The sequence below is a fragment of the Natrix helvetica genome (assembly GCF_964273705.1).
Source record: "Natrix helvetica genome assembly, chromosome: Z".
NCBI lineage: Eukaryota > Metazoa > Chordata > Lepidosauria > Squamata > Natricidae > Natrix > Natrix helvetica.
The window spans coordinates 38,559,409-38,847,766 of NC_138554.1; the positions used below are offsets into that span (position 1 = coordinate 38,559,409).

At 41.1% G+C, this 288,358-nt stretch overlaps 5 protein-coding genes across 7 annotated transcripts in view; 3 read left to right on the forward strand and 2 right to left on the reverse strand.

The window, feature by feature from the left end:
- DDX42 (DEAD-box helicase 42) overlaps positions 1-26,725 on the reverse strand; it is a 29,959-nt gene extending 3,234 nt beyond the window's left edge. Inside the window, exons 1-19 of the mRNA XM_081970061.1 lie at positions 26,542-26,725; positions 24,887-25,146; positions 24,679-24,725; positions 23,438-23,671; positions 22,928-23,078; positions 22,219-22,280; positions 21,729-21,765; positions 19,521-19,670; positions 18,851-18,955; positions 17,482-17,601; positions 16,354-16,530; positions 10,470-10,598; positions 10,065-10,164; positions 8,271-8,318; positions 3,767-3,864; positions 3,343-3,619; positions 2,416-2,642; positions 1,197-1,307; positions 1,004-1,102 (exon numbers count right to left, since the gene is read on the reverse strand). Coding sequence (XP_081826187.1) covers positions 1,004-1,102; positions 1,197-1,307; positions 2,416-2,642; positions 3,343-3,619; positions 3,767-3,864; positions 8,271-8,318; positions 10,065-10,164; positions 10,470-10,598; positions 16,354-16,530; positions 17,482-17,601; positions 18,851-18,955; positions 19,521-19,670; positions 21,729-21,765; positions 22,219-22,280; positions 22,928-23,078; positions 23,438-23,655 — 2,109 coding nt within the window. The 5' untranslated portion in view covers positions 23,656-23,671; positions 24,679-24,725; positions 24,887-25,146; positions 26,542-26,725. The remainder of the gene's footprint in view (positions 1-1,003; positions 1,103-1,196; positions 1,308-2,415; positions 2,643-3,342; positions 3,620-3,766; positions 3,865-8,270; positions 8,319-10,064; positions 10,165-10,469; positions 10,599-16,353; positions 16,531-17,481; positions 17,602-18,850; positions 18,956-19,520; positions 19,671-21,728; positions 21,766-22,218; positions 22,281-22,927; positions 23,079-23,437; positions 23,672-24,678; positions 24,726-24,886; positions 25,147-26,541) is intronic.
- A 4-nt stretch (positions 26,726-26,729) lies between these two features.
- Positions 26,730-56,177, forward strand: CCDC47 (coiled-coil domain containing 47). 2 transcript variants are annotated; one of them, XM_081970064.1, is made up of 13 exons: positions 26,730-26,885; positions 30,679-30,932; positions 33,994-34,101; positions 35,026-35,200; positions 36,089-36,210; positions 37,358-37,423; positions 39,464-39,565; positions 41,381-41,491; positions 43,460-43,545; positions 44,695-44,753; positions 47,850-47,959; positions 51,684-51,851; positions 54,032-56,177. In XM_081970064.1, exons 2-13 carry the CDS (start codon positions 30,684-30,686, stop codon positions 54,110-54,112), a joined length of 1,437 nt encoding a protein of 478 aa, XP_081826190.1. In that variant the 5' UTR covers positions 26,730-26,885; positions 30,679-30,683; the 3' UTR covers positions 54,113-56,177. The 2 variants fall into 2 exon arrangements, with proteins under 2 accessions (XP_081826190.1, XP_081826191.1); XM_081970065.1 differs by lacking the exon at positions 26,730-26,885 and adding an exon at positions 27,223-27,358.
- A 47,607-nt stretch (positions 56,178-103,784) lies between these two features.
- HDAC5 (histone deacetylase 5) lies at positions 103,785-221,832 on the forward strand. The gene is made up of 25 exons (XM_081970986.1): positions 103,785-103,950; positions 139,084-139,343; positions 147,192-147,336; positions 149,129-149,246; positions 152,150-152,280; positions 153,893-154,024; positions 156,067-156,179; positions 166,731-166,862; positions 187,865-188,087; positions 194,423-194,634; positions 195,044-195,349; positions 198,620-198,785; positions 200,396-200,529; positions 202,887-203,007; positions 203,381-203,430; positions 204,854-204,961; positions 205,063-205,118; positions 205,778-205,865; positions 206,645-206,764; positions 207,540-207,637; positions 208,539-208,657; positions 209,422-209,555; positions 211,967-212,051; positions 213,010-213,163; positions 213,677-221,832. Exons 1-25 carry the CDS (start codon positions 103,800-103,802, stop codon positions 213,714-213,716), a joined length of 3,396 nt encoding a protein of 1,131 aa, XP_081827112.1. The 5' UTR covers positions 103,785-103,799; the 3' UTR covers positions 213,717-221,832.
- A 4,670-nt stretch (positions 221,833-226,502) lies between these two features.
- On the reverse strand, positions 226,503-249,518 carry G6PC3 (glucose-6-phosphatase catalytic subunit 3). Of its 2 annotated transcripts, XM_081933800.1 has the most exons (8): positions 249,479-249,504; positions 247,335-247,435; positions 245,437-245,667; positions 242,178-242,284; positions 238,898-238,988; positions 229,910-230,028; positions 228,251-228,392; positions 226,503-226,895 (listed from the first exon to the last, which is right to left on the reverse strand). In XM_081933800.1, exons 3-8 carry the CDS (start codon positions 245,655-245,657, stop codon positions 226,535-226,537), a joined length of 1,041 nt encoding a protein of 346 aa, XP_081789926.1. In that variant the 5' UTR covers positions 245,658-245,667; positions 247,335-247,435; positions 249,479-249,504; the 3' UTR covers positions 226,503-226,534. The 2 variants fall into 2 exon arrangements, with proteins under 2 accessions (XP_081789926.1, XP_081789925.1); XM_081933799.1 differs by lacking the exon at positions 247,335-247,435 and having other exon boundaries at positions 249,479-249,518.
- Positions 249,519-268,238: 18,720 nt separating this feature from the next.
- On the forward strand, positions 268,239-277,051 carry LSM12 (LSM12 homolog). The gene is made up of 5 exons (XM_081933235.1): positions 268,239-268,606; positions 270,235-270,368; positions 272,139-272,248; positions 273,258-273,384; positions 275,031-277,051. Exons 1-5 carry the CDS (start codon positions 268,486-268,488, stop codon positions 275,121-275,123), a joined length of 585 nt encoding a protein of 194 aa, XP_081789361.1. The 5' UTR covers positions 268,239-268,485; the 3' UTR covers positions 275,124-277,051.
- Positions 277,052-288,358: the final 11,307 nt, after the last annotated feature.

The window sequence follows — 288,358 nt, forward strand, 5'->3', positions numbered from 1 at the left end:
GGCAAGAAACCCTCTACCATTTCAGACAAAGAAATTGTCCAATCTCTTCTTAAAACTTTCAGTGTTGGAGCATTCACAATTTCTGGAGGCAAGCTGTTCCACTGATTAATTGTTCTGTCAGGGAATTTCTCTCCTTGATTAGTTTCCACCCATTGCTGCTTGTTCTACCCTCAGGTGCCTTGGAAAATAGTTTGACTCCCTCTTCTTTGTGGCAACCCCTGAGATATTGGAACACTGCTATCATTGTCTCCCCTAGTCCTTCTTTCTCTTAAGCTAAACATACCCAGTTCCTGCAACCGTTCTTCATATGTTTTAGTCTCCAGTCCCCTAATCATCTTTGTTGCTCTTCTCTGCACTCTTTCTAGAGTCTCCACATCTTTTTTACATCGTAGTGTTTAAAACTGGATGCAGTATTCCAAGTGTGGCCTCACCAAGGCATTATAAAGTGGTATTAACACTTCACATGATCTTGATTCTATCCCTCTGTTTATGCAATCTAGAACTGTGTTGGGGTTTTTTGGGCAACTGCAACACACTGTCGGCTGATATTTAAGTGATTATCCATAAGGACTCCAAGATCCCTCTCAGAGCTACTACTATTGAACCAGGTGCCACCTATATTGCACATTTTTTTTCTTGCCTAAATGTAAAACCTTCCTTTTTTCACTACTGAAGTTCATTTTGTTAGATAGTGCACTATGTTCAAGTCTGTCAAGATCTTTCTGTGTCTTAAGCCTATCTTCTGGAGTGTTGGCTAAAGAATCTGTTTTGATTTGAGGGGTGGAGTGGGGAATTGTTAGGTGGTGCTTAGTCTCCCTTACATTCCTCAAGTCTTCATGTGATAATTTGAATTAGCAAGATTTCCTTCTTCATAGATAACCTGGTTCAAATAGGAGGCACTGGGTTTCAAAGACTAAAGGTCATCTTGGAGTGAAAATCCTAATGGCAGCAGCATTAGAATGAGGGCAATGAGAGCTTAAAATGGGGCCCCTTTCATACTAACCTGAAACGCTGCTTTCATTGCAGATAACCTGTCCCCCATTGCTCCTGAGGATGGTTTATATGCTTCATAGTTGACCATTACACTGTTGTTTCCCCGATCCTACGGCACAAAGTTGCATTGTTGAACTAAGGTAGAAGTCTTGGGCATGCTTAGTAGTAATAAATACGTTTGTTATCTAGGCATCAATGCTTACCACATTCTCTGATCCTAAGCCAGGCCGCTCACGGTATCCCAGGCCACCACCACCAATATTTAGCTTCTTTCCCTTCCCTCCCTTGAAACGCGATTTCCGGAACCAAGCATTCTGGGAAAGAAAATTGTGACAATAAAAAATGCTGGGTTTCCAATATGTCAGCACATTGTTGTGTTTTATATATTCTGGTTACTCTGGCAAGTATGACAGTGAAAGCAAAACTACTGAGCTCTTTTCATTCTGTAAGTCCTGACATCTATAAACCCAGTTTTATATAAACATTTTAATAGAACACATCTAATATTTTTGTCATACATTCCATAGGACCTTGCTTTACAATAGCTTCCATCTCTGCAGTGGTTCTTTCTATAATCTGCTTTCCCTTCTGCTGACACAACACTACATGGCTACCAGTAAACAAATCACTGAATTAAACTTACAATTCCTTCTCACCCCTTCACTTTTCTTTAATGCATGTAGGTGAATTATAGAGCAAGAACCAGTTAATGACTGATGCTGTAATGCCTATCTAGCCTCCTCCTTCCTCATCAATCCCCAAAATGCCATATGTTGGCTTGGGGGATACTTGGTCTAATTCTGACTTATGCATATATCAAATTAATCAATGCTTTCCAGAACAGAACAGTTAAGCAAGTTGAAGAGTGCCTATAATTAAATTAAATGCAGCTTCCATAGTCAATTAAAATATAAAAATTGTTATTACATTATAAATATAATCATAACACATGCAGATAAACCCTTTTCCATTAAAAAAGTCAACTTGATGGCAAGTTTTCAAGTGGGCATGCTGTTTAATATCTTTGGATTATGCATAAACCATTTCTACAACTGTGTGAGTCAATTCAGTTAATGTTGATCAATGTTCTAACTCAGGGGTCCCCAACCTCTGATCCATGGACCATTGGGGATGGGTCATGCAAATGGTGGGTGATTGTGTTGAAGCTCCATTTGTGCAAGTGGTGGTATGCACACAAAATCATCTCCTCTCCCCCATCGCTGCTGGCCCCCAGAACCGGAAAAGTTGGGGATTGCTATTCTAACTTTTCCCCTAAATTTTGTCTGGCACAGACAAAATGCATAGTAAAATTTCAAGTAAATTCACTCCATCTTACTTTAAATTTACAACTTAAACTTCTTATATAGTTACTGTATTCACAACTATGTGCTTCAAAAAAGAAAAAGGAAGCAGAGATTTTACCTGCATAGCTAAATCCAAAAGTTCTTTTGAAACATGCTGATTGGCTCCTTCCAAATTCCGAACAAGGTCTCCAGCAAAGTTGCTATCTTTCTGAGTCAACAAGGTGTAGGCCACACCCTTTTCCCCTGCTCTACCAGTACGACCAATTCGATGAGTATGTGTATCAATATCACGAGCCACGTCATAATTGATCACAGTCTTAATGGAAGGAATATCCAGGCCACGAGCTAGATAAAAACATTTCAGTTATAAGGTTGGAGGTCAAGAATGTAATTCTCAAATGCTTGTCTTTAAAAAAAACTTGATTCATTTCATCACTTTCAATTTTAGAAATGATTCTCTGCTATGCTTTTCTATGCAAGTCAACTATTGATTTATACTTTAATGTTAATTAAATACTTAAGAGAAAAATACTTAATACTTAAGAGAAAAAAGGGAAACATATCTATTTTTATATCCCCCTTTTTAAATACGTCTTAACTCTTTTTTTCAGACGTTCACATCTCTAATTAAAGATCTAAGGAGTTATTTTTCCTAAGCTTGGAATAATGAGACTGAACTGAAATTCAAATTCTGCTAATGAAGGGAAGGAAAGGGAAGGAAGAAACATTTACTATAGATTTAGTTCTGTGTATCCTCCTACCCCCGAATCCATAATACCATCAAAATGGAAAAACAGCATTTTTGGATCCTTGCTATCATTTCAATAGTAACATTTATAAATATGTTAATTTCAAACAATGTATTTAAAGAGTCCCCCCCCCCCCTTCAATCTCTTTCACAGGAATACATTTTCTAATGCCTTTACAAATACTTATAAATATAAATTACATATAGAGTAAGAAAGCCATACTGATTGTGGGGAGGTATAAATGGGTGCTTTAAGAAACAATTTCTATATCTTTTAAATCTGGCTTGCAATTTTACCAGCCACATCTGTAGCAACCAGAACTGGAAAGGTCCCTTTCTTGAAATCTGAGATGACTTTGTTCCTTTCACTCTGGTCCATATCACCATGCAGGAGTCCTAGACTGTGCCCCTCCTGTTTAAGGTTGTTGGCCAATTCTTCTGCATTTGCCTTCTTGGTGACAAAAAGGAGGACGCTCCCTGAAGAAGTGAATTCCACTAGACGACAAGTCACCCAGTTCCATTTATTTGGACCAGAGCTGAGGATCTCCACAATTTGAGTGATATCTTCATTTGCCTGTTTGGGGGAGCAAGGTGAACAGAGAACATTAGAATATAAAGCAAATATTTGCAAGCAAGACCAAGCAGGGGAATGTGCAACCTTAAGACTTACCTTTTTTATTAATGATTTCATTCAAAGAATTATTTTAGAAGGGGAATTTACCTCTCCAATATCTCCCTGCACCACTCGAATTGGATCAATCAGAATATCCCTGGCCAGTTTCTCAATCTTCTTCCGAAACGTTGCACTGAACAGAAGAGCTGTTAAGTCAGAAATGCAGTGCTGATTATATCATATACCCAAAGAGATACCAGAACACAAGCTGTCCACTAAAGCAAGTCCTTTGGAATATAGACACAATGACTGGTTTCACAGGCTACATCAAGAATATGGTGTGCTATAGGAATTGTGGTTTATAAATCAAACAGCAAGTGTAACACATTTCTAAATAAAACTCAAATGAATCACATTGTGTAGCACAGTGGTGGGCAACCTTTTTTTTCTTTTTTTCTTTTTTTTTTAACAAAATTTTTTATTGGTTTTTCAACATTTATAGGGAAAAGGGTAAATGGACAGGTATACAAATTATGGCAGTTGCAAAGTGTGACAGGCGCCCCTCTCTCCATACTCATAGTATACATTTATATATAATGCATTGGTATATAATTGATTACAATCAGCATATTAGTTCTGTTACTAAATTCAATCAGATTAGACATTACAATATAAAATCCAGATATAATTCCATTATCACTTTCGGTCAGTTTATAATAATATGATTTTCTTGTTTATTTTTGTGATCTGAGTCTTCTTGCTATTGCCCCATCTCCCTCCACTGGCAGAGCTCTGGCCCCTCCCGTGTCCTGCGTGTCCGCTGTAGTGTCTCGTGTTTTTTCTAGGAGTGTTCTGTTTTTTTCCATAAAGGCCTGCGCCTCTATGGGTGAATTGATTCTAATTCTTGTCTCCTCCCAGAATATCAGCATACCTTCAGGCATCAACCATCTAAACCACACCCCTTTCTGGTATAATTTATTCGCTAATTGTGAATAATTCTTCCTTTTTTCTCTAATCTTCTTAGGGATCTGCTTCAGAATGGTTATCTCCATATCATGGTATGTCAATGCTTGCCCCCTTTGTACACCCAGAATTTCATCTCTTGTGCTTTTTCTAAGAAATTTAATGTGAACCTCCCTGGGTACATTGTGAGTTCTAGCATAAGCTGAGTTCACTCTATAAACCAGGTCTATATCCCACCCCATCTGTTGTTTTTCTTTATGTGTGTAGTCAGCCAGGATGTTTATCATGATGTCCCTTATGTTTTCCCCATCTTCTTCTATAACATTTTGAAATCTAAGGTAATAGGACATTCTCTCAAATTCTATTTTCATCTGTTGGATGTCAAGATCTTTGTTCCCTTTCTGCACAGCTTCTACCCCCCCCCCTCACCTCCTCCACCCCCCCTTCCACAAGATTCAGTCTTTGTGAGTTCTTATATATTTGGGCTTGATTTTCTTTAATTTCATCTTTCATTTCCCTTAGCTGTTTCTTGATTTCCTCCTGGCCCTGTAAAATTTGTTGAAGCATTTGTTGAAAGTCCATCTCTGTAGTCTTATGTTGCATCAGTTCTGTTATCTTTGACTGCGTGGCTGGACTGGATGTTGCGGATGTTGGAGCAGAAGTGGCAAAGCCAGGTTTTCCAGGAGGGGGTCTTTTGGATGCCATCCTTTATAACGTTAGAAGTTCAGTCCAAATGTGAAGTAAACAGTTAGAAAAGAAGGGTAGCCAGGTGAATCCGGGAGCAGAAGAACCAGGCAGAAGAGAGTCTCTCCAATAAGTCTGGCAATAGATAGAAAATTTCCCCTAGAAGGTTTAAAAAATACCAATCCACAAGAGATTCCTCTGGGAGACACGGAGACAAAGACCGGAAGCCTGAATTTTAAAGGTGGAGTCAGGTTTCAGAGTTCATAAAGACAACGGAAGTGTGCCATCTTGCCCTGCCAGTTTTGGGCACAGAGGCATAACAAAGTTTTAAAAAGTTCCAAAAGTCCTCAAATCATTGTAATATGTAGGATTAAATTGAAAAGAAAATCATCTCAGCCTGAGTGAGGCTTCATTCGTTGGCTCTCCCCCCTCCTCCTTCCCCGGGGGCTGAGAGCAAAATTGTTCCTCGCCGCTTGTCCAAGGGGGGGGGAAACCCCCCCTCCCTCCAGCCGCACCTCCAAAATGCTCCGAAAGTTATTTTAAAGTTTTAAAAGGCTGAATAAATCTTCATGCAGAATGAGGGATGAAGAGAGAAGCAACCTCACCGCACTGCAGCTGCTTCCTTCAATTGTTGCATTCTCCAGTCGGCTTATAGCGAGGCGCGAGGCGTAGGAACGCGAAGCGCCCTCCGAGCTTGCTCCCCGGTGCCTTGGGCGCGCGCGAGACCTCCCGCCGGCCGCCGCCGCTGCAGGAGTCCTCCGCGATGCCGCCCCTCTGGCAGGACCCCTCTGCGGGGTGTCCTGTGCCCCCCAAGGAGTGGGGAAGCCCACCGGGGAGCCGGAGCGGGCAAAGAGCTGCCCGTCGCCGCCGCCGCCGGAACCGGCAACCTTTTTTTTCAACTGAGCCAAATCTTGCCAAAACCACGATTGAAATTTACTTTGAGAGCCACATTTTTAAAACCAAAAATACATAGGATGGTACACTGTTTTTAGTTTCAATAAGTTTTTATTGAGAATATTCTGCATGCAAGTATCCACATAGGTCGGGAGGATACAAATAACACAACTAATAAAACAAAAACTTTAGAACGATATTATTTATCGATAACGTTAAATTCCGTAAAATTTGCCTTACAATGTAGAGAAAATTACATCCTGACATTGACTGACAAAGTCACAACCACTAATGTGAACATTGGCCTTGCATTTCCTTGGATAGTTTGAGTAAGTCAGGTTTGTATGTTGTTGTTTTTAATTTCATCTCTCTCTCCCACTTTCTTTCTTTTTTTCTTTTTCTTTTTCTTTCTCTCTCTCTCTCTCTCTCTCTCTCTCTCTCTGGCTCTTTGTCTCTCTCTCCCTCCCTCCCCCATCTCTGTCACTCTGTGTGTGTGTCTGTCTGTCTGTCTCTCACTCACTCTGTGTGTGTGTGTCTGTCTCTGTCTCTCCCTCTGTCTCTCTCCCCTCCCTTCCTCTCTCTCTGTCACTCTGTGTATGTGGGTGTGTCTGTCTCTCACTCATTCACTTAATCACTCACTCTGTGTGTGTGTCTCTCTCTGTCTGTCTATCTTTCTCTCCCTCCCTCCCCCTCTCTGTCTCTCTCTGTCTGTGTGTGTGTGTGTGTGTGTGTGTGTGTGTGTGTGTCTGTCAGTCTCTCTCTGATTCCCTCACTCACTCCCTCTCTCTGTTCCTCTCTCTGTCTGTCTGTCTCACTCTCTCTCTCTCTCTCTCTCTCTCTCTCTCTCTCTCACACACACACACACACACACACACACACTGTGGTCACCTTGTTGAGTGTTCCAATCACATTTGAAACACTCAACAACTGGCCTGCATTTATGGTCTTTTGCAGCATTCTGCAGTCATAGGACCAAAATTGGTTGTCACTCGCCCGGGCTTTTGCAGAAGCTTCCCTCCGAAGCCCGAGAGGAGGGAGGGGAGCGAGCACCCGGCACACAAAAGAGCCGCATTAAAGGGTGTAAAGAGCCGCATGTGGCTCACGAGCCGCGGGTTGCCCACCACTGGTGTAGCACAATGTGTGAACCAATGCCCATACAATGAGGCAGATAATTCTGTGCATATTCAGAGACATAAAACCACATTCTTCTCTCACATCCATTAGCAGTCATAACAAAAATTATCATATGTAATACACTAACTTCTGAAATACTACAGCACTGATTACCAGTAAGTCCTCATTCAATGCTGATAGTTTCTTACTGAATTAAATGAGTAACCAAATTAAGATATTAAATAGAATTTAGTCTGAAACACAAGAATAGGCAGTTTGTAATATTTAAGAATTTCTTCTGCTAAAATCAGTAGCAGTTTTCTATTATTTTGATGCAGGAAACACAGAAATGCATATGAGGTAGCAGTCTTAATGTAACTTGAAAAAAAGAAATGAAAAAAGTACATCCCTAAAAAACAAAGGGACAATGAAAACTCCAACCGCACTGACTTCTGTGGAATGGCCTTATATATTGTGTATCATTATATATGTGTTGCTGACTTCACCTCTTCCCCATAACATTGAACACATCAGCCCAAGACCACCAAAAAGGTTCCTGTTCTGGCTGTAAAACTCTGAAACTGAAAAACCTATTTATGATCTATTTTACCTACAACAATTCCAAATCTTTGCTGTTCAAGATGATTGCTAATTCCATACTTTTCTTGCTCACATACATGTGTGAAGAGGGAGAAATAGATTTCCTTCCTGAAACCCATTCAGAGAAAACTTTAGACAATAGGGGGGAAATGAAATAGAGAAAGATGGGGAAATCAGATATAAGAAAATATGGGGGTGTTTTCTCTTGCTTAAAAGTTGTGCGTAATGCATTTGATATCTATCCTATCCTATTTGTAAATCCAGATATGTTGGATGACTTGAATTAATATTAACAAAGAAGTCTAACTCCCCTGAATTTTTTCCCCAGAAATCTTGCATTAAGAAAGCCCATACTCACTCTGTCTTTCAGGGCGGACATGACTGGCAATTGATCGGACTTGATACTCTGAAGAAAAAGGAAGGAAATCCAGTGAAAATACATCTAGACATGTAGCCCTCGATTTACAACAGTTCATTTAGTGACCATTTAAAGTTACAACAGCACTGAAAAAAAGTGATTTATGACCATTTTGCACTTACGACCATTTCAGCATCAGCCATGTGATCAAAATTTGGGTACTTGTCAAGTGACTCTTATTTATGACGGTTGTAGTTTCCCAGGGTCATGCGATCAACTTTTGCAACCTTCTTACAAGTAAAGTCAATGGCCAGATTTACTAACAATGGTGTTACTAACTTAACAACTGCAGTGAGTCACTTAACAACGGTGGCAAGAAAGGTGGTAAAATGGAACAAAATTCACTTAACAAATGTTTTGCTAAGCAACAGAAATTTTGGGCTCAATTGGAGGTCATAAGTCGAGGACTACCTGTATACATGTAGTTCTTGACTTATGACTGTATTGGAGCCTGGAATTAAATCATGATGATCATAGGTTAAGGCATCTATGTGGCCAGATTTAATTTTATGACTTTTTTGCAATGTTCATTAAGTGAATTCCCTTGTCATTAAACAAACAAACAGAAACTGCAGAATGCTACAACCAGCCATAAAAGTGAGTTGATTGCCAAGTGCCAAAAATGCAGTCATGTGATCCTGGGATATGTGTGCCGTTGTTAGAACTCTGGAATTGAGTCATAAGTAGCTTTTCTGGGGCGGGGTTCCTCAACTTCAAATGTGTTTTAATTTTTAAATCGCAAAGGTAAAGTTTTCTCTGAGCAATCACAAGGCTCAATTTCTCACACTGCCATCTTTAACAGGAAGTTACAAAAATAAAATAGAAAAATTGTAGCCTAAAGAAAACAAAATGCCTGAAATCCACAGCTGACCATGTATGAATTGACAGATACACCTGGCTAAGCCCCCCATATACCATATCCAGTGAAACTTAAAATAATATTTAAATAAATTATTGATGCCAGTGATTAATTTAATAAAAAAATCATTACATTTTAGCTTACACATCCTACAGGCTGTTCTAGTCTTTGCCTAGTGTCAATGCAGACAAATAATGGTAAGGACAACTTCTCCAGAAGAGTCCTAATTTCCTATGATACTTCTGCATGTTTCCTACCTGCATGACAACATGGCTATAGAGCCAGCATGCCATGTTCAAAGTTACTGCCATCAAGAAAGAACGGAAGACAAAAAAATTCTCATTCTTAACTTAATAGAAAGAAAATTTTAAATTTCTGTTGGAAGCTTTTCTAGATTTCTAAAGGAGGAGAGTTTCCATGCCTGACAGAGATCACTAAAATCTATCTTCATAAATATACTTTTATAATGTCCTCTGTCATGCAAGGACATTACTAAGAAATATTCTCAACTAACCATGGAGATTATGATAGAACATATAACATAGCTTGATATTAGTATTCAAATTCATAAGATGTATGTTTTGTTCTTTATTTCTTATATTTTTGGTATTCTTCATTAGGCAAAACTACTTGTTTTCTCCATGCTTACTGCATTCCCACATGCAAAAAAACTTCATTTTGCATCAATTATTTCAGCTATTACATAAATATCTTTTTTTAACTGAAGCTGGTTAGCTAGCCTACTAGGGAAATAATTAAACAAAGCATTGGTCTTTACAATAATTTTGCAAGTGGTTATTAGACCAAACACTTTTAGAGGACAGTAAATAACAACAAGGGCACTATGCTTATAAGCACTATTACTGATTACATACCAAAACCCATATCAAACATCCTGTCAGCCTCATCAAACACAAGGTAAGTGACTCTCTGAAGGTTTGTGGCTTTCTTCTTCACATGATCAATCAATCGGCCCTGTGCGGAAACATTTAACATATACCTTAAGCCTGAAAGCAAAATAAATAGCAATGTGATTCAAACTACTGGAAATATTTGAAATGGGAAGCACTGTTTCGAATCTCCCTTATCCCTTATAATTTGGAAAAATCCAAGACTCTGTAGACCTGTCTCTTATCATTTGGATTTTTTTCTGGATCCTGCTAGTTTAATTAGATTAAGCAAATCAGAAATCAAACAATTTCAGAAAATTATTTTGTTCAAAGGAAGAAAAAGCAATTTTGTTTTTCATTGCAACACAACTATACTGGTAAAATACTCACCGGAGTACAGACAACAATTTCTGCTCCTTCCTGAAGAGCCTTGGCCTGTTCCCACATGCTTCCTCCACCATATACAGCTACAGATCGCAGATTGTAGGCTTTTCCAAAACGCTTGCATTCAGCATGGATCTAAAACCATATAGGTTCACATCATGTTAAGAATGAAGAAATGAAAAACTGAGAAAAAAGTTCTAATTATTTAAAATTGACTTTATTTTTTTAATTTTTAATATACAATTATATCATCATAGCAACACTTCTACATCTTTTCAATATATATTATGTTTCTTTTATCTATACATATATACCTTATACGTCTATATCTATATGTACATATTTTTACATATCTTTTATCTCTATTGATTCAATACAATACATCTTATATATACATTTAATTCTCTTATATTTCTTATTTCATCTTGTTAATTCTACGGTTTTGTACTTATTTTCTAATCTCTTGATATTTTTTCCTCCCTTTATTGCTTTCCTATTTTTTACCTCTTTCCTCTAGCCATTTGTACCATAGATTCCATACTAAGTAGTATTCGGATTCCTCTTTGTCTTTTAGCTCTTTTGAGAGTCTGTCCATTTCAGCGCATTCCAGTACTTTTTTAAAATCACGTTTTCTTCTGTTGGTGTATATTTGTTTTTCCAGTTCTGTGCGCATGTAATTCTTGCTGGCGTGATTATATGTAGTATTAGGTATTTGGGTTTCTTTTCATAGTTCCCTGCAATTATTCCTAATAAGAATAGTTCCGGTTTAGTTCTATTGGTTGTGTAATAATCTCTTCCAGCCAATTTAAAATTGACCTTAAAAAATCTTCCTATTTGTTTGGTAGAACGGGCTCTTTATAACATTTTGGTGGCCTCAAAGTACATGGAGCTACAGATATGAAATGTAGCTTTGGCACTTTCTTATTGAATTATTATCTATTTTATGAATAAAGCTTTCATTTGGTTCCAACCTAAAATGATGCAAAACTTTGCATCCAATTTTCAGCACTAGATTATTTCAAGCAGAGTTAAATTATGTGCTGCATTGGATCTATATACTCTCCACACGAGAGTTAACTACTTAGAAAATGTGCATGTCTGCCTTTATTAAGTGAACAACTCTGGGCAGCTAAACAAAATTAATAATCTTGAATGCATTTGGGTCAATATTAAAGGTTGTGGGGGAAATGACATTGCCATAGGTCTATACTACAGGCCACCCACCAAGCAGAGGAAGTAGATGAACTTTTTGCAAGTCAGCTAACTAAGGTATGTCGGAAGCACACCACAATAGTAATGTGAGATTTTAACTACCTTGACATCAATTGGGAAACAAACTCAGCACCAAGTGGAAGATCCAACAGGTTCCTAACAAACCTAGCAGACAACTTTGTTTTCCAAAAAGTAGAGAAGGAAACAAGGGGATCAGCCATATTGGACTTAATTCTCACTAACAGAGAGGAAATGATAGAAGGTGTTGAAGCCACAGGAACCCTGGGGACAAGTGACCATGCAATGTTGGAATTCAACATTATGCAAATACATGTAGTAGAACAAAGTCAAACTAGAGTCTTGGACTTTAAGAAAGCTCACAATGAAGAAAGGCTTGCCACAAAAGTAAAAATTAACAAAAAAAGCTTCTTCCAACATGTTAAAAACAAGAAAAAAGTTAAGGAAACAATTGGTCCATTGCTGGGAGAAAGTGGCAAGAAGGTGACAAGCAACAGGGAGAAAGCAGAACTATTTAACTCATGTTTTGCATCTGTCTTTACACAAAGAGATAAAACAGTCCAACCTATCAAAAGCAGCACCACAAAAATCAGATTAGGAACACAAATTGAAATAGGGAAGAAAATGGTAAGTGAGCACCTGTCTACCCTAGACGAGTTCAAATCACCAGGACCGGATGGATTACACCCCAGGGTTTTGAAGGAACAAGCAGACGAGATCTCAGAACCACTGAATTATATCTTTCAGAGATCCTGGAACTCCGGGGAACTACCAGAGAACTGGAAAAGAGCTGATGTGGTTCCCATCTTCAAAAAAGGGAAAAAAATAGATCCAGGAAACTACAGACCTATCAGCCTGACCTCAATACCAGGAAAGATTCTGGAAAAAATAATCAAGCAATGAATTTGCGAACACCTAGAAGCAAGCAAAGTAATAACCAAAAGCCAACATGGATTTGTCAAACAGATCATGCCAGACTAATCTTATTGCATTCTTTGATAATGTGACAAAATTAGTGGACCAGAGGAATGCCGTCGATATAGTTTACTTGGACTTGAGTAAGGCTTTTGATAAGGAAGACCATAACCTACTACTAGATAAAGTAGAAGAATGTGGGTTAGACAGCCTCACCACCAGATGGATTCGTAACTGGCTGACCAACCTCACTCAACGTGTAGTCCTCAATGGAACTGCATCTACATGGAGGGAAGTATGCAGTGGAGTACCCCAAGGCTCTGTTTTAGGCCCAGTACTCTTCAACATCTTCATCAATGATTTGGATGAGGGAATAAATGGGGAACTCATCAAATTTGCAGATGACACCAAGCTGGCAGGAATAGCCAACACTCCAGAAGATAGGCTTAAGATACAGAAGGATCTTGACAAACTTGAACATTGGGGCACTATTTCATAAAATGAAATTCAAGGTTCTACATTTAGGCAACAAAAACAGAATGCACAGGTACAGTATAGATCAGGGGTGTCCAAACTTGGGAACTTTAAGACTTGTGGACTTCAACTCCCAGAATTCCCCAGCCAGCCATGCTGGCTGGGGAATTCTGGGAGTTGAAGTCCACAAGTCTTAAAGTTCCCAAGTTTGGACACCCCTGGTATAGATGATACCTTGCTCAGTAGTAGTAACTGTGAAAGGGATCTTGGAGTCCTAGTGGACAACCATTTAAATATGAGCCAGCAGTGTGCAGCAGCTGCCAAAAAAGCCAACACAGTTCTAGATTGCATTAACAGGGATAGAATCAAGATCACGTGAAGTGTTAATACCACTTTATAATGCCTTGGTAAGGCCACACTTGGAATACTGCATTCAGTTCTGGTCGCCACGATGTAAAAAAGATGTGGAGACTCTAGAAAGAGTGCAGAGAAGAGCAACAAAGATGATTAGGGGACTGGAGACTAAAACATATGAAGAACGGTTGCAGGAACTGGGTATGTTTAGCTTAAGAGAAAGAAGGACTAGGGGAGACATGATAGCAGTGTTCCAATATCTCAGAGGTTGCCACAAAGAAGAGGGAGTCAAACTATTCTCCAAGGCAGCTGAGGGTAGAACAAGAAGCAATGGGTGGAAACTAATCAAGGAGAGAAAAAACTTAGAACTGAGGAGAAATTTCCTGACACTTAGAACAATTAATCAGTGGAACAGCTTGCCTCTAGAAGTTGTGAATGCCCCAATACTGGAAGTCTTTAAGATGTTGGATAGCCATCTGTCTGAAACGGTATAGGGTTTCCTGCCTAGGCAGGGGGTTGAACTAGAAGACCCCCAAGGTCCCTTCCAACTCTACTATTGTATTGCATTGTATTGTATTATTGTATTGTAATATGTAACAAAATGGAAAATACAATGAAAAGTAAACACAATAAATATAAGAGCCAAGGCATCTCCAAAAATATTCATAACCCCAAATAGGCAAGTAGCATCATCGCAACTTTCACTAACACCTGAAAGAGAAGACTTTTTTTTTTTGAAGGGCCAACAGATTTGATGCCATCTGGATCATAGGAGGAGACTGTTCCACAGTACACATTGTACTGTTACACATCTGGATCATAGGGGAAGACTGTTGCAATAAATAGAGCACATTCCAAGATTCTAATTTTACCGAGATAACTGAAAACATGCCTAGCCAGTCAGATCTTGTGGGGTGATAGAAACCACAGATACTATTCTGGGGAACCTCATCCCTGAAGAGATAAAACTGGCCCCATTTTGACACTCTTTCTCAAGGCCCTGGAGACATGGTTCTGCCAATGGGTCTGGGACCCTCAGAGTCATATGAATCCTTTCAAGTGGGTAGTCTGATTGTTGTTGTTGGTTTGGGGGGGGGGGGTTGTTTACAGGTAACTCTCAACTTATGACCACAATTAAGCGCAAAATGTTTGTTGTTAAATGAAACATTTAAATGAGCTTTAACCCATTTTACAACTTTTCTTGACACAGTTCTTAAGTGAATCACTCCAGTTGGTAAGTTAGTAACACAGTTGTTAAGTGAAACTGGTTTCCCCATTGACTTTGCTTGTCAAAAGATCACAAATTGTGATAATGTGACTCTTGGGTACTCCAACCATCATAAATATGAGTTAGTTGCCAAGTATCTGAATTTTGATCATGTAACCATGGGAATGCTGCAATCGTCATGTGAAAAACAGTCATGTCACTTTTTTCAGTGATATTGTAACTGTCACTAAATGAAGTAATGTAAATCGAGGACTACCTGTACTGGTTTTTATAATGGGATTTTTGTAAGCTGTACAAAATCACTAAGTGAGTTGGGGGGCCAAATACGTTTTCTTAAAAAATAAAGACACATGCTGTAAAGATGACAACAAGAACTTTCTTAATGCTCTTTAAGGATGGCCTATTTTTGAGCATGTTACACTATTCCAAGCTGGAAGTGACTAAGGCGAGACAAGACAAGAACTGGACAGGAGATGCACCCGGCTCACAAAATGAATTATGCAAAGGCCCTTGAGCAGGAGCTGTGAATTCATAAAGACCACCTCTCCCCAGATTGTGTACCAATTCACTCTGTAAGAATGCTACCCATACAAAGTTATAGGTGGAACAATTCCAGAATCACTTGGGGGGGAGGCAAAATCCTAGAGATCTCAATTTTGTAAAGTTGACTTGCCAGCTGCACATCTCCAGTTAAACTCTCACAGCCTGTAGGCATTGGGAAAGCACCTTAACAGTATCATATACAGAGTGGATAAACATTTTTCTTCATTAACTTAATTGTTCTCTTAATTCCCATCCATCTAGCACCAACTGTTCATACCTGAATTATACAGCTTTCTATAGTCTCTTGTTCTGTTTCTTCTTTTCATTTTTCCCATTGCACAGAAGGCAGTCTTTCAGTTTTTGGATTAAATATTCAGGACAAAACTCTAAAACCTCCATAATTATGCCACAGCATCCAATTGGAACAGTATTTGTAAATGAATTTAGGGACAAATCCTCACAGATACTAATACCATTTTTTAAGCTACTCTTTCAAAAGTAATAGAAACAAAAGTAGATAGTATTGAATCAATTTTTATCAATCTTTATCAATCACACCAGCACAATATGCTAGACAACCACTCAAAAAAGTTATTTGCACTTGCAGTACAAATTCCTTTCTCTAGAGATTTTGTAATTTTGAGAAGAAGCTAATCATGTTAATAAATGAGCTGGCTTTTTTATAAAAGTATTTTTTCTCTGTTTAATTACCACAATCACATACTGAATAGGATTTTAAATAGATAAACTAGTAGGAAAAGCTAAGGAGGCTACAAACTATAATCTTAAGAGTCATCAAAATTATTTTTGTTCTATTAGTTTTTCAAACAATGCAACTTCCTATATTTCTATATGCCATCAAGAGAAAGATGTACTTCAGTTTTTCCAGGGCTTTGCAATAATAAATTGAGTTGTTACTAATGAATAATAAACGAACATGATATTAAAATCACTAAATGATTTGGAATGACAGGATTATTGCTAGTGGTAGCAATAAATGTCTGATTATAACCCCTTCAGCATAATCTTCAAATATACAATGAATACTATATACTGTAATTTTAGAAAATTGAAATATATTATTCCCCCTTTAATAAAAAAATGTTTTCCCACATTTCTCCCCCATAAAGATTCAAATTTACTTACCTGTTGGCACAATTCTCTAGTGGGACATACAATTACTGCAATGGGACCATCACCTGGCTCCAGCTCCTTCTGATCCATAATGTGGATTAATATGGGCCAAATGAAAGCTGCAGTTTTTCCACTGCCAGTTTTTGCAATGCCAATCATGTCTCTGCCACTGAGTGCCACTGGAATACTCTACAGAGAAAGAGAAACAACATTTTTCTTTAAAACTGACAATACTTCAAAATACAGCAGGTGATTCAGAACTTAATAAATTAGTTTGAAAAGATGTCTACTGAAACAAGGATGGGGAAATTTAATGCCTTCAGATTTTGCTGAACTATAACTTGAACTGTAGTCAATAAGGGAAAAACAAACATTTCAGCAATAAATAGATGGTTACAGGTTTAAACATAATTTGATTCAGGACTATAATTTCTTGTATAAGCAAATTTCCATTGATTGATTGATTGGACTTTTATCCCCCTTTATTTTTATAAGGTGACAAACATGTTCTTTCCTTCCCCTATTTTCCTCACAACAATAGCCTGAGATGAGAGACTGGCTCAAAGTCATCCATCTGGCTTTCATGCCTAAGGCAGGATTAGAATTCAGTCTCCTGGTTTCTAGACCAGCCTTCAGTACCAGAAACATCTCAGGCAGTATACAGTGTGATTAGCTATATTCTAATTCGTACCTTGTATTTAACAAAATAAATTTATCTTCTGGTTATGTTCTGCAGTTGTGAGCTCTAGAGAAATCAGACAGAATAGCTAACTTTTTAAACTGTTCTAAATCAGGGGTCAACAACCCCCGATCCATGAAATGGTACCAGTCTGCAGCCTGTTGGGAATGGGTTGTGCAAGAGGTGGGCAAGTGTGTGAAGCCCCATTTGCACAGGATTTAATTACACATGCAACACACATGCACACACCCTGCTGCCGGTCCACAAAGTCAAAAAGGTTGGGACCACTGTTCTAAATAATTTCTAATTTTGTAGGAATGTTTACATATAGAAACCATTCTTTTTTATTTTAAACAGGCAGATTGGTTTTCAGGCTCTATATCTCTTATCACATTTGGTAACCAAGCTAGAACTAATAGTCTCTCTCTACTCTCTCAAAACCTATTAAAAATGCTACTCACCTGACACTGGATAGGAGTGGGTTGAGTGTATTCTGATTTTCTGATTTGGTGCATAAGTTGCTCATCAAAACCAAAATGAGCAAAACTACTTCCTGGTCTCGGAGGAGCAGCACCAGAAACCTAGGGAAAAGAGTTAATTAGATATGCCAAAGTTTAAATGCTTATATTATTCATTTAAGAAAATTGTTTAATATGCCTGTTTGGTGTGGAGCAGAAATGGGCTACTTACTTACCCAAGTTGGGGGTTACGTGAAAGGATAGGGTGAAACAGTTTGAACAACTTGTTCCCCAACAAATAATTCAGAAGAGGGTTTCCAGTATTTGCTGATGTTAGTGGAAGGGGCAAGATTGAATTTTTTACACTTTTTTTTCCTGGGACTCTGGGAGTCCCAGAAGTGTTCTCTTTCCTATCTTAAATTTCCTAATCATATTTCAAATGAGCTAAAATGCATTATTAATTTCATCCATTAATTTCATCAACCTTTGGGGGTGCTTCAACAATATGTATGAGAGTGGCTTGCTTCAGAGGCTTCCTGCTCTTATATGATTTTTGGTCTTGGAGAAAAAAAGAGGATCAATATTATATCACTGACATTGTTTCCAAATATTGACGCTATCACCAGGACACTGAGGGAAGGATGCTGTGGATCACATGTAAAATATAAAATGTCATACAGGAAGAAAATCAGTTATTCTCAAACCCCTATGCCTTTCACTTGATGCACCATAAGAAAAAGTAAACAGCTAGAAGAGCTAAAAAAATCACTAATAATGATTAAATCACTAATAATGGAGCAGAATCTGAGAAGCCCAAAGCATTTCAGAGTCTAGAAAGAGGCCTCTTTCCAACTGTAAAATACAAGGAATAGTGCTATATGAGCTAAAAAAAGTACTGAATGGGAAATAGGTGACAAATTGTCAAAATAAAAACATAAACCTATCAGTTCCCCAGAGCTCCAAAATTTTCTTTATATATATGTATGTATGTACGTGTGTGTGTTACAATCCCTGGTATGCCCAAATATGGGAGGGAGCTCACTCCTCCCTCTTTCTGTCATTCGGCTTATCACAGAAAACCATCCAGACAGAAACCCATATTTTTATTTTTAATGTTGCCTTTTTATATTTGTGTTTATTTATCAGCACAAATAACACACACACACACACACACACATATTTATATTTATAAATATAAATAAAATGCCTCTCATTCCTTTCACGCCATATTTTTTATCCAAACCCTTTCCTTTTGGAAAGCATTCTCTTGTCTGTTATAATATTGCTATAAGATCCAGCATCTGCTTAGTACACAATAAAATGTATGAACAAGAAAAGAGTCCAGAAACAAGGATCCTTGTTTTCACCTTACCCGGAGATTTAACTTATGGCGCAACTCCACTACTTGTTGTGGAGTGAGACTGGTGATTTCTTCATGCTCTTCATAGAAGTTTTTCTCAAACGGCGGGTATTCAATCTGCAAGCCAATTATTCCTTATTACTGAAGAATGCCACCTGAACAGGTAAAAGCTAAGCATTGCTAGCTGCTGTGGTAATATGATCTTTCAATCACCAGAGTATGCTAGCAGAACATTTGAAACATTGGACCATCAAATTGACATTCAAGGTTAAGGAAAACAAGATATGCAATAAAGCTCTTTTGTTAAAATAAAATCCTTTACCTAACCATTTCAGCTATTATCTAATCTTTGAGAAACACTATGATACAATATAAAAAAACCTGAATGCATATCCTAAGGATCCCCAATCCCCTGGTCATGGACCAGTACTGGTCTGTGGCCTGTTAAGAACCAGGCTGCACAACTGAAGAAAAGTGGCAGGCAAGTGAGTGACTGAAACCATGTTCCCCACCCCTCCATCCACAGAAAAATTGTCTTCCATGAAACTGATATGTGATGCCAAAAAAGTTGGGGGCTGCTTCATTAGAGGATGTGTTTTCTTCCTAGTTTGCTTTCTTCAGTATTTTTGACTTATACAGCTTAACAGTGAAACAATTTTATGAAAAGAATAAATTTCATCACCTCTGAATGATCAATAGGTGGCAGAGGATCAATAATTTTTTTAGATGGTGCTATTGGATTGCCATCACTATCGTACTCCAAGTTATCTTCCTCCTCTTCTGGAATCACACCAGCAGTGGGGTTTTCAGCCATGTAACGGAAATAAGCTTCCTGCAGCAAAAGAGAAAAGTGTAACTGCATACAGATGAGAAGGAAGAAATGCAGTTTACTGCCAATCACATTAAGGTAATAGTTTACTTTAATGTGTGTAAGAGCAGTAAGAATCTATTTGAATTGCGTTTTCAATACAGAAATTATCTAATGAAACTACAATGACTGACAAATATGAACAATATTTTTATACTGTACAGAATCCAGAAGAACCTAGTAGATCGCTACAAAAATTCAAGTAAAACCATAAAGGACATTGTTCCAAATGACTTTAATATGTGATTTCTTAAGAACATACTTAACGCATTACACTAAGCACATTCCAAGCTTCTTTCTGGATCTCTGATGCATGAGAGAGAATTGACTGTGATTATAGGTAGTCCTCACTTAACAATGGAAGTTTGGGCTGGCAACTATGTCCCTAAGTAATGCTGTGCAACATTACAAGGGTAATTGCGGTAGTCCCAGTTGTTGTCACTATGTAAATCAAGTGCAGTTGAAGCAGTTTCATAACCATTAATTGTGACTTCCTGCTGGCTTCCCTACTGACTTTACTTGGCAGAAAATGGCAGTAAAAGTTGCAAATGGTGATCATGTGACCCTGTAACATTGTGATTGCAAGCCTATTGCCAAACACTCCAACTGCAATCACATTACTGTGGGTTGTTATACCAGCTGCAATTATGAGGACCCATGGTAACAAGTACATGCATTATGGGACAAGATAAACTTCTGAAATAGTTTCTTTAAAATCTATTCATAATTTCCATTTTAAAGATAAAATGAAAATATTAATTTACATTCCATCCATATCCTTTAAAAAACCTGAATTTTCATATGCACATTTAACCAATTTTATTAACCGATTACTTTAACTATTTCTATAACTGTATCAATACTCCAGTGCTATTTCCTGTCTTTAAAAAACTGGGAGAGATGTGCATACCGGTAAGTATTCTCTGCATATTCTAAGTACCTTGTCAGTTCACTATCATAGATAAACCAAATAAGGACATTAGGACATACCTCTATTTATAACTTAAATTTTTGTTTGCAAAATATTTATTCCTGCTTTCTAAACATGTGTAAGCTATATCAACTCAGTGATATACAGGCAGTTATTACACATACTTGACTTATAATCAGTTGTTTAATCACCAAATTTACAACAGACATCCAAAAAGCTACTTTTGATCTGTCCTCAAGGTTGCCACAGCTGCCATCATATTGCATTTTGGGAGCTTGGCAACAAGCAATTGCAGCATTCTGCAGTCATGTGACCATAATTTGCAATGTTTTTAATGCTCAATTTGCTTAACCGTGTGGTTAATGACCACAGTAATTTGCTTTACAATCATTTTAAAAACAACTGTAAAGCAAGTCTGGTCCTGTGGTGCTTCAACTAAAAAACACAAAGACTTGTGATTGAGTTTGTACTTTGGTAATAGGTAAAGGTAACTTCATCAGTGGAATGGTCTTTCTTTGTCACTCAAACATGCTAGAATTGTTTTCTAAAGGTCTTTGCTAAACAATTTTTTCCTAATCTCAAACTGTGCCTTAGACTTGCTGTCATACTTTTAAAGTATCCATAATGAATTGTGTATGCTCGTGACTGAAAAGACCTCCTATAGGCAAGTAACAAGTGGATTCCACTGGAATGGATAATTACACTATATTTCCCATTGTGATAGGGTGATGATTGTCTACTCATTACAGAAGCAACAAGATAAAGGAATCACTGTACAAATGTAGAAAGTGGATACTTTGGATATCAAAGACATACTAACTTATTATCAGCACACATGAAGCTCCTCTGTAATATACTAACAAGTTGCAGTACAGTCTAAAAATATTAGATGTGTGAAAATAAAAAAGACAATCATAGAAGTTTCTATTAAAATTGTGTTACGTGATCTCTCTAATGGCTTCTACTTACACATTTTCAGCTGTGATTTATATGGTCAAAAGCATCCTTTCATACTAAGACTTTAATACTAATTTGTTCAAGGGATCCAATTTCATTTTTACATAGATAGAAAGATTTTGTAGAAAACTCACTTGATCATCTTCCTCTTCAATATCATCGCGTATACCCCTGGAAAAATAAGCAGAGAAACAAAACTTCCCTGCAAATGTTCCACATACCCAGCTCCATATATTCAGCCTGATAACTGCCAAAACGACTCAACATAGATACATTCAGCTGCAATAAAAACACATTTCTTATAACAACTCCAACCCCCCACCCCCCACCCTCCCAGAACTTGCCAAATTCTGATGCCTTGATTGGAATTTCCAATTTATGAAATATGAGAAGCGCTCACAGAATTTTACACCTGGAAAGGACTAAAAAGTCAAGTTTTGCTTGTCATAAGTCAGAATTAATCATACACTAGCCCCATACAATTTAACCCTTAAAACCCAAAACATAGCCTCTAGAGAACTATCTTGGCATGACAATAAAATATCTAGCTAGAAATAATGGTACCATGCTTAAACACTGTTGATTAACTTTTATTTCAATAGGAATATAATATATGAAACTTACTTTGAATTCTTTCTTTCCTTATCTTTATCTTCTAATCTTTTCATGTCTCTAGCAGCTTGATCCTAATCAATCACAAAACATGATTTTAAAAAGTAGCATATTTAATATTAACTTCCATAAAAATCCCTGTTACTTAGAAATTCTTGGAGCTGTAAGCAAGTAAATAACAGACAGTCCTCAGCTTAAGTCAATTCATTTGGCAACTGTTCAAATTTACCATGGTGCTGAATATATGAACATATGATGTCACACTTAAATACTGCACTGCTTACCAATGGCAATCTTGGTTTTTTTTCCACTGAATTTGAAAAGCTTATTTCAATTGTAGCAAAAACTGAACAGTGCCTTCTTTCAAATCTGATGTAACAGACTGACAAGACTTGATAAAAACAAGTATCAGATTTAAACAAAAGCTCATGAAAGCATGGTCTTTCCTGTGATAACAACCCAAAATATTTTTATAGCTGAAAAGATAGCAATTCTTTTATTTTCTTATTTGCTTTTTCTTTCATTTCTGTAATATCATCTGATATAATCTGTTGAAAAGTAAGTACATTCAGAATAAATTATAAATGCTCAAATGAGTAAGATTAATAATATTTTTATTTCTTGCTTTTGAAGATCAGACTTAAAGTATAAATTGCTTTTCTAAACGGGCAAATTTTGATGTCAGGCAATCTTTGTAAAATTAAAGGAAATAGTAACTTACTTCCACTTCAGCCATGAATGCTTCCAATGGGTCATCCTCACTATCTGAATCAGTTGCTTTGGAATGGAATTGTTGACGAGTAGGAGAGTTTTCAGCAGGAATGTATGGCAAGTCAACATTATTGGAATCTTCCTCCTCATCTTCAAAGTATCTAATCATTAAAGAAAGAGAAAAAAGAAATTCTATAATCAAGAATCCAGTTAACAAAAAGCCAGCAGCATAAGACAGAAACTGCATCTTAAAATAAGTTATATGACTATGAGTTAAGTAATCTACTATATCCTAATTATTCATTTATATGAGCTGGGTACAGTTCAAGCTGCATTCAAGACTTATGCGCCGTAGTGCAGTTTACAAACAATAAAAATAAAACAAGTTAATTAGGTCATGCTGATTTTACTGGCTGTAATTAAAAGAAGCTACATTCCTCATTGGTGCTTTTTTTGAGATACTGTTAGGTAAGGTAACCATCAAATTTTGGGAAGTATATGTGTAAAAATAAGAACTTACGCATTCTCTTCATCAAAATTTGCTCGTTTAGATCCAATCTTGTAAAAGGATGGCAGCTGGGGTGGTGCTGTCTTCCCAAACCCAGAAGAACCAGGGGCTCCAAAAGCACTATGGGATTGTTGTGGCAGCTTCGGCTCCTCCTTTTTTCCAGAGGATATTGAAAAACCACCAAAACCAAAGCCTCTCTTAGTGCCTGGTCCACCCTTGTTCCAATTCATGGTATCCGTAATGAATCTAATGAAAGATAAAATCAAATTTAAAACCATGTATCCATTTAAAAAATAAAAAGCTTACATAATATGGATTAAGTAGAAAATGCTGATAGACAAATAAGTTATTCCTTTTAACAATTGCCACTATACTTTAGGGAAGTCTATCAAAACAAGTACCATTATATTTATTAAAGGACATCATCTTAAGAAAATGCAAAATGGGCAAATTAAAGCTTAATTTAACGGAAGTATTTTGTTTACTAAGTCAAGGATTCTACTTTTGTTAAAGATTTTCAGAGTTGCTTTTTACTGGTCGTTGTAACTAAAATCAGACACTGGAGCAACAATCCTTTTGTGAGAGATGGGGAAGAGATGTTCTACTAAAGAGGAAGTGAGATCATTTTTTTCTTGTACATTCCTTTTCAATTGATTCTGTATATGGTAAAGAAAAATAATTTTGCCACCCTTTTATTCATTCAGGTGAATGAGGAATGGGATTCGTTGCAGTCTAGACTTCTTCCTGAGCTACATGGTTCTTTCCATACACTGACAAACGGCAACAGAGTAGTGACTATTCTACACATTTTTCCATCATGATTTTTAAAAAATATTCAGTGGTTCCTCCTCTGCTCATCTTCTAAATAACTAATCATCGTAAAAAGAGAGAGAAAAAGGAATTTCCTCCTACTGTCCATCCCAACCCAAGATTTCCCACTCAATCTTAAATAATTGATATTTATCATATAATAAATTATGCCTTGCTTATTAAAAACTAGTCTAACACAAAAAATAGCAGCTATTTTATTTATTAATAAGCAAATAGATATAACATCATAGACTAAGCAACTCACTATACAATTTAGCATAAGACTAAGAATCTCCCATCACTTGTTTTCAGGAATAAGTGTTTTAAGAAATTAGCCACAATGTAGTTAAGATCATTTATTTTAACAGTAGAATATTCATTATCTGCATTAGCTTCTCAAATCTACCCTCTTCCAAACTGATTCCATATGATCTCTTACTCACCTCGAGGCGGGCCAGAGGCCTGGCTGAAGATACAAAAAGGAGGTTATCTGATGGAAGAAAAAGTGAAAACGATGAGCTTCAAATGTTTATGTGCCCCGACTAGGCCTCAGCCCCGCCCCCTCCTTTTCCTCCTTAACCAACGGCCAAACCCAGGACGATCTAGGCTCTCCTTAGGCCCTTTGCTCTGCTCCTGTTCGGTTCAACCTACCGTTTATCACTCGGGTATTTGGGGAACTGTCTTCCCTCCTTTCTCCTGCTCGATTGCTGTAATGTACAAATGAGGTGGTAGACGTTGCCTGCTGAAATGACCGTGACGTACAGACGTCACGCATATAATAGACCGACACTCTGCTCTTGAAGGGCCCTTGCACATAAACCTCGTCCTCAAATCGCGGGCCTTTACTCTGCCCGGCGCTCCTTGATGACGCCTGATAACAGTAATAAACTCCGAACGAAAGGAACGTAGAGCTAGAAAATATAGAGTAGCGTAACACGTTTTTATTTTTCCAAATCTATAAAAATACAATTTTGCCTCCCCCCCACCATATACTCTAGATTATTTTTTGAATCGAGATCATTTCTTGAAGAAATATGAAAAGGGAAAAAAGGAAAAAAATGCAACCAAAGATGCATTATAATTGAATTCGGAATTGGTAGTGGTCCTATAAAAGTTGAGAAAACATAATGCTGTTTCTGTTTTTTACACTTAGGCATTCACAAAACCAAACAACTTGCTTTTTATAAAATTAACAACTAAGTAAATTAAAGACTGAATACTAAGATAAATTGTCTACTCTTTGTAAATGATACATTTCTTTTTTGAGTGAACACACTGCTTTCCTAACTAGAAAGAAAAAATTGGAGCTGGAGTAACAGAAGTCCCATCTTTGAAAGTAAGTTCTGCTGAATTTTGAAGGTTCTCACTTTGTATGTTTCACAGTAAAGTTCTGAAGTCCCTTATGATCATGATAACAACATAAAACCTTTACATGGTATATATTTGTAGGCTGGCAATACCCACCCAATTTTCGATGAATTATGGTACACCTGGCTACTTTTTAAATGGGCAATCACTAGAAAATGTCTCATAAAAAAACTTCCCTTGAATATAATGGCAAACAATTTCTAACTTGTTCTCAGGACTACCACATAGTCCAAGTGATTCCCATGTGTTAATAAAGTAACTCGCTTTGGAGATATCTTACATCACACCAGCATGCACTTATACTATGGTGTTAAAACATTTTTAGCCGAAGCTTCAGCTCTTAAATATATGAAGAACCGCACATACTATTGATAAAACTTATAATTGTTTTGAATACTGGAATGTTTCCAGTCATAAAATGGAAAATCAATGATAGCACAATCCAAGTGTGCATATTTAATTGCATGCAGGGTACACTATAAATAAAACAGAGATGATTCATTTTCACTATGTTTTAGCCACTGTTTAGGGGAAGTGCTAATAGAAAGAGCATTGATACCATAAGTTGAACCTCAAATTATAATGCAGTTTAATTGAATTCCTTTTCTTCAAAACATCTATAATTAGTGGTGTTTACTCTCAAGTATAAGCATCTACTAGATTGGAGCCTAACAAACATAGTTGTCCTTCAGTTGACATGAGCATTTATCCTGACAGATTATGCCAGAATGATTGTATATGGTGCCACAAAACAGTTCCAATTTATTAACCAAAAATATTAGGAAATATCAATAAATACCAGTTGATGGGCTAAAATGTCATGGCACAGGATAATTAATCTCCGTTTATAAATACAAATGGGATGGGGAGAGGTAGATATGCTAAACTTGACTTTTAGAATCCAGTATAAAAAGCGTCACACACAACATTGCTTTCACCTTAAGTCACTGCCCTGCGCCCGCAGAAAACATGATGCATATTTTTCTAGAACAAAGGAAATCTCAGTCCTTTTCTTTCTCTTCTAATCGCCTAATAAATCACCAAAACGCAAAGAAATTCACCAAGATCTGGAGGCTCCTTTTAAGGAACCGTCCCCTTGCTCTCTTCCAACATCCCTTCCCTTTAAGCCACTTCCCTTTTCTGGCCTTTCAAGGCGCATGCGCTGGCTTACGCAAGTGACGTAACTTACGGGGAAGAACGGCAGGGCGTGTTGGGATCGTTCAACCTAGCGGAGGAGCGAGTTGGTCTTGGGGACGTTGAGAGGCTAAAACCCTGGTCTGAGGTATCGAGCAGGAGGGCTTGAGGACTAAGAGATCCGGGGAGGGGAGGGAGGGAGCTTTCTCTTGTGAGGCTAGATAGTAAGGTAAATTATAACGTTGTTCCCCAGTTCGGGAAAGGCGTGGACATGGCCCCGTCCTGGGAGAGGAAAAACAGCCCCCAAATTGGCTGTACACGAGGGTTGCTTCTCATAGGTGTCTGCGTTGACTCACCGAAGCTAGCTTTCCCCACCTCGTTCCCTCCAGGTGACCTGGACTGCACTCTTAGCAATCCCGGCCACTCTGGAATGGCTGAAGGTGATTTATTCTGGTTGAAACAGGCTCCGTCGGGGATCTGGCTTGGCTCTACTAATCATTTCCACCGCTTTTTAGGTTCCCTTTTTGGGGGGGCGGGGGGTATCTAGGCCAATCCTGCGAACGCCTTTCACACGTATCTTGCTAAACTGAAATAATAAAAATTGAAACTGTTAGAAAACTGGTGAGTAGGAAATTGTGTGTATAAAGATATATTTTTTTAAAAAAAGGCGTGCTTCTGTAGTGCAATAGTAATTACAATCTGCTCTACAAATGCAGGTTTTTTTTTGTAGCCCTCAGTAATAATAATGTTAGAAACACCGAGATGTCAGTGTTTCATGCGCTTAGAAATTTAATGCTGCCCCTTTGAAATCTTAACATTGGTAATTTTGGGGTGTGTCAAAGTACACCTTCCATGAATCCATTAACTATATTGAGGTTAGGCAGGTTAGGCAGCTTGATGCCTTCCCCAGCAGTTATAGACTTCAATTCCCAGTGTCCTTTGTTAACACGGACAGTGGTAAAGAATGGAGGGAGTTGAATTTCAGCATCTAGAAAGTAATCTATACTATCATTAAGCCTTTAATCACAGAAAGAATTATGGAAATTGTAACCAACATGTGTGAAGATCGAATTATTTAAATAATACATTATCTATTCAAGTCAAGCATATGCTGGTGTCAGGACTATTGGGAAACTACAGCATGTTGGTTTTTAAAATATAATCTAGTGGTCCATTAATAATAGTTAAAACAGTGGCTGTTGGATAAGTATAACACTCTTCAACAGCTTGCCAGCATGTGTAAATTATTGCGCCAATAGAATGATTTGATTCCCAGCTCAAATATCAGTTCAAAACACAACTTGGTTACAAAGGTCAATGAGTTGGACTGATTTTTTTTCTACTTCTCCATTTTCTTATTATTTCTTATGCTACCATTATTCTATATAGGTCAATGGTTCAAGAAATAGGTTTTATAATTTTAAGGAAGAATTTTAAAACAAGGATTTGTGAGTTACTTTTTCAGTGACAAAGCTAGGACATATGCCAATTTTTAAAAGGTTAATTTAATTGCATATCACCTGACTAACTATTTTTACTTTTTTCGATTTCACATTTTTCCATATTGTAATGACAAATGGCCATATAATATAATCACACTTTGGCTTGACTGAGTGAGGAGGAAAAGGTTGATACCCAGTTGTATACATACAGTCCTCAACTACAATTGGTTGTTTAAAAACCATTCAAAGTTACAAAACACCCATTGGGGAAAATTATTTGCTTAAAGATCATGATATTCACTTAATGGCTGTTGTAAAAAAACAGTGGTAAATTCAAATCCAGTCAAATGGTACCTTGACTTATGACTGTAATTCAGGCTCAGTTACAGTTGTAAGTCAATGACTACCTGTATCTCAATTGTAGCACCATTTGTTTTCCTGTCTCAGTGTCTAGAGATGGGCGGCGGGGGCTAGGGAGGGAGGCGGATAGAAAGGACCAGTCTGAGGTTTATCTCTATCAAGACCAAGTAGTTTAGGGAATCACCTAGAACTGGATTTTTTTCATTTTTAGTTCTGAATGTAATTGTACAGATATAGCTAGGAGGACCTTGCATAAATTCATGTTGTGCCAAATGGCCCCATTACTTAATGAGGAGACCCTGATCATAGTCACTTATGGCCTAGTGACCTTGCAATTAGAGAATTGCAGTGTACATTATATGGGGCTTTATTTGAAGACCACTCTGAACTCTCATCTAGTCCAGCATGCAGTAGGCATGCTTGTTGTTGCATGAACCATTGGTTGCCAGTGAGATTCCAATGCCATTCAATATTTTTTTGTAATCACTTGAACAGTCCTTAATAGCACAAGATCTGGATATTTGCATGATCATTTGTATCCAATTATCTCTGCTGTTCCAACAAAACTCAAAGGGTGGCATGTTCCAGGCCTCATCAATTAAACAGTATCATCTCATGGGATCAGGGGACATGCATTCTCAGTTGCCAGGGATTCTCTATTATCATGCCTTCCCTATTGTACAACATTCCCCTTGAAATTTGGATGGTCCAAGCCCTGCTGGCCTTGAAGAAAAGTCCTTGAAGGCACTGGCCAGGATATTATGCAAGCTAATAATGTTTTGAATGTGAATTGCATTCAGTGTGTTATTCTGTTCCTAAAGATTTCCGTTGTGTTTTTTAATTTAAAAAAAGTTGATAATTGTCCGGAGTTTCATGATAAGCAAGCAGCCATGTAAACTGAAATAAATAATGTTTTTGAAGTACAGGCTGAATAGGTTTGCATTATTTACATTCAATATGAGACAAGTAGTTTGGGTATACTTATTAATATTTATTTAGATGTATTAATTTAATGCTGTATACGTGTATAGTAAGCATCTCTACACCAGATATGAAGCATCTTCCTTGCCTCAGGGCATATTAAGCTAATATAATGCTGTTCAGGAATTCCAACAGTCAGATTCAGGATAGGAACCCTTTTGTTGTTAAAGCATGAGAAATTAAAAAAGTGTGGAGTCACTGCTAATCTACTAGGTATGTCTAGCTTAAGAGAAAGAAGGACTAGGGGAGACATGATAGCAGTGTTCCAATATCTCAGGGGTTGCCACAAAGAAGAGGGAGTCAAGCTATTCTCCAAGGCACCTGTGGACAGAACAAGAAGCAATGGGTGGAAACTAATCAAGGAGAGAAGCAACTTAGAACTGAGGAGAAACTTCCTGACAGTTAGAACAATTAATCAGTGGAACAGCTTGCCTCCAGAAGTTGTGAATGCCCCAACACTGGAAGTCTTTAAGAAGATGTTGGATAGCCATTTGTCTGGAACGGTATAGGGTTTCCTGCCTAGGCAGGGGGTTGGACTAGAAGACCTCCAAGGTCCCTTCCAACTCTACTATTGTATTGTATTATTGTATTACCCTCAGCTACATTATACTAGTAGATTCTGAACTACCTTCTGCCCACTCCCAATTCATATGTTACCTTACTCAAAAGTTGGGTACTGATTTCTGATGAACTCATGGAATGATGGCTTATTTTGGGGAAATAGTAATTTGCAACATTTTATTGTAAGTTCTGGTTGCTAATGATAAATAACAAATTCATTGAACATTCACTTTGCTATCAATCCAGCCTACATCCCATGGTTTTTGTAAAGAAAAAGAAAATGAAGAGGGAGTACTAAATGCACCTGAAGGAAACTTATGATATTAATTTATTATTACTACATTGCATACTACATATTTGTAAGTGCTGTACAAGATGAGACACACAATTACTGGATGTGATACAGTATTCTTTTCTAGTTTGTTTCAAACTGACCCATTTTTACACTGGGGAATTATTGATGGTGATACAGTACTCTTTTTCTAGTTTGTTTTAAACTGACCCATTTTTTCACTGCTATATTAAAAGAAAATATTTTGAACTTGAAAGATTTTGGACCTTTGCTATTTTTTATTTATTTAACATTTTCTTCCCCAGCAACAATGAGAAGTTGGTGGTTTTTGGTGACTACATTCTTAATCCTTTGGGGTCTTTCTTTGGCTAAATTTGAAGAATTTGATGACGATGACTTAGTGGAATATGATGATAATGATTTTGCTGAGTTTGAAGATGTGATTGAAGCCACAGAATCTCCCCAGCGGATTGTTACAGCAGAAGAGGAGGAGGAGGAAGCCACAGTAGAACTTGAAGGACAAGATGAAGGCCTTGACTTTGAGGATGCTGATGGACAGGTGATATGAGAGGAAGGTCTTAACTTGTCTTTTTTGGTGCAAAGAGATAAAAATTGTAAGACTGTCTATTAAGAAATCCAATTATACTGTGTATTTTCTTTAGTTTGTGTGTATCTATAGTGTATATCTTATATAAATTTTATTTTTAAAATTTAAGTCATTGTATGCTATAAAGCTTGATATAGTATCAGTGTTAATTGGCCAGTTTCTTTGGCGAAATAGGTTTTTGATTTTAAAAAAAACAAGGAAACTTGTGTTGAAGAGTACCATACAATGCTGGAGTGAATGGGAGTGAATCTATAACTTGTGTAGTCTCATCTGATATATACATAATTATTGTAATTAAGGAATTCTAGAACATCAGCTATCTCCAAATATCTATAAATCAGGAGTGGAAAAATGCTTGAGAAAGAAGCTGCATTTGAAAATATATATTTTTGGTGTTCCAAGGTTTGCAAGAACAGCAGGGATGTAAGCAAAGGAATGGGCTCAATTTTTGTCTCTAATGGAAATCATAGATTTTTTTTAAAAAGTTTAATGTAGATACTTTAGGTTTACTAGAGATTTCATATAACTGTTGCACAGTTTATTTAATGTAAGAAAAGGACTGTAAAAAAAAGAAATCTCTGATGAATTCTGAAGGCACAATCTTGAAGGTTGGAGACCATATTTAAGTTGTGGGTTGATATATCTCTTGTCGTTAAGTATCGTATAATGCCTATAATTAAAATCTGTTTAGTCTTGCATGCAATTTTGCAAGTATTTCATATTGCTGTTATAATCCTTGCCATAAACGTTTCTATGATTACAGAACAATTCTATAGATGATCAATTTATAAACTGCAGAGTTGTATTTCCTTTTTGTATTGAAGCTGAATTTACTAGGCCAGAGCATCATATTCAAACAGCTGAGCAGATAGTGAACTATGTACAACTTTCCATGCAATTTATGATCTTCTAATAGCCTGTATATTATGCTACTGAAATTAAGAAGCAAAATAGCTAATTTTGGCTGTACAACTTTTCACTTTTGGGACTTTTTGTTTCTTTGGTTTCAAAAATGAGGGAGGTAATATAAGAAGTTTCAGGGAGCTGAGCTGATCCTATTTTCATTCTTAATACCCTCCAGCCCTACATCTGAAATAACATTTTGTTGCCAACTTTTAGAAGCATGGTTTAGTGGTAATTAGTGATTGGAAGCACATAAGGATGGAAATGAGAGTGATTTGATATGATCCCACAGAACTGAGTTTCGGCATTCAATTACTGAGTTACTGCCCATGATTAAGTAGAAGATTGTAATTAGCAATCCAGTTTTCTTGCATGGGCATGATGGGCATATGATGAGCTTCATATTCTGCTGCACTTGTAGCCTACTTTTGTGCATGCCACTCTTTGGTTAGTTGAACCCATGTGATTGAATCCCAAAAGTGCTTTTTCCATAAGGCAACTGGACTTTCTTGGGTTATTTTTCTTTGCAAATGTTTTGCTTATCCAAGAAGCTTCTTCAGTTCCAACTGACTAGGGGGGAATGGAAGGATTTATATTCTTTGCAGTCACCTGGTCATTAGCACTCTAAGGGTCTATTGTTAGTGTTAACTCTCTGAGAGTCATTGAAGTCTCTTAGGGGTTTATCTGTATCCTAAGAATAAATGGGTATGGAAGCTTCTTGAGACTGCTGAAAGGACTGCATTGTAAATAGATAAGTGGTGTATCTCTCCACTTCTGATGAGGGGGGATGCTGTTTAATTTTAACATGCGTAACCTTTTTGATCCCTCTTTCAAACCAGTGGTCCCCCTAGCCACAATGCGAACACATTAGTATTGTGGACAGAAACATTAAGTTCATGTGGAACGATATTAAAGAAAATGGCATTCCTGAATTATGCAATATACATCAAGGAGACAAAAGGCTCAACATTGAAGTATACAGAAAACCTACAGAGATCAATATTTATATTTTTATTCTTACCATCAAGTGGAGCACAAACTGGGAGTAATCAGAACCATATACCACTGGACTGAAGGTGTGTCTACCAGCAAGGAGGGAAAAGAGAAGGAACAAAAACACATCAAGGAAGCTCACCGAACATGTCGCTCTCCTAAATGGGTCTTCATCAAATCCATAAAAAGATCCAACAGGAGCTCCTTCATAACAGACAAAGAAGAAACCAACAATGAAGCAATGTTGTCATTCCCTATGTTGTAGTAGCACAAGTTATGTGCACACTTTAAACTCAGGAATATATTAAGGCAGAAGCTTGTCCAGCCCAAGGGCAAAACACCCACACACAAACAATGTGGTATATGCAGTACATTGCAGCAAGATATGTGCAGACCTGTACATTGGAGAAACAAAGCAACCACTTTATAAATACATGGCCCAACACAGGAGAACAAATTCATCAGGACAAGATTCAGCAGTCAATCTGCATTTGAAATGTTCACTCTTTTGAACAAGTTCATATTCTACACAGAGAAGACCACTGATTTAAAAGAGGGATCAAAGAGATCATCTAGGTTAAAATTGTATGGACTTTTCTCAACAGAGAGAGAGGGGCACGACACCAATTATCTCCTGTTTACAATTCAGTGCTTTCAGCAGTCCCAAGGAAGTTCCACACCCATTTACACTCTGATTCAGGTTACTCTGAGGAAATAGATAAACCCCCAAGTGGCCTCAATGACACTCAGGCTGCTAACACTAATGACTGATCCTCAGAGGCTAACAAACAGATGATTGCAAAGAATATAAATCGTTCCATTCCCCTACAGTCAATTAGAACTGGAGAGGTTTCTTGGGTGAGAAGTGAAACATTTTCAGAGAAAAACTCAAGAAAGTCCAATTGCCTTTTGGAACAGTACCTCTGGAACAACATTGACCTGGATAATTGAGAATCTCCATGGATATGTGGGTGAAGTAATCATCAATTAGCAAAGATGTATATGTTGTCTTTAAAATAGAAAAAGCAAAAGATAGCTGTGTGCTTAAAAGTCAGTCATTTACTATCATTTTCCTGAAACAATGGATATTTCGGTACATTTTGCCTTCTTGTTGTAGGAAAGTGATACAGAAAGTGAGCCCTATGATGATGAGGAATTTGAAGGTTATGAAGAAAAACCTGATGCAACTCTCGGCAAAAATAAGGACCCAATTACTATTGTTGATGTAAGTAAACATTATGAAAAGTTCTATGTAGTCTCTAATGTCTTGTATTAGGTTTTCTCCTGAACTATTATAATTAAGGCTGCAATCATAAGTGTCTTGGATTAATCACTTTGAATGAAATAGGGGTAGACTCTCTTTGGTATAATGTGTATATGTATGTGTACACAAGCACATGCACACAACCACTTATCTCTTTCTCTCCCCCTCCCCTGCATATGTGTGCGTGTAGTTTATGCTAATTTATGTTTTTCCTCTGCCCGAACTCTTCAAAAGCACCAGAACTTTTCTTGGTAGACTTTAATTAGTTGATAAATGGAGGTGACAGAGGGAAGTGGTCTTATTCCAAAGGTAATTATAAACCCTGGTAAATACTGATATTCATAGTAGCTAAATAGCAAAGTCTAGATGCTTAAAACCTTGCTGAGTTATAGTAAATCATAACTATGATCCAAATAACATCGTGAAATCAGATAAATTTAAAGAAAATAATTCTCAATTGCAGTATTTCAGCAGTAAAGAATCCTTGGTGCTCTCCGAGTGTGGTTGTTTTCTTGCAGACACTTCATTACCCAAACTAGGTAACATCATCTGTGCTGTTGGATAATTTGGGTAATGAAATATCTGCAAGAAAACAACCAAGCTCAGAGAGTATCAAAGACAATTCATTTCAACCCTGAACTATAAATATTCTCATCTATTGGTATTTCAGGGGTATTCAACGGTATTTCACAGGATTAAAATAAGTTTATGAGAAGAATAGATTATGTTGATTTAGAATTTTTCTCTGTGCCCTGAGTTTGAATTGGTGATTGCTAAATTAATAAAACCCTAATCCTGATTATAATGAAGAGCTAAGATTTGGGTCGGAAAGGGTTTTTTTCCCCTTAAATGAAATAGCTTTTTAACAAAGTTCAAACTCATCAGGTGCCTGCACATCTTCAAAACAGTTGGGAGAGTTATTACATGGAAATTTTAATGGTGACAGGACTCCTTGCTTATATCATGAACTATATCATTGGAAAGAATAAGAACAATCGCCTGGCCCAGGCCTGGTTCAGTAGTCACCGAGAGCTACTTGAAAGTAACTTTGCACTAGTTGGTGAGTTGGTTTATGATTTATCCTTATCTTCTTCTCCCTTTTTCCTATGAAAACAAAATTACAGACAAAATCCGGGGATTCTTAGAGTTAGTGCAGTTCAAGGTGGTATATGTGATAATGTAGTTTTTTCAGGAAGAGGGTTTAGAAAACAAGGAACATTGATTGGTGTGTAGAATTAAGCAGGTTTCAAACCACCTTCAGAGCCTTTCTGTAGTTTGACTCGAAGTATCAAATGTATGGAATCACCATGATTTAGCATGAAAGAACTAGTTTGAGAGGATAGTGAGGGGAGGAACTACCGCTGCACCCTAGAGAGTATTTTAACTTACTGCACCTGTGTATGGTTTGCCAATTGCACAGTAGCAGATAGGACAGCACTCTAGAGTGTTAACGACATTGCCCAAAGGATCATTGGTTGCCCTCTTCCCTCTTTGAAAGAACTTTATAACTCCCTGTGCCTTAAGAAAGTTCCAAACATTCTTACAGATCCATCTCATCCTGGGCACCCTTTTTTTGAACTATTACCATCTGACAGCTGATACAGGATAATAAAAACAAGGAGAAATAGGCTGAAAAACAATTTCTATCCCAGGGCAGTAACCATATTGAATTCTATGTTATAGTGCAATATCAGGGTTTCAGTTTCAATTCTATAGACTGTAAAGGATATATGTTTGTGTTTTTATTTTTATAATTATAATGTACACTGAAGATGGCATTTAATTTCGTTGTACCATATGCAGTGACATTAAACTAAACTAAACTAAAAAACAAAGGAGCAATACTTGCATAATGTGTTGCAGTAACCTGCTTTCACTGGGAATATCATCAACAGCAGCTCAGTATAAATAATAAATGCCCATTAATTGGTACATCCTTTCTTTCAAGGTGATGATGGCACAAACAAAGAAGCCATAAGTACAGGCAAACTGAACCAAGAGAATGAACATATCTATAATTTGTGGTGTTCCGGTAGAGTGTGTTGTGAAGGCATGCTTATCCAACTCAAGGTATAAGAAATTCCAAAACCAACAGTGGATTGTCTTGTAGTAAACCAACAAAGTTCCCGGAATGCGAATTGTTTGGAAATAGCAACAATATTAATTTTCTCTGTATTAAAAAAGAAAAACAACACAAGCATTCAACAATGAATGCTTGCATTGCAAGAATGTTAAAATGTTAGAAATTTTTGAAACCTTGGAGCCAGAAGAAATTATTATTCTGCCATTGGGGGAAAAATCATAGATGCCAGACAAGGCTCTCAGAGATCGAGATTTTGAAAATGAAGGTTTTATCTTCCAGGATCTGTACTGAGAATCTTAGACTGTAGGCACAAAAAATGAGCTGGCAAATATTGCATTAGTCTTGAAGGTTCAGCAGCAAAGAAATTTAACAAATACCCTGCAAAGAACTTCAATAATCAAGGCTGAACTGTATGTTAGAAAAAAGAGGAAGCTAGTTCAGTTGGCAAGAACTGATATTATATAACTAGTCACAGTTAACAACAGTATTCTGAATTTGCAGTATCTGAAATGTGTTTAGAGTACTCCTATATTTGCTGAACCACTAAAGCCCATTTTGTTGATGGTAATCTTAAGGGGGATTAATATTGGGCAGAATTGCTAGGTGCAGGTTGTTGTAAAGCAAACTGAAGAACTGAGTGCATGTCTTCTACTCCACCAACTTTCTCATGAAGAACATGGAAGCAAGTAAATAAAACTTACATCCCCTAAAATGGGTCATTCCGTCCTCTTGCTAAGTGACTTAGCAAGATAGGAGTTCCTCATGTCCCATTTTCCCATGGGAAAAGGCAGCATGATGCCAGAGTCCCAAGACAAAATCTTGTACTCTTAATTTTGCTCACTTAAAGCTTCTCCTAGATATGGATGTTATGGATAGTCTGGAAGTACATCTGTGCATATCTTGTCTTGTCTGGATTGGAGAAGTTGATTTTCACTATCTGGGTCCTTAATGTATATCAGCTGCCTTGTACTGTGGGAGAAAAGCAGCATAAAATATATATTAAAATAAACTCCAGAATGAATCTTTTATACAGATTGATATCTTTATGGCAGGAAAGCTTGTAATGTTCATTGGACTAGGGGTCTCAATGGAGGGATGAGAAGGTCTCACACTTTTGAACTTTTCCCTTTTCAGTTTCTTAAGAGACAAGACTTGCTGAATGTTCTTGCACGCATGATGAGGCCAGCCTGTGACCAAGTGGTATGTGTTAATTTTATAATCAAAAATAGCTCGAGTGAATTATATTCATAACACTTGTTTGATTAACTTATTAAAAGTATAGTTCTGTAGGTGTGATGCTTCTACTCTCACAGTGGGAGTCACTGCTTTCTGTTTTTTCCTAATAAAAGTTCACAAATTGTAGCCCATATGGCTGCAAAAATATGTTTTCAATTTTTTGACATTTTCTTTTAAATCCCAGAAGCAGCATGTGTCTTAGTAGAAATTAGAGTCAAAGCATGTGGGTTTTATCATCATGTCAGTTGGCACCAAAATAAGTATATTATATGCATATTTTATAATCAGATTGGAGACTACTTTTTTCTGGGAAATGACCAGTATTGTTCTGATGGTATGCTGCAAATAAAAGTAGGCAGCAGTTCAGATCCCTAATAATACTACATAGACCTTGTTTAACATCCACTTGTTCAGGGATTGAAGGTATGACTGAACAAAGGGTACTTATGAGAGGTTCTATTTGCAGCTATTACAATGTCCCTAAAGTCATGTTAGAACAATTAGAATTAATCAGTTAGAACAATTAATCAGTGGAACAGCTTGCCTCCAGAAGTTGTGAATGCCCCAACACTGGAAGTCTTTAAGAAGATATTGGATAGCCATTTGTCTGAAACAGTATAGGGTTTCCTGCCTAGGCAGGGGGTTGGACTAGAAGACCTCCAAGGTTCCTTCCAACTCTGCTATTGTATTGTATGTGATCATTTAGGCACATGGCGAATGGCTTGAAATTATGACTTCACTGCATTTTCCAGTCATGTGGCTGCCATTTGCAACTTTTTCTGCTAGTTTCAAACAAGCAAATTTAATGGGGAAACTTGCAGGAGATCCCAACCACTTGACCATGGGATACTGGGATCATGGGATACTGAACACATGGCAACGACAGCATTCGGGATTGTTTGTTCTCATAAGTTGATGCAGTTACATGACATCAGCCTTACTACTGTAATGTTTAGCATTGGAATTCCTGTCCCAAATCATGTTGGTAAATGATCCCCACCTGTATTCTATAATACAACCTGTATTGTATGAAATGAATCAAAGTGTATCCTCCAGTTGCTAAATGCATGAGATGAGAAACTGTGTGCCTTTTTTTGCCATTTTAAGAAGTTCTGCAGTTATTATTATTTTACTGAGAAAATACCAGTGACGTGCAGTCAGGTGAGGCAAGTGAGGCATAGCCTCACCACTCTCATCATGAAAAAAAAAGGAAAAGGAAAAAGCTGAGCTAGTTGCTGCCTCACCGTGGATGACTCTGCTTAACCTCACTGGTGCTCTCCCTCCGCAAGTGTAGTGACTTCCTCCCCAGGCCCCCATTCATTTCTCTCTCACACACACACAGCTGGATAAAACTATATAAAAATCTAGCCCAGCTTCACTGATTACAAGTTTGAAAAGGCAACGTGGCTCCACCTGCAATCAAACTACACTTGGGGAGGGAGAGCACAAGCGAGCACTGAGGAGACCACAGGAGTAGGCAGGAAGCTAGGCAAAGAGCCATGCTATAGTACACACACTTCCCCCCAGCCTCTTTCTTTTGGGAGGCTCGGCTCAGCTCCCCTCCGGCTTCTCTGCCTCTCCTCTCACCCCAGCCTGCCAGCAGGAGGTGGTGGGTGGGCTTTATTGTGTTCCAGGCATTTCCCACCCAGACAGCAGGCTGCATTTTCAATGGTGGAGGTGTTTGGGAAAGGCAGCAGGGGAATGGGGGGGGGGGGGGATGGCAGAGGAGCTGCTTTCAAGCCACTGGAAAAGATATCCAATCCAACTTTTGTGTGTGGGGAGGTTTGTTTGAAAGTGAGTGAGAGAGGGAAGGGGTAGGAGAGATAGTCCAATCCAATTTAGAGATTCTGAGAGTAATCTTGGGGCTCTCCTGATCTTGGCTAAATGGACATTTGCTATTTAGGTCATTTTATGTTTTTACCATATGATCAAACTATTATTGTACCAATGAATCTTCCTATGCAAAATAACCCATGTGTGCCTATTATTACATGTTTTATCCAGCAAATAAAAGTTACTATGAATGATGATGATATGGATACCTACGTTTTTGCTGTTGGGACAAGAAAAGCCTTGGTACGGCTTCAGAAGGAAATGCAGGACCTGGTATGTATTGGAGCTGTGGAAATTTGGGAGTTAAAGAAGGAAGATGGGGGAATTTTAAAACACATGTGAAGCCTTACAAATGGTCCAGGACTGTTTTAACTACATATTGTGTTAATGTATTGCATTCTCGTAATTAATTGGATGCAGTCTCTGAATTCACCCAATGTGTTTCAACATGGGGCCCTTTCAAATGTACAGGGTAGTTCTTGGGTGACAATGGCAATTCCAACCGGAATTGTCGTCACTAAGTGACACTGTTATAAAGTGTAATGTCATGTAACACTGCAGCTCCAAACAACTATCATTAAGTGAGGACCGTGCAGGTTGTTAAGCAAGGACTTTATATGACCGTGACTTCTGACTTCCTACCAGCTTCTATGTTGACTTTCCACATTTAAAATTGTGATCATGTGACTGCACCTTACTGCAGTGTCACAATTGCAAGCCAGGTGCTTGGATCACATGTTATGGGGAAGGTGTGATGGCCAAAACTCTTGAGGAGCAGTCATTATTCCTGCTCATTCAGTGCTGTTGTAATTTTAAATAGTCACTGAACAAATGGATGTAACCAAGGATTATGTGTACTTATATACCAAAGTTTGTTGCTACAGTAACTCTATTAGCAGATTTCTCTTTTCTTTCTCTCATACTCTTGTATGCCATCATTCTCTAGCTTGTGACAAGTCTGATTTGCAATGTAGTTAACTACCTTTATAGCTAAATTGGGCAGGGAAACATTGTGCAGCTTGGGATAACATTAAAAAAAATTGTTACAACTTTTGGGGACATATCCTACAATGGAAGGGCTTTTATGTTTTATATGTACCATATTTTTCGGAGTAAAAGATGCACCTAGCTTTTGGGGAGGAAAACTAGAAAAAAAAATCTGTCTCTGCCTCCCAACAATTTGTCTCCTTGCAGCAAGCAGCTAACAGCCTGTTTCAGTTTAGCCTGATTAGCACAAGAAAAAGAAAATCTGCCTCTGCCTCCCAGCTAAGTTGCCTCCTTGCAGCAAACACTGTGTTTCAATTTCAACACCTGATTAGCACAATTTGGTTGGATCGGCCTCCCCACAATCAGCTGTTTCAAGCTGCAGGGATTGCCATAGCCTATTGCCACCTCTGTGCGCCCTGTTTTCATCATCCGCACTTTTCATTTTCGGCCTCTGTGCCATATTTTCCACCTGTTCCGGGCAGTAGGGATCAGAATGAGCAGAAAATGGGCTGAGGGGAGGGCGAAAATGGGGCACACAGAAGCAGCAATAGGAAATTGCAATCCCTGCACCCTAAAACAGCTGATGGTCGGGAGACCAGTCCAACTGACAATCAACTGCTTGTGCTAATCAAGCTGTGCTGAAACTGAAACAGGCTATTTGCTGTAAGGAGGCAAATTGCTGGGAGGCAGAGGCTGGTGGGTGGGACTACATTTGATGTATAAAGCACACCCAAATTTTCACTCTCTTTTGCGGGGGAGTACATCTTATACTCCGAAAAATATGGTATCTTCAATTTATATGTATCTTTTTAATTTTAACAAACAACATAGGAATTTAAAACTGCTATTGTAATCCTTTTTTAAACATGAAAAAATGCTGGAATGTGAGATCTTTTATTCCATATTTAGAATATCTCACAATCCCTAAATGCAGTATAATTCTTGTGCAATCAGAAGCTATTATTCTTTCAATTGAGCAGAGTCTTGTTCTAGCAGTTAAGTTCCTAAATCACTTTCAGAGTTTGGATTAGCTTGATTGGATATTTAACTGTGCAAGGAATAACAGATATACCTTATAACATGGCAATTCCTTTTTGGCAGAGTGAGTTCTGCAGTGATAAACCCAAAACTGGGGCAAAGTATGGGCTCCCAGAAGCACTGGCTATCTTATCAGAAATGGGTGAGGTCACAGAAGGAATGATGGATACGAAGGTAATGTAAAATAAATAGTTAAAATATTCAAGTTGCGATAATGTTCAATTCTCATGAGAATACAAGTTTGCATTTTGCTGTGCATTGGAACATCCTTATTTGTTTTGTTTATTTTTTTTAAATGAAGTATTTTCTGTCTTGAATGGTTCTGAAAAACTGAGCATTCAGTTTTGAAAATAAGCATATGGCTGGCAGAATAATTGGTAAATGAGTATTGTATGTTATGTATTGTCATGTGGTTAAGTGTGAAGCAAAGGTTATCCGAAATTGTGCCATTCTATGAAGGTACTGATTAATTCTGGGCAAATGTATACTTAGTCCATTTGTCTCACAGTTTAGTTATAAATGATGATTAAACATCATTATTTATAACTAACTTCCTTATAACTTCCTTTTGGTGGAATCAAATCAAACATTCCTAGCAAATTTCTCTAGCATGATATGAATTACATGATACCTTACTTTCTAATTTATGATGTCGACCTGATTGTTGATGCTGTATTTTTTACTGTTGATGAGTCATACCTTGCCATTCATAGACAAAAGCCATGACATTGTTTTGTTACTAAGCTTATGGAATCCATTGCTGCTTAAAACCAACATGTTTAGGTAATTGAACCAATTCAAGAATAATAGGTCTGTCTGTCAAAGGAAATGAGAGCTAAATAAAATCTCCAATTCCAGAGATAGTTTACTGCTGATACTATCATGAGAGACAATGGATGAATTGTTAGAACTTTGTCCTAATTCAGCAGGACTAATGTTGAAAATTATAGGTAGTCCTTGATTTATGCATCTTTCCTTTGAAGTTATGATGCTGCTGAATGAATGGTGGTTATAAGCAGTCCTCGGAATTCTGGCTATCCTAGCACCCCTGTGGTCAAATGATCACAATTTGGGCACTTGATAGCAGGTTCACCTTTGACAACAGGTTGTAGCACCTGTGATCACCATTTGCAACCTTTCTTACCAGTTTCCTCAGAAAGTTAATGGGTTAAGGTGGCAGGGAAAGTGGCAAAATGCTGGGATTAGTCTCTTCCCTCTGTGCAATCTCCCCCAGTCCCTCTGTAGTTGTGCTAGTCATGCATCCCTTTGCACTTTTTACAAGCCTCCCTGTGCATCCCTTACATACCCTTCTTGAGCATACCACATCTTCCTTGCTTCCTGATGTACCCACTCACACCCTATTCCACCCAGCAGCAGCCATTTTCCTGCTACTGACTTGCTTGCAAGCTGTCTGGGACTTGTAACTTTTCTGCTGGTTTGCCAATTGACCTAGCTATGTGAAGCTGGCAGGAAGTTTTGTTGCCTAACAACTGGGATTCAGTTAATGACAGCAAGTCGGGACTGCAAAGGTTGCCATATTTAAGCTATATAAAGTAGTTGCATTTTATGACAGCATCACTTATGACTGAAACTTAGCTCCCAACTGCCTTCATAAGTTGACATTTTGCATACACACAGAAGTCAGGGAAATAGTTGCTAGCCTTCCCCAATTGTGTGTGATTGTGTGTGTGTGTGTGTGTGTGTAAATATGTATGTATGTATGTATGTATGTATGTATGTATGTATGTATGTGTGTTACAACCCCTGATATGCCTAAATATGGGAGGAAGGTCACTACTCCCTCTTTCTCCCTCTCTCTGGCTAAGACTCCTGCCTAAGATATAATACAGTCCAGGTTCAAATCCCAGTAAGGGTATGGCTAGCTGATGAGAGCTAATTAGCTCGAAATAGATCTATACTAGTCTCCCTTTATTTATTTATCAGTACAAATACAACTATGTGTGTGTGTATATATATATATATATATATATATATATATATATATATATATATATATATATATATATATATATATATATATATATATATATATATATATATATATATATATATATATATATATATATATATATATATATATGCTTCTATCTTTAATATTTTAAATCTCTTTTATTTTGGTAGATGATCCATTTCCTCACACATTATGCTGATAAGATTGAGTCAATTCATTTTTCAGACCAATTTTCCGGTCCAAAACTTATGCAAGAGTGAGTATGGCACAAAATATGCTTTTGTATTTTCCAAATGAATATTGCATTAAAATTTGCAAAAGGGAAACTAGAGGAGAAATGTATCTTAAGAACCATAGTCCGACACCTATTGTATTGTATATTTCTGATAATGAATTGAGAATGACTATCCCTTCAGCAATAGAGCATGTTTTCCAGTATGTTGAATAAAGTATTAGTTATGTTTGAACAAGGGCATTAAATAAAAAAGCTCAATGTGATACAACTATTCCAACTATTAATACCTATTCTAGCTGTTGGGAAGATGAGCAGTTGCAATGGATTCTCTCCCAATAATTGTCCAGATGCCATTATAGGCTAGATAATGCTGTATGTTTACAGCACAGGTGTCAAACTTGCAGCGTCATGTTGCCGTCATATGATGTTTTGCGATTTTTTTTCCTTCACAGAGCTTGGGTGGGTTTGGCCTGCGTGTGATGCATCCAGCCTGTGGCTGCCACTTTGACACACCTAGTTCATAGCATTTAACTACCATAAATGTTTACTACATTTAATTGTGTCAAGGTGCAGGCAAGGATCTGTTACAGCTTATTTCCTGCGCAATAGATAGGATAAATCACTACGACAGATTAACTGCTGCTGATGAAGAAGATTCTGCATTCCTTTATGCTGTTCTTTCTGCAGGGGAGGGGGGTCTCTAAAGTGGTATCTCCTGGATGATTTACGTAAACTTTTGAGATAATGACCAAAGAAGCTGTTGCCAGATTTCTCTTCCTGGTTTTCCAATGGACTTTATGATGGGAAGTTCTCCCAAGACTCATAAGCGTTTTGGTTAGGCCCTAGAGGAGGCTGAAAGACAATAACAAAACAGCATAAATAATGTTTTCTATAATATTAATTTACTGACCTTTTATTAAAATATATTAGTTACAAGTGATGCTACCAGACTCCTGGCTTTTTGTTGCCATATATTAAGGCTTCTCCTTCTTGCAAGAAATTTTACAATTTATAATATTGTAAGATAACCTTTGCTGTCAGGCTTGTGGAGCTTCACCCAATATAGGAGCCTACTATGGAGTAACTTTCTACCAGTAGATATTGCTGTTGCCATTTTTTGTGGTCATTTTTAAAATCCTTTTAACAGTGCTTCTTTTTGTTCTCACCCAGGGAAGGCCAGCCTTTGAAACTGCCTGAAACTAAAAAGACACTGCTATTTACTTTTAATGGTAAGAATAGGCTCCTGTTTTGAATAGCTTTCCTTAGGAAACATAGAATATTACCCCTGAGAGTGTATTTCAAAATCAGAATATAACGTATAATCTGTCCTGATTAACAGGTCTATTTCTAACATTTGTTTGGCTCCAATTATAATTTGGCATAAGGATGGGATTAAAATGTAGTTAAAGAAAGGAAAGATAGTGGGTTTATGGGAATCTTAGCAGAGACATGGGTACTGTTGACTATTTAAAAATACCATAAATTGCCTTGGTTGCCTAAAATTTACCGTATATACTTGAGTATAAGCCGACTCAAGTATAAGCCGAGACCCCTAATTTTACCCCAAAAAACTGGAAAAAGTTATTGACTCGAGTATAAGCCGAGGCTGGGAAATGCAGCAGCTCACGGTAAATTACAAAAATAAAAATACAGGTAGATAATAATAAAATTGCTAAAAGTGTGTGTGTGTGTGAGTGAGACAGACAGACAGAGGAACAGAGAGAGGGAGAGAGAGAGGGAATCAGAGAGAGACTGACAGAGACGAATCAGAGACATACTTTTAACTACCTGGCAGCAGCGTTTTGCCTTGGGGGGCTCCTCAGAACATCCCAAGACTTCGGAGGGAAGTTTACAGCCCTCCCTCGGAACGCTTCGGGGGAAGCTTCTATTGTTATTTATTTGTTTCCTAGTATAATTTGATTGTTTATTAGTAACCTGGACTATCACTAAGCGTTTTATCTTATGATTCTTTATGAATGTATCCAATCACACTTGGCCAATAAAGAATTCTGTTCTGTTCTGTTCTATTCTATTCTATCCTATCCTATCCTGTCTTATCCTATCCTATCCTATCCTATTCCATTCCATTCCATTCCATTCCATTTCATTCTAATGCAGTATAGGAGATTTACGGTTTGATAAGGTTCTCCTTTTCCCCTAAATATTAATACAGATGAAGCTAGGGTCAAACATTCTGATTCTAAGGGAAAAGAATTCCGGATGGCCCCTGGAATCATCGCTCGCCGCGCAGAATCTCGCCGCTGCTCCACGCCGTGGAAAACAGGCGCGCGCGTACAGCTCGGCAAATTACAGCCTGGTTATGCAGAAGCTTCCCTCCGAAGCCCGAGAGGAGGGAGGGAAGCGGGCGCCCGGAGGGAAGCTTCTGCATAACCCCGGCGAGTGACAAGTCTCCCAGGCTGTAATTTGCCGAGCTGTACGCGCGCGCCTGTTTTCCACGGCGTGGAGCAGCGGCGAGATTCTGGGCGGCGAGCGATGATTCCGGGGGCCATCAGTGGGGGGGGCAGGGTCCCCCCTCACGTTCCTCATCTTCCCGGATGGCCCCTGGAATCATCGCTCGCCGCGCAGAATCTCGCCGCTGCTCCACGCCGTGGAAACAGGCGCTCGTACAGCTCGGCAAATTACAGCCTGGGAGACTTGTCACTCGCCGGGGTTATGCAGAAGCTTCCCTCCGGGCGCCCGCTTCCCTCCCTCCTCTCGGGCTTCGGAGGGAAGCTTCTGCATAACCAGGCTGTAAATTGCCGAGCTGTACACGCGCGCCTGTTTTCCACGGCGTGGAGCAGCAGCGAGATTCTGGGCGGCGAGCGATGATTCCGGGGGCCATCAGTGGGGGGGCAGGGTCCCCCCTCGCGTTCCTCATCTTCCCGGATGGCCCCTGGAATCATCGCTCGCTGCGCAGAATCTCGCCGCTGCTCCACGCCGTGGAAAACAGGCGCGCGCGTACAGCTCGGCAAATTACAGCCTGGTTATGCAGAAGCTTCCCTCCGAAGCCCGAGAGGAGGGAGGGAAGCGGGCGCCCGGAGGGAAGCTTCTGCATAACCCCGGCGAGTGACAAGTCTCCCAGGCTGTAATTTGCCGAGCTGTACGCGCGTGCCTGTTTTCCACGGCGTGGAGCAGCGGCGAGATTCTGGGCGGCGAGCGATGATTCCGGGGGCCATCAGTGGGGGTGGCAGGGTCCCCCCTCACGTTCCTCATCTTCCCGGATGGCCCCTGGAATCATCGCTCGCCGCGCAGAATCTCACCGCTGCTCTACGCCGTGGAAAACAGGCGCGCGCGTACAGCTCGGCAAATTACAGCCTGGTTATGCAGAAGCTTCCCTCCGGGCGCCCGCTTCCCTCCCTCCTCTCGGGCTTCGGAGGGAAGCTTCTGCATAACCAGGCTGTAATTTGCCGAGCTGTACGCGCGCGCCTGTTTTCCACGGCGTGGAGCAGCGGCGAGATTCTGGGCGGCGAGCGATGATTCCAGGGGCCATCCGGGAAGATGAGGAACGCGAGGGGGGACCCTGCCCCCCCCACTGATGGCCCCCGGAATCATCGCTCGCCGCCCAGAATCTCGCCGCTGCTCCACACCGTGGAAAACAGGCGCGCGCGTACAGCTCGGCAAATTACAGCCTGGGAGACTTGTCACTCGCCGGGGTTATGCAGAAGCTTCCCTCCGAAGCCCGAGAGGAGGGAGGGAAGCGGGCGCCCGGCACACAGAAGAGCCGCATTAAAATGTTTAAAGAGCCACATTTTTTTTTTTTTTTTTTGTTCACTGGAGTATAAGCCGAAGTGGATTTTTCAGCCCAAAAAGTGGGCTGAAAAATTCGGCTTATACTCAAGTATATACGGTAATATTAAGTAGAATAAATATCTCTTAATTGCTATAATTGTGAATTACATTGTATAGGGATTTCTAACATGTCAGCCTCAATGAAACTAACAGGAATGGTACAGATAAATGCAGATTAGAATGATGAAATGACTTTATTAAAAATGTAAAAGTTTGCCTTCCTGGAGTTGTCCATCGTATCTATCCTACATAGTTGCAGAGTCTTTTGTTTTGCTCTTGCCTAGTTCTTAAAGTGAAGCTTATCAGTGTATGATGCAATGAGTTTTGTTTTTCAGCCAGCTTGTCAAAAAGTCTGATGATGATTCAGGACTGAAAGCAAGTAACCAATCCAAGGCCATCCCCTAAGGAATGACTAAATCTGGTCTTCCCAGTCCTTGTCCAGGACCTTTGCCACTACATCATAGTGACTCTTTGTACAGACCTATACATTTTAGTTCACAAGTAAGACTGAACACAAATGTCCTTCTTATTTATAGTACCAGGTTCAGGCAACACTTCTCCCAAAGACATGGAAGCTCTGCTGCCTCTGATGAACATGGTTATTTATTCTATTGATAAAGCAAAAAAGTTCCGTCTGAACAGAGAAGTAAGTTTTATGTTAACCCAGTATACCATTATGCTAATTGTATATGCATGACTCATATAATGAAAATGTTTAAAACTCCATGCAATCCATGTCCCAGATATGTTTGGATTCCTTTGTGCTCTACCACCATTTCATTCAAAACAGCTGAACTGACCCAGCATCGATGTCCAGGGGACTATTGGATGCATTCAGAAATGTTACAAAGTGAATAGGAAGTTGAAAGTCTTCTCCACATTTTGGTCTTTAGCAGTGGGCACTCAAAACATGCCTTTTATAGTCTAGGACAGTGATGGCGAACCTTTTTTGGCTCACGTGCCAAAAGCGGAGGGAGTGCAGGGAGGTCGTGTGCGGGTGTGCCACACCCATAAAGCTATGCCCATGACCCTAGCAGCCATGCAAGCACGACCAGCACCCCCCCCCCCCATTTTTGGCATTCTTTTTTCGTGCTCCCCAGGCTTCTATAAAGAGGCTTTATAGGAGCCAGGGGAGGGTGAAAACAGCCTCCCCCCCCCCACCGGAGGCCCTGCGGAGGCTTCAGGAGTTTTCCGGAGTGTGAAAAACCGGCCTTACGGGCAAACCGGAAGCTCGGGAATGGACTTCCGGTTTGCTCGTAGGGCTGATTTTAGCCCTCTGGAGCCTTCAGGGGCCTCCAGGAGGCTTCCCTGAAGGCTCCAGAGGGCAAAAAACGACTCTATGAGCAAACCGGAAGTCCATTCCCGAGCTTCCGGTTTGCCCGTAAGGCCGCTTTTACGCACTCCGGAGGCTTCAAGGAAACCTCCAGAGGGTGAAAAATGGCCTCAAAAGAAGGCGCGCGCTGGCCAGATGACAGGGCAACGCCTCACATGCCCTGACAAATGGCTCTGTGTGCAACTTGTGGCACGTGTGCCACAGATTTGCCATCATGGGTCTAGGCATAAGTTAATGTCTCTTGTAAAGTGGAGTAACTGTTGATATTTCATCTTCCATATTTTTTCCAGTTTCCTTTAGAACCATTTGAATTGGTGGTGTCATCACCTATAATGCCAGAAAATGCCCTAGTTAAATAGGAATTCTCTAAATAATTGGTGCCACTCTCACTGCATTAATGTTAAAGAATGCCCTGAGTTACAACAGTGTGCCTTTCTTCTAATCATTTGATTTGATTTGATTTGATTTGATTTGACTTGATTTTATATGCCACCCATCTTACTGTTGAAGTAATTTTGCTTTCAGTTCTGTTTCTTTTCATCTCTATAAAATCTTTTTTTCTGGTGTTAAGATCCAAACTATTTAGTTTTGTAGATATATCTTAATCACAGATTTATCTAATGACATTAATATGTTGGCTATCTTGTTTTATTTTGCATCCCGTTTTTAATTATTCCAATCTGGATTTTTTTTTTACATTTTCATTGAGCTTTTCACAATGATTCTAAGATTTTTTTTAATCTGCCAAACACAGCTAATTAACTTATTTCTGAAGCTTGGGATTTTATTTTATGGCTGAACAGTTTATTGCTGTCATTAAACATCATCACATTGCTATACCCTCACTCCGATTTGTTTATAAACAAATTACTAAATCCTATTATGAATGTTTTTCAATTTCAAAATTATATTTTAATTCCTATTCTTTGTCTTGTTTCTTAGTTATTTTGCAATCCATAAATGTACAGTATGTGTTCTCTTATCCTATGGCTGCTGTGTTTGTTTGGGAGTCATTGACAATGGGATATATGTTTTTTGAAAGTCCAAATATACAATGTTTGCTGGAACATTCTCCATAGAGAAGGGAAGTTATTATTTATAGTAATTTCAAAAAATAGTCTTGTGGAACCTTAAAGACAGACACATTTAACACAAATTTTCATGAATTCTAGGCCTTTGTATCAAATGCATAAAGCATCATGAGAGATTGGATATAAGTGTGTGCATATTGGTGGGAAAATGGTACAGATAGTTGATGAGTAGCACTATGTGGATCTTAGAATCAGGTAATCAGGTAGATATGGAAACCAAAAGACTAGTTCTTTAGACCAGCTTTCTACAGCGTAGTCTTTAAATTTATTAGAGTTGCAAGTCTTTACATTTCTAGTATGGAACACTCCAGATATGTTTAGGCCATGGGTCGTCAACCTGGTCCCTACCGCCCACTAGTGGGTGTTTTGGGATTCCAGGTGGGCGGTGGGGATTTCGGAGGTTAAAACCTCCTTTTGAGCGAGTGGGCAGGCGAGCGCAAGCGCATGCACAAGCAAACGTGGGAAGAGGAAGGGGAGAAGTAGAAACTGTTAGCAGGGACAGGCAGAAGCGGAGCAGAGCAGTTGCAAAATAGGAGAAAGAAAAGGCAGGAGAGAATTGTTGTTGGCTAATACTAGCTCAGCCTTACTTTTGTACATAGCCCTAAGGAAGATTTTAAAAAAGGAGATAAAAAGGAAAAGCACTCCTTTCTAAAAAATATTCCGCACTTGCGCAAAAACTGGTGGGCGGTAAGGAAATTTTTCCATCAAGAAAGATCCATTAGTGGGCGGTAGGTAGAAAAAGGTTGACTACCACTGGTTTAGGCTATCACTTGTTATTCAACATTCACATTTGATTGAGAAAAGCTGGGGAACGACTATTGAAATTAAACAAGTAGTTAGATTTTGCTTGGAAAGATTGATGTATTGGGAAAGGCATCATCATCATTAACATTGTAAGTACCGTAGTCCTTGACTTACTACCATTTGTTGACTCCTTGTATTTATAATATTGTAGCATCCCCACAATCATGATCAGAATTCAAGCACTTGGCAACTGGCATGTATTTATGACAGTTGCAATGACCTGGGTCATGAGGTCACCATTTGTGACCCTTCCAGCCAGCTTCCAACAAGCAAAACTATGGAGGAAACCACTTCACTTAACAATCATGTGATTCACTTAACAACTGCAGTGATTCACTTAACTGAGAAAAAAAGTTGCAAAATCAACACGATTCACTTAACAGCAAACTTTCTTATAATGGAAAGCCTGGTCCAAATTGTGGTTGTACCTTAAGGACTACCTATATGACAGAGGACTGCAATGAGATTTTGCTCCATTTTTCCACAATATGAATGGGTTGCGGACTTCTTTCTCTCTATAGTAAAAGTCAGCCATATCTTGGATTGGATGCAAGATCTAAGACTGCCAGGAAGGGTTTGGAGCTTAAACATGAGCTGCCCTTCCCTCTGCATAGAACTACTGTCTTGGGACTCCAGAACAAGCTGTCAGTAAATTATAAGATAAAAAGTGATAAAAGACTTGACAAAAAGTCAAGGTTTTCTCACAAACATTTTATTAGCCCAATGCGTTATAGGAGCCTTAAGCAAATTCGGGTTCAGATTTTAATAAACTAATTACTTAAGATGTTCTCTTTGCAAATAGTTTGTTAGGATATTGCTTGATGTATTGTCAACTTTTGGCAACTTTTGTTCATGACACCACTAGATGGCACTAATTCACTTCAAAACTAAAAAAAATAGAATGTTATAATAATGGTTGAAACCTTGCAAAATAACTAAATCTTACATGAGTTTTATGTTCTTGCACGAAATATCAAAATAGTTGGGACATTAATAAATAATGTTTTAGGTTTTTGATGCCCATACTATTAAGGGGAATCTCACAATAGTTCCTACCAACTGAAAAAAGTTGCTGATTTCTGTACTATGAGTTTATGTATATTGACTAAGTTGTTTGCATTTCTTCTTGCTTTGGGACAAAGGGAAAACAGAAAGCAGATAAAAATAGAGCACGTGTGGAAGAGAATTTCCTGAAACTGACTCATGTTCAAAGACAAGAGGCTGCCCAGTCCCGCCGGGAAGAGAAAAAACGAGCAGAGAAGGAGAGAATCATGAATGAGGAAGATCCAGAAAAACAGCGACGTCTAGAGGTATTTTGTTCAATAAGCTTACTATATTAGAAGAAACATGCTCAGCCTATAGCAGCCATTCTAAATTAGGGAAGTTACTATTTATTTTATTATTGATTTATTGATTAGCCTATAGGCCATATCAATGTACAAGGTCAAACTAAAATCTTCTACAATTTAAAATAAGAGTAGGGTAAAATACAATACTTATAGGATAAAATACAATAATTTAATACATAAATATGTAAAATAGAATAAAATGACATACAATTATATTTTTGTATCACCCCTGTAATCTGCCCCATTCAGGCTCACATATGCCGATCTCAGTTGGACCATTTTAGTCAGAAATTTGCTGTATTAAATGTCATTTTCAAAGTCTGGCCATACATGAGGTATGTTGTTTTAATAGCTCCCACTGGGCCATACGTTTAAAATGTGGATCAAGAGACTTATCTCTAGCCCCCTTATACAAACAGCAATCATATAATATATTAGTCAGATCTTCTACCTCTTCAGCTCCACAAATACATGTACGTTCATTATATCTCCCAAATCTAATCATTGCATCAAGTTGTTCAGGGGAAGTTACTAAGATCATTACCACAAAATGGGGCCAGCAACACAACATGGGGCTAGCAACTTGCACGTGAAATTTTGTTCTGAGTATCAAACTATAAATCTGCTCCTTCCAAGTATCTTATTTACACCATAACATTATATCACCATCCCTGACAACTATCAGCAAAACATATATAAGCAAAAACAATGTAACTATATCTGCACATACATGCTACAGAAATATATATAATCCCTTATTGCTATAGAAATATGTGTAATCCCTCTGCAGAAAAACATTCCAGTATCCCCCGCTTACATGCTATTTTTCCAGAATGTTGAAGATTCCGGTAGTTAATATTATAAACAAATAAACTTTATGGTCTGGGAGGAAAAATGTCCATTCTGGGACCAGAGTTTGTTGCTAAGCAAGGCAGTTGTTAAATGAGTTGCGGCCAATATTATGATCTTTTTTGCCACAGTTGTTAAATGAACCACTGTAGTTGTTAAATGGGCAGTCATTAAGTGAATCTGGCTTCCCCCATTGACTTTACTTTTTGGAAACTGGCTGGGAAGCAAATGGTGATCATATGACCTGGGTCATATTTAGTTCTACACCAAGTGCCATAAATACATGCCGGTTGCCAAGTGCCTAAGCATGACAGTCATAAGTTGGAGGACCAGTTCTGAATCACTTTTTTCAGTGCTGTTGTAACTTTGAACTGTCACTAAATGAATGGTTATAAGTCAAGAACTAGCTCTAATACGTTTAAAGGAGATAACAAGACTTTTAACTTCACGTGATTTTCTAAAAAGAATATGTTCTTCTTAATCGAAGTTGTTTTGGGCAAGTTCTTTGTAGAAGCCTGTAGTAGCTGAGTATTACGTCTTCCTGGAATGGGTAGCAACAGACATTATTGCCTCATCTTTGGAGAGGGAGAAAGGCAGTTTCATGGTTTGTTTGATGGACACTATAGTAATTCCTTTTCAGGTTTAAAGATGGTGAATGTTTTGCTTGTATTTTTGTTGTAAGATGCATGGCTTGTGATCCTGTTTTATATGGATAAATTCTCTAGCTAGGTTCATATGTTAACTAAGCTACAATTTTAAATAAGCTGTAATCATCTTGTTCACTAACAGAGTTAAATGACAAATCATGGCTCAGAAAACATTGTGTTTGACTTATATTGCCACATTAAGCCAAAACTCATTATATCCCATTATTATTAGTTCTGTGTAAGACCAGCATCTCTGTGTAGCAGAATTTTATTAGTAGTAGCAAAGCCCTGTTTTATAGCTTTCAATCAAGCAGGGGATCTAAGAGACCGTTTCGGCTCCTTAGGAAGTTATAAATTAATCCTGCCGAGGCCAGAGGAAATGGTATCTAATTCAGTGCTTGAATACTTCTGTATTTACAAGAAGAGATCCATTTTTCATTGCATTGAAAGCATTAGTTGGAGAGATATTTTGATCACCCACATAGTTCCAATGTAGTATCTGCAGATTTTTACATGGAAGACTAATTAATATTTATCTCATAACAGTAAACAAATCTGCTACATTTCCTTGGTGTCTTTGACTTTGCTCTGCAATCAAACAAAGAATCCAATAGTCACATAAAACTAATAATTTCTTTTCTATAGGAGGCTTCCTTGCGTCGTGAACAGAAAAAACTTGAAAAGAAGCAAATGAAAATGAAACAGATCAAGGTGAAAGCTATGTGAAAAACTTAACTAGGGAGAAATATCGTTTGGTGCCAACCATAGAATTGCAATTTGCTGCCTACAATGAGCTGATTATATTCCTGACCTTAATCATTGGCCACTTAAGAACCACTTCTGATGATAACTTTTGTCACTCATGGGATTATGAATGAAAAGGTTCTCCCTCCATGTATATTTGGCAAAGTTGTTCTTAACTCCATTAGTAACAGTTTTAACACAACTTTTAAAAATGTGTTTATGTACTGAATTGCTTCAACCAATGACCCCCAAAACAACAAAATTATACTTAGTTACCAATAAAATAAATGTATTTTAATCCACATTTGGATTGCAATTCTGAACCTAGTTCAATCTCTTTAATGACTAGGACTGCTAATAATAAATATTTTAATGGTGCAGCCCATTTTGATTTTATATAACATGCAGATGTGTATATAGAGAGCTTTGCAGTTGTCTTCCATATTGTTAAGATTTTTTTCCCTACTTGCTTTGGATGGGGTTCTAGAAATTTGCAACATTCTTTCAGATGCTTTGATTCAGATGCATGATGTATGATGTATATGTATGTGTGTACACACAGTTAAACACACATACACATACATAAAATCTATGCACATAGTACTCTCACACACAAATGTATGCACACAATTACACAAACACACACACAAATTCTTAGAATATACCAACAATACATAAGCACTTTGATTATATTTAGAAAACTGGGCAAAATGGAGAGAAAATCTAATAACCAATACTTCATATTAAGATTTTTTTTATTCTTTCACAATTGGTGCAACTAGCACTATTGGCATCTAATATAATTACAGATCAAATATATGTGAATTTCATGCTTCTTTGTAATGGTAAAGTGCTAAATCAGTATTACAGTTTTACAAGCGATTATACTGAGAATTCTAGAAAAACTGCTGTGTTTTGAGCACAGTATGCTCAATATGTGTTTGAGATAAGCAGAAATAAATCTACAAGATAGTAATTTCAGTGGTAAATGTGCATGCAGATAAGCATCTCGTTTATATCTGCTGTCAATATGTGAGCAACTGAGGAATGGTGTGTATTTGCCTTGGGGTTGATTATTATTAATAATATAATTAATTAAAAACAATGTAAAAGCTACCTATTAAGTTGACCTGACACAGAATTTGGGGCACACCGGTGTGTCCTTCTGAAAATTCCTGCATGGCAAATGAAGATCTTTATGGGATCACTCACATGATTCTTCATGCATTACCTAGTTGCTAAAAATCATTTGTTATCTTCCAAATAGCTGACTTCTTTGGACCCATTTTTTTAATATAGGTTTATTGTATTTTCTATTTCTACATATAAATCATGCTTGCTGATTTGGAACAGGGTGTATGCACTAATTCTCCCCCCCCCCCTCCTTTTTAGACAGATGCCTAGATGTTTTAGCAGCTTTCTTTATATTTTAATGTGCTTTTCTGATTGTATCATATTCTTCCGGTATTTCTCTGTGTCTCTGTAGCTGCTAACTATGTAAAGTTGACAAGGAACCAGGGTCTAAATAACTGTGCAATTCACTTCCCCCTACCCCCAGGTAGAAGAAGCCTCTTAGAGGATTATATCTCTTAAACATCATTTACAAACAATTGTATATGCTGAGAAAATTAGAATCAGGAGCTTCTCCCACTTCACAGTCTTATGGAATTGCTGCATTTTATAAATGCTCAAGATGGCATTTGACCGTTTCTGTATAATGGATTATTTTTGCAGTGAATTTACTGAGAAGAAACTTGAGGCTTGTTAAGCTTTGTGTATTTTCTTGATTATGCTTTTATCACTGATGCAATAACATTAAGCTGCTCTTTAAAACAGCATGTGCAAAAAGCCACTTGTCAGAGCATGAACATATGCATAGATTCCTTTTGAATGCAATCTACAACCCAAAATATATTTTAATTTGTGATGTTATATATCTATCATTTATGATATTTTACATCAAAAATGGCAATCCTATGTGGGATATATTTTAAACTATTTTGTCAATAGATATTATACCAATTGAATAAAGTTTTGTTTCACAGAGGTCCTTTTGTAATGGAAATATTTAAAAACTTGTTATGTAGTTTAAGTAATGCTAGTAAGTGGGGGGGGAGAGAAAATATTACTAAGCTCTCAAAAGGGAGTCTGGCAAACTTTGTAAGGCAGTCATTTGTAAAACCATGTAAAGGAGAAAAGACAACAAAACTAATACTTGTGTTTTTCTCCATAGTTTTATTATAGGGTCTTTCTTTTGGTTCATTCCTTCGTTTATTAATTAATCTTCTTCTGCAAAGAAAAACTTTATGCATGTAGAAAAAAATATCAGTGCCAAACAGGAATGAAGCATATCAGACTTTTGTCCCTTCTCATAAGTTAGTCTGCAAATTACCAGAGGTGTTTGGTATTGAATATTTGTGTGTTTTCACATCTCTGCCTAAAAGTACAACTTCTTCTGAAGAACTTGCCATTTTAAAGAAAGTGATGAAAGCGAGACAATAGGGAAAGGTTGGAATATTGGTTAGCCAATGCAGTACCTTTATCAATGACCTCTTAGATAAATTGGTACTTCCTAAGTACTCTGTTCTACCTGAATTATTAATTTATTCTTTTAGTAAAAAATAATAGGTGGCAAGTTAGCATACTGCAAGAAAAAATGACTTATATCATCACTTCTATTTTGCATTATTCTTCTAAACCCCCCAAAAAAATTTCCATACACTTTTTTTTAAAGAATAAAGGTGAGTAGCTGCAACCCTGTGCTTTGTTTAAAAGTATAATACAGATTTGGAAAAAATATGGGAATGGTGGGGAAACTTCCTGATGAACCAGAAGAAATACAGGAGAAAGAAGCCTCATCGTGTCACATTTCAGAAGTATGAATGGCTATGTCATACTTGGCAGATGAAATTTTCATATTTCTATAATTGTCCACCCATCCTGAAAAATGGTTTATGTCTGGGTTACAACCTCTCTTCCTATATTTGAAGTCAAAGCATTGGTTTTCCAATGTGATTGAATCTCAGACTTTGATCAATTACAAGGCAGTAGCTGGGTTCAAAAATTATACAAAAGCCAAACCAAATAGTCACATTATTGCTTAATACAATATATGAATGAAGTTGGACTATAGAAATAGCTATATTTAGCTATATTAATGATATTTAATGATGAAAAAGTATACTCTAGGTGCCAATTGTGCTCTTTAATCCTAAATTATAATTTGGATGCATCAGTGACTTTTAAAAGAAAAATCGATACCCATGAATGGAAACATTTTGAAATTCTATTCAATATCATATCACACTGCTCCAACAATTATTTTACATTTGGCAGCTGGCAAATTTCAAATGCATTTCTGTGATCACCCCTTTCTACAAATCTTTCCTTTTGTGCCTTGCTTGTAGCAGATTATGCAGCTTCCTCATTTTTTACTTGCTACTATTGAATCTACATTAGGAAAGTTGGTTTCAGGCAAGAGAGAGAAAAAATAAGTCTTGGTTCACAAATCAAAGTTAAGGTCATTCAAATCACATATTATGCTTAGCATTGGGTTTGGATAATCAAGTGTTTGTTCAGAATGATGATAAAATATGATAACATTTTAGGAACTCTTGAGCTGACTAGTTAACTAGATAATCTGTGATCATAAGTCATCGTTCCAGAGATACCTCCATATCTAAACAGGGAAACAGAATGACCATTGATGACAAAAAAGCACTGGGCAGTAGGAGCAACTTCCAATTTTTTGCTTGCTTCCCCAAAGACTTTCCTTCTAGGAATCTGATGGGAGAGGAAAGTCAATTGGAAATGATGATCATGACTCGGGAAGTGTGGCAGCATCGAAGCAGGCACAGCTTTGCCAAATTTCAATCCCACAGGAGTCCTGGGTTTTGTATCCTATAGTTTGCCCATCTGAAGTACCTTGATTTGTGTCAGAGTTTTGGCAGCATGACTAGTATTGTGAGATAAACCCAGGAGCAATAACACAGTGCACATAACCTTAAGACAATTAACAGTGGTTTCTCTACAAATATACACTACAGACACAAGGAGAAAACTGAATACGCCCTGAGAGAGAGAAACACTCTCTAATTGCCACCTACATATAGACTCCTCTTAAAACAGTAAATGACTTGTGTGGACCCCCACCATCAGAGTCTTAAAAGGGTTATACCATAGCTGCAATGAATCAACCTTATTTCATCAGCCTTGCCTTCAGCTTACAGTTTACAATCTTACATCAGGTGGCAGCTATTAAATCCTCAGACCTTGACACTCCCCCCATTTAAAACTGTACAGCTGATAATCCAAATGCTTTTACAAATACTTTATACTTTTCCTACTTAGGCAGGTTTTCGTTACCATAGTTCATATAACAGTTTATCCTCTTAAAAAAGTAAATGACGATTTGAAACATTTGTTGCCTTATGATGTAGCATTTCATTGAAGTAAAGCAGACATGAAACTTTTAGTAGTACAGTAGAACCTCTAGTCATGACTACAATTTGTTCCATAACTTTGGTCACAACCCAATTCGGTTGTGACCCAAACCTAATTTTGTAAATTTGGTCCTTACAAAAGGAACCTGATTTGGTCGTGGTAAGAAGCATTCGTGACCAGAGGTTCTACTGTATATAGATGCCTTCCAGTTTCTTCAGAAAACAAGAACACTACTAGATAATGAAGGGGTATAAATGAGGAAGCCTTAAAAAGTTGGTTTAAAGTGAATATGCTAATATACAGCACTTGATTTTGTCCAAAGTTGCTGTTGTAATGATGAATGGCAAATATTTTTAAAGTATCATTTACCTTCTTTTTGAATCTAAGGGCTACTTAAAATAGATATAGATGGCCCTGCATATGTGAATTCAGGTAAAGAATGCTACCCCTATGGACAATGCCTTAATTCTAAGCAAAATAACCAGTGGTGGGATTCAGCCAGTTCGCACTACTTCAGGAGAACAGGTTGTTAACTTTCTGAGCAGTTTGGTGAACTGGTTGTTGAAATAAATCATTAGGGCAGAGAACTGGTTATTAAATTATTTGAATCCCACCACTGAGAATAACCAAAGATGTACTTATGCGTAATATCTCTATCAACATCTATCTCTATCCTCTATCTCTTGGGCTATTATATATATCCTTGAGCAGAAAAGATAAAAACAATTTTCTCTGAAAACATTTTAGTGGAAAAATGTTCCATTTCCATAATTTTCAATTGACAGCTTTCTAAAGGAACATAGTGAGTTGTGTCCTAAATATAAATTGCTTATAATTTGGGAAGAATTTGGCTGTTGGCACAACTCACCAAACTGCAAACTAAGTACATTTTAAACCTGAAAAACTAAGCCATCATTGAATTCTATTCATGCAACACACTAATTAATAGTTTGTTTAGCCATTATTTATTGAATAATTGCACACAAACCAGAATATAAAAATCACATATATCACAGACCATGGCCACAGACCTCCAAGACTTAAGATTTAAATCATAACATTTCTTCAAGCCTTTGCAGACCGCCTGTGATGACATTGCAGCCCCCCAGGGATCCTCGGACCACAGGTTGAGAACCAGTGTTCTAATACATATAAGTATATATAATGCATTAAGCAATAAACAAGTGAATAATATTTTGAAGTAACATGTAAAGACTAAAATGAGTTAAAATTTACAAATGATATCAGCAAAGACTGGTCAAAAGCTGATGTCCGATCATACACAGTCCATGTTTATATAGCAGTACAGTATTTTTGAATTGTATTACTTGCACCCCTAAATTCTGAAGGATCAAATAATAGGAAAAACAGCAATTTGATTGGCACTAAGGAATATTAACAGTGTCCAAAACAATAAAAAATCTAGCTTGTGATTAAGCATGTTGTGCAACCCAGCTGTTGTAATTAATTTATAGTTTAATGTGTTCATTAAATCAGGAGTTCATTAAGAATGCATTGGCTGTAAATTGCTTCCAAAAGAATTTGTTTGAATACGCCTATAAGCTGTATATACTGACCATAAAACCTTGCATAATTATGCTTTCCAACATATTAGTTAATTTTTGCTTTAGTAAACAATATAACTAGTATCTCAAGTATCTCAAAACTTTGCTTTTTACACATGCACATAAATAAGTACCAGTATGTATCAGTGTGTAACATTGTACTTAAAAGTAAAACTTAAGAGTTTAAACTTTTCCTTAACCCCATTTTTTAATCTGTGCTTTTACTGATATTTATGTCATGTTGATGTAAACTGCCACTTAGATGAGATGTGTCATATAGAAATATAATAGTTAAAATAAATATCTGGCCCTAAAATATCACCAAGAAATATATCTCCTATATAAGATATAATAATGTTGCTGTGTTAGGATTCAGTGGTCCTTGACTTACAACCACAACCACATTTCTCTTGGTAAGCAAAACAGTTGTGACTTGTGTCCCATTTTATGATGTTTCTTGCCACACTTGTTAAGTGAATCACTGCAGTTGTTAGTAACATAGTTGTTATGTGAATCTGACTTCCCCATTAATTTTGCTTGTTGGAGGGTCACAAAAGGTGATCACATGGCCCTGGGATACTGCAACCCTCATAAATACATGCCAGTTGCAAAGTGCCTGAATTTTGATCATGTGTCCAAGGGGATGCTGCCACAATCATATTAAAAGCAGCATTAAGTCATTTTTTTAGTAACTTCGAATGGTTTTAAGTTGAGAACTAGCTGTGCTCAAAACTGGGCTCATATGTTGGGAGAACATATTTGTTCAAACCTTTACATCAGTTTTGCACTTTTCCTTAAATGGAAAGATTGACCCAACAGACTAAGCAAAAGAGAAACAAACCCCATTAAGGATTTAATCTGATGTCAATAGTGCACAGTCCAGTTCTTCTGCCTGGAGCAACTGCTTCTCTTTTATATTGGTCAGATCAACCCTGGTCATTTCTGCCATGAAAAGCAGGGATAATCAGATTGTCCTAGTTTTTTTTATCTGAAATCAGTCAAATAATATCTTTGGAGGCAACTCTTTTTGGGGGATAAAAAGGATGGCAAACCCACCATTTCCAGAACTACTACTCAGCGGACCCTTTAACTGCAGGCGGACAAGCAGGTACAGATACCGCCCCTCCCTAAAGCTCGCTCCTTCACGGAGTAAGCAGCGAGGCTATTTATAGAGCAATGGACGATCACGTGATCCCGAATGACGTCACTAAATGTTGTTGTTAGTGTTTGGCGGCGGTAGCGGCGGGCGAGCAAAGCCAGCTGCAAAGATGGAGGAGAAGAGGAAAAGGAGGAGGTGGTTGTGGTTATGAAAGGTTGCCGCGGCAGGACAGCCGGTTATAGTTTTCTTGTTGGAGAGGGGAAGGGGGGGCCAGGAAGAAATCGATCTAGGGTAGGCCGGGCCCAGTAATTGCAGCTTCCCATCCTGCACGCACATCTGCAAGGAAAGCAGCCGCAGCAGCAGCAGGAACGCGCCATTTTCCCCCGATCTTCTTCCAGGTAAAGAAAGAGAGCGGGATGGCTGGAGCGTGTCGGCGGAAAGCTTGGGGTTGGTGCTCCCCATTGCGCGTGCTAGCTTGCTTGCTTGCTGCTGCTGTTGCTGCTACTGCTGCTGACATCGCCGCCGCCCCGGCCCGCCGATGGCTTCAATGCTGGAGGTTCCGCAGCTGCTCGCCGAAGAAAGGATCTGAAACTGCAGAGCGGCACACGGGGCGGGGGGGGGGGGGGGAAGGGGAGGAGGTGGCGGGATCCGCGCGGGGCTGGGGGGGTCCTCCGGGGGGGTCTGGGGTTTTGCCTTAAAGACGTGGCTGTACGATCCAGGTGGAAAGAGGGGGGAAATGGAGAGGCTGAAGCGCGCCCGTCGGGAAACTAACGGGCCGTTTGCGGGGCGATCGTGTTGCCCAACGCGTAGAGCACCCGGTCCAGGGTGGAGTTGGGGTGTTGCTTCACAAGGACACTCCGCCTTCCGCCCTGTCATTGAGACGGTGGCTCGCTTCTCTTTGATGGGGCAGCCCAAAAGGGATCTTTTCTCTCCCACCAGTGCCGTTGATAAACTCCTGGACTACAACTTCCACCATTGGGAAAAGGATCTAGCGAAAATTGACTGGGAATGTTGGGTTTGGTAGTCTGGCATACCAGTAGAATCCCAGGGTTGGAGAAGAGTAGGGAAAGCTGCTCGGATATGCGGGCTGCGCCTATAACAATGGAAGACTTCTCAAGGCTGTAGTGCCAGAAATAAGTACGAGTTACAAGACAGACAGAAAAGATTGGCTTTGAGCCTTTTTCAAAACACAGAAACTGTCCTTGTTTCTTGCTGCGTTCAGTTCAGTATTACTCTTCTGAAGAGGTGGATATTTTTTACTCTGATCTCTTCCCATCGTTTCTGTGCATTCCTCCACTAGCTCTCTCTCTCTCTTTCAGTGGTTTTTATTTCCATATTTCAACATTCTTAACTTGGTTCTGGGAATTCTTTTCCAAATCTGTCTTGTGCAGTTTTTATAAGACTGCCAAAGCAAGCTATAAGCAAGAATTTTAAAAAAAAAGACTTTAAGCATCACCCTTGTTTCAAATCTTGTGGCAAACTTACTCTATACCCCTTTCCATTCTTTGTTTGGGGTTTCCTTGTGCAATTTTTCTGACCTTTGAGGCAGTAATAAGGACATATAATTCAAAGGTTGATTGTGTTCCTGGCTGATGCAGACATCACATTATATGTTTGTATCATGTGGAAAAACAAAGTAAAGGTAAGAGAGGAAAATAAATTTGGGCAAAAGAACCCTCGAGGTTCCCCTGTCCTTTTATTTGCATTTTTTTTTACTTCTTTGTACCTTGACAAAGCTTTTCTGCAATCTGGAAACTGTTCTTTCCTATAGCATGCCTTGGAATGTAAATGAGTAAGACTTAATGAATACCATGTTGATAAATTGTGGGAGTATGATTCTGCTGCAGGGCAAAATCAGGAGTTTTGTGGTATTTTAAAACTAAGATATATTATGACATAAATTTTGATGTCCTAACAGTCATTTGAGTAGATACAATATCAAGTTAGAAACAAAATGGGACAAAGGGCAAAACCAAAAAAGGTAAAAAACAAAATGTTTGCAGTGTTAATTAGTAATGTTGAGACATGATTAGACTTAGAATGTGATGCAAATAGCTTACTGTACATCTTTCCCACTTGGAATAGAATATTGCAACATTTTATTTGGGCAGTTCAGCTGGCAATTATTTTATTTTGTTGAAATTATGAATACTTTCTCATTGGATAGATGCATATCATCTTTATGACGGCTACATTTTTAAATTTGTAGGCAAGAACCAAATGCATAGTTCACAGAAAACTTGTTTGTCTCTTGAATAAGGTATATCAGCTTCTTGTTCTCTCGTGCTACGTTCAGAAAAAATAGAAAAGACAACAATGCAAGCGTAATCAATTATATGGATTGCTGAGTTTGCAGGTCTTTATATTAGCCTTAAGAACATATTTCTAGCCGTCTTAAGAACTGAAAGAAGTCAAATATCCTTGCTCTGCCCGTTTTCCTTATAACTGGAAAACAACTTAAAATGGTTCTGAAGTATTAATGTGCATAATTGCCTGTAAAAGCAGCCACACTGTCACTAATCTTCCAAAAATAATATTTGTAAGCTTCATCACCTGATTTTGAGATCCATGTGATTAAAAGTTCTCAAATCCTTTTTGGGTTATTTTTATAGTAGCTATTTATCATTGTGCCTTGTTAGCCCAATTGTTTCATATTCTTCTGTATTCCCACCACCTTGCAAGAATTGATTCCAGGGCAATGTGTGCACATGTATGGTTGCATGAAAGAGTTTATACGGGAAATAAGCAGAGTTTAATTGCTGTGGCTGAATTGTATTTGGCCTTCATTTCTTGGGAAGGGAAAACCAAGGAATTTATTTCCTTCCCTTTTGGGATCTTCATCCCAATGGGAAGAATGCTAACAAAAAGCAACAGTAAATGGTACAAATAGTTGTACTGGTTTTTTAATCAAAGTTTAACTGTAGCTGTTCTTGTAACCAATTTCTCATTTCTAGAGCAACTAATCGGAGCTACACATTGCTGAACAACATGATTTTACAATTAATGAAAGCAGAGGGGTTATTTAAATTCACATAGTTAACCAAAAGTTGTCTTGTAGCTCCTGAATTCCAGAAAGTTCTCTTGAAAAAGGTAATAAGAGAAGTAGCAGACCAAAAAAAAGAAGCCCACAACAACACTAAACAACCTATGACCTGTTGGGTCAGTCCTTTCAGAGATATTTACTTAAAGAGAAAAACAGAATGAACATAGGCGGGCAAAAAAGCAGTGGAGTAGAAGCAGCTTCTGACTTCCTGCTGACTTCCCCATTGACATGTTTGTTGGAAGCTGGTAGGGAATGCCAGAAATTCCTCCTCCTTAGTTAAAACTACTTGCTACTTTGCTGTGGGAGGTGGAACAAGAGAGCCATTGACCACCTTCACTACCCATCCCAGGACATCTCCAGTGGGAGGGTAGCTGAGGTGCAGCATAAGTCAGAAAGGATGCATAGGTGTGCACAAGAGGAGCTGCGAGGTCAGGAAGGGTCTGTGGACCTGTGCAAGTGGCCAGCGCAATGCCAGTGCAGAGGGACTGGGAAGCGCTATGAAGGTGATTGAATTTACATTTCCTGCTGGCTTATCTATTGACTTGTGGGAAGCTGGCAAGGAACATTGTAATGCTAACCACATAACTCTGGTTGATCACAGCTGCACAGTGTTGCTGAAGGACCCACAGCCTTCCTAAATTTAATTACCAAGAAGTAATAAGTCTCAGCATTCTGAAAGTTTGCTCCTTTAAAGTTTATTGGTTCAGTAATTATTACCCTCCGATGCAACTGAAGATTACAAACAGGCTAGTAAACACGAGAGTTTTAGTGATATATAAATAGAATGGATAAACTCTTAACACACTTATATGGACACCCACAAATGCCTTTTGTGTTTCATATAGAGCTGCTTTTTGTCTCCTGTTTTATAATCTAAAAGTGTTGGACACTGACCTCACTTGTTTTCATCAATTTGTCACAGAATACTTTTAAAAAATTAGAGGATATTTTGGGAACAAATATAATTGTTCTCTTGGCAGTTTTTGATCATAGAAGCTATGTCCTAATTTTCGGTAGTTTGGAACATTAGTCATACTTTGATTTTTTCATAGTCTCTGGCATATCATTGTTTTAGTCCACCCTAGCATGATGTTACACTTCTGTTTAGCTGTGCTTTCCAATGGACTGTACGTACTTCGTTGGTCTAAGTATTCATTCAGTAGGTTGTTATGATTATTGGACATCATGATTAGTAGAATGGGTAATTTGCTAGCCAAGCCTGCAAACAGATTATATTTCACTCAAACATGGATTCAGTACAGTTTTGTTTTGGAATGGGTTGGCAGGCATTCGTTGCTTACAGAACATAATGGAGAATGTTTGGAAATTGCCTCTGGACTACCCCTTGGAATCTGGCTTTGGTAGTTTTCTTATATCTACCTTGTCAAGATAGGAAGAAACTTCACCTAGGTAAACTGAGTGATAAATAAATCCTTGATACTTTTTGCTCTTCTCTAGTAGATGACAATCTGAAGCACTTGCCGAGAAGGTACCTTGATCGAGCACTCTCGTACTCTACTGTCCATAGAGAGCTAAATGGCATGAGTGTTATGTTTCTGATTTACATATGTAACTTGCCATGCTTCGGATACTTCACAGGGCATTTAAGAATATGACTTGTTGGACAGGAAATACCTGGTTTACAGTGAGGGTCTTTGCTGAATGACCATAGGCAAATCTCTGTTACTTTAACCTCTCCCATCCTCCACTGCCATATGTAATGCAAAGAAAACAATGTTGACTGTTACAAAGCTGCTGAACAGGATTACCAGAAATATCATGTTCTGGAATCGCGAACATACCATGAGTGAAGAACTTTGAGTTTTCAACTAGATGACCTTAGTTTTTTTTCCTAACACCACTTAGAATTTCATCCCCAAATTTCTACTTTGACTCCCTTTTTCCAGTAATAAAAAGAGTCTGCTCCTTATAGCAGAGGTCGCTGGAAGTATCTTGGATACAATAAATCAAACTTCCCCCCAATAAGTACTAGAAATAGTGAAGTACAGTATTGCCATCTGTAGCCTTACTTTTTGGGTAGGGCAATTATGTTTAAATTCCTGTTGCTAAGCAATACAGTTGTTAAGTGAGTTTTGCACCATTTTACAACCTTTCTTGCCATAGTTGTTAAGTGAATAACTGGAGTTACATCAGTAACACAGTTGTTAAGTGAAACTGACAAACTTCCCCATTGACTGTGCTTGTCAGAAGGTCGCAAAAGGTGATCACACTTGACCCTGTGTAGCTGCACAAGTACATATCAGTTGCAAAGTGCCCAAATTTTATCCACGTGACAGTAGGGATGTTACAATGGTCATAAATGTGAAAACTGGTCATAAGTTACTTTTTAAAATGCCATTGTAAATTCAAGCAGTCACTAAATGAATGGTTATAATTTGAGGATTCCCTGTATTATCATTTGCCCTAGACACAAATATAAGTTTTGATTTTTGTTGTCTCAACTGTTCAAGGGGGGGGGGAACCCTCACTAGTTTATATTTTGATTTTTTAAATCGGGTGTATTCTCGTCTTACAACTATTTATTTAGAGACTGTTCAAAGTTATAGTGACCATTTTTCACACTTATGGCCATTATAGCATCCCCGTGGTGACGTGATCAAAATCCAGATACTTGGCAACTGGCATGAATATATATGATGGTTGTAGTGCCCAGTATTGGGTGCTCAACTTTTGTGATCTTCTGACAAGCAAAATCAATGGGGAATCCAGATTAACTTTAACAACAGTGTTACTAACATAATGACTGCAGCGATTCACTTAGCAATTATAGCATGAAAGGTTGTAAAATGGGAGGGGGGGAACTCACTTAACAACTTTTAGCAACAGAAATGTGGGCTTAATTGTGGTTCTGGGTTGAGGATTACCTATACTCTACAATCGAAAGTGAAGTCAGTGCCTGAATATGGCATTTGACACTTTCACTGAGCCATCTCCATGCCTTTATGTATTAATGTTATATATTACAAACAAATTGAATGCTTAACTGGAAAGGTAAGCCAAAGGCTTTGATATTTAACTTTCCTTGCCACCAGTCATGGAACTGCTGCTGTGTTGCTTGAGAGCCTGAAAGGATGATGACTTGATACGGTTGTGAACTGCACAGAAGAGCACGTAGTTTATTGTAAATAAGCTTAATAGCCAAAACCTTGAGTAATAACATTGGCACGCAGGAATTAAAGCTCTCTGGTTTAGCCTATCAGGGTAACAGTAGCCTTGATCGTGCCTGCTGCACATGCTGTGCTGTGGATATCACTTCATTCATAACTTGAGTTATTTATTGTATACTCCTTGGGTTTATGTATGAGTGAGTAAAACAGTTTTATCAGTTATTTTGTTTCTGTGGCACATGTGGGTTTGTATTTGCAGGCAGTGTCTAAAATAAATTTGTAGGAGAAGAGTATAAATTCATACTGGGTTTTTCCCCCTAGGTGTCTGATCCCTATTGTGCTGTATGCTCATGAAATGCGTAAATGTTCTCTGTGCATTTAATCCATTGAGTCTACAGCCTATATATTAGCTATAATCTGACTTTGGCTCATTGTCTTGAGCTGTCTGCTCTGCATTTAATAAAAACAGTTTTTCTCTTTTGCCTTAGATTCTCTGATTTTATCAAGGACTGTTTTCAGCCAATCAGTGAATCCATGAGAGAAAATTCAAACTGAGGTAAAATAGTCGGATACATAAACAACATCCGTAAAGAATGTATAAACTTGTGGCTACTTAGCCAAATATGCTGTGATAGAAAGGTGCTGACTGGCAGTGTTGTGTTCATATTGAAAGGAGCATGTGATAACATGCTATCACTTTCTCTGCAAATGTGATGGTGAGCAAGATTAAATAAACTATTTTGAAATGAGTTCATTCTATATTGTCTTTGTTAACTTATTTTGTAGTACAGGTTGATCCTGGCCATTTGGTCTTTTTCTGTTAAGCTAAGAAACGGGATATTAATATTTCTTTTCCCCCTTTTTTTTCCCTCCAAGGGCTCCCAAGAAGGATTTCCTTTTCTCTTCAAGGGATGTCCCTACAGAATTGGTTAAACAGCATTTGTCCTTTCTGACTACCAATCCCCATCTGTAAGTGAAGGCTACCATAGGTCCAGCTCTGAAAATCAAAGCCTTCTCCTCCTTCCTGATTTGTCATCGATCAGCCACTTACAAAGAAGGAAAACATGAGTTCCAAGAATGAATCAGGTAAGTAAAAAATCAGGCAAAATTGGCTGAAAAAGTGGATAGTTTTCTTGGGTTTTGTCAGGTTGGAACAAAAAGTTGTATGATTTTGGGCTGGTGAAGATGTGGCTATTTTTGATTCTGCTAATGAAGGTCAGAGTTTCATTTGGGAATTTGCATCTCTTTATACTTTGCAGTAATTTAATTGATAATGTATTTCAAACTACCTGTGGTTGCTACAGTTACCTGTGGTAACTACTGCAATCTCTCATCGGTTTGTTGAAATTAGTAAGGGAGGTTATCTTACCAGTGCCATGCTAAGCAGGCTTTTCTCTACACACACACATACACAACACACACACACAAACGGGGGGGGGGGGCATTCAATAAAAAAATACATGCACCAATGATTTTTTTCCAGAATAATTCAAAGCAATCTCTTGTGTTTAAGTGTGAATGATATATATGCGCTAGAAATACATACATTAGTGTGAATCAGTGGTAAAGTATTGGTACGGAAACAGCCTCAGTGATACTGGAGTACAGGCAGTCCTTGACTTATGACTACAATTGGGATGAGACTGTCTGTTGCTAAACAAGATAGTTGTTTAGTAAGTCACTCCTGACTTTATGAGCATTTTTGTCATGTTGTTAAGCAAATACATACATATATATTATATGGTATATATTCATTATACCATGAATTACATGGTCTTTAAATGAATCTGGCTTCCCCCAATATTTTTGCTTGTCGAAAGCCAGTTGTGAAGGTCACAAACAGCAATCACATGACACACACCACACCTAACATGTTGCTACCATTGGAAATAAATGCTGTGAGTCATGTGATGGTTGTAAGCATGAGTACCCATCGTAAGTCACTTTTTTCAGTGCAGTTTTAATTTTGAATAGTAGATAAATGCATAGTTGTAAATTGAGGACTACTTGTATGATGAAGTGTAAAGAAAAGTGTGACTTGTCTGTCTGCTTGACTTGCATTATATTGTATATCAGCTACAGTAAAGAGAACAGCACTGCAGTTTCATTGCTTTGCATAAAACTCTTTGCTAATTTAGTGCCCCCTGAAGATGCTGGGGTGACTCACGGCTGTTTGGGAAATTGTGGTCCTAATAAATTTGATTGAGATCATTTTGCGAAAGGCTGTCTGACTTCCATGTGCATTTCTCATTTCCTTATTGCTTTTCAGTTTTAGGCAAAACCGTCCTTTCCTGTATACATTCTTTATACTTTGCTATCATTATTTGCGGAAGAGAATTGGGTCTGATGATTGAGTGAATCTCTCAAGCTTACAACACTTGTGCATTTGAACACTTTTTGAAATTGTTGGGATGTAGAGTAAAGCTTCATTTTCAGAATTGTTGAGATTGATATGGAATAGATTGATATGTAATAAGTTGCTCTTTAGGCACCCATCCTTTTTCTCTTACCAGCATTTTGAACTTACTGGTAATCTGAAAAAAAATATTTGTGATCAATCCTCCTGTCCTGTACGAATATGTGCAGTACTTGCTCATTTGGACATCTATCTTGATCTCATGTGCTGGGTTTTCCAACTGTGAGATTACATTTTTCTACTTTTATATTGATTTTTAAATTGGTTTTGCCTTGCATGCAAATGATTTGAATACATTCAGAGTGGACATGGACATATAAAAACATTTGATTGACTTATAACTTGTTGAATCTTTCCCAAGAAGATTCTTCATTCATTCATTCATTCATTCAATTCCCTACCTTCGTTATTTCTATAAATAATTCAAGGTAGCAAATACACCTAATATTCCTTCCTCCTCCTATTTTTCGCATCACAACAACCATGTGAAGTGAGTTGGGTTGAAAAAGAATAACTAGCCCAAAGTTACTCAGCTGACTTTTATCTCTAAGGTGAGATTTGAACTCACAAAGTTTTCTGTTTTCTAGTTTAGTGCCTTAACCACTGAGATAGTCTACTCCTTCATACTTTCTTAGCTCAATGTGCTCCATTCCAGATATCCTCTGCAAGTGACAGAAAAACCTTCATAGGACAGGCTAATGTTATCTGATGGCTTTTCTAATTGGAGAACTCTGTAAATACATAACAAAACTTGCTATTTGCTTTTAGCTTCTAGTTTTTGGTCAAACATGAATTGCAAATAATGCCTGTTTAGGAAGAATAAGGAATATCTTTGGACACCACTTGGAAAGAATTTTGTAGGGTGAGGAATCTACTTAAATTTCATACATTATTCACTAGTAATTAATATAATTTTCCTGTAGAAAGAGAACAAAAAGGAAGAAGTGTTCTCTCAATTTTTTTTTCAAAAGAGAAGAAAATAGTGCTATTCCTAAAGAGTGTATTGTGTTCAAAACTCATTGTATGAGAATAAAGGTTGCAGCTTTGCTAATAAAATACTTTTAAAAGGTATTTTTTATGTTCGTGCATAATTTTAAATATCCACAAGATTGTTTCCAAATTCATAAAGCAAGACCAAAAGGTGAGTTTAAATTGTGTTACAAAAGTTGCTGTGAGAATTAAAAGTTGCACCCTATTAAGCATAGTTAAATGAAGAATGAGTAGAGAAACATTTGAAGAAAAAAACATATCAATCATATTTAGAATTCTGCATGCTGTATTTTGAAAAGAACATAAAAGTAAAGATAGTCCAATGAAATGTGCTGTAATTAGAGAGATATATCTGTCTCTTTGATGGAGTACCTGGACTGAATACTGTATAAACGAAATAAGTCATTTAAATTTCATTGACTTTCAGGCAAACTGATCTTTCCAGTTGTTTTTTTATTTCAAAATGTCAATGACTATGCTAGTTAGAGATTACTGGAATCAAAACACATCTGAAGAAATTTGAGAAAGCAATTCTAGGTTGAAACTGCTCATCTCAATCTCATGAGAGTTTTTTTTTAACTTGGCACAATTGCAGAGCAGTCTTAAAATGTAGTGCATGGTATAAAAAGTCAATATGGTGACCATAATGGTGTGACCAGAGCTTTGCAATATACATAAAAATAGGTGAAGCTTCAATAACACCACCATGGTGGGCATTTTGACTTATTTGACCATACCCTCTGATATAGACTAATATATTAAGCTTTCTTTTGAAAGATGAAATGCAAATATTTGTGCAGAGGGCTGGACAGATAAATATGCAAGTCCCCTTGGCTAGCAAGGAAATGGAGAAAATAAATGAATTTTGTCTGATTACTTAATTACCTAGCTCCAAAGTACCTGCTTCATATAATTGAGGGTTGAGGGCTAGGGCTGACAAAATGCTCTGTCTGGGGAGAAAGATTATGGAGTTCTCTCTCAGGATATAACCCAACATGAGTTAGTAGAAAAAATGGAATTGATATAATGAAATTGAACAGCTTCCTGATAGCATCATCCCTGGATAGATTCAACTAGAATATGATAGAAGTGTTCCCTTTATACTAGCGTTGGAAAAAATACAAAATGAAGAACTGGTGGTGCTAAAATAAGTAGCTAAAAAAGAGCTACTTGGAATCTATGTAGAATGTTTAAACTTTACAGTGTAAGGAGAATTTCTGAAAGTTGCTTCTGATAGAGGCATATACAATTACACATGTAACTGAATAATAATTATTTTATTTCAATCATGGGTTGAAATGTGTTAAAAAGTCTGCTCTTAGTTCCCTGGTCACTTTTCTTTTCTACAGATTTTCTTTTCTACAGTTATTGACTTAATTAATAAAACGTTCTACATAGTTTGCACATTTACTACATATAGCTATTTAATATATGTTATTACAGAAGTTTATGGACCTCTTTAGAAGCAACTCCTGAAAACTCACTGTTGGGTGTAGAGTGTCACTAATAACTGGGGATAGCTTTAGCTTATTACCGCATTCCAAAATTCAGTTCAAAAGGTCCACATTTGGACCATGTGATTTTTGAGCTAATAAGACGAGGTTAATGGTGAAATGGGAGCAGTTTCCTAAGAGTCTTTTACTTCAATTTTCTACCATTATTTCTTGGGAGGAAAGAGGGAGTGTAATGCCAAAAATTGAGCATTGCTGCTGATTTTCAGTAGTTTGATCATAATTGCTGGTAACCTACAAGTGATTGCCAGTCCTTGCCTTAAATAACAGAATTTTTGCTGGAAACTATATAGAATGCTTTCTGGATTATTTCGGCCTTAGTTACAGATTGCCATGAACTCCAGACTGTTTTCAGTCCACTTGTAGATGCTCCTGTTAATTTTACTGTCCCTGTTAATTTTACTGTTGATTTCCACATTAACTGCAGAAGACAGTACAATATCCATTGTACTGTATTATGCAAAAGTATGTTTTTAGAGAAAATCTTTACTTTTATAATAATTTTTATTTAAATTTAATAGTATAAAGGTAATAAACTAGTACAAACTAAAAGAAGTAGGGAAAAAGGCAGGGAAAGGGGGGGAAATATAAAAAAGATAAATTTAAAAGAAATGACTTCCCCATTCAAGATAATTACATACAATTTCAAAAAAATATTATTTTCACTGACATTTAAATCCAGGATCTCTTCTTCCCATATCTTATCTCTTATCTATAAAGAAATTATAAAACCTCATTATTCAGTCCTAATCAGCAAAAGTCCATTTTGTAAAGAGTTACCAGTAACAATATATAGTTTAACTTCATCAACTTGATCAATTTCATATTCCTTTATTTTACTTTTAACGCAGTAATATATTTCTCTCAAAATATAAAATAACCTCTCTCCTTCTCAAATCTTAGTATCTAGTATCTATAAACAAATCTTTAGCGGTTCATTTCTTTTACCTAGTTAAAAAACATTAAAAACTATAAGAAACAACATATTAAGAATCTTCATGTTTAATCCTTTCAAATGGTGTCCCACAAATTATTTCTTATCATTTTCTTTTTTTTTTCCTCTCCCAAAAATCCCTTCACAAGTTTAATACATACCAGAAATAGCAACATCTATATTTGGTGGTGGCACAGTGGTTAGAATATAATATTGCAGGCTAACTCAGCCTATAGCCAGGAGTTCAATCCTGACCAGTTCAAGGTTGACTCATCCTTCCACCCTTCTTGAGGTTGGTAAAATGAGGAACCAGATTGTTGGGGGCAACATGCTGGCATTTGCACTCTGAGAATGCTGTAAAAATACAATTGAGTGCTGAATAAATGTTGTTGCTATTTATATTTAAACTTCAATAAAATAAACCAACTTTGTATTTTCCTTTTAATGTCATAACTTCCCTCTGAAAATAAAACAAAAAATCAATTTCATCGATTGCCTTTTGTAGATCTCAAGATCTCACACTGGGGAAAGAGAACACTCTGACCCCTTGGAATCCCTGCAGGCCATGTAGGAATGATCCCCAGAAGTGGGTCATGTTTTTAGAGTAGCCACAATTCATTTCAGCTTCTTCAAAAGTGGAACCTGTTACGAGGACATTGCCATGGAGCCTAGAGAAGCCAAAGGGTGGAGTGTCTCTTCTTCCTAAACATGAGCTCCAGAGAGCTACAAAGAAAGCTTTATGGGGACCCAGCAGCTGTGTCCCCTCTCATCCCCAAAGGGAGCCAGTGGGAAGGGTGGGGGGAAATGCAAGCAGCATCCCTACAATCAATCTTACGGGTGGATGCACTTAAACTTTGTGCAAGTAAGCATGTGGAAGCTGCAGCAGCTATAACTTTGAAACCAGGCCATAAATAGCTTTGGAGCGAGGGAATGTCATAACTTCAGTAGTTGTTAAATGTGCTACAAGTGGTCCTCGAATTACAACTATTCATTTAGCGACCATTTGAAGTTACAATGGCATTGATAAAAATGACTTATGACTGTTTTTCACATGACCACAGCAGCATCTCATGGTCACATGATCAAATTTTGGATGCTTGGCAACTGATTCATATTTATGAAAGTTGTAAGGTAAAGTTACAGGTTCCCCTTGCACATATGTGCTGGTTGTTCCAGACTCTAGGGGGTGGTGCTCATCTCCGTTTCAAAGCTGAAAAGCCAACATTGTCCGAAGACATCTCTGTGGTCATGTGGCTGGCATGACTAAATGCCAAAGGAGCACGGAACGCTATTACCTTCCCACCAAAGGTGGTTTCTATTTTTCTACTTGCATGCTTTCAAACTGTTAGGCTGGCAGAAGCTGGGACAAGTAACGGAGCTCACTCCATTACACGGTGCTAGGGATTCAAACCGAATGAACTGCCAACCTTTCTGATCGACAAGCTCAGTGTCTTAACCACTGAGTCGCCACGTGATGTCCTGGTGTTGTGATGTCCATGTGATCACTTTCTGACAAGCAAAATCAATCAAATGAAGCTAGATCCACTTAACAACTGTGTTACTCACTTAAGAAAGACCGTTGGCTTACCTGAACGGTCGTTCTCTGGGCGCTGCGGGAGAGTCCAAGCATGGGTTAACACAGCCTAACTGCCCTAGGACTGACTGAGTTTTTTCCTTGACCACGCCCCCTTTGCCTCTGGCAGGTCAGTTTTAAAAACTCAGTCCGCCCGATAGGACTGTTGCAGGGGAGTTCCCCAGTTTAGGCTTTTTGCTTGGACTCCCCACATCAGCATTTAAAGAAATTCCTGACCATTTATTTTGACAATCAGCTAAGGCTTTTCTTGACAGCTCAGGAGGTCTGATATTCATTGTCTGCTGCTTGTAGGCTGAGCGAGGTAGGATTGAGGCTTGTCCGGCTCCAGCTGGCGAGCGGAATCGCTAGAAGGGACTACCAGCTGTTTGGCGCTGGGGATCTCTTCCTTAAAGCCGCGGAAGCCTTTTCGGAACCTTAAGTGTCCTAACGGCTTCTAAATTCTGCCTGGCAACAGCGGCGGCCATTTTAAACCTTTCGCGCCCTTTTCTCCACTTCGGAGAGGGTTGCCTTGGTTACTGAGGCTGCGCGCGCAGCGGCGGCCATTTTACAGCACCAAATTGCCTCAGGATTCAAACGGCAGAGTTTGCAGATCTCGCAGTCGGACCTCGCCAGTAGCAGCAGCAGCAGCGACGTTTAGTGACTGAGGGCCTTGTCCGGGGCTCCGGCAAGGCCGAACATCTTGAATACAGCCGCTTTCGCACTCTAAGGCAGGGATTTCGCCGGCTGGCTTCCCTTGCCTATTACAGCAACCGCGGACGTTTCGTGGCCGTCTGGCTCGTCCCAGCGGTGCCCTCCAGACCCATCCAGCCTTCCTGTGACTTCTGAGGAACAATGGCAGACGAAGGTTTGGAGGTGCAGGCTGGGCCTTCTTCCAAGAGGCCCAGAGTGGAGCCCCCCCCCAAAGGAAACAAGGGAGGGAGAGGCAATCCCAATAGATCCCCTTCCCGAGCCTCAGGGGACTTACCCACCAGTAAGGAGGGAACCCGTAGAGGCCATACCTCACAGGCCCAGAAAGCCAGCAGGTCCCCAGATCAAGAGGAGGCATGGGCAAGGCCTCATTCTCCCCAAGGGAAGGTTCAGGATCAGGATTCTCCCCACCAGGATGGTTCACCTCCATCAACTGGGGGGATTTCAAGGGACTTCTCCCCAGATGCCTCCTGGGGCTACCCAGACTCTCCCAGTTCTTCTGTTAGGGAGGAATTGGAACCATATCAGGATATATTTCAGAGGGAGGAAAGGAGAACCTCCAAGGGCTCCAAGGGACGCCCAAGAGAGGACAAGGGCCCCGCATTATCAGCTGAAATGAAGGAGATCATAGCTAAGGCCATCTCCCAAGGAATAGCTGATGGTCTCAAACAGAAAGAGACTGGTTCTGCTAGCACTCCTAAAGCCAGGGCAACCCCTGCCCCTGTAGGAGACCAAGCCCCTGCTTCGCCTGGCACTTCTATTGCCACGGAGGACACAGGATTGGAGGAGGGGGAAATAGAGGATTTTGAATTATCGGAGGATGAGGACCTTCCTCCTGATAAACCGGCCTTTACAGGGTTATTTAAACCATCCCTGTTTAAATCCATCCTTCACAAGGCCATAGCAGCCACTGAACTTGGGCCCACTCCCAAGAGTGCCTCAGCCACCCCCCCTCCCACCAAGGACCACAAGGAAGGTTTATTCCAGGAACCTTCACCTACCCAGGAAATGATTCCCGTTCCGGACTTATTCCTGGACGTAGTCCAAAGGCAGTGGGTCCAACCTGGTACCCTGACCAATCCCAGCGGGGGGGACAAATCCCTTTACGCTGTAGAGGACAAAATGGATGAGGTGCTGAAGTTGCCTGAGGTGGATGCCCCGGTGGTCTCTCTAACTTCTACTTCTAATCTTCCAGCAGATTTACTCGAGGGACTCAAGGCCGAGGACAAACGCTCAGAAAAGGCGTGCCACAAGACGCACCAGGCGGCTGCCTGGGCCATTAGAGCATCCACCTCGGCATCAACTGTGTTACTCACTTAAGAATTGCAATGATTCACTTAACTGTGGCAGGAATTCATTTAACAACTGTCTTACTTAGCAACAGAAATTTTAGACTCAGTTATGGTCATAAGTCAAGGATTACCTGTATCAGACATGCAAGGTTCAGTTAATGAAGTCTTACCATAAAGCAGAATTGGTTCATTCGGTTTTGTTTCCTATATAATCTATTTGGGAAGGATGACATTGGCTATGCTGGAAGCAAAGCTATCTTCAGCCCACCATTGCTTCTCTGAAAGTCCATTTTCAAACAAAATCTTAATTTAAACAATGCATTCATGTTTTCATAAATTGGTGGATGATTTAATTTAGTTTGCTGAAGAAAGCTCTGAGTAGCTTTTCATGTTAAGGAATAACAGATCTTTGTGGGGATTTCTTTAAAGCTGAACATCTTGATGAGTTGTACTTCAAAAGGTTTCTTGGAAGCCATGCCTACTCCAAAATGTGAGGAAATTGATTGTGGTTCCACCAGCAGCATATGGTTGTGAAAATGCCTGATTAGAAGATGAGATCCAAGTCACAGCACTTCACATTCCTGTCCAACCACAAGCCCATTGATTGATCTTGTGCCAATTCCCCCCTCCCCCCCCCAGTTAATTTCACAAGATGATTGTATAGCTAAAACTGGCAAGGGCTAGATCCTTGACCTTTTCTTTACATTGTAAATATGAAGTCATAGAGCAAAAGCACTTTTCAGAAGCTTTCTTTTGGTTCTGGTTGTTCTGAAGACAACCTTCCTGGTCAGTTTAAGATTTCAGGCTTCAACCTAAGATGAACTCATTCATATACCTATTTTCCCCCCTGTTAATTTTGTATGTAGGAAAGATGGTATATGCTGGTTTTCTCTTTGAATCAGTTCTTGATACCCACATTAAAAACCTATCAACAAATACCAAGAAGTGCAAGATGGCAGTTGAATGGTTTCCATGGCAACACCACATTTCTGTCTAGTTCATTCCCAGTCACAAGCAAGCCCTTTTCCCTCTTTACGAAAGCTAGATCAACTGGAATACAACCTCTTTTGTTGCCGCTGAGCCCTGTGGATTTAACTGGCATGTCTAGATATGTTTAGGTGAAGTGAGGACTTTCTGTCTGCTTGTTTGGGTGTTTTTTTTTCCTTTTAGCCCTTCTCCCTACTACAGTTTTGTATTACACATGCTGGGAGAAAAAAAGCTTCCTATTTTCCTGGGGCTTTTTCCTCGTGTTTGGAATGTTTTGCATAAGCTTATATCGACACTTGCAATAATGCAAAATGAAATCTATTATTATTATTTGTCTGCATTTTTAAAAGGTGCAAGGAGGGGGGGGGGAGCCTTATGCTGGGTTGAGTAATTTTACCTACCTAAATCACACTTTTTTCTTAAATACTAAAGTGTATCAGAATGCTCCAGAGTATGGCGACATTACATGTTTCTCATCACTAGATTGGGAACTGTTTGGTGACAGTACACAGACTTTGCATACAGGAAGTCTGAAGTCTACTGTCCATGGGGTTTTCAGATAAAAGGGTCATGGAAAAAGGAATTGAAAACACTGTGCTTAAAATTGTGGAAGTTGATGGCAAAGTGAAGAAAATAATGTAATTTGACAAGAGCATTACTCCTAAGGCAAGAATATTTGAGTATTACTGAACTACAACTTGTAGCATCATTCACTAAAGCTTCTGGGAGTTGTAGTGCAGATACCTGGAATATCTTAGTTATTCTGCTGGAAAGCATAGCTCAAGGCCACAGAATTCTGCCTAGGGAGAAGAGCTTGCAAAGAACCTCCCAATATGTGTGTGTGTATATAGAATTTAATTTTTATCACATTTTCAGCAGTCCAACTTGTTCCTTTTATTAATGAGAATTGCTTTAATGAATATAGGTGGGAGAGGCATAAGATATACAGCATTGTAAAGTAAATACATTTTGTTAGATATCAACACAAGCTACTATGGTTTCCACTCCAGTCCTCTGTTCAGGCGGGAACAGAGGTTTAATCTGATTGGTTAAGAGGTCTGAACAGCTCCCTATAAAAGGAGAACTGTCAGACCTAACTGCTGCTGGATTGTACATACTTGACTGTTGTAATAAGAGCTGTTGTTGCGTTAAACCCGCCAACTCTGTACAACCCAGTGGCCGAACACTGGGAATCCTACAAGCTGAGGTTCAAATGCTTCCTCGAAGCAAACGACGTCATGGGGGTTCCAGACTCCCACAAGAAAAACCTCTTCCTGGGCTACTGTGGCCAAGAGGTCTTCGAAACAGCGAAAGACCTATCGGAGCCAACTCCGATCCAAGTGGTTCCATGGGTGGCATTGCAACAGACTTTAAAAATGCATTACACACCCAAACCTTCGAGGTACGTTCGCCGCCACAAATTTAACGTGTGGAACCAAAAAGAGGGAGAGTCCATTAACCAATATGTTGTGGCCCTGTGAAAGGCAGCAACATATTGTGACTTCCGTGACCTGGACGACCAAATCCTAGACCGCCTGATCTGCGGAGTGCGAGATATCAACATGCAGAGACGCCTGCCAGCCAGATTGAACATGTCTTTGCAGATCGCACTCGACGAAGCCAGGGCATCTGAGTCGGCCAATAAGTCCACGGAAGCATTGCAGCGCCAGCACAATGTGCCACAATCCACGCAGAAACAGACGCGCGTTCACCACGAGGCCGCAGAACAAGAAACCTCCGACAGCGAAGACGATGACAGCTTCCGCATGCGCAGTAGCCGCACAAAACCAGCGCGAAGATTCAACTTGTGCCTGCCGTCCTGCGCAAGCTGCGGAGGAGACCATGCCCGGTCTACTTGCTGATTCCGGGACGCGACCTGTCAGCGTTGTGACAAAAGGGGCACATCGCAAAAGTGTGCCGGAGTGAAGTCCCTGCCACCACTTGGCAGCCAAAGGCAAACCGCCAACAGAGGCCCAACCCCGGGGCCTGGCGAAAAAACCAAGGGCACCCAGAGAGAGAACCCAGTGTAACCTATCAAACCATGATAGGGCAAGTCCGCACAAGGCGGCCAAAAAAGCTGAAAGTCATGGTCCTCATTGAGGATGCACCCTGCGAGCTTGAAGTCGACACTGGATCGTCCCTCACGATCATCTCCTGGTCGACCCTGAAGCAAGTCACCCCAAGCCTGAAAAAGACACCTTTGCACGTCAGACATCATGCTGTGCGACTACCAGGGGAACCGAGTCCCCATCGTGGGCCAAGTCACCTTCCGGGTCCAATTCAAGGGCATCAACACCAAGCTTCCCGTGACTGTGGCCAGCGCACCGCTACAGAGCCTCCTGGGGCTAGACTGGTTCGAAGCCCTAGGCCTGGAAGTCACCGGGATAAATGCCATAAAGGACGGTGGTGCCGAGGCGATTTTTAAGGAGTTCGAGGACGTCTTCAGCTCTGGTCTTGGTAAGTATGAGGGGACGCCAATTTCTTTTAACTTGGACCCCAACATCGCGCCTATCAGGCTAAAACCCAGGAGAGTGCCTTTCGCTCTCCGGCCTAAAATCGATAGGGAAATTGACAAATTGGTGAGCCAGGGGATCCTAGAGCCAGTCGACCATGCACGCTGTGAGACCCCTATAGTGACCCCAGTTAAGCCAGACGGGTCAGTCCGCATCTGTGCGGACAATTAATAATGCGCTGCAACAAAGCACCTACTCTGTTCCCATTGTACAGCACCTACTACATTCGCTAGGGCCAGGAATTTTTTTTGCTAAATTAGATACAGGGATACCAGCAGTTGCCTGTAGATGGCGCCACAGCGGAGGCTCAAACCATTGTGATGCACAGGGGTGCATTCAAATGCCACCGCCTGCAATTCGGAGTTAGTATCGCCCCTGGACTGTTCCAAAGCATCATGGAACGGCTTTTGCAGGGAATGCCAGGAGTCACCCCCTATTTTGATGACATTTTGAAATCAGCTGCAAACGAGGCGCAACTTTTAAAAAGAGTTAGGGCTGTTTTGACCAGAATTTGTGAAAAAGGCCTCCGGCTTAAAAAAGAAAAATGCAAAATTAATGTACTCAGGGTAGAATTTCTGGGGTACATGATTGATGGCTCTGGGATCCACCCGACATCCCAAAAAGTTAAAGCAATCCAGGACGCCCCTATACCTCGCAACCAGGCCGAGCTGCAAGCATTCCTCAGGCTCCTTAACTTCTACAGCATCTTTCTCAAACAGAAAGCTACCGTTGCCGAGCCCTTGCATCGCCTCCTGTCTAAAAATGCCAAATGGTCCTGTGGCCGAGCCGAGGCCGCCGCATTCGCCTGCTAACTGCTGACTCCCTGCTGGTGCAGTACAGCCAAACCTTGCCGCTGGTGATAATGTGCGATGCTTCTCCTTTTGGCATCGGCGCTGTCCTCAGCCACCGCATGCCCAACGGCGCGGAAGCCCCTATTGCCTTCTACTCGCGAACCTTGTCTCCCGCTGAACGGAACTATAGCCAAATGGACAGAGAGGCTTTGGCTGCAGTCACGGAAGTCAAGCGGTTTCACGAGTACCTCTATGGCCGCGATTTCGAACTGGTGACGGACCACAAACCTTTGCTGGGGCTGCTGGCTGGGGACCGACCTACCCCGGTTTCCTTGTCTCTGCGTATGACCAAGTGGACTGTTTTCCTGGCTGTCTACTCCTACAAACTGATCCACCGCCCTGGTTCCACTTTGGGACATGCTGACATTTTAACCCGCTGTCCCTTACCTGAACTGCTGGTTGACCCCACTCCTGAGACACTGGTCCTTCTTATTGACTGCCTGGACTCTGGACCTGTCTTTTCCAATGACGTTGCCCGCTTTTCAGCTAAAAACTCTGTTATTAAGCAGGTTCTGAACTGGGTGTGGAGGTGATAGCCCAAGGGGCCTGTTGGGGCAGAATTTAAAATGTTTTTTGCTAAACATGATGAGTTGTTGGTAATCAAGGGATGTTTACTGTGGGGGGAACCGGGTGGTTGTTCCAAGCAAACTGCGAAAGGCAGTATTGGAGGCATTAGATGTGGGGCATCCGGGCATCGTCAGGATGAAATCCTTGGCACGGAGCTATGTCTGGTGGCCTAACATGGATAGGGAGATAGAAGAGTGGGTGGCCACCTGCACTCCGTGTCAGGAATCCAGACCAGCTCCCTAGAGGCGCCCGCTAAGGAGTGGGAGTGCCCTCAAGCACCCTGGTCTAGGGTGCACATTGACTTTGCTGGCCCTGTTCATGGCCAAATGTTCCTAATAGTTGTGGACACATATTCGAAATGGTTAGAGATGGCCCTGATCACCTCTTCCACGGCAGAGGTGGTCATCAAGGTGCTACGGAGGGTTTTCTCCATGCACGGCCTGCCCGACGTCTTGGTCTCAGACAATGGGCCCCAATTCACGGCCATGCAATTTGAGACCTACTTAGCTAGCCAGGGAATTCGGCATGCCCTAGTCGCGCCATTCCATCCGGCCTCCAATGGACAGGTGGAGTGAATGGTGCGATCAGCTAAAGAGGCCCTCGCCAGGATGGGCCCGGGTGATTGGCAAACACAGGTTGATCACTATTTACTAATCCAACGCATTACGTCAAGCGCCATCACGGGGAGAAGCCCCTCCGAGCTTCTCATGGGTCGCCGCCTAAGGTCCCACTTAGACTGGCTACACCCAAACTACTCTGCCACATCGCCCCCAGATTCCACAAGGAAGATTCAGAATTTTAGCATAGGGGATTCAGTATACGCCCACAACTATGCCGGGGGAACTCTGTGGATTCCTACTACAGTGATAGGCATCACCGGGCCTCGCTCTTACTTACTAGAGCTAGAGGATGGTAGAAATTGGAGGAGGCACATTGACCAACTCCGTGGTCGCCTCTCCCACTCCAATCTTAGGGTACCAGATGAAACTCTGAAACCAAACGACAAAGGCCCTACCCAAAATGAGCAAACATTCATTCCTTTCACAGACAACTCAAACCCGAAATGTCCGGAAAACTTATCTGAATTTGTTGCAGGCCCACAGCGAGCTCCATGAGAGAAAACCCAAGGAACTCCAGCCACGGCCTGGGGTAAGTTCCAGCAGGTTCCACAGAGCGGAGCTGGAGAGCAGACAGGTCCGTCTGACCTGCCTGAAGAGCCAGTTCCAAATGAACTGCGCAGGTCTGGTAGGGCAAAACAAAGACCCGCCTACCTCAAGGACTATGTAACCAATAGGAACATCCCAACCAAGAGGGGAGGGGTGTTAGATATCAACACAAGCTACTATGGTTTCCACTCCAGTCCTCTGTTCAGGCAGGAACAGAGGTTTAATCTGATTGGTTAAGAGGTCTGACAGCTCCCTATAAAAGAAGAGCTGTCAGACCTAACTGCTGCTGGATTGTACATACTTGACTGTTGTAATAAGATCTGTTGTTGTGTTAAACCTGAGTCTGCCTTCTCTTTGCCCTATCTAACACATTTCAACTTTTCAATGAATGTTTTAAGACCTTTCTCTGTGAATTGTTTTCAGTGCTTATGTAGGTGGATGGAAAAGTACTACCGTATTAGCATGCATTAAATCAGTACGTTTCTCCCATCATGGAATAATAAAATTGCTTGTTAAATGTTTTACATTTTTATTTGGTTTCATTTTGCAAAGCAAAATTCCTACATGTCTTGCCAAAAGCAACATAAGAAATTTATTCTGTACTCAGCGTGCCACATATTGTGGATTGGAGTAAGGGAGGGGTGATGAAAGCTGTAGTCCAACAATTAGAGACCTAACCTTTAGAACATTACCTTTTATACTAAAATTCAGCAATACAATTGGTAAGCCAGAGCTTAAGTATTCAGTACACTTGAAGTGTTGACATTTTCCTGTGTAAATAAATTAACAAGACAGCACCAAATTCTCCCCACTCAATTTGATCCAGAGTTGAAACTCACTCAGAGGAGTAGAACATACCAATTAAGACATATATGGGCAATTTGAGCTTCTTAGCAAATCTCAATATAGTTTAGCATCTCCAGGAGCCACTTTTTCCTTGCTGCATAGTGATCATTTGGGAGAAAAAGAAATGGTTCCCTGAAGCAGAAAAACTACTTATTTCAGAATTGCTGGTCAAAAGATGAAATCCCTCCACCTCCATTACCAAGACATCTGGACATAGTAAAATATTTGGGGATGGGAGCAGTTGGACTCTGGTAACTGTCTGTTGTCTAATTTTTTTTATCAATCTCCAAGCTAAATAATTTATAGCATTTTTCCTTTCCTTCCTTTGGTAGTATTTCTTTGCAGTACAGGTGAAGAGCACTTTTCCCAACTCCAAATTTACTGGAGCATTCAAGCAGAGGCCTGGAAAAAAAATCCATCTTTATTCTCTTCCCCCATATTGGCTTAACTTTTCCTTCCATCTTTTAGACTACAAAGATTTTCTGGAATATTTTTTTTAAAAAACGATGTTCATGAAAAAGAGGAAAAATTCCCATCAAACTCCATTGTCATTCAGTGCTTTTTTAATGATGAACTGTTTTGTTATTTTGTTTGTTCTAGATAAAAAATTCATATTTGAATATCAAAATTCCGTATGGGGCAAAAATAAAAACATTTGAATTTTATTTTGGCAGTCTGAGTTCATTTCATATGATTTCATGAAGAATCAGTGGTCTTGGAGGAGGTAGGCTGTAATTAAGTTGGACTTCTGGGGAATGACAAAAAATTGTTGCCTAAGTCAATTTCTAACCAATTCTTCCCCAAAGTCCAAGAACAAACAAAAAGTATGCTAAGCTTCGTTAACAGAACTGTGTATAATTTTCAAATAATAATAATAATAATAATAATAATAATAATAATAATAATAATAATAATAATAATAATTATTATTATTATTATTATTATTATTATTATTATTATTATTATTATTATTATTATTATTATTATTATTATTATTATTATTTCTTAGCCGCACCCTCTCCCGAAGGACTCGGGGCGGCGTACAATAAAAACATAAAAATACAAGTATGGACAAACATACATATAATATAGACGTATACAAAGACGTATACAAAGACGTATACAAAGAGGAGGTGGACAAATGGATGGAAACAATTAAAATCACAATATTAAAATCCCCTAAATAAATTAGATAAAATTACAAAAATAAAAAACCCGTCAGGAGCGATATGTTCAGACTATAGTTGAGCCAGGCCAGCTACTTGAAATAGGTGGGTCTTGAGCTTTACACAGAAGGAGCGGAGGTCAGAGGTAGTCCTAACATCCGGAGGGAGGTCATTCCACAGGGCTGGGCCCGCCACAGAGAAGGCTCTACTCCTAGGCGCCGCCCCTCGGCACTGTCTGGTGGACGGCACCTGGAGGAGTCCCTCTCTGTGCGAGCGAATTGGTCGCAGGGATGTACGAATTGGTCGCAGGGAAAAGCACTTCACAGCATCAGGGGGTATAAACAAAGCATGTTGTTTTATTGTTAAGGTAACCACATGGCTAGCAAGGCTGCTTTAGAAGCTTCTATGTATGAGTGTGTGCACATGTACAACCAGTTCATGAAGTGGTTGCTTTAATTACAAAAAAGAGGCACTTCACCTGTGCTCCCCTGCCTGCAAAGCACTACTTGCATTGATTATGCACAGCCTCCCTACTAACTTTCTAGGGGAAGAAATGGGGGGGGGAGGGGAAATACTAATATTCTATGGGGCTAGTTATTTAATGGGAAGTGCAATTTTGTAGACAGCTGCAAACACCACTAGATGGTGCTGCTCAAATCTGGATGGCAAGGGCAAGTTACTAGGAGGTGTTTGGGGAGCTTTCTCTGTGGGTTTTTTTGCCCTTCATTTCCCCAGATTTTTTCATTATTTACCTATTTTCTTACTGCTTTCTGTACACTCGAGTACAGTGTGAGGTAAAAAAAATCTAGTGAAAGGGAGAGGCATAAACAGGCTCTTCTATGCTCAAATTATGTCTTTTACTATGTACTGCAGATATTGTGTTACATAAGAAAGTGAGTGCTGCTGGAGGAGACCAGAAAACCCATCTCTTCTAGCATTCTGTTGGATGTGTTGTCCAAACAGATGCTGCTTTGAAGCCTATAAGCAGGACTTATCATTATTCATAGGGAATAATAGGTCTAATGCAGTGTTTCTCAACCTGGCTGGGGAATTCTTTAAATTGACACACATCTTAAGGTTGCTGATGTTGAGAAACACTGATCTAATGTGTTTTCTGCATAGAAAAGCAGTAAGTGTAATATTGTTCTTAGCACTGCCCTCTTTTAATCTTAATCTTTCTTCCCTTCTTATTCGTGGTACATCTGTTTGGTCAAATTATCCATGATTAAAATTTGCCTTTAAGATTATTTACATGTTTCTAAACTTCGTATGAGGCTATGCTAGAGCTATGAGTACTGTAACAAGAATAAAGCTTTATTCTTATCGGACAACAAGGTACCAGCATCCACATCATGGAATCTTATAAAACTAAAAGAAGGGCAACCTACCATTGGTCTCAGGGTTCTCATAGTTTCTCAGCTTACGGAAAAGTAGCAAAACATTTATAGCATGTTTTCTAAAGGATTATGGCAATAGATACTGCAAATTGATTGAAGGAGAAGTAAGAATCAGATACTTATTTGTATTATTTTTAGGGATCTTTTCCCTTTCCCCTTTTCTCCTCTCCCCATCCCATCCTTTCCTATTTTTATAAACAATGATGTGGTGGTGTCTTTATTACTAAGCTCAAACATTCATTTCACTTTTTCCTTTATTATATTACGAACAGTATAGTTACACTTTTCTTGGTGACTTCTATTAATGCTGTTTTCAGCATTAACTCTACAGCTGTAGTTACTATTGTCCATCTATAAAAACAGATTTGTGGAAAATACAGATAGTTCTCCACTCATGGCCATAACGGAACTTGCCCAAGATAGCCTTGCTTTGTGAGCTTCATCCCCTGCTCTTCCTAATATGGTAGTTAAAAGACTGTGCAGGTCATTAGGTAAAACTCAGGGATGGGGGGGGGATGGGTGTCATGGAATAGGCCCAGGCTTGGACCTCCCAAGGCCTCCCACATCTTCTGAAACACCTTGTGTTCTGCTTCCTGCTACTTAGAGTCCCGGGCCTTTTCCCTACTCATGAAGTCCCTGCAGGCCTTTCACTCTCTTTCCTCTCCCAGTCCATCACAATTGCACATTTACTTCTTGAAACTCTTCAGGGTCAGGTGGTCAGGGGAAGGAAGGGGAACAGATTGTTCCTTTGCTAGGCTATGTGGTGATATTCCAGAATCCATCATTTTCTGAAAAAGGTGTTAGTGGAGCAAAGCAAGGTACTCCATTGTTGGGCTTCACTGGAACTGGAAGTTCAGGAACAGATTCCAGTTTGCTCCTAGGGCTAGTTTAAGCCCTCCGGAGGCTTCAGGGGCCTTTTGGAGGCTTCCCTGAAGGTTTCAGAGGACGAAAAACGACCCAACATACAAACCGGAACTCACTTCTGGTTTGCTCGTAGGGCTGTTTTTAGTCCTCCGGAGCCTTCAAGAAAGCCTCCTGAAGGTCCCTGAAGGCTCTGGAGGACTAAAAACGACCCTACAAGCAAACCAGAAGTGACTTCCGGTTTGTCATAAGGTCATTTTTCGACCTCCGGAGCCTTCAGGGAAGACTCTGGAAGGCCCCTGAAAGCTCCGGAGGGCTTAAACCAGCCCTATGAGCAAACCAGAAGTCCATTTCTGAACTTCCAGTTTGCCCGTAGGGGCAGTTTTTTGTGCTCTGGAGGCTTCAGGGAAGCTCCTAAAGCCTCTGGAAGGTCTCCAGGGGGGCGGGGGAGGCTGTTTTCGCCCTCCCCAGACTCCTATAAAGCCTCTGGAGCCTGGGGAGGGGAAAAAAAAGCATGCAAAAATGGGGGGTCGTGCCTGTCATGCGTGCAGGCGCGCTGGGAGATCGCACATTGCATTATGGGTGCGGCATGCTCGCGCACAACCCCCCCTGCGCTCCCCTCGCTTATGGCACTTGAGCCAAAAAAGGTTCGCCAACTCTGACCTATAACAATATAGCTTGCACAGATAAACATGGGAAAGAACAGGCAGTTGAAACTATGCACTTAACATCTCACCCCTTTGCTAAACTTAGGAGATGGCTAAGTCCTTCTCCCCAGAGTACAATGATTGAATGTTAGCTAATCATCCCTCTTATTCATCAGCCAATCAAAATGAAAATAGAAACTCCCTTATATCATCTTATACCAGATGGACAGTATACTGATTGGCAGGGGTGTCTAGGACAAAGGTCAGCAGTATATGGCAGTTTTCCTTCAAGGGTTAAATTTTGTTAGTTGCATGCCAATAATGACAGTAAATGAAACAAAGAATAAGCTCTAGCACAGCTCCCCCCCCCCAACACTCATTTATCTCATGCTCCCTCCCTCTTATTTGCTTCATAATACCCAAGTTTTTGTTGTTGTTGTTTTGGAAGGAAGGAAGAAACAGCTTACTAAAGACAGAAAGCTATTTTAAGGATCTGTATTTTCCAGAAATTAGTGGATGGCTGGTAGATGTGAATTTCTGCCTAAGAGTTTCATGCAGGACTCTTTCTGAGTCCTTTGTAGAAGTATAAGTATAGTTTCTGAATGCCAAACCTCTGTGTAAAACAGCTGCTTTACCACTAAGCTCCATTCCCTCCCCATGTAGAAGACCTGTATCCACAACTGTAACAAATGTCTTGTTAGTCATCCCAGATCCTGCAAATATGCCATCAGTTGGCTGAACTCCATGTGGAATTGTCCTTTTTGAAAAGGTGCAGCCAAAGAACACTGCAATTGAATAGAAGCTCTTATGAAAATGCATGAGATTTCCCTATTGCTGCCATCTCTAACATTAATTTACAATTTTGAAATGTACAGAGAATATTAGCAAAGGTATAATTAACTTTCCCAGCCTAGGTACCATAGGATTATTGTTCTAGAATTCCCCAGGCAAATTATGATTGAGAATTCTGGAAGTATGTCCATATGTTTAGAGAGCACTTAAATTGTAACTGACATAATAAAGTATAATAGTTTAGAGAAACGTTGAAAAATGTTTGTCCTGTATGTCTATGGAAGGATGCTAATCAGTTGACTCATTCTTACCCTTTTTTCTCAGAACTATTCAGATTTAATACATTTAATTGTCTAAGTGGGAAAAGGTGAGTGAAAATTCCTAACATAATAGGACAGTATCACTTTAGACTCCTGGTGAAGAAATAATAGTTCTGAATGGTCCTCTGTTCACTTTTTGTAAATAGAAACTTAGCATACCAGAGAGAGGGGAATTCCTTTCTGAGTCTTTAGAATGTATGTTGGCTTTACTGGTAGTTTCTAATGCAGTTAAATATTATTAAATATAATCCTTCTTGCCATATGGTATGGTAGTCAGGTCCATTCTAATTTATGCTATATAATAGATTGCAGAGTTCTTCCCTACTTTTACCTCTTTGGTAGTTGATGCACTTACAATAAGATTGCAACTACTTCCTTATGATTTGGCCACCATTTATTCAAGATTGGATAAAAATCTTACTGTCTAGATTGCTTTCTTCCTAAAGTGATATATTAAGGAATACTCTCGTCTCCTTCTCTTTGGCTCAGAATTGCCAAATACAGGAGTTTACGGTGAGAGACTGGATGATTTCATGGATGCAGTATCAATGCCCACAAGTAGCCCTAGCAAAGAAGCCTAACATCTTCACCATCTCAACTGCAGGTGCTCCTTCTTTGTTTCCATAAGCTTGATTACCTTCTAGTGATTCATATTGAGAAATCCGAGCAAACCCTGATGAAAATTTGTGACTGTAGCAGCTTATTTTCAGCTCTGCCAAGCAGCATAGGAAAAGTAGATTCCCAATAGATGTTTTGCCCAACAACCCTGGCAAAAACTTGGCTCTGTTAGTGTTTGGCTATATGCTACAGGGTGTTGTACAATAATGTAGTAATCTCGGGATAAAACTAGCATCTATTCTTAGTTAATGGTTCAGTGGACCTTATTAAACCCCCAAAACTAAATTAGTTAAGTGAAGTTGAGTTAAGCAAGATTAAGTTTGTCATGGAAATAATCGATTATGTTTACTATATTGCAAAGAGAAGAACAGTCATGCTGGGCAATAAATAGATATAAAAAAGAATATTCAGTTGTCATTCAAAGTTATCTATATGTATGTTGAATTTATTCTTTTTTTCTCAGGATAGACGTAAAAGTAATGTGAAGCAGCATTCTGGGATTTGTATGAACTCCAGATTTCTTATAGGCCATGAAATGCTTTGTCTCTTTCCTTTGGGATCATGTGGCCACAGTTTTACCTCTATCAGGACAACTGCCTTGATTTTTTTTTAACTTAATATGCTTCACTAGTTCATTAACAAACATCAAGAATTGAAAACATTATTTTTTCAGGAAAGTGCAGCACAATCCAAAGTGTCTGGTTTTTATTGCAAGGCTCCTAGCTGCTTGGCTCCTGTAGTAGGATCTCACCTCTGAATCCTGTTAGTCTTAGTTAGGTAGTGATTGAGCTCTTTTCCATTTATCATCATGCTAAAAGATGGATAGGTGGGTGGGATATTGTACAATAAATGGAAGTGTAGGTGTTCAGAAAAAAAGCAGAATTGCAAATGGAATTTATGAAAGAATACTATTTTTGAACTTGAACCTGATATGCAACAAACACATTGAAATTGCTAGTTATATGGATTATTATAACTCAAATAATTTGGAACATGGATTTATTTAGTTCAGATCAGATTTCAAGTTTTAATTGTGCTTTGATAAGTGATGGGTTAGGGCATGATTGCTCACAGTTGCTGTTCATCCTTTTTGCTGACTTCCCCTATTTTTGGGGAAAGCAGTGGGTTAAGCAACAAAGCATGACCTAATATGTTCTTTGTGCATATATTGTAAAGAAAGTTATTCATTGTAAATCTTTCTACTATGTCCTTTTAGAATTATTGCTTCACATTATTAATTGAATTATTTCTCTCCCCACCACCACCTCAAATATAATGATGGTCAACTAACTTATAACACGGACTTCAATCAGTACTATTAATTATAGTTGCTAAATGAAGCTTCATTTTCCAGGGATAATATTTGTTTAGTTACTACAAAACTATTTGTTTAGTTGTTCTTATGAAGCATTTTTGCCTGCCTTGTGAGCTTTTCATATCCTTATGGCTGGCTAATTTTAGAATGTCAGACTAATCAGATATTCTGTATAATTTGGGTTCTTAAATCTTATAATGTGAGATAACTGAGTTTTTGGTATCAGTACGATCAATGATCCTTTTGTTGGATTCTCAGATTAGACCACATAATTCTGTGGAATGATGCCATACCAGCATGCATGACAAGGTAGCTAAGAGTTTAATTAGGTATTTATAACAGCAACTCTAGACAGCCCAGCTTAGCTTTATAAATATAAACCAGTGGCAGATAATGTTACAAAGCAACCACTGGTGCATCTAGACAAAATAAGAAATAACATCACCAAATACGCAGCTGTTTGGAAAAACGATGTCAGCTAAATTTCTGAATTTTTTGAAGAATGTAAAAACCATAGTGCTTTATAGTTTGCTTAGGGAAAATAAAATTTCGGCCACAAATCTTTGAATATGCAGTGATTTTATATTTCTTTTTCCATCTACTCTTTCATTTTTGTAAATTGAATATTTTACAGTATGGGTTATCTGGCAAAGAAATGACCCCTTTTATTCTTGACTCTAACAGAGAACATCACCAAATACTGTACCTTCTAAAGAATAAAGTTCATCTTATGTACTGAGCAGCAGAAGTGAAGAATTACACAAACAGTGAAGTAGAAAATGAAAATTCCACCCTGAGAGAGATATTTGTTAGGTGATTGCATTCAGTCTTACTTGCTGGCTTCCTAGGGACTTCTGGCTTGGCACTGAAAGAAAAAAAGGATTAAAAATGATCACAATAATATGTATTCATCACAGGGAAAATGTTGCTTGTGCTTGTGCTGGGACAGCTATTCTCTTACATCACTCTGTTTTTCTTCTTCTATAAACAATGGGAAGAAATTCTCAATCTTTCTTAAATAAGGTATTAAAGGGAGGGGTGAGCTCTACTGGTGATATAAACATGCAGACCTACACACATGAGGAAGGAGAACAAATAGTCCTAGGATAAAGAAATAGGACAAAAACATAAGAAAAACTTTTAGAACAGTGCTGCATTTAATAAAGACAAACAACGCATATTTAAGCTGTACCACACTTTTTTATATTAAGTATTTAAAACTTTTTCTGCATATCTGTTTCATTATTTTGTTTGCTATATTTGGGTACTTTTTGTTTTTCCTTATTTCTGCAATACTTGATGCAGTTTTATTTTTTGAGTGCTATTGGAATTCGAACAATTGTTTACTGCATGACAGTTGCAATACATTCATTATGGAAAAGCACTGCATGCTTCAGTTAGATTTAAAATACAATAAATGTGTAGGAAAATGTAATATTGCACTAACAAAATGTCTGTGTGTGTGTGTGTGTTTTACTGATTTCCGGTTCCCCAAGATAGATGAATAACAACTAATATCTATCTGCCTTGGTGGTCTGTCTCTCTATCTTCCTCATATACTTGTTTAGATTTTGAAAATAAAGTACTTAATGAAGTTCTGCACACATATTTTTATTTTATTATCCGTGGCTAGCAGGGATTGGCTTGGTAAAAGGTGAAAAGCCATGTGGTGTGTGACTGTCCTTCTAAAACTAAAACCAAGGCCTCAGAATGGGATGAGAGGGATATGTAGTATTTGCTTTCCTTGTATTGTGACACTCTCCTTTGACTTGATCCAAAAGGTGAGATGTGCAAAGAGAAGTATGTGGATGGATGAAAGGGCTCCAATGGTTTCCCATCCACTCATGTCTACATAAATAACTTCTCTGACGTTGTTTAAAAGGACATGAGGTGGAGTGTAGACAGAGGGACCCAGTAGGCTTAAAGGCTATAAATAACACAGGGCTATTTTAAAACTCTGGCTTTGAAATAACATGCTGGTAAATACAGGCCTTGCTCTTGACCTGCCTAGAAATATCCAAATGGTTGCAGGGATAAGCATGCTCTGATCTATTCCTGTAATACATGGGATAGGGGGAACGAGGAAAATAATATTGGGCACATAGGGAGAAGTTATAAACAGATAGTCCTCAACTTAAAACCGTTCATTTAGCAATCGTTCGAAGTTACAACAGAAACACTAAAAAATGTGACTTATAATTAATCATCATACTACGACCATCACAGCATCCCCAAAGTCACATGATCAAAACTCGAGTGCTTGGCATGCATGTATTTATGATGGTTGCAGCATCCCAGGCTCATGTAATCACCATTTATGATCTCTCCAGCTGTCTTCTAATAAGTCAATGGGGGGAAATCAATGGGGGGAAGCATGATTCACTTAACAATCAGATAAAACAGATCATAAAATCACCCTCCTTGCTTAGCAACAGAAATGATCATAAAGAACTACCTACTAAGTCAGATAATGTAGGTAGTTTTTGATTTATGACCACATTTGAGCCCCAAATGTTGCTAAACAAGGCAGTTGCTAAGTGAATTTTACCCCATTTTACAGCCTTTCTTATTCACGGTTATTAAGTGAATTACTGCAGTTGCTAATTTAGTAGCACAGTTGTTAAGTGAACCTAGCTTTTTTGACTTTGCTTGTCAGTAGTTCACAAAAGGTAATCACGTGAACCTGGGACATTGCAGCTGTTATAAATGCATGCCAGTTGCCAAGCATCCAAATTTTGACTATGGGGATGTTACAATGATTATGTGAAAAATGGTCATAAGTTTCAGTGCCATTGTAATTTTGAACAGTCACTAAATAAATGGTTATAAGTTGAGGACTTCCTATATTTAGCACAGTGTAGGATATATTGGATTGGGCAGCCTATGGTCTATGGACTGTATATGCATCCTTCTGCCAATTTACTTAATATAGCACATTAATAATGGTTCTCCAGTATTTTATGGAGGACTTCCTAGGCTTGGGGTATAGGGAATTAAATTTAGATCTTTAAGCATCAAAAGGTATGATTTGCCATTGAATTGCCATATGTGTCTAGCTTTCTGGGTCAGTTTGGCGATATTGGGACAGAGAGAAGTTAGAATTTTCTCTGTCTTGAATTATGCTGTCTTCCCTCATTTTAATTCTCCATCTGGAAAATGGAATTGTAGTGACCTATTTTGCAAAGCCACTTTGCATCTGAAAATGATCCACTACTGCACATTTAGGCTGTTCTACTATTCTGCTCTAATGATGGTATGGAGGAACTTAATATAACATCTTGTGCATAAGCAGGGAGAGATTCCTGCAGATACCTGTAGCCTGATGTTTTGCAGTGAGGGAACCAAAGAAGGAGAAGAAGAATCTCTGACTACAATAAATACGGGTAGCTCAGTATATTTAATTGTATTTGTAATGGGTGACAGGAGAGTTTGTTTGCTTGTCTTTTTGTTTAGCTGCCCATAAGCAACTCTGGACAATGTACAAAGATTAAAAGACAAAACCACAACATATAGCCCCTGGCACCAAAGGATAAAAAATTAACTTCACTTCCAAAAACACATGTTGATTTACCCTCCTGTAGCAGAGCTAATTTACCCTCCTGTCATGCCTACTAAATAAACCAGACCAGAAAATCAATTCCATAGGGAGACCTGGAACTACTTTTATTGAAATTAGCTATAATAACAGCATCTTACACTTCAGATTGTGCTGTAGCTCCTTCCCAGTCTTATATTTCAGTCCATCAAGTGTGGTATCTGCCTGAGCAGCTTCTGAGCATTGTTGCAAGTGGCTTAAAAATGTTTCTGGGCTCTTTGCCCTAGGTAACAATTCCTGCATATTTCTATCAAGATAATTTTTCTTGTTCTGATCCAAATGTCTGGGAAAACAACCAGGTCTCGGGGCCTTGCAAAAGACTAACGGGGTTGGGGGTCATTTAAGTCTCAGGCAGGGGAGAGGGGGGGTGCTGTTTCATGAGCAAGCACTGCCACTTGGAAGTCCCAGCTCTGAGGTACAATAGGAGGACATTGTTTGATAAAAGGGCTGAGTAGGAAGTCGTTTTTGCTAGATCTGGTGGGGCAAGCAGAGACAATGGAAGAAAGGCAATTCTGCAAATAAACTGGCCCTATGCCATATAGGCTTTATAGGTTTAAATTCAATGAGAAAGAATTCTACCAAGTTTAGAATACCAACTTTACCCAAAAAACGGTCTGTGAAGAGAAGCAGATGTTGGCTTTAGTCAGGCAACAAATTGGCTTGGCAGGCTATGGTTCTGCCTCTCAAATCTCCAATGTCAGTCCCTATTCTATGCTGTAGGTTAGGCAGGTCCAAAAGGTAGGTGAAGCCTGAGGAAGAGCTATTTTTAAAAGGGACCTAGGAAAAGATCAACAACTTGAACCTGTTGATTTAAAGTGCAAGCCTCAGATCTATTGCCATCTGATCCGATCATAAGGAGAACTTTATTTCTTTTTATAATCTATGATTTCAATGTCATAGGGAAGTATGTAGATAAATTATATTACTTTATCAGCAACATTAGATTAACCCTGCATCTAATTCAGAATTGTTGGTGTTAAATCACTTTATTTTTTTCCTGCCTTTATTATTTTTATAAGTAATTCAAGGCAGCAAACATATCTAATACTTCTTCCTCCTCCTATTTTCCCCACAACAATCCTGTTAGGTGGGTTGGGCTGAGAGAGTGTGATTGACCCCAGATCACTCAACTAGCTTTCATGTCTAAGGTGGGACCAGAACTCACATTCTCCTATTCTCTAACCTGATGCCTTAACCACTGGACCAAACTGGCTGTTTATTACAGCCCATAAACCAGATGCATCCCCTTACGTAGTCTGGTAAGTGTGCAGCTCTACATAGTTATGAAGTTCAGGAACACTGCATTTACTTGTATGGAAATATTATAAGTTAGTATTTTGCTGTAAACATTTGTTCATTGCCATTCCTTTATTCTCCAACGTTGGTGGAGACAGCAGTCATGCATGGGTTAACTCAGTCAGTAACCAATAGAACTGACTCTGCCAAAGTGATAACATCACCTCAGAGGAGTGTCCTCCCGCTTTTTTAGACTCAGTTCGATCCAAACTGGCTGTGCTAATTGCTTTCTCCTCAACTTTCGTAGATATTATAATTACCTTTAATTGGATTTTTTTCTAAATTTCGCCTAAATTACTCCAAATTGGGAAGACTTAGTGGATAGCTCCTCGGAGCTAATTCTCTCAATTAGCCCCTTGCTTCTTGAAGAGACTCACCAGGGCTTCTTTGAGGCTTCTGCTTCTTGAGCTTAGCAGCAATTTCAGAGGCTCTTCTGCAAGCAGCGCCTCCTAGCAACGGCTGTTGGAGGCCCCGCTCAGCGCTGCCACCTCTGCTGGCCTCTGGGCCGCTTCTTTTTTTTTTTTTTTTATAATAAAATTTTATTGGTTTTTCAAGATTTATAGGGAAAAGGGTAAATGGACAGGTATACAAATTTTGGCAGTTGCAAAGTGTGTGAGGCCCCCCTCCCTCCATACCCATAGTATACATTTAATATAATGCATTAGTATATAATTGATTACAGTCAGCATATTAGTTCTATTATTAAATTCAATCAAATTAAACATTACAGTATAAAATCCAAATATAATTCCATTTTCACTTTCGGTCAGTTTATAATAATATGATTTTCTTGTTTATTTTTGTGATCTGAGTCTTCTTGCTATTGCCCCATCTCCCTCCACTGGCAGAGCTCTGGCCCCTCCCGTGTCCTGCGTGTCCGTTGTGGTATCTGGTGGTTTCTCTAGGAATGTTTTATTTTTTTCCATAAAGGCCTGCGCCTCTATGGGTGAATTAATTCTAATTCTTGTCTCCTCCCAGAATATCAGCATACCTTCAGGCATCAACCATCTAAACCACACCCCTTTCTGGTATAATTTATTCGCTAATTGCGAATAATTTTTTCTTTTTTCTCTAATCTTCTTAGGGATCTGCTTCAGAATGGTTATCTCCATATCATGATATATCAATGCTTGCCCCCTTTGTACACCCAGAATTTCATCTCTTGTGCTTTTTCTAAGAAATTTAATATGAACCTCCCTGGGTACATTGTGTGTTCTAGCGTAAGCTGAATTCACTCTATAAACCAGATCTATATCCCACCCCATCTGTTGTTTTTCTTTGTGTGTGTAGTCAGCCAGAATGTTTGTCATGATGTCCCTTATATTTTCCCCATCTTCTTCTATAACATTTTGAAATCTAAGATAATAGGACATTCTCTCAAATTCTAATTTCATCTGTTGGATGTCAAGATCTTTGTTCCCTTTCTGCACAGCTTCCACCCCCCCCCTCACCTCCTCCACCCCCCCTTCCACAAGATCCAGTCTCTGTGAGTTCTTATAAATTTGGGCTTGATTTTCTTTAATTTCATCTTTCATTTCCCTTAGCTGTTTCTTGATTTCCTCCTGGCCCTGTAAAATTTGTTGAAGCATTTGTTGAAAGTCCATCTCTATAGTCTTAGGTTGCATCAGTTCTGTTATCTTGGACTGTGTGGCTGGACTGGATGTTACAGATGTTGGAGCAGATGTGGCAAAGCCAGATTTCCCAGGAGGTGGTCTTTTGGATGCCATCCTTTATAACATTAGAAGTTCAGTCCATATATAAGATAAACAGTTAGAAAAGAAGGGTAGCCAGGTGAGGTCCGGGAGCAGAAGAACCAGGCAGAAGAGAATCTCTCTAATAAGTCTGGCAATAGATGAAAGGTTTCCCCTAGAAAGTTCAAAAAGACCAATCCACAAGAGATTCCTCTGGGAGACACGGAGACAAAGACCGGAAGCCTGAATTTTAAAGGTGGAGTCAGGTTTCACAGTTCATAAAGACAACGGAAGTGTGCCATCTTGCCCTGCCAGTTTTGGGCACAGAGGCATATCAAAGTTTTAAAAAGTTCCAAAGGTCCTCAAATCTCAGTAAATAGTGAAATTAAATTGCAAAGAAAATCATCCAACCTGGGTGAGGCTTCATTCGTTGGCTCTCCCCCCTCCTCCTTCCCCGGGGGCTGAGAGCAAGATTATTCCTCGCCGCTTATCCAAGGGGGGGGGAAAACCCCCCTCCCTCCAGCCGCGCCTCCAGAATACTCCGAAAGTTATTTAAAGAAAGCTAACTAGTTCTTTGTGCAAAATAGGGCATGAAGAGAGAAGCAGCCTCACCGCACCGCAGCTGCTTCCTTCACTTGCTTCATTCTCCCGACGGCTTTAGCGAGGCGCGAAGCGCAGAAACGCGAGGCGCCCTCCGATCTAGCTCCCCGGTGCCTTGGGCGCGCGAGAGACCTCCCGCCGGCCGCCGCCGATGCAGGAGCTCCCCGCGATGCCGCCCCTCCGGCAGGACCCCTCTGAGGGGTGTCCTGTGCCCCCCAAGGAGTGGGGAAGCCCACCGGAGAGCCGGAGCGGGCAAAGAGCTGCCCGTCGCCGCTGCCGCCGGAACCGGAACTCCTCTGGGCCGCTTCTTCTTGCCGCCAAGCCCTCAGCTGCCTCCAAGCGTCGCCAAAGCTGCCAGCAGCCACCAAAAGGCCGCCAGCAGCAGCCACCAAACGCAGCCCGTTTTGCGCCCAAGGCCATACCATCCTCCATCTCCACCCGTCTCCTGCTTTGGCTAAAGCAGTGGCAGGCGGAAGCCCGTGTTAAGTGGAGGCTAGCCTCCTCTCCCTATTCTTCCTCCCTTCTCTTTGGCCCCCCATTAGATCCTCTATTGGTAGAGTCCAAGGATAAGCGGAAGGTCTTGCAGCTGTCCACTAAGAAACAAGAGGGCCGCAGTCTATCCTTTTATCGCAGGCAGCCCTTTCGGGGTCAGGACAGGGGTTCCTTCAGCTCCCGTCCGCAATGTCAGGCTCCCCTCAGGCAGGCCCCTTCCTTTTCCAACAGGGCAGGCAGAAACAACCAGAGATTCCAGCCCAGAAAGTCATTCAGGGACAATAACAACCGCTCCTACAAGAGGCAGAAGTGACTGCCTGGAGGATCTCCCCATAGGGGGATGTCTCGACCTTCGTGGATCGTTAGGACGACATCAATAACAACGCGTGGGTCAGGTCCACAATCAGATTCAGCCTTCTCTTGGACTTGCGATCAGATTCGGCCTTCTCCGAACCACTTTCTCCCATGCCCCATATCCAGGGACCCTCAAAAGAGGCTCCTAGTAGAGCAGACCATCCATCATCTGCTCATCATTCGGGCCATTCAACCTGTGCCTCCAGGCCAGGTGGGATGGGGGTTCTATTCTCATCTCTTTATCGTGCCTAAATCTTCGGGGGGCTGGAGAGCAATCCTCGATCTCAAATTCTAGATCAATTCATCAGTTACAGGAGATTTAAAATGCACTCTCTCCTGTCAATCCTAGAGAGTGTGCGCAAACACGATCGCCTCACATCAGTAGACCTCACAAAGGCTTACCTCCATGTACCCATTCACAAACAACACAGACAGTTCCTCCGCTTTGTCTATGCGGGTCGTCACTTTCAGTATCAGTCTCTCCCCTTCAGGCTATCATCAGCCCCAAGGGTCTTCACCAAGCTCATTGTCAGTTGTAGCAGCCCACTTAACGTGCCAGACCCATTCAGATCTTTTGCTACCTGGACGACATTCTCCTGTTATCCAGGTCACGCAACCAGGCCCTTCGGGATCTCTAGGACACCTTGCAGGTGCTTCAGGAGGTGAGATTCTCCATCAATCAGGAGAAAAGCCACCTTGTTCCCACCTCCCGTTTAGTGCACTTGGGAGCCCTCATCGACTCCATTCAGGGGAAAGTCTTCCTGTCTCAGGAACAACAGATCAGCCTCAGGGACTTACGGTCTCCTGTACGCCTTCCCTTCCTTCCCCCTGATACAGAGGTTCATTCAGAAAATGATAGAGGAAGAGGCCGAGCTAATCCTACTCCTCCCCCATTGGCCATGCCACCCATGGTTCGCGAACCTAGTCAACCTCTCAGTCGGCCCAGCGTGCCGTCTCCCCCGATACCATCTCTTCTGCACCAGGGCTCCATCCACCATCCCGAGCTATCTTGGCTCCTCCTAACCGCATGGAGGCTGAGCGGATGGTCTTGAGGGTGGCAAACCTTTCTGAAACTGTAATTCAAACTATTCAGGCTTCTCGACGCCCAGCCACTAATATAATCTACGAGTCAACGTGGCAGACTTTCAGTACATGGTACCTTTCTAGAGAGGTTTCACCCCTGGAGGCCTTGGTCTCCCAGGTTTTGGAGTTCCTACAACAGGAACTAGATAAAGGGCTAATGCCTAACACCTTACGGAGGTAGGTGTCGGCTCTCTCTTCGGTTCTCTCTCTTCACCGGGATGAGCCGCTCTTCTTGCACCCTCATGTACGCCGCTTCATTAAGGGCATGTCTAATCTCTGCCCTCCTGTCATTCACCGTTTCCCCTCATGGGATCTAACCAAAGTCCTTGACTTTCTCACTGGACCACCCTTCGAGCCTCTCAGGTCGGCCTCCCTGCACCACCTCACATTGAAAACAATCTTTCTGGTGGCCATCACGTCTGCACGACGGGTCTGAGAATTGGCGGCCCTTTCCATCCATTCCGACTTGTGTACCTTTCGCTCTGACCGCATGGTCCTTTGACTTGATCCCACCTTTGTTTCAAAGGTCAATTCGGCTTTTCATTGGTCTCTAGATCTCACTCTACCAAACTTTTGTCCTAATCCTTCTCACAGTCTCGAACACAAATGGCACAGGTTAGACGTAAGACGCTCTCTTAAGATCTATATTGCTAGGACGGCCGCCTTCAGGCGCACCGAAGCGCTCTTGGTGTCTTTCCATCCCACAAACAAGAGTCTGAAGGCTTCTCCATCTATGGTTGGGTGCTGGATCTGTTCAACCATAACTAGAGCTTACCTGGCGCATCACCTCACGCCTCCATCCAACATCACAGGCGCATTCCACACGCAGCGCGGCTACATCAGCAGCGTGGACAAGTCAGGCCTCAGTGGAAGAGATCTGCAAGGCGGCCACCTGGGCGACTCCTACTTCCTTTATCCACCATTATAAGGTGGATAGATACACGCAGTGGCGTAGCGTGGGTTGTCAGCACCCGGGGCAAGGCAAGTAATTTGCGCCCCCTAACCCGTGGCAACCCACGCTACGCCACTGGACTCGGGACATGAAGGGAGCTCTGAAGCAGCCGTCCTCCTTAGCAAAGCTCGCAGCGCCCTCTATAGGCCCGAAGCAGAATCATTTTCTTCCCTCGGTTCTAGGAAAATAGGAAAAGGAAAGCCGCCCGAGGTCTTCACTTGCTCTAATTTAAACGTATCGCGTTATTAACGTCCCTCGCCCTGCCCAGCAGTCTTCAAGAGACCCAGATCTGCAGAAGAAAACTTTGGCCCTCTTTCGTGCTCTCGACCCCGGGGAAGACCTGCTCACGTCTCTTTTGTATTAAACGTGGGAAGCGTTCCTCGGCTTCATTCAATTCAAATTCAGCCTTGAAATACATGCAAGTCAACAGCAGAGAGCTGCGAGTGCGAGCGCCCCCCCCCAGATGTTGCGCCCGGTGCGGCCGGCCCCCCCTGCACCCCCCACGCTACACCACTGGATACACGTCGGCAGATGCGGCATTCGGACGGCGCGTCCTTCAACAGGTTCTTCCCTCTTTGAGCTCCTAGTCCAGTCTCATTCTCACCCAGGGACACGCCCAGCTTTGGTACGTCCCATGCATGACTGTTGTCTCCACCAACGTTGGAGAATGGGGCGTTGGTTCTTACCTAATATGCCCCTTCTTGAGGCAGGTGGAGACAGCGGTCATCCCCACCCTTTGGTTCCTGGCCTAGTTCGCGGAGTGCGTTCTGGGAGCTACGCTGAAGTATCGGAGGATTGAAAGCAGTCGACTAACGCACAGCAGTCCACTTATATCCTTCATCACAAAAGCGGGAGGACACTCCTCTGAGGCGATGACATCACTTTGGTAGACTCAATTCTATTGGTTACTGACTGAGTTAACCCATGCATGACCGCTGTCTCCACTGCCTCGAGAAGGGGCGTATCAGGTAAGAACCAACGCCCCATTCTAAGTATATTCAGTAAAAACTTCAGTTATTTCACTATCTTGAAATATTGCATTCAGAAGGTGAGGAATTAGAGGAAGCCTAATTAACTTTAAAGTGTTTTGTGCTGCACAGTTGCATTCTTGCATGTTCTTTAAAAAACATAGTTTTTGTGGGATTGTGTTGCAGGATTTAGCAGAAATGAAGTAACTGAGAACTTCCAGATGATGCTGAATTCCAAGTCATGTTGTCCCCGACTAGTATGGTCAATGGTCAATGGCAAGGTATCATGGAAATTGTTAATAGAGAGCCATATGCTGTGTATCCCTGCTTTTGTGGAAGGGATGCTAGAGTTATAAAAAATGTGTGTGCTTGTGTTTAGTGTGGTGATGGGGAACAACTTCTTTCTGATGTCTTCTTACAGCTGTCTCCAATCTGGGTGCCTTGAAGATGAATCTCAGCTTCCAGTATTCCCTAGACAGTTTGGCCAGTACTAAAACTCCTGGAGGTTGGTCCACACACTTGTGGATTGCAAATATAAGAACAGAAATATAAAATCAGCAATTTACATCTCTTCAGCAATTTCACTGAATTTAGTTAACTATCTCCATGTTTGTCTGTTCTTCAGCTAATGAAGTCTTTTGTCAGAATTAGCAAATGTTGTTCACATCACATAAAATATAAAACATAAAATTCATCTGATTGTTCTAGATAACTATTTAGGAACAGTGGTAATAACGAATACATGTTAATATGCGTAGAATATATAATTTATCCAAGACACGGACATTTTGCTTTTAAGGACATAATTGTAGTTATGGTTGGTTGTTGTGGTTTTTCCTCCTTTTTCTTTTTAGCAGATTGTATTCAGCTTTGCTTTTCTGCAAATATGGAGTTAAGATTATAGCCTTTGCCATTTTACTGCTGTTGTTTCAATGATCTCTGTGCTTGAAAAAGTGTTTTAACCAGCTAGGCAATGTCTGTAGGTGGACTCTGGCATCCAGAACACAGAAAGGGTCATTCCCTTCCCTTTTGTTCTTGTGTCGCCTTCCTTTTCTCGGTTGGCAAGCGGTACAGCCTTTCCCTCAGGGAATCTTTTTCCGCTGATCCCGGGTTGAAATCCAGCTTCTGATAGGCAGGCAGCTCCTTTGCCTGAACCCTCCCTGCTTGGAGAAAGCTCAGCCGAGTTTATTTATAGCTAGTTCCTCCCTGACATTCTATTTCAGGTCACCCCCAGCAAAAGCCATATCATTTGGTGACTGGGTTGGGAAACAATTGTGTGACTTGAGCAGACTCTTGCATCTTACAAAAAATGGGCCCCTTGTAGGAATGGCAAGGAGCTGCTGCTTTATTTTTCAGGAACCTCTTCAAAATAAATCTATCACTCTAGGGATGTTCTGTTTTTTAGAGACTTCTCCTGAGTTCTAAGAAGATGTTGCTAAATCTGTCCTTTCAGAGTAAAATAAATCACGACTAAGATATAAGACATTTCCTCCTTTTCTATTATCTTTTGCCTCAGCCTGTTCCTGTGTCTTGCAAGTCCTGTCCCTTTCAATCTGGTGTGGATGAAACAATTTTCACCTCTGCTGCTATCTTCTTGAAAGGAGATTTTCATCTGCAAGTATTTTTGTTTTCTCTCCTGAGAGCTTTGATTTAGTCTTGGAGATTTCCTCCTCACCACACCACACCATTGCTGTGAAACAATTTAACTTTTTCAAGGATAGCCTTCTCCAAGGAGGATGGATGCCTGCATGATTGCAGCTGTTTTAGGAGAATGTTGGATGGTTTGAGTTGACAGTCTAGCATAACAAGATACACCCCTTTAGTTGGGCAACGGATTGTCATCAAGGCAAACTGAAGTGGAATAACGACAGAGCATAATTGTTCTTTGGCATGCTTCTTGTATCCTCAGTGTGGGGACTGCCAGAGATGTTGCAGACAATTTACGAAACTGAATCATGTTTCTCTTCAGATGGAGTTTCTGGACGTGAGCCATCGTTGGAACTCCTGTCACGGGCACAGATCCATGCCATACCTGTGGCAGGTAAGCCTTATGCAAATCTGTGAAATCTGTCTTTAACCTAACTAAGGTTAAAACAATCAAATAAGTAGTTAGTTTCTGATCTGAGTGGCCGAGGTGTTTAGCACATAGAAGGATGCCCATAAACAATGGCATCTGAGTTTTCAGCAAAGGGACATGGCATTTCATAAAATTAGGCCCATATGAGACAGATGGTAGATCAGATGTGCAAATATTGCTTGTTCCTTGAAATAATATATAGAACTCTTCGGTGTGTTGCTATTCTTGGTTATATGTTTTCACATTTCCTTGTTGAAAGTAATTAAAGATTGTGATAATGATTTAATTTGAATGAAGCCTGAGCCAAGAATTTAGCCACAGAATATAGGCAACAAAAAGTGTTCCAGTAATAGGAAGAATCATGGCTTTTCAACATTGAAGAACTGCAGAAAGAAAATTGGGTACTGACTTTCTTAGCAAAGTTGAGGCCCAGCATATATTTTTTAAAAATCCATTAGTAAAATTGTGTCTTCCAATGTTCCACCTCACAATTTGTTTTCAGTGTTTTGCTCATTGCTGAAACACCTCAGTAAAAAAAAAAATCTTCATTTGTGTAGGCTCTTATTATTACATATAGTTTTATTAATATTATATATTCCATGGACAAGCCTTATGGTTAAGTACAAAATGTTGAAAATGTCATTCTTAACAAACAGAATTTGAATACCCTCCATTTTTAAAATTAAATAGAAGTGAAAGTTACTTTACTGATTTGAATATCTTCTGGTTAATTTACTCCTTTGATTGAGATTTGCAGGATATATAAATTTGATCCCACATTGATTCCAGTGTTTTTCACATAAGGCTTAATCAGCAAAGATAGGAAAATAAACAAAAAAGGTTGTTCTACTTGTTGAGTTTTTTTAAATAGGCACATTTCGATTCAAAATGAAAAAGCATCTCAATCCCATTTAGAACTTTATTTTGGTTCCTTGTGTCTTTTCTTCATAAGTTGTATTCTGTCAACTATAAAAGTAGAAACGTGTTCTTTGACAAATATTAGTCAATCTGCATATATTATTTATTTTGAATTTTGTCCTACCCTTTTAATGCATTCATATCACTCACAGATTGAATTAATTTGTTTGAGGAAAAGGACTTTCTACATTTCCTCCCAGCTGTCCTGCAGCAAGCTGAAAACTATTTGAAATAAATTAGGTGTAGTGAAAAAGACACAAATCCATTTTGTATTGCAAAACTTGGGATGTCTAAACCATAGCACAGACTGGGCTTGGACTAAATTTCATTCTGTGAAGTAATTAGCCCCTTGCTTGATCTACTTACGCTTATAGTGCTTTGAGCCCCAAATCTCTTTGAGCCCCAAACTAAAGTGCTTTCTAAAGCACCATTTTTGGGGAGACCCTTCTGTAGCTGCCTGCTTTTAAACATAGGAAATGCACTTGACCATCCATATATTGTATAGATAGAGGACACTCTAAACTTTTGCCTATGAATTTGGATCTGTTTATTCTTCAAATACTTTCTGTGACAATGAATGTTCTCCAAGTATGGTAGATTTGTACATTGGTAAATGCTTGTTTGCTTATTTATTTATCGAATGCCATTAAGATCAAAAGCCCTTTTAAAACCGACTTCATTGATAAACAACGATCATCAGCAATGGAACCCAACAATAATATTTAACCAAGAGAGTTCTAATATTTAAAACATAACTGACATAATTGATTATCAGAAATCACAATGAAGAAGGCAAATAAAAAATAAATGGATCTTCAATGCTTTCTTCTTTGGGGAGATACTGTAGAAAAGAGTCTCTTCCTTAAATTCCGTATTCAACCACCTTTGGTGGAGGAAGGCAGATGTGGGCAGCACAATATTTATAGTTCAAAATTATTGGAAGTTTTACAACTTCAAACCTTTACATTGGAATTAGAAATGTAGTATTAGTGTCATGCGATCTAGATATCTAGTTGGTCTAATTGGGTGGCTCTAAATCATCTTTCAAAGCAAAGTTACATGAAATGCATAATGGTAAACCTAATCATTGTACATAGATAATTGAGATAATGTCTTCCATTGACAAGTCTACTCTACAGCATCAGCTTTTTTCAGTTGTTATAGATTTCAGAGAACCTCCACATTGGAACAGTGCAGTCCTGTCTAATCGATCAAAAGATCAATTGATTGATTGATTGATCTTATCTAAGATTAGTTGTTAACATTCAGAGGTAGAAGGGTGGTTTTTTTTGACATGAAGTTCAGTTAATTGACCTTTTAATTTTTACCAAATTGCCATTCTGTATGATTTCTGAAGTAAACATGGGAGAATTGACATCTGCTAGAAATCCTTTAGATGTAATTTGTTAGGATGGACTATTGACTGAGAACACTTATGGATTTTTCCTAGCTCAGTTACACCTATTATTGGAGTTAAAAGAAAATTTCCTTACTCTTGAACAATTTTGTAGGCATTGTAGTTATTTCATATACGGTTATATAGTAAACAACAGAGTCGTAACGGTACACTATTTAAAGTACTGAATTATGATTAGGCAGGTTCCACCATAGTGATTTTCTACATTTCCATTGTAGTGATTTTGAGCAAATCTTTTTTTTCAGCAAGCCTAATTCCCAAGAAGATTGATATAGGAAAAAATAGATACATCATATCCTACATTGAGATTTTGAATGAAGGATAGATCCAAATCTAGCAATAATATATGCATGGATATTCAAAAATGTTGTGCATATTTCTGCGTTTACACTTTGTATTATTCTGGAATGTACTGATATAAAATTAATTTTGTTGCAGCCATCATGATCTACATGATCAAGTTCAACAATGGAAAATATTGCCCAGGATGCTTATATAATAATCTTCCTTGGTGATTTCAGGATTGGTCTACACACAAGGCAAAATGCAGTGGGAATGAGGCAGTAGAATGGACTGTGCCACTTCAGAGTACAGGTGGGAGTTCACATTTCTGAATGCATTTTAAAATCAAATGCAAAACCCAAGCTTTCCTTTCAAGTAGGAAACTTAACAGAATAAGAAATAGAATGGCCAAGAACTTCCCTATATGATAATTTCTTACTTGTAAGATTTATTCTGTGTAGTGTAGCATCCAAAAATGTAACCTCCACCTGCAGTCTGAAATAATAAAATCAGAGAAAATACAATCCTTCAGTATGATGGCACTCAATGTGAACTGGACTAAAGTCTTGAAATTCATATTGATCTGATAGAATAAGGAATACAGTACAAACTGAACACTGCAAAGAGGGAATCACAGGTAATATATATTTCTAGGAGTTTGACATGACATCCCAGGAAAGAGACAAAGCTGAAGCATTTAATAGTAAACATTGTTAGTTTATTGTTTTTTCATATAGCTTTGTTCTGGTCTAAATCAGAACCAGTTCTGAGTTGGTCAAATATAATCAGTGGCACTTTTGTTTGATAATTTATTGTTTTAAAAATCAAAAGGAGAAAATTAGGTTATTGGAATGCTTCATTATTTCTCCAGCATAGCTGGTAATATCATGGTTATGGTAGATCAAGAATGTTCTCCTATTGGATCTCTCCATTGATGTATCACTTTGGTGCAGTTGCAGTATCTACACCAAAGTTATACATCAATGATATATTGATGTAGTTGGAGTATCTGGTATATGCAGTGTTTTGGAGACAGACATGGCCACTGTGATACTATGGAATTACAATAATCTAAAATAGGAAAGAGTTAAATGGGGCAAATAAACAGTCAAGAAGAAAGGTCAAGTTTTGGTTTTGGCTTAGTTTAGTTTAGCTTAGTTAGAAGACTAAACAGGATATATTGGTGGTTTCATTGAAACAGTTGGCAGGCTGTACTGGAAGAAGGTAGGCTGCATAGTTCATTGAAGACAGAATGAAAAAACAGGGCGATCTTTTCCCAACACGAATAAGAAAAGTTCACTAATTTCCTCTCCTAAAGGATAATGTGGTATAGCTCATCTACTATTGAGATATTGACCAGTCTCCTTGCCTGGGTTCCTGATTCTCACAGCTAATCTGATACTGGAGACCTCTGAGCTACAAGATTTCAAGCTGTATGCCTTAGGTCTGACATCTAAGGCATACAGTGTAACAAGATGATTGGGGCAATACCCCACAAAGCCAAGGGGATGCATTTGAAATTGTAGGGGGTCTGTGAAAGTAGATAATGCTCTCTGTAGAACACTCTACTTGGCTACAGCAAAATGTTTGGCTGGATTTATGAGGTGATTTTTTAAAGATTATATTGCGTAGCTTAAATAATAAAAAGAATGAGGAATAAAGAGACAAAAGCAGAACGTAAAAGAAAACATAAGTAAAAAATTATGATGGAAAATTTGGTGACAGTCTCCTATTCCATTCTTTTTCTCAAACCATTAATCGTTACTTAAATATTTATGCTATGCTTTTGATATGCAATATTAAGCACTGGGAATTTCTGCTTATATCTGTTTAAATAATTTCATCTGTTATTTTTAATTAGTTTCTTGACTCTTTTCCTAGAAACCATATGCCAGATGTCTAAATCCGCTTTGCTGTGTAACATGATGTATATCTGGGAGATATTCTTATTTAAATTTGGTTAAACTTGTATTATGACTATATATTGTCATGTTTTGTTTTGTCATGCAACACTATTCCCCAGCATTGGTCTCTCAGTCTTGTTACAATGAATGTTTCATTTTGTGGTGGAACAGAGGTGTCAGACTTTTTGAAGGAAGTTGATTATTTCTGAATATATCAAAATGCAGTTGTTTTAGACTCCAACCTTTTGCTTTGGGAGAGATGTTAGATAAGACGGTGGGACTACAGCTACAGAGGAGCCTAAGTAAAACTTATCCCTTCTGGATAAGTTTAAAACGGGATTTGGTTCCAAGAACTGCATTGATTGCTCTTATAGATGACCTACCTTGGGACCAGGATGGGCAGAGTGCACATTTCCTGGCCCTATTAGATTTTTCAACAATGTTTCATACCATAAACTATGGTATTATCGTGGATCATCTGCAATTATTGGAGTTAGGGAGCCACATTTTATATGAAGTTCTATTCAAGATTTGTGAGCACCTTAAAATGAACAAAGGTGATCAATAGAAGCCAACATAGGTTTGTTAAGAACAAGTCACACCAGACAAATCTTATAGCCTTATATGATAAAGTGACTAAATTAGTAGACTAAGTAATTGTTGTGATAAAGTATAATTAGAATTCAGTAAGGCATTTGAAAAATAGACCACAATGTACTTTTTGGTAACATAGAATAATGTAGGATAGACAGTAACACTACCACATGAATCTGCAGTTGTCTAACTAAACACAATTAATATGTAGTCCTCAATAGAACTACATCTGAATGGAGGAAAGCATGAAGTGAGGCACTTCAAGGTTCTGTCCTGGGCCCAATGCTTTTCAGCATCTTCACAAATGACCTAAGATAGATGAGATGATTGAAGAGGTGCTCATCAAGTTTGCGGATGAGGCAAAAGCTGGGGGGGGGAGTTGCTGTCATAAGATAGTCGTTACATCTTCAGAAAGATATAGACAGATTCGAGCATTGGGCCTTACTGTCAACATACAAATCCAAGGTGAGAAAAGTAAAGGCCTGCATTTAGGTAGAAAAACCAGATGCACAGGTACATGATAGGCAATGCCTAGTTCAACAGTATTGCCTGTAAGAGGGATCTAGGTTCTGATGGATCACATCTTAGGTTTGAATGAACAAATACATTGCAGCTACAAAAAAAGCTAATATAGTCCTGTATCATAGAAGGATAATATCAAGATCATGGGAAATGGCAGCATCATTCTACACCACACTGGTGAAACCACATTTGGAATACTATGTCCAGTTCTGGTCACCACAATGCAAAAAGGCAGAGGCAGAGAAGAGCAACAAAGATGATAAAGGATCTGGAGACTAAATGCCATGAAGAATGACTAAAACCTAAGTCATTCTAGACTAGAAACTTAAGTATGTTTAGCTGAGAAGACTGAGGGAAGACATGATAACAATCTTCAAATACCTGAATGGCTACCAGAGGGAAGAGGGGCATCAGTTTATTTTGAGTGAATGAAAGGTAAGGAAAGAGTGTCCTTTTGCTGGAGTCCTGTCAAAAGTCTCTGAGCAAAGTCCTATCCTAGGTAAGAGGGATCAGTACTATTGCTAAAAGAAAGCAGAAGTCCTCCCAGACCTTTTTGGTCTGAAAACCAACAGGAAATTATGGAAGAAGGGGCTGATACTATTGCTTAGGGCAGTGATAGCTAACCTTTTTATTGGTGGGTGCCAAATACGTGTGCATGTGTGCTGGCACCCATAAGGCGAAGTGCACCCCCACATTCACATGTGTGCATACCTACCCTCCCCACACCACACTGCTTGCCTCCAAACTGAGCTTGGTATTTCCTCTGAGGGCCAGGGGAGGCCGTTTTCGCCCCCCCCCCCCCCGGGCCCTCTGGAAGGCCACAAATCAACTGGCTGCCACATGCATGTGCAACGGAGATGACAGCTGACATGTCGGCAGATATGGCACTCATGCATCACGGGCTTAGGAGAAGCTGTCATACACTGCAAGGCCCACAAAAGAATGACGTCTGGATCACAAAAGGCAACCAATACAAGGGTTGCTACCCAATCCGCAGCCAACCACACTATTCTCCCAAGCTTAAAGGTTGGTGTGAGGACCTCTTATCAAAACATTCTTGAAGAGGCAAAAGCAGAGACTTGAGAGGAGAAATTTGAGGCCAGTTTTGAGGTTGGGTTTTGGCGAGTCCTGGACCATAGACCAATAGCCCCTCACTGCCTGCTGTGGCTCATGTACCAGCAGCTGCAGTCAAAGGACCACTGTAGAACACAGGCCATGGTAGATGCCATCAAATGAGTTTGTATGCCCTATGAGACCACTTGTATATCTGAGGCCTGCCAAATGCGCCAAGCCAACAATACCTCCTCTAGGAAAGCTATACCTAAGGGAGGAAAACCTTCAAACCCCTTACCACTGTTCATCATCGGGTGTGGGTGTGGGTGTGTGTAGATCCTATTGGGCAAGCTCTGTCAAGGGACCTGCCTGTCATGGTCCCAAACCCTTCCCATAGCCATTTTCCACCCGAGAACCAGATCCCCCGTGACCTAGGTGTCTACCTGTTTGAACTCCTTTTTGGCTGCCATCCCCCAACACCCTAAAAGATTTAGATCCACGCTGATCCTGGAAGGGGGGGGGATATGGTTCTATCCTCATATCTTGCAGCTCTGCACCAGCAACTCTGCAACTTGTGGAAGCATAGCACTTTAACCCAGACGCTGCTGCTGGAAGAAGCCCTTTGAGCCTGGAGACTGGATCTGGATAAGATCATTCACCCAGAAATCAACAGTACAGCCCAAGTGGAACGGACCCTTCCAGATTATTCTAACCACCGATATAGCCGTGAGTATTGTGGAGAGAGAGTTCTGGAATCATTGGACTCACTTCAAACCGGCCATCCTTTACCTCAGTACCGAGTCAGAGCTGACATGAAGAGTTCCACCCTTGCGACTAAGGAAGGATCTCAAAACAGACGAGCGGGAGTTAAGAGAGATTTTTTCTTGACATAACAAGGGACTATGGAAGGGACTGCGAGGGCCAGGTGGAAGAACCTGGTTTAATTGTATCTCATATTTATTTTATAGTTCATGCTGGGGGATTTCTGGAAATTCCCTGACAAGGAATATCGGAATATTTGCTATGAGTATTTCTAAATACAACAGACGTCTGCTTAGCAGAAGGCAAGTCTGTAAAGGACATTCTGACAACCTGGCCTCATGTGGGTAGCCTCAAAACCACAAACCATATGGAACCACACCAAGCTTAGGGGCTTCCAGCTCACTACCACATATTCCAATATTTGACCTGGAACCCCACACTGTTGGGTTCCAGGTCAGGTACGGTCTGAAATAAAAGACGTTCTTTTCCCAGCAGCTTGTTTCTTGCTCTCTCATTCCGTTCGTCGCGCCAATCTCATCATCCCGGCTGGAAAAGAATGAACCAAAACTTTTTCTTCCAACACACTCCACTGCCCCTATATATTGTCTGTCCCCTAACTGACCTTTGCCTTCTTTCTGCTGCTTCTGAGATATTCCTGACTGAGGTAACTGCTAGTTCTTTGCAAGATCTTGGAAATCTCTAACCCCAATTAGGACTGATAAACATGGATTATCCTCTGTGTGGGGTTGTCTTTAAAAAATTACCCCAAATCTGCATTCGATTCGAAATGCTAGCTGATGACTAGAGTGAGATTCTTTAGCAGCATAGTACCTGTGCTGTTTTATGATATTGGTGATTGATAGGCTTTTAAGTCCAATTCAAATGACTGAGATCAATCTTTAAAACTATATGACTTGGTGTCAATTCATCTTTATGATCATCCAGTTTGATTAAACTCTGTTTAACCGGTGGGAAAGGATGCTTAAAGTTCCATCCCAAAGAAGTGGCTGGCATTCTAAGTAGTGGCCCTGACTTATCCCCTAGGATTAAATATAGCCTCCACCCTTATGGCTTCTTGTAAGGTCATAAAAATAAATTTATCTTCTGATAATCACTTAAATGGCAGCGGAGATTTGGGGCTTTCTTTTTTTGGGGGGGGGGTGAGTTTTTAGTTATTTTCAAAAATCATGCTTTGCATCACTTATGTCCTATATCATAAATTAAATTCAAGCCCACTTTATTTAAATAAACAAATATTAGTCACTAACTTAAGCTAAAATCTACTGATTTCAGTGGACCTGTTCTTAGAAAACTGGATATTTGCTCTTGGTATTCTCGGCAAAGAGCAGCTGTTTGCTCTTACATTCCAGGCTTTAAATCTTTCTGTCATTCTTTGTATATGCTGATCCTCTCCTCAATCCAGATTCTGACCTCAGAAAATTCAACTTCATGGACGGAATAAGTAGTTGCATTATGTAACTCTTTCAGCTTGATTTCCATAATTCATTCTATATCCTCTGGCAGAATTTCAAAGTACATATCATTTCCCAGCAAGTATTGAAAAAGGGAAATGATTGAAGGTTGAGATTAGGTGAGTTGAAGCAATGTTTATAGAATCAGTACAGAAAAAAAACACCTCAGGAGTCATGCATACATGTGCACACATTCACACATGCCTTGTTGCTAAAACACTGGTATCATTCTACTCTCTTCAGGTTTTGGAGCTTTCACTGGACATGGCCTTTTTCTTCAGCCATGGTAGGGAAAAAACTGATTTTAAAATAAAATGAAAAATATTCTCATTTGAAGGCTTTTAGGCCTGTTTCTGAATGACACTCAAGTTTTAAATTACTATTCTGGAACCAACTCCCAATTCAATCATGGAAACACAGAATATATTTAGCCAGCCTTTAGCTTGGTTAGAAATTTAAACAACAGTAATTGAATAATTAATCATTGCAAAGTTAATAGCTGGATTGGAAATTGTTTTTGTCTTGTTGCTGAAAAACCAGGGCTATTTCCATAAGTTTACATCTTATTGATACATAGAAAGATGGTTTAGTAATAATGCTTTCCCCATTCTTAGTTGACTGATAGTTTTACATACCCATTCTACTTACAGCCTATAAGCAAATTAAATACTTTAGCATGAGGGTGGGAGAAGGGACTCTATAAAGAAGCATGCCAGTGTCTAAGAATATTGGGTGGATATTTTTAGAGCAAAGGTCTAAGCTGCTTACTACTGCCAAACAAATGTTAATCCTTGTCAATATTGCACTAGTATTTTGGGCTCACCTTTTATCTGCAATTCTAGCTTTTTGCCAAGGAGAATCTGGATATAGGGCAAAAGTAGGAATCAAACAGTATAATTATGCACTTTGAACTTTTTAAATTGATTTATTTATTTATTGTGTGTTCAGTATTAGATTTCTAGGAACTATGTTTTTGTCTCTTTTTCTCCTGATAGGGTGGAAACGAGGAGAAAATTTAGGGTGCTTGTTATGAAATCTTGAAAATGGAATGAGTAACGTTAAGTCAGGTGGGGGGGGGATCACTAATATTTAAAATAACCTGCTTAGATTTGTTTGGGCACCTTCCAAACATGTCGGCTACATCTTCAATAATCTCATTTTATGTATGTTTGAAGGCAACAACTTTGATGGATACCTCAGAATTATTGCCAGATCCCAATTTTTAACCTTCATGAAAAATAGAAGAAAAAAAATCTACAATAGTTTTTTCAGGGGAGGGACTATACTGCAGCTCTAGGAACATGCTTTGCCTATATATAGGTTTCCAGGTTATGTCGGGAGATACAGACCCTTCTCTGAAGCCTGGAGAACTGCTGACTACAGAAAACACAGGGGGGGAAATCTAGGGTAACCAGTACCAATTTATGTAAGTACCAAAGTAGAGGTACAATGAGAAGTGTGATCATTACCTGATAAAAGTCATTCTCTGTAATTACCTGATAAAAGTCAACTATCTCTTGTCTTCTAGTGGCAAGTCTGGATAGTGGAATCAAAAACATGCACAAGATAATGGACAAGCAAAGTATACATTTAAATTTGAAACTATATAATTCAATCATATGACTTCCATTTTGCTACCTGTTTTAAAGTTTACTGTTTTTGTCGTTATTCATATTCACTGTTCACATTGCCCTCCAGTCCCTTTTACAGAATTTCTGTAAGAGAGTTTGGTTTGCCTTAGTTATGGTTAAAATATATTTCTCTGTATTTGGACCTGCACATGCACATACTATACTTGTTCCTATTTTGGGGTCAAACATAACAGAATTATCTTAACATAAAATCATACCCCACCCCACCCCACCCACTCCAGTTAAATGCACATAGGGTGCTAGGGTTTGATTTAAATGGATAAAAAGATCTGTGCTGCTCGTTATCAAAATCCAAGTGGAAGTGAGAATCCACGCCACCTGGAACTGCCCGAAAATGCGAGGCACACAGGCAGCTTTGGTGTGGCAATCTCTGCAGCCTGGAACAGCTGAATCAGGCTGCTGAAGCTGACCAGGCCATTGGCTGTTTGCTGTAAGGATGCTAGCCTGATTAATACCAAGCAGAGGCAGAAACTTTTTTTCCTGTTTTCCTCCCCCAAAATTAGGGTGCGGCTTATACTCCGGTGTGTCTTATACTCCGAAAAATATGGTAGATGGCCAAAAGTTGGTAGAGGTGAAAGAACAATGGATCTCTGTAGTAGTACAAGAAACTAACTGACATTTTAAAATTAAAAATCAAAATATATTCAAATTCTAGACCAGGGGTGAGGAACCATGACCCTTTTATGACTTGTGGACTTCAACTTCTGAATTCCTGAGCCAGGAGGGTCATGGTTCCCCACCCCTGATCTAGACCATGTGAAACCTTGTAGCTGAACTTCTGACAGGCTATCAAAGCAAAGTTTGTATAAAACCCTCTGCAAAAATCTAATTTTCATGGACACAGAAGAGGGACTTGGCTGCTCGAAGAGGCTGGCACAGCGCTGGTGCCACTCGGGATCACAAAAGCCCTCTTGGAGGGACACCTGCTGTGGGGGCCCAGACCCTTCGCGGGGCTCTAGCATGGCACATGCTCTCCCCACTAGACCCCCGTGAAGGGCATAACCAAAAGTGGCACGGTGGATCACTTCTCAACCTGTAGCCTGGGCTGGGCTCCATAGCATTGTTGCTCCCTGCACACTGTCTCTTAGCCTCGCTTTGCAAAATCAGATCCATCGTCCCGTACAAGGACATTTAACAATGCTTTGGTTAACGTCACCTCCCACAGCCGTTTCCTCCTCCCCTTAAAATAAAAAAGAGAAACTCTCTGCAAAGATAGCAGAACGTTATTCCACCTAGAAAAGGCAGCTTGTAGAAGATTGTGGGATCAAAACAACGCTCCGAGAAGAGGAGGAGGGCACATGCTGCATGGTTCTGTGATGTGCATCAGGGAACGGGGAGGAAAGCATTTTCGGCCACATACCCCATTTTGGGAATCGGGGAGGGGATCGTGGCACTGCCGTTCCAAAAACACTTTCCTTCCTGATTCCAAAAATGGGGCGTGCGGCTGGTGCTGCCACCCGAAAATGCTTTCCTTCCTGTTCCCCAATGCACATCGCAGAGCCGTGCAGCATGTGCCCTCCTCCACAGATTCACCTTTTCTTTCCTCCTGTCCAGATCCGCTGCGATTCCAAAAACAGGGCGTGTGGAGGCCAAAAAAGTACATTGCGTTTCAGGCAGTGGATCTGACCAGGAAGAAAGAGAAGGTGAATCTGCGGAGGGTTTCCGCGATCTCAAGCGGCACCAGCGCTGGGCCAGCCTCTTTGAGCAGCCAAGTCCCTCTTCTGCCTCTATGAAAATCATCCCCCCCTCACCCTACGCACTCCAGTTAAATGCGTGTAGGGTGATAGGGTTTATTTTAAATGGATAAAAAGATCTGTGCTGCTCGTTATCAAAATCTGTGAGGATCCCCGCAGTCTGGAGCTGCCCGAAAATGCAATACGCAGAGTGGATGGGTGGGGCTACATTTGGAGTATAAGGCACACCCAGATTTTCACCCTCTTTTTTTGGTGGTGGTGGGGAATGTGCGTCTTATACTCCAAAAATAAGGTATATGCTTTTATCTACCAAGAGTGTCTTCATTTTCATTTTCAGCCTTTTTATGCTATCTATACATTCTTGTAACCAATTAAAGTTTGCATTATGGCCATCAAAAACTAAGTCTTTGTGACAGCAGAGGGTATATCTGGAGCTAATGTAGTCAGTGATTGAAAGTAGTACGAAATTTACATCTAGATTTTCAAACATAGGTTCATTATCTTAGATGTACAGGAATCCAACTTTACTCCTTTTCCTTGAGGCCTTTGACTTTATTGCAGTTGTAATCAAATTTAACTATATTGTATAGTTGCATACATCTTATTCATCCCTTGTTTATAAAGAAGCTACTCAAAATAGTTTTGTCATCATGTGTAAGGCTTTTATAAACATTTCTAATTTAATTTTAATTTAATTCTTTTAAGCCCTCGAGCTTTATTGACTAGAAGTTTTTTCCTCCAGATCTTTGCTTTGCTTTCAATATTTTCATTTTCCCATTCTTTTGTGAGTCATTTGGAGAATGTGGGTTGACTATTGAAGAGGATAGATACATTTTGAAAAGTAAATAAATCATACTAGAGTAGCCTACTTATCAAGGTCTTTCAATATTATCTACTGAAGCTGACAGCACATTACAAGGGGTTCAAATAAAAAGAGATCGTTCTTATTATTACCTCCCGGTATCTTGCCAATTTTTAAACTTGGGGTGCTACTTAACAATCAGAAAATGGTTTTCCTGTAAACAGTGATTGCAGTTGGCAGAGCAGTGACATAATTTTTGTGAGCTCGGTTTCCCACTCACTATCTTGATGTATTCATCTTTTTCAAAGCTAAAAAACTCAACTATGATTTGTTTTATATTCCAAATGGTGGGGAATATGCTATTTTTTCTGTGAGATAGCAGTATAATTGGTGGGGACTATTTCTGTTGTTGCAAAAAGAAACAGCAACAGATGATACCTATTTATGCTTTAACTAGACACAGAAAGAACACTTCAGCAGTGGGTCCAATTATCTTCCAGTGGGATATGCTGGAGATCTTCAAGCAAAGGGAAATTAACTGTCAAATGGAAATGTTTCCATTTTGGATATCTATCCTCCCCCCCACCCCCACCCCCCAAAACAGCTCTATGTGTATATGTTCCAGCGTAACTCTGGAACGTCTCGAGCAATTTCAACCAAACTTGATACACAAATGACTTACTCTCTGGAGACAAATACTGTGGGGGGTAAGACACCCCTAGCACCCCTCAGGGTGTGTGTTCTGTTAAGATGCAGCCTGTTGTGTCTTTAAATGGCTTTACTGTACTGCTATAAAATGGCTTCTACTGTACAGTGTGGTGGAGTTGCATGGTAACAGCTTCACAGAACTCCACTAGGGGGCTCCCTCTGGTAAGGGGGAAAATCCAACGTTAGAAATTACATTTAATCCTAACATTTTCCCCCTATAAATAAATACCCGGGCAACAGCTAGTTCTTTATAAAGGACGATTTGGATTATATGGCCTACAACACCATCAATATCATCCTGAAACTTTCTGCCTGCAAAGTGGACATATTTGTTTTCTTAACAAAATTCTGTAAAGCACCATGTGTATTGTTAATGCTGTGTAGATTAATGACAGGGCTGAATACCTTTAAAAAATATTTGGCATAGATGTGTTAACTAGATTTAAGGGGTGGAAATGGAAAATAAATCTGCATTTCACTTTTCCCATTTCCTCTTTTTCTTTGATGCAATTGTAGTGCATTTTAGCAATTTTAAATTTTAGTGTAATAAGGGATAAAACCCATATCCCCATCCTTATCCCGTTGTTGTTGTTTCATTTTACCTGTTTTCATTTTGGCAGGCTAATGCTAATATGTTTAAGAGTAACATAGACAAAGTCACGTCCAGAAATTCAATATATTGAAGATGATGTGTATGCCTGCTTCTGTTCCCAGTCCTGATTCCTTATACAAGGAACTTGCACTGTACTGTGCTAACTAAATCTAATGTAGGTAATCTGTGGGCAAACAATACTACAATGGACATAATTTCTAGAGAAGTTAGGAATTGTAATGTAAATGACTTTTAGAGGGGCACAGGTTGCCTACCACTTAATTAAATGGAACTGTCATTTTTAAGAGAACATGAGTGCAAGTATATGTTTAACAAAACTCTCATTAGCAATTTTGACTAAAGCAAAGAGAACAGACAGGAAAAGAAATACATAACCTTTTCCCATTTTTTCTGTGTAAGAACTCTTTCGAGTTGGGCTTGTGTCAGTAAAAATTCATTTAAATTTGCACACTGTATTGCATTCCTCCTAAAATATATTATTTGTAGTTGGTGTAGTTGTATATTTTTCTAGTTAACAGGGAAAGAATATAAAGTTTTGCACTAAAAAGAGCTGGGGTTGCATTGGAAAGGAAGGATCCGTAGCTCAATAACCTCCCATATACTTTGCAAGTAAGGGAAACTCTAGTTTCGCAAATAAATTTCCTGTAGACACAGGAGACTGAATTCTCAGCAACCTCAGTCCAAACAATTCAGATTGCTGATGATAGGAAAGAAGTTTGTCAGAAATCCTGGAAAGATCTGCCAGATCAGAGTAGAGGAAATTTAAACAAATGATATGACTTGAAGCAGAGACTTGAGAGGAGAAATTTGAGGCCAGTTTTGAGGTTGGGGTTTGGCGAGTCCTGGACCTTAGACCAATAGCCCCTCACTGCCTGCTGTGGCTTTTGGTGCTAGTCACACCCTCCTAATCTCAGGTTTACATCATTGTAATGTGTTCTGCATGCAGCTACTTATAGCTTAGTTTAGAAGATAAAGCTGATGCAAAATGTGGCAGATAGGTTGTTGAGTACGGCATCTTGTTAAGAATATGTTCCATTTCTGCTGAAGCAATTGTTGGCTGGCTATTGAGCCAGATTCAACATGTAAGGCCCTAAACCACTTGGGTGGGATGCCTGACAGATTACTTTCCCCATTACTCTACATATCTCTTCAATCACTAAGATTATTAGGAGTGCTCCTGATGTGTGTACTGTATCCAAGTTGGTAGAGTGCCATCTTGTGGTTACTCTTTGGCAGGCTTTTTCTATGGTGCTACTTACATTCTGGAGTGTTCCCCCCCCCCCCCTGAAATGTATAAGATGCCTCATACTGCATGGTTTCATGCATTATGAAGACATGCTTTTCAGCCAGCCCTTTTTCTGTGAATACTGGTTGAAAGGTACTATTTTGTTTTATTTTCCTTCCCTTCTCCACGGTCTTTCCTCTTTTGCTAATTCTGCCCTGTAAATGCCCCTCTAGCCCAGCAAGGACCAAAAAGAAGTTTCGAAAATGGCTGCCTGTATATGTGGAGGCAGGAGAATAAACAGTCATAGTAGAAATTAACTATTTCTTTTCCCACTGCCACCACTTTCCCCTTATATGTGACTCCGGCCTTTTTATTTTAAAAGGTGTAATTTGATCTAGTAGTTAAGGCACTATGTTAAAGGTCTAGTTTAGTTTCTCTTTGGACTGCTTTCTCTCTCTCTCACAGCTGCAGGAAAAAGGTACTGCTAAGCCACTTGTGTAAATGCTGCCAAGAAAACTGCAGACACTTGTTTACCTGCAGTCCCTCCTTGTCCGCAGGAGTCGGGACTGATTGAGTGGACCATAGCTGACCTTTGTTTACGCTAACTTGCCAGTTAAGCATTTGGGGACATTAATACAGGTATTCCTTGTGATAGGGCCATAGTGGAATCTATCCATCATGGTCACATGTTGTGATGGCTGTTAAATGAAGTGTTTTACCTAGCGATCCCTCTGCTCCTGTGCTTCCTAATGCAGTCATTAAATAGAGGTCATTAAGTGGCGCATGGGATGGGATAGCTCGGGTAGGTGGGTCTCAGCCTGTGATAAGCCCCCAAGTCACCCTGGGCTCTTTTTCCTGCTCTTTAGGTCCTCCAAAGGCCTTTTCCCACAGCCTTAGGCCTGATTCTCACAACACCAGGCCAAACACCTCCTCCTCATTTACCCTTTGAAGAGCTTCAAAGCCTTCCAGACTCCTGAAATGGATTGCTTCATCGCGTGGTTATATGGCACAATTCCGGAAGGGGTGGTCATATTATTCACAGCTACAAGAATGCAATTTGGCTGCTGGAAACATGGCGGTTGCTTCTGGAATCATGCCATGTAGCTAAGGGATAAAGGTTCCTGTTCTACTTTGCTAAGAGAGTCTGCATCTGCACCATCTTTTGGAAACCCTTGAAAGGCTATAGATTGCCAGTTTGCCACCGCCAACATGCATGGGGATGGAAGGGTGGAGTGGCAACCGCAAGGAAAACGGTTTCATTTTGTAACCTTAACAATGTTATGCACCACTGCAGAAAGCCTCTGAAAGCTGTGCATGATTTGCACTGCGCAAATCATGTCAAGGCAGCAAAACAGAGCAGTTTTTCCGAGGGCTCCATGGTGGTGATGACAGGAAGTGGCTGCCATTTTGCCCTGCTCACTTGTGGATGAGAATAAAATGGCAGCTGCACAAACAGACCTCTCTGTCCTACTACCTTAACAAGGTTGCACAGCACTGCAGAAAGCTGCAAGAAAGCTTTTGCAGTACTGTGTAAATTACATTGAGGCAGCAAAACAGAGCAGTTTCTCCCTGGGCTGTGTGGGAGCAACCTGGGAGTTGCTGCCATTTTTCCCCACAAGCTTCTTGTGGGGTATAAAATGGAAGCTGCTAGACAAACTGCTCCATTTTGCTGCCTTAACAAGTCTGCACAGTGCTGCAGAAAGCTTCTGAAAGATACAGAAAGCTTCTGCAGCACGCTGCAAACCACATTAAGGCAGCAAAATGGAATGGTGTGTCCATGGGCTATGCAACATCAAATGGCCGAATGATGAAAATGCCCTGTTTCAGCCCTATAGAAGTCTTTCAAGAACTCTTGAAAAGTTAAGTGAGGAGTGGGAATCAGTTCTAAAGCCAGCGGGAAGCTGCTGGGGGAGGGAAATGCTTGCAGGAACCGTGTGTGTGTGTGTGTGTGTGTGTGTGTGTGTGTGTGTGTGTGTGTGGTATGGGGAAGGGAGTCTCTGTGGTGTCTCTGCGGTTAGTCAAGGACGAATGAATATGAGATTGCTTCAGCAGTCATAACTTAGGGGTCAATTAAAAGTAGCTTTCGTGGGAGGGCACTGTAACTTTGAAAAGCCATTAAGTGGCTGATTGTAAATTGAGGACCACCTGTATTACAGAAATAAAGCATGAGTCCAAGTGCTCTGAACTGCATATTAAGTAAAGGTTGGGGTGAGAGGGAAAGGTCTAATTTGTTTACTATTGCAGATTAATTACTTTTGATAAAAGCCGTGCTTTTCCCCGTGCTGTCAATTAAGAGCACAGGAAGCTGCTTATGGAGGTCAACACACATCTCTTTCCAAAAAGATCAATAAGCAAACACTTTCAATTTATGTGAAAGGGAAAGCTAGGAAAAGATGCTTTTTCATTACCGTCCCTGTGCTTTTATAGACCCATTATCTGGGGCAAACAACATATTAGTCTGAATCCTGGTAATATTCTGTTCAGTGCATAATGTCCCACAAAAAGGCATGATGTTCGCTGAGCAAAGGATGAGGGAAAAGCAGTGAAATTGTGAACTTTTTGTTTTTTTTACCCTGCTTATTCTGATATCTCATGTTTTATGATTGGCCTGTACCCTTGGCAGCCACTTTTTCAGTATAGGTACATTTCAGATATCCACTAGCAGGAAAGATTGAGGGCTATCTAGATGTAGAATAGAATAGATGTAGAAATATTGGAATAGCAAGAACTCTAATTTCTATACTCATTTATCTTTGCCGTTAGTATCATTCCACATATATCAATGGTAAACTAAAGGAGATAAAGCCCATCATCTAAGGTTCTCATCGAGTTAAACATTGGTTTAAAATATGTGTGTAATTTTTAATATCTAAAATAATAATCTCTGAGCCTCACAGGGAATAAATATGATATTTGGTTGGATGAAGCCAAAATTTTCAACTTGTTTGAAACTTGGAGATAGTATAAGGGGCTGTAGTTATTGTAAAATATTTCTTTAATTGGTCTAATTTAGGGAAGTTGTTTGTCTTTTAAAGGACTATATGGCTGCCTTAAAACTCTTCAAAAATTGACAGTCTTTTCATCCATTAAAATCCCTAAACTCTGCATGCAGATGTAAAGTCTGCATTTTAAATGTAACCTTATTAAAGGTGCTTTGATATAGAAGAGGTCGTCCTCAAAGTTAACTGTAGGCTGAAGGATGTGTATCTGTAGTTCAATTTCCACTAACATTTTTATTAAAGGAGGCAAAAAACATACAGGATAATTCAAATATTCTAAGCAGTGACTTACAATCTTATAACTGGTAGCCAGTATAGCTCACATAGCACCATTGATACATGACCATATTGAGAAATGCCCAATACTGCTCACACTGCTGCATTTTGTACTAGCTGCAGTTTCTAGATGATCTTAAGCCCAATGTATTGCAATAATCCATTCATGAGTTGATTAATGCATGAGTAGCTGTAGGGCATCCTACTCTAGGAAATGGTGCAATAGGTATACAAGAGTCCTCCTGACCCCCACGTTAGGCACCAGTCTGGAATGGGAAATGCTACTCTATTCAAGATCAACAATGAAAATGTCCCCAATCACAGGGGCCAAATAGTCAGACCCACTCAGTTTTGTCAGGATTTGAAGTTGTTTGCTCCTTCTGGACAGCTTCCAGACAGTAGGTCAGTATATTGATAGATTCACTTGTACAGCCCAAGGATAAGATATAACGTTGGGTGTCGTCAGCATACTAATGATTCTGAATCCTCGCAGTTTCATATTGGGCCAGGGCTCAATCTCTCTCCAGATCAAGAAACTGACCAATAAGGTAGAAAGTGAACCATTATAGCACATGGATCACACCAGGGAGGTAGCTTGGCTAGTGTTTAAGACACTAACCTAGAAACCAGAAGATTATGGATTCTAATCACAGTTTAGACATAAAACTCACTGGATGATCTTGACCATTCTCTCTCAGCCCAATTCACCTCACAGGTTGGTTTAGTGGGGCAAACAGGAGGAAGAAAGAGTATTAGATATGCTCACCACCTTGAATTATTTACAAAAATAATAAAGGCAGAATTTTAAGGTACAGATTACAGAATTACTGTGCCTCTTTTCCAACTGCTGCAGCTGGAGATTTATTTAATATCTCAGGAGAAGACAACATCTAGCTAACTGTGGCTAATCTTAAAAGATAAATAAGCTACTATAATTTGGATCTGGTTAGTACCTAGATGTGAAACTGGCACAAATGTTTTAAGTTTTAAGATAGAGTGGGAAATAAGTAAAAGCCAATGTCAAAACAATTCTGGATTCCTGCAGAGAAACAGTATTTATCACCAGGAGTTGAACTTAATTTGAGCAAGACTATTTTTGGCTTCATCTAACCACCTGTCCAACACTTTGGATTTACATAGCTTTTCTCAGATTTTGTAATTAAAAATGCAGGAATAAGATACTGAGTTCCTTCTCCTTTGTACATGTTCACAACCTGGTTACTGCTTCACCTTTAAAAAGGAAGAAGGCATAATTTTCAGGAGGAAAACAGTAAGTAGAAGAAAGAGTCTTTAATTCTTCTCAAAGCTGCTCCTCAAATTTCCCTCTGATTTTTGGGAGGGGGGAAATATTATTTTTTCATGGAGAAGAAGAATCTTTCAAACTTCTTATATTGTTTTTTTTATTAAAAACACTTATCTACTCTTTTAGAAATTTATTCCAGGGTTTTTGATGAAACAGAAATGAGACAATATAGTGTTGAGACTACTAGAGTTTGTTAAAGAGCTTTTCCTTTTCTCTCAAATATTTGACCTCCAAATTTGCTTTCTGTCTTCTGGAAGCCAAGATGCATTTCAAATGTGGATTGGGAGGGGAATGGAGGAAAATGTTTGAGGGCAAAATCATAGCAAGCAAAGGTCTAGGCTGCCTTTCCTAATTGAAATCAACCCCTCCCTTTCCTGCTTTGCAAAGATGAAGCAACAACCAGATAGAAGCAAAATGTTGTGCTTCTCTCACCATGCCAGGAAGAAGAGGCAGAATCTTGGTCTCTAGCATAGCATACGTGAGGGATCAATGTCTCTATGTCTTCCTCTTTTCTTGAGTTTGATTAAATGGCAGAAATGTTTTGAACCATTTGGTGGAATGACAAGTTTGGAGTAAAGCCCATAGATCTATAAATACATTGAGTGTTTGTGGTGACGACAACCATAAACCTCAGCAACTAAACCAGAATTTGGCAAAGACTGTCTACTGAGGGATTTCAGGGGGGATATAAAATGACAGAAAATAGATTCTGAGCAGGATGGAACTTTACCACACAATCTGGGGCTGCTAATATGGAATCTGTTTTCTCTCTGCTGTTGTAGAGAGGTGTGAAGAAGGATGGAAATATCAAATTTGCACTTTGGTTTAGCACACAGAATGTGTAAATTTCTTCAAACCCCCCCTGCAATGATTGTTTTAGAGACAGAATAGGAGAGATGGAAATGCAAAGAAAAATAGGTGTAGAGTGAGAAAACACAACTGAAGAACCTGAGGATGAGAGCAAACATATTATATAAGAATGAGAAAAAGTTTCATTTTGTTAACTTAAGTTGCTTAAGGTCAAAAGCAATTATAACTGGAAGATGCAGTAAAAAAATTTCAGAATAGAAGATAGCGATGTGGATTCTTGTCAAAAAACAACTTTTAACAAGCAGCTTTTACAGGTTAGAGGCCAGTTTTATAATAGCTCTCTGCCTATCTTAGTTTTTGCTAGATACTTCTACTAAACACAGGTAAATGTTTTGAAAGTTTTCCGGAAGAAGGAAAAAGGAATGAAGCATTTATATGGACTAGGCTGAAGGTAGACTATTCAAGGAGAGCGTAATGGGAGAGGGTTAACAAAATGAAGACTTTACTTATTTATGGATTAGTAATAAAGCTTGGAAATTTCTTAAGCATGTACATATTTCATGGGAAAGCCTGAATAAGGGCAGGGGAAGGACTACCAAGAGCAATATAGCATGTTTCTCTTCTAGTAATGTTCTGCTTCTTGGAAGAGGGAGGGGCATAGGTATACCTTCATAATGTAAGAGAGAGAGAGAGAGAGAGAGACTAAATTTTTCCATCCTTAATGGTTCGACTGTATGAGTAGGAAGAATTTTATTTATGGTAAAATCTAGGCAACGCATATCTTCGTTAGCAGAGTTTACAGTTCCTTGATGCATTTTTCCACCAGTTCAGTATTGCTAAATGAGAGGTAGTTCTAATGTGGATTCTGACTGGAGTAAGCCAGGACATTGCTTTCTGAAGATACCTGTGTTTATCTTCCTTCTCATTTTTTCAGCTATTTTATTTGCATCTCACGGAATTCACTGTAAGAATTTTGCTAATTCCTGTTCAGAATGCTTCTCCCTAAGCCTTGTGGTCTTGTTGGGTTGAAATTAGAAATTAGAATTCATATAAAAATGAATTCTTCATCGCAACAAAAAATGTTGCTTTCTGTATATGTAAGTTAATGCAACTTGATTTAATTTTCTTAATCTACAATTTGATAGATTGTGGGCAAACATCTAAAATTTGTCACATGTTTGGAGAAGGGATTAGAAAACATAATGTGGAAATTGGGTATGTAGATAAGAATTTCAGGGATTTATTTTCTATTAAACTGCATAAACAGGAAGGAGGAAAAAAGAATGCCAGAAAAAACTGCTTCTCGAATACATAAACTAACTTTTTTTTTTTCCAGCAGTATAAAACCACATTAATTCTGTTGTTCAAGGAAATTGTTATACAGTAGACAGGTCTTCCTCTCCTCCTCCTCCCCTTCCATGGTTCAGCCCTTTTGCATAATAGCATTTCATTCAATCCTGATTTTTGTTTGTGTCTAAATCACTTTAATTGGTGGAATTTGAATTAAAAGCCATTGGGAAACGTAAAAATTGAGAATAGTGATGATCAGGCTATAAACGTGGTTCCTCTAGTGGAACATCAGGGTATTGCATATAAGCCATGATATAGATGATAAAAAGCTTGGAAGATAATCAAAGCTCACAAGATTCTAGAATTCTTGACTGTAGGTAATCCCTGGGTTACGAGCATTCCCGATCCAACATTACACAATAAGTGCCCCCCTAGCATTTACGATCAAGTCCCGAAACTACAAATCTTGCAGCACCATAGCAGTTGTTCGCCCTTACGAACAACCGCAGAGGCTCTGCAATATGCGTCCTGCATGTTGCTAGCTGAAATGGAGCTTCTGAGGGGCAGAGAGGCTAGAGATAAGACTACTTGCTAGATCTTCACAAGGTAAGTGACCCAGCGTGGTAGGTTGGGTGAGGTAGGGAAGCAATTGTGGGGAGCATGAGGTATTTCAGTGGGTCAGGAAGGCCATGGGTGGTCTAAGGCAGATGGCCTGTTCAATCACTAGGGCTCCCCTCATAGCCTTTACCACCCTAAAATACCTCGTGTGCACTTAACGAACCTCGCATTCAATTAGCAAATATGTGGGCAAAAGGAGCGAGTGATCCCGTTCAAGGTACGAGATTCACTCCCACAAATCCTTGGCAGGCTCCATCACATTTGTAACTCAAGGACTTCCTGTATGTTGCCAACTTTTTACATACTGATCCTGAAAAGCTTTTGGTGGTGTTGCAATGACCTAAAACCTAAAAATAAAAGCTGAAAACTGTTGTGCTCTGGTTTTATTTCTGAAATGCACTAGGCTTGGTTCCAGTTAGCAAAGAGTTGGGTGGCCTTTTTGGGATCCTCCCGCTTAGGCTACTCTGAATTCTTGGAGAAAAGGATGAAATTATTAGGTGTGTGTGTGTGTGTGTGTGTGTGTAAGTGTGTAAAAGAGACCAAGAGCAAGAAGTGTCTTCTAACACTGCTTAGATGATCAGTGGCTCACTGGATTTTGTTGAAGACTACAAGCATCTGTTTTGACTGTCTGCCTGCATCACACCAGCACACTCTACAGTACTTGAGTTGGAGGGGTGGGGGGAAGGCTGCATTAGTATTCCAGGCATCTTTCTCTTCCCTCCATCCCCTGAATCATCCTTCTCGTCCTACGCCACCCCCAACTTCCTGTTTAGATTAAGAACAGGTTGTTCATTCAGCTTTGTAGGGCCTCTCGCTCGCATACAAATGATATTGCGTCTATGAAGCAGTTACTCACAACTGCAGAGAGTTCATTCACCAAAGACACCTGCTGCAGTGCTGGAAATGGACAGGATTGACACAAGAGTGGGGAAGCAGAGCGGGAACCAGTTCTAATATGATTGCTTCTGTACTGCCTTTCTCCTCCTGTCATCTCTTATATTTCAAAAAGATATTCCGGGCCATTCTTTCAAGGATGAATCCTTAGTATTCCAGTATGCAGTTGATCTTATTAGGATGCAGATAGCCTCAGGCCCTACATTAGAAATTGTACTATAGAAATAAGGCCAAAATGCTAGCATATTTAGGGTTTGTTTTAAACCCCCCGAAACATATCTACATAGTGTCAATTCGGAGTTATTTAAATGGTCAGGGCAGATTCAGTGTTTGACATGAAGTTCTAAGGCAGTTTAAACATCACTAATTGCAATCTACAGCATAGCAGCCTCGGAGACAATGTGCGCAAGGTCCCTGGTCTATCCACCACTTTGTTTTGCTGTTAAATTAGAATAAGAAGGCATCTAATGAGAGCTTGTACCCTTTAATGTTAGGGATGGGATTTCATGAGGTTTTTATTACTATAGTGTAATGTTCACGTAGAAGCAGTTTATGTAGAAGCCGTGATATAAGAGGCAAAGGATTGCATTTATTATGCACTTGGATTCAAGTCTGACCTACAAAAAAAATGAAGTTAACATTGTAAGGAAAATACCATTACCCTTGTAACATGGGTAGATTCAATTGTTAGTAAATACAAGCTTCCACACATCCTGTTTCTAAAAAAGACAAAAATATTCACCCAACATTCAATACTATTTAATTAGTCTACAGTATAGTATTTGACTCTTTTGATTACACTTCTGCCCCATATAGCTTCTGTAGAAGCATCTGGATATCCTTTGTCATTTGCTGAAATCTAGTGTGACAGCATCTTTGCAAAGTAATGTTCTTAGGTTTGTGATATGAGCACACAGGCTGCAAATGAATTTCAAAACATAATTTATCATTTTCATGATCTTTTAATTGTCTTTCTGATCTGTTGGTTTTGGCATGTCTCCCTGCCTCTTAATTTAGCCTGATCTAGTTTAATGCCATATTTTGTCAGTATTTCTCCCAAATATTTTAGTTTTTATCTGCTTTTGTTCACTTCAATAATGGAGGATATGGCTTTTTCTGGTACTGGTTTTGATTAGTGAACATGTTATTCTGTGGCACTTCAAGTATCGTCCATATTTATATGGTTTCTGGAATACCTTCCAACAGTTGTTGCATAGTATGATGAAATATTTCTGAAACAGAATGCAACCCAAAGGGCATATGTTTAATATTGTATCAATATTACATATATTGACATACTAAATATACATAGGCATATGCTTTCTTCATCAAGGGATACGTGCCAAAACCAAGCTGCTGCATACAGCTGGAAAATACTTTTGTGCCTACCAGTTTCATTAAGAGATCTATTTGTGTTGAGATGTGATTATGCTCTCTCTCTGAATACACTTGTATAATTCTTTGGGGTCCAGGCAGTTTTCTGATTTCTATCCTTCTGTGAACTGTAATCATGGAATAGAACCATTGAATTGATTATTCTATACAATGAATAATTCCTCTTGTTTTCATTGTGTCCAAGCCTCCTTTCAGTTTTGTTCTCAATGCTACTGTACATTTTTGATGTTGTGTACTACCAATTGTCAATTTTTACTAAAAAAAATATGAGTTTTTGGAAGACAGCCAATACCATGAAAGGAATCTTCATATCTGCTTAAACATGGATTTTTTTTCCTTATATTGGTTCTGTATATATTTTTCCTTATGATGGTTCTATATATATTTTCCTTATGATGGTTCTATATCAGTGATGGATAACCTTTTTTGGCTCGCGTGCCACAAGTGGGGGGAGCATGGGGGGGGTCGTGTGCGGGCGTGCCGCACCCATAATGCAACGTGTGATCCCCCAGTGCGCAAGCGCGCACAACGCGCCCCCCCATTTTTACATGCTTTTTTCGCCTTCCCCAGGCTCCAGAGGCTTTATAGGAGCCTGGGGAGGTGGAAAAGAGCCTCCCCCACTCTCCCAGAGGCCCTCCGGAGGCTTCAGGGACCGTACGGAGGCTTCCCTGAAGCCTTCAGAGCGCTTAAAACCACCCTCCGAACAAACCGGAAGTGACTTCCGGATTGCTCGGAGGGTCGTTTTAAGTGCTCCGAAGGCGTCAGGGAAGCCTCCGGACGGTCCCTGAAGCCTCCGGAGGGCCTCCAGGGGGGCGGGGGAGGCTCTTTTCCACCTCCCCAGGCTCCTATAAAGCCTCTGGAGCCTGGGGAAGGCGAAAAATAGCTTTTAAATAGGTGAATGCGTGCTGGCCAGCTGACAGGGCAGCGCCTCGCGTGCCCTGACAAATGGATCCACGTGCCACTTGTGGCACGCGTGCCATAGGTTCGCCATCACGATTCTATATTGTTTCAGTCAAAACTGTTGATTATTCTCAGATATTTCTAGGCCCAGAATGATTTTTTTTATATTTGACATTACTACTGGTTTGATATAGAGAATGCCTTTCCCTTTCAGAGTGAGTTCTGAATCCCCAATGGTTTTGTGTGCATAGCATATGATTTCAGAAGCATGGCCTCATTTAGGCTTTGATCTGTGCAGTCATTTTGGATTATTAAAGTTTCTTGCAAACTAGTATTGGTTTTATAAACAATGGAGATCTGATTAGTCGGTATCGTTTCAATCCAGACTTCTTTCTGATGTCTTACCCTATTCATATCAATCAAGCCTATGAAGAAATCATCATAATCTTCAGATTCTTATTCCTAAACTGTTTTTGCACTTTTTACTTTTTAGCCATAAGGTTATACTTTCCACACATATGATATTTCTGTCCATAAGCTGAACACCGTAGGCTGGCTTCATACTATATCAGCTACGTTATTTGCACATACTTTTTCCTATTTCTAATTTCTTTTGTCATTTTCCCCCTTTGCTGATTTGTTTGTTAGGATTAAAGCTTCTTTCTGACTAGATTTTACTTATCTCATTTCTCCCTATCAGTCATTATCACAAGTGACGGCTAATTACCATTAGGTACAGTACTGTTATTGTTGCTATGTCCCATAACTTTCAATTCTAACAACTTCTGGTGCTTGGTATACCTGACTAGCATTATCTAGATACATGTCTCTATATAAACGTTTTTGCATTATGTTGTTTCTCATGCCCAAAACAATTTTGATCTTTGATCAGAGATGCAGTCAACGTATCAGTCACAAGACTTAATATTTGATTTTAGATTTGTTACAAATTCACCAGTTGTCTTGGCCTGCTCTGTTAGGGTGATCTAAAAACCTTGTATGTTTTCATGACACATAACAAGCCTCAGATTTCTCTATTATGATTTGAAACTTTTTCCCACCCATGAATACAAATACATTATATGTACTAAGGTTAACAGGCCCAGTCATTACTGGGAAGAACGTTATTTTCTGTTCAACTTTTCCTTCATGGCACCAACTGCTTTTAGGTTCAAAAGAAATCTTTGCTGATATCATTACCATTGGCTTACCACATTGCCAGGAAATTTCAATTTTGGTGGTGGCCTCAGGCCATCCTTTCTTTAAAAAGTCTGTCTCTAGTCAGCTAACATTAAAGAGGGTGAAGTTTTCTAATATATTTTTTTAAGTAATGCTGCAACTGGCCTTCCAACCTTGCGCTAACTTTGTAACTATGCAATGATCTTTATACTTTATTTATTTAAAGAGCTAGCAACATATGTTTTCTTTTATTTGTCAAGCCTGCATCCATTAAAGATAAAGTTAGGGTTCCCCTCATACATGTATGCTAGTTGTTCCTGACTGTAGGGGGTGGTGCTCATCTCTGTTTCAAAGCCGAAGAGCCAGTGCTGTCGGAAGATGTCTCCATGGTCATGTGGCTGGTATAACTAAACACCAAAGGCGCCTGGAACGCTGTTACCTTCCCACCAAATGTGGTCCCTATTTTTCTACTTGCATTTTCACGTGCTTTCGAACTTTTAGGTTGGAAGAACTTGGACAAGTAACAGGAGCGCACTCTATTATATGGCACTAGGGATTTGAACTGCCGATCTTTCTGATCCATAAGCTCAGTGTCTTAGCCACTGAGCCACTGCATCCCTTTCTGCATCTATTACTATTGGACAAATATTCATTTTTGATTCTGACATCACTTTCTGGTCTTGTATGAGAAAACAATGACACAAGAAGAAAAATTGCTATGTTCCTTTCAATCATTTTGGATTTAACTTTGACCTGGAAAAAAGGGGAAATTTACATATTGCAAGGAATATAGTAATATTTCTCATAATAAGGGTAGGTTCATTTGTAATACTTGTTCACATGAGTTCTATGGGAAGTTATAGTAGCTAGGGGTGGGGGTGAAGAATTCTTCTGATCATGAGAATTGATGCAAAAAGATGAGTTGGACTGTGAGATATAACAATCAGAGATATAAAACTGCACCCATGCAGACAAAAATACAGATGCACATATACTGAATGCTGGGTGGAGCAGTTCCAATATACTTTGATTAATCATGCTGCCCAAAGCTGTCACTGCAATGGTACTCAAATATTTTATAATTGCATGCATGCTCATATTTCAAAACAAATAGTTGAATAATATCTGCATGAGATTTTAAAAAAAAGAAAAATAAATATACAAAGCATTATGTGGAACTGCAACACTAGCATTGGTGCTACCCCTCTTAATATTTTTTTTCTAAAATTCCTTCATGGTGTAATTATATACTAGTGAAGACAAGGGACTGTGTGTGCAAAGGAAGAATTGCTTTTTTCTTCTCGTTATGTTTTCAGTTTTCTGTATTTTAATTTGGGACCTGCTTTAAATGAATACATGATTTAATGCTTTCCAAATACAGGTCAAAGAGCTTTATATTTTGAACTACAGCAAAGAAGAATTTGAACTGAGACACACTAAGCATATCTGTAAAGCAAAGCCCTTTTCACCTAGGTAGATTTCCAAATATTTGACTTCCCTTTTAATGTGCAAAAGTGGGAGGAGAAAAGAGGCAAGGAGGTCATCAAAATGACCATTAGATCAAAAACATTGCAAACCAGGATGTACTATTGCCACATAACAGCTAAGATGACAAGATAACTACAATTGATTTTTGCATCAAATTACTGAAATGAGATTGAGTCATATGAGTATGTTACGCATTTTGGATGTCACAGTGTCAAGATTATTTCTAGAGCAAGCTAACAGAAGATTTTTTAGTGGTGTTTTGCAAAAGTTCAGGAACAGAAGGACACTAAGCTCTTCTTTGAATCTGTTTTTTTTCCCTCTTATTTTTAAAATGGTTAATCAAATATCTATTTTATTAGCATATTATAATATTTTTTTAATTTTTTTCTCCTATCCTAGGACTAAACTTAATTTTATCATCAGCATTGGTACACCTTTTTTCCCTTAGAGAAAGATTCTGTGTTGCATGATTCTGGCTGATCATTGCAATATAATGAAAGGGTCTCCTAATTCAGCATCAATGACATTACTACAAATAAGGGAATCCCACCTTTCACTTTGAAGAGGTGAGAAGGCTTCATGTTTTGTGTGGACTTTGGACAAATGGTCCTTAGATTGCTTTGACATCTTTGTTACTTTTTGCCATTGGTGGCTTCCCTCCATGTCCAAGCATTATTGCTGTTCAGATGGAGGATGCTGCTGATTCATTTTGCCCTTGTTGTATTTTCATTTCCAGAAATAACAGGTAAATAGGCATTAAGAGCAGAGGTAGATAAAGTGGTCAGTAGAGATGTGTTCAATATTTTGAATTTGAGTCATTTTGAACTTGAAACGCTTAGTTTCAAATGAAAACAAGTTAAACCACTCCTAAAATGAATGGAACAGTGTATTTTTGCATCCAAAGCAAATGTGCCTCATTCAGAACAGTGTGATTTGAGTTCAGAATGGTTCCTTTGGGACCTTAAAAGACACTTAATAGTGCTTCTGATTCCAGCCCTGCCCTCATTGTCCAAGAAGCTCGGCAATGTTCCTTATTTGGAATTGAGTGTAAGATGTTGGTGCAGTTGACTCCATGTGAGGGAATTTATTTCCCCTTCTTGCCTGTCAACTGCCACCTTACCAAAAGTTTTGTACTCTTTTAGCAGTAGGACAAAAAGGTGTACAATGTGTACATATGATATGTGTTTGTTTACAAGGGCAAAAGTATTTATGTTTTGCACTCTGTCCTTTTTGGCTCAGTCAACTTGTGTTTGGAAGCATCAGTTATTTTGCATTACATGCCTGTGGAATCTTTGGAGGCTAATATTACAAATTGTCCTTGACTTGCAATCGTTTGTTCAGCAACTGTTTGAAGCTATAACAAGACTGAAAAAAAGTGACTTACAACTGGTTTTCACACTTACAGCATCCTCACATGATCAAAATTTGTGAACCTGTCATATCTTTATGATGGTTATAGTGTCCTGGACCTTGCCTATTTGTGATCTTCCCAACTGAATTCTTACACGCAAAGTCAATGTGGGAAGCTAGATTCACTTAACAGCCCCTTGATTCGTTTAACAGTTGCACTATTTTGTTTAGAAACCAAGGCAAAAAGTTGTAAAATTAGGTGCAACTTACTTAACATAGGCTTGTTTAACAGCAATAATTCTAATCCCGTTTGTGGTTGAAAGTTGGGGACTTGCCTATATTTGAATCATTTAAAAATATTGTGAAGCAAGAAAATTGGGAAATATATTTTGCCTTTTGTTCTCCTTGTGAGCTTCTGGTAGACTGCTGGGTGTATTAGATGCTGTATTTTGACGGCATTTGCAAGACTTTCCTTGAGTTCTTAACCTTAATCTCAACCCTCAACATACTCTCTCCACAATGCTGTCAGCTAATCAATTAATATATTGCTTTTCAAACTTTGCACTACTAAAATGATATAATACTTTGCATTAATGCATCATCAATAACAATATACTATTGATACATAATAATGATTAAATGTTAATCTGTATTATCATAAGAATCTGCAGGACAGCTACTATCTACTGTGCATAAGCAAAATGAGGATCAATGCCCAAACCCAATTTGATGTTTTCACTATGCCTGCAAAAATCAGATCAGATTTTTAAAAAAACCAAATAAATAATTAAATAATGACATAAACCCCATCTAGAAATGTTGGTCACTATTCTCCCAGGGTCTGGATCCACAATTTGAAAAATCACAATTTGAAAAATCCTTGGATTAATAACCATGATGTCCAAGTTAAAGTTGGATGCTTTATTCAATGGCTATAACTACAAGCTATTGACATAGCACTCTTTGTATTGGACAATTTTGTTTATTTACTTGAGAAAAAAATCTAAAACAACTTGGCTTCAGGTTTATTTGTTTGTCTCATGTACATTAACATTTTACTGCAGCTGCCTTATTTTACCAAAGCATATTAGTATTTAGTATGTCTCTACTTTTCAAGAATAAAAACTCTCTTTTTTTCTCTATGCCTTTTAAAACTTTGCAGAACTCTTTGTTCCCACTTCTATTTTGTTCCCACTTCTATTTTGTTCCACAGACAGGAGTTTCAAGCAGCATTAAAACCTAAGAACAATCAATCAAGAATCTGCAGAGTTCTTCTCCCCCCCCCCTCCCTGTCTTCTGTCTTTCTCACCTTTGGGTTAACTGTCCTTCTTTCTTCCTCTCCTTGCTTTCTGTGAACAGCTGTTGTTTGGCTTCATCTATATTTAGTTCCTGACTTTCTTGCTGTCTTTTGTGGCCTTTTCTCCCCTGCTACAACCTCTTGCTTATAATTACAACAGAATCCCAGAAAAGGATGGTTGGAGGATTTGCGTCGAACTTAATTTCTCAGCTACTGATGCTATGTCCATGTCTCTCTATGCAGGACTATTCTAGGCTGCGGTTCTTGTTTAGGGTTGTAATGGTGATGCGGAGTTCTATAAGCATACACATACATACATATGTATATATATGCACATACATACCAAAGACATGCACATGTGACTTAATAAAACAGACTATACTTTTTTACAACAGCAGTGAAAACAGAGGGTATGTATTTGATGAGTCACCATAGACCTTGTTCATTCACGGTGTGCCAAATTGTCTGCAAGTGACTCAGATATGGAAGAGTGGGAACAGTAGCAGTAGCAGTGTTACTTTGGAAAGTGCAAAAGAACCTGCATAAGTAGTGTTAAGTTCTACCCAAGTTGCCAATCTGTGAGAAATCTCTCTCTGCCTCTGCCTCTCTCTGTATTGAGGTTTGAAAGCTGTGTCTTCTGCTTGAAAAGACCTTTCACATGAATTCTAGAAGGGCAAATATCCATTTAATGCTCATTAATGTTGCAAGGCTGAGAGGCTATATAAGGGTAACATTTCAAGGCTAGTAAGACTACCAGTCTTCTGGCTCAAAAGTATTAGTACATCACAGTGACAATAAATTTAAAGTAAAGCACATCGTGAGATCTTACTTTGGAAAAGCATCTGATTTCTGCAGCCAACATGCTGAGATCCCACCTAGGTTGGAGACAGATTGACTCCAGATGCAGGTTATTTCATCTATCCATCATCTGGGGGTTAGATTATATTTCTTTTGTCCAGTGGATTACAGTCATTATTGGCCTATAAACTCATAGCTATATTTGAAAACTATCCCTTGATGAACCTTGCCATGATGTTTCTGTTTTATGTCCACTTGAGACTCGTCTTTTTTCTAAGGAATTCTCTACGCTGATAGAGGTACATATTTTTTTATTGCAATTTTGCAATTATGTCTGGGGGTTTAGGAATCCAATGTTTGGATTGCTAGGGATTGACCTTAGCAACCCCTAAGACTTTAAACAAGCTAAGAAAAAAGTAATATCCTTAGCAAGCCTTATACTTTGGAAGAAAAAGTCCAAACTTTATTTTTAAATAAATTTTGTTCTACAGAGTTCCTACAGACACACAAGTTTAATTAGCTAGGAATTTCCTTCACTTCTCTTCAAAGCAACCCTCTTAATGTATAAAGATACAGCTCAGTTAACCACACTTTAATTCTGCCCCCCCCCATCTTTTGCCCTCAACTGGTTCTCATTATAGCCTAATCTAAAAGTGTCAGTGTGTGTGCCTGTTCAAGATGGCAGTCATGACTGTGTGATTGAAGCGCTGTCGCTTTGTTATATGTGTCGCACATATGTAAAAAAGGACAGAGCTTTGATTGCCTGGGAATAGCTGCCATCTAAATCTCCTTCCTCCCCAAGCCCAATCTGTTGATACATCAGGCTACATATTTGCTGAGATAGTGAGGTAAGATTTTCTTCTGGTGGTGTAGGAGACAGTGCTTGCAAATAGCTTCCTTATAAAAATATAACACAAATCTCTGCAAGTAAACATAACCAGAAGAAATGAGCAATAGCTGTCTTGCTGCTTTTTGACGCATTTTTTTTATTTGTAGAGAGTTTTTCATAAATAGGAAGTTTCAAAAATAACAGCCCTTGCTACCATCTTAGTTTGCAGCATATGTGGCCTAGGCCACCAAGGATTTTATTTTACAAGATTTATCTGTGATGAATACTTCTTGTGTCATTTTTCCAGACCTTTGAATCAAGGCCCAAATATGTGTAAAACGGTAACATTGAAAACCAATAATTTGTGTGTCTGCACAGATTCTTAAACAAACCTCCAAATGTTGGTTAGATGAATATCCCTGAAGATGATCCTTATGTCTACTTCTGTACACTATCATATTTTCACCTACATCTTCATATTGATTTAGAAGGTCTCATTTTGATTTTAGACTTGGAAAACTGAAGATGTGGGAGAATTTGTAGCATTCATGTCTAGGCATCTTAAAATGTTGGTGGATAAAAAGCCATTACATTGGCAGTGTGTTGGCGAAATATCTTAAAATTAAGTAGTACTAATTGGAAATTGGATCCATTTATGAATAGATTTCTTTGGAACCTTGGAATACTCATCCATTCATTCATTCATTGTGATAGGGTTCATATGTTAAACCCTCAATAGATGCCAGATGCTTGACACTGGCATGATATTTACCACTGGCTTGGATTGTAAATCTCTGCAGTGGGCATGGAAGTTTCAGAGACTGCTCCATGTCTTGCAAATGATTTTTATTTATTTTATAATAAATAAACTTTTACTTTGCAACATAGTTGTCAGTGTTCTTCAAGAGTACTGAAAATAAGTACATTTGAATATTTAGTTTGTCTGCCCATCTTGGTGAAGGGAGGTCAGGAAAAATACAAACTCATTTTAAATATGTTCTTCATTAATATCATGCCTCTATAATGATGACATTGAACTCTTGGGCCCCAGTTAAGGATTTAAAACCTGACTGTTATAAACTGAGGAGCAAAGCCTAGAGCAAGTAGGTTGCTGTGATAGCTAAAAAAAATTATACATTTGTGGGGGTATTAGTTATATGAATATAATTATATGAAGATATGAAACTCAATCTACTTGTGGCTTTTATTTCCTAGCCTCTTTGCCTTCTTTGTGTTGAATTTCTGAATCCACAATTCTGATGTCTGTTCAGCCATGCACTTGGAGCTTCTCAGTATAATACTGTAAGCAATCTCACAAGGGCTATTAAAAGGATGAAATACGTATAGGCAAAAGTTAACAGGATCTTCTCTTTGGCAAGAAATATTTTCTTTTATTACTTAGCAATAGCAGCAAAAATGTTTATTCCTCCCACTTTCTAAATTATAATTTAACCACAGATTCTTAGGTAGTCAAGCAACACAATCTATACAAAATAAGGGGGTTATCAGCAGGATTAAAGGGATTTTAATGTTTGCAGAAGTACAACATTTTTGAGAAGAAGAAAAATAAGATTTTTTTTAATCCTATAATCTAGTAGGGTAGAACTTGGTCACTGAACAGGAAACAATTACTCTGTAGAGGAAAAAGGTGTAAGGACTGAATCAATCCTGGGGAAAAAAAGAATGGGTAGCTGGCTGAATATCTGAAATATAATATTTTGTTGCGACTCCCATTTGTTATTGTCAGCCACAAGCAAACCCCAAACCCTTTCCCAAGCATCCAGACTGTTAATCAACCTTCCATGATATTGGAGCAACCAAGAATTTAATGGCAAGATAGACTTCATAGATGATCAATCATGTTTAGCTACTGATATGCATAAAATTATAATAGTATATCCATTAAATTTGTTTTTAATGGACAGTTTTATCATGCAGACAGAAGAACTCTACTTGCTGCAAAGCTCTTCTTTAAGGACAGGCAAACATGCGCATGTAGGCCATGGTCTCAGCTCTCTTTGTTGCAATCATGAACTCTCTTTCTAATCTCCAGCTATGGACTTGAAGCCGGTTCTTCCCATGGTGATGCAGAGTTCTTGCAACAGCAACAGCAGCCCAGTGGATTTGCGGATGGATTCCCGGTCCAATGTGCCCACTATGGACCCAACTGCCCGGGAGCAGCAGCTGCAGCAGGAACTACTGGCTCTGAAACAGCAACAGCAATTGCAGAAGCAGCTGCTCTTTGCCGAGTTTCAGAAGCAACATGAGCACCTAACACGGCAGCATGAAGTCCAGTTGCAGAAACACCTCAAGGTAATTTGGAGCTGTCTCCTTCTGAATCTTACTTTTCTTGTCACACCCAGTATAGCCAGTATAGCCTATTTGAACTGGCAGCAGTTGTCAAGAACCCTAGCCCAGCGGAAATCCTTTCAACAGGTAATGGTATGCATACAATATCTTATTTTGTCACAGAGTGACATGGGCTAATGATACTAGTACCAGTTGCAACAGCATAGTTCCTTAGAATAAAAATCAGTAGTTGAAGCATAGTTTCAGATTTGATGAGGCTGCATACAAGCAAGATTGATTATTGATAAAGCACAGACCTAAGAGGTTTGGGGTTCTGGCTAACATCTCTGACATTATAGAATGTAGCTTCTCCAGTCTTGCAACCTGAGGCTCTCATGATAGCTGTGACCTGAATTACCATTTATCTCCTCTTTCTTCCTTGACCTTGCAACCATTGGCTACCACATCTAGAAAATAGTCAATAGATGACAGTTTTGAAAAAAAACCAGAAAACTGATTATACAGAGTATAAGGCGCACTCTCCCCCAAAAAAGTGAATGAAATTTTTTGTGCATCTTATACATCGAATGTTTAATCAGCTGGGGGTTTGCCATACCTGGGTGGAGTGGGTACAGAGTTTGTGCAGCAGCGACAGGCAGTAGCAATCCCAGCTGCCTGGAGCAGCTGATTGGCAGTATTCTGCGAGGCTGATCTAACCGCCAATCGGCCGAGAAGGCTCCAGCGTTCCCCAGCTGAAGCAGCAATGCAGAGGTGGGATTCACCCAGTTCAGCCGAACTGCTTGTTAAAGTTATGTGCAGTTTGGAGAATCGGCTGATCCCACCACTGGCTGGCCTGGGCGCGCTCTACGTCTGGTTGCCCTGTTTGTCAAGCAGTTAGCTGAGGATGCCCTGCCGCAAGTGCACCCTTCCCAGCCTGCGTGGTGGACTGTGAGCCCAGAGACATGAAGAAAGAGAGGTATGGCTTGGCTTCCAGCGCCAGAGAAGGCAGGCAAGGGAAGTGGCTAGGTTGCCACTGTCTTACATTGTGGCACACATTGCGAGACAGGGCTCCTCTTGCCGTCCCTTTTCCATGCATTGCTGGGCATGGCATGACTTCTTGCCCTTCATTTATCGCAGCCATCAATGTAATTTGGGGGTGACAGACTGTGTTTTATTAGCACGGGAGGCATGTCTTTGTAAAGATAACATCACTAGATTTGTTTTTCGGGAGGAAAAGAATCACCAATGTCCTAAAATTCTCAGCTTGCTATTGTTGGTTTAGGGTGTGGGAGGAAGAGTACTCAACTCCCGTGCTGACTGGCTTCTTCCTGGCAGCTCTTTCTCTGCTTTGGCATCAGCCATCAAAGACGAGGCTTTTGTGGGCAGAAGAGCTGTGCTGCAATGGAGAAATGGGCAACGGAGCAACTCTTTCCCTGCTCCTCGTATTTCCCTCGTAATGAGCTAGTGTGGCATGTACTGTATACGATATACCGGTATATTGTGTATCAATTTATGAACATAGTTTCAGCTACGGTGCTCTCATAACAATAAAGGACACATTATTCACAGTTCTTTCTTGCAGAAAAATACTACTACTCACGCTACATACCGGTACAAGAATGTCAAAGACAAGCATATAAAATTTCTTTTAAATTGGTAGTAGTAAAATATGCAGAGGAACATGAAAACAGAGAAGCAGAGATATATTTTGGACCACCAACTGAAAAAAAATGATACAGGTGGATCAGCTGCAAAAAGTAAAAGATAAAAGTAAGCACAATTTTCATGGGCTTGCTGCAAAGTGGCCATAGTTAGAGATGGACATGAAAGAATGGAGCATACGTCACCAGAATAATGGCTTTGTAGTTTCTACAAAATGGTAATATATCCGTGATGGTGAACCTATGGCCATTTGTTAGGGCACACGAGGCGTTGTCCTGACAGCTCCAACACGTGCAGACTTCAGACTTCTTTTTCGGTCGTTTTTCACCCTCCGGAGGCTTCCCTGAAGCCTCTGGAGGGTGAAAAACCATCCAATGCGCAAACCAGACGTTCAGGTACGGACTTTTGGTTTGCATGTTGGGCCGTTTTTCATGCTCCAGAGCTTTCAGGGAAGCCTTCTGAAGGCTGCAGAGGGTGAAAAACAGCCATACGGACAATCTGGAAGTTCAGGAACAGTGACTTCCAGTTTGTCCTTAGGGCCGTTTTTCACTTTCCAGAGACTTCAGGAGACTTCCCTGAAGCCTCCAGAGGGCAAAAAACAGCCCTATGGACAAACCATAAGTCACTTCCGGGTTGCCTATACGGCCGTTTTTCGTCCTCCAGAGCCTTCAGGGAAGCCTCCTGAAGCCTCGGGGGGGGGGGGGAGGACTGTTTTTGCCCTCCCCAGGCTCCTAGAAAATCTCTGGAGCCTAGGGAGGGCAAAAAATGGGTCCATTGCGGGCCAAAAGCAGGGGGGGGGGGTTGCGCGCATAGCATTATGGGTGTTGGCCTGCTCACACATGACCCCCCTGCCTTCCCCCTGCTTTTGGCCCGTGATCTGAAAAAGGTTAGCCATCACTAATATATGAAGTCAAACAAATTGCTCTAGAGAAGGGCATTCAGGATTTTACTAGATCACCATCTTGGTGGCTTATGAGGTGATATAGCCTTGTTATGCACATCAAAACTAGAATTGCACAAAAAAATGCTAAAAGGATATGAATCTAAGATTCTGTCTTTTCATACAATTGTAATAGATGCTAGGAAGAAAAATAATTTTGAAATTGGCCAGATTGTGAATATGGATGAAGTCCTGCTAACCTTGATGTGCCATCTAATAGGACTGATCTGAAAGGTGCCAAAAGCATAACTGTGAAAACCTCAGGACATGAGAAAACACATTACCAAATTCCACAGATGTTAATTTTCAAAATGAAAACCTTTCCAAAAGAAGTGATTCCAAAAGGAATTGTTGTGCATGTTCAAGAGAAAGGATGGATGGATGAAAATGGGGATGAGAGTATGGGTTGAAAAAATGTGGTCCAAACATCCTGGAGGGCTTCTGAAAAAAACTGCTTTATTAGTGCTCGACTAGTTTAGAGCACATATTAGCAAAACCACAAAGAAGAGATTTAAAGAAGTGAAGACTCGTCTAGCCGTAATTCCTGGGGGTCTTACCGGCCAATTGTAACCTATTGATGTTTTCATCAACATACCATTTAAAGTCTATATGCGAGAAGAGTAGAAGGATGGCTGCTGGTAATCATGATCTGACACCTACTGGATGAATGAAGAGGCCCACTATCACTCAAGTTTGTGAAGGGGGTAAAACATGGCATTCATTCAAGGACAAAATCGTTGCATGGTCATTCAAAAAATGTGGCATTAACAATGTCTTAGATGGAACTGAAGATGATATCATATATGAAGATAGCGAAGAAGGTGATATCAGTGATTGTGAGCAACTGAGCTTCCTAAATTCTGACACTAGATAATTTAGTTTAATTTAGTTTACTTTACTTTATTGTCACTGCAAATGGTACAATGAAATTAAATGCCATCTTCCGTGTACATTACAATTATAAAATTAAAAACCCAAACATACATCCTTTACTTTCTATATAATTGAAATTGAAAACCTGATATTGCACTATAGCATAGAATTCAATATGGTTACTGCCTGGGATAGAAGCTTTTCAGCCTATTTGTCCTTGTTTTTATTATCCTGTACTGTCTGCCAGATGGTAATAGTTCAAAAAAAGGGTGCCCAGGATGAGATGGATCTTTAAGAATGTTTTGAACTTTCTTAAGGCAGCGGGAGCTATAAAGCTCTTCCAAAGAGGGGAGAAGGCAACCAGTGATCCTCTGGGCAATGACGTTGACCCTCTGTAGTGCTGTCCTATTTGCCATTGTGCAATTGGGATTCCAGAAAATTAGAAGAGTTCTTGAACCTTAAAGTCTTTCCTCATTTATTAATGATAGTGATGATGGTTCTTAATACCGCTGTTGACGTTACATGGCTGAAATATTATTCTGCTATATTTTATTAAATATATTACAACACCATTTGGTTCCGAATATTTTTTTCTTGTTTTCATCCTCTAAACCTAGGTGCGTCATAATCAGGTGCATCTTATAATCAGAAAAATACGGTAATTCTTCACTGCTGTATAATAGTTGTCTAGAATTTGGCAGCCCAACTAAGGTAATCCTATCCATCCTCCTATTAAATTAATGGCTCTTCCTAGACACTGGCAAAGTATTGAATTCCACAGGTTGCCACCTGATATAGACAAGGCAGGAAAATATTCCGTTTATCATTAGTCCATGATAGTCTGTATGTTTCTGAGCCTAATTAACAATCTGAACCTATGTGCCCCATGCCAGTGCTTCTTTTTCTGTTTTCTTCTTTGCTTTTTTCCATTGGTAAATCCTTGCTATACGTTCCATCTGCTACCCAGACTGTTCCAAGGATCAGGGTTTTTTTTTGTTAGGGCATCCATATTTTACAGCTCGAATCAGGGAAGAACTATGTTGGGAATGGGATGAGGTATGTATCATTCATCTTTTTCTAATTTTGGACTGGCAAGTATGGTGGGTTATTTCTGCCTTGTTTTATTGTTTTCCTCATCATCAAAATGCAGAGCTGTTTATGAAGGAGAGACCCCTGAGTTCAAACAAGCAAACTAGAATTTAAAATTCAATGCAGATGAAAACGCTGGTAGAAATAAATCACTTTCACTTCAGTTACATTTGATTAGCTGCTCTTGGTTGGAGTAGGAATTCCTTTCCTTTAGGCACTGTTGAATTTATAAGAGGCAAGACTCAAAAATTGCATGGATTCTGTAACTTTCTATTTGGAAGTCCTTAGACCAGTGATGGCGAACCTTTTTTAGCTCGCGTGCCACAAGTGGGGGGAGCGCAAGGGGGTCGAGTGCGGGCGTGCCGCACCGATAATGCAACGCGCGACCCCCCCCGTGTGCATGCACGCAAAACACACAAACCCCCCATTTTTACATGTTTTTTTGCCCTCCCCAGGCTCCAGGGGCTTTATAGGAGCCTGGGGAGGGCGAAAAGAGCCTCCCCCGACCCCCCGGAGGCCCTCCGGAGGCTTCAGGGACTGTCCAGAGGCTTCCCTGAAGCCTTCAGAGTGCTTAAAACCACCCTCCGAGCAAACCGGAAGTGACTTCCGGGTTGCCCGGAGGGTCGTTTTAAGCGCTCCGAAGGCATCAGGGAAGCCTCGGACGGTTCCTGAAGCCTTCGGAATGCTTAAAACCACCCTCCGAGCAACCCGGAAGTCACTTCCCTGAAGCCTCCGGGGGGGAGCAGGGGAGGCTCTTTTCGCCCTCCCCAGGCTCCTATAAAGCCTCTGGAGCCTGGGGAAGGCGAAAAATAGCTTTTAAAAAGGTGAACTCAGCTGGCCAGCGTGCACATGTGCGCTGGCCAGCTGACAGGGCAGCGCCTCGCGTGCCCTGACAAATGGCTCCGCGTGCCACTTGTGGCACGCGTGCCATAGGTTTGCCATCACGGCCTTAGACCGAATCCAAATGGGGAGAAAAAGAGACTGGGCATTTGAACAGTGGTTTTTTTTTTTTCCTAGACATGATCGAAGACCATTATGTGCTATTGTTTTCCAATTTGCAGAATCCAGAGATAATAATTTGTAGTGGTTTGAATTCTGGCTATATTCTTTCATCTCCAAGTATGACATGATGTTTCTATTTTAATCAGTCATGAGTGCATCTCCAGATTTTGCTTCAATAGCAATAATTAAAACTACTTGGTGATGTTATTTGATGGTGTTCATGTATTGTATTTTAGTAATCCATATTTTCAAGGACAGGAAGATTCTGTCAGTATGAATCACTCATACCCACTTCATACTTTTAAAAGCACTTTGAGAAACAAACTGCCATGTCCCTTATTTTAAGAGTTTACGGCCTAACCCAGCTATTACACACACTGACCTCATTCAGATGTAATTGTGAGCTTCAGATTAATACAATGAGCCCAGATAAGACTGAAAATCTTGTATGTCTTTTCTTCCATTGTGATTATGAAGAAATTATTCCTAATTTCCAATAAACTTGTGTTTATATTCAAACTGGTATAAAACATTTTCACTATACTTTATGATTCTGGCTTGTTCAGATAAACTGGTGGGTTCATATATTAGACTGAGAAACAATGAGTTACTCATGCTGAACCATAGCCTAATAAACTACATTATCAGTTGATGTGTATATGAATTGAATAAATGAGTTACAACTAAATACAGGCTTGTCAGAAGATGAGAGAATAGATTCATTCAGTAGTATTATATGTGAACATAATGTTGCATCTAATGATCAGGATTTTTTTTTATATGAACATTTTTATTGTGTTTTACAAACCATAGTACATATAAACGCTATCAGCCAGTGTTTAAATCAGTATTTTGTAACTTTTTATCTTAGCTATTATCTCAGACTTCCATTTTTCCACTTTTCATTTACTTATGGATGCCTTTGGATTATTTTTCAACTTCATATTTGTTTATATATTTATAATATTATATGGCTGCCCATCTTAAGCAATTCTGAGCTACTCACAAGAAGCCAGAAGTCCTGGAATTTGGCGATAGTCTCCCATCTAAGTCCTATCCAGATCAGATGTTACTTATAAACAGGCCAAATATGGCCAGGTGCTTTTATTTCCTAATATCATTCTACATTATATCTTCCCTCCAAAAATCCTTTCTTCCTGATTTTGCTATTTTCTTCTGAAGGTATCGATACAAACAATAGAACTTAGAATGGCAAGTAATCTCCAGGGAAGCTGTTTATGTTCATTCCTAATTCCATTACCCTTTGTGCAGCTACTTGTAAAATAAATTATTAAAGTCTGAGAAATAATGTTATTTTATTAACCAATTGAAGTTTCTGGCTTTTAAAGCAATATTTTAGAATGCTTTTGGTGTGTGTATTTATTAAACCTAAATTTATTTTTGTGTGGTTATCATAATACAATTAAATAGTGACAATAGATATCCAGACTAGGAAAGAATAGTTTAGAGCAGTGTTTCTCAACTTTGGCGACTTTAAGTCCTGTGGACTTCAACTCCCAGAATTCCCCACGTGGCATCTGGATTATGGGAGTTGAAGTCCACAGGACTTAAAGTCGTCAAGGTTGAGAAACACTGGCTTAGAGAATGGAGAGAGGAAGGGCCTGGACTCATGTAAATACCTTACATGAGCATAAATATACAAATGAAAAAATTTACATTGTGGATAGCATAGGGATACAGAGCCCAAGATTGATTTTTGTCTAGTAAGAGAGCTGATCACAGAAATAATAGGAAAGAAGCATAATTCTTGGGGGGGGGGGGGGGGGGAAGAGAGATAGTAACAACTGACCGATCATAAAATAATAGATAATAACAATACAAGAGAGAAACCATAAGCCAATAAGATCAAGAGAAATCTAAATTACTACAAAATGCAAATATGCTCTGCAAAAGCAATGTTAAAGCAAACATGGACCTCTTGAAGGACATTGCAGAGCACTAGCATTACTATTACTATATTTGCATAATCCTTTTTTCTCTCTTTCAAATGCTAGAAAAGCAGGGGGCAAGATCTCAGATGATTAACTGAGTAATAGAAACGTTATAACCTTCCTATCACTCAGAAGTTTTATAAATTACTGCTAGGGAGAAATTGTTAATGGGCGATGACAATATTAATTCACATTTTCCAGCTTTGATGCTATAATCTGTGTTTGAAAAATAGCACACAGTAACCTGCAAATGCATGCCTGGATTTTGTATGTGACATCCCTGCACAATGTAAGCTCAAGTACGTACATAATTGCCTTTGGTGGTGTTGACCCTCTGCCTATTCCTTTTTGCAGCAGCAGCAGGAGATGTTGGCAGCAAAGCGTCAACAAGAACTAGAGCAACAGCGTAAACGAGAACAACAGCGACAAGAAGAGCTGGAGAAGCAGCGTCTGGAGCAGCAGTTACTCATCTTACGCAACAAGGAGAAAAGCAAAGAAAGTAATAAGTTTTAATTGCATTGCAGTACATTTTTTGGAATGATATCCTGTTTATATTTCAAGGACTGAAGAAGAAACTAGAGAGGAGATAGAGGATTATATTCTCCTATTCCCAAAATACCATATAGAAAAGCATATTTGAAAACAATCTGCATGGACTTAAACCCACTCAAATAATTAAATTCTCCTCACAAATATATTGGCAATGTAAAGATGTAGATAAATAAATGAACTTGGCTTTCAAGCCAAGGTTACATTTCTTTGTCATGGCACTTCCTTTCAGATTGTAGAGTTTAAATATACCGTGTTTCCCCGAAAATAAGATAGGGTCTTATTTTCTTTTGACCCACAAAATATGGCTTGGGCCTTATTATCAGGGGAGGGCTTACTGTTTTGGGGTTGCCGGGCGGCTGCTCCCTTGCGAGCGGGCTCCCGAAGAGCCAGGCACAGCCTCAGGGGTGAAGCAGCCATGAGATGACCACACTCAACGAGCAGCCGCCCGGCAAACTCCCTCTCCAGCCAGGCAGAGCGTCATTCACTGACCTAGGGAGGTATCCCTAAGGCGCCAAGCCACATGGCGCTCTGCCCGCCCCAACTCCTGTGGCTTGGCACATTTGGGATACCCCCTAAGTCAGTGCATGGAGCTCTGTCCAACTGGAGAGGGTGGTTGTGTGAGTTCCTGTTCCGCCCCCAGCTCGCATGCCTCCCAGCTTCACCATGCCTTGGCCCAGTTCTCCCTGCAGGGCCAGGGTATCGCCACCGCGCTCCGAGCATAACTTTTTCTCCGGCTTCCAAACTCCGGAACTCGGCTTCCGATTCTTCCAGCAGCAGCCGCTCTATGGGCCCTATGAAGAAATTATGCTCGGAGTACGGTGGCAGTGGCGACGGTGCCCTGGCCCTGCAGGGAGAGCTGGGCCAGGGCATGGTGAGGCTGCAAACGGGGGGTGGAACAGGCACTCGCGCAACCACCCTTTCCATATATATTTAAATGGAGATTCTTTGCAAATTAATTTTCAGATTTTTCACAAATCTGCAATCTTTGGGAGTTATTTTTTAACAAAGATGAGCAATCATTTTTCCTTTAAATATTAAATGAGTCAATGTATGGTGAGTTGAGCACCCATGGTTGTACCTGTACTCAATCTTGCATATACACAGGCACATAAATGCATTTATGTACAGTCATAAAACATATGCAAATTCTTTCTCACTCTGGATGGACAGTTTTACCACTTTTCTCCAGCATGACTAAGCTCTTGACAGCTTACAATTATCTGTGTCAACAGCAACATGGGGATGGGCTGAATTGAGAGATCTCAATGGCAAACCTCAAGGGACGTACCCCTGATTTGGGATTGTATAACATGCTTAAAGACAATAAAATTTCAGGCATTTTTGGATGTTATACCGTGTCTGGCTTGGCTCTTCAATATTATGTTGTAACCTCCACCTCATAATAACTGAATAAAGAATGATTTAAAAAATACAGTAAATGTAACTCTGTGATGGAATTCTTCAGGAAAATGTGAAGATGATGTGATAAAAATTCTTGCCAGTGTGCTTAGGAAAAGTGGATTTCCCCCCCTTTTGTAAGTTTGATTGATGCTGGGTTTTAAAAATAGGTTTTAGCCTGGAATACAAGATAAGAAGAGTAGTGTCCCTGAACACATTTCACTGGCATACTTGTGAGAATTGAAGGTCACATATTTGCATAGCCCCAGGTTAGGAAAGGGAGATAACATCTCAACTTGCCTTTAATGTTTTCTACCAGTGTTTTTCTATAATTTTTAAAGGTGCTATTGCAAGCACTGAAGTGAAGCTGAAACTTCAAGAGTTCCTTCTCAGCAAGTCAAAAGAGCCAACTACAGTGGGTGGCTTGAATCATTCCCTCTCCCAGCATCCCAAATGCTGGTAAGTCTTTCCTTTGTCTCTAGGACAGGGTTTCTCAATCTTGGCAACTTTAAAATGTATGGACTTCAACTCCCATAATTTCCTAGTCAGCATGCTGCCTACTGGAATTCTGGGAGTTGAAATCCATATACCTTAAAGTTGCCAAGATTGAGGAAACCCTGCTCTAGAATTTTCAACTAAGTCTAATTTAGGACAGGCTGTGCATAGAGTTGAGTTTCAGTTCTAGAACAAATACTTCAATCACAAACATGGAAGAGCTATACAGCCAGTATGCAACTGATATTTGCTCAGTATATCTGGCAATAGGAAAGAATAGGAATATGTCTTTCATTTTCAAGGACTCAGTTTTCTCTAAATTTAACTGTGTTTCTTGGGTTCTTCTTCAGCAAATAATTATATTTGCATAATTATATTATGGTGAGAGGTAGTTCATTCATTCATCTTGCTCAAAATAGCGTTTTCACAGTTCCCTCACCAGTATGCCAGCTTGTGTGTTTCTTCTGTGTATATATGTATATGTCTGTGCATGCAAAAGCAAATTCTATTTTTGGATAATGAATTGTGGAGGAATTGGAAGCGTGAGACACTTTTTACTTCCTTTTCTGTTCACAACAATAGTACATCTTTATCTAATTTGTATAGCATCTGGTCAAATCCATTTCTCAGCAAAACTAGCAATTTTACTGGAAATATCACTAAGCCCTTTCCAGTCTTACCCAGTTATGCCTGTATTTATTTTCATGCTTCTACTATCAAGTAGCTTTCAGAATTTTTTCTTTGAATTGCTATTTTACAGAAAAGGCCATAGATTTCAGACTGAATTTGATGTAGTGGTTTAAGTTCTAATGGCAAATGGATACTCTATGTTGCTTGATGAAATGGTATTAATGTTGATCAAATAACCAGTTACATTTTGGGCTGAAGATCTGTATTATTATACAAAATCAATGATCATTCTCCAGCCAAAAGGGGAAATGGAAATGGAAAACATAAAGTTTACTGAGATCTTCCTTCCAATCTTCCTTTTTACTTCAAATTTAAGAATCATGATACCATTTTCATCTCATAATGGTAGGGTTAATGAGCATTCTGATATTACAGAACTCTTTCATCAAAGTTGAATCGAAAGGTACTGTATTTTTCGGAGTATAAGACTCCCCTTTTTTCCTCAAAAAAGAGGCTGAAAATCTGTGTGCGTCTTATACACCGAATGCAACATTTTTTTGCCTCCCGCAGCCCTGCCCCCTTCACCAAAATGGCCGTGCATACCCTTATGGAGGCTTTCAGAGAGCTCCTGGGGGTGGGGAGAACAGAAACGAACAGAAAATGGGCCTTTTTTGCACCCCCAGCAGCACTCTATAAGCCTCCATAAGGCTATGCATGCAATTTTTTGACAAAAAACGGGCCCATTTTCTCGAAAAACAGGGTGTTTTTTTGCTCGTTTTTGAGGGCCCCCCAGAGCACTCTGCAAGCCCCCCCCCAAGGCTATTCAAGCCTTTTTTTAAAAAAAATGGGGCTCATTTTTGTGAAAAACGGGCCGTTTTGGGGAGGTTTGCAGAGTGCAAAAACTTTTCCTTTTTCCTTTTGGAAAGCTCTTTAACTGATTGATGAGAATTACATTGATCAAGTGCTGTGCCAGCAGAAACACCTACCTATCTACTGTATTTCTCTCTCTATTTCTCTCTCTCTATCCCTCTACCTACCTACACACACTCTCTCCCTCCCTCCCTAATGTATTTCTCTATCGCTCTCTATTTCTCTCTCTCTCTCTATCCCTTCACCTATCTAACTACCTAACTACACTCTCTCCCCCTATCTATTGTATTTCTCTCTCTCTCTCTCTCTCTCTCTCTCTCTCTCTCTCTCTCTATCCCTTTATCTACCTACCTATTCTCTCCCTCTCCCTACCTATCTACTGTATTTCTCTCTATTTCTCTCTATCCCTCTACCTACCAACCTACCTACTCACTCACTCTCTCTCCCCCTACCTATTTACTGTATCTCTCTATCTCTTTCTATTTTTCTCTCTCTATCCACCTACCTACCTACCTACCTACCTACCTACCTACCTACTCTCTCTCTATTTCTCTCTCTCTCTATCCCTCTACCTACCTACTCTCTCTCTCTCCCTACCTACCTACTGTATTTCTCTCTCTTTTTTCCCTATCTATCCCTCTATCTACCTACCTACTTTTTTTAAAAAAAAAGCCTCTTCAAAACCTTGGTGCATCTTATACTCCGAAAAATACGGGTAGAAGACTTTCAGGTTATACAGAAAAAACAAGTTAGATGAAAAAATGAATGATAACTGCATCCATCTTTACTAGTGGCCTTTCACTACTGAATATACTCTGCTCTGATTAAATTTCATTGAATGAAAAGGGCAAAGAAATGCCAAGTAACTATAAGGTAAAAATGCAATCCAATGGAGAAAGCAGAAGGATATTTTTGGAAGAAGCAGAGATTGTCCTCGCTTAGCCACCACAAGTGTTATGAGTAAGTTGCTAAGCGCTGTGGTCACTGTAGAAAATCATTGACTGCCTTACGATTTACTTCAACTTTCTTCATTATCTCTGTTGCAAAGTGCACAAATGGTGACCTCTTAACTGTGGGGTGTTGCGACTCATAAATTTGAAGATTGATTTGACAATTGTTTGGTTGTGGTTTTTTTACACCGTTGTAACTTTGAATGATTGCTAAATGAGGCAGTATGTGTCTGACATTACTTGTATGCTGTATGCCAATTAGTGTACAAACACAGACATCTTGATTTAACTCTTGATGACGGTGGGGTTATTGGTTTTCTTTGTAAGCTACCCAGAGTCACCAAGAGTGAGTTGGACAGCCATGTAAATTTTCTTAATAAATAAATAAACCTGGCCTTTTTTTTCTGATTTGTGCAGGGGGGCTCATCATACCTCATTGGACCAGAGTTCCCCTCCCCAGACAGGAAGCCCGGGAACACCAGCCTCTTGCAAACTACCTTTACTTGGCACTTATGATAGCAGAGATGACTTTCCACTCCGGAAAACTGGTTAGTAAAAACCAATAGTTGAAGAATGAGAAAAAGAGGAGAGGGTCAATTTGCATGGCTTTCTGTACCTTAAATGTATTAGCTTGTAAGGACAATGGCTAGTGCTGAGAGAGCAAAGGAAAGAAAAATTGATTTAATCTGATGAACTACAAATTAAGAATATTCATTCAAGTGTGTTATAAAATAATGTATTTACAATGTGAAAAGCTTAACTTCTGGCTGAAAATCAATCTCACATACCAAATCCTCATTTTGCTAAAATATTATTAGGACATGAATTCTAAACTTACAGTAGAGAACTGGATAAATGTACTGTGAAGACTGACTTAACAAACAGCCCATATTTAGATGCAATCAGTGCTCCCTTGCAAGAAATCAGCTGTTTAGATGCTAATTGTGTAACAGCTCAGCTGGTTTTTGCAAAAGCTTTTTTTACAGTCAAACTAAGTTGGAAAAAAAACAGCCCAGCTGCTATGTGAAACCAGGAAATTTTAGGAACATAGGAAGCTGCCTTATGCCAAGTCTGACTGTTTGTCTTCCTAACCTAGTGACTGGCAGCATGTACGGTATCTAAGGTCTTAAGTCAGTAAAGAATTTTTTCCATCACCTCTTCATCTTTTTGACTGAAGACGCTATTAACTATCTAGTGGTTCTCCCCATTGTTCTCCCCACTCCCAGTCTGTTAGGTATATTTTGTGGTTATTCGAATCTTGCCAAGATCGTGGTTACAAGTAAAAAATACAGTTTGAAAGAATTAAGATCTTGAAAAGGTGGTACAGAGAAACTAGCCAATTTCTATGTTGTAGTCTCTAAAATGATAAGATCTCAATAAAAGTTAATAGTCCATTTAGCATTGTGTGATTGAATATATACTTTCAGCATGTAGAAATGGTATGTAGCAAAACCATGGAATTTGCAGCAATCAGATGGTATAATGGCCACTAAGTTTTCAAAGGGGACTGAACAAATCTATAAAAGATCAGCTACCCATGGCTGCTAATCCTGGTAGCTATTTACTACTTCCTTAATTCCAGACAGCTGTTAGCAATAGGGGAAGAAGACAAGAACTCTCCTGTCTTTGTTTATGAACTTCCTGAATGCACCTGGATAGCTAATGGATGGACTAAATGGATCATAAGCTTGACCCAACAGGGGTCTACTTAAGTCTTTTATAACGACGTAAGAGCTGAATGGAAAAAGTTGTCTATGTAGAGTACCTTCCAGAAGGAGGAGGAGGAGGAGGAGGAGGAGGAGGAGGAGGAGGAGGAGGAGGAGGAGGAGAACTACTATTTTCTGCTCAAATTCTTTATTTCTTTTTGGAATCATTCCAAGTCCAGATATCATGGCCTTTGACATTTAACTATGGTGGCTGGCATTTGGTAGAATTAGAAGGCATTGTATTGGGAATGAGTGTTTTATTGTTATGTTTCAGAAATGGAGAATAAATATATTTATTAAAAAGGTCACTCTTTCTTGAAGCAGTATGATTGATCTGATAAATGAAGATGCAATTAGCTGCTTCTCTTCACTACAATTTGTTTCCTTGCCTAAGTCTATTTCAGTAGAATACTGACCACTTTAGTTTTCATTCTTGCCTGCCTCTTCCTTCCAGCCTCAGAACCCAATTTAAAAGTGCGCTCACGATTAAAACAGAAGGTGGCAGAGAGAAGAAGCAGTCCTCTGTTGCGGAGGAAAGATGGGACAGTCATCAGCACCTTCAAAAAACGAGCAATTGAAATTACAGGTGAGAGAGGACATTAATCCAGCTAAGTTCAAGTATCATTTGCTTTTTTAAAAAGGTGGATGAAACATTTCATTCTTCAGTCCTCCCCCCAAGTATGTCAAGAAGGGAGAAAAACGACTGATAAAAAACTAAAAGTGTGCTCTGGTATACTCTGTATGCTACAAAGTGTTTGATGAAACAGGATACTGGAGGTCAAAACATTGCAATTAAAGAAGAAATTTGGCAAAAAAGATAAAACAATCATTTGTTGAAATGTAATTGTAAAGCCATGTTTTCCTAAAGAATGGAACAATAGAGAGCCTTGTACAATTTCCCCCCACTTTCCTCTCTCTTCTGCTTGAAAGATGGAATTTTCTATTTTAAACTATATTCATTGAGCAGTGATAGCTTAGCTAAGAGCACTCTGCTTAAATTACATTGTGATGACATGAAGCCATGTTTTTATTTTAACATGGATTGGTGGTGAAGAAGCTGAAATCAAAGTTGAATTAATTTTTCAGAGAATTAAAATAATTTTTCTTTATTTGGCTGGTTCCAGTTTATTTTTCTGCCATTTTCATTTTACTTTTCACCTTATGGATTTTTTCAGGTATATTAGAGATTTTAATGAGGCTCAAAAATAAATTTGAACTAAACTATAAAGTATATTAACCATGGCTAAATTCTCATACTGAATTAGGCATACCTGACAAACATGCTATCAAATTCCAACACAACACTAATACTAATTAAATTTTATTACTTATACATTATTGCATCATGAATTTGGATGTGACTAGAAATCTAGTCAAAAGGGAGCACAATAATTGAGGCCAGAAAATATGAATGTCAGAATTATAGCATTTCTTTTTAAAAAAAAAACATGAAAGAGGAAGAAATGTTTGAATATTTTTAGTTTAATCTTGAGCCAATAGTATGATGACATAACTCTCAGTAAAGTGATAATTAGTCAAAGACCTCTTAAATATATTGCAGTCTAAGAGAAGGGATGGGTGAGCCTATGAACAGATTGAAAAAGCTCAGGAATAAGTAAATATATATGATGCATTCATTTTGAATGTATCACTGATAATCTAGATAGTGGCAATTTATTTGGTGGGTATTTAAGCTGTTGGAGTTGTAGAAGAACATTCTGAATAAATTTTTATTTTAACTGGGAAAAGGGAGAGTACAGAAGGTTGGCATTTAAGCTCTTAGCAACCTGAGGCTCCTTCTTGGAAACTAGAGAGTTATCTTTGTTTCACTTCTGTATTTATAGTTGATGTAGAAAGGTGAATTTGAAATGTCAAAGACTAAGCTAGGAGCATTCATTTCTGTGTGGTGGAATCATGCCTTGCATCCTTCTCTTTTTTAACCAATTCTGATAAAACAAGGAAATCTAAACATTTTGATTAGAAAATCACAAATGGAGGTAATAGTTTACAGTTTACAGAATCACAAATGGAGGTAATAGTCAATTTCAGGAAGCTAGCTTATAAATAGCCACCTACAAGCTTCTCGATTATTAGTGAAAATAACTCTTTCCTCACCAGTTCATTGGAAAACTGTTAGAAAGAGTGTAAGAAAATCTCCATCCAAATGTATATATGTATACAGGGAAAATTGGGAATCATTAGTCACTGAAATTCTATAATGGTATCCTTTCATTTCAATAAATCTTATAAAAGAAGACTGAGGGAATATTGTTTGGAATAATTGCTTTCAGTTGAGACAGCTATTCAGTTAACAGCCTTGGGAACTTGAAACATGGAACTAGGGATTTCTCAATGCAGCTTATTTAAATTGTATGTTGTATAGCATGATGATATTCCTTTATTATGGCAACATTCTTTGGGGCTTTGTTCTCTTAGAAAGGAAAGCCAAACCAATGAGTGAATTTTACATTTTTCCAATATTTCTTTGCTACCACGTGAATTGACACTTGATTCTGCTTCAAAATAAAAAGTGAAATTTTTCAATAGCCTATTTGGGCACAAGAGCATCTTAATTCAGTGGAGGACTGACATGTTGGCAACCCCCCCCCCCCCCAACTTTCATTGCAGTGTCTTCAATGTGCAACAGTGCTCCTGGATCTGGCCCAAGTTCCCCAAATAGCTCCAACTGCGCCATCACAGAAAATGGGCTCACTGGGTCAGTGCCTAATATACATACGGAGGTAAGGCTAGTGAAAGAGTGTTGCTACCTGCTTTGATATGCTGCTTTGTCTCTTTTCTTGTCTATCTGTACATATTTAGCCCACTATTCGTTATTTTAAATAATGTGTTGACTTGGGGCAGACATCCAGGCTCAGATGGCTGCGCTCATCTGGGTCTTACCAGTAGATGTGGTCTGTCATTATTTTAGCTTCACAGATTAAATGTGAGAGTAGCAATGGGGTAGAACATCTCTTACTGCTTTCCTAAGAAAGTGCATGCACTGATTGACTGTCTGTCTGTCCATATATCTATATATCTGTATATATATGAATATGCACATGTGTAATTTTTACTGAACAATTTTTAACAAGATAAAAACTATAAATATTTGAAACAAAGAAAACAGAAAAGGAAATCAAAAAGGAAAATTTTTATAAAGAAGCAGCTTCAATCTTTTTAACACTTATAAATGAATTTTATTTAATCTCTCTTTCTAAGGTTGCATTATAATTTCCTTCTCTTGTGGGAGGAGTCATCAATGGATTATTCTCACGTCCAACCTGCTCAGAGTTAAATTCGAGGCCATGGTCCTCTACTTCCTCTTGCTTACCCCAGATTAGTCTTAGTCCAATAGAGAACTATTTTGCTTGGCTCTTCGGTTTTGGACTTAAATGTTTTTTTTCCCATTCTTACTCTTCCCACCTCCTCTCCTTTGACTCCGTCTGTGTGTGCGTATTTGAGCATAAGCTATGCTTTGCTGTGTGTGAGGACCTGCCGAACCTCTGGACAGTTGTAGTGGGGCTCCAGTTCTGCGTGCTGCAAGGCACTGGAAGCTGTGACCCCCTCTTCCATAGGGGGGGTCGCAGGGACTCGCCGAGGGCCCCTGGGGAGTGGCTCAGCGGAGCTCACTCACAGCATAGGACTGCATGGTTGGTGGTCGCCATTTTGAGCTGGGCAGCGACTTTCAGGAGATGCACATGGCTGGAGCGCAAGGAACAGTGCTTCTTTTAGCTCACCGCAGGCGGTCCTGGGCCACTGTGAATGCCTGTGGGCACTGGAGAGGCAAGAGCTCCTCCGTGGTACTGGGGATGGCCTCCAGCTGGTCAGCGGGGCAGAGACATCGAGCCATGGATCAGCGCCATTTTGCGAGGGCGCGCCAGTTCGAAGGAGCTCCAAACCATTCGGCAGCAGCCCCAGCCAGCTGAAAGGCAGGGAGGAGATCGGAGGTGGTGAGGCAGCATTTCTGGCCTTGAGTAGTTATGAGGGGGGAGCGGCACAAGATGGCGAATGCCACGAGGTGCAGCAGAGCAGCTGCTCCTGGATCATCCAGTGATTCTGATCCTGGCAAGAGGACATCCCAGGGGCTGCCCCTTTGGTGAGAGAGAGGGCCCCTGCAAAGAAGAGCACCTCCAAGTCATCCAGGAAAGGGAGGGCCAGCAAGCAGCAGGAGCCTGGAAAGAGAGTCACCAGAGCTGCTGCGAGGCATTCGAGAGACAGTATTAGCCCCTCGTCATGCAGATCACGCTCACCCCACAAGCCTTCTCCGATAATCTTGAAGGAAGATTATAATCAAGATCTATAATCTTGAGTCTTCCTTCGCACAAGCATTGCAGATTCCTGCAGTGGATGCTCCAGTGGCCACGCTCGCCTCCTCTTCTACAGTGGTGACAGATGACATCACCAACAATCTCAAGGTGGAGGATAAGAAGGCAGAATTGCTTCTCCACAAGACCTTCCAGGCTGTGGCCTTGGCGATCAAGGCGGCCACTGCTGCTTCCTTCTTCAACAGAACCACGCTGCTTTGGCTTGAACAGGTGGAGAGAGCCACCTCTTCAGATGTGCGCCTTCTGCAGGACATAAAGAAGCTGATGGCAGATACTCAGTTTTCGGCGGATGCCATACTAGACACAGTTAACTATGCCTCTAGAGCCCTCTCTTCTTCAGTTGCTTCCAAGCCTCTCCTGTGCTTGCGCAGGTGGCAGGCGGATACCAGATCCAAGTGGCGGCGGCTGAGTATGCTGGTGAGAAGTTGTTTGGCACTTCCCTGGACCCCATTGTGGTAGAAGATAAAAACAAGCACAAGGTTCTTCCTGCAGTGACCAAGTGCTCTGAGCAGTAGTCAGCCCCTTACCCGAGGCCTGCATATCGCCTCCCGACCAAGACTTTCAGCAGCAGAGGTACTTCCTCTAGATACCCTAAACAGGGAGACAGGCAATAATGCAGGGACAGGGACCAGCAACCTAGTAAGCGGCCCTTTCGACGGGAGGTGGGGGGGTGGGACTGTCCCTACTGTAGAAGTAAGTGATTCGGGATCGGATCACCCTATAAGTGGCCACCTTGCCTTATTTGCAGATCACTGGGACAGCATCACTATGGATGCCTGGATCCTTCATATTGTCGGGTTTGGTTTAGGTTTGGAATTTCAAACCTAAACCAAACCTAAACTGGTTCAGAATCTTTTCCTCCTCCAGGAACCAGGTCAAGCATAAGCTCATGCATAAGGCTATTCAGCATTTGCTGGATATCTGGGCGATGGAGTTAGTTTCAGAGGAAGAGAAGTGTTTGTGGTCCCCAAGAGTTCAGGGGGGTGGAGAGCAATCCTCGATTTAAAATTGTTATATTCTAGGTTAGTTTACCGCAAATTTAAGATGGCTTCCTTGAAGTCCATCCTGGAGGGGATTAGGCAGGGAGATTTCCTAGCATCCATTGACCTTAGGGAAGCTTACCTTCATATCTTAATTTTGCCTGTACACCCTAGATTTCTTAGGTTTCGCATGGGGGGGGGGTCCATTATCAATATAGGGCTCTTCCTTTTTGCCTGGCATCAACTCTCTGCACCTTTACTAAGGTGCTGGTGGTGGTAGCAGGACACCTACTCCGTTCCGGTCTGCCTGAAGTGCTATCTGGATGATATTCTGGTCCAGGCAGCGACAGTGAATCTGGGCAAAGAAGATCTTATAAGCATGATCACGACATTGCAGATTCTGGGATTCTCGGTTAACTTTGAGAAGAGTCATCTGGACCCCGCCACTAGACTTCAGCATTTAAGGGCTGTCATTGATACAGTGGAGAGTGAGGTGTTTCTTTCCCCGGACCGTAAGGATAGTGTAATTGAATTGATTAAGCAGATTCACAGGGCACATTCTGTTCACATAGTTCTTCTCTCTTAGCTCCTGAGAAAGTTCATTTCGTGCATCATGATTGTCCCATGGGCTCGCCTCCATGCAGGGAGCTGTAGTGGCTGCTACTTCCTCATCAGAGGGACGGAACCAGCAATGCGAACTTCAAGATCCATGTGCCACCTCAGGTCCTCCTGTCTTTCCATTAGTGGACATCCTTGGCGTTTGACAGGGCTCCCTGTTCAGGGCGCCGGACAGGTTGGTTCTAACAATAGTTGTGAGCTTCTTCAGTTGGGGGGCTCACTTGGAATCGCAACTAGCCCAAGGTCACTGACCGCCCTCGGACTTGCAGAAAAATATCAATTGGCTGGAGCTCAGAACAATCCACCTGGCCCTGCGCCACTTCAGGGTGTGGGTCGAAAGATAACATGTTCTGGTCCTGATGGACAACATCGCTGCCAAAGCCCATGTCAACAAGGCACGCACTCACTGGCTCTTTGAGACGAGGCAGTGAGGCTGGGGAATCGGGCAGAACAACATCTTCTCTTGCTGAGGGTGGAACATATCTTGGGAGTGGAGGACCAGCAAGCTGATTGGCTCAGCAGGGTGACAGTGGACCACGGGGAATAGCAGTTGCATCCCAGCATTTTCACCAAGATTTGCCAGAGGTTCAGCATTCTGGCAGTGGACCTATTCACCACACCATTGAACACACAGGTCCAGAGGTTCATCTCCCGGTTTCCATCTCAGGGAGCTGTGGACGTCGATGCCATTCATTGCAGATGGGCGGTGAATCTCCTCTATGCCTTCCCTCCCCTTCCTCTCATCCCGAGGGTTCTGAGGAAGTTAGTGATAGAGAGGGTGAAGGTGATCATGGTAGCTCCCTATTGGCCCCGGAAGCCTTGGTTTGCAGACCTGGTAAGACTGTTCCACAGAGGGAGGTAGCTCTGTGTCAGAGGGACCTGGTCCATCCGGAGCCCCAGTGGCTTCAGTTGACTACTTGGCGCTTGAGTGGGAACAATTGAGAGTGACAAATTTCCCGGCCAGGATGATTAGGACCATTGAGGCAATCCACTATTCGCATTTACAATGCTACATAGTCCTCCTTTGTGTCATGGTGCCAGCAAGGGCGGCAGCTCTGCAGATTTGGAATTCCTCCAAGATGGGCTTGAGAAAAATCTTTCTCATAGCACTCTCCGGAGGCAGGTGGCGGCATTGGCCACCATCCTAGGGGATGTGGGTTCTTGCTCCTTGGCTCAACACCCGGTTATGAAGAGGTTCCTTCAGGGGGGCAGCAAATCTTAGGCCCCCAGTGGTTCACCTGTTCCCAATCTGGGACCTGCCCACAGTCCTTAAGGTGCTGGCTGAGGCTCCCTTTGAGAGAGATGAGCCTTCAATTTCTCACCCTTAAGGTGGTTTTCCTGGTGGCAATTACGTCCGCCAGACATATCTCTGAAATCAGCACATTGTCATCCAGAGCTGATCTGTGTATGTTTCATGACAATAGGGGCGTCCTCAGATTGGGCCCTTCCTTCTTGCCAAAAGTCAACTTCCCATTCCATAGGGGTCAGAATGTGGTCCTACAGGACTTCTGTCCAGCGCCTTCCAGGGAGAGGGAGCATTCCTGGCATTGCCTGGATGTCAGGAGGGCTCTGAGGCGCACTTCTCCTTTCAGGAGGTCAGAGGCAATCTCCTTCCAGCCATCTACTCTGGGGGCAAGGGTGTCACTCTCTATCATCGGCAGATGGATTACTTTAGCAATCACCAGAGCTTATGAAGCTTGAAGGCCTCCGGTGCTGGCTGGAATTACAGCACACTCTACTAGGGGTGCGGCTATGGTGGTGGCCTTGTCAACCCAGATACTCATTGAGGATATCTGTAGGGCAGTCACATGGGCTTCCCTGTCGCCTTTCAAAAGGCGCTACCGGTTGGACACATATGCTTCTGCTGAGGCTTCCTTCGGTAGGAGGGAGTTGCAGGGAGTGCTGGACACGGGGGGTTCAGAACCAATGATTGCTCTCCCTTGGACACCAGCTTTGGTATGTCCATCGAGGACTCCTCCCACAAGCTACTCTGGAGAATGACAGTTGATCTTACCTGAACTGCATTTCTCAGAGTCTTGTGGGAGGAGTCAGCTTCCACCCAGTTTTAGGATGCCATTTCAGTTAGGGGTCCTGACCCATGCTGGTGGAAGCTATCTCTGGCTAGTCAGGATTGGGGGGTAGGGTAGTATGTCTTCCCTATCTTTTTTCTTGTCAGAGTTCTCCATAGAGTGACAACCTCAAGCAGGAGGAAGTAGAGAGGCATGGCCTCGAATTTAACCTCAGTCTCTGGGCAGATTGGATGTGAGAATAACCCATCGATGACTCCTCCCACAAGACCCTGAGAAATGCAGTTCAGGTAAGACCAACTGTCATTTCCATAGTCTACGCATACTAATCCTCAAACCCATAAATCAGAAAATCATTTTTTCTTTTTTCTTTTCATTAAAATGTCTATGAGAGTTTTCCAATTATTGATAAATGTAGTTATTTATTTTTAATCAAAGAAGTTAAATTTGCCATCTCACTAATTTTTCACCAACCATCCCTTTGCTGTGGCTATTTCAGAGCATTTCTATTTTTGTGCATATAATAGTCTTGCAGTAGTAATCATATATAAAAATAATCCTCCATGGCTCTTTTCTACTTGACTGTCCATTAATCCTAGCAAGAAAAGTTCTGATTTCAGTTCAACACGATATTCAACGCTACATAATGTTGACATGTTCAGTTCAACATAATATATATGTTCACTTTAAAGCCAATAATACATTAAGGCAGAGATTGTCCAGTCCCAGGATAAAACAGCCAGACACAAAGTGAGTAATGATATGCAGATTTGTACACTGGTGAAACAAACAACCACTTCACAAGCACATAGTACAATATAAGAGATCAAACCCATCAGGACAAGATTCAGCAGACCCATTTGCAACTGAAAAAGTCACTCTTTTGAAGACAGCAAAGTCCACTTTGGATAAAAAGGAACCATTTGTTTGAAGGAGGGTTAGAATTAAATACCTCAACAGAGGGAGAAGAATAAGACATCACCTCTCTCCAGTTTACAATTCTGCCCTTGCAACAGTTCAAAGAATATTCAACAATCAATTGCATCCTGATTCAGGTAACCTGAGGCCACATATAACCACTCAAGTGGCCTCAACAGCTCTCAGAGAATACAATCCTTCCATCCTCTCCCCACCACATCCTATGAAAACCTACCCTCCCACCATCCTGTCTCAATTCTCAGTACCTATTCATCCATTCCCCTCACCATCAGAACTGATGAGGTTTCTAGGGTGAGAAATAAAACATCTTCTTCCTCAAGGAAAAAACAGACTGGTTACCTTTTCAAGGAAAAAAGTGCCTTTAATTTTACAATTCTTTGTGTTGTTATATGTATTTGAACCTACAAATTTCAGGCTTTTTTACAAGTCCAACACACATAATAGAATGACCCTTCATTTTCAACATGTTTGAAGTAGCTTTATACATTTTAGACAATTTTCTTGGTTATATCTACAATATATTTCATTACAAGTCTCTTTTAGGTAATAACATAATAGAAATTTCAATTCTTTTAACCGCTATGAATGGGCAGGCTACCTGAGACTAGCTCACACCTTGGACTGATGGTGTCCTGCCTCTTCCCTAAACAGCCAATCTGTCTTGGCAAATGGCAGCAATAAAAGCCTTGCAGCAAAGCAGCTGAGCACGGTGGTATAAGGATGGTCATGGTGGTTATGATGGAGCAGTTGGTATTGAAGGGTGGAAACAACCTGAAGTTAAGGAGAACTGTAATTTATTCCTGGTAATAAGGAGCAGCAATAGACCTAGGAAGAATGACAGCAAACTAGGACCAGTAGTTTGCTGTAGTAACAACAGACAGGGGTCTATTGGTGTGTGGGTTGCCTAAAGGCCAGGGAGGCTGGAGTGGGCCCTCTCGGGTATGGGAGCCCACTGAATTGGATATAGACCAAAGGAAGCTATGGCAATGTGGTGGCAGAGTGGGTTATCCAAAACACAGTGCAATATCCTAAAGCAAAGTAGGATATCTAACAGAAATATACATCTGAAAGGGGCAACTAGCAAATGGCACCCCCTATGAATGCAGTGATTTATAACATATGCAAGCCAAAATATAAAAGCAGTAGCATTTAAGACTTATATATCACTTCATAGTGCTTTACAGCCCCCTCTGAATGGTTTACAGAGTCGCTTATTGCCTCCAACAATCTGGGGCCTTATTTACCAACCTCTGAAGGACGGAAGGCTGAGTCAACCAGCTCAGAATCGAACTCCCGGAGTGAGCAGTGACTTAGACCTGCAGTACTGCATCCTAGCATATTCTAACCTCTGGGCTCTTAAAGAGAGTTAGTTTTGCCCTTGCAAAAATTAAACACTGTGCTGGTTGATGAAACCAGACCCAATACCACAGCATGTACTAAACTCACAAATATGAGTCAAATAGAAAGGTCAGTTTCTCTAGTTGAACAGATTCCTACGTTGGAAGAAGCAAGTGCCCACTCTAAACACATAAGCCAAAGCAGGAAGGCCAACCTGAAATGAGATCAGGCCCAAATATGTGAGCCAGTACCATTCCAGAACTGATAAGACAGAAACAAGAGGAAAGGCTGAGACTCATTGGAAAGGATAAATTTATTCCTGGTAATAGGGAGCAGCAGTAGACCTGGGGAGAGTGTGACAGGAAACTAGGGTTGCCTAAAGGCCAGGGAGGCTGGAGTGGGCCCTCGGGGGTATGAGAGCCCACTGAATTGGATACAGACCAAAGGAAGCTATAGCAATGTGGTGGCAAAGTGGGATATCCAAAACACGGTGCAATATCCTAAAGCAAAGTAGGATATTTAACAGAGATATACATCTGAAAGGGGCAACTAGGAAATGGCACCCCCCCCCCAATGCATGCTGTTATTTTTAACATATATGCAGGCCAGATATGTGAGCCAATATCGTCCCAGAACTGATAAGGCAGAAACAAGAGGAAAGGCTAAAGCTCATTGGAAAGGATGAAGAAGAGCAGCAAATTCACACATTGACTCTTTCTCTTTAATAAAAGCTTTTAATGTGATAGGAAGCCTGTTGAAGAAAAACATTTTTGAATGCTTTTGTTCTCTTTTCCAAGAGAAGTATGTGATTCTATGCAGTATTTATATGGAGAGTGCCAGGCTTCTTGTAACAATCTGAAAGTTCCCTGAAGAGAGAAATGGTTTTGTCTGTGAAAAGCATAACTAGATATTCTCTTCAGATTTTCACTTACATTTATTCTGCTTCTGTAGGGAAAATTCTGTGGGAAAATTTCTATTCTCTCGCTTGCTCAATGCAATTTTTTCCCCCTTGACTTCTGCTGGACTGCACTGGGCTGAGCTGCAATGCAAAAGAGCCAATCATTACTTTCTACATGACAGTTCCTTTCCCCAGCAGACTTCTAAAGAATGTTTTCCCACTGTTACAAAACAAAGCACCACCTGGTGGACAGATCCACTTTTCAACATTGCAAAGAGAAATATCATTTAAGCTTGTTCCAAACGCCTATTTCTGGCTTGAAATACACTTATAATATCATCTTCATCTTCATCAAGGTCTATTGGGGAGATTTCTTTTTAAAAAAATATGAGGAATTTAATTACTTAAATATCTAACATTATCCTGAGGCAGAAACAGTCCAGCTAGCAAAACTATGTGGGAATACTGCAGGGCAATTATACAGTTAATGTACATATCACATTTGAAACAGAGTATATGTATGTCTGTGTGTATATGTGCATACGCAAGAAAGGCTTTCGTTCTACCTTACATCAAATTGAAATATAATTTTATCTTTAAAATGATACCGTCTTTTACTCCCAATGTATCATTCACTTTACAGTGGTAAAGCAATGTGTTTGTAACACCCAAAGAAAAAGAAAAGATCTATAGTGTTAGTGGCAGATAGTATGCAACCAGGCCAACTGCAGTAGAGAAGAGGGTAAAAGGGTGAAAGAGGAGGGACTCAGCCAAAATGGTCTTCATTGCATCTTTGATAGTTGTTCAGCCCAGCGGATAAGATACTAAAATATAATATTAGCAGACATGTACCAATAATGGTCTTGTGACAAATTTATAACACAGTTTAGGAACAATTATACTTATCTGCTGGAATCTCACATCATTACTGATGGAGTTGTAAGAATAATCCAAAAAGTCTAATTTGATGGGATTTGTTGAGGCAGAATGAAGATGTGAACAAAATATTTGGAGGAATGTAACTTGTTTCCTCTTTCATGTGTCTAAAGGATTAAAAGCAAAAAAGAAAGCAATGAATACCTCTTTACAAATTCAGAGTCCCAGCTGCCTGGAAATGGTCTACTAAAAACCCGAGAGTCTCCAAGGTGGGGTGTGGGAGGAGTCACTGAATGGGTATTGTTACGGCCCAATTGCCTGGAGACTGAGGTAAATCTGAGGACACTCCCACTGTTCTTCCTTGTGACTCCCCAGATTAACCTCAGTTTTCGGCCTAACTGGAGCTATTCAGTGACTCCAGGAATTTTTTGTTTGTTTGTTTGTTTTTGTTTCTAGTCCTTTTTGGTTTTTACAGATTTTTATTAGGATTTTAGCTGCCTTTACCTTTCGGCTCTCCTATCTCGGTTTTCATGCCCTTTTGTTTTGTTTTTTGGCCTGCCCACACACGAGCCACGCTCGTCGCAGCCTTTCAGACCCTGTACCACCGGTACCTGGCGGACGGGGGGCAAAGCCGAGCCTCGTGAACTGCTGCCATCCGGAGGAGAAGCAGGAAGAAGGGATTTGGACTGGAAATGCAGCCATACGCTGTATATGGATTAGAGATCCAATCCAGTCCAAGTTTAGTTTTGGCACAGATATTAATTTGGTTTCCTTGGTGGGTAAAGTTTCTCTGAAAAGAGTTGGGGACTGTTAATCTTTGTTTTATTGATGAATTTTTGTATCACAACTATAATTTCTTACTGGGCTAATATTTGATTATCAAGCACATGTAAATCTGCTGATTATCAGATAATTGAAGAGGAAATTCTTATACTAGTCTTATCAACTCTGCCTGGCTAGAGGTCTTAGACTATAAATCCCATAATTCCTGGCCAGCATAGTCACAGGTTTCCAGACGGCATGTTGAACAACATTCAGGGACATAGATCCCTCAGCTATTTATTATTTTGCTTCTTGAATATAATATATATAAAATAAGAAAATAATTATTTTCAGCTTTTATATCCCAGGATACATCTCTTCTCTGTCTTGCCTTGTTAATGAGGTCACATTAAAGAACTGGGAGAATGACATGTTTTTCGTCGTCTTGTTATATACGACATATTCTTATTTATCTGAATTGTCTTATCTATGTCTCATCCTTTCTAATCCTTCTTTTCCTTTTATATAGATGTTGCCCCAGCACCAAGCTGTTGCTATGGATGGATCAGCTAGCCAACTCAGTCTATACACTTCTCCATCACTGCCCAATATCTCCTTAGGACTCCAGGCAACTGTCACAGTCACAAATTCACACCTCAATGTGAGTACAGCTCCCCCCCCCCCAAAAAAAAACTTTATGGAAATTTATAGATATGGATATAGCAATTAAATGAAAAAAATGAAATACCGAAATTAAGTAAATGAAAAAAGAGTTCGTCCTAGAACACTCCCTACAAATTTTATGTCACACATACACACACACAAAAAAAAAACCACACACATATTAAGTGTGGCCGTACTAAAGCATTGCCCTATTCTTGTGAAAGGGAAAAGCTAAAGAGTAGGTGCAAGCTTATTTTGATGGGTTTGTAACTAATATAAATGTGACAAATTGGAACATTTCAAAATGCGGAGTTCATTCCCCACTTCTCTCTGTTCATTTCAGTAGGTGACACTACCTGTCAGACTTTATCTTGGCTCAGGGATTAAGCAGAAATAAGCTTGATTAGTTTTGGGATGGCACAAGAATACCAGGGGTGTTAACTAGACTTGGAAGTTAAAAGAAAAAATCCTTTAAAAAACCCAGAGATAATTGTTGCCAAGAAAGCAACATGGAAAACAGCATTTCCCCCCTTCAAGATGGTAGTGTGCATAGATGCAGCGGCTTTGAGCTCCTGGTGTCACAATGAAGTGTGTAGGCAAAAACTAGTCTATATCCGGAGAAGTTACTAAAGTTTGGATCTTCTAGTTGACTAGATATTACCAGCAACTTCCAGCGGTCTCATAATATACCGAGTGACATAGTAAGACTGCCGGGCTCTCCATGGCTTGTTGTTCGGCCTAGAATACGGCAAAGAGAGCGGAAGCAGAAGCAGAGCTGGTTTGCTAGCTTGGTTATGGAAGCAGCCTCACAGACCAGCATTACCAAGCATTTTTCTAACCAATGCTAAATCCTTTGTCCACAAAACTGATGAACTAGAACTATGGATGGTAACGAATAAACTCATTTGCAACTGCTCTGTGATGAACATCACAGAGACCTGGCTTCATCCACTTGTACCGGACGCGTCAATGGAGCTAACTAACCGCACCACACACCACTTCGACAGAAACAGCAACTCCAGTAAAAGCAAAGGTGGAGGGCTTTGTATTTACACACATAATGACTGGTGTAGTAACAGCAGAGTTATTTATACACACTGTTCTCCAGATATGGAATTTATAACTCTCCTATCGGCCATTTTATTTACCTAGAGAGATTTTTGATAGTTATCACCGCTGTCTATATTCCACCTGATGCAAATGTTAGTACAGCGCTCTCTAAGTTACATGACGCCATCTAGAGGCAGCAGCAAACTTACCAAGAGGGCGCTTTAGTCGTGGCTGGAGATTTTAATCAAGCCTGTCTAAAATCTGTTCTCCCTAAGTTTGCAGTATGTGCAGTGTACCACCAAAGGTAAGAACACTCTAGACCATATGTACTCGAACTTAAGGCAGGCATATAGAGCAATCCTTCTCTCCCATCTGGGTGCATCTGACCACCTCTCTCTGCTATTGTGCCCAAAGTATATCCCCCTTAGGAAAAGAATATGGCCAGTCAGGAAAACTGTCAAAATCTGGCCAGAGAGAGCACTCTGCCAGTTGCAAGGCTGCTTTGAGACTACCGAGTGGAGTATATTTGAACATTTGGAGCTCCAAGTATTCACTGACGCTGTACTCTCATACATTAAAACATGTACAGACAATGTAACAGTGAATAAGCGCATCAGAGTTTACAGTAATCATAAACCTGGAGGTCATTAGAGGTACAATCACTTCTGAGAGCACAAAACTCAACCTTCAGGGCAGGAAACAAAGACGAATACAACAAGGCGAGGGCAAACTTGAAAAGAGGCATTAAGATGACTAAACAGAAATATAAACAAAAGGTAGAGAAGCATCTGGAAGATAATAACTCAAGACAGGCATGGCAGGGGCTACAACACCTAACCAACTACAAGGGCAATATGAAAAAAATAGCCAATGCTGATGTGCCCTGCTGGTGGTGGAGCTAAATAGCTGCTTTGCCCACTTTGAGATTAAAAGACCAGTCTATGTGGCTCAAGCCCAAAGGCCCTCTAACCTCCAGCCACTTACCCTGGATGAACATCAAGTGAGAGCTGTGCTGAAGGCTGTAAATCCCAACAAAGCTGCAGGTCCAGCTTGGGAAAGTGGTTAAAAACCTGTGCTGACCAATTAACAGGGGCCTGACAAGGATTTTTAACATCTCCCTGCAACAGGCTAGAGTCCCATCATGCTTGAAAGCAGCCACAATTTTCCCAGTTCCGAAGAAAGCAGCCATAAACAGCCTGAATGACTATAGACCCATTGCACTGACGTCTATAGTGATGAAGTGCTTTGAGAGACTGGTCCTACAACACCTCAGATCCTGTCTTCCACCAAATTTCAGTCAACACCAGTTTGCTTATAGAAGCACCAGTTTGACAGGGGATGCCATCGCCACTGCTCTACATATTGAACTGAGCCATCTTGAGGAATCTGGAAATTAAGTCAGAATGCTTTTTATAGACTATAGCTCGGCCTTTAACACCATCTCACTAGGCATTCTCATTAAAAAACTGACTGACCTGAATTTCCCTCCCTTCACTTGTAACTGGATCAAAGACTTCCTGATGGATAATCCACAAACAGTAAGGCCTGGGTCCTTTACATCTTCCACCCTGAAGCTCAGCACAGGCTCCCCTCAGAGCTGTGTGCTCAGCCCCAATCTGTCATGTATACACATGACTGCATATCCACTGATCCATCCAACATCATAATAAAGTTTGCAGACGACCTAACGGTGTTAAGTCTCATAACTGGAAGGGAAGAAGTCCAGAAGGTATCGCCATAGTGTTCAAAAAACAACTTATATCTATATACTAGTAAGACAAAGGAGATGGTCCTAGATTTCCAGAAGCACAGAAAGGAACTTGCCCCACTGCATATCGAGGGGGGGCTGTGTGGAAAGGGCTTCCTCTTTTAAATTATTGGGAGTACTTATTAGTCAAGATTTCTCCTGGAAAAACAACACGTCCCTGGTGATTGGCAAGACCCAACAGATACTTCATTTCCTTAGAGTCCTGTGAAAAAATCAGATGGAACAATGGCTGATGACCTCTTTCTATCGATCCACAATAGAAAGTGTCCTCACATACTGCATTACAGTATGGTACGCTGGTTTAACTGCAGCAGGCAGGAAGGCACAACAGAGTGATATTCGGCACAAGAAACCATTGGTTGCCCTTTAACACCACTGGATGACATCACCAGGTCTCGCTGCTTTAGCAGAGTAAGGAAGATGATTCATACCCTGGTCGGTGTCTCTTCGCACTTCCACCATCGGGCAGAAGACATCGAAGCATAGCCAGCCGAATAAATAGGTTTAAAAATAGTTTCTATCCTTGGGCTGTGAGACTCTTTAACACAACCACAATCACTCCACGCACACGCGGAAACGTATGGCTAGTTTTTCTTACTTTTTCTCCCCCCAATTACTTGCATAGGGATTATTCTTTAAACTTATTTTATTTATTTATTTTATTTTTCAGGATTTATAGACCGCCCCCTCTCCCCGAAGGGACTCGGGGCGGTGTACAGGTGTCTCATTAAAATGAATACAAAAGATAAATATCCTATACCCTTAAAAACGAATTAAACCTAATACAGCTGTACAGAAAAGTAAAAATTAAAAGCAACTAAAAAGCATACCCCTAAAAAACTTAAAAAATGCAGGCTTGAGGGACTAAAATTGGGAATTAGGCAACTATGTATGTTGTTTTTATTTTTTGTCATGGATTGCACCAGTGAGGCTAAAAACCAATTTCACTGTATACATGATGTACAATGACAATAAAGACTATACTACACAATGGATGTTTCCACACAATTCCAGGAATTGAGTTCAGTTGAAAAGATACTTTTTTTTCCTACCATGTATTCATCTAGTTTGAAGTTATATTTATGGTAGTAGCCACTGCAATAGCATGTGATGGTGAGTTTTACACATTTTTATGTTTAATCAGTTACTAAACAAAATATCTATTTCTATGTCCACTTACAGTCTGAATGGAGTGAAGGGGGATAAGAGTCATATAAGTCATTAACCACAACATTAACAACATTATTATCATCTTTTTCTTAGTCTTTGTTAATCTTCTGGCCTCTAGCTCTATGCTAAAGCACAGCTTTATAATCTGAAAAACTTTCAGTACCGTGCAAGAGATTTGCTCCAATGTTTTTAAAATTCAAAATGTAAACATAATCAAAATGAAAGCTTAAAATGTATCAAAAATTTAATCACTTATTTAATCATTTCTCCTCCTTAACATATTTAAAATTATAATTTTGAGACAGTAACTTTTAGAAATTTTTTAGAAACTTCATTCCAGCTTTTGGGGGGGAAATGGATACCATAATTTGTCCATTTCTGTATAAATGCCTTTGCCCAGTCCTTGCTCCAGATCTACTTTATTTCTTTTCAGTACAATGGAAGGGGGCCTAATATTTGGTGAGCCAGACCAGTGACTATATATGATTTCCTTTCCTTTCTTTCCTTTTTCTGCTTTTAGAGCACCACTGGTCTCTGGGTTTTGTTTTCTGACAAGCAACTGATGCCAAGCTGTGTCCTATTTATTGCTTCTTTCTGATGACAGGCACCACATTTGGCTCAAGACCTGACCTGTGGCAGTTGTGCCCAGTTGACAGCTTGTCTATTTTCAGTGTCAGAAATTAGAAATAGCTCACTGGCAGATTTCATGTTCTACTATTCTCTGCTGTGATTTGTTTTCCTCATCCAAGAGTAGTAAACGGCTTTATAGTTATGTCTGTGCTCCAGACGCACAGACTCAGCTGAAATTAGCAAGTTCTCCAGACCTCTATTAATTAGTCTGGTCTTGAATTTGAATGTAATCATATGGTAGCTTGTTAATTTGTACTAGATCACTGTGCTCCAAATATGTCTACTGGATTCTATTATTCTACCATTATATTTCTGAACTAATTTAAATCAGATCTGTTTGGAGGACTTTGTGGAGCCTAAATTAACGATTAAATGAAAGAAAAAAATGTTTCAAAGCTTCTGGAACTAGAGTTTTCCTATTGCTGCTGTTCTTATTACTCAAATCACTGTAATTACAATTGGTACATATGGAGCTTTTCAAAAAATAAAGAGAACAGATCTCTACCATGGTGGGCTTTCAGTATGAAGTAGGCAGAAGGCAAATAGCAGAACCAGAAAGGTCAAATAAGGAGAGATAATGGATCTAATTGCCATAGATGTAATTGGGAATTAAATTTGGGTACCCAGTGATATCTTAATGAGCTTAGGAGTACTCAAAGACATTCAGGTAACAGTAAGGCCACCATGGAATTGGAATCAGGTGGGTGCAAGAACCAACACCATCCGTGGCCCTGGTGCGCTGCTCGCTTACGTGGGCCAGCTTTACTGCTTGAAGCCCCGCCCCCACCTTGGCTACTCAGACCACATCTCTATATATGCTAATTGCAGCATATAGACCACTCACCAGGTGTTCAAGACCAGTTCGGAAGCAGGTGAGGATCTGGCCAGCAGGAGCCATCTCTGCTCTTCAGGACGATTTTGAATGCACTGACTGGGACATGTTCAGGGAGACTGCAACCACTGACTGCAATCAGTGACCTGCTACATCAGCAAGTGCATTGATGATGTCACAGTCTCCCAAGAAAATTATCTCACACCCCAACCAGAAGCCGTGGATAACTGTAGAGGTGCATGGTCTACTAAAAACCCGAGAGTCTCCAAGGTGGGGTGTGGGAGGAGTCACTGAATGGGTATTGTTATGGCTCAATTACCTGGAGACTGAGGTAAATCTGAGGACACTCCCACTGTTCTTCCTTGTGACTCCCCAGATTAACCTCAGTTTTCAGCCTAACTGGAGCTATTCAGTGACTCCAGGAATTTTTTGTTTGTTTGTTTGTTTTTGTTTCTAGTCCTTTTTGGTTTTTACAGATTTTTATTAGGATTTTAGCTGCCTTTACCTTTCGGCTCTCCTATCTTGGTTTTCGTGCCCTTCTGTTTTTTTTTGGCCTGCCCACACACAAGCCGCGCTCGTCGCAGTCTTTCAGACCCTGTACCACCGGTACCTGGCAGACGGGGGGCAAAGCCGAGCCTCGCGAACTGCTGCCATCCGGAGGAGAAGCAGGAAGAAGGGATTTGGACGGATCCACAAAGACTCCGCAGGCAGCGAGAAGAGGAAGGAGTGGTTTAACCGGAACCGCCCCAGGCAATCAGACCGTGTGATCAGCGGTCACCATCTTGAACACCAGGGCGCATGCAGAGAGCACCAAGGCGAGCTGATATCAGTTGCCGCAGCTCTCCAGCGCCGCAGGACGCAGAGGATCATTGGGCCTGAGCTCTGTCCGGCCATCCGGGGAGGGCCCAGCGCAAGGCGGAGCAGCGGTCTCTGCTCGATCCGCAGGTCGGCGGGGGGCTGAGAAGAGCACGGATCCAAAGGAGCACCGGATCTGCAAAGTAGAGAGAGAGACCATGTGCAGAAGAGGTAGAGACAGTGAGAGAAAGGATTCGCCTAACCGTGAGTACTACAATGGCGGATTCCACGAGGAGCAAGGGAGCGGCGGCTCCCAGCTCTCCAGGGGGTTCAGACCCGGGCAAGGGAACCTCTCGGGAGATAGGCCCGAGGCCCAGAAGGAGATCACTCCCCAGGAAGGGCTCCTCCAAACCTCCCAAGAAGGGGAGGCCTAGGCAGGAGGCCCCTTCTACTAAAGCGGCTGGTAGGAGGACTAGGGATTGCATCAGCCCCTCCCAGCTAGATCGTGCTCTCCCCACAGGCCCCCGACTCTAGTAGAAGAACCTGGCTCTCCAAGTCCAGGGACACACTTGAGGGAAGGCAGTCCCTTGTCCCCTCCTCTTTCTCCTTCTCACTCCCCGAGGGGGGGATCCCTTTGGCCGTAGGGCAGTGGGTTCCTCCAGGCAGCGCTTGGCCCCTCAGGCCCCTGAACCCAGGGACAACAGGGAACCACCAAGCCTCCCCTCTGCCTACCCAGAGCTGCCTGAGAGTTTCCAAAACGTGTTGGCCAGAGCCATTGCAGATGGCATTGCCTTGGGCATGCAACACCAGTTGCAGGGAACCAGGCACCGGTCTACCTGTGGGGCTCCACGGGATCATGCAGCCATACCAGAGTCTCCAGCCCCCAGGGACTCCAGAGCCTCCTCACCTTCCACTGCCAGCGAGGGCTCGGAATCAGAGGGGGAGGAACAGAAGGATTTGGGGTTTTCAGAGGATGAGGACCCTTCAGCTCCAGAGACCCCTACCATTGCAGGTTTATTCCCCCCTGTGTTATTCAGTTCCCTGCTGCGCAAGGCCAGGCCACAGCAGACCTGGACCCTCCTCCAGCTCCTAGCAAGAACTCCACCACTAGCACTAGTGACAGGAAAAAGAAGCAGGGCCCCTTCCAGAGGACTCAGGTAGAGAAGGAGGAGATCCCCACTCCAGACCTCTTCTTGGAGGTTCTCAAGTCCCAGTGGGCCAAGCCAGATTCCTTCCCCACCCCAGGGACTAACGATCGCAGGTTCTATAACCTCAATGCATCTTTCACCCAAGCCTTGCAGGTTCCTCCCGTGAACCCCCCCAGTGGCAGCCTTGGCCTCCGCCCCCACCGTGGTAACAGGAGATATCTCCAGCTGCCTGAAGGCAGAGTACAGGAGAGCGGAGCTGGTCATGCGTAAAACCTTCCAGGCTGTCTCATGGGTGATCAAGGTGGTAGCCGCCGCATCCTTCTTTAACAGATCCACCCTCTTGTGGCTGGAGCAGATCCAGGACAGGACACCCGCATCAGATATAAGGCTGCTACAGGACATCACGAAGCTGATGGCGGCGACCCAGTTCTTGGCAGACGCTACCCTGGACACGGTAAAGTATTCCTCCAGGGCCCTGTCATCCTTAGTGGCATCCAGACGTCTCCTATGGCTTCGTCACTGGCAGGCCAAGTTCCGGGCAAAGTGGCACCTAGCGGAGGCGGAGTATACAGGCAACAAGCTTTTTGGACCCGCATTGGACCCCATCCTTATTGAGGATAAAAACAAAAGGAAGGTCTTCCCGTCCACAGCCAGATGCGCAGACCACTGGGTGGGCGCCTTACGCCAGGAGAGCCTCCTACCGACCACCGGAGCAGGACACCCAACCACAAAGGTACTCTGTTCCCAGGTACTCCAGACAGGGGGATAGGCAGTTCTCCAGGAACAGGTATGGATAGACCCCAGCAGGCCGGCAAGCAGCCCTTTCGAGGGGGTGGCGGCCGTTCCTTTCGCAGAGGTAAGTGATTCGGGATCGAATCACCCCATTGGCGGTCGCCTCTCTTCCTTGCAGACCTCTGGGAGGGCATCACCACGGATGCCTGGGTCCTCCAGACCATCAGATCGGGACTCCATCTGGAGTTCCGTTCCCAACCCCTCAGTAGATTCCGCACCTTTCCCTCCTCCAAGAACCCTCATGCGCAAAGCTATTCTCCATCTGCTGGAGATTAGTGCCATCGAGCCAGTTCCTGAGGAGGAGAAGGGGTCAGGATTCTATTCTCACCTCTTCCTAGTCCCTAAGAGTTTGGGGGTGGGGGTGGAGGGCCATTCTAGATCTCAAACTCTTGAATTCTAGGATTGTCTACCGGAAATTTAAGATAGCCTCCCTCAAGTCCATCTTAGATGGGGTCAGGCAAGGGGATTACCTGGCCTCCATTGACCTCACGGAGGCATATCTCCACATTATGATCGCCCGTAACCATCGCAATTTCCTCAGGTTCTCATACCGGGGTACCCATCACCAGTACAGAGACCTCCCCTTCGGGTTGGCCTCGGCCCCCAGAACCTTCACCAAGGTGATGGCCGTGGCTGCGGCCCATCTCCGTTCCTTCCCGATTCGCCTCCACTGCTACCTTGATGACATCCTCGTGCTAGCCCCCTCGGCTCCCCACCCAGAGAGTGACCTCAGTACCAACATTAGTACCTTGTCTTCCCTGGGGTTCTCGATTAACTTCGAGAAGAGCCACCTTGCTCCCTCCACGAGGTTTCAACAACTAGGTACCATCATTGATTCAGTGGAGGGTAAGGTTTTTCTATCCCAGGAGTGTAGGGATAGCATCGTGGAATTGGTTCAGGAGATTCGCGGGCTTCGATCTGTTCCCGTAGCTCTTCTCTCCAGGCTCTTCGGGAAGTTCATATCCTGCATCGGGATCGTCCCCTGGGCTCGTCTTCACACCAGAGACCTGCAGTGGTTCCCCCTCCCTCACCAGAGGAATGGGACAACTGACACAAGCTTCAAAGTCCTAGTGACCCCTCAGATACTGCTCTCCCTTCACTGGTGGAGGTTTCCCTCCCTGACCAAGGGGTCTCTTTTCAGGGAGCTGGGCAGGCTGGTCCTCACCATGGATGCAAGTCTGTTCGGCTGGAGGGCTCACTTGCAGTCCCAGTTGGCCCAGGGCCGGTGGATGCCGACGGCCTGCGGAAGAACATAAACTGGCTGGAGCTCAGGGCAATCCACCTAGTCCTTCACCGGTTCAAACAGACGGTCACCGGGAATCACATCTTGGTTCTGACGGACAACATAGCCGCAAAGGCCCACGTAAACAAGCAGAGAGGCACGCACTCAGTGGCCCTAAGCGACGAGGCAAAGCGCCTGGGATGCCGGGTGGAACGGAACCTCCTATCGATCCGAGTGGAGCACATCTCCAGAGTAGAGAACCAACAGGCAGACTGGCTCAGCAGGGAGACAGTAAACCACGGAGAGCGGCAACTTCATACCAGCATCTTCACACAGATCTGCCAGAGGTTCGGCCATCCGACGGTGCACCTCTACGCCTCTCCGTCGAACCCTCAGGTCCCGAGTTTCATATCCCAGTTCCCAACCCAGGGGGCGGTGGACACCGATTCCCTACACTGCAGATGGCTGGCAGGCCTTCTGTACGCCTTTCCTCCCCTCCCTCTCATCCCCGGGGTCGTGCGGAAGCTAGTGGTAGAGAGGGCAGAGATCATTCTAGTAGCCCCTCACTGGCCACAATGGCCCTGGTTCGCGGACCTAGTGGAATTTCAGTCTGCCCTCCTTGGCGCATCCCACAGGGGGAGGGGGAGCTGCGCCAGGGGAGTCTGATCCACCCAGACCTGGAGTGGCTCAATCTGACCATTTGGCGCTTGAGCGGAAGCAATTGAGGGTAGCCCAGATCTCCTCTAGAGTTATCACCACCCTTGAGGCTTCCAGGAGGAGATCCACCATCCGCATTTACGATGCGACGTGGACTGCCTTCGCCACCTGGTGCCAGGTCAAACAGGTAGAGCCTTTGACAGCCTCCATCCCTCAGGTACTGGACTTCCTCCAAGAGGGGCTGGATAAAGGTTTGGCTCACAACACCCTACGCAGACAGGTATCTTCTCTAGCCACTATCCTCCGGGGGGAGGGCTCCCAATCCCTTTCCCAGGTCCCAGTCATTAAAAGATTCCTCAAGGGGGTGGCCAACCTTCGGCCTCCGGTGGTCCACCGGTTCCCTTCCTGGGACCTGCCCACGGTCCTCCAGGCCCGCCTTGAGCCGCCCTTCGAACCCCTTAGGGGGGGTTAGCCTTCAACATCTCAGCCTCAAGGTGATCTTCCTTGTGGCAATCACCTCAGCCAGAAGGGTGTCCGAGCTTAATGCTCTGTCCTCTAGGGTTGATCTCTGCACCTTTCACAGCAACAGGGTTGTTCTCAGGCTTGACCCGGTCTTCATGCCCAAGGTTAATTCCCCCTTCCACAGGGGTCAGGAGGTTATCCTTCTGGACTTCTGCCCTCACCCTTCAACCGAGAGGGAGAAGTTCTGGCACCGCCTAGACGTGGGAAGGGCTCTGTGCATCTATATCAAGTGCACAGCCCCCTTTAGATGGTCGGAGGCCCTCTTTGTCTCCTTCCACCCCTCTTCCAGCGGCGCCAAGGTCTCCCCTACCACCATCAGTAGGTGGACTAGGCTAGCCATTTCCCAGGTTTACGAGGCTCGAGGGCTACCCGTTCCACAGGGCATCACAGCTCATTCCACTAGAAGCACTGCCACCTCAGCGGCCTGGGCCAACCAGTCTCCTATCAAGGACATCTGCAGGGCTGCCACCTGGTCCTCTCCTTCACCTTTCATCAGATACTACCGGCTAGATACCTACGCCTCGGCCGAGGCATCCTTCGGGAGGCGGGTCCTTCAGGGGGTCCTGGACACTCAGGCTACTCAGACCCAGTGATCCCTCCCATGGACATCTAGCCTTGGTATGTCCCATTCAGTGACTCCTCCCATACCCCAGCTCGGAGACTGTCAGTTGGTCCTTCCTGAACTGCATGTCTCGAGGGTAGTGTGGGAGCAGTCACTTCCCGCCCTTCTGGCGCAAGCGCTGGGCCTGAGTAAGCAACTACAGAACACCCAGGGTCCAGGAAGGGAAGCTGCTGTTGTTGCTTCCCTTCCAGGTTTCTTCTTCCGAACCATCGGTTAATCTGGGGAGTCACAAGGAGGAACAGAGGGAGTGTCCTCAGATTTACCTCAGTCTCCAAGCAATTGGGCCGTAACAATACCCATTCAGTGACTGCTCCCACACCACCCTCGAGACATGCAGTTCAGGTAGGACCAACTGACATTCTGCCTTCAGGTCAGATGATAGAGCAGCCCTAAGAACAGCGAGAGTCAATCTGTCCTGGGCCATTAGAGAAGCTAAGCGTGCACATGCCCAGAGCATCCACCAACACTTCACAAACAGCGGCGACACACGGCGTATGTGGCAGGGCATCCAAGCCATCATTAACTACAGAACATCACCACCTGCCTGTGAGAGTGATGGCTCACTTACAGATGTGTTAAACAGCTTCTAAGCCTGTTTTGAAGCACAGAAAGACGTGACAGCGAGGAAGATCACACCTCCTTCCAACAACCAATTACTTTGTCTTTCCACTACTGACGTGAGGATGTAAGCAGAGTCAACCCACCGAAAGCTGTGGGACCAGACAATATTTCTAGCAGAGTGCTCAGAGGATGTGCAGACCAACTGGCAAACATCAACATCTTTCTGAGCACCACTGTTGTCCCAAAGTGCTTCAAGACAACGACCATCGTCCCAGTGCTGAAGAAACCATCAGTATCCTGCCTCAATGACTACCATCCCGTTGCACTTACTCCCATCATCATGAAGTGCTTCGAAAGGCTCGTCATGAGGTACATAAAGACCCTGTTGCCCGTAACATTGGATCCACTGCAGTTTGCATACCGCTTGAATCGCTCCACCGATGACGCCATCTCCACTATTCTCCATCTAGCCCTCAGACCTAGAAAACAAAGACTCATACGTACAAATGCTGTTCATAGACTTTAGTTCAGCATTCAACACTATCATTCCTCAACACCTGATGAGGAAGCTGACCCTGTAGGGCCTGAGCACCTCCATCTGTGACTGGATCCTGGACTTTTTGACTGGAAGACCTCAGACAGTGCAGATCGCGAACAACACTTCTAATACCATCATACTGAGCACTGGAGCCCCTCAGGGCTGTGTGCTCAGTCCTCTGCTGTTCACTCTGCTGACGCACGACTGTGTAGCAATGCACGGTTCGAATCATATCATAAAGTTCGCTGATGACACGACCGTGGTGGATCTTATCAATAAGAATGATGAGACAGCATACAGAGAGGAGGTGGAGAAGTTAACGAACTGGTGTAAAGCCAACAACCTGTCTCTGAATGTAGACAAAACAAAAGAGATGGTTGTTGACTTCAGGAGGACACAACATAACTGCTCCCCACTGAACATAAATGGCTCCTCTGTGGAGATCGTAGAGAACACCAAATTCCTTGGTGTTCACCTGGCAGAGAATCTCACCTGGTCCCTCAATACCGGTTCCATAACAAGGAAGGCCCAGCAGCGTCTTTACTTTCTTAGGAAACTGAGGAAGGCACAACTTCCACCACACATTCTCACAACCTTCTACAGAGGGACCATTGAGAGCACCTTGAGCAGCTGCATCACCACCTGGTTTGGGAATTGCACCGTTTCGGATCGCAAGTCCCTACAGCGAATAGTGAGAATGGCAGAGAAGATCATCGGGGTTGTTCTTCCCTCTGTCATGGACATGTACACCACATGCTGCATTCATAAAGCCAGAAACATTGTGGGTGACCATTCACACCCCTCATACATGCTTTTTGCTCTCCTGCCATCTGGTAAAAGGTACAGAAGCATTCGGGCCTGCACAAACAGTCTGTGTAACAGTTTCTTTCCTCAACGCAAAGAAACTGGAACCATACTTGTGTATTTAATTTGTGTATTTTTTGTGTATATAGCTTGTGTATTTTTTTTAGCTTGTGTATTTTTTCTCTCTAAATTCTTAGATTTAGAGCTATATGTAGCTCTGTGTCCTGTTTTGTCTGACATAGCACCTTGGTCCTGGGGAAATGTTGTTTCGTTTCACTGTGTACTGTATTGTATATATTATTGAAATGACAATACAACTTGACTTGACTTGAAACAAAGCCTTCAACTGAGCAAGGAAGCACTGTGGGGCCAGACCCTTCAAATCCTTGTCCAGCCAGAGTTCACTGCACTGAGGCAGGAATGAGACCCTGTCCCACTGCTGCTTGGGCGGGGAGGACAACAAGGAGGAGAAGAACGGCAAGGCTTTGCACTGGCTAGCCAGGGAGGGAGCAGGTCAGGTGATGCTGCTGGCTGGTTGGGGAGAGGGCAATCATGTCTGCTTAGGTGGCTGCCACCACTAGCAGCTTGAATGCACCGACTGAAGCTGGAGTTCACCGCGCCGGGAGAGAAATGAGAGGCCCTGCTGTCCTGCAAAGCCTTCCGCTGCTTGAGTGGGGAGGATGGGGAGAAAAATGGTTGCTCAGGTGGCTCCTACCCCCTTCCCAGCCGCTGCCAGCAGCTTGAATGCCCCATCTGATGCAGGGATCATTTTCTCTCTCTCTCTCTCTCATACACATAAACAGAGTTTGGAGAGCCCCCTCCTCTCTCTCTCTGTCTTGCTGCACTGGCAGTTGCGGTGCTTCAGTGCCTGGCTGGCGGGGCAATCAGGTAACCCGGAGAGGAAGCTCTAAAAATAAAGACTTAAAATAAATAAAGAAAAAAACCAAAATAATAGTTTAAAATGTTACACACAGAAAAAAGAACTAAAGAGGAAAATAGGTATACAGATAGTCAAGAAAATTAAATATTTAGGAATTCAACTAATGGCAAGGTGTGTAATGATTAAAGAAGATAATTATTATAAATTGGTGCAACAAATTAAAATGGATTTGGAGAAGTGGAAAAACCTACAACTATCATTGATGGGAAGAGTAGCCACTATAAAAATGAATATCCTGCCAAGATTGCTATATTTATTTCAAACAATACCAATAAAACTGGAAAAAATTATTTTGAAGAATTAAATAAAACAATATTAAAATACATTTGGCAAGGGAAAAAGCAAGGAAAAGCTTGAAAATGTTGTAAGATTCTAAAAATAAAGTGGTTTTGGGCTACCAAATTGGGATTTGTATTATCAGGCTTCGATACTTATTTGGGTGAAATAATGGATTGGCTTGAGGAACAAAAGACTATTGACCTTGGAAGGACATGATCTTGAACTAGGTTGGCATGCTTTTTTATGGTATGGAAAAAACAAAATACATAGCTATTTCCAAAGACACTATATTAGGAATGTATTATTATTATGAGAAAAAATTAAAGAACAACTTTCTTTGAAAACACCAATCTGGCTTTCTACAATGGAGGCACTAATTTATCCAAATATTATTGCTATAGTGAATGTTACCATTTTGATGCAACAGATTAAGAAAGTTTTGAAAATATGGAAAAATCTACAACTGTCCCTTATAGAAAGGATAGCTGTCATCAAAATGAGCAGTTTACCAAAAATATTCTTCCTCTTTCAAGTAGCACCAATAAAATTAGGTAAAAGCTTTTTTAAAGAGTTAAATAAGCTAACTATGAAATATATTTGGCTGGGGAAAAAATCCACGAATTAAAAGAAAAATATTGCAGGATAGTAGAGAAAGAGGAGGATTCGGGCTCCCGGATTGGGAGACTTAATATCAGGCAGCAGCACTTACATGGATCAAATATTGGATTGAGTTAAAAAATAAAAGAACACTGATTTTAGAAGGCCATGACTTACAGTTAGGATGGCAGGTGTTTATATTGGACGGCAAAAATAAAAGTTATTTTTAGAAACATTTAATTAGGGATTCTTTGCTACAAGTATGGCAAAAACTAAAGAAAGCATTATATTAAAATTCCGAATTGGCTATCAATGATGGAAGTGTTATATCTACCCAAATGTATTAGACATAAATAAAATAAAAAGATACAAAGATTTACTTAATGATCATGTGGAATTAAAAAACAAGACTAGAACTAAAAGACATTGATTGGTGGCCATATATGCAGATACAGGCTAGATATAAGAAAAATAAAGAACAGTAGGGATTCCAAACAGATCTAGATAAAGCAATATCTAGATAAAATTTTACAAGGTACAGAGTTGATCAAAAAAATATACAACTACTTATTGAATTACAGAATGTAGGAGGAGGTAGTTAAAAAAAACTATGATAACTTGGGCCAAAATTTTTGGCTATAGAATTGATTTGGAGAAATGGGGGGAAAATTGGAATGAAAATTATAAATTGACAATGGCAGTAGTCTACAAAGAAAATATGTATAAAATGGTCTCAGAAGTAAGGCGTGGGAGGAGTCACATGTGGGTATTAACACGGCCCATTTGCCCGAAGATTTAGGTAAATTTGAGGCCACTCCCTCTGCTTCCTCCTCGTGACTCCCCAGATTAACCTCAGTCTTCAGCCCAGAAGTAAGACTTTTTACTGACTCTCCTTTTGGTTTGAGGAAAATTACTTCTTTAAGTTCTGCATTAGTCTATTCTTCTTGTGTTTCCTCCCACCTTCCTCCCTTGCATCTCGGTGAGTTTATTGCCCATTTGTGCACAAGCTGGTCTTGCTGCATGGGTGAAGAGCCCCCTAGCCGCTGGTTGAAGGGGGGTGGGCTGAGGCTGCGTGCCGGCAGGCCCTGCATTGCGTGACCCCCAAGTCCAGCAGAGGGGATCGCAGGAAGCTTTGGAGGCTTAGGAGAGAATGACTTGGTCAGAGCTGGCTCCGGCAGTCGGGCTGCGTGGTCAGTGGCCGCCATCTTGGTCAGTGGCCATTTTGTAGAGATGCAAGTAGCTGGAACACGAGGATCGGTGCTCTGTGCACAGCAGCCGCAGGCACCCAGAGCCACTGCTACGGCCCTGAATAGAGTGTTCGCGCCTGTGCTCTGCTGGAGATCCTGGGAGAGCCCTTCGATTCATCGGTGAGCTGATCCTTCGAGCCACAGATTGGCGGTGTGGCAGGTGCTCCGAAAGTGCTCTGAACCACGTGCAAAGCTCCGACCAGCGATAATAGTGAGAGGAGGTGAAGGAGCGGCAACGTGAGTAAGCGCGATGGCGGAGGCTGCAAGGAGTGGGGGAGCAACTGCCCCTGGATCACCAGGCGATTCTGATCCAGGAGAGGGGCCCTCCAGAGGAGCTACACCTGTAGCAAGAGGGAGATCCACCTCTAAGAAAGCCATCTCCAAATCAGCCAGGAAGAGGGCTCACCAAGGAGCCTCGCGTTACCAGAGCGGCAGGCAGAAGGCTCAGGGAAGAGATTAGCCTTTCACCTTCCAGATCACGCTCCCCTCTCAGGCCTTTACCTTTGCCTGCAGCCCGGCTGGCCTCCCTGGATTCCCCACGTGGCTCCTTGAGAGGGGATAGCCCCTTATCCCCTCCTCTATCCCCTGCTCAGTCTTCGGGACATCGGGGCGCATTGCCACTGGTGGCAATAGGCCTCGTCCGGCTCCTCAATTGCTGATCCCACTTCTGATCCGGCACCCCCTAGCCTCACTCCAGAGTATCCGGAACTTTCTGAGGGTTTCCAGAATGTAATTGCTCGAGCTATTGCTCAGGGGATTGCCTCGGGTATGCACCACCAGTTTCAGACATCTAGATGAAAGTCCTCTTGTGGGACCCCACGGGGTCATCCAGACCAACCCCAAACCTCGGCTGCCAGGGAGGGTAGGTCGGATTCACTATGAACTGCTAGTGAGGGCTCTGGCTTGGAGGAGGAAGGGCAGAAGGATGTGGCCTTCTCTGAGGACGAGGATTCCCAGGTTCCAGAGGCCCCTGCCATCGCTGGCCTGTTTCCTCCCACCTTGTTTGGGTCCCTATTACGTAAGGCCAAGGCCATTGCAGATCTGGACACCACGCTCCCTCCCAAGCAGCTTAGGCCTCCACTTCTAGTGGGGGAACCAAGAAGGGGCCTTTTCATAAGCCACAGGTCGAAAAGGAAGATATTCCAACTCCAGACTTATTCCTGGAGGTACTCAAATCTCAGTGGGCCAAACCGGGAACGTTTCCTACCACAGGCAGCAACAATCGTAGGTTTTACAATCTTAACACAACCTTCACTCAAGCTCTGCAGGTTCCGTCTGTGGATGTTCTGGTGGCTGGCCTGGCCTCTTCTTCCGCAGTGGTGACTGGCGATATTTCCAACTGTTTAAAGGCAGAAGATAAGGTGGAGCTGGTTCTATGCAAGACCTTTCAGGCCATATCGTGGGCAATCTGGGCTGCTGCTGCTTCCTTTTTCAACAGGTCCACCCTGCTTTGGCTGGAGCAGCTTCGCGATAGAACCCCCCTTTTCTGACGTACGGCTCTTGTAAGACATCAAGAAGCTGATGGCGGCCACTCAGTTTTCAGCTGACACTACGCTGGATGCAGTCAAGTATTTTTCCATGGCTATGTCTTCTTCAGTAGCTTCCAGGCACCTTCTCTGGCTGCGCAATTGGCAAGCTGAGTCCTGAGCGAAATGGCATCTTGCGGGGGCAGAAGACAAGGGAGACAAGCTGTTCGGAACTTCCCTTGACCCTATCCTTATAGAGGATAAGAACAAGTGCAATGTCTTCTCTTCCACGACTAAGCGCTTAGACCAACGCCCCATGCCTTACCCCAGGAGGTCCTCCTGTCGGACTCTTGAGCAGGATTTCCATCAGCCAAGGTATTCTGCTCCCAGATATCCCAGACAATGGGATAGGCATTTCAATAGGGACAGATACAGATACCAGCAGCCCAGTAAGTGTCGCTTTCGTGGGGGGTGGGGGTGGCCATCCCTACCGCAGGAACAAGTGATTCGGGATCAAATCACCCGATTGGCGGTCAACTTATCCTGTTTGCAGATCACTGGAAGCGTATCACCACTGATGCATGGGTTCTTCAGACAGTTGAGTTTGGTTTAAAGTTAGAGTTCTGTTCCCATCCCCCGGATAGGTTCCATTTTTTCCCTTCCTCCAAGGATCCGACTAAGCGATCCCTTATGCGCAAGCCATTTGGCACCTGCTAGACATCAAGGCAGTGGAGTTAGTTTCGGAAGAGGAGAAGGGATTAGGATTTTATTCCAATCTGTTCGTAGTTCCTAAAAGTTCAGGGGGGTGGAGGGCCATTTTAGACCTCAAGTTGTTGAATTCCAGACTAATCTGTCGAAAATTTAAGATGGCATCATTTAAAACCATCTTAGAAGGGATCAGGCAGGGTGATTTCTTAGCTTCCATCGATCTTATGGAGGCTTACCTTCATATCATGATTGCTGCAGACCACCCTGAATTCCTTAGGTTTTCGTATGAGGGGGTGCATTACCAATACAGGGGCCTTCCCTTTGGTTTGGCATCTGCCCCCAGGACTTTCACCAAGATGTTAGCTGTAGCTGAAGGTCATATCCGGTCCTTCCCAGTCCGGTTACATTGCTACCTAGATGACATTCTCGTGCTGGCCACTACGGCAGACGGATCTGATGGGACTTGGATCTCACAATTGTCACCCTGCTGACCCTAGGGTTCTCGATCAATCTCGAGAAGAGTCATCTTGCCCCTACCACTAGGCTCCAACATTTGGGAACCATCATTGACTCGGTGGCTTGTGAGGTGTTTTTATCACAGGAGTGTAGGGACAGTATTTTGGAGTTGATCCGGGAGATCCGCAAGACACATTCTGTTCCCATAGTCCTTCTCTCCAGGCTCCTGGGCAAGTTCATCTCCTGCATCGGGATAGTGCCTTGGGCTCGCCTTCATGCCAGAGGGCCATAGTGGTTCCTGCTGCCGCACCAGAGAGACAGGATGAGCGACATCCTCTTCAAGGTCCTGGTGCCACCCCAGGTATTTCTCTCCTTCCGTTGGTGGATGTCCCCGGCGCTGGCCAAGGGCTCCCTTTTCAGGGAACCAGACAAGTTGATTCTGACTACAGACGTGACCCTATTCAGCTGGGGGGCATACCTTCAGTCTCAAATAGCTCAGGGCAGGTGGACACCCACGGATCTATGGAAGAACATCAACTGGCTAGAACTCAGGGCAATTCACTTAGCGCTTCGACATTTCAAGGAGGCGGGGGTCGATCAAAATCTCTTCCTCCTGACGGACAACGTGGCAGCCAAAGCTCATGTGAACAAGCAAGGAGGCACACACTCCTTGGGGCTTCGCGACGCAGTTCAGCTGGGCAACTGGGCGGAATGGAATCTCTTGTTGATTCAGGTGGAACACATCTCCAGGGTGGACAACCGACAGGCAGACTGGCTCAGCAGGGAGACAATAGACCATGGGGGGTAGCAGTTGCATCCCAGCATCCTTGAGCAGATTTGCCAGAGATTCTGTTGGCTGGCAGTGGATCTCTTCGCTACCCTGTCGAAGGCCCAGGTTCTGAGGTTCATCTCGTGGTTCCTGGCTCAAGGAGCGGTGGACATTGACGGCCTTTGCTGCAGATGGCCATCTGGCCTCCTTTATGCCTTCCCTCCCTTTCCTCTCCTTCCCAGGGCTCTGAGGAAGCTAGTGCTAGAGAGGGCAGAAATGATTCTGATAGCGCTCCGCTGACCCCAGCACCCCTGGTTTGTGGACCTGGTGGGTCTGTCGGTTCTGCCTCCTGGAGGATTCCCAGGGAGGAGGTAGCTCTGTGCCAGGGGAGTCTGGATCATCCGGATCCGGAGTGGTTCCAATTAACCACGGCGCTTGAGGATGATCAGGACCATTGGGGCTTCCAGAAGGAAGTTGATCACACGAATCTACGAAGCGACCTGGAGTGCCTTTACAACCTGGTGCAGGTCGACCCAGGTAGATCCGACCTCGGTATCAGCGCTGCAGGTGCTGGAGTTCCTCTAGGATGGTTTAGAGAAAGGTCTGGCCCTCAGTACCCTCAGAAGGCAGGTCTCAGCCTTGGCCACGGTTAAAGGCTAAACAATATTGAAATAGAATAAGAAAATGGCTCAAATAAATTACTAAACAGCAAATAGGTATAACACTGGAATTATTTCTATTGGGAATATCTACAAGGAAATATGACAAAAAACCACAATATTTAATTATACATATCATAACGGCAGCGAGAATAAAATATGCACAAAATTGGAAGAAGAATAATATACCGAGAGGATAATGTTATAATGAAAGTGTTAGAGTGTGCAGAGATGGACAAATTTACAAAAGAAATAAAAGAAAACGCAGAACCAGAATATTATATGTTATGAAACAAGTGGTACAAATGGCTAGAGGACAGGTGTAAAGCTTAAGGAAAGACTAAATGAAGAAGACACAGGATTTAGAAATTAGCAATGTATAGGTAGAGATGAACAAGCATGTATAAATGGAATGAAGGATTGTAAATTAAGGAATGTATATAATAGTATCATATGTATAGACAAAGTGAAACAGAAATTAGGGGTGAGAAGTACATTTACAATGGATGTATACCGAGGTGGAAAAGTACAGAAGGAAATTGCAAAAAAAAAAAATGTCTTTTAAAAAAAACTTTTTTTAAAAAATTTTTTTTAAAAGAAAGAAATTTAGAATCTACTTTGTTTCTTTTTCTTTCTTTGCCTTTGCATTTTTAGCCTTTAATTTCAAATCTTCCCCCCCTTTCCCTCCTACTTTATATTTTACTTTATTATATCTGCCATCTGGATCCAGGATAGCCTAATAGCCCTCTTTGTCTCTCTTTCCTTTAGGCCTCCCCAAATCTAACCACACAGCAAGAAGCAGAGCGCCAGACCATCCAATCATTGCGCCAGGGAGGTGCCTTGACAAGCAAGTTCCTCAGCATGTCATCTATTCCCAGTTGCCTTCTGGGGGTTGCTCTTGAGGGAGAGACCAATAATCATGGGCATGCTTCCTTGCTTCAACATGTCCTGCTTCTGGAACAAGCTCGGCAACAGAATACACTAATTGCTGGTGAGCAGGTCAAGTGTGAGTATGCCCACAAGGATTGGGCATGGTATAGAAAATGTAGTACTCAACTATTGTTGCTTGGAACAGCTGAGAAACAAGGAGAAATGGAGTAGCAGGGATACCACTGTGTAGCATTCAATGGAAGTTAATAACATTTATTTTTTATCCTGTCCTAATTTTTTTATAAAGAACTTAAGAAGATGAGCATTCCTAATACTCCTTCCTCCCATTTTCTCCACAACAGCAACTCTGTGAGGTGAATTAGGCTAAGAAAGAATGAGTGGCCCAGTGGGCTTTCATGTCTAAGGGAGAACAAGAACTTATAGTCTTCTAGTTTTAAAGCCTTAAGAACTAGACCTAACTACCATTATCCTGTATCTATCTTGGGCAGTGCTGATAATTAACGAAATGGGTATCGAAGAAGGCTCCGCTTAGCTGTCAGAGGCAGCTCACTTATGAGGCATTTCATTCCTTTTTATTGGTTATTCTCAGAAAAGTACATAATTCTTCTGAAACAGAATCATTTCATTAGGCTGCTGGTCAAAATGAGTAATTTCTGCTAAGTGAAATCGGGAATCAAACATTTAAGGTGATTATTTCTGGCAAGAGATCAGGAGTGCACAAAGAGGACAGGAAATGGAGCAAATGTGTGCCTCTAGTTACCTGAAATATGTTTCAAAAACAAAGTACTTCAGAGAACTTAGCTGATGTTCTCACAATCAGCACATTAACATAGCAATCTCTAATACAATACAATCAAACAAAATTTCACCAAGGGGCCTGCAGCAGAGGTGGGTTACTCCCAGTTCGGCCAAACCGGTAGTGGTAATCTGGCCTGGGTCACAGAACCGTCAACGACCCAGGCTGGCCATGCTCCTGAACCAGTTCACCGGTCTATGTTGCCATTGCTGGAATCTTATTTATAAGCTTTTAATGGTCTTTGTGCATGCGCAGAAGCATTTACAGTGAACTGTGCCTGCGTGAATCATGTGCGAGAGAAGCGAGCAGTGCGTGAACCGGTATTGGTTCGCATAAGAACCCACTCCTGGCCTGCAGTCTATGTAGCCCCATTGTTGTAGGGCTGAGCTCTGGAAAACAAGCAATAACAAGGTTTTTGAAAGTCTAAAAGGGAAAAGTGTCAGCAGAATTCTTTTTCTGAAGCTTGCTACCACACTATAATGGAAACAGCTTTATCATTGAGTATTAATGATACTCTGTTTAATAGTATTAAAGGTCACTGCAGACGGTTACTGCAGCCATGAAATTAAAAGACACTTGTTCCTTGGGAGGAAAGCTATGATAAATCTAGACAGTATTTAAAAAAAAAACATCAGCTTGCCAACAAAGGTCCATATAGTCAAAGCTATGGTTGTCCCAATAGTAATGTATGACTGTGAAAGTTGGTCCATAAGGAAGGCTGAGAGCTGAAGTATTGATGCTTTAGAATTGTGGTGTTGGAGAAGACCCTTGAGAGTCCCTTGGAGTGCAAGGAGATCAAAATCGGTCAACCCTACAGGAAACCAACCCTAAGTGTCCTTTGGAAGAATGGATACTGAAACTGAAGCTCAAACACTTTGGCCCCAAATGAGAAGAAGGACTGATTGGAAAACACCCCGATGTTGGGAAAGATTGAAAGCAAAAGGAGAAGGGTGCAGGTAGAGGATGAGATAGTTAGACGGAATCATCGATGCAATGGGCCCGAGTTTGGGCACTGTCAGGGAGACAGTGTAGGATAAGGAGGCCAGGCATGCTACGAAATCACGAAGAGCCAGACAGGACTTGGGAACTGAACAATAACAAATTAATGATACTTAATACTAATTCAAATAATCGGTATTGCAACACTTAGAGAGGCTGCTTCAAAGTTTATCTACTTTATATTATCTACTTTGAATTGTTGAAATCAGGAAGATGGACACAATTTAGTCTGTCAAGGGTAAATCTGTATTTCATGAGGGCTGCATTTAACAAGAGAACCGAGAGTCAACCAAAGTAGTCAGTTTTATGATTATGAGTTTGTGATTGACTGCAAGTGCAAATTATCAGCCAGTCATATCTTTCAGGTAGCATATCATATTAGATACCAATCAATCCTAATTTTCTTCTTGTAGGGAGCATTTATTGATTTGGGATTCTACCTCATGCCCACAGCTCTCCCAGAATGCTGGGAGAGCTGTGAAGGGAATTCTTATCTTCCCTTCTTTTAACCACAATTGCATTTGTGATAGTGGAATGATCAAAGGCCAGGTTATTTGTCTCCCTGCCAAATACATGTTAATCTAAGGAGGAACTTTTTGGCCTATCTTATCCAGCAATGAAATGCTTCACAAATAGTAAAATAGCAATAAAGATTTTTGATGGATGGAAGCTTTCATTACCAGCCAGATCGCAAAACTTGCTGTAGCATCCAGAAAAGTGCAAGCAACTTATCTTTCTGGAATTGCAGATTTGCAAAGGGAATGAATGTGAGCAAGAGCTTTGTGCTTTGAAAACTAGTTTTTATTAATTTCAGGGTAATTAAAAGAAGAATTTGACCCTTTTTTTAGACTTTATTTTGGGTATTTGAATGCCAAGACCTATGGCTAAAAGCAAATAAACTTTTGTTTTTCATCTTATTACATTTTTTCTCCTATAGAAGCCTCCATAATTAAACAGGAAGTCTGTTTCAAAAGAGGAGGTGAAAGTTTTCTTTCCCTGGTCCTTCCACTTTCGTTTGCTGAACGCACTGAAGATAAAGCAGAAGACAAGGCTTTCCTTAAAATAGATCTAGCAGAGAAGCAGATCCACCTGCCACCGGGGATTTCTGATTCCCTTCAACCAGAAACCCCATGTTTTGTGCTGTGAGACTTGTCTGGAAACAGCTGGAAGCATCTGAGGGCCGGAACGGAGGATCGTCCTTGTGGGAAGAACCAGAAATGGGGAAAGTGCGATGGGAAACAACAATTCTGAGAAGCAAAGACTTTGAGTTTCGGCAGTCAGCTCGGTCAGCAGCAGAAGCAGGGTAAAAGGAGGAGATGCAGCTGAATGACAGGAAGATTGTGCTTGTTGATCCTCCTGGCTTTTTCCACAACCACTGTTCAAACACGATATTGCTGCCGAAGTGAGGAAGTGTGTGAAGATATGCTCCCTAGATCCTCATGTCATTCTGTAGGTGATGCGTCCTGGTTGTTTCTCCCAGGAGAATGAGGTGGCTCAAATGATCAAAGAAATTTTTGGCCTTAAAGCCAGGAATTACATGATCCTCTTGTTCACCCACAAAGAGGGTCTGGAAGATGAATCAATTGAAAATATCATACCCGTCATAGGTAAAAATCTGAAGGAATATGTTGCTGAATGTGGCAACCGGTAACTGACTTTCAACAACCAAGCTAAAGGGACAGAATGAGAGGCTCAGGTGGCCAAACTGATGGCCATGATTGATGATCTGCAAGAACAGATATGATCCTTGTAACACAGAAGACATGATGAACTTCAACAAAAGACGCAACTTCTGATTGCTTTCCTTTCCATCAGAGACCAGAAAGTATCTCTAATTGAGCCTCTGCTCCCAAGGTGGCAACTATGCCGAAGGCTACTGTCAAGTTTCAAAAGGTGATGTTGCTATTGCAACTATTGTCACTTCTCAGCTTCCAAAGAATTATGTGGGAAGGGAAGGGGGAGGTAGAACTTAGGTTTCAGATATGCCAGAACCAAGGACATTTCAGCAGGTGTTTACCAGACTTTTTCACAACAACATCAGGAGACTCCATTGGACAATGTGACCTGGTTAAATAAGGGGAGGCAGGACCTGAACTTGAGTTATTTCTATGTAGCTCTGCATGGGAATTAGCTAGATCTGGTTTTCCCCTCATCTTTTTGCATTTTGGTGATAAACCAGAATATGAAACTTGTGAAACTGTGGTCACGTTCAAGCCTTTTACTAATATTTCCATATAAATAAATATGAATCTAGTCACATGGCTTGTGGCCTTTTTATTTTTAAATGAAATGTGATGCAATATTTTACAAGTGTCTTCCCAATAAAGCCTGGTCTCTTCATTCCAGTTCCTCTGCATGGCCAATCCCCTCTAGTGACAGGAGAACGCATCCCCTCCAACCTACGCACTGTAAGCAAGTTGCCTCGACATCGTCCATTGAGCCGCACCCAATCGTCCCCACTGCCTCAGAGCCCCCAAGCATTGCAACACTTGGTTGTGCAGCCGCAGTCTGTCAAGGGTAAATCTGTATTTCCTGAGGGCTGCATTTAACAAGAGAACCGAGAGTCAACCAAAGTAGTCAGTTTTATGATTATGAGTTTGTGATTGACTGCAAGTGCAAATTATCAGCCAGTCATATCTTTCAGGTAGCATATCATGTTAGATACCAATCATGATAACCACCCTATCTGAAAATCCTAATTTTCTTCTTGTAGGGAGCATTTATTGATTTGGGATTCTACCTCATGCCCACAGCTCTCCCAGAATGCTGGGAGAGCTGTGAAGGGAATTCTTATCTTCCCTTCTTTTAACCACAATTGCATTTGTGGTAGTGGAATGATCAAAGACCAAGTTATTTGTCTTCCTGCCAAATACATGTTAATCTAAGGAGGAACTTTTTGGCCTGTCTTATCCAGCAATGAAACGCTTCACAAATAGTAAAATAGCAATAAAGATTTTTGATGGATGGAAGCTTTCATTACCAGCCAGATCGCAAAACTTGCTGTAGCATCCAGAAAAGTGCAAGCAACTTATCTTTCTGGAATTGCAGATTTGCAAAGGGAATGAATGTGAGCAAGAGCTTTGTGCTTTGAAAACTAGTTTTTATTAATTTCAGGGTAATTAAAAGAAGAATTTGACCCTTTTTTTAGACTTTATTTTGGGTATTTGAATGCCAAGACCTATGGCTAAAAGCAAATAAACTTTTGTTTTTCATCTTATTACATTTTTTCTCCTATAGAAGTCTCCATAATTAAACAGGAAGTCTGTTTCAAAAGAGGAGGTGAAAGTTTTCTTTCCCTGGTCCTTCCACTTTCGTTTGCTGAACGCACTGAAGATAAAGCAGAAGACAAGGCTCTGCTAGATCTAGCAGAGAAGCAGATCCACCTGCCACCGGGGATTTCTGATTCCCTTCAACCAGAAACCCCATGTTTTGTGCTGTGAGACTTGTCTGGAAACAGCTGGAAGCATCTGAGGGCCGGAACGGAGGATCGTCCTTGTGGGAAGAACCAGAAATGGGGAAAGTGCGATGGGAAACAACAATTCTGAGAAGCAAAGACTTTGAGTTTCGGCAGTCAGCTCGGTCAGCAGCAGAAGCAGGGTAAAAGGAGGAGATGCAGCTGAATGACAGGAAGATTGTGCTTGTTGATCCTCCTGGCTTTTTCCACAACCACTGTTCAAACACGATATTGCTGCCGAAGTGAGGAAGTGTGTGAAGATATGCTCCCTAGATCCTCATGTCATTCTGTAGGTGATGCGTCCTGGTTGTTTCTCCCAGGAGAATGAGGTGGCTCAAATGATCAAAGAAATTTTTGGCCTTAAAGCCAGGAATTATATGATCCTCTTGTTCACCCACAAAGAGGGTCTGGAAGATGAATCAATTGAAAATATCATACCCGTCATAGGTAAAAATCTGAAGGAATATGTTGCTGAATATGGCAACCGGTAACTGACTTTCAACAACCAAGCTAAAAGGACAGAATGAGAGGCTCAGGTGGCCAAACTGATGGCCATGATTGATGATCTGCAAGAACAGATATGATCCTTGTAACACAGAAGACATGATGAACTTCAACAAAAGACGCAACTTCTGATTGCTTTCCTTTCCATCAGAGACCAGAAAGTATCTCTAATTGAGCCTCTGCTCCCAAGGTGGCAACTATGCCAAAGGCTACTGTCAAGTTTCAAAAGGTGATGTTGCTATTGCAACTATTGTCACTTCTCAGCTTCCAAAGAATTATGTGGGAAGGGAAGGGGGAGATAGAACTTAGGTTTCAGATACGCCAGAACCAAGGACATTTCAGCAGGTGTTTACCAGACTTTTTCACAACAACATCAGGAGACTCCATTGGACAATGTGACCTGGTTAAATAAGGGGAGGCAGGACCCGAACTTGAGTTATTTCTATGTAGCTCTGCATGGGAATTAGCTAGATCTGGTTTTCCCCTCATCTTTTTGCATTTTGGTGACAAACCAGAATATGAAACTTGTGAAACTGTGGTCACGTTCAAGCCTTTTACTAATATTTCCATATAAATAAATATGAATCTAGTTACATGGCTTGTGGCCTTTTTATTTTTAAATGAAATGTGATGCAATATTTTACAAGTGTCTTCCCAATAAAGCCTGGTCTCTTCATTCCAGTTCCTCTGCATGGCCAATCCCCTCTAGTGACAGGAGAACGCATCCCCTCCAACCTACGCACTGTAAGCAAGTTGCCTCGACATCGTCCATTGAGCCGCACCCAATCGTCCCCACTGCCTCAGAGCCCCCAAGCTTTGCAACACTTGGTTGTGCAGCAGCAGCACCAACATTTCCTGGAGAAGCAGAAGCAGCAGCAGATTCAGCTGGGAAAGGTAGGCAAAGGAAGTTGTGACAGGCAAACATTTGTGCACTCTATTTGGACATGAATCCATGTTCTCTGGTATCCCAAGCTAAAGAAGTATATATGATCAAAAGCAAAGCTCTCTCCCCCACCCTCCTTCTGTTTGTCATTCAGCATGCTCCAAGCTACCTGGGGATGCTGAAATCTTCCAGCTACTGTCAACTTGTTTAAAATAGGGTAATTGAGTAGTATTATGTCTTTTTCTCATTTCCTCTTTATTCTGTAAGCAGCTAAGAGGACTAGAAATGAAGCTCAAAGAATCAAAGTCACCAGAACTGCAAAACTATGTATTTAGTGTAGGTTCTTGCTTCAGCCTCAAAATTACTAGGCAATTAAAATGCAAACAGTTTTTCCTTTTTAATTTTTTTCCTCTCTTGCAGATAATCACTAAGACTGGTGAGTTGCCACGGCCACCTACCACACATCCTGAAGAAACAGAAGAGGAATTGACAGAACAACAGGAATCTTTGGGGCTTGGTTTGGGCTTGGGCCAGGGGCCCTTTGTACTGGATGGGTCAATAGAAAATGAGGGCACCCAGGATGGCTTGGATGAACAAGAGGAGGATGAGGAAGAAGAAAAGAGGGCAGCCAAAGAGCAAGGCTGTCTCCAGATGAAAGATGAAGACGGAGTTAATAGGCTGGAAGAAGAACAGGAGGTTGAGGAGGTGGGAGTTACTTACAGGCAGGTGAGGCCTCTCTTAAAATAAGGTGTCATTAAAATCTCTACTGAAGTCACAGGAAAGAAGTTGTGAAAACTCCAAAAGGTTTCTCTTCTTCGAGACCAGATGCAGTATGGGAGGGAAGGCATTTATGTTCATCTGTTCATTTCCTCAGCAAGATAGCAAAGCATGTATGTATGAGAGCAAAGAACCTCTCTATGAGTTATGAGACTTTGTGCCTTGACATATGCAAAGATGTGAGATTAAAATTTGCTTAGCATAACATACATGCTTAGGCATGGCAATTAATTCTTGAGCTAGCAAGGAAAACGAAGAAACCTCCCCTCCCCCCTTCTTCAGTATGAGAAGACTCAAGAGAGGAAGTGAGATTCCATTATTTAACAGTTGTGGATGGTGTCTCCATTTTGGCAACATTGTTGACCAACTGGCATGGAAAAAGAGGGTATAAAAGAATGGAAATAGCAAAGAAATAACTATTCTAAAACCGTAGTGGGCATAAAGGCAGGAAATATATTTTGGGTTATTTATGACAGATGCCCCAAGAAATATGGCTGCCATACTATTTCTTGATATTTGCAGTAAAGTAGGAAAAAACCCCAGAAGAGTGCAAAAGAGAGGTATGCCCCATTTGAATGATTAGTCATATTGCTTGGACACAAATATCAAGTAAAGAAAAGTATAGCATGCTTTTAAAACTAAAAACAAGCTTTTATAAAGGGAAAACAGTATTGCAGACAGTAGCAGCAGTTCCACTGGAGATCAAACATATCAATCCCCCCATTCATGCTGAGCTTGTTTGCTACTGCCTCTTGAGGAAGACTGAATAAAAGTAGGAAGAATAATATAGTTATGGAAGAATAGAGAAAGAGGTGCTTCATAGCACAGGGAAGGTGTATTATAAGGAATTGTAAGTTTGAAGAACTAGTTGAATGACTATCTCTTGCGTCCCATTCTTCATCCCCATTCATCTTAGATAATGGAGCCTCCAAAAAGGAAAGTGACTTATCTCCTGCATTACAGTAGTCTTTTCTGTCTTTCTTATCCTTGGTTTCTGAGCATACTTCTGGCTTCTGAACGTCATCCTTGATTATGAGTCATTTGTCTTCCTTTTCGTTCTGTTCATTTAAAAATTTCGTCAGTTCCTTATTAGAATGTGTGTTTGGCAAAGAAATAGAAGTCCTTCCCTCCAGACGAAGGGTCAGCAAAGAAATCAGAACTGATTGAAAGGAGTTCAAAAATATAGTATTTCATAGGAACATTGAGGGGTAGCTTAGGACTCATCATGCATAATATGGCATTGATGCTATTGTTAAAATGGATGCCACATATTTGGCAAATTCTTGATTTGAGTTTACTGTGGAATCCTATATTTAATCAGTCAAGCATAGAACACAACACCAGTCAAGCACCAAGTTTGATTCATGCCGATCATTTCCCCACATATTCAAGCTCCGTTTCCCCCCAGTGTCATCCCATAATCAATTACAGAAGATAACCATACTTTGAAAATCTTGGCAGTAATGTAGAATTTCAGCCTGTAATAATTGCTGAACATCAATGCCCAACAACCTCACAATATGCTCAATGGTGAGAAATGTTGGAGAATCTAATCTCTGGGAGATTAGTATCAATATCTGGGAGGTCAGAAGTATAACCCTGGGTAATTTTGTCCTCAAAGGTGCTATGTTTTATCCTCTGTTCCTCCAGTGCATGTTCTGAACCATTGGATTCAAAATACAAGAAAAATATTGTTAACTAAACATTAGTTAACCAGATAATCTCTTAAAACTATGGAACAGTTTTAACAGACTGCTAACAGTCTGCCTCTGAAAGTAGTCAATCTGTTGTAGAATTTTAAACAAAGACTTAATGGCCATTTATCAGAGGTTTCTTATATTATCTTTCAAGTTTCCTCATGTTTTCAATTTTGTGAATGTACTCTATAGAACGTTCTCAACATGGTACCTTCCAAATTTATTGTAACCATTTCCCAGGATTTCTAACGATCAAAGCAATCGGTCATACTGGTTGGAGATTCTAAAATTCTGCATTTTGAGGATGGCTGTAGCAGGGAGTCGGAGGCTACGTTCATAGGTCACATTGACCCATGATCAACTGGAGGTGGTTTGCTTAATCTAACTGCCTAAATTAACCTAGTATGATGTATGAAATCTTAATTATTTCTCTATGGAATTTATATTGCCATTCAACAAATCAAGATGGCTTCCCTGCCCCTCTCCCAGCAAAAACCAAAAACTAATTTAAACAAATATATTAACATTGAAGCTATTGGACAGGGGGGAGGGGAGTCCCAATGATGCTGCTGAGAGAAGATTTGTTCTCCCATTGCTACTCGCAGAGAAATTAATCTTCCTCTGTGGGTTTCAGAAACAATTGAAATGGGGGGGCAGTAGTTCAAGAAAAACAAATACTTTTCACTTCCTATACTTCCTGATGAGTAATGTTTTGTGCTTGCCATGCCTATGGGATTCAAGGCAACAGGAAGCAGATCTGGGTCAGATTTGGAAGTAAGCAAAACACACAGAAACAACACATGCATCTTCTCTCTGCTACTTTCCTCTCATTCTTCCACGTTATCAGAAGTTTCTTAGGGAAGGGGCAGTACATCCTTGCTTGAGAGCTAAACTAAAAAAAAATTAAATGAACTTTTCAAATTAATCTGGCCAACTTGGTAAGATTAGTCAAATCTTTAGAACTTGCTGTAAGGGATGATTGATACCAGCCATAAAGCTGTCTAAAATAAAATTTCAGTTCTTTTATGATTCTGAAATCTAGTGTTTTTAACTGTACACAGTTCTCCTTGGACTATGCAAAACAAATTATTTCGAGACAACTGAGCTGTAAAATTTCATGAAATAACTCTACAAAATTAGCTATTTTTTACATTTTGGAAGCATTCTGAGCTCACGCAGTGATTCAAGCTTAGAAAAGATTACTTCCAGGTTTAAATAGTTTTTTGAACGCTTCAGCTATCCATTTCATACTCAAAACAGAACATTTTATGAAATTTCACTTTTAAATGTTTCAGAATGATATGTTTTGTACCATCCTAGCTGTGTATGTACTTGGATGAATCATAAATACATGGACAAGTAAAAAAAAAAAGCAACTGTTTATAAGCATTAGCTTCCTCATAAATATTATATGTTGGGCTAAATAAGGCAGTTTTTTAAAAGCTGGTGAAATATTGAAGTAATCTTTTGATCTGTTTTTCTTTTTGTTTCTCTCTGGCTACTATTCTTGTGAAATGTACAGGTATTCGCTGATGCACATCAACTTAGATCTCTGCAGCTCTATCAAACCCCCCTGAGCATCAGCACTGTACCCCATCAAGCCCTTAGCCGTACCCAGTCTTCACCTGCTAGCACTAGTCTGAAGAACAGTACACCTGAGCCATTGGTCCATCACCTTTTCACTACAGGTAGGCGAAGAACTTCTTTTCCTGGAGCATGGAAGACAGAGTGATTATTGTCTTGCTGGGCATGAACAAGCTGCTTAGAAAGTGCATCTCCTACCTTGAAAATTTCTTTCCCAGATATGCAAGAGATTGTGCAAATGTTCTCCTTTATTATCACATCCAGTCCCTAGTGTCCAGGAACTAAATATTGTCTCTGCTTTATTATTTACTTTAGGGCACAACAGGATTGTATCTTAAATCTCAATCAGTTTGGTTCATTGAGAGAAGATTGCCAATTTGGTAGTTTTAACTGGATTTGTTTTACTACTGTTTTATTTTATTAGATGAGGATTTAAGGTGTCTGTCAATCACAAAATTTAAAAACTTAAATAAAATTAGATGATAATCAGTATCAAAAGAAATACTTCTCTAGCATCTTTCTTAAAGTTGCCAGAATTAGGCCAAATGTAACTCATAGAGGAATGTATTCCAAGCTAGGAACAATGCAATGCTCTTTCCAGTGCCAGATATGCAAGCTTCTGTGATAAGGGAGGCTTCTGCAAATCTTAATGGCTGGAGAGGTTTATAACTAGAGGGGCAATCCCTCAGACAATTTTAAAAGGCTTTAAAAATAGCGCCGTCAGTAAAAGCCAGTGAATACTTGGAAACCACTGCAAATCATGTGATTCCTCCACTTTGCCAAGTTTATTGGTCTAGCTAATGCAAATGCTTTTCAGATACTTGATTTAGATATTTGATACTTGATTTTAGATACTTTTAATTCATGCATTATTTTTTTTCAACTTCAGGTCCTTTGTGGTTTGTTGGACAACCTGTTTGGTATAGTAGTTAAGGTATCAGTGTAAAAACTGAGAGACCATGAGTTCTGATCCTGCTTTAGGCACAAAGCCAGCTGAGTTACCTCGGGCCAGGCACTTTTTCTCAGACCTAGCAAGATTTCAGAAATGGTTTGCCATTGCTGTCTTATCAGAAAAACCTTAGGAGTTAATCCATCCAGTTGCCAGAAGTTAACACTGATTTAAAAGTACAGGGGGGAGGGGGGAGTAGTTTGTTGGTTGCTATGTGTCATTTGAATAGGCAGGGTTAATGGGGAAAAAGAGATATAATTTAAATTGACGTTAAATCTCTCTCCTTATATGTTTTATTATTTTCTCTCTCGTTGCATTTGGCCGCAGTCTTTGAAGACGGTATGGCAATGTGGGGTCTCAGGATAGATTATGTATGCCAGTGTATAGAATCTGTCTGAGAACCTCATCAAGCTCACAGGGATTATTAACAAATAAAAATAATGTGGTAGCCACAAATTCCTGCTTTTTTTTTTAGAGAGAATGGTTAATCGCTGTGTAAAAAAAAGAGAGAGAAAGAAAAGTCAGGATAGTAGAAGCCATGCTGGCTAGTTGATACAAAGCAATCTTAGGAGTTTGCCATCTACTAAATTGTTGCTTTATAACTCAACACACCCATGATGGCAGTAATTTTCTGACACAATAGTGTCTTTAGCACACCAGCAGAATCCCAAATATGCTAACTGTCCATAAAAGTCTGGACAGGATTTCGGTTGCCTTTTATTTTTTCCTCCTTCCTTTCTGTGCTCCTTTCCCACCTTCTCACAGGTGTTGTTTATGACACGTTCATGCTGAAACACCAATGTACATGTGGAAACACTAATGTTCACCCCGAACATGCTGGGAGGATCCAAAGTATTTGGTCCAGACTACAAGAGACAGGATTGCTAACCAAGTGCGAGGTGAGAAATCTCAGAGTGGAACTTTTCCCGAGCAGCTAGTAAGACAGCTTCCAAAGCCATGCTGAAAAAATAGCTGCATTTGAGGAAATGATTTTACCAGCGGAGGAAGGCCTATCCTGGAATATCCAAGCTTTCTGGAATCATAAAATATAAGAAATACAATATAGATGAGTCCACATTATCAGGCACTTGACAGAGTTTGTACTGTTTCTTGAGTCCTAATAAATTTGCTAATCTTTAAATTGCTGCAAGTATGTCCAATTTTGCTACCTCTTTATTTATTTGAAAACAAGCCACACAGAAAAGATGGTTTAAAAAAACAAAGATATGTAAAGCATACCTATCAGTCTGTATTTCCAGCACAAAAGAGAACAACCAAAGAAAGTGAAATTCTAAAAACAAAAGCCACTCTGATTACATGTTACTGTACTACAACTCCCAGCAGCCCAAGCCAGTTTGCATGGTTTCGTACAGTGCTGGAATTTTTGCTTCAGAAACACATTATAAGACCTCATATTTCCCTATCATAACCTGCAATACTTTGAGACTTCATAGAGTCGGAATTTCTTCAGCAAGGTCAGTCCATTCCAGGGAATGTCAACACTCTTGATACCTAGCCTGAAAACAAATAGCCCATGTACAAATTGAAAGCTCATGTTCCTGAATGAAAAACAGTTCCATATACATCTTTCCTCAGTGCTATTCCATTGATTTTCAAGTACTATAGGTTACTTCGTTACATTTTTCATGTATTGACTTTATAAAAGTGTTGATTCCCCCTCCCCCCATTTGAAATGCAAATGCTCAAGTGGAAGGAAAGGCAAGAAGAAGACATACATTAGGAAGATGGCTAAATTTGGTTATGGAAGTAATGAGTCATTGGAAGACCCGAAGGATCAGATTAGGAATAGAACAGCATGGAGAAAATGTAATTGCTAAGAGTCCGACTTAATGTCTAGTAATTATTATAACTATCAGACAATCATTGGGGAAACATTTAAAAAATATGAGATTCCAAACAGAGCTACTACTTTGATGTGAATTGACTTTGAACTTTGGTCCATATATATATAGTTTTATTGAGGTTTTATTAATTTTAACATTTTTCAGTAATCCTTCTAGCTTCACTCTAAAAAAAAGGCAGACAAGGAATTAAACTCTAGGCTCTGACATATTTTTTGGAAAAAAATTTTTTAAAGAAGGTTTATTCAGAGAAAGAACAATAAGGGAGATAAGAGATTAAACTGATTTTATCAACTGAGAAGATAATTTGCTTTCCAGAGGCATATGCATTTTCTTTCTCGAATTCACCTTGCTTTTGTGGTTAATTCACACATTTCTCTAGGAAACTTAGATTCAGCTACAACTACAAACGTCCCCAATCTGGCCACTTCCCAGATGTGCTGACTTCAATTACAGGATTTCTCAGCAAATAGAAATCACATGCAACCTGGGATACTTTGGATGGCCATACAGCTTAAAGCTGCTGAGATTGGGGAAGGAAGGCTACCTTAGTAGCAAGTGAATGCATTCCATACAGATTTCAGAGATGGTAATGAGCTCTAGAGATGAAAATATCTCTGGTAATAAAAGATGAAAATATCTTTGCCTGAAACTTTGGCTGCTGGCAGTCAAAAAAAAAGTTGTATTTTGGCAAATGGACCAGTTATCTGATTTAATGCAAGACAGTGCGAACGATCTTACAATTGTTGTAGAGAAATATTCCAAAGGTCATGCCACTATCAAAGAACCTGTCAGGGAAGGTTTCCTGCAAGTATTTCAGAGAAAGCCTAGTGAGGCACAAAGGGAATTCAGTTATAGGTTTGGCAGTGCTTTTCCCTGTATATGTGTGCTGCGCCATGGGTTTTACACAAAAAACAAAGCCTGACCAGAATAAAGAGGCAGCCCAAAAAGAAAGCCTTTGTTCTGAAGCCAGAACAAAGAATCCATTTTTCCACAAAATAATTTCATATTGAACAATATTAAACTGATCCTTGATTTTTGTCTTTGAAGGCAAGTACCAAGCTTATGAATTTTGTTTGCAATGTTGACATGGGCCCTAAGCCATTCATGATGCTCAGGAAGGTGAAGTTGAAGATTTGTCCACCATTCATCTGAAATGAAATATTGGAAAGGCTGGAATATAGAAAAGCTGAATAGTTAAGACAGATTTAGTTATTTAGCTTGAAAATAATATAAAATGGATAAACCTTACTACCAAAGCATAGACACAAGTATAAAACCTCTGTGTTTTATAGGAGAACCTAGTATTAGACTGAATTCTTGTTCAAAATCCTTTCAAAGTCAATATTTCAATTTTTCTGTCTAATGTCTTCACCCATTTTTTTATTACTTAGAGAATCCGAGGTCGAAAGGCAACATTGGATGAAATCCAGGCTGTCCATTCGGAACATCACACATTACTATATGGAACAAGCCCCTTGAACAGGCAAAAACTTGACAACAAGAAATTACTAGGTAATTTAATATAATGTCTGATAAAGTCTGTCTTTTCAAATTTCTGTATCAGATAGGAAAACTTTTGGTGGCAAGGGACTGTATTTTCCAGCAGTGGGAGGTGAGATGAGTGAGGCAGTGATGAAAAACAAAGTGAGCATTTGCTCATAATGGGAAGAGTCCCAATTTTAAGGGGAAGTTATATAGAAGTTAAGGGAAAGGGCTCTTTGATCTATGATCTAAAGAAATAATGGAATGTAAAGTTGTCCAGTTGAATCCCGTATTTATAAAGATTATGAAAAATGTAGGGGAAATGAATTAATCTTATATACAATGTAACTGGTATATATGTGGCATTCATACCCCCTTTTCTCTTCGTTGTTTCTCCTCTAAGGTCCCCTTAGTCAGAAGATGTATGCTGTCCTTCCATGTGGTGGAATCGGGGTGAGTGAAATATGGTTGCCAGGAAGATCATATGGCAGGAAATGAAAGCCTCCCATGTTCCATCTTAAAGTTTAATTTCTGCTAGACGATTTATTTAATTTCTGGGAATAAGGTTTCAAGTCAGTAGCAAGCAGACGTAGTTTTCATCTGTGATGGGGCATGACCCTCCTTGAAAGCCTGTAGAGCTGCAATATGAAACCCGGAGGACAAAAGATTGAGTTTGATATAAGATGGTTCTCTATGTTATATTTTAATTGCATCTTCTTGATCTTTTCATGTGTCCTTGAATTGTACCGAAATGGCTTTAAAAATCATTCCTTTTGGGTTTGTTGTTTCTTATCTTCATCCTACAGGCTATTGAATACCCACAAGAATCCTATAGAGCAATTATCTATTGCCTGCAAGCAATAAAGTTATGAATGGGGCCTCAGCTGCATCTCTCATTTCTTTCTATAATTTTTTTAAATGGAATATATCCGTGCAGCACTCAAGACAGCTCAAATACAAATTATAAAATAGGAAAATTAAAATAATGGTAAAACTAGAGTAAACATCAATATCATTAAATCAATTTTATTAACAAGTTGGGGCAGTGCGATGGCTCAGCAGTTAAAGTGCTGGGCTTGTCAGCCATGCAAAGGGGTATGCTCCCATCCTCACCCCAGCTCACTCCCACCTAAAGTTTGATAGCATGCAAATGCGAGTAGATAAATGGGTACCATTTATCTACTCGCATTTGTGACATCCTGCTGGAGACTGCAGAAGTGTCTTCAGACAGCGCTGGCTCAACGACCTTGAAATGGAGAAGAGCACTGCCCCATATGGTTGGCAAGAACTAATGGAGTAAAATCCACAGGGACTCTAGTTAGCAATTTAGAAGCGTGTTGGAAAGGGTGTATCTTTGTCACTTTCCTGAATCCTGTGTGCACTCCATTTTACTCGTAACAGTTTTATTTTTACTTTATTTTGTTTACAAAATTATAGGCTTCCCTTCTTACCTCAAGGTAACTCTGGGCGGCTTGTTTGCATAGGAAGAAAAGCCCACAAAAGACAGTCTGCACCCAAATCTTCTCATTACAGCATCATTCCTATTACCTGTCAACTAGCAAGTGGTTACTTCCCTCATCTCCTAAAACCTTTCATAGATAGGACAAAATCTACTCCATTTTGAATGTGAAGTAGTGGTTGAACTGTTGGCCTAGAAATTAGGAAATCTCGATTCTGTGATTTAGCTGCAGAAACTCATTGGATGACTCAATCACTCTTCTAACCCCTTGCAGGGTTATTGTGGGGGGAAAAATAGAAGGAACAAGTATTGTGTATGAATTTCTAAGCTAAAAGCAGTATGGCAATCAAAGAAGGAAATGATCAGGCCAACTTAGCTTTTGCAACTTCTGTGATCTATAATGAACTTTCATGGCAGGTTGACAGTGATACAGTGTGGAATGAGATGCATTCATCCAGTGCAGTCCGCATGGCTGTTGGCTGTTTGCTGGAGCTGGCCTTTAAAGTTGCATCAGGGGAACTTAAGGTAAATTATTCTTTGAATCCATTGACAGAAAGTGCATTAAAAGTGGTTGTGCTAATCATAATGAACACATTATTAAAGATACATGATTTTTTCATCCTTAGAATGGATATGCTGTCATCCGACCACCAGGTCACCATGCAGAAGAGTCTACTGCCATGTAAGTATATAATATAAAATGAGGGGGAAATATCTACATTTAACTACTGCAAAATTTTGAAATGTTACATTTTCTAAAGTGAATTCTTTTGGGAAAGTGGAATAAGTAAAGATGGATTTTTTTAAAAAAAAAACTATTTATGTGCCTTCTCAAATGAAATTCCATCACTTTTTTCTTGAATAACACTGCATATTTGATCTGTTAATGAAAAACTTATTTACTTACTTTACTTAGACATCCATACCCCCAAATATGTTTGGAAAATGGATGTATAAAAGGTGATAAGATTATTCCTTTTCATAGCATTCTGTGGTGCCTGTTACTATAAGTAGCATTTTTTAAAAGGTCAAATAAGAATAGATGCTACATGACCAAAGTGAAGTATCATTGTTTATTTCATTTAGTGGCAGGAGCATTCCAGGATTTTAGGCAAGGCTTTATCCTAATACTATTTGGAGAGGTGCGGTACAGAATCTAGTACCTGCTAGAATCATTTAGACATGCTCTACCAATGTACATATCCTTCATGAAATCTGACTATCTGCTGTAATGGAGAATGTTGGGCTTACGAAGGCCCTATTCTGGTAGAGTATATCAGTTCTTATGCTGCTTATCTAGCCTGGTCCAATAATGCCCTTTTTCCTTTTCATTTTGTTTAGGGGCTTTTGCTTCTTCAACTCTGTTGCAATTGCTGCTAAGCTTCTACAACAAAAGCTTGCCATCAATAAAATCCTCATTGTGGATTGGGTAAGGTGTTCCCCCCCTTTTCTACTCCAGTGGTCACTTACTCTCTTAGAAAGAGGCAAAGACCTTTAACCTAACTGCCATGCCAAAAAAGATAACTGCCATCCCCTCAGTAAAAATTTCCTCCACATTTGAAAAGAAGAAATAGATCCAGAACGCTTGCTTGTTTTTCAAAGTCCAGTGTCTGATATTCAAAATCTTGATCTCTTGAGTATGAAATTCTCAGAGTAACAGAAAATAAAATAAAATATCAGAACTAATAAAGAGCATTTCACTCAGTTTGTCATCAGCAGCGCCATCTTTAACAGAACAATAAGATTTGTCTTCGGGCTCTTTGTCCTACCTCATGGATTTCTTCTGAAGCTTTTCCTACATCAACCTTTAATGTCCTCCTTGGACATTATCTCTGCCCTAACTTGGGCCTTGTCTAGGTAAGGTAGCATCAGCAACTCTTTCAGATGTCCAGGTTCATCATTCTGTTATTTTAAGAGCTGAGATGTCATAGAACCTAATATGTAGCACACTTCTTTGGGAACATCAGAATCTTATGTGGGAATATTAATCTCCCATGAAATTTTGGCATTCATGTCTGAACTTTTGCAAATTATGTGAAAACACCAACATCTTATGAGGTTTGATGGTTTTATGAGCTTACAAAGGTGCATTTTTAAAAATTTAATATCCACCAATATAATAGAAGAGAGCTGTGAGTGTCTTGCTGTCTACATGCACCATGGATCCCAAACTGATTCTTCTACTTAAGTTCTACTTCGTGTTAATAGGATATCCATCATGGCAATGGGACCCAGCAGGCATTCTACAGTGATCCCAGTGTTTTGTACATTTCCCTCCATCGTTATGATAATGGAAATTTCTTCCCAGGGAGTGGAGCTCCTGAAGAGGTATGTGTATTCTTTTATATTTTTTTATCTGATTTGTAGAGCAAGAGATGCTAAAGGTGGAACCAGCTTGGAATCTGTAGGTTAAAAAACTAAAATATTTTAATCCCAAAATGTTTCAGGAATATGGAATAAAACTCCACCTTGAATTGGGTTCAAATATTTAAAGATTATGCATTAAAAACCCTGCTACATTTAAGAAAACTACATACAAAGTGTAATTTGGGAAAGTTTATGTAAAAAAATATGCGGATTTGAGTAAGTTGGGAGTGAACTGCAAATTTTTTTAGATATTCTTATCTTTATTATTTGTGTAAATAACTCAGAGTGTGAACATATTACTTTCTCCTCCTAATTTTTGCACACCACCAATCCTTGTGAGGTCAGTTAGGCTGAGAGAATGTAACCAGCCCAAATCGTCCAACCAACCTCCATACCTAAGGCGGGACTCAGTTTCCTGGTTTCTAGCTTAATGCCTTATCCATTAGGCAGTTTTTAAAAAATAGTTTATCTAAAATATGCCATAACTGTTTGATACTTAAATGCTTGTAAAGTTTACCCAAGCCAAATTTACACCGATCTGCCCACCCTTTGCCATACTTGGAGATTAATCAGCAATTCTCCTATTCATTGTTACTCATTTGAATCTGGTAACACATGGCTCCCCTTCAGTGGGATTTATGCTTACATATCTTTTTCCCCCACACCTTGGCAGCTCTCAGCATGGTAAACCCTATGGCTGAGGGCTTTTGTTATCCACCATGTTTTTTTCTTCCAGGTTGGTGGTGGGATGGGTGTAGGTTACAATGTAAACATTGCCTGGACTGGTGGAGTGGATCCCCCTATTGGCGATGTGGAATATCTAACAGCCTTCAGGTAGGTTTGCTATCCACAGTACATAAGAATGTGTAAAGCTCGGTGGCCCAACAAGGAATGTTTTGGTAAGCCCAGAACATTCTGTTTTTCTCCTGGAATGTGCCAAGGGATATATTGCCATTTTCAAAATAAAATTTACATGACAAATATAGTGTCACAATACTGTCAAATGTATTTCTTCCTCTTTTGCTTTGTGGCAAAATTCTAGAAGGCAAAAATTTCTTAGGTACTTAACAACTGGGATAGTCCAAGATTTTTCCTAAGGAGATCAAAATAAGCTGGCTGTCCTTCTCACTTCAACTCTGACAATGGGATGTGTTGTTTTTTCATTATGTTGCTACATTAGAGCAACTAAGACACGCTGCTCCAGTTTTCTCGGTCTGTGTTCTGTTGCCACTTCTTAGCATTTGTTGCTTGAGGTGACTACCTCTGCCTATTGCTATTGTAGGTATCATAAAGACTTTTATGGAACATTGGTTTATTCATGTTATGCTCATGTTATGCTATAAAATTCAGGGACACAAGATTTGCTTGTTGGTTTTGCTTTAGTAGACTAAAACAGTTCCCATTCTAACAATTGTTAAGTACAGTTAGGCAAAACCTTCTAATAGCCCAGGATTGTTTTTCATCTCTGATTTCTAGCATTCAAGGCTAAAAACCAGGCTGATAATGCACTGTGTAAGTTAAAATTATGAGTGATGCCAAGTTGAGGAAGGCTTATCTACAAATATATGGCCAGTTTAATTAAGTGCATTGGAGAAAGTTACAAAGACTCAGATAGGAAAGCTGAAATAGCTGGAATTTGGAATTTCCTAATCTGTACATTACAATTAATCCAGAGTTAATGCTGTCCTGCCTCCCATTCCTAAGAGACATCTGAGAGCTGTTTTGTGTCCTCCAGGACTGTGGTGATGCCTATAGCCCACGAGTTTTCTCCAGATATGGTCCTTGTTTCTGCTGGCTTCGATGCTGTTGAGGGACACTTATCCCCGTTGGGTGGATATTCTGTCACAGCCAAATGTGAGTGTGAGGAACGTGGGGCAAGATCCCTTTATAAACTTAGTTTATAAATAGGGAAACCTATTCACAGACTAGTTGGGAAAGGTATGAATAGATTTCCCAGTTAAGTTCCACTATGGAGCTAAAGTAAGATTCCAGTGTCTCCATAAGTTTCCTAACCTTAGCAAAAGACATTTGTCAGGTTAGAATTTCAAAACCAGTATGAATATAGAAGGATGTCTTATTGACAATAATTCAGCTATTTACCTCTTATAAATCATAGCTTTTCTGACATGCCTTTCTCAGCCTTATTAATTGCAGTGCCAAGAAAAGCTTGTATGCTGTGTTACTGAGCTATAATAATAATTATTATTTATTATCAGTGCATAACATATGTAAATGAGATTGGTTTTTTAAAATAATAATAATAAATTCTTTAGTCTCTCCATGTGTTTAAATGATGCCACAATAGTAAGAGCTGTAGCTCTTTTTATCTTATGATTTTTCCATAGAGATTGTTTTTCTCCACTTCCTTGATCTTTTGAAGTGTGTATCTCATACAAGCATTATTAAAAACCCAGGGCACAGAGGGTCCTGGGTAGTGGCTTAAAGACTATTTAAGCCTTCTTTCAAGTTCCAAGTAGCTTGATAAATGTCTTCATAAATGTTGAAGATACTGTTTTTCATCACAATAGACATCCATGACTTTCTTCAATTTCTAGCAAAGAGCAATGTAAAAGCTAACGCAGAAATCACTAATTCATATTTCCTTCTTGATCATGTAGGTTTTGGGCACCTGACCAAACAACTGATGGATCTAGCAGATGGGCGTGTTGTCCTAGCTTTAGAAGGTGGTCATGATCTGACTGCCATCTGTGATGCCTCTGAAGCCTGTGTCTCTGCCTTGCTTGGCATTGAGGTGGGTACAAGTAACAGAGGAGGGTGCTGGAAAAGTCTCAGTCAGACTTGGAATGGAAACATCAAAAGATTTTTGTGCATCTGTACTCCGCTTTATTATTTTTACAAATAACTCAAAGTGGTTAACGTATCCAATGCATCTTTCTATTTAAAGCAAAGGTAGCTCAATATTATTCTAAGAAATAGTAAAGTATTAAAATCAAGACAAAAATTAATTGTTCAAGCCTTGCAAAAGGCATCATCTTTACAAATATTCTGAACACAGAGGGTATAGGTCCCATGTGCTAGTAAGCAAATCTCTAATAAGATCTTAAAAAGGATTATCCTTTAGGAAAGAACATGTCTTTAAGAAGAAGGCTTTCACTTAGTTGATTCATGACATCTTTAATGGTGCCTGCACAAGGATCCTGAAATTGACAAAATATCTATTTTTGTGTATAGGAAATGGATCAATGTATGTAAGAAGGCCTCTAATAATCAGGGTTAGAGAAAAGACAAATGAGTCATGAAAATGGATAGAAGGGAAAATACAGATCTCTTTTAGATATACATGCAGAGTTTATGAGATATAAACATAAGAATATCACATTTCTAGAAGCGTATGGGGAGAAATAGAGACATTAAAGCAAAATAAATAATTTATTTTCTTATAATATCTAATATCCTCTAATAGTTCCAAATTTTTCATTCATAAAAAGATTCCTTAAGGCAGTTTTTGATTCTGTATCCAGGACCAAATCCAGAAGCCTCATGAAGCAGTTATAGGCTACTTCACTTAATTCAGATGCAACATGCAAGGGTTCTCTCAAAACCAGTTACAATTCAAAAGGGGATAAAACAGGGATACATTTTAGTGCCCCTGCTTATCAGCTTCTATATCAATGGCATATCCAAATGATCCACATTTCCATCCTTCTAAACTGTGGGATCACAGCATCTCCCTGCTGCTCTATGCAAACAACCAGTTGTGGTTATTCCCAGAACACCAATAGACTCAAAAGAGCTCTGAGAATTTTCATCCATATTGCGGTAATGAAAATCTGAAAATAATCTGTCGGAAAACCAAGATGGTAGGAAGATGATGGAATATTAACAGCCACAAAATAGAACAAGTGACTAGCTTTAAATATTTAGGGGTAATCATGCATGCCACTAGCTTGAGGAGAGCCCACTGCAAATGGGATACTGCTACTGGACAAAGGTCTGCCAATGCCATCCTTGTTGCGATCCAAGGGAGTATGTTCCCGTCGCACTCAAACTTTTTCAGGCTAAGCCTCTAGCCATGCTCCTTTATGGAACTTTGGTTGACTCTCCCCCCACCCTGCCCCTGGCTTTGTGTTTCACCTCTCTGGAAAGGGCACAATCTAAATTAATCAGAGCAGCTCTCCAGATACTATACTATGTCCCAAATACACACCTATGAGAGGAGACAGAGTCCAGAGTGCATCTATAAACCTTTTATTAAAGCTCAGCTTCTTTCCTTAAGGCTTAGCACCATTCATCTTCAGGGGGAGTGGGGGAAAACCAATCTACATGGGTCAAGGCTGTGGAATTTTAATATTTCAAATTTAGGCTACTCTCCCTCCACAGTTCTTAAGATGGAACATAATCAGGCGAAACAATCCCTGAAGCAAATGTTAAAGAATAAAAAAATGTTAAAGAGAGGCAAGCAGATCTAGGGAAAGATCCAACTTCCTATCAGCACCAACAATACACATACAGCTAGAAACACCTACTTTTCAAAAAGCTTTCTCTTGTGAACAATGCAGAGTCCTCCCTTCTGCAGTATTGAATTATAAATACAAACAAAAACACCCACATTGCCTGAAAAGTTTTTCCCCAGTGATTCCAGAGAGGTAGAAACTATAGAACATGTTCTTCTACGATTCTCCCTTGATGGAGACATCCAAACTAGATTCATACTTCCATTGGTCAATAGATATCCAGATCACCAGAATTCAGCCTATGCCTGGAAGCATTTATAACATGTATCAAACAATATGATTTGTTTTAGATATTTTTCTAGGCCACTATTTAGAATGCTAATACTCCTAAGAGTGTTTAGTTTTTTTCTAAATCTGACATGATTTTCAGCAGCAAAATAATAAAGATTTGGTGAATTGTGCATATACACCAGTACTAGAGGCAAAGTACAAGGAAACACGGTATATTTAAACAAATAAAAAACAAATGTCAATCAAACCTAAATAGAAACAAAGTTCATAAATTCATAATATTAAATGGATGGAATGGTATATGAAGGCTTTGTGGGAAATTGACACCATTTCCCCAATTATTTTCACATGCACTTTTTTTTCTTGGGCTCCCAATTATTTAAACTATTTATCTTTTCTTATGATTTCTATCCAGATTAGAAATAAAAAAGCTAAACTCGAGTTTCCTTTGTTTCAGTTGGAACAGTTGGATCAAGCTCTGTTACAACAAAAACCCAATCCAAATGCCATAGCTACATTGGAGAATGTCATTGAAATCCAGAGTAAGTTTTTTGGGCATGCTCTTGGCTTCATGTTCCATTTTCTTATGGAAAAAGGAGATTTGTTAAAGAAAAGCTTGCACTGGAGATTTATTCTTAATCCAGGTTAGGATTATAGCTGTGTAATATAAAACAGCACATATTCATCTTTGTAACTTTAGGGAACATGGATTTCAATTCCCAGAATTCCCCAGTCAGTATTTTGGTATGAAGAACAGGGGTTGGCAACATGCTTGTAAGTGGCAGGTTGCCCTTTATATTCAACATGGCATCTGCAATATTCTCAACTAATCTAAAATTAATGTGGCAAAAGAATTGTTAGTGATATAAAATAGAAACCTTAAACATTTTACCATATGTGGGGTTGGGAGCCGGGTGGTACCATCTAATTCGGAGCCATAACATTTAGGGTTTAAACATGGCTTATTAACCTCCCAGTTCAATTCCCTAGAAACAACAGCTACAGTAGCCCAAACAAATGGCCTTCCAGCATCTGCTTAAAATACCAGAGAAGTCCACTATATTTTGAAGTGGTAGTTTAGATGTTTCCCTGAATTTTAGCACAAATGCTCTCGCTTGCAACCACCCTATTGTCCTAGTCCTGCTTTCTGGCTCATCAGATTTGTTTTGCTACTTTCTCAGCAGTCTTTAGATGCTAGAAGAGCGCATGCCTGATATTTCTCATCTCTAAGCTACACTTAACTGGCTAGTTCTAACTTTATAGTTCTACTCAAGATTTGTTAGGGATACTAGTCATTTATTTAATTAATCTCCTTAATCATAACCATAGCAAGTTGTTGATTATAGGCATGATTATAGAAAGAAGTGTGCCAATAAAGATCCCAGAGGTGTTTATTTCATTGATAGTGTGATGGATTTGAAAATGGTAGGCAGGTAGACAAGGCAGGAATTCAACCAAGTACTCGAATTTCTAAACTAATGCTTGGCAATTGTATCACAGGCAAACACTGGAATTCAGTGAAAAGTTCTGCAGCAATTGTTGGCTGTTCGTTGCTGGAGGCCCAAAAGGGAGAAGCAGAAGAAGCAGAGACTGTCAGTGCAATGGCATCACTGTCAGTGGACACAGAGCAGGGAAAAGCAGACTGTGATGTCAGGTAGGTTCATTTTGGGAGATAGCAAATGTCTGTTTGTGAGGGGGGGGGTTAGGTGTAATCTGCCTGATCAGGTTGCCCCAGCACCATGTGTACTATTGTTCCTGGTGGGCAGGAATCACTTAGGCACCCCCAGATCCACCAGGAAGAGTTGCACTGCCTGTCTTTTCTTGATTTGCATCAACCAACGTTGCTCAAATTGAGAAACATTGTCATAGTCTTTATGTTGGTGTGTCAGTCCTTTAATTTGTCAGAAATTACAGCAAGTACACCAATGGTCAAAGCCCATCTGGAAAGTGCTAGGTTGGGCATAACTGTCATTAGACCTCATCTCCGCCCAGAACAAAGTCTTTGAATTGAACTAACGATTCAAAATAGTAGTAGCTCCTACTACTATCAGAACACCCTTTGAAAAGTCTTTCATCAACAGCACAGCCAATAGCTGACTTAACTTCCATAACAGGGAGAGACTATTAATCATTATCTTTTGCCTTCTTTCCTTCCTTCTTCCTACAGATCGGTAGAAGAGCCAATGGAGGCTGAACCAGTGTTGTGAAGTGCCAAGACTTCAATTTCTGTAGCTGTCACTCTGTGGGTTTAATTGGTCATTTGTGAGTTCGTTAAAACAACAACAAAATTATTTTTTTTTATCTATTAAAAAGAAAAAAAGGAAAAAAAAAGAGTTGCACTGGACAAAATGAGCCTCTGTGTGTGTGCGTGATTGCGTCAGTCTCCAAGCATTTGTTCTCACCAGCATCACCATTTTGTCCTGACTCTTTGGAGATTTGTGAAGGAACTTGGTGAGGGGGCTTTCACGTGGACATCTCCATTATTCCTTTTTCAGATATCATTCCCTCCCCACTCCTCCCTTCATTGGACACTAAACCTGTTTTTCTGTCTCTTTGTCTCTTATACCTCCAGTTAGTAAGAGGTGTCAAAAGAATACTTTTCCTCAGAATCATTTTTTCCAATGTTCAGGTGTATCCTAATTCAGAAGTAATCAAAATCTTGAATCTGGATGCCCATTTTGAGCAAGGAATTGTTGGATTTAATGATCTTTTAATTGATTACTCTTGTAATTCAGTTTTTCATCTCCTCTTTCCTCTTCCATATACATATATATATAATTTTCCCTCCTTCGTTTGTTTGGAATGAAAGAGAAATGGATTGCAGTCTGAACAAAGGGACCCACAGCTGCCTCTTGCATTTTAGAGTCTAGAACAGGAGAATTTTCCTATGCAGCACAGAGCCCCAGAGGTTCTACTGTCCTAGGCAGGCCATCCATATTACCGGTTTGCATTGAGCCAGACTTGCCCACTTCACCTCTTCCTAAATCTGATCCTGAAACAGCATTCCTTTCTCCTGGGTTGTTTGCAAAATGAGTTGGGGTTGAAAATCCCTCCTCCCCCCCTCCCCCCCCCCAAGCCCTGAATTTTCAAAATGCCTTTCCCCTGATTTTGCAATTTTTAATGTTTTTATTCTCTTTCCTACCCCCAAAAATAGATTCATAAATATTTGGATTTAATGCTACCTTTGTTGCCTAAATCTCTCTATTCATCTCAGCTCTAAGCTGTTCCTCAATTTGTATAGTTCTGGTTTAAGCTCCCAAGATGGGGAGAAAGGGGAAAAAGTGTGCCTTTAAGTCATTTTTGTTAATGCCTTAATTTATCTGTAAGTTCATTTTTACACCATCCCTCCTCAGTCCTATCCCTTTTTGATTTGCCATCTAATTAACAATTATACTACATAAAGACAGAAAGGAATCACATATATATCCCCAGCCTCAATGCATGTTTTGGCCCTGATCCTGCACCAGGCATGTTCAAAGAAACCATGAATATCTCACCAGCCTGGGGATCATTGTGGATGAGCATTAACTCACTTCCAACACAGTGCAGTTCTGTGTGACTGCATCATCACTCAGCTGTGCTTTGATTTGCACATCTGAATTATGTGTCCTGTTTATGCCTGCAGTTCTCAATCTGTCAAGCGATATATGCGATATATGCGTGCAAGCCTATTTACAAGGATGGACCTCCTTAATTGGATCACTCTGTGTGTCATAAAATCCTTTTTGTAACAAAAGTTTTGCATATGGTGGACTGTTTCATGACCAATGCTTTGACATTCTCTCTTTTCGCTATTTTTCTTTCTCCTCCACTCTGTCATTGTTTGAAAGACTCCTTGTCATTTATTGTAAATAATTTGATTTCTTGTATCACTTGTACAAACTCTGTTTTGATGAAAGTTTGTCCATTCATAAAGAAAAAACAAAGAAAAAGAAAAAGGAGAGAATTCTTTGCTGTTACTTCACCAGCCAAAAAGAGGGGGGGAAATAGAAACAGAACAATTTTAGCTTTTAAAAGAAATGGATATAAAGAAAAAAAAGGTATATAATTTTATTACAGATGTATTATTTAATAGTATTTTTTTAACTCGTACCAACTCTCCTTTCCTTTGGAAAGCTGATAGCAGGGATAATGAAGCAAAGGAAAAGATGGGGCTTGATACTGTTTTCACTAACCAGGGCTGTGGGATTTCTAAGCTGTGTGTGGGAGGGGGAGGCACTCGGGAGGGGATAATTGTGAAAATGTAAGGCTGTGACATTTTTAGCTGCACGTATGGAAACCTTGCCAGGGTCTATTTTAAGGATTCCTGCATTTGTTCAGGTTTAGTCCTCCCAAATGTTCCATTGTGTGCATGTGTGAATGATACTTCTTTCCAGATTTTCCTATAATTATTCTTATAGTCATGATGAGTGGAATGTCGTGTCTTGACAGTGCTATGTTCTGTTTTCTTTCCTGTTTTTCCTTCTGTGGTAATGAAGACCACTGTTTCAATACCATCTGTTGCCCTGATTTATCAAACAGTGCATGCCTGAAGATAGCTTCTTTTCATCACCACATTAGCCAAAAGCTTTCTGCTTGGGGAGAGATATAAGGAGGGTTGGAGACTTCCCACATCAACTTGGTAATGCACACTTTGTCCCACCAAGATCTACTTGTGGCAGCCTGAGCACTGCTAGGTACTGTAATGTACTATTCCCTCATACTATGTTTTGGATATTTAAAATTGTCATGATCAAACTGTGGACTATACAATACAAGGCATCAGTGATCCTTACCATTTAGCTCTTACCATTTCTGAATTTCATTACTTTTTTTTTAAAAAAAAGCCAATATATGCAAGTGTATATTTGGAAGTGAGGAATAGTAAGGAAAACCAAGTTTCATGGGAAATGAGAAGCAGTAAATTATATATTTGCTAGGAAAGGTACCTGGGTGATGTAAAATACCAGTACCACCTATAGTGTTAATTACAGAAGCCTTTTGGATATTCTTCAAATGTGTTGGACTTCAATTTCTATCTTCTGTAGACCAGAGGGGACATCAGGCTCGGAATGGGCTACATGTCATCATTCTCAGATTACACCAAATTTTACACCAAATGGAAAAGCAGCAAAATAAATGTGGTTGCTAATGACAGAAACCAGAAGACTTGAGTAGGACACACCACAACTCTTCCATCCCTCCATATCATCTCTGTAACTCAGTAGCATGCACTGTGCAGCCTTCTGCTTAACGTTAACACAACTAAAGCAAGTGCCTTTGCCATTCACACAGTGACTCAGTTCACACATTGTAGTAAATTGTACTCTGGTGTATTTGGTTTTGGTTGAATGCTGTGTATGAACAAGACATTGTAATTTGTAAAATGTGATTCATGGTTATAGCAGAGATCAGCAACTTTTCAATTGCTCAAAAAGTAGCTGTCATTTTGCATCTATACTTGTCTTTAAATTATGCTTTGCCAAATATGGAGCACTCATTAGGTGTAACTCAGTAATGAAAAACCATATTTTTAATCTGGGACTTTCAGATGTATTGAACTTTTAGTTCTCCTAATCCTTCAGCCAACATGGATTGACTATTATCAGAACTGAAATTCAGCATGTTTAGAAGTCTGGAAGGCACCAGACTGGGGAAGGCCTTTCTGATAAGAGGGGAATGATTACTAGGTCAGATGGTCAACTGTGGCTCTTGTCCAATTGTCCAAAGCTATTCGTCTTCAGTGCCAGCCATCCCATCCCATAATTTCACATCTGATTCCTTGACTTAGAGAGATTGCATTTATACCCTGTGGAGAAGTTTCTTCAAACTCCAAAATGACCTTTTTCTTCTTGGGCAAGGCTTAGACCCTTTGTCTTTTTTGCTGCCTTCAAAAAGGGGCAAATATTTTGAGTCTATGGATTTCATTATAATAAGTTGAATAAAGTAAACCAGCACCATCCTATGCATGTCTACACAGAAGGAAACATCGTTGAATTAAACAGGGCTTATTCACCAGTAAATGTAGACAGGATTGTAACCTAAGATGTAGTGAAAACAATATATAACCCAATTGGGCACCGTCCCAATGAGTATTTTGAATTTTCAAGGTAGCTCGTTGGCTTGACACAGATAATGCTTATCGAAGGCATTTCGATGATTCTGTAAGTAAAGATTTCTGACATGAAAAATTTTGGGCTTCTGAATGTTGTTGGATTCCAGTTAGATTCTAGCTGCCCAGGATAATTTGAGGCAGTCATCCTATGAGTTCTAAGCCTGAAAAAGATCAGAACTGATGGGATTTGAAGCATCAAAACTCCGGAAGATTTTCTTTCTGTACAGAATGAACTATTACTCCTTTAAAATGCTGATACTTTTCCTTTGTCCACACAGGAGATGCAGATATTTTCTTTATTTGTACATTGTACATTTGTATGCATCTTAACAAGTGTTGCTGCATTTGATTTATGGGCATTAGGCAGTCCTAGAGATTTGCAGCAGGCTAATTGCTGGCTTCTGGCTGTTTGCCCACCCCTACACAAGAGCCTAGAAACCGTCAGGCTCCCATTTGTGTGTGCCATGGGGTAACCCATGAACTTGTGTGTGCATTACCAGGGTTGTTGGAAATAGTCTCTCACCCTAGAATACACTGCAGGCTTTTCAATGTCCATTAAATCAATTTCTATAAAAATGCAGCTTACATTCAGTGGGCCAAGCTAATTATCCAGTGGCATAGGTATAAAAATATATTACTCTCCACTACCATTTTTCCACTTAATAGATTCATAATCATGATAAATGACACAAAAGCTCTACCACTGCAATTATACAAATCACTCTACCTAAAGTAAAAAAGACTACAGCTAAATATATCCATGTATTCCATAAAACTTACAATTGGGAAATGGTAGTTCCACTTTTAAGCTTTGTTACATCTACATTTGTTTCTGCCATCTCTTTGTTTAGGTGAGGTGGGGACAGAAAAAAATCTCCATTAACCATTGTTTTCATATTTTTCATCTTGAGGTTTTTTGAGGGGGGGATGGATGGGGAGGAGGGAGAAAGAAACCAAGTTCTGGCCAAGAACAGCAACTATTTTTGAAAAGCCATTAGTCCTTAGGACACCAGCATTGTACAACTTCGTGCTACAGCTCCAATTCCATGAAGTATTAAACTGTCATAGAGATGGTTATCGTTGGGAGGAATTAGGACTTTTTTCGTCTTTTTCCTCCCTTCTAAACACCCCCCCCCCCCTGGCAAGATGCCCCACATGTAGACAATATCTGTAGATTTTCTTTTTCCTGCTTTCTGTCTCTTGCTCTGAATACAATTTTCAGTTGAGTATTTTGTAAGATGTTGCAATGTTTGTCCTTGTGTAAATAAAATTGTTTCTGGCAATCTTCTGTGGTAAAAATCAATGTGTGGAGCTATCTTGCTTTCCCCCCCCCTCCTTTTTTGATGTGTGTATCATCTTTAGTTTTCTGACTTTCTGAACCCCAAGGGAAAAGAATTCTAACATGTCAGCAGTATCCTGAGCCAGACCAATCTCTCTATTTCTGCTTTTGGAGTAGCTTTCTCCATCTGGATATCCTCTATGTTACACTATATTTCCCATTCCTTTTGGATTTGTAGTGCACACAACTGAAGGTCAAAAGTTTGGACTAGACCAGTGTTTTTTAAACTTGACAAGATGTATGGACTTCAATTCCCAGAATTCCCCCCAGCCAGTCTGATGAGTGGTCCTTTAATATCCCTAAAGCACATGCAAATTCCAAGTATTTAATTCTTGGCATGTAAAGTCTTTCCCATGCAACAATAGGAAATCAATGATGGCATTCTGCTGTCCCACTCCATGTGTGATATTGAGGCAATAAGATTATAATATAAGATACCATCTGGATAACCATGAATCTTTATTTCTCATTGGTGGCAGTTCTATGGGTATTTGATGGTTATTATGGTGAAGCCCCAACCGCACAATAAATAATGCAGAGCATTGATTGCCCATATAGTGCTTAGACTTTTTCAATGGTGCTGTATTTTTGTTCTCTTGGAGAGAGCTTCATTGGAAGGTGGATCACAGGACGGTCCACCCCTCCATGACTTTGGATGTGCACCAACACCTAAGCCTATGTTGGAAGTTATCTATTTGTAAAACAAAGAGTTAGAAAAATCTGCCCCTTTCAGTACTGCTTTCCCACACACAGCATTGTTTATCAAATATCTACTGGCATTCTTTGGTCCACTTCACACTTGGGGTTTTTGTCTTTCTTGGGTCCCCGAGTGGTTGAATCACAGTAGAAAAATGAGGTATGAACTTTTCATAATACCCCACTACCCTCTGCTGTGTAGAAACCCTGATACTTGGTCTGTAATTTGCTTTCTTTACCAAGTAATAACAATAGTACTTCTTCTTCTGCATTAAGCTCCTTTGACTTTAAACCCTCATCATGGTGTCCTTTCTGTCCTTCCTTGTCTGTTTCTAAATGTTTCTGGGCAATGTGTCCTAGGGCTTTTAATTTATTCCTCTGCATTAATATATATTCTATTAAATTCTAAAAGTTTTCCAATTTTTCATCTCAGCCTTAATAATGTCTAAAACTCTTAAAGTAACTCAAATAAGCTAAACCCCATGGCCTGAGGAATTTCCTACTCTACTAGGGTTATTGACCAGCTCCTCAGCAATTATTTTGCTTTCTCGTTTCTTAAAGGAACTGCTTCAGGATATCAAATTGCATAATCACAGACATCTAGGATATATTTGTTGTCTATACTGGATTATGGAAGAGGGCTTGCAAGGTCCGGGGCTGTTTTTTTTTTTTTAAAGGAACTGGGATTAAAGGCACTTTTTCCACTGGAAATTTATTATGTTCACCTTTTGGTTACAGTGATTGACAAACAGGGTAGGATCTACATGTCATATCTTTACAAACAACTGACTAACAAGATGTAATATTTGAATGTGTCCAATCTATCCAGATGTCCACATCATGGCTTTTCATGGGCTAGTTTCAATATAGCCACACAACATTCCCGAGGAACTATTTGTTTGATTTGTTCCTTGTATATGGATACAGCCTAATCTGGAACAGCAACCCTGATTGTTGGAACCTGGTTATTGTTTCCCAGCTTCCCTCCTTTTCCTCTGGTAACCAACAATCATTTGGTCTCCCTTTTGTACTCCCACTATCTTAGTCTCCGAATTGATTTTTTTTCATCTAGGTCTAACCCCTAGTAAGTAGAAAATGTATTCCAATTACTAGGTTACACAGAAAGTTAGGGTTAGGGCCTGGGCCTAATTTTACACCAATGGGACATCTTAGTCTGACCAAACACATTGATAAGAGGTTCTTTTCCCATATTCTGCCTTTTTTAACTAAATGAGAGCATACTAACAATTCTCTACTCCCAGTATCTACTAGACCTTTAATTAAACTCATTAGTTTTTGCTGGAATCATTCTTCACTAGAGGTGCTTACATTACTGCAGACATTTTGCCCTCTATCCTTAGTGTTTTGACAAATATCCACTTTTCCTAGAATTGTAACAACTATGAGTCTCTCTAGCTTCCCAAAGCCTTCCTTTCATTTGAGCAAGATGGCTCAAAATGCTAAAGGCTTTTTTACACATTTTTTCCTTAGCCTTTCCAGCTCTTTATGGTTCCTATTTTCTAGAACAGAAAAAAAATTCTTTCTCCTTTTGTATCTATATCCTCAACTTTTTTTTGCCAGTTAATCCTCAGCCTCCTGCTGTTGACCCATTTCTAGGTTGTGATCCCCAAATCTTATTTTGCTAGGGAATGCTTGTAAAATTGTCCTAAAGTTACCACCTTTTCTTTGCTTCTTTCATCTGGCCTCAACCATTTTCTATTATTCTTCTCCACAATTCACCTCTGCCTATAGGTTTAAGGAGTTGCATCATACTGAATAAGATTAACTCTTTAGTATTGTAATAATCAATCAGTTCCCTAGCAGAAAGGCTACTATAAGTCCTTAGAGCTTTTCTGTTAAACACAGGGCTAATCTGGTCAAACTAGTAGTAGCAACAATTTCAAACATAGTAAAATAAGCATCTTTCTCTTAGGTTCTTTATATCTTTGGGATTGCCTCCCTGCTCTGTAAATTCTAAAACCGTAGAGGTGACTGTTGAGTAAGTCTTTCAGCCCCATAAAACTCCTCTTCTTGCTTCTCTTTCACTCTTTTCCCATTCAAGCCTCCTTTTCTCTCCGTCTCCCTCCAAAGCTACTCTTCTTTTTTTAACTAAAGCTTTTCCTCTTGCTGCTGCTTCAGCATTTCTGTAATACTGACCCCTTTTCTGGGTAGTCTTTCTTTAGCTTAAAAGCAGGCACAAGTAGATAGCTGTCTTTACCAAAGTATGTCTAAGGAGAATCTTCCCCTCCTGCCTTTTCCATCTCTGTTTTGGAGCAGGCTCTAGTGAGCTACTGGTTTCTTCAGCCAGGATGTTGGTTATTATCAGCAACGTTTGAGCTCTGCAAGGATCAAACTTCCTTTTGCAGCTAAGGTTTGTTTTCATATTTAGTGAATTCCTTGTGTCTGAGCCAATCCCACCCTCTGAATGCCACCTGCAGTTATTCTTACTTGTTTGGGATATCCCATCTTTTTATGGATATCCCACCTTTATCAAATTCTTTTAACTATACTCAGTTAAAAGAGTTACTATAGTTACTCAGCTGAAGACACAAAAGAGCCCATAACAACTCAGTTCCTAGAGAACATTCATAAGCACTTGCATATTCACATACTATTACTCTTCTCCACAGCTATTCATACTATGCCTACTATTATTCCTTGTGAGAACTCCCAGCTAAAAGTATCTTCTAGCTGCTTCTAGGTTGCTTTACTTCCACCCACAAAGACACACCCTCCTCTTTCCTCCCCATGCCCAGCTGCTTCCACAGCCAAACTTTTATAGGCAATTTCGTGTGCTGACGCGCTGGGAGGGCTTAAAAGGTAAGCAAGTAGCACAGATGCCGGCAATCTTCAATCTTTCCCTCCCTCTCCTTCTCTCTCTCTCTCTCTCTCTCTCTCTCTCTCTCTCTCTCTCTCTCTCTCTCTCTCTCTCTCTCTCTCTCTCTCTCTCTCTCTCTCTCTCTCTCTCTCACACACACACACACACACACACACACTCTCATTCACTCTAAAAGTTACCTTTGATTAAAGATGTATAGTGCTGATTTACCAGGGCCCATTCCAGGTAAAAATGTGCTAAGAAAAAAAATACATAATCCTAGAATTATTGTATGTTGTAAGTCATTTAAAATTCAGCACCATGTTAGGCTGCAATTCTACGCACAACTACCTAGAAACAAGGGCAGTGGAGCTTACCTCTGAGTAGACATGCATAGGGTTGTGTTATTAGTAGGAAGAATCCAGGAATCTAAACTAATCTAATGACTTTTTGATATATTATTAAATTGCACCCCCCTCTTGTGGTTCAAGGCAACTGAGTGGCCTACAGTGGGATAAAATAAATATCCAGACAATTATAAAAATGGATTAAAATTAGTAAAACTTCAAACAAACAAAAAACCTATCGGTTTGGAGAGTTGAGGTGGGTGTGCTTTCTCTGATAGTGCACCAACCACCTCCTCCAGCCCATAGCTTTGCCTTCAGGACCCCATGCCAGCCAGCATAGCCTTAAGGCTTTTCCTTAAGGCTAAACTGGAAGGGGAAGATCTTATTTTCTATGACAAGATATGGCAGAAAAAGGTTTTTCTCCTGTATCCCAGCTGCTAAAATTCCTTAACTCATGGGGTTTGCAGTAGGCCTCTTCTGCCGGCATGAGCGGGGTGGTCCGATTCCATTGGGGAAAAGACAGTTCTGCAGATATCCAGGAGCCGTGGCAAAAAGGGTAAAGGTAATAACCAACACCTTGAGTTGTACACAGAGACAAGAGTGGCAGCCAGCACAGCTCATATAACGGTGTTGCATGGGCCATCCTTGGAGCCTCCAAAACTACATATGCCACTGCATACCAAATCCTTTCAAGGGTAGCCCCATATAGAACACATTACAATAATCCAAGGGAGAGATGACTAGGGCAGTGATGGCAAACCTTTTCAGCACCGAGTGCCCAAACCAGAACGCTTGTGCTTGTGAATGCTTGTGCACCTGCTGGAGTACCAGAAACCCAAAGACCAGTTGGCTGGTGCACACATGCCTGTTTTGGGGGCTGTTTTCGGGCCAAAAACAGCCTGAAAACAGCCCCCAAAATGGCCAGGGGAAAAAAAACAGAAATGGCCCAGAAAACCCCCAAAAAACCCAGAAGCAGCCCCCCAAAATGCCCTGTTTTTCACCACTCCACCGCCCATGAACACCAGCTGGCCAGTGCACTGGAAACCAGAAGAGCAGATGGCGATGGCCGGCAGAGAGGGCTCTGCGTGCCACAGGTTCGCCGTCACGGGAATAGGGCATGAGTGACAGAGCCCATGGCCTCAGGTTCCAGGAAACACATGTTGTATGAAGGCCGTCTTTTTGTCCAGAATGGTCTGCAAGCTGCTTCTAGAAGTGTCACATGCAGATTAAGAGTCAATGCTTATTGCTGATATTCCTCAATAATCAGTGGCATTTTCTGAGTCTGACTTTAAATGGTGACTCGTGGTCAGGAACAGGCTTCTCCTACAAATGATTTAAATTATTTCTAGTGGTTTTTACTACATTCAGTAGTAGTAATAGTAGTAGTAGTAGTAGTAGTAGTAGTAGTAGTAGTAGTGGATTCCATTAGTTAGCAATATATTATGTGACATAGTAGCATTTCTTCTCTCTCCTGCCCAAAAGTTCTAAATTGGATCACTGTGTTCTCTTAGATACAAGAAGTAGCTAATGCTCACACAGAGATTCAACTGTACCAATTTTCGGAAACAAAAAGAGAACAGACTGTAAGTAATAATTGCAGAAAATAGGGACAAAATGTTGCAATGTTCCTTCTCCCAAAAATGTGTAGAATTATTCCAGAATAATATCTAAGCAGCACAGTAATAAAAGCATATGGTTCACAAATGGGACCAGCCACAAATAACTGAATTATGGAGTGCTTTATTTAGGATGCGAAGCAAATGTGCCTTCTCTTTGAAAATAACACTACTTTGTCACAGACTATTCGGTTGTACAATGAAGTAAGCATTCTCTGAAGGCTGCATCATGAAATGTTTTGTAATTTCAGAAGGCGTGCTTTTTCTGCCAACCATGGGGACTTTTAGACCTGAAAGATATTGTCCTCCTGTACATGGATGGATAGAGCCATGCCGAGAGCAGATTACCTGTAGTAAGAAGACTGGTAAAGGGCTACATAAGTGATCCTGCTTATCGCAGTAACTTTTTAAAATAAACAGACTGTTCACAAAATAGTGCAAATAAGGTGTTCTCACCTCTTTGATAATCAGAAACCTTTCATTGTGTTCATTTTCCTGAACATCAGAGAGATGGTGGGTAAAATGCAGCTTCATTTGTGGAAATATCTACCTATTGGATATTTATTATTTATTAAATATCATACCAAAGTATAAAATAAACTCACACCAGCTACTCTGCAGAGAATTAATCCTAAACATACACATTATACAATTAATTGAAAATATCAACTTGAACATTTTAATTTACTGCAACATCTTTTTAAACATTGAAAATCAGCTATGGGATACCCTGAGATTGTATTTCTCCATTATTTGGTGGGCAGGTCTGCCCTGTATCAAGTATGCCAGTGAAGTTATCATTTTCAATGCCATCTGCTTGATTGTAGTGCAAAACACACATGTGGTAAGAAGATACATCATACTAAGAGGGAAGGAAAGATTCCATTATGCCCTTTCTAAAAGAAGAGGTCTCTCTATTAGTCTTTTGCTAACCTGAAAGGCAGTACCAAATGCTAAACTTAAATTATAGGATAGGGGGGAAATCGGTTAACCATGGTTGGATGGTTATAATGGTTTGACAATGAACTCAAATGATTTTGAAGGGAATGGCTAGGATCTACCAGAAAATGTTGGACAAGCATATTTGGATACTGTTGTAGCTCTGGATTCCAAAACAAAACCCTTCCAATATTTCACATATTTAAAAGGATTAATTTCTTCCTGAATAATTGCATACTGCTCTATGAACATGGGATGTTATTATTCATATAGTAACCATTGTGGGGATCCATGCTCACGCAAATCAGGAAAACATTCCAGCTCAATTCCAGAAAGTAGCAGAATATTTGGGAAGGGAATGTTCAACCCTTCCAAAGAGCTCTTCCCTGATGCTAACTCATAATGAACCAGTCAGCTTTAGAAAAATTGACAGATTGTCAGAGTAGCCATTTTTGCTCTAGGGAGAATTTATCAGTCAGGAAAAGAAAAAAGTAACATAGCATATCTTGTCTTGATTTCTTTGGGCTACAGAACTGAATAAGGACATGTGCCTTCAACGGGGACATTTCTAATTGCATAAAACAATGGTGAACTTTGACATACATGAAACAACAGTTTCTACCTCATTTTGGTAAAACAGCTATTTTATGCTGGTCGGTTATAGGACTTGGACCTCAAGTTGTTTGCCAAACTAAGGAAAGACAAAGCACATAGAATTAGAGGAAGTTGCCTTATATAAAATCGAACTATCTAATTGAGTTTTCCATTGATTTTACTGGAGAACTTTTTCTAGCCCTCCGTGAAAATGCTGGAGATTGAACCGGAAATCTTCCGGATGTGCCCTGCAGACTAAATTTTCATGTTAAAACTTTATGATCTTGTGGTGCTATATTACTAAATGTCCAGGACCGCATGTGGCCCATGGACAGTGGGTTGAGCACGGCTGCTCTACCTCTTGAAGGAAATACAGCATTTCCTTCAATGGAAAGGTCTAAGGCAGGGGTGTCCAAACCTGGGAACTTTAAGACTTGTGGACTTCAACTCCCAGAATTCCCCAGCCAGCATAGCTATGCTGGCTGGGGAATTCTGGGAGTTGAAGTCCACAAGTCTTAAAGTTCCCAAGTTTGGACACCCCTGGTCTAAGGTCAAAGAGTAAATATTTCAAGGAAAAACCAGCTACTCTGTGTGAGATGGTGTTCCTGGAGAAGCCAGTTTTTGAATTGTTTTGGGAAGCAGTGAAGTTACTATCCACGGGAAACTGGCATACTTTACAAAATTCAGCCCATACCACAGAGCCACATCTTGTGGCTGGGCAATACTACTTAGGAAGTACAGGATGACAAGAGACAGGATGGCACACCATCCCCTCTGAAGCCAACCAAGTCTCTCCTGCTTCAATTGGGTATAGGATGAAGAGTGGAAGGTCAATCCCAATCCAAGGACTGTGGCCGTATCACGACACAGGGAAGCAAATGGGTATGTGTCCATGCGGATCCACTTGGGATTTTCACACCACTTCACAGCAAGTTTCATTGACCTAAAGAAGACAAGAAAATGAAGAGAGGCATATGAAACTTATCTTTTTTAAAAATCATTTCTATAGGAGGAAAAAGTTGAAATCTGAGTAGTTCTAGAATCTCTCTGAATCTCTAAAACTGCAAAATGTGGTATCCATGGGCAAACTGGATTTTCCTTTTTAGAAGGAATTCCTACAAAAGTTAAGTCAACATTTCTTTATTATTTGAATATGCCTGGTATTTGATGGGAGATCTTTCAAGGAGATGTCAGAATTAAGTAAGGTCTTTAAAAGACCAGTTAAACTGTTGCAAAATTCACCCACTGCTTATGTGGATGGATGGATGGCTTCTTTTCCTCCCCCCTCAAGCCAAGTAAAGTGTTTGTGGCATACATGTGCATGGAACATGCTACAAATCTTCATGTATTTATAGCATTGACATTGAGTCTTTATTGATTAGCCCTTGGGCCATTACAAAGTATAAAGTTCCAGAAACAAATTATTACTAAAATTTGATAAAAGCAATATAAAATGGAATTTGATAAAATACAATTCAAAATGGATTTGCAATAAAATACAGTCTAAAATGAAATTGGAATAAAACACAATAATTTAAGATATAGATAAAATATGATAAAATTATATTTCGGTGTCACCCCTGCAATCAACCTTAATCAGTCCCACATATGAAGATCTCAACCGAACCATTTTGTTTAAGTACTGTGCTGTGTTAAATGTTTTTTCCGGTTCTGGCCACACATAAGGTAAGTTGTTTTGATATGGGATCCCAATGGGTCATTCCTTTCGTATATAGACCAAGGTACCTGTCTTTCACCCCCTTATACAAGTGATTTGAGCCAGGTCTTCTACCTCTGCCACTCCACAAATGCAGAGACGCTCATTGTAGGGTATAGAATGGAATCTCCCATATCTGGCCGTTCTTCCAAGCTGTTCGAATCTTGATCGCGTAAATATCTCCCTAAGATGTTTTGGCAGTTATAACTTCAAATAGCTGTCTACTTGAAAAGTACGTTTGTATTTGCTCAGCCATTTCAAGTTACCCCCCCTTACTAAGGATAGCTATTTATTTATAGCATAATCAGCATTGCAACATCACTTTCACTTGATGTCTTCGTAATGTTGCCCTCGTCTCATACTTGGGGCATAATTTAAGCCATTTTATCTTACCCTTTTCTGTGTGCACAACACCAGCAAATACAGAAAACAGCCACGATGACCAGCAAATAGCATCGTAGTGTTGCAGGAAGCGCGTGCTAGGTTCCACTAAGGATTGCTAGTTAAAAAGGCTGTTAAGATATTTAGATAGCCTGTGAAAAAGTGGGCCTCAGGCATTCCTTTGCACTAAAGGAACTCACCAGTTGAGATCTATACCAAGAGTAATCAATGTCCAATAAATCGCTGTGGCACTTAGCCCAAGGGAGAACGAAGTCATCAGGTAGAAGTGGAATCTTCTTTCCAGTGGGACCCAGGATTGAAGTAGCCAACCTAGGCTGACCCCTGAAGAGAGATGGTGGAGAAGGGAAGCTTCATTATTAACTGCCACATCTATTTCCTTAATCTTTGGATGTTCTAAAGCAGAGGCCAGCAGCCTATGGGTAGCCAGGTCAGCAATCAGCATTTGGTGATATGGTCATTATAACCAGAAGAGTAAAACTGTATTTTTAATTTTATTGTTGCCTTTTCTGTTTGGAGTTTGGGAGGATTTTGAGGTTAAAAACTGGGAGTCCCTGCCAAGCAAACCATTCTGATCTTCACTGTTCAATCCCGTTCCACGTCAAAACTGAAAAATCTGGAATCACACCAGCAAAATGCAACAATCTCAACCTCAACCTTATTGCTGGAGGGCAACCTGATGAGGTGTAGATGGAAGAAAAGTTGAGTAGATGTCAAGCTTATTGTATCTATTTTGCTTTTTTAATTTGAAACATACATTCTTAGCCAGATTACTAAGTATGAAACATACATTCTGAATTTTAAAAAATGATAAGCTTAGAAACCTGTGTGATGATCATGCTTCTACATGAAAGTCCCTTCTTGATTATCTCAAGCGTCTTTTAATATATTATTTTTCAAACTAATGTAAGCTGGGGTAGAGAATCACATTATGTCTGCTTTGATAAATCAATGGTGCATAAGGAAATATTAAATGACCTATTATAAAATCATTCAAGGATTTAACTAAGAGATCCAGATGTGGCCACTCTTAATTTAAGGGATATCTAATTTCTTCACCAAATTCATAATCTCATAAACTATTATTCAGCCAACTTTCCACTGTAATCCTATGACCATGTAGTTAGAAATAAGTATGCTTTTAGGCTAGGGCAGAGACAAGAACAGTTCTTTAAAAAGAAGAAGAAGCTGGCAATATTTTTGATCCGATAGTTTTCTGAGTATTCTGTCATCTGTAGTTATTTAAGGTCAGTTAGAGCTGAAGGATGCAAAAGAAATGGATATGGCATTCTGATCCATTAGTCTAATCACCTGTGGATTTGATACCACTTGGCTATGAAAGTTGCCAGGAAGGACAAGATTCAGGCAGAGGTGAATGCATCTTTGACGAAGGGATATTTGCATCTGGCTTTGAATGCAGCAGAGTTAATGTCCCATCCTCAATAAGTCATTGCTTAATTTGGTTATTTTAGATAACTATCACCCAGTCTACAACCACCCTTTTGGGAGCAACGCTGTAGAGAAAGTAATTGGCTGGCAGTTACAGAGAATACTGGAGGAAATTGATTATATGGATTAGTCACAGTTCAGGCTTGGATACAGGAGAGAAACCATAGTGATGGTCCTACTAGATTACCTATGGAAAGTGGTTTTTGAAAGACATATTCTCAATGAGATGTGCTTTTATCAATCTTGAAAGCAAATTTCCAAAGGGGTCTTTAAAAAAAACAGGGCTGATATCTCTTAGCTCAGCACATGTATGGCCATGCTGCATTGCCATATATGTGCAAACCAAGAACCTAGAACAGATAGCATACTGCTAACTTTCATGATGTACTTACCTGCCAAAATGCCACCAATAACTTGATGGGGGAAATGAGCAAGTATGAAGATGCGTGATAGTCCGATAAACAGCAAGAAGATGAAATAAATAGTAAAGGGCACCGCCCTCACCATCCAACTGTTGAGGTAAAATGGGAGAAGAAAAGTGTCACACCAAATAACTCAGCAGATGGGTTGAGAATTATCTCTTTTGCCTCTCCCAATGCCAACAGCCTTAGAAGTACCAGATGCCAAATTACAATTTCTGTTCAAATTAAGGAAAAACAAGATAAAGTATTTTTTATTTTACATATATGAGTGACAGAGGTACATAGCTAAGGTTTGTTCTGCAAATGGAAATTCCAGTTCATTGATTTAGAAATGCCTTAAAAATAATCAGGAATTTCTGCTGCCTTCTTTACTGGTAATAAGTTAGTAGAATCTTGATGGGAGTGCGCTCACAATTGTATCAGCTGAATTCAGAGGATCCAGAAGCTGATATTCCCCCTCCTTGTCTGCAAACATTCACTCCTGGATTGTTCCTACTTTAGAGGACTAGTGAGGCCAACTCTACCAACAGAATGAAAATAATTATAGGAATGGATCAACAAGACAACCTTGTTGTTTATAATTCTTCAAATGCAGGGGTTCCTATCTATTTGAAAGCCAAGTGTTTTATTCTATTTGGAGTATTATGTCCAGTTCTGGCAACCTTGTTCCCAAAAACTAGTATCACAGTTCAAAAAAAATTATAGAATCTGCAATCAAGTAACTGGGATAATTTCAAATTATCAATTGTAATTTCAATTATAATTTCAAATCTGGATAATTTGGCTCCAAAAATATACAAAATATATTTGCCTTTTTTTGTTTTCTGGGGCTGGGAGAATCAGGCACAAATTATATTATAAAATGTAATGTAAAAATATATCATAAAAAGTTATAACAAATTTGTATAGATTTGGCATCACCTGATAGGAGATAGAAGGATTTGGAAGGAAAAACGACTGGGACTTCCCCTCTTGCTCTGTCAACTATACAATACATATGGCCCTGATGTTCAGTGATAATACCATCGGCCATGGCATTCTCTTGGAGCAGCTTTGGGGGATGGGAGTGGGAAGACTTGTGCTATCCTGGTTCACTTCCTTCCTCTGCGGCCACTCTCAGTCAGTGTTGATAGGAGGGGAGAGATCCAGTCCTCACCCACTGCTTTGCAGGGTTCAGCAGGTCTTGGTACTCTCTCCGTTCCTGTTCAACATTTACATGAAGCCGCTGGGCGAGATCATTCGCCACCATAGACTGAGGTATCACCAACATGCTGATGATACTCAGTTGTATGTCTCAGCTCACAATGAATTAAGTGATGCCGTGTCCTCCCTCTCGCAATGCCTGTTAGAGGCTGGATGGGGAGCAACGGGTTGAAACTAACCCTGGCAAGATCGAGTGACTCTGGGTTTGTGGTTTGTTGGCTCAGTGAGAATTGCCACCTTTGGTCTTGGATAGGGTGGCACTACCCCAAACAGACCCTGTGCGTAATCTGGGGTTCTCCTGGATTCATGACTCCTGCTCGAAGAGCAGGTAGCGGTCATGGCCAGGGGAGCCATTGTGCAACTGCGGGTGGTGCGCCAGTTACGCCCTTTCCTGTACCAGCAATCTCCTCTTTTGACTATTGCAACATGCTCTACATGGGGTTGCCCTTAAAGAGCATCCGGAAGCTCCAGCTAGTGCAAAATGCAGCAGCCTGCATGGTTTTGTGCAGACCTTGGTGAGCTCATGTATCACCCCTCGTGCGGGAGCTGCATTGGCTGCCAATTTGCTTCTGGGTGCAATTCAATTTATTGTTCTAAATGAGGTTTTTATATTCTGTAAGTCACCATGTGCAAATAGACAGCAATATAAATTCAATAAATAAAAAAAATAAAAAATAGTATTGGCAGGAGAGCTGCATGCAGGTAAACAGAACGAGGATCAGAGCTTCATACTTCGATATGAGTCTTTTAAAGAAGTCAATACTGCAGACCAAAGGTGAATAACTCAAGGCCACATTGCTTCCACAGTGAACAGCAATTTTAAGACACCAAACATTCACAAACTCTAAGATAAAGTCCAAGGTGTGTAGCAGCTGTGGTTTGACTGTGATCACAACACTTCACTGAATTAGTTTAAGGTCAGTGGCTGCCTCTCCACTCAATGTACCAATGGTGAGGAAGAAAACGGGTGGAGAAGGAATGTTGGTCCTACCCGAATGTTCTTCTCAGCGTGGCGCAGGACGGGCCAGAAGTGGGTTGTTCAATCCTTATTTGCCCAAGAGACTGAGTCATAATTGAAGCCACGCCTCCAGCTCCTTCCTGCTTGGATCCAATTCTGACGAAACGCAGCTCCAACTGGAGAAACAAAAGAAGAGCAGGCCCTGCCCCGCAGCATACCTGCCCAAGGGACTACGGACCTAACCAGTCAGGGGGGGAGGGGAAATCTGGCCCATCATGCACCATGCTGAGAAGAACGTTCAGGCAGGACCAACGTTCCTTCTCCAGCTGATTGCGCAGGATGGTCCAGAAGTGGGTCATATCAAAGCGGCAGTCCCTAGGGCGGCAACTCACTTGTCCGTAGTTCCCGATGAATTATGCACTCTCTGAAGCACCCATTGTGAAGTATGCCTCGGCGGACACAAAAGCATCCAACCGGTAGTGCTTTATGAAGGGCAATGGAGTTGCCCATGTAGCCGCCATGCAAATATCCCCAATCAGTGCCTGAGTGTTCCGCGCAGCCATGTTAGCAGCGCTTCTAGTTGAATGCGCAGTGATCCCCTGGGGAACAGGTTTACCCCATGACTCATAGGCCCGAGCAATGCAAGCTCGCAACCAATGCCCAATGGTGGAAGGTGACACCCTAGAGCCCATAGCAGAAGGCTGAAACAAGACAAACAAGGCCTCCATCTTCCTAGTGGATGCCATCCGCTTGATGTAGATACCGAGAGCACTCCGCACATCTAACTTATGCCAGGATTTCTCCCTATCATGAAAGGGATTGGGACAAAAATCCGGGAGAACTATCTCGAGCCCTATGAAAGTAAGAATTAATCTTGGAAGTGAAAGTGGGATCAAGTCTCAGCACGCCAATGTTGGGATGGAGAGAGCCATTCTCTCTCACCGACAGAACTCCCAGCTCTGAAATCCCCCTTGCAGACGTGATGGTGACCAAGAAGGCCACCTTCAATGTAGAAACTACAAGGAAACAGTCCTCAGCGGTTCAAAAGGATCATTAACAAGAGCCAAGAGGACCGTGGACAAATCCCAGGACAGGAACCTGTGAACCACCAGGGGCCTAAGGTTAGCTGCCCCCCTGAGAAATCGTTTAACCACTGGGTGGCAGCCTAGACTCACACTACCATCCAGCACCAGGACAGCGGACAGGGCCGCCATCTGACTACGAAGCGTATTAGGAGACAGGACCTTCTCCAGGCCATCCTGGAGGAATTCCAGGATGTGCGGCAGACACAGGCCTTTGGGATCCATGTGTGCTACGCAACACCATTTGCAAAAGGCAGACCATGTGGCGTTGTAAATTCTGGCTGTGGAGGGGCATCTGAATGCAAGGATGGTCTGGATCACCCTTGAGGAGAAGTTCGCCTCCTTCAAGAGCTCTCTTTTAAAAAACCAGGTGGTCAGCTGGAGCCACTGAGGCTCCGGATGGACAAAGACCCCTTGGCGAAGGGAGATTCTCTCCTGTGGAATCCTCCAGGGTTTGGCAGTGGACAGACCTACTAGGTCCGTGAACCAAGGCCTGCACAGCCAGTATGGAGCGACCATGATGACCTCCGCCCCTTCCATCACTATCTTTCCCAATACTCCTGGCATTAGAGGAAGAGGGGGAAACGCATAAAGCAACCCCTGGGGCCACTGCTCCCCTCTGCTCCCCAAGTTGGAAACCGCATGAAAAACCTGGGAAGCTGGACGTTTTCCGGAGACGCGAATAGGTCCACCTCTGGCTGTCCGAACCGCCAGCAAATCTCCTTAAACAGCTCCGGATTCAGTTGCCATTCCTTCTGGTCCACCATGGCCCTTCTGAGTCAGTCTGCCTAGTGGTTCACCTTCCCGGAGATGTGCTCTGCCTTGATGGACAATTGGTGTCTCTCTACCCAATGGCCCAGCCTCTGAGAATCCTCCCAGAGGGCCTTGGAATGCGCCCATCCCTGTCTGTTCACATGTGCCTATGCGGCCACATTATCCATCAGCAGCAGGACATGAGTGTGAGCTACAAGGGGCAGATGAGCAGCCCGCAATTCCAGCCAATTAATGTTATGTGCAAGATCCAAAGGAGACCAGAGGCCTGGGCCAGCTAGGTCCCCTGCAAGGCTCCCCAGCCATAAAGACTCGCATCAATGGTCACCATGAGCCTCTGTTCCTTGAACACGCACCTTTTAGACAAGGCTGGGGAGGTCCACCAGTTCAGGGAGAGCCGCACTTGAGGAGAAACCTTAACAGGGAAGGTGGAAGAACTATGCCTGTTTCTCTGATATGGGAATAAGAACCACTGCAAGGTCCTAGCCTGAAGCCTCGCCCAGGGTACAAGATCTATACATGAGATCATTTTGCCTAACAACTGAGATAAAGTGACAATGGGGACGCGCTTCTCCTTCTGTACCTGGTGAACTAGCTTCACCAGACTAACCCTGCGATCTTGAGACAGGAAAACTATTCCTTTGGCAGTATCTATGACCGCCCCCAGGTGGAGCAATCTGGTAGTGGGCCTCAGGTGGCTTTTTTGAAAATTAATGGAGAACCCATACCTTTGCAGGGTCTCCACAGTGAGGCCAACGTCCTGCAGAGACCGTTCCGGTGTCTCTGCCTGGAGGAGGATGTCATCCAGGTAGCATTGTAATCTGACCGAGATGCGCTGCTAGAGCCGCCAGTACCTTCATAAAAGTCCTGGGGGCGACGCCAGCCCAAAGGGAAGCGCCCTGTACTGGTAGTGAATGCCAGTGTAGGAAAACCTAAGGAACTTCCTGTGTTGGTGAAAAATTAGTATATGCAAGTAGGCCTCTGTTAAATCAATGGAGGCCAAGAAATCACCTTCCCTGATTCCTTCCAGGATCGAATGAAGGGAAGCCATCTTGAACCTTTTATACACCAAATCTTTTAAGGTCCAGAATCGCTCTCCACCACCACCACCCCTGAAGACTTCAAAACCACAAAGAGGTTGGAGTAGAATCCCATGCCCCTTTCATCCTGCAGGACCAACTCAATCGGTTGGATCTCCACCAGATGGGCAATTGTCTGATGCATAAGGTCCCTCTTCATTTCACATTTGGAAGATGTGAAAGTTATGAAGAAATTCGGGGGGATGGAAAGAAATTCCAGCCTCAGGCCAAATCTAACTGTATTTAGAACCCAAAGGTCAGAAGTAATACACTCCCACCGGTCGGCAAACAATGCCAACCAACCTCCAATGGGAGCCGATGCCAATTTATTTGTTTCTGTGGAAAGGGTGTCTGCTCGCCCCGAAAGGACTGCTTGTTCTGAAGCTGAAACCAGGACCTGTCCCTGTAAGAAGACCTATTCTGTCCCCTGTCCTGGCGTGGCTGAAAATCCCTGGGCTGGTAGTTACACTCATTATCTGAGCCCCTATAGTTAGCCCTACGTGTATTCTTGCTTTTTTGCTGTGGAAGGCAAAGCCTTACGTTTGTTCTTATCCTCAATAAGAATCGGATCCAGGACCTTGCCAAACAGTTTCTTCCCCATGTACAGGGCCGCAGCCAACTTCCACTTCGCCTTAGCATCCGCCTGCCAATTCCGAAGCCACACCATCCTCCTAGCTGAAACACAAGAAGAAAAAGCCCTAGAGACAAATTTAGCGGCGTTCAAAGTGGCGACCGCCAAAAATTGGGTTGCAGCTATGACCTTGCTGATGTCTTGCAGCAACCTCACATCATGTGAAGGCATCCGCTCCTGCATTTGTTCCAGCCACATCAACGTGGCGCGGTTGAAGAAGGATGCAGAGGTAGCCGCCTTAATCGCCCATGTCGCAGCCAGGAAGGACTTACGTAAGGCCAGTTCAATCCTCTTATCTTCTGCCTTCAAGTTGTCCGTCACATCACTCGCGACCAGGGAATCTGGGGATGCCAAGGCAGCCATAGGGGCATTCACCCTCGGGACCTGCAGTGCTTGAGAGAAATCAGGCTCCATATTATAGAAGCACCTATCATTCCCACCTGGGGTGGGGAAAGTACCTGACTTAGCCCACTGCTTCTGGACCACATCCAGAAACAATTTCAGAGCCGGAATCTCGTCCTTCCTTGCAGCAGTTTCCGCAAAGAATCCCATTTCCTAGGGGCCTTTTTGGACGTCGAAGCTTCGACTGCCAGCTCCTTCTCCTCCTCCTGCTTCTCCGCCTCTGTCTCGACAGCCGCTGTGCTCCTGGCCTTGAACATCAGATAATGAAACAAACCCAGGGAAAACAAACCTGCAAAAGCAGGAACATCAGGCGCCAAACCCTCGTCATGAGAGAACTCCAGTTCCTTCTGCTCTTCATCCTCCTGGACGGATATCTCGCTCCTCAGCGAAGGAGACACAGCCCTCTGTGCCCTGCCTGATCAAGAGGCGGGTTCCTGGGCTTGTTTATACCTGGCCGCCACATCAGCTCCATATCAGAAGACCGTCCCTGAAGAGCTAAGCCATGAGCTATGGCCCAATGAATAAGAGATTGAATGTTATCAGGCAAATCATCGAATTCACCCTCAAAATGGCTGGGCGCCAGCCTGGGTGTCAGTCTTTCTTTCTGTGCTGGTCCTGAAGTAATTTCTAAGCATGCAAAAAGGTAACAAGCAACACCCTCTTTGTCCACCTCCGAAAGAGGAGGAGAAATGGAACTAGCCCTGGAAGAAACAAGGACACCTGCTGCTCTCAAACTTGCAACCATGCTTGCAGGTGCCAGCAGCCGAAATGAGTTCTCTCCCGGCAGAGAAGTGCAAACAAAATGGCCACTGCCTCGGGACTCAACAAGGCAACTCAAAATGGTCACCGCCTCATGGCCTCAAACAAAATGGCCCCCACCACAAGAACCTCACCAAGATGGACACCACCCAGGAAACTTCAAGATGGCCGCCCCAGAGACCATAGTACGCACTGGCAGCCATTTCCCACAGGACGAACGGCCGGGCAGTCAAAGGGCTCGCAAACACCCGGAAAGCCGAAACAATGCTGCCGTTCCACAAGCTGGTGCGGATAGCACCTTGGCTTCGCCAAACACAATCGCTGCAACGTGGAGGTGCCGACGCTCACCCGATGTGTCTTGGCACCCATAGCGCCGCCGAAAAGTCAGTCTTTGCCTCTGATAACCAGGAGGCAATCGCAGGAGCTCCCAACCGGTCCAGCAGCAGCTCGGTGACGTGGCAACAGGCAGGAAGCCGCAACAAGCGCCCGATAGTCGGCGCAGGCAGCGGTGCTCTCTCCGACGCCTGGGGAGCCTCCAACAACAGAAGCAGAAGACTAACCAAACCAAAGAAACAAGGCAGAACAACTTGGAGACCAAGTCAGCCACCAATCCAGGAAAAAACAAAAAAAAAGAAAAAAGAAGGTAAAACAAAAAAGAAACCACTTAATTAAAAACCTAACTCACCAGCAAACCAAAATTGTGTCTCTTTACGGGCAAGACTGAGTTGGAATTGGAGCCAAGCAGGAATGAGCTGGAGGCGTGGCTTCAATTATGACTCAGTCTCTTGGGCAAATAAGGACTGGACAACCTACTTCTGGACCGTCCTGCGCCTTCAGCTGGAGAATAAGCTATGTACATTACCTTATGCACCAGAAGAAAAAATAGAATATGGATCAAAATCAATCAATCAGACATGTAGCATTTCAAAGAAATAATCCATGGCTCCAATCTCAATGCAAATAAAATTAGAAATCTTTGCCTGGCACATGTGTATGATATGTCTTTGCCTATTTTACAGCATCATGGTATGGAAGGGGTAGGTGCATGCCTAGTCTTGGGGGAAGCAAAAGTTGGAAGGACATAGATCTGGATTTGTTGATAGTTTTGGTATGATTTATTGCAGACTGAAACGGACCTCTGAATTCTATAGCAGCGTTGGCGAACCTTTTTTGGCTCGCGTGCCACAAGTAGGGGGAGCGCAGGGGGGTCGTGTGCGGGCGTGCCGCACCCATAATGCAACGTGCGACCCCCCAGTGTGCATGCGCACACAACGCACGACCCCCCCATTTTTACATGCTTTTTTCACCCTCTCCAGGCTCCAGAGGCTTTATAGGAGCCTAGGGAGGGCAAAAAGAGCCTCCCCCCCCCCGGAGGCTTCAAGAACCATCCGGAGGCTTCCCTGATGCCTTCGGAATGCTTAAAACCACCTTCCGAGCAAACCGGAAGTCACTTCCGGTTTGCTCGGAGGGTGGTTTTAAGCGTTCTGAAGGCTTCAGGGAAGCCTCCGGACGGTCCCTGAAGCCTCCGGGGGGGGGGGAGGCTCTTTTCGTCCTCCCCAGGCTCCTACAAAGCCTCTGGAGCCTGGGGAAGGCGAAAAATAGCTTTTAAAAAGGTGAACTCAGCCACAGGTTCACCATCACTGTTATATAGCAATGATAGGAATTCCAAAAAAAAGAGGGGCGGGGGAACCTTTAGAAATTTGCACAAGGTTTTATTTAGGTTCAATTCTGACTTAGGGAGAAAAGTTCCTATACCTTTTTGTACTTCTTGGAGGAAAGAGTGAATACATCAACATGTAAACAATTACTGTAAGTCACAATGGAAGAATTGTCACAAGGACAGTATTAGAAAAGATGTGGTGGGAGAGGGGTTAAAATGCAATATTGCAGGGTAACTGTCCACTGCCAGGAGTTTGATCCTGACCAACTCAAGGTTGAGTCAGCCTTCCTTCCATCCAAGATCAGTAAAATGAGGACCCAGATTGTTGGGTGCAAAATGCTGACTCTGTAAAGCGCTTAGAGAGGGCTGTGGAGCTATATATAAGTCTAAGTGCTATTGCTATTGCTAAATACCTTTTAGAGTTCTTGGCTATCTGTCTGGCCAGAATGCTTACAATTGGCCACAGGGCTGTACCGGTGATCATACAGTGGCCAGAAGGACTGCCTGTAAAAAGAAAAAGAAATAAAATGGTTACTTTACTACTACTACCTCTGGTTGCTAGTGATCATCCATGTAAAAGAGAAAAAATAAATTAAGAAAAGGTAAATAATTATGTCACATAGTTACACAGTGTTATTAAATTAATAACCTATGGATAGTCCTCAAATTACAACCGTAATGGAGTCTGCCTATCATGGTCATAACTCATCTCATTAAATGGATTGGGTCAGATGACCCAATCTTTTTTGTGCAGTGATTGAAGAAGCTTCGTCAGTTCTGAAGTTCTTCACAGAAAATCTAGTTGCCTTTTGAAAAAGCCCCTTGGCGACAACAGAGATTTAGACTGAACACTGTGCGAAAAGCAAAAGACTTTCTGGGAAAACTCTAAAGAAGAATTGGAGGAAAAGCAAACAGAAGTGACAATGGCAGAGGTAACTAAACAAATGCCATATCAGATACAGGTGGACACTGAAGATACTATCACAGTGGGCACTTACAAGTATTTATTTTTCTAAAATATTGGTGTAACTATGGATTATAAATGTTTAATATGTAACAAAAGGAGCAAATGCTCCTCAAAATAGAAAAAAATATAGTCCATTTTTCACGAAAACGGGCCCCTTTTATTTCAAATAAAAGGCATAAATAGCCTTGAGGGGAATTACAGAGTGCTCCTGGAGGCGTGGGGCCTCCCCAAAACAAGCAAAAAACGGCCCATTTTTCATGAAAACGGGCCTGTTTTTTGTCAAAAAAATTACATGCATAGCCTTATGGAGGCTTATAGAGTGCTGCTGGGAGCTGGGGAGGGGAGGCAAAAAACCGGCTGGTTTTTGCTCATTTCTGCCTTTCCCAGCCCCCAGGAGCTCCCTGGAAGCCTCCATAAGGGAATGCACGGCCATTTTGGTGAAGGTGGCGGAGCTTCGGGAGGTAAAAAATGCTGTATTCAATGTAAAAGACGCACCAAGATTTTCAGCTCCGAAAAATACAGTAATTAGAAAAGAAACAATTAGAAAAAATATAAAATATTTGAGTGACAAAAGCTTAGGTGGATAATTTATTTCAGTAGGAATAAAAGAAACTGAGTTGCATTGTATATAAACTCTCTCAACTGTATCCAAAACTTATACTGACTGAGGATCGTGGCAGATATTATTTATTTCTTTGCACTTCTAGACCGCCCCCTCTCCCAAAAGGGACTCGGGGCGGTGTACAGTCCACACAGCAAATACAACATCCACAGTAAAATTCATTAAATAGATAAACAGATGAATAAATAAATAAATAAATATGGAGGAGGTTAAAAGAATTAAAAGAACTGTACAGCAAGAATATAAATATGGCTTTAAAACCCCTAAAATCAATTAAATTTAAAACAATACCCTTAAAATACCAGTTAAAAATATATTTCCAGGAGGTAACAGTTATAACAGTTATAATTATGCCAGGCCAGCTAATCGGAACAGGTGAGTCTTCAATTTTTGTCGGAAGGAGCGGAAGTCCGTGGTGGTTCTAATATCGGGGGGGAGGTCATTCCAGAGGGTTGGGCCTACTCCTTGGCGCCGCCCGCTGGCATTGCCTAGTGGACGGCACCTGGAGAAGCCCCTCCCTGTGAGAGCGAATTGGCCGCAGGGATGTATGTGGGAGGATGCGATCCCGCAAGTAACTAGGTCCTGTGCCATGGAGCGCTTTAAAGATGGTGATCAGAACCTTGAAACGCACCCGAAAAACCACAGGCAGCCAGTGCAGCTCGCGCAGGAGTGGTGTTACGTGGGAGTATCTGGTACTCCCCATGATAACCCGCGCGGCCGCGTTCTGGACTAGCTGCAGTCTCCGGGCGCGTCCCAAGGGAAGCCCCATGTAGAGAGCATTACAGTAGTCTAGGCGAGACGTCACCAGCGCATGAGTGACCGTGCGTAGGGCATCCCGGTCCAGTAGGGGGCGCAATTGGCGCACCAGGCGAACCTGGTGGAACGCCCCCCTTGCCACGGCTGCCACATGGTCATCCATTGACAGCCGGGCATCTAGGAGGACGCCCAAATTGCGCGCCCGTTCCACAGGGGGCAATTGCTCGTCCCCTATGGCCAGGGATGGAGTCAGCTGGCTGAACCGAGGTGCCGGTAGCCACAGCCACTCAGTCTTGGAAGGGTTGAGCTTGAGTCTGTTGTCCCCCATCCAGACCCCGACGGCTTCCAAACACCGGGACATCACTTCGACAGCCTCGTTGGGGTGGCTTGGGGTTGAGATGTACAGCTGGGTATCATCAGCGTACAGATGATATTCAACCCCAAAACCACGGATGATCTCGCCCAGCGGCTTCACATATGCGTTGAACAGAAGGGGCGAGAGGACCGACCCCTGCGGCACCCCACAAGAGAGTGGCCTCAGGGTCGACCTCTGCCCCCCTGTCAACACATATTGCATCCGGCCGGAGAGGTAAGAGCCGAACCACCGTAAAACGGTGCCTCCGACTCCCATCCCCTCCAGCCGGCGCAATAGGATACCATGGTCGATGGTATCAAAAGCCGCTGAGAGGTCTAATAGGACCAGGATAGAGGAACAACCTCTATCTCTGGCCCTCCAGAGATCATCAACCAACGCGACCAAGGCTGTCTCTGTGCTGTGCCCGGGTCGGAAGCCGGACTGGCGTGGGTCTAGATAGTCGGATTTATCAAGGTGACGTGGAAATTGCTGCGCCACCACATTCTCAACAACCTTCGCCAGGAAGGGAAGGTTGGAGACTGGACGATAATTAGATATGTTTGAATGAAAGTTTCTTAGATGGGGCTAAGACTCTGATACAGGGAACATATGGTCCAAATGAAGACAAAGATAGCATTATAAAGATCCTATAGGTAAAATATTGAACTTTCCATGTCAAAAGTGGTATTTCCTACGAGATTGGCATGAAGTGATTTGGATGATCAAACAATATAAATATATGTTGTCATTATTCTCACAAAATGAGTGTCATGAGAAAGCCTTGCCTATTCACACAATAATTGGCATGGTAGGCACAGCCAATTTGGAAACATTGATTGACCCAAAGAAAAACAGGTTGAAATTAAAAGCAAAGTAATGACACCATTCAAGAACCTTACAGGACAGTATTTCAAGAGTGTGAGGACAGGTTAACATCAACTTTCAACACTTACTTTCTCCAATTCCTATTTTCTATTGGACTGGATTACCAACCTGGTCCTGTTTCACAGCTGGATGGGAACTGACGGAGAAAAATTTCCTTCTTCTTGGAAAATCCAGATTCAGAGATCCACCAGAAGGGCCGTTCGCCAAATAACAACCTTGGAAATAGGAGGAAGAAGAAATATACAGTGTTTCCCTCAAAATATGACACATCCTGAAAATAAGGCCATGCCACATTTTTCGGGTAGGCAAAAATATAAGCCCTCCCCCCAAAATAAGCCCCCTGGACAACCACCCCCCTCCCGGCCAGGCAGAGCGCTGCTCATCAACTAGTAGTATCCCGAAGGTGTCAAGCCGCGGGAACTGGGGGGGCAAAGGTGCTTGCATTGCTTGGCGCCTTCGGGACACCACTAGGTCAGTGAGTGGTGCTGTGCCCAGCTGAAGATGAGGGTTGCGCGAGCGGCTGTTCCGCTCCCTGCTCGCGCACCTCCCAGCCTCACGATGGCCTGGCCCAGCTCTCCCTGCAGAGCCAGGGTACCACCGCTGCTGCCACCTGCCGCCATCCCAGCATGGCTTTTTCTGCAGCTTCCAAACCACGGAAGTAGGCTGCTGAGTCTTCCGGCAGTGGCCGCTCTGGGAATATGCTATATGGTTGTACGCTCTGGGAGTGCGCTGTGCCGGCAGCTGGCCCACAACCATAGAGTGTATCCCAGAGCGGCCACTCTCCTGGCTCTGCAGGGAGAACTGGGCCAGGGCATCATGAGGCTGGAAGGCGTGCGAGCGGGGAGCAGAACAGCCGCTCGCGCAACCCCCCTCTCCAGCCGTGCGGAGCATCATTCACTGGCATTCCGAAGGCACCAAACCGCAGGAGCCGGGCACTCACGTGGCTCGGTGATACCCCTAAGTCAGTTAATGGCACTGTGCCTGATTGGAAAGGGGGTTTGCCGGGTGGCTGCTCGTGAGCGTGCTCACTTCATGGCTGCTGTGTTGCACTGCTACGACAGCGTAACATAGCTGCTGGTCTGAGGCTGTGCCAGCTCTTCGGGAGCCCGCTCGCAAGAGAGCAGACACCCGGCAACCCCACAATAATAAGCCCTCCCCTGATAATAAGGCCCAAGCCATATTTTGTGGGTCAAAAGAAAATAAGACCCTGCCTTATTTTTGGGGAAACACGGTATATAATTAAGAGCTGGGAAGAACAAAATCAAGACTTCCAAAATGTAGGAAGTTTAAATTTACTTGCCATCTTATCTATTAGTTTACAATTGACAACTTTTCTTGTTCTAGTTTTATTGATTGATTCATTTGATTTATATACACCTTTCTTCTAAGAACTCAAGGTGATATACATTAGATAGCACTATTCCAATATTTGATAGCACTAATCCTCACCCAATATTTTGCTACAACAATCCAATGAGGAATATTGGGTTTAAAGAATGCATCTGGCCTACAGTGATTAAGAGACCTTTCAGAACTTAAGGTGAACTAGAACACCAGTTTCACCAGTTCTAGAAAATACTCCAAGCCTGCACCATTCTAACTAAATATTACTTTTTATCAATGTAAGACCACTGACTCTAATTTGTATCTTACAGCAGAAGGATTGCACACTTGTCACGTTTGTGAAGGCAGAGGTATCATTGTTTTGTTAATTTCTACTGGACTTATCAGAGAGAGAATCAGGTCTCACACCTATAACTAACAGGTAACATAAGAATAAAGAGGACAACAGTTTCCAGTTTCCAATTAAATCAAAGTCTCCTTCACATGCTATATGTGCTTCATTTACAAACATGGGAACGCACACATAGAGCTCTTCACAGGCCAATGAAATACACAGAGTGGCGGCAAAGGGTGACTGCCAGATAGAACGCAGGCAATATATCCACACTGCTCTTCAACCCATCTGCAATCCTTTCTAATGCATGGGTGAGAGTCAACTCAACCTTTTCTTCCAAGAAAGCCCTATTCATGTATAAAAGTAGTCCTCGATTTACAACAGTTCAGTTAGTGACCGTTCAAAATTACTACAGCACTGAAAAAAATGACTCACAACCATTTTTCACACATATGACCTTTGTAGTATCCCCATGATCATGTGATCAAAATTCAGATGTTTGGCAATTGGTCCATACTTATGATTGCTGTTGTGGCCCAAGGTCATGGGATCCCCTCCTGCAACCTTTTGACAAGCAAAATCAACGAGGAAGCCAGATTCACTTAACAACTGTGTTACTAATTTACCCACTGCAGTGAATCACTTAACAATTATGGCAACAAAAGTTGTAAAATGGGGCAAAATTCACTTTACAAATGTATCACTTAACAACAGAAATTTGGGGGTCAATTTTGATCGTAAGTTGAGGACTACCTATATACACAAACTTGTATTCCAAGTTTTAAAGACTACAATACTACTATAACTCATCTTTCTCTTGTTCTTATAACAATTATATAATCCTTTATCATGGACAGAACAGAACATTTGTTCCATTAATGAATAGCTCCAAATTTGTTCTAATCCTTGATTTTAATTCCTCTGAAAGGCAAACATATTTTGCTGCTTTAAAATTCTATTAAACTCCAGCAAATTGAACACTAATGGACTGTTGGTTAATAGCTAATATAAGTGCTACTGGCTGCATTTCAAGCCATCCTATTCACAGTGCAGCTTGGGTTAAAAGTGGAAATTCAGAGAGTGACTTTGAGTGAATTATTTTTTATGAGTCCAAGCTATTACAAGATTCCTCACATAATAGGCTTCCAAAAAAAAAGGCAGGATATAAGTCTATCAAATAAATCAAATATTCCAATTCCTTTCATGACTGATTTTCTGCTTCTCCCCGCCATCCAGAATCACTGAATAGGTTCTTTCATCTTGGGGTTGTTTAAGTAATTACTTTAATTTAAAGTCAGTTCTCTTATATATTTCATGTTTGCTATGTGAATGCCATTTCAGCCATAAAAGCATTCATTTATAAACCATGAAAAGGATTTCTTCCTCTGTATAAATTGGAGCTAACTCTATAAAATGTCCTCGATGCAGAACAAAGTTTATGTTCTGTGTTTAATTCCTGGATGTTGGCTCTTCCTTCTATGTCACAAAAAGCTGAATCTATCATTCTCCATCTTACAAAAGCACAGAAGTTACTGTCTTACTGTAGAATCTGAACTTCCGAATAATACAGCCCTTGTTCCTATGGGTTCTTTCTGGATGCCAAAAATTGAATGGCTAAGCTCCAAACATTCCACAGGAACAAATCCAGTCTAATTCTGGGGAAAAAAAATTACCCTTCCTTTTTCTCACCATTTAGAAGTCAAGTTCAGCCATTCTGAGATTAGGCCCAACCACAGCACTGTCAATCCAATCTTCTTATCCAGCAGGAAGTAGGCAAGAGGGAAATAAATTATGAAGACACATTTGGGATCTCCCAAAAAGGTTACCCAAAGCCAAAAATCCTCCAGTCCAGGCAGAGCACCCTGAAGTGTTTCAGCAAATTGGATGCCGCTAGTGTAAAAGATATCCATGGTGGTGAAACTGAAACAGATGAGAAGAATTAAAATGTGTTTCTGGCAAACTCTTGCCGAGCCAATGCCTTTGCAATGCAGAAATCAAGCAATGAAGTTGTTCAGAAGATAGTTAAACCATTTCCATAACAATAAAGAAGCAGTACATGATGATGCAAGCTCTGCTTATAAGCCAATCCGGCCCACCTTTTAGATGTGTGAACTTCAGATTTCTCAGCAATAGTCATCTCAGAGGCCATCACTGAAAGTGGGAAAGGACCTTGTAAATCAATGACAAACACCAGTGGCCGTTTTGTATCAAAACACTTTGCTGGGAACCTTTCTCTTGTATCCTAGTGCCACAAATGGATACAAGCGAAGCCATACCTAGGCATAAACCTTATCATCTCAGTCATCACTGCCTACCCTATTAACAAACATCCATTACCCTTTACCATTCATATACTGTCATTTCTTTCTTTTCTTTTTTCATAGACTTTGATAAAAATGGGCAGCTATATAAATGAATAAAATTAAATAATAAAAATATAATCAGGGAGTTGGGAAAGATGGTGTAGGGCAGAAATATGCACTTAATAATCCTTTATTATTTCAAAAGTTTTCAGTGGATATGATGCCATTATAGGACTACCTGTAGGGTATAAAATGTCAAGATGGCAGCTGGGACAGTAGGACACAGTATGATCAAAGTCACTATCTTGGCCTTTTTTTCTTTTCTTGTTATACTGTGTGTTGCTTCCGTTTCCATTATAGAGTTCCAAAATTAACTAAAAAAATCCCAAAATAATGATACAAGCTTGTAGGAAAATATGGACAAATATGAACTAAATCACAGGAACACACATAAATCATACAAACAAGAGTGGAAAAGAACTACATCATGATGCAGAAATAATATCAGTAGTTTAACATACGTAGTTGGAGCCTAAATTAATTATTATGTTTAAAATAATATTTTAAAAACACTTGCATTCTCCTTTCCCCCCAAAGATGTCCAAAGTGGTTAACTATAGGAACAAATATTCCTTTCTTTTGTTTTTAGTTTTTTAAAAATCTTATCAACTGAAATATAAAATAATCAGATTACAAGGACTCCACGTATAAAAGTTGTTGCAGCAACCAAGAATCTTAAAAGCAGCAAATAGCAATGTGAGAAGTAAAACCATCCAAGTGAAAGATGGGCATAGAAAAATCCAGTTTATTAAATGCTATGGAGAAGATAATTTTAGTTAGAATACAGAGTATTTCTTGAGGGCGGCCAAGAAGGAAATTCCATTCTAAATTTGGATCTGGAAAGCATATAGTGGTCTTTTCTAATTTGGTAGCATGAAGATGTGTAAATATCCATTATACCCAGCCACCATGGATTTATGGAAGTTGGAAGAATAACTGTCTAGTAAGCCTCAGGCTGAGAAAAGCTGTATTAGAAATGAAAACAAATACCTTGAAATATACTTTGTTTGTTAAAGGGAGTCCTAGAAAAATGTATTTCAAATAGCTAGTTCCAGACAATTTATTTGCCACATAATCAATATATTGCAGCACCAATAGTACCAATAATAATAGGTGACTTGGTGCAATGTCAAAACAACTGGAACACCACTTGGAACACCATTAGCAGTGACAAATTCATCATCAGTCTAATACAAAAGGCGGCTAAACTTGGAAACAACTTACATCCTGTGACGACATCAACATCAACATCTGCTATCCCAAGTCCTTGGTAAGGACTCGATCAATGGACAAAAATGCCAAATCCAATCTGAATATCAGGCTGTCTAGGCAATGAACCATAATAAACATTATTTATTTCATATTATTGTCTTTATTTTATTGTTAAAACAACCCAACTGTCCAGGGAATACAAAATTAAAACAGTCATAGCACGCTAATGGATCCACAAAACTCCACAGCTCATCAGACAGCCAGGTTGTTATGGCCTATGTGAAGGCCATGCAGATCTTGGAGGAAAAACTATTAAAAGTGGTATCTTATGGAATAGTGTTCTCTCCCCCCGCCCCCACCAGAGATAAACTTGCCTTTAGTTCCACTCAGGTCTGAGGTTGATGTATTATTGGTTGTGTAGAACTCTTATTTAGTTTTATTTGCATTGTTCATAAGATTGTTTTAGTCTGGACTGTTCATTTGATTTGATCTTTTATCTGTTTTCAAGGATTTTCCAGAATTTGTATAGTTACTATACAAATAATAAGTAAAAATAACTATTCCGGATGGATGGAAAAGTGGCAGAGGATATAAGCTGCATGCTGATCTAATTGGATTTTATGAGATGGGTCATAGATAAGAATGGAAATGGCTTTGAACAAAAATATTTTTCTACTAAAGGGAAAGATTTCCAATAGGAGGACCCTCAAAAATATATCTTCATCCCATTTGATTCACCTATAAAAAATGCTATATGTCTTCTGTTCTTGACAGACCATGGAAGAACAGACCTGGAAACAGATTTCAATAGCTACCTCAGGCCTGTGGAATATGTAACCCCATTAAATCCATATTATCCCCTACACAACATTTTCTGGGGCAAGAAATCATGGTGTAAAGTGAGCATTTAGAGATCAAGAGTGGATTTTGTTAACCCTAAGCTATTTTTAGCTGTGGATCCACCAACATATCTTTCTAGAATAGAATAAAAATCTTCAAATGTTCTTCTATCATTTCCAATTTCACATTTCCAACCCAAATCATTTCACTAGTATTTTATGGCTGATAGTATCCAAAAATCTAGAGATTTCAAGGCTGGAGAATTAGCAGGAGGAAACAGCTTTGTTTTGTTCTATTTACAGATCTTCCCCATGGCAAGTGTTTCTCAACCTTGGCAACTTTAAAATGCATGGACTTCAACTCCCAGAATTCTCCAGATATCTTAAAATTGCCAAGGTTGAGAAACACTGCCTTAGATGCCCAAAACCAAGGTCAAATATCCATCTGCCATCTACTATATCTATATCTACTATATCTATATAGGGGCATGCATAAGTGCACCAGCATGCCTAACGTCCCTGTCCTAATGTACCCATTTATTTGTACCCATTTCCTGTGTTCTTATTCATGTTTATTCTTATTCCTGTTAACTTGTATATGAGTGACAAACTAACTAAATGAGAATAAATAAATATTACAATCAATTATCCTAGTTGTTCAAGCACTATCCCCAACGATGGCTTCAGAGTAAAGTTCAGAAAATTCACAACTGCTCACAAATAATTTCAATTTTGAGAAGCTGGGGGCGGGGGAGAGACACAGAGAATGGCATACTTAAACCATCACAATTCAATGACAACTTTCACACTAGGAGCTTCCTGATTCCTCTGGTGCTTTCAGTACACCACGGCAATGATTTCCGGCATCCTGATCTGGCAAACCTGAAACGTCTGCATTAGCCCCTCGTCTCCCCAAACTACTTCCAGGATTTCTGGGAACAGATTTCTTGAGGACAGAGCAACATAATCCCCTAAGGAGCAATAAGTCACACATAGGCTAAATCGAACATTTTTCGTTAGGAATACAAAACACGATGCTAGAAAATTTTTCATGTGCTGACTGGACGTATATTACTCTCTCCACCTTTCCCAGAGCACAACAATATATACTAAATAAAGTTTTAAAACTATATTTTAAGCATTATAATATTAGAAAGAAATATTAATTAACTATTCTTTTTAGCTTTGTTTCTGAATTTCCCAAGATCGATGTCAAAAGATTTCCCTCTTTCTTTTCCTTTTTTTTTTTTTTTTTTTTGCGATTTTGTCCGCTTTGATGTTGCTCTTTCGTTCAATTACTCATCACCTCCCCGTTACCTGCAATTGCCGGCTTCTGATTGTTCGCACCATTGAATAACCAAACTACATTTCCCAGAAGTCTTAGAGATACGGACTCATCAGTATCCGGCTTGATTACCAGGTGAACAAAGGGACATTCACCAAGATTCGCGTAATGTTTCAAGTTGCAATTTTCACTAGATAGATACTTATTTCACACTTACTAAATAGTTTTACAGCTTTAATGGGTTAGATGTATTTCTGTGTACGACACGTGGCACGAAACTCTTCGCTGCCATATGATCTGATTTTTGCCGCTCCCAAGTTTTAAACTAGACGTGTCTCAGAAAGCCATAAAATATAACTCCACTTTAATGAACTGGTATATTTGTTAGGATATAATTTTTAATGTTAGGAGTCGTCCTCTCCGTTTCTTATTATCTATTTTTGATGGTCCCATTCATGCATATATAGTTGGCCCACTCACTCAAACACACACCTATAAAGTTGGGGGGGAAATCCTCCCACCCCCACACAAAAAAGCACATTCAAAAGTATCAATAGATATTGAAGAACTTCCCTATGGTAAAAAGAGTACTGTCCTGTGGTGTACTTGGCTTGGAGATTTACAACATATATTTAAAAGATGCTCATGAGTAATGAAAAGTATTATACAAAATTATACAGAATATAAAGAAATGAATATTTCTCTCTGGAAATTTTAGGAGAGCCAAAATGGAAGTATTTCTTCAAACAATATGTTTATCAAATTTAAATAGCCACCTATCTCACAAAAAATGATTATTTCATTAATGATTATTAAAAATACAAAATAATTATTACTGTAATGAAATATAAAAACACAGGGCACTGAAGAGAGTATTTACCACAATAATAAAGCCATCTTGGAATGTTGCTGATTTCCTGGGATCTCAACCTGGTGACGTGGCCAGGTCTTGAGGGGCTTCCAGAACATTAACAGGGATGGAGGTAATCTCACTTTTAGGTGTTTGGGAATGTAATTACCGGTAAACATATATAGTGAAGGAGTATATGAATCAACATGAATCAATATTGGCTATTTGCTTTTATTATGAATTGCTTATGTTACTATATAATTGTTACTGATTAAACCAATATTTGCTGTTTGCTTCTGATATGATATACTGCTAGAAATCATTTATTAAGAATTAAGCTTTGTTATTGGCTTCCGCTTATATTATTATATACAGACAGAAATTAGTTGTTTTCTAGCCTAGCAAATTGTAACGTTAATATTGGATGGCATTACTCCAAATGTCATCTCGCTGCTGTGTCTCACTTGAGTTCTTGAATTGGTAGGCACCAGGCACATTCTTGAAAACATAGAAGAAAAAAATACAAGAAACACAAGGTAGGCACATTCTTGAAAACATAGAAGAAATTGTTACACGGGAATATCAGGCCCCATAGATAAAGGAAGCAAACTGGGGAGTTTTCCTAGCTCATAAATCCTTAAAGCATTCCGCCCCCCAAAAACTTGGCAAAGGCAGGCTACGACCCCCTACATAAGGCGATAGGAATACTTCATAGATAAGGTAGACAGAGACAGGAGCTTGAAGAAAATAAAGTTTTAAAGATCACCTTAGTAATGAATCTTTGTCTCTGATTGGATAAATTTTGTTTCTATCTGTATAAAATGTATTATATTCTGAGCCACTCAGTGACGTGCGGTCAGTGGAGCCAGGGGAGGCAGAGCCTCACTGCTCAAATCATAAAAAGAAAAAAAATGGGGGAAAAAGGTCCCCTTCATGTTGACTTGGGCTCCGGTCCAGCTACCACCAACCAACGCCTGGGAAACACAGCTCCTCGGAGCTCCTCTATGCAGCCACCGCCCGCCCTCGCTGTCCCTTTCGTTGCTTTCCCATTCAGGCAGCTGCGCTGTCACCCCGCTCAAGCCTTGCCGCCTGCATGGGAAGCCGCCTGAATGGGAAATGGGAATGGGAAGCGCAGCCGCCTGAATGGGAAAGCAACGAAAGGGGCAGCGAGGGCGGGCAGTGGCTGCAGGTGGCAAGGCTTGAGCAGGGTGAAAGCGCAGCCGCCTGAATGGGAAAGCAACGAAAGGGGCTGCGCTTTCACCCCGCTCAAGCCTTGCCGCCTGCATGGGAAGCCGCCTGCATGGGAAGTGCAGCCGCCTGAATGGGAAAGCAACGAAAGGGGCTGCACTTTCACCCCGCTCAAGCCTTGCTGCCTGCAGCCACCGCCCGCCCTCGCTGCCTCTTTCGTTGCTTTCCCGCCTGCCCTCGCTGCCCCTTTCGTTGCTTTCCCATTCAGGCGGCTGCGCTTTCACCCTGCTCGCCTTTCCGCCTGCATGGGAAGCCGCCTGAATGGGAAATGGGAATGGGAAGCGCAGCCGCCTGAATGGGAAAGCAACGAAAGGGGCAGCGAGGGCAGGCAGTGGCTGCAGGTGGCAAGGCTTGAGCAGGGTGAAAGCGCAGCCGCCTGAATGGGAAAGCAACGAAAGGGGCTGCGCTTTCACCCCGCTCAAGCCTTGCTGCCTGCATGGGAAGCCGCCTGCATGGGAAGTGCAGCCGCCTGAATGGGAAAGCAACGAAAGGGGCTGCACTTTCACCCCGCTCAAGCCTTGCTGCCTGCAGCCACCGCCCGCCCTCGCTGCCTCTTTCGTTGCTTTCCCGCCTGCCCTCGCTGCCCCTTTCATTGCTTTCCCATTCAGGCGGCTGCGCTTTCACCCTGCTCGCCTTTCCGCCTGCATGGGAAGCCGCCTGAATGGGAAATGGGAATGGGAAGCGCAGCCGCCTGAATGGGAAAGCAACGAAAGGGGCAGCGAGGGCGGGCAGTGGCTGCAGGTGGCAAGGCTTGAGCAGGGTGAAAGCGCAGCCGCCTGAATGGGAAAGCAACGAAAGGGGCTGCGCTTTCACCCCGCTCAAGCCTTGCCGCCTGCATGGGAAGCCGCCTGCATGGGAAGTGCAGCCGCCTGAATGGGAAAGCAACGAAAGGGGCTGCACTTTCACCCCGCTCAAGCCTTGCTGCCTGCAGCCACCGCCCGCCCTCGCTGCCTCTTTCGTTGCTTTCCCGCCTGCCCTCGCTGCCCCTTTCGTCGCTTTCCCATTCAGGCAGCTGCGCTGTCACCCCGCTCAAGCCTTGCTGCCTGCATGGGAAGCCGCCTGAATGGGAAATGGGAATGGGAAGCGCAGCCGCCTGAATGGGAAAGCAACGAAAGGGGCAGCGAGGGCGGGCAGTGGCTGCAGGTGGCAAGGCTTGAGCAGGGTGAAAGCGCAGCCGCCTGAATGGGAAAGCAACGAAAGGGGCTGCGCTTTCACCCCGCTCAAGCCTTGCCGCCTGCATGGGAAGCCACCTGCATGGGAAGTGCAACCGCCTGAATGGGAAAGCAACGAAAGGGGCTGCGCTTTCACCCCGCTCAAGCCTTGCCGCCTGCATGGGAAGCCACCTGCATGGGAAGTGCAACCGCCTGAATGGGAAAGCAACGAAAGGGGCTGCGCTTTCACCCCGCTCAAGCCTTGCCGCCTGCATGGGAAGCCACCTGCATGGGAAGTGCAACCGCCTGAATGGGAAAGCAACGAAAGGGGCTGCGCTTTCACCCCGCTCAAGCCTTGCCGCCTGCATGGGAAGCCACCTGCATGGGAAGTGCAACCGCCTGAATGGGAAAGCAACGAAAGGGGCTGCGCTTTCACCCCGCTCAAGCCTTGCCGCCTGCATGGGAAGCCACCTGCATGGGAAGTGCAGCCGCCTGAATGGGAAAGCAACGAAAGGGGCTGCACTTTCACCCCGCTCAAGCCTTGCCGCCTGCATGGGAAGCCACCTGCATGGGAAGTGCAACCGCCTGAATGGGAAAGCAACGAAAGGGGCTGCGCTTTCACCCCGCTCAAGCCTTGCCGCCTGCATGGGAAGCCACCTGCATGGGAAGTGCAGCCGCCTGAATGGGAAAGCAACGAAAGGGGCTGCACTTTCACCCCGCTCAAGCCTTGCTGCCTGCAGCCACCGCCCGCCCTCGCTGCCTCTTTCGTTGCTTTCCCGCCTGCCCTCGCTGCCCCTTTCGTTGCTTTCCCATTCAGGCGGCTGCGCTTTCACCCTGCTCGCCTTTCCGCCTGCATGGGAAGCCGCCTGAATGGGAAATGGGAATGGGAAGCGCAGCCGCCTGAATGGGAAAGCAACGAAAGGGGCAGCGAGGGCGGGCAGTGGCTGCAGGTGGCAAGGCTTGAGCAGGGTGAAAGCGCAGCCGCCTGAATGGGAAAGCAACGAAAGGGGCTGCGCTTTCACCCCGCTCAAGCCTTGCCGCCTGCATGGGAAGCCGCCTGCATGGGAAGTGCAGCCGCCTGAATGGGAAAGCAACGAAAGGGGCTGCACTTTCACCCCGCTCAAGCCTTGCTGCCTGCAGCCACCGCCCGCCCTCGCTGCCTCTTTCGTTGCTTTCCCGCCTGCCCTCGCTGCCCCTTTCGTCGCTTTCCCATTCAGGCAGCTGCGCTGTCACCCCGCTCAAGCCTTGCTGCCTGCATGGGAAGCCGCCTGCATGGGAAGTGCAGCCGCCTGAATGGAAAAGCAACTAAAGGGGCTGCACTTTCACCCCGCTCAAGCCTTGCTGCCTGCAGCCACCGCCCGCCCTCGCTGCCTCTTTCGTTGCTTTCCCGCCTGCCCTCGCTGCCCCTTTCGTCGCTTTCCCATTCAGGCAGCTGCGCTTTCACCCCGCTCAAGCCTTGCCGCCTGCATGGGAAGCCGCCTGCATGGGAAGTGCAGCCGCCTGAATGGAAAAGCAACTAAAGGGGCTGCACTTTCACCCCGCTCAAGCCCTGCTGCCTGCAGCCACCGCCCGCCCTCGCTGCCTCTTTCGTTGCTTTCCCGCCTGCCCTCGCTGCCCCTTTCGTTGCTTTCCCATTCAGGCGGCTGCGCTTTCACCCTGCTCAAGCCTTTCCGCCTGCATGGGAAGCTGCCTGAATGGGAAATGGGAATGGGAAGCGCAGCCGCCTGAATGGGAAAGCAACGAAAGGGGCAGCGAGGGCGGGCGGGAAAGCAATGAAAGGGGCAGCGAGGGCGGACGGTGGCTGCAGGTGGCAAGGCTTCATTTCATTCATTAAATTTATAGACCGCCCCCTCTCCCCGAGGGGACTCGGGGCGGTGTACAGACAAAAGCTAAAACCGTATATACAATAACAATATTAAATACCCCTTATTAAAAACAAATTAAATATAGGGTCTGTACAGTGATAATAAAAATTAAAACAGGTTAAAAGGGCAACCCCTTAAAATTTAAAATGCCGGCCAGGAGGATTGAAAATTAAAACTATGATTGGGCCAGGCCAGCTAATTGGAACAGGTAGGTCTTGAGTTTCTTGCGGAAGGAGCGGAGATCGGTAGTAGTTCTGATGTCGGGGGGGAGGTCATTCCAGAGGGTCGGGCCCATCACAGAGAAGGCCCTACTCCTGGGTGCCGTCCGCTGGCATTGCCTAGTGGACGGCACCTGGAGGAGTCCCTCCCTGTGAGAGCGAATTGGTCGCAGGGATGTATGGGGTAGGATGCGATCCCGCAGGTAGCTAGGTCCTGTGCAATGGAGCGCTTTAAAGGTGATAATCAACACCTTGAAACGCACCCGAAAAGCCACAGGTAGCCAGTGCAGCTCGCACAGGAGAGGTGTTATATGGGAGTACCTAGTACAACCCATGATTACCCGTGCGGCCGCATTCTGGACCAGCTGCAGCCTTCGGGCGCATCTCAAGGGGAGCCCCATGTAGAGAGCATTGCAATAGTCCAGGCGGGATGTCACAAGCGCATGGGTGACTGTGTGAAGGGCGTCCCGGTCCAACAGGGGGCGCAATTGGCGCACCAGGCGAACCTGGTGGAACGCCCCCCTTGCCACGGCTGTCACATGGTCGTCCATCGACAGCCGAGCATCCAGGAGGACGCCCAAATTGTGCGCCCGTTCCACGTGGGCCAGTTGTTCGCCCCCGATGGCCAGTGATGGAACCCACTGGTTGAACCGGGGCGCCAGTATTCACAGCCACTCCGTCTTGGAGGGGTTGAGTTTGAGTCTGTTGCTTCCCATCCAGACCCGTACGGCCTCCAGGCACCGGGACATCACTTCGACGGCCTCGTTGGGGTGGTTCGGGGTCGAGAAGTACAGCTGAGTATCATCAGCGTACAGATGGTACTCAACCCCAAAACCACAGATGATCTCATCCAGCGGCTTCATGTACGTGTTGAACAGGAGAGGTGAGAGGACCGACCCCTGTGGCACCCCACAAGTGAGTGGCCTCAGGGTCGACCTCTGCTCCCCTGCCAGCACGTATTGCGTCCGGCCAGAGAGGTAGGAGGAGAACCACCGCAAGACGGTGCCCCTCACCCCAGCCCCTCCAGACGACGCAATAGGATACCATGGTCGATGGTATCAAAAGCCGCTGAGAGATCTAATAGGACCAGGATGGAGGAGCAACCCCCCGTCCTTGGCCCTCCAGAGATCATCCACCAACACGACCAGGGCTGTCTCCGTGCTATGACCGGGCCAGAAACCGGACTGTCTAGATAATCAATTTCCTCCAAGTGGAATGGGAACTGTTGCACCACCACACTCTCTACAACCTTTGCCAAAAAGCAAAGGTTGGAGACAGGATGGTAGTTGGTTAACATAGCTGGATCCAGGGAAGGCTTCTTGAGTAGGGGCCTCACCACCGCCTCTTTCAAGGTGGCCGGCAAGGACCCCTCTCTCAAAGAAGCGTTGACTAACTCCTGGAGCCAGCCTCGTGTAACCTCCCAGGATGCCAGTATAAGCCGGGAGGGACACGGGTCCAGTAAACATGTAGTGGTTCGCAGTCGCCCACGCAACCTGTCCATATCATCGGCAGCAACAGAGTCAAACTCCTCCCAGAATGGTCCCTCAAGACTCGCCACCGATGTCCCCCCCGGACTACTGGGGGGACCCACTCGCTATGGATTTGAGCGATTTTGTCCTGCAGATATTCCCCAAATTCCTCTGCTCTACCCTGCAAGGGGGCTTCCCGCGGCCTCTGCGAAAGGAGGGAGCGGGTCACCCGAAACAGGGCGGCAGGACGGTTATCTGCGGACGCAATAAGAGTGGCGCAATATTGACGCTTGGCCACTCTTAATGCCACAAGGTAGGTCCGTAAATAGGCTCTTACCTGTGTTCGATCAGATTTGGAGAGTGAAGATCTCCATTCGCTCTCTAGGCGTCTCTTGCGGTGCTTCATCACCCTTAGCTCCTCGGTAAACCAAGGGACCAGGGTGGCTTGCTGCCGCAGGAGTGGCTGCAAAGGCGCAACCCGGTCCAAGGCCCGGGCAGCCACATTGTTCCACGCGGCCACCAGGTCCTCCATCCGGGAGCGGGTCAGGGCTACAGGAAATGGCCCAAGCTCCGTCTGGAACCTTTCAGGTTCCATCAGGCGCCTGGGGCGGAACCATCTAGGACCTTCTGGTTCCACCTCCCCGCGATGGGGGGTAGCGCCTGGGAAGTCGAGCCGGAGAAGTGAGTGATCTGACCATGACAGGGGTGTAATAGCTAAATCCCCTATTCCCAGATCACTCTTCCACTGGCCAGAGACAAAAATAAGGTCCAGCGTGTGGCCTCCCTCGTGTTGGGGGCCCTGAATTATTTGGGTGAGGTCCATGGCTGTCATGGAAGCCATGAACTCCTGAGCCTCCTCGGATGACTCGCCTATCGATGGCAGGTTGAAATTCCCCATAACCAATAGCTTGGGGGTCTCAACCGCCATCTCTGCAATCATCTCAAGGACCTCAGGCAGGGCTGATGCATAGCGAGGAGCCAAGTATACAATCAGCAAGCCCAACTGTCTCCCTGGGCCCCACTTCACGCCTAGAGACTCACACCCGGATATCTGTGGCACAGTGAACTCTCTCGGCTCCAGATCCTCCCGTATAATCACCGCTACCCCGCCACCCCTACCCAGGGCCCGCGGCTGATGAAATGCACGGTATCCTGGTGGGCATATTTCCACAAGGGGTAAACCCCCCTCGTGGCCCAACCAGGTCTCCGTTATCCCTGCAAGGTCCGGCACCCCCTCCGAGATCAAATCATTAATGAGGGGGACCTTATTGACAACGGACCTCGCGTTGCACAACATCAGCCTCAGGCCCTGGCTCTGTAGATCCTGGCCACCTAAGGTGCGGGGGTTGGTACAAATGACCGGGCGTGTCCAACGGCCACGGTCTCCCAACCGACTGAAGAGTCTTCGTCTATCCTCGCGCCCACCCCTCCCTACGATCGTTGAAATCCAAAGACCCTCCGATGGAATAGTATTCTCCCTCCCCTCCCCAGCTCCGCTCACTTCCCTCCCGACCACACCTGTTCGCCTGGCACTAACCCCTCCCTTGGCCGGGCTAACCCTCCCCCCCCACCCTGGAACCCACTAAAACATTTAAAAAACATTTAACTAAAAAACCCCTAAGTCTCCGCTTCCTCCACCTCTCGAGATTAATAAATCCGTCATCAAGGTGGGCCCTCGAGAGGGCGGAGGGCCACACCTGCAAGAGGGGGGACTCCCGCAGTAAAATCAGGTCTGACCTCAGATACATGGTAATGTTAAAAATTCAGCAGGGCCTAAGATCTGTGCTGAAGATGTTCTGGCATGTATGCCATTAGTCCAGTGTAGTTTAAAAGGCCAGGGCTCCAATGCGGGAGGAAGTTGTCAAGAGTCAGTAGATCACAGTCCTAGATGGGGGGGGGGATGGTAGGCTGGCCAGATAGTCAATAAATGGGGGCTGGTGGGTGGTCAGAGGTGGGTGGCGAGGGGCAGATAGTCTATTGTTGGTAATGAGCGGGGGGGCAGATGGTCAATAAAACGGCAGGGTCATAGAAGATAAGGAGGTGATCCACCGGGCGCACACAGATGACAAACAGGGGCAGGTGATTGGCTTGAGCGGGGTGAAAGCGCAGCCCCTTTCGTTGCTTTCCCATTCACCCCACTCAAGTCTTGCCGCCGGGCCCCGTGGAGCCGCTTTTCCTGGGCAGCGATTGGTGAAGCCGCTTGACAACCACACAGCCGGCCCGCCGCCTCTCGGGTCTTTAGGAAGCAAACACAAAGCAACCCACCGCCACGGGCCTGGGTTTGTGGGCGCCGGCGGCTGCAAGCCTTGGATGGGCTCTTCTTCTTCCTCCTCTCCCACACCCTTGGGAAGCTCCTGCCCCCATTTTTTGTGTCTCCCTCCCTCCCCCCGATTTTTTTCTCGGAGTCGGCGGCTCAGGAAAGGCCCGCCCTGTAGGTGAGTCTCTCGTTTGATGTGGGGCCATTCCCGGGAGCCGGTGGGTCTTTTGCTGGCTGCTAAGGCAGGGCTTCGCTGAGGTGATGACGCTGAAGAAGCCGTGCAGGAGGAGTTAGGGGGATGCAGAAGGCCTGAGGGAGCTGGGGATCAGGCTTTGGGTTGGCTGAAGACCTTGAAGGAGTGGAGGGGGGAAAGGGACTCGCGCCGGTGGAGGAAGCAACGCTACGCGGATCAGTGCACTCCGCGGTCCCCTTAATGTTCACTCAGGAAGGTGGGGAATGGGACCATGTGTGCTGGAGGCTGAGGCTGCCTCAGCCTCCTGCACACGTGGTCCCATTCCCCGCCTTCCTGATGACTCACCAGCCTCACCAGCCATAACCCTCACCACACGTCACTGGAGCTACTCTTGCAGGGTATGACTATTCCTTACATGCATTTGTTTGTATGTTTTGGATGTCATTTTGTCACCCAGCTTTTGCGATGGCCATAAATAAAAACTGATATTTCTTCCAAGCCTCGTCTTGAGTCTCACTCTCTTTGGCATTTCATTGGCTCGGGAAACTGCTGGAAACTTAACAGTAGCTAAACTTAAAGTCAATACTAGAAGATGTACTAAAGATTTGGAAGATTTCAAAAAGGAAATTTGACAAATCTAAAGATGACAAAACTTTGGAAGATCACATCACTGGTGGCCTTTATATAACATACCAAACAACAAACTGGCTAATTTCATTTTAAGCCTGACATGTCAAGTGATTGCAAATTATACGGTTATTCTGTTTTGGCATGTTGTGCAAACCCAGAAAATTGATACTAACTTCATATAAAATTCTAACTTGCATTTATTCTGCTTCTTCAATAGCTAATTTCAATAGCATTTTTAAGGACTTGTTTTAATGAATATATATCTGCTGGGCATTGTACAATTTTAAATTATGTTCATCAGTAATACCTATGTAATTTCATGAACAATTTATTTGAATTACTTTTCTTTCACCTTTGCAAGGCTGACCACTGATGCCTGCTTTGCACCCATTTTCTTTAATCAAGGGTACCATATTTGGACTACAAAAATCTGGCTAACAATTAGCTAGTAGCAAACATAGAAATAGAATAATAGGGTTATAAGGGACCTTGAGGGTCATCTAGTCCAATTCTTTGCCCAAGCATAGGACCCTATACCATTCTGAACAAATGACTGTCCAGTCAGTCTCTTTTGGAAAACCTCCAATAACAGTTACAGAAAACATATTCTGTACAATATTGCCATCTACAGTTAGTTTTCAACATACAACCATTTGTTTAGTAACTGAAGTTATAACTGTGTGGAAAAAATGATTTACAATTTCTCCTCCCACTTACAGCCATTGCAGTCTCCATGTGGTTACCCGATCCAAATTTGGGCCCTTAGCAAGTGGAATAAATTTTTGATGATACGGGCTCCCAGGGTAATGTGGTCATCTTTTGGTTACTTCCGACGATATGGACAGGTTACGTGGACGACTGCGAGCCACCACATGTTTACTGGACCCGTGTCCCTCCTGGCTTGTACTGGCATCCTGGGAGGTCACACGAGGCTGGCTCCAGGAACTAGTGAACGCTTCACTGAGAGAGGGGTTCTTGCCGGCTGTCTTGAAAGAGGCGGTGGTGAGGCCCCTACTCAAGAAGCCTTCTCTGGACCCAGCTAAGTTAGCAAATTACCGTCCCGTCTCCAACCTTCCCTTCTTGGCGAAGGTTGTAGAGAGTGTGGTGGCGCAACAGTTCCCACGGCACTTGGAGGAAATTGATTATCTGGACCCGCGCCAGTCCGGCTTCCGGCCCGGTCACAGCACGGAGACAGCTTTGGTCGCGCTGGTGGATGATCTCTGGAGGGCCAGAGATGGGGGTTGCTCCTCCATCTTGGTCCTATTAGATTTCTCGGCGGCCTTCGATACCATCGACCATGGTATCCTACTGCGTCGCCTGGAGGGGTTGGGGGTGAGGGGCACCGTTCTGCGGTGGTTCTCCTCCTACCTCTCTGGTTGGGCGCAATGTGTGTTGACAGGGGGGCAGAGGTAGAGCCTGAGGCCGCTCACCTGTGGGGTGCCGCAGGGATCGGTCCTCTCGCCTCTCCTATTCAACACATACATGAAGCCGCTGGGCGAGATCATTCGTGGGTTCGGGGTAGATTACCACCTGTACGCTGATGACACTCAGCTGTACATCTCTACCCCGGACCACCCCAGCGATGCCTTCGAAGTGATGTCCCGATGTCTGGAAGCCGTACGGATCTGGATGGGAAATAACAGACTCAAGCTCAACCCGTCCAAGACGGAGTGGCTGTGGCTATCGGCACCCCGGTTCAACCAGTTGTGTTCATCACTGGCCATTGGGGGCGAACAGCTGGCCCCCGTGGATCAGGCACGCAATTTGGGCGTCCTCCTGGATGCCCGGCTGTCAATGGATGACCATGTGACAGCCGTGGCAAGGAGGGCGCTTCACCAGGTTCGCCTGGTGCGCCAATTGCGTCCCCTGTTGGACCGGAACGCCCTCTGCACAGTCACCCATGCGCTTGTGACGTCCCGACTGGACTACTGTAATGCTCTCTACATGGGGCTCCCCTTGAGATGCACCCGAAGCTGCAGCTGGTTCAGAATGCGGCCGCACGGACAATTGTGGGAGCTACTAGATACTCCCATGTAACACCTCTGCTGCCCGGGCTGCACTGGCTACCTGTGGCTTTCTGGGTGCGTTTCAAGGTGTTGGTTATCATCTTTAAAGCGCTCCATGGCACAGGACCTAGCTATTTGCGGGATCGTATCCTGCCCCACACATCCCTTCAGCCGATTCGCTCTCACAGGGAGGGACTCCTCCGGGTGCCGTCCACTAGGCAATGCCAGCGGGCGACGCCCAGGAGTAGGGCCTTCTCTGTGATGGGCCCGACCCTCTGGAATGACCTCAGAACTACCACCGACCTTCGCTCCTTCCGTAAGAAGCTTAAAACCCACCTGTTCAATTTAGTCGGCCTGGCCTAAAACCAATTTTAGTCCCTCAAGTCTGTATTTTTAAATTTTTAGGGGTATGCTTTTTAGTTGATTTTAACTTTAATTATTCTGTACAGTTGAATTTAGGTTTAATTTGTTTTTAAGGGAATATCTTTAAGGGTATCTAACTTTTGTACCTGTTTTTTTTTTAAATGAGATGCCTGTACACCGCCCCGAGTCCCTTCGGGGAGAGGGGGCGGTCTATAAATTTTGAAAATAAATAAATAAAATAAATTTTGCAATCTTTCCAGCCTGACAAAGTCATTGGAGGAAAGTGGATTCACTTAATGACTGCACGTTTCACTTAATAATTGTGGTGATTCACTAAATAACCATGGCAAAAAAGGTTATAAAATTGGATGCAACTTAAGTAATTAAATAATTGTACTGTTAAGTAACAACTGCCTTGCTTAGCAATGAAAGGTCCACTCCCAAGTGTGGTTATAAGTCGAGGACTCCCTGCAGTGATCCTCTAAACTGTTAGATGTCAATAAACTTAGAGAGAGCTTGGGAAGAATTCCATGGATGAGAATCCTCAAGGGGAAAACAACTCAAGAAGCTTGGGAAATTTTGAAAAATGAGATTACAAAAGCTCAGTCTAGCACAATACCAATGAAGAAGAAAAATAACAGCTCCCAAAAGAAACCAGCATGGCTGCATAAAGAACTCTCTGACAAATTGAAAGACAAAAAAGTTTAGTATAAAAAGTGGAAAGGGGGAATATAACTAAAGCAGAATATCAGCAAATAGCCCGAGCCTGTAAAAATGAAGTAAAGAAAGCTAAGGCTCATAAAGAAGAAAGGCTTGCCACAAAAGTAAAAAATAACAAAAAATGCTTCTTCCAACATGTTAAAAACAAGAAAAAGGTTAAGAAAACAATTGGTCCATTGCTGGGAGAAAGTGGCAAGAAGGTGACAAGCAACAGGGAGAAAGCAGAACTATTTAACTCATTTTTTGCATCTGTCTTTACACAAAGGGATAAAACAGTCCAACCTATCAAAAACAGCACCACAAAAATCAGATTAGGAACACAAATTGAAATAGGGAAGAAAATGGTAAGTGAGCACCTGTCTACCCTAGACGAGTTCACCAGGACTGGGTGGATTACACCAGGACTGGGTGGATTACACCCCAGGGTTCTGAAGGAACTGGCAGATGAGATCTCAGAACCACTGAACTATAACTTTCAGAGATTCTGGAGCACTGGAGAACTGCCAAAGGACTGGAAAAGAGCTGATGTGGTTCCCATCTTCAAAAAAGGAGAAAAAATAGATCCAGGAAACTATAGACCTATCAGTCTGGCATCAATACCAGGAAAGATTCTGGAAAAAATAATCAAGCAACGAATTAGCGAACACCTAGAAGTAAACAAAGTAATAGCCAAAAGCCAACATAGGTTTGTCAAAAACAGATCATGCCAGACTAATCTTATTGCATTCTTTGACAAAGTGACAAAACTAGTGGACCAGAGGAATGCCGTCAATATAGTTTACTTAGACTTCAGTAAGGCATTTGATAAGGTAGACCAGTGGTGGGCAACCTTTTTTTTCAACTGAGCCAAATCTCGCCAAAACCACGATTGAAATTTATTTTGAGAGCCACATTTTTAAAACCAAAAATACATAGGATGGTACACTGTTTTTAGTTTCAATAAGTTTTTATTGAGAATATTCTGCATGCAAGTATCCACATAGGTCGGGAGGATACAAATAACACAACTAATAAAACAAAAACTTTAGAACGACATTCAATTGCAAAAGTTGTCTATACACTGTATGCTTCTGTGAATGTATTGTGTGCAATTTGCTATTTTAAATGAGTAAAATTATTAAAATCCCCATACATAAAGTCTCATTCACATCTAAGAGTTTTCTTCCATCATTAATTTGTAAACTCAAGGGTTTATTGCCTGCATGTTCAACAATGCTTGCTGATTGTTTAAAAATTTGTGGGAATTTGTTCCTCTCTATAAAGGTGGTTTCAGTAACCTACTACTACTGCAAAACTAATGGCAATACATTAAATTTTATTATTTTTAATATGAAAAAATAATTTGACTCATAAAATCTTATTGTTTTTCATGATTGCTCACACAGAAGTTGCTTGCTATTGGAAAACGTAATGAATAGTTAAACAGAATAGGAAATTGCATTATCCAAAACTCTAAAAAAATGAAGTGAAAAATATTTTAACCACACTTTTTTCAAATCTTACTCCTCCTACAACCCAGTGAACTGTGTGGATGACTTTAAAGTACTTATATTGTAGTTAAGATTTTAATTCTAAAAAATTTCTAAACTCCATACTACTTGCAAATTAAATAGATTGTTAAAATGGCTCTACCATAACAAATAAGAGGGAAAAAAACACCTTCCTTTTGTTTATAAAGTAGTGGTTTTAATTTGCTCCAAATGATTTAACATTACAACGTGGGTGGAACTGGAATTCTTATTACCATAGTCAGAAATGTGGTCACAAAGCATGAAGTCATGTCATGTGACCGGGCTCTCCAGGGATCTGCAAAATTGGCTCTTAAGACTGGTGGACTTCAACTCCCAGAATTCTGAGAATTGAAGTCCACCAGTCTTAAAACAGCTAACTTTGCAGACCTCTGTGTTAGCCCAAAGCCTGGCGCTGGGCGGGCCTTGCTCCCCCATTGGTAGAGCCCAAGAAGCGAGGAGGGAGAAAAAGAGACGAAGGCCAAGGAGCTTCTCCCCCTCCCGCAAAAATCTTATCAGGGAACCGGCGGGCAGTAGCAAATTAGCTGATCACACGGCATACACGGAAAGCGAGGTTTGACCGGGTGGGGCAGTGAAACTCCAGGGCTAATTCCCCATGAGAACTGTTGCCTCTGAAGCGATATTTTGCTCCAATATTTTGAAACTTTAAGCGCCCCTTTCCCTTTTTTCTTTTCAACCCACAATGATTAGGGAGGATCCTGCAGTCGGGCGGGGCTGAGAAGCGAGGAGGCAGAAAAAGAAACGGAGGCCAAGGAGCTTCCCCCCCGCCCCCTCCCAGCTCCCCGGTTAGATTTTTGCTGGGAGGGGGCGGGGGGGGAGCTCCTTGGCCTCCGTTTCTTTTTCTGCCTCCTTGCTTCTCAGCCCCGCCCGACTTCAGGATGCTCCCTAATCATTGTGGCTCGAAAAGAAAAAAGGGAAAGGGGCGCTTGTTTTGAAGTGCCCCTTTCCCTTTTTTATTTTTGACCTACTGATTAAGGAGAATCCTGAAGTCACAAATCAGGCGGCAATGAACTGCGTTTAGCTGGAGCTGGCTGGAGACCGCGTGTCCACACCAAATACGCAACACTGGCGCTGTGCGGCAGTTAGAAATTAGTGCGCGGCGTACTCTAGGCACGTGCGCGGCCGCGCAGGCGCGCACCGTAGAGGGAACAGTGCCGACTGAAGCTGTGTGGAACCGGCCGCCGGGGCTGTACACATGGCGCGCACTGACAGAGGCTAGCTGCAGAGTCCTGACTTTTGGGGCGGCCGCCCGAGAGGAGGGAGGGGAGCGGGCGCCCGGCACACAGAAGAGCCGCATTAAAGTGTGTAAAGAGCCGCATGTGGCTCGCGAGCCGCGGCTTGTCGACCACTGAGGTAGACCATAACCTACTACTAGATAAAGTAGAAGAATGTGGGTTGGACAGCATCACCACCAGATGGATTCGTAACTGGTTGATCAACCGCACTCAATGTGTAGTCCTCAATGGAACTGCATCTACATGGAGGGAAGTGTGCAGTGGAGTACCCAAAGGCTCTGTTTTAGGCCCAGTACTCTTCAACATCTTCATCAATGGTTTGGATGAGGGAATAAGTGGGGAACTCATCAAATTTGCAGATGACACCAAGCTGGCAGGAATAGCCAACACTCCAGAACATAGGCTTAAGATACAGAAGGATCTTGACAAACTTGAACATTGGGCACTATCTAATAAAATGAAATTCAATGGTGAAAAGAGTAAGGTTCTACATTTAGGCAAGAAAAACAAAATGCACAAGTACCTTGCTCAATAGTAGTAACTGTAAGAGGGATGTTGAAGTCCTAGTGGACAACCATTTAATGAGCCAGCAGTGTGTATCAACTGCCCAAAAAGCCAACACAGTTCTAGGCTACATAAACAGAGGGATAGAATCAAGATCACTTGAAGTGTTAATACTACTTTATAATGCCTTGGTAAGGCCACACTTGGAATACTGCATTCAGTTCTGGTCGCCACGATGTAAAAAAGATGTGGAGACTCTAGAAAGAGTGCAGAGAAGAGCAACAAAGATGATTAGGGGACTGGAGACTAAAACATATGAAGAACGGTTGCAGGAACTGGGTATGTTTAGCTTAAGAGAAAGAAGGACTAGGGGAGACATGATAGCAGTGTTCCAATATCTCAGAGGTTGCCACAAAGAAGAGGGAGTCAAACTATTCTCCAAGGCATCTGAGGGTAGAACAAGAAGCAGGAACTGGGTATGTCTAGTTTAATGAAAAGAAGGACTAGGGGAGACATGATAGCAGTGTTCCAATATCTCAGGGGTTGCCACAAAGAAGAGGGAGTCAAACTATTCTCCAAGGCACCTGAGGGTAGAACAAGAAGCAATGGGTGGAAACTAATCAAGGAGAGAAGCAACTTAGAACTGTAGAGAAATTTCCTGACATTTAGAACAATTACTCAGTGGAACAGCTTGCCTCCAGAAGTTGTGAATGCCCCAACTCTGGGAATCTTTAAGATGTTGGATAGCCATTTGTCTAGAACGGTATAGGGTTTCCTGCCTAGGCAGGGGGTTGGACTAGAAGACCTCCAAGGTCCCTTCCAACTCTGCTATTGTATTGTATTGTATTGCAATATACAGGAGTCTCACTTTCATGAAAAGTCAGTAAGTCCATTTTAATGTATGCTCCGAAATCTTATTTGTCCAAAATAGTGATTCCATTTTCAGAAAAAGTGCAGTCACTTATTATCCATATTTCTACATGTTTTGTAGTCAATGATTTTCTGTTCTGTTTAGGATTGAAAGTACAGTAGCAATCTATTTTATCCATATTTCAGGGTAAAATCTATTGAATTGCAACTGATATTTTAAAGTACATGCCTGTCACTGTCACACTTCCATTTTTTTTCCAAAACTAAGCAGGACTTGAAAGTTTGGTCAGGTACATGGCTGTATCTTGCAAAAATGAATATATTCTATCCACAAAGATTTATCTATTATAATTCCATTAATAGAATATTTCAAACATGGAACACTCAGTTTGAACTAGTTTAATCCATCTATGGAACTCAGTATAATACCTTAGAATAACATAGTTGAAAGGGATCTTGGAGGTCTTCTAGTCCAACTCCCTGCTTAGGTAGGAAACCCTATACCTGATGTAAAAGGCTTTGCAAGAAACCATTTGAGTTGATAATACTTTCTAGGCCAACAGTTTCTATACTTTTCCCATAAATTCCTTTTTTTTATTTGGACATTTGCAAGCTGTCCAAAAATGTTTTGCCATAATAAATTAATTGTAGTATTCTTTCCGAACATATAAATGTCTGCCTGAGAAGGGATAGAAGGAAAATCGCGAGCTTTGAGCTAGCACTGCGAAAGTTACAGTGACGTAGAGTTGAAAAGCTTAAAGGCATTGGAGATTCAGATCCAGACCGGGTAATTTGGGCGCCAGGGACTATTTCGCAATCTAATACGATTGCAGTCGTGAAATGTCGGGAAAAGAGCATGCTGTGGTCACCATTTTAAGCTCCTGGAGGAATGACAATTATTAAAACTAATGAATGGTCCTAACTTTTTCATCTGAAGTAAATGGGAGTTCGATTTATTCGCCACCAAAACAGCATTGCATCCTTAGGGACGATTCACTGACCGTCCTCCACTTCAGACTTTGCAGCCCCACCGTAAGCAATTTACTGCTGGTTAAACTCAACTCTCGAACACTGAATCATTCGCAGCCTTAACAATTGAAATGCAGGCGTGCTTGCTCAAAAAGAGCCTCTACTAAGCCCTCCAATTTCTCTCGGTTCAGCGGACTTACGATCGTAGCCGCGATATATGCGTCCCCTCGAAATTAGGGTCATTGCTCTATATATGGTCTTTTATTGAGAATAAACGTGTAACTTGTTCACTGGGTGCTTGTTAATATGATTTATTGTGTTACTTTTTTGTCTTCCCTGTGAGTTGTATTGTGTTGGGGTGTGTGCATTGACTGAGGGAGCTGAACCCATCTCATTGTAAATATGTACACTGACAGTAAAGCAATATTATTAACAAGTTCAGTCAAAAACTTAATCAGGTTTACTTCAGGAAAAATATGCATAAAATACCAGCTCCGATTCCCAGCTCGACCCCCACCCCACGCGGGAGATTCACCGGCTCAGGACCCTCCCCTTCCCTGGCGCTCCGCCCCCTTTTAACCGGCCTCTGCTCCCCGTGGTGTTCTTTCCGAACGTTGGTTGGGGATGCTCGCCCCGCCCTCGGAAGGAACCGCCGAACAGCCAGCCAACCGCTTCTCGCTTTGCTGGGTGACGTCACGTGGGTGCGGGAGGGGCTGACGTACAGGCGGGGCGCCGTCGCCTTGGCCACTCGTCCTCTTTTTTTTTTCCGCCTAGGCTGAGAGGAGCCAGGTGGCTAAAAAAAAAGGGGGAAGAGACGAGCATATCGGGCCCGGTTCGGCGCGCCGGGATCGGTTTCGCCGCTCCCTTTCCCCGCGCCATTCCTTCTGCCACCTCAGCGAAGGTTGCAGAGGCGCAGCGGGGGCGCGAAGGTTGCCGCCGCTGCGGCCTGGGCCTGAAACAAGATGGCGGCCCCGGGCGAGTACTTCAGTGTGGGCAGCCAGGTGTTGTGCCGGACTTGCCAGGAGCAGCGGCTGCAAGGCGAAGTGGTGGCTTTTGATTACCCCAGCAAGATGTTGGCACTCAGTATCCTGACTGGAAAGGGAGTGGAGGGCAGCGGGGAGCTCCGGCGGGGCAAGGGGACCTCGTCGCTGGGCCTGCCGAAGGGAGCTGCATGGGCAAAGAGGGCACGTGAGCTGCCTCAGTTCGACCCTCTTCGGCAGATGAGGGGAATGCTTGAGGAGCTGTGACAGATTTGGGAAGGTTGAGGGCTGTTGCTGGAGTGAGCTCGACATCAAAGACTCGTGGAAACCGAGGAGCGTGGTTTTTGGGGAGGAGTGGTAATTTTGAATGAGGAGACTCGGCTGAAGGGCTATTTGGGTATCATTTGATCCAAGTAGTTACTATTTGCATATGGTATTGGAGACAGAAGAAAACCTGTACAGGAAAGAGGGTGAAAACGAGCCAATAAGTTAACTAGTTAAGGAAGGGGAGAAAACTCAGTGCTAATAGATGGATCAGGGGTGAAAACCGAAGCCCAAGAAGTGCTTTCTGATATTGTAATAGAAATGGAAGAAAAATCGGGGGGATATGTCAAGAATATATAATTTATGTAGATAGGGGAAGCTGTTTTGAGGAAAAGAAATGGAGAGTGATGCAGAATTTTGTTGACGTGTAACACTTGATTTCTCAGTATTTGATGGCTAGTAATCTGAGTGTATGATTAATCTTGGAAAAGTATGCAAGTCAATCTATGCAAGTCTTCATCTGCTGTTTATGTAATTGCTTTTGATGTATGTGTGTAATGTAATGTAGGTTTACATTAATATTTGGTTTGGGATATCTTATTGTTATATTAATTGGAAAAAGATTTGCAGCAAAAAGAAAGGTGTGTTGAAGTTTTCAATAATTATTTCTTGCAACTACTATAGATCTTCACTAACTGCATTTAGGACATAGTTCTTCAATTGAAGAACTCAGAAATTAATGAATGATGAGATGTGATTAGACTTTTTCGGTGTTATGTATAGACATAGCTATTAAAAGGCAAGAAACCTAATAATGCAGAAGTCTTATCTGACAGCTTTCTTGATCTAAGAAATAATACCCATAGCTGGTACAGTAGCCCGAAACAGTTTTCTTGATTAGAATGTCATAGTGAACATGGGTTCAGGAGACTGAAACTCCATACCTTCTCTTTCAAGTGCAGTTCATTTCAAGGCCTTGAAAGGGTGAACTACTGTAAATAAATTCATAGAAAAAATGAGTATTCATGGTGGTGCAGAGTAACAGCACAACATGCTGTTTCAGTCTTGTGATAGGAGGCTTTAATCTGTTCCAGAAAACTCTTCATTTTTTAAATGACTAACAATGAAATTAGTTTTCTAGGTGATTTGATAGCAACCTCATGGATATAAATGAATAGTCCACAGAGATGCTGTGTTCTCTTGCAGCAGTTTTACAGAGAGACTGATAAAGCTACTAAGAAAATGATTGTTGCATTGGTAAGGTTTGGTTTACTGTATATAGTTAGCACCTGTTGCTGGATATTTTAAGGGAACCAATCTTGTGTTGTTGAATTCATATGCAATTTTTTCAGGAGGCAATCCTGATTATATTGGATGTACTATAAAGATAAAATCTTCCTTTATAGAAGTGTATCATTCTCTGAATTGCTATACAACTTTTGTATGTTCCTTAATGTTTTTCCCTAGAATGCCCTTCCTCAAGTGGTAAACCTAACCATGCAGATATCTTGCTTATAAATTTACAGTATGTATCAGAAGTTAACATAATTAATGACCGCACAGAAACACCCCCACCTTTAGCTTCACTCAATGTTAGCAAGGTAAGAATCTTTTGTGAATATGTTGAAAATATTGAAAGTACATATACAAACTTCACAGCAAAAATGTTTTTTTTCAAAGCAATATAGTTTTGAAGTTAATATTTTTTTCTAGTAATACATTTTTCTAGAATATAAATATCCAAAGCACCTGAGGGCAGGACAAGAAGCAATGAATGGAAACTAATCAAGGAGAGAAGCAACTTAGAACTAAGGAGAAATTTCCTGACAGAACAATTAATCAGTGAAATAACTTGCCTTCAGAGGTTGTGAATGCTCCACAACACTGGAGGTTTTTAAGAAGAGATTGGATAACCATTTGTCTGAAGTGGTGTAGGGTTTCCTACCTAAGCAGGGGGTTGGACTAGAAGACCTCCAAGGTCCCTTTCAACTGTTATTCTATTCTATTTCCTAATCCAAGAATTCTCAAACCCTAGCATGGCTGTCTTATAAATAATGAATTAGTTTATAATAGATCAAATTATTGCTTTAGCTTTAGAAATATAGTACTATGTGTTTAATATTCTCTTGACTTTATCAGCATTAGTGGTCAACTTTGACTTTTCTCTTACCACACCACAAAAATAAGTTCATTTGGAAAGATTGCAAGTTAAAACAACATTTCCTTTTCCCATAGATGCTCTATCTTTTGATTGCCTGGAGTTGGGAGTGAGTGATTTATATAGATAGATAAATGTAGATGGGTAACTATTTTGTAGGGGTAATGGGAGAAATCTATTGTTCAGAAGTTCCTATTTTTTACATGTTTTATGAGGCATTTGGAAGGCTAAATAATACATATTTCTTTTGTGTACCAAGTGTCAAGTAATTTGACTTTACACTGGAAATGCAAGTGTACAGCAGTTTGCAAAACTATCACTATTATGGCAAAGGCAGGTACTGCTGTTTTGATTTTGTAGTGCAATTTTGCCAAAGAGAAGACAAGACTTTATTTGGCCAGGTGTGATTAGACACATAAGGAATTTGTCTTCAGCATAGAAGCTCTCAATGTACCTGCAAAGTAACAAAATAATAATTATAATAATGATATAACTTATATACCTTATAGGTATATAAGACAGGGTGGTAGAGAAGATAATAATGATGATGCTGCTGGTGTTATACATGGGTAGATATACTTGGACATATGATAGTATTGTGAGGATTAGGTTTTCACAGTGATGGCACAAGGGAAAATGGATTTGCCTATAAAAATATAGTTCTGTTATATGCCTGTTGGGCATATTCCCAATTAAATGACTTCTTCATCTGTCAAATCCTTCAGGCACTTGTTAATTGAGAGAATATGGAGGTTTGTTTGTGTTGTTTGATAACCACATTTTAGTTCTTGCCAAAGAAATAAAACAAATGGATTTAGTTAACTAACTTTCTTTCCCACAAATAAAGCTATATAGGTGGAGCATTTTGTACATTTCTTCTAGACTAGTGTTTGTCAAACTTGACAACTTTATGATGTGTGGATGTCAATTCCCAGAATTCCTAGATTTGGATATTAGGTTGGACTACTATATGTCAGCTGTACCTCATTTTCCCCTCATCTTCCCCCTCCCCCTTTTAATCTTCTTAAAACTACCCCATTCCACATTTAAAATTATCTTGTGTTTTTCTTGTTTTGATTTGGAGAGCTTTTCACCTAGTTAAAGAACTTAAGTTCATGAGATGGGGTTTGTCCCATCTCTGTTATCCAGACATCCCACAAATTGAATTCTATTTGAAGACCAAAATTACTGCATCTCTCATGCACCTTTACAGCTTGCAAGCAAAGCACGGATGGAGAAGGAAGAAAAGATGAGCCAAGCATATGCAATTAGTGCTGGGGTCTCCTTGGAAGGACAACAATTATTTCAGACTATACACAAGACGTAAGTAACACAAATTTATATAGATATAATGGTAGTAGGCACTACTACTAATAGAGTACATTTATAGAGTACATTGAAACTGGTTTATTGTGAAGGGTGAACAATAGTTCATTAAAAGAACCAGTTTATAGCTTAAATACCTGTTACATACTTCAAGTCGGTTTGGTAAAACCACAAAACAATATTCAAATATCATATGAAGCCATTAAATGTGGTTTATTTCATTTTGATCTAGCATTATGTATAAGGCAATTCCTTGAGGTTTATGATTTATGTGTTAGACATGTTTACCAATTTAATCATATTTTATTAATAAAAACATAATTTATCATTATGTTAACCTAAACTATATACTCTATAGTTATAAAGTTCAGCATGTATAGATATTTAGATGATTGAAAAAGAGGATAATGTTAAATGAATGTTATGGACTGATTAAAATAAAATTTAACACTCTATTCACAGAGAAAATTTACAGCATGAAAAACTAGTACAGGTAGTCCTCAACTTATGACCACAATTGAGCCCAAAGTTTCGTTTGTTAAACAAGGCAGTTGTTAAGTGAGTTGTGCCTCATTTTACAATCTTTTTGCCACAGTTGTTAAGTGAATCACTGCAATTGAATGTGAGTTCCCCCATTGACTTTGCTTATCGGAAGCCAGCTGGGAAGGTGGTGCTCGCATAACCCTAGGACCCTGCAGCTGTCAGTTGCCAAGGACCTTAATTTTGATCACATGACCATGGGATGCTACAATGGCCATAAATGTGAAAAATGGTCACAAGTCACTTTTTTCAGTGCTGTTGTAACTTTGAACAGTAACTAAATGAATGGTTGTAAGTCGAGGACTACCTCTAGGAATATTCAGGAGCACATGTTCTTGGGCTAAAAAGAAAGTCATTGGACAGTTGGTGACAAGAACAAATAGCATTATCCTGTTCCCTTTTTCCATTGCAAATTGCCATGAATTTTCATTAGTGAAAGCAATAAATTTTTCTCTGCTTTCTCCAGTATTAAAGATTGTAAATGGCAAGAGAAAAATATAGTTGTGATGGAAGAAGTTGTCATTGCCCCTCCATATCAAGTGGAAAATTGTAAAGGCAAAGAGGGGAGTGCCCTAAGTCATGTACGCAAAATAGTAAGTATACAAAGATCAGAGGGGTATCAGGGAAAAGAGAAAATGGGGTTCAAAAAACAGCTGCACAAGCAAACTTGACCTTGATCATGCAGATTCAAAAGTGAACTTAAATTGAATTCACATATTTTGCTTATCTATTAAATGGTTTGTTTTGATTTTGGAATATATGTGAAGCTCAGCCACTATAACTCATAAATACTAGCTTCTGCTTATATTCTGTAAACTCAGACAATTATGCTTGTTTCAGTAATGACGCTTCAGTAGTCTATGGTGATGCAATGTATGAATGTAGCTTTCATATTGTCAGGCTCAGACCCAGGGATGAAACAGTGAGTCCAATATTTTATTTACTTACACCAGATAGGCAGATTCTTGTCAAACTAAAGCTATAACTTTCTAAGCTACAAGATACATCCAGGGAGATTCTAGGGGGTGGTTACCTTAAATCTCTTTAGCTACTTCCCCTTCTACAGTCTAGATTGTGTAGTCTTGAGCTGAATCTCCCTCTGGGAATGTTCTGAGTTTGCAGGCAAAATCCTCCCCCTCTGCTGCTGCTGCAGGTGCGCATACCATCACCTATATGCCTCAAGCAATACAGAGAGTCATTAATTGAGGACTAGTGGTTTAACAAATGTTCGATGTTGGAAAGGGTGGTTACAGCCTGCAAAGCACTTCTGGCTGTTATAAAATGTTTCTAATGCACACACACCAATGGTCACATGACCTCATTCAGGGCATTTGGCAACTGGCTCATATTTATGACTGGTTGCAGTGTCCCATGCTCACATGACCACAGTTTGTGTCATTTTTTGCTAGTTTATGGCAGGAAAAAAACCATCCATTCAGGAGAATGGATTCCAATTTAGGATTGCATGACTCATTTAACAACCGTTGTATAAACAGTAAAATTGGATTTGATCGTGTCGATGACTCGACTTATGACCACAACTTATCAAAATTCCAGTTTCAGTTGTGGTTGTAAGTCAAGGACTACCTGTAACCTTTAAAAAAATTAAATATCTGATCGAATAAGAGGCAAGCTAAAATTCACCTGATTAAAGTGATAGTTGTATTTGTAGTATAGAATGGAATTTAACAATCCTACAATAGTAGAACTCTAGGAAATGTCCGTGTGTCATGTTTCAAGTTTTATATATAAACATGTCTGTATGTCAAAGAATGTAATGCTAATATGCAATCCATTGATACAGTTTCCTAAATATTCTTTAATATTTGTAATAGAACACAGGCACCTTGTTTTTTTTCTGTTTTTTCTTTAAAAAATAAACCTTGATTTCTTTTATGGTTCATAAGTGACCCTCAATTTCAAACTGTTGTAAGCCAGGGGTCCCCAAGCCCCAGTCTGTGGTCCTTTGCCGGGAACCGGGCCATGGAAATGTTGGGGCATGGTGCATAGGTACACAGGTGCATTTATGAAAGTGACACATGCAAAACCATCCCCTCTCCTGCTATGCCACCATGATTTCCTCCAGTCTGCCGAGCTGAAAAGGTTGGGGAACACTATTGTAAATCCATCTTTTTGTAATCAACACTTCCAGCCTCGCGACCCATTACTTTTCATGAACATGCCAGTAGTTCCAATGTCTAAAATGAATGCTAACTTCCTTGCCTCCTTCTCCATTCAGGTCGAGAAACATTTTAGAGATGTCGAAAGCCAAAAGTTGATGCAGCGTTCACAAGTCCAGCCAACACAGAAGGAAAGCGCCCTCTCATCCTGAGTCCCGTCTGCCCTTCCTGGTTGCGACAGAGTGCTCCTGCGGGGGGTGGGGGTGGGGGGGGAAACCCTTCGAACACGCAGCAGCAGATGACAAAGACTTCTTCAAAAGAGGTCAGGGGAGGGCAGGGGGGTTCCCACTTCTATGTCGTGGCTACCCTGTAATGATGGGACCCACAGCTTCTGAACTTTAGACTTCAAAGACAAAAACAGAGAATAATTTAAAAACTCATTCATTACTTGACTAACAGACTCTTTACTTTTTGCCCACCAGGTTTCCCCCCTAGAACAGTCAGCTGTCTTGTATTTGAGGTTTTTCTCCCTCCCAGATTTTTCTGCTTTACTGAAATCAATTCCATGCCACCCCTGTTCCTGCTATATACTAGGAGAATTCAGTTCCCTAGTTTATCACATTAAAAAAGCGAAAAGAATAGAGGAAACAGAAGATAATAAGCTGACTGTAGTGATGTAATTGGAACTTTTCTGTGACTGGCGATCTCATTTTGGTTTTCGTTTGCACAAGGCAAGGCTTGAATTAGCCTTATTTTTCTTATCTCAAAATATATATATAATAAATATATATATAAATAAAATACCCTTTAAATATTTTTCTGCTTCTCGCAGTATTCAAAATTGGGATCATGGTAGAAAAAAAATTCTATGCTTGTTAACAATCAAGCTTTCTGCAGTTGTCATTTTTAGGTATAATTCAGAAGATCAGATATGTCTGCTGATGCTTGGGCTTCAGTGGGTCATGCCCTATTCAGAATGCATACTTAGGGCACAGGCATTTGGTCTTTCCATAAATTTTATCTTGTGCATTATGTTACATTGCCACAAATCTGAGCTCTGTTAATGCCATTGGATTAGAACTGCTAACCAAGGCTACAGATCATAGTAGTGGAATCATTCTATCCTCAAAGGCATGAAAACTAGATCTCACAGCTTCCTCTTGCTCATGTGCTGTTCTACTGACCACAATGAAGCACCCAAGGATTTTCTGTAGGATTTTCTGTTTGGGTGTAATATAGGAGGAACGATTTGTGTATTGCCCATAGTGACCCAATTGGGGTTGGGCAGGAGCGTGAAGATTTGGGCTTGAATTCACATGTGATTGTCCTTAGTCCTTCATTGGCCTTTTGTCCATGAAAATAAATCATCTGAATTGGCAGGAGAATAAAACTGCCTCAGTGGGATTTTCCTCTGCAGCATAGTAAAAGTATATTTCCAATGATGTACAGCTGTATCCATGGCATTTGCAGAGGAGCAAAGAGAAGTAAATGATATATGTGTTGTGGTGCAAGTGATGCAATTTGAATACTTTGTAAGACATCATGATGCAAATATATCATCTGTATGTCACATGACACATGTTTTGACATCATGACTTACTGTGGATAGTGCTGGCTATATCACTGTTAAGAGGAGATGTTACTTCAGCTTCTTGGTTTGTAGTGGTGATCAGGGACATTAGCTGTAGTTCCAGGGATCCAAGTATGATTCTTTGAATGGAAATATGTTCTGGCAGAGCTGCAGGGTCACTTGGAGACACTGTCCAAAAAGTATTATTTCTGTCCATAAGTCTATGTGCTACTGTTGGCTAAATGGTTGAAATGATCAGCATTTGTATGATTTACTTCTCCTGGACTTGCTGCTCGCAGGGTCATTCATAAGTATCCTTGGTTTGGAAATAAATATTTTGAAGATCCATAGGATACAACGATAACATAGGATGGGAGGGTGCTGTTGGGTTGGAGTTTTTTTTTTTTTTTTTGCTATGATCTCTTCTCCCTTTTCCCCTTTTTTGTTATTTCTAAACAAAAGGATAAAAATTTAAATAATTCAAGCCCTGCCTTTCAGAATGGAGGGATTTTTTTTAGCATTGTCTAGCAAAACCAATAAAAACCCAGAATTTTTTTAACCATCAATCAAGCATTTGTGTTGGTGGGTTTGTGTCTTTAAGCGTGCAGGCAGAGGATGGGGGGGGAGGGGGTTCAACAGAATTTGAAAACAACATACCATATTGTTTGCTGAAGTTGGAGAACACATGAGGACACACAGTTGCACATTATATGCAAACTGGCATGCCAACATATGCACTCTCATATGTTCTTTTGAGTGTGCCTATTTTACATATTCCTACATCAGTTCTCTATTTCTATGAAAGATAAATTGCTGGATATTTTTGCAAAATGTGTGAGTTAATATTTTTGATATTTGCAAGACAGTGCAACTTTAATGTAATATGGATGGAAAGCAGAAAAGAAAAGCTTTATGGAACAAACCAAGCCTTATGCATTTGTTCTCTAGAACAGGCACTATAATGTGGAGTTGTATAAATTTCTCTGCACATCATAAGGGTGATTTCCCATGTTGACAAAATACTTCAAGACATTCTAGTTAGAAAATTAGAATGAAGTGGCTACATAGCTAGCTCAAAAAGTGTTCATGAATAGTTCCTTATTAAACTGGTGTAAAGTGACAGAATTCAACTTTTATTAGCCACTTGAATGAAGAGGTTTAAAGAATGCTACCTGACGTTACAAATGACACAAAAAACAAAATCCAGAAGGCAAAATGTTTTTGATAAGCTAGTGGAAGCAGACTAGATATAATAAAATGAGAGAAGCATGGACTTCTTAGAAAATAAATGCAAAGTGGAGCAGCTGATTAGATAGTGATACATAACTGCAGAGTGAACAGGAATCAATGCTATAATAATGACTGCAAAGCAATGTGTTTTTACATTGTATCAGAAATAATTCCAAATCATAACAGGTAATTGTTCCATTTTATTCTGGCTGGACTTCACCTTGAGTACTATGTCTCATTCTCGGCACCCTATTTTAAGGATTCAGAGAGATTGGAACATATTTACATAAGGGCATTTAATCAGATTTAGAAAGTAAGCACAAGGAGATATGTTCAAGAAATGTTTGCCCAAGAAAGATGGAAGCAATAAAATAGCCCTCTTTACAATTGAAAGGATGCCACCCAGAAAAAGGTCAAGACCTCTTTTCTGTAATTCTAGACTGCAGGACATTATATAATGGAATTACCTTACAGGAAGCACATTCAAACCATTCTTTAAAAAAACAACAACCAGCAGTTACAGAGTGGAGTGAATTATCCAAAATAGTGGTGTGTTCCAGAGGGGGCTAGGCAGATACTTTTCTGGGAAGTTTTAATTTGTATTCCTGTATAAAGGAGGACCTGGATTCAATTTCCATGCTGGTCTCTTCCAGCTCAGATTCTGTTTTGGGGCCTGCACATGCTTCCCTGAAAATAAGACCTCCAAATAATAAGCCCAATCAGGCTTTTGAGCACATGTACTGAAATAAGCTGAAATATTGCAACATAGCAGCAGCAATGAGGTGACCATGCTCGCTGCCTCCTGCACCTCAAAAATAATAAGACCTCCCCGAAAATAAGGCCAAGTGCTTATTTCGAGGGTCAAAAGAAAAGACCCTGTCTTATCAGGGAAACACTGTAGTGCATAATAGTTGATTTCCTTTCTAGTCTTTACACTGCTTTTTGGCTGATAGACCATCAATACATTTTTAAAAATAATATTAGTTTTTACACCCATGTAAATAATGTGTGCCTGCTTGTCTAGGGCATAGTTGGTTTTAGTTCTCCAAATGTGAACTTGGCTCAGTTTAACTTTTATAAAAAAGATGTTCTATCTGGGGAAAAACAATAGCCTGAATTAATTGTAAAATAGTGGGATTGCCCTACCTTCCTTTGGCTCTCCTATGCTGTACTGATTTTGGCATCCTGTATTGGCACTTGCTTTCAGATCTGGAAGAATGTGTCAACAGAAAAAATACACAAATACAGGGTTTAATTTCTAATGTAGCAATGCTAATTGAAATGATATGTACACTATAAACAGGTGAGTAGTAAAATTGTTAACCATGTACAAAATTGAATTAAGCAAGAAATGCCCAACAGTTTATAAGACAACCATAAGCCATAAACGTGATTGTTCATGGTAGGTATTCAATGTGTTATTTGCACTCCCAATCAGAAATAGCAAGAATACTAGACAGTCATACACACATGTCCTGGCATTTGAGAGCAAGCAACATGTATTTTTAAATTTTATAATACCCAGAAATCTGATCTCTTACAGATAACAATTGAGACTGATCCTTGAGCTGTTAAAAGGAAGGCATCAGACCAGTCTTAACGCCTAACAAATCTTAATCCAGTTTAATAATTTTGTAGTTAAGAACTATGGTTTGAGGCATTTTTGTAGATGTTTGCAGTATAAAAATGAAAGTTAATTTTAAGTTGTGTATAATTGGAAGCAGTGGCTGTTTAGTAATAAAAATAGAATAAGGTGAAGAGAAGACAATCCTACCATGATTTTTTTTTTAAAAAACAATTTTTAACATGAATTTTGATTATCCCCCCCCCCCCCCAGTTAAACTGCTTACAGTATTTTCCCAAACGGTGTCCTCTTCAATAGGGCCTGAAAAGCATTTTTTTTCATAGTCTGATAGATCACAGTCCTTTTTTGTTTTCTTTGTGAATTAAATATATTTCCCCCCAGAACTTTTAACATTATAAAATGGCACACGTAAACACTCACCATTTCAAAATAAAAACAGGTGAATCTATCATTTGGGATGGTGTAACAGAACTGAACTGAGCCAAAATATGTCTTGCAAGTCAGCTTGTTTTTACTTCCCTCCCTTCCCTAAGAGTCAGAGGGTAACCAGTCTAAGCCTCTTTCTAATACTATCTCTTCCCAATTCTTAAGAACATTTTGTCCTTACTTTGTAATGGCTTCTGAATATTCCCTTCAAAGTCACCTCCAGGCACTCTACACTAGCAAAGCAAAATGAAAGACTGATAATATGAAAAATAAAACATCGAATAATAAAGCGACATGTATTGAGGACATTTAAATGACCAAATTGAGTTGCTGATGGGGATGGGAATCTGTCAGTTTGCCTTGGATCGTGACTTCTCACAAGATAAGACTGCTGGACAAAGCTGAAATACAAATGTTACAGGAGGAAGACATTGCAGTAGACTGAAAAAAAGGTATGGAGAATAAATAGAGCAGACTGTAATAAGAGCCAATTTGTTGGAATGGTTAAGATGCTGCCCAAAAAAACAAGATTTAAGCTCTAAACTTCCAATAGGCATGAAAGCCTTGGGCCGCTCATTTTCAGCCTTGACCAACTCTCAGGGTGGTGGATGTGCCGAAAATAGGTGGTAGGAGTGTTTGGTATGTTTTGTTGCCTTTAATTATATATAAAAACTGAATGATAAAAATAATTGACAAAATGCTTTTGTACCAAAAGCTGCCATTGCAAACCTGATTGTAAGGAAGTTTTCACAGTGACAAAAGAGCAGGAAGGCATTGAAAAAAAAAATAGTGGATGGTTTAAGTGCAGGGCTAGCCTAGAGCTTATCAATCAGAACAAGGATTGTATTTCAATCAATTTGTACAGTACAATACAGTATAACTTTGGATATGTATTGAGGGACAGTCCAGAAGCTGTTGGGGTTTTCTTAGGTTGCCACTGTAGGAATTTAGAGAATATAGACAAGCAGTGCCATTTATCAATGAGTGTGTAAAACAAAACAAGAATTGGTTAACGGAGAAAAATATGCCTGAAGCAAAGGGGCTGTATTTGAACCCAGGGACATTCAAATTGTCAATTGGCCTTCACGCTTTTAGACAGCCATCAGTTTGTAATGGTACTGCTTTTGAGTTAAAATATTTGGTCCTAAATTTGTTATACCAAGATAATGGAAAACAATGCCATGAGACAGTCTAATCAGAATTTGCCATGGATGAGGTTGCCTAAAATTGCAACTTGGCTCCTGCTATGTTGCAGTGGGATCATACCCCAACATCCTTTCTGATGGGATGATGGTAGAATTACTGTAAGCTGACTTTCCTGGAAGACTCTAGACTAGACTCCAGCATAAGGAGATTTCAGCTTTTGTTATTTCTATTTAATTCTTGCAATAGGATCTGTAGATGTCACAGAAATTCAAATATGCACACTTACTTTTTGAAACAATGGCTTTTTGGCAAAATATTCTGTATACAGTTCTGTAGCATGTTCAGCCAAATAAATGATTGGATCTCTTGTTGGGGCCTAAAGATAGGGAGCAGAATATCCAAGTTGTCTTGAGCAATTTATCATTTTATTTAAGTTTGGTTCAAGTGTAGCAGCAAACAATTTATGAAGCATTTGAGCACAGTAAAAATAATAATCCAAAAACAGACTTAGATGAGAAGATAATGCTTTTGGAGAACTTGAATCCTAGGAAAAGAAGATTTCCTGCATTTCTGTCTTGAGTCCTATGACAGCTCCGACCAAAACCCCTGCTGGATAGTGAAGTTTTAAGTCTTCCTAAATATTAACGGGATAGGCATTCTGAACTTGAGAGACCAATTGTTCCAGAGAGAAAGGATTGCTACCTCAGTTCAAGTTCCTGAATTTTAAGAATTGGATACCTACATTTCCTTCCTGCTGGCACATTTTGGCTGAACAGTTTCAGCCAGAAAATATGGTCCCAAAGATAGCGAGGATCTTAGCATTTATAGATGCCTCTTCTTTATAATACAATTAATTAGTTAATACCTAATGCAGGGATATTAATGAAGCCCCTTTCAGACTTAACATATATTGCTTTGCTACGTACAAGATGTGATGTTGTCCTGGTGTTCCTTACTAAGTATGATAGACTAAAGTTACTTCTCACTTTATCTTAAAATGCAACAAATGGTCTCTTCCCATATTTCTTATCTGTAAACAAATCTATAAACCTTGTCATTTGAGTCTTGGTGTCAACAAAAGTCCATTAAGATTTACCAGAGACAACAACATATCTACTTTTACATTGATCAGCTAAACCAACTTTATATTCCTTTTATTTTTAATAAACTTAAACTTCAAATAATGTCCTAAAACTTGATTTCATTTTTTTTGTCCTTACAAAATTTTTCAAACTTTTAACAAGACTCTTTTATAAATCCAATATAAAAAGATTATCCAGATCACTCTCTTTATTTGTATATTCCTTTTAATTCCTAAGATATTAGCTGCTTCTTTTGTATGTCCAGTCTAGCATCTTTTTCCATATCATTCTTACAGTTTGGCATTTTAAAATCCATTTTCAGATCTGTCTCAGTCTTGTCTGGTAAAACTTACTCCTTTTCCATAACATCATTTAAACACAGTGTATCTATAAAAGCAGGTATTTTAAAAATTAATTTTGGGATATATTTAAACATACCCTTCAATATATTGAATGTTAAAATATTTTGCTACATTCTGCATTAATAGTCAATAGTCAAATTTAAATCATCTTCTCCTTTAACGGTAATTTTTATTCGCTTCCAGTTCTCTCTACTGTCCAGTCTTTAAACTTCCATGCTATCCTGTTTTTTTAAAGATTCAAATCAAAGTTATTTTCCCATGAGAAGGATTCTTATCATTAATTCCAAATCTTATTTCAAGTTTTGATCCTTAGTCTGTTTACCCTCGAAAAAAAATCTTTAAATTTGTATTTAAAACTTACTTTGCTAAGAATTAAAGGAAATGTATCTCATTTCAAGAAAAACCTGTTGATCCATAAGTTCCTAAAGCTGAAAAGTAATTAACAAACAATGTCTGAAAGCGAATAGAAATGGAAATATATGAATCCAGTGGCACTGACCAAGGGTTGGGCAAGACAACTCCTTTGTCTCCCAGAGCTCTAAAGCTGCATGACAATGTAAGGAGCACTGGTGAGCTACCTTGTCTGGGGAAAAAAATTACAAGTAGTTGGTCTTATTCACTGGTTGTTCATTCTACCAGGATTATTGGATTTTTTTTTACCAGAGAAATCTTCAGTTCTCCATTTCTTCTGCAAAAGTCTTGTAGAGAGATTTCCTCTGATGTAAATGCTGACCCCTCAGCATTTAGTTCTGGGATACCCTGTCTCTCTTAAAATCTCTGCACAGGGTAATCTCACCTACCTGTTAGCTGTTACTAGAACATGGGGAAACTAAGAAGAAGGAGTACTTGGTATGTTCACCACCTTGAGTCATTTATAAAAAAAATGATAAAGGTGATTTATAAAAAAAAGAAAAGAAAAATAAAAGTCATAAAGTGGGACACCCATCACTGCAGAGAGCTTCATCCTGGAGATGCTATCTCCACTGAAAGTCATCAAATATTCTTGATAGGGCTGGTTAGAAATTAGTTTGGGTTCTTACCTCAATCCAAAATCCAAGGAAGAAGTAAAGCTTATATTTAAAGTTGCCAGCTCAAATATTGGAATGAACAGAGAATAATTTTTTCTAAAAAGGATAGAATACATAGCCTGGAATAGGTGATGATTTCCCCATATTGGTAACATGGAGTTCATTCATACCTTATCAATATGATCGGTTTCTGTTCTAAAGAATTATTTCTTCACATAACAAGTCAGTTGTATGCAATTACATTGTGTGACCCAATTTCATTGTTGCCTTGATATTCATTGATTGGTGGGCAATTAGTCCATTTCCATATTAATCTATGTGCTATGTATTAATACATATTAATACCTGTATATAAATTTAGACTCAAAATTACAGAGAATGTGAAAACAAGTGCTTCTGCCCAAATATCTTGCTGGAGTCTCTGTGTTTCTAATAGACATTAATGCATCCATGTGGGGAACTGAGATGACACTGTAGATAGACCCTGCATATAATCCACATCTTTCCTTACCCTACAGGACAGAGGCAGGGGAATCCATACAACAAATCTTTTATCTCTTTTTTGCTCTGATGAATGGCCTTTCATTGTACTTAAGTACAATGACAATAAATATTATACTTATACTTACATTTTCTCCCCCAATGACAGGGAGACTGACATAATAGCTGCATTGTTGTGCATCCTCTTGTCAGATACCACAGAATTCATAAAATATGTCAATTCTGAATGGTGACAGTTTTGATAATAGATCACCCTCTCTCGTTAGGATTCATAAAACTGACATTGCTGGAATGTCTTCCAGGAACATTGGATGTTGCGTAAAGAGAAGTAAATTATATATTACAGTTAAAAATTAGCAAGGTTGGGTTTTGGTCTTTTCCCCCATCTCGATTTCTTTATCAAAAATTTAACACCTATGTTATATAACGTTTCCTGCAGTTTCTTCTTGGAACTTGCAACTGGCAGCTGCTTTATCTGGAGTCAAACCAGTAGATTAAAATTGATACTTTGTGGTTCAATGTTTGTGAGAACCCATCCATTATTCTTGTATGATGTGTCAATCAGCCTATCAGCTTGGCTGACAAATTCAGCACCACAAACATTTTTCTTTCTGTTTCAAGAATCTTTTGGAAGTATTAAAACTCCAAGCAAAAGAGCAACATTTTTCTGCAACGTAACTAAATGCATAAAACTAAGAATGGCAGAATATATGTCCTTCCTGGTAAAAGTAAATGAAGAGTGATGGAGACTGTGATCTAAGAGGCGGGGAATAAGAGAGAAGGTTATAGCTATGTTCAAAAGAAAGAAGTCAATGAAAAATCAAAAAGTGCAAGAAAAGAAAAAAGTAAAAATAGACAAGGAAGGGGAAAAGATATAAAGAAGTGGCTTCCAATATTCCTCTCAGCAGGTATAAATATCTACAAAACACAGATTAATCTCTAACAACACATTACTTTCTTTATCCTAGCTAATCATATTTTTTTCATTTTTACGTAAAAAAGGCTTCTGAAGTTTATACAGTTTACTAAACCAATTTTCTGAACTTCCATTATTATGCTAATGCTTAAGAAACCAAATGAACTGGATTCATAAAGGTTGATATGGCTCAAAACAAAACTTAAACGTATGTTTATAATGTGTGTGGATCTTAAACTGACTTGATTAAGCATGACTGAATCCAGTCAGAAAGTTCTGGAGTGGGGGAAATGAAGGTATAGGAGAGTGGGTCCACTAGAAGCATTTTGTTCCGATTCCTGTTGAGATGACTCGATCCTCTGTCTAACTAAGTTGTTTCCCTTTGAAGGAAGGGATTTGCCATTTCAGGAAGCTAATTTCTGCAATACCCTCGGGTTTTCTGATAAAGTGTAGACTCATGCACTGTTAGGAGAATGTCCTGGAGCAGCATGTAACATATCTGCCTGTTCTTCCTTAAATGAACAAACCCAATATTAGCTGGGCATCAAGGAGCTTTTAATAATAGACGCAGGGATGATTTTATCTTCCTGGCATAGGGATTCAGGTGTTGAATGACTGAAATATGATGCTCTCCCATGGTGAATGGCAGCTTCATGAATTAGAAAACAGGTATAAGTTGCTCAATTGGCAGGAGGGGAGGAATTTGTGTGAGCAGACGTAAGGAGCCCAAAAGTGGAATTCTTCTGTGGGCTAGCATTGTAGGTTTTGTTGACTACTTGTATATTTTTGAGTTCATAAGAATTTCAAAGGTCTCTCTTCCCCCAAAATTATAAAACTACATTTTTGTCAAGAATTTCTGCATGTCTATGGTAATAACAGTTAGACGAAATATCCAAGTCCAGTTCCAAGGCAAGAGAAAGGCACTGGAAATAAAATGGAGGCTGATTGAAAAGAAAGGTTCCATTTATTGATCAAGCAGAACCACCAACCACATGTGATAAAATGGAGTTTAGCTGATAAATGGAGTTTAGAGTGGTGGGTTTTATACCTTCAGGATTCCTATGGGGTCATGTAGGGGTCATGGTTGGCTCTAAAGAGGAAATGCAAATCCTAGGTGTTTATCTGAGCTAATTTTGTCAACCCTGGGCTTGATTGTGTTGCTTATTGTGTTGCTTATGTGTTCTGGCTGACCCAGTCTTTCTGAATGGATTACCAAATCTGCATTTCTATAAACTGGCCTCCTCAGTTTCTGCTTGGGGCAGGGTAACGGGCTAGTTTCTACCTCCCTTAAGGTTTTCCCCCTCCATTTGTCCTGTAGGTGAAATATTCTGTCCTGCCTTTTTAATATTCCCCCAAAATATTTCATCCTTTTGTGGGGAGGAGCGTCTCCCCACATAACAATGACAATTAATTCTCTTTGGCAGAATGAGTTTGGAATACCTGCCAGAATCTTTCTCTTGCAGTTGGGTGGTGCTGAAATCCATTTTTGAATATTGAAAACAAAGAGTTGATTAGATTTTGGAAAATGCCCCTAAGTATCTTAACTACTGGTACTAGAGGCCTAATAAACCAATCTTCCCCAATCTGGCATATTTCAACTGCATTCAAACTGCAGTTGCATACTCATAGCTGGAGATATTACTTGGGAAATTATGAGGGTTAAAATCCCATCTTTGTTATTAACACTACAAGGAAAACTGGGCTAGGAAACCAACTCCTCGGGAAGATTAATAATGTACTGTAGGTTATGTAGTAATTACAGAACAATACAAATCTCTCATGTCCCAATGAATCAGGAAGGGGATGATCCAAGTCTCCCCTGAACTCCTTTCCCAGGACTTAATGAATGCATTTGTCCTTATTGTTTACTTAACAGATTCTGGAATAGGACAATTTGCCATGCCAAACTTGTCACAGCCCCCTTGTTGTGGCACAAATCGCCACATCCAACTCACCACAGGTCAACTCGCCGCAGGGCAATTTATCAAGTCAATGTAATTATTTAAAATAAAATTTAAAAATATTTTAATTTTTGTAATTCACATTTTATTCTGTTTCTCCATTTGCATTCTTTCTTTAATGATTCCGTTCCACCATTTCTTTGATATTAATGTAATGCTTATCCTGCAGTGAGTTTTCCTACAGCAAGTTGGCCACAGCAATTTGACTGCGGCAAGTTGGCTGTGGCGAGTTGGCCATGGTGAGTAGGCTGTGGCCGTGTTGAATTGTCATAGACTCATCTGCAGTGGAAATGGATGGTTGTGGAACTCTGGACTATCAACTAAATTAAACTGCCAATCCTATAAACCCTAATGCCTAGCATTATTGCCTTATAATTTTACAACATGTGTACTAGTCAGCTACGTAACTGGCTGAGGCCTCACAGGTGTGGTGAGGAGGAGGCCCAGCACCACAGCAGCTCTGCATGTGCTAATAGGCTAAGTAGGCAACTGAGACAGGAGGGAGAGATAGATGCACTGCAATACCGCTACAGTCGATTGTAAGGATGGGCAGGCTGCAAGCACCCAAAATTTCATCGTTTGATCGCAGGAGCACTTCAATGGACATAATTTCATGTAAGTCCTTTCTAGAGGTGGTATTGACTTACCTTCCCTACCAGTTCACAAATGTGAGTGCACATGTGCACGAGTCAGCGAAGCGAGTGTGCTGCCACCGTGCATTCACACAGCCTTCTGTGCATGTGGGAGGATCTGGGAGGAGCTTCCTGGAGGAATGGCGGTCTGCCTCTGAGCTCCGTATGTTTGCGGGGCTCTTTTGATGGGGCAGGGATGCTGCCGGTCCTCTTTTCCATCATGAGGACCGGGAGTCCAGTAAGCGACCACCCTGGCTTTTTTTCAGGACACAAGTTGGTCCTCCAGGGTGGTCTGACAGCCAGGGAGAGCGAGGAGAGCGGGCCGGTCGATCAGCCGATGGGGAGACGCCGTAGGAGATTGGAGGAGAGGCGTAAGAAGGCTGGGGAATGGCGGCTGGCATGTTCGGGGGCGTGCTGGCGTCGGCGGAGTCGGAGGCTTGCGGCTTGGGACTGGGGCTTGAGGCGGCGGCGGGTGGAGACGCCGGGCCTGAAGCAGCGGTGACCCGAGCGGCGGCGGCGGCTGGAGACGCCGAACGCCGAATCCCCCGGCCTGCTGCGATCTGCGAACTACGCAGGAAGTCTAGCGAAGGCCGAGCGGGAAGGCTGGAGGCCGGCCGGGGTGCTGGAGGCCGGCGGGAGCGGCGTTGGGGCTCGGAGCGGCGACTGGGAGGCGCCGAACATGCGGGGAGTCACGAACGGCGGATGTAGGCCATGGCAGGAACAAAGCGCCGGAGGCCTGGTAGGAAGAGGGAGGCTTGTGACACTGGAGGCCGGGCGGGGACCAGGGGGCATGTTGGTGACTGGCAGGAGGCTTCAACGCCAGGTTTGGCAGAGGAGCCGTCTGCCTCCTGCTAGCTGCCTCCTTGATTGTGACCATCTACCCCCTGCTATTTATTTACTAACCATCTGCCCCTGTTTACCATCTGTGTGTGCCCGGTGGATCACCTCCTTATCTTCTATGACCCTACCGTTTTATTGACCATCTGCCCCCCTGCTCATTACCAACAA

Coding starts and splice junctions, on each gene's coding strand:
- CCDC47 (XM_081970064.1), top strand. CDS start 30,684: ATGAGAAGTTGGTGGTTTTTGGTGACTACATTCTTAATCCTTTGGGGT. Junction 36,211..37,357: donor GCATGCTTATCCAACTCAAG/GTATAAGAAATT, acceptor TTCCCTTTTCAG/TTTCTTAAGAGACAAGACTT. Junction 41,492..43,459: donor AAGGAATGATGGATACGAAG/GTAATGTAAAAT, acceptor TTATTTTGGTAG/ATGATCCATTTCCTCACACA.
- HDAC5 (XM_081970986.1), top strand. CDS start 103,800: ATGCTTCTTGTATCCTCAGTGTGGGGACTGCCAGAGATGTTGCAGACA. Junction 206,765..207,539: donor GGAGTGGAGCTCCTGAAGAG/GTATGTGTATTC, acceptor TTTTTCTTCCAG/GTTGGTGGTGGGATGGGTGT. Junction 213,164..213,676: donor AAAGCAGACTGTGATGTCAG/GTAGGTTCATTT, acceptor TTCTTCCTACAG/ATCGGTAGAAGAGCCAATGG.
- G6PC3 (XM_081933799.1), bottom strand. CDS start 245,657: ATGGATATCTTTTACACTAGCGGCATCCAATTTGCTGAAACACTTCAG. Junction 238,989..242,177: donor CAGCTGTGAAACAGGACCAG/GTTGGTAATCCA, acceptor TTCTTTTTACAG/GCAGTCCTTCTGGCCACTGT. Junction 226,896..228,250: donor CTTGGTATAGATCTCAACTG/GTGAGTTCCTTT, acceptor TGTCTTCTTTAG/GTCAATGAAACTTGCTGTGA.
- LSM12 (XM_081933235.1), top strand. CDS start 268,486: ATGGCGGCCCCGGGCGAGTACTTCAGTGTGGGCAGCCAGGTGTTGTGC. Junction 268,607..270,234: donor CAGCAAGATGTTGGCACTCA/GTATCCTGACTG, acceptor GTTTTTCCCTAG/AATGCCCTTCCTCAAGTGGT. Junction 270,369..272,138: donor CTTCACTCAATGTTAGCAAG/GTAAGAATCTTT, acceptor GCACCTTTACAG/CTTGCAAGCAAAGCACGGAT.